Here is a 288,358-nt window from a genome sequence, read left to right as displayed (position 1 = left end):
CCCAGATCTGTGACTGGGGGTGAATGTTTGACAATGTTCAGCATTCCGTCCATCACTTGTTGTTTTTGCATTTGTCGCCCTAAGTGGGAAGGGTATGCCCAGACGTGGGTCCCGTGCTTCCCATGCCACTGGATTCAAGCTAGCCTGGCTGATGAGGGGTGAAACCCCGAAACCGGTCCCAGGATGCTTGTTTCCAGTCCAGGGAAGACCTGGCCTAGCAGTTCGGGCTGGACTGTTCCCATGGGGAACAGGGTCAAGACTGATTTGCATATGGCTGGGTCCAAACTGGAATGGCATAGGCAGCAAAAAAACGATGGATTAAACCCAGATCTGTGACTGGGGGTGAATGTTTGACAATGTTCAGCATTCCGTCCATCACTTGTTGTTTTTGCATTTGTCGCCCTAAGTGGGAAGGGTATGCCCAGACAAGGGTCCCGTGCTTCCCATGCCACTGGATTCAAGCTAGCCTGGCTGATGAGGGGTGAAACCCCGAAACCGGTCCCAGGATGCTTGTTTCCAGTCCAGGGAAGACCTGGCCTAGCAGTTCGGGCTGGACTGTTCCCATGGGGAACAGGGTCAAGACTGATTTGCATATGGCTGGGTCCAAACTGTAATGGCATGGGCAGCAAAAAAACGATGGATTAAACCCAGATCTGTGACTGGGGGTGAATGTTTGACAATGTTCAGCATTCCGTCCATCACTTGTTGTTTTTGCATTTGTCGCCCTAAGTGGGAAGGGTATGCCCAGACGTGGGTCCCGTGCTTCCCATGCCACTGGATTCAAGCTAGCCTGGCTGATGAGGGGTGAAACCCCGAAACCGGTCCCAGGATGCTTGTTTCCAGTCCAGGGAAGACCTGGCCTAGCAGTTCGGGCTGGACTGTTCCCATGGGGAACAGGGTCAAGACTGATTTGCATATGGCTGGGTCCAAACTGGAATGGCATGGGCAGCAAAAAAACGATGGATTAAACCCAGATCTGTGACTGGGGGTGAATGTTTGACAATGTTCAGCATTCCGTCCATCACTTGTTGTTTTTGCATTTGTCGCCCTAAGTGGGAAGGGTATGCCCAGACGTGGGTCCCGTGCTTCCCATGCCACTGGATTCAAGCTAGCCTGGCTGATGAGGGGTGAAACCCCGAAACCGGTCCCAGGATGCTTGTTTCCAGTCCAGGGAAGACCTGGCCTAGCAGTTCGGGCTGGACTGTTCCCATGGGGAACAGGGTCAAGACTGATTTGCATATGGCTGGGTCCAAACTGGAATGGCATAGGCAGCAAAAAAACGATGGATTAAACCCAGATCTGTGACTGGGGGTGAATGTTTGACAATGTTCAGCCCAGACGTGGGTCCCGTGCTTCCCATGCCACTGGATTCAAGCTAGCCTGGCTGATGAGGGGTGAAACCCCAAAACCGGTCCCAGGATGCTTGTTTCCAGTCCAGGGAAGACCTGGCCTAGCAGTTCGGGCTGGACTGTTCCCATGGGGAACAGGGTCAAGACTGATTTGCATATGGCTGGGTCCAAACTGGAATGGCATGGGCAGCAAAAAAACGATGGATTAAACCCAGATCTGTGACTGGGGGTGAATGTTTGACAATGTTCAGCATTCCGTCCATCACTTGTTGTTTTTGCAGGAGTCATGGACACTCCCAGGATATTTAGCGACGATGTTGGTGATCAATCCCTGGTGATCGACAATGGCCTGCACGTTGATGGAATGGAATGTGTGTGCTTCCTGTTGCGGTAGAGGTGTTCAATTGCAGCAGGTGGCACAAGGCGTACATGTGTGCAGTCGGTTGCACCAAGGACATGTGGGAAGCCACTGATGAGGTAGAACCCCTGTTTTGTTTCCTGCTGCTTCTGCAGTGTGTGAGGGAAGCAGATGTGGCGGGTGTCAGTCCAATGATGACATCCAGTACTTTGGGCAAAAAGGCGGAGAATGATGGTTGTGATATTCCGGCAACCAGGGCACCAGTTGTTTGAAAAGAGCCACTTGCCAGCATATGAAGTACGGCAAGCAGCTTGGTTTCTGTTGGGATGGTGCGGGGTGTCAGCAAAGTGGGGGCCAACTGCGGTTCAATGTTGCGCAGCAGCTGCTGAATGGCCTGCCAGTTCAACCAGTACCTCTGGATGATGTTGTTTTCCTGAGGCCCTCAAGGGTTGTTCTGGGGTGGAATATCCTCTCCTGCCTTCTGCGCTGCCTTTGGTGTCCCTGCTGGTGTTGTTGTAGCTGCTGTTGTTGCTGCTGGGCTCTGCGTTTGCGTGCACGCTGGATTAGAATCCCCATCCATGTATCCCTGTTGCTGCTCTGCTGCTCTGCTGTTGCTTCTGTGTGTTCTGATTAAATACAGGTATGTTTGCCCCATTTTAACGCCTGCCCTGACCCAGGCGTTAATTTTTGACGCAAATCGGGCTGTGCGTCATTTTCCGGCTCCGCCTCCCGGACGTGAGTCATTTTTGCCCGAAAGCATAAATACGACGCACGGCCGTTTAAGTCATTTTTGGGACGGGAACGCCTACCTTGCATATGATTAACGCAAGGCGGGTTGCCGCATCCAAAAAATTACGCACATGGTGGAATTTTGACGTCCGCGGGCTCGGGCGTCAAAGTTTAAATATGGGGCAACGTTTTCGCTGAATGTGCGTCAAAAATTTTGATGCACATTCATCGCAGACGGAGTATAAATATGCCCCTTAAAGTTTTTTTTAAGGGTCGGTCAAATATACTACAAACGGTTGATGCAGCCAAAACCCTTTTGCACTCAATAGGAAATGTAAACAGGGGATCAGGGAGCAGAATAAGTAACTGTGGTGACGAATTATACAAAGGACCTGGGGCAGCACACTAGTGCATCATAAATAATTCACTATTAACTTATATCTCTTGCTTCAGACGATTAAGGTGTCAAATCAAGTTGCCTTTTTGGAAATAGGGTTTTTTTGGGGGTTGGTAGGTTGAAGCAGGGTCACGTAAAGGAAGTGGGGGTAGGGGTGGTAAGTGGCCCGAAGTGAGTGCCCAGGCAAGAGGGCCCGGGTGTAGGTCACTAAGGGAGAGGGGGAGACCAAAGACACACAGAGTAGGGGGTGGTAGGTGGAGGGCTAAATTATCGGGGAAGGGGGGAAATGAGATCCTAAAGATGAATAAACTAATTAATTATTGGGGAAGGGGGAGAAATGAAATTTTAAACGTGAATAAAGCAATTGTGTGCTGGTATAGGTCAAATCATTGGAGGGGAACTAATGAGACTCTAAGAATCTCAAAACAAGGTGGCTTGGGGAGAGGTTGAATCAGCCTTCATCCTTAAAGCATGCCTAGCTGACTGAATGGCAGGGTTGGATTTTACATTAAAGATGGTCCCTTGGAATGTTAATGGCCTAAATAATAGTAAAAAGAGGGGTGCAATCGAAGCTTGGGTTAAAACACAAAATCCCTTGGTAATTTTATTGCAAGAGACTCATATTCCAGTAAAAAAAAATGGGGGAATTTGTCATGTTTAAAAACATGGAGGACTATAAGGGGCTCTCAGTAGCTCAAGCAGCTCATAGGGGCACTGCAGTCTTTCTGGCCAAGAGCCTTGGGGCCAGAGTGCTTCATTTTATTAATGATAAATTTGGGTGCTGGTGTTGGGTGAGTTGCATAGTGTTGAATAAGAGATTTAGGTTTGTAAGTTTCTATGCTCTGGTGAAAGATGATCCTGGGCCATATGGGGAGATTTTTCAATCCCTTTTACAAGTCCCTGGCGAAATTATTATTGGTGGGGATTTTAATTTTTTTCAAGATCCGTATATGGATTCCTCAGTGAAAGGGAAGAAACAATCAAAACCTAGGGTTGCGAAAGATTTTCAGAACTATTTATAATTACTGACATTATGTGATCCCTGGAGGATCACTTTGTCAACTAAAGGAGATTATACATGCCTCTCAGCTGATTCAAAAGCTTGTCTCAGATTGATTTGTTTTTGTTAACTAAAACATTGAACTTTAAGGGCCAGCGGTCACTGCACAGTGGCCTCTCAGACCATGCAATCCTTATTTTGGAATTACTGGTGGAAAGGGACATGCCTCGGCTTAGAAGGCGGACAGGTAATAAGTAACACCTTCAAGAGGAAGGATGTGTTTAGGTCTGTAAAAAGGAGATTAGAGAATTCCTTATTCAGCCATCCCCAGTACTGTGTGTGACACATTGAAAGCATATGTAAGAGGGATTGTGATTGCAAAGGATGCTATTATTGGCTGTATCAATAGACAACAAGGCCTGGCTTTAGAAGAGGAAGTGCATAAGAGACTAGACAAATACCTTAAGTATCCCACAAGAATGAATAAAAAACTATTAGATCAGGCTAAGCAGGCATTTTCTAAGCAGTATTTTTGCAGGCCAGAGGGGATATATATCAGGCTCACAAGCAAAGAGTATACGAGGAAAGTAATTTCACAGTCAAATTCTTAGCCTGGCAAGCATGTGACCAGGTAGCTAGTAATATGATCCACACATTGAAGTGCTCAACCACGGGGTAAGATACACGGACCATAGGAAAATGGGAGAAATTATGCTAGAACATTATAGACTAATATATAGTCAGACCAAGTGGTTGACTCACTAGCTATCAGTGACTTCTTAGGTAGGCTGGGTATCCCCACTTTGTCCAAGGAAGACAGGGATGCTATATCTTGCCCATTTGCTAAGTCGGATCTTGTGGAGATGATCAAAAACTTCTGGAATGGTAAGGTTTGTGGCCCTGACGGCTACCCAGCGGAATCTTTCAAAACTTTTAATGATGTGTTGGCAGACTATTTTTTGCTTGATATCAATAATATGCTAAAGGGGGGTACTATTCCGAACTCATTTTGTGCAGGAAATGTAGCTCGCTTTAAAAAAAAAAAAAGATAAAGATAATGAAGATCCAAATTCATATAGACCAATTACGCTCTTAAACTCTGACTATAAGATTGTTATGAAGCTTCTGGCTAGTCGTCTTAATTTGGTAGTTGCTAAATTGGCTCATCACGATCAGAATGGAATTATCGCTGGACATCAACTAGCAACTAATACACACTTTCTGGCTGAGGCATTAGATTTTTTTTCCATCAATAATATCCCTGATGTCATTCATTTATTGGACGCAGAAAAGGCTTTTGATCTGGTGGTATTGGATACGCTGTTTGATATATTAGCTAAACTTGGGGTTTAATCTCAGATCTCTGAGTTGGTACAAATGATGTATCAAAATATGGAAGCCAACACAATAATTAACTCTGCAAATGTGAGTAAACTACTAGTTTTCCGGGGCACTCGGCAGGGATGTCCCCTGTCACCTTTACTGTTCACTTTGTTTATTGAATCATTGGCCATTGCAATTAGACAAAATTAATTGATCCGCCCTCCCATTTAACAGATGGAGAAGATTAAGTTGTACGCTGATGATTTTATTTTATTCCTTCATAATAACAGAGGTTCCCAGGGAAACGCCTTCAAAATATTTGCTCTGTTTGAGCAAATGGGGGGTATAAGGTAAATTTAAAACAAAAAAAGAAATTATCCTCTGTGGTTGCACCCCCAGTAAATTACTCCAAGACTTGATGCTCTGTGTGAACTCTCAACCTAAAAGATACCTGGGGGTTAGATTCTCATAAACAATTGAAGATCTTTATGATCTCAACTTTGTTCCCCTGCTTCTTAACCCATACGGTGCCTGGGATGAGCTGGTGTCGCCCTCGGCCACTGTTCCCGTGTGCGGGGGACGAGACCAGCTCGTCCTGCACCGGGCCTATGGGGGAAATGCTAGTGCTCCCCGTGGGCCTCCCACCCACACCCCCCAATTAGGGATGGAAGGGGAATCGCTTCCCCTTCCAACCCCAACCCCCCGGTTCCCCTAGTGACGTCTGAGCATTTCTCTTCCTCTCCTGAGAAGGGGGCTGGCAGAGACATCGAAAGAAAGAAAAGGCTTTTCTTTTCTTTCGATGTCATTCTGAGCATTTCTGCTACCCGATCGCGATGTGATCAGGCAACAGAAATGCCCACTAGACAGCAGGAAGTTTTTTTTGTAAAATGTACATATGAAGGGGAGCGACTCCTTGGGCAAGGGTCGCTTCCCTGGGGGACATTTAATTATTCGGCCTTTTCTGCCCCCCCGGGGGCAGACAAACCTATATTGATTACGCTGATGTGGCCCCAGGGGGGGCAGAAGGCACTAGACACCAGGGATTTATTTTTGTTTTGTTTTATAAGGGGAGCGACCCCTTAGGCAAGGGTTGGTCCCCAGGGGCAATTTTTTTATTAGGCCTTTTCTGCCCCACTGTGGGCAGATCGGCCTATATTGATCAGGCCAATCTGCCCGGGGGGGGGGGGGGGGTGTCAGAAGCCAATAGACACCAGGTATTTTTTTTAAATGAAATTGGCATAAGTGGAGCGACCCCTTAGGCAAGGGTCACTCCCCAGGGGGCAATAATTTTATTAGACCTATTCTGCCCCCGGGGGAGGCAGAAGCCACTAGACACTAGAGATTTTTTTTTATTTGTTTAAATTGATAAGGGGAGTGACCCCCTAGGCAAGGGACACTCCCCTGGGTGGGCAAATTGTTTTTAGGCCATTTATGCCCTCTTTGGGGGCAGATCGGCCGATTTTTATTAGGCCAATCTGCCCCAAAGAGGGGCAGAAACCACTACACACCAAGGATTTTTTTTTTGCACCAATTTCACACAAGGAGAGCGACCCCTTAGGCAAGGGTTGCTCCCCTGGGGCAACTTCATTTTAGGCCATTTCTGCCCCCCTGCAAAAACAGGTAGTTTTGTATTTGATCATTTTGATGTGTCCAGATAGTGTTCTGGGGTATTTCCTTTTGTGTGCACTAGGCCTACCCATACAAGTGAGGTACCATTTTTATCAGGAGAATTGGGGGAACACAGAATAGCAAAAGAAGTGTTACTGCCCCTTGTCTTTCTCTACTTTTTTTCCTTCGAAATACAACGTAAATTTGGCGTGGGTAGCTTATGTGGACAAAAAGTTATGAGGGCCTAAATGAGAAGTGCTCCAAATAGCCAAAAAAAGGCATGGCACCTGAGGGGGAAAAGGCCTGGCAGCGAAAGGGTTAAAACTCAGGTGTTATTAGCTCAGTAGGGATCACTTCCTCTAACTATTTTAGGGAGGGTCGACTTGATTAAAAATGCAATTCTGCCGCTGTTTAATTTCTTATTCTCAGCCATCCCATGCGTGCTAACTTCCCCCTTTTTTTAGGAAACTAGATTCATTATTTATATTATTTATTTGGCGCAATAAAACTGCTCGAGTTGCACTAAGCACTTTATATGCAGATATGGAAAAGGGTGGCCTGGCACTCCTCAATGTCAAAGACTACTCTTTCACATTTTTTCAAACAATATATGGCTAAATTTAAGGTAGCATCGCCCAATGTCAGCTTATTCCTGCAAGATTTTTGGGAATTAATCTGGAGGGAGCATGGTATAAGGGATGCTGTACAACTGGTGAAATCCCCAAAGAAAGTACGTAATAAGACCTTGAGGTGGTTCTTCAGAAAGAGATCAGATTTCTTTCGGAAATACGCGATCCCATATGTGAATATCTTCACTCCCCTGTCCGCATTAATAATGAGATCCGGTTCTCAACTTAATCCGTATATAATTAGGAAGTGGCAATATGCTGGATTTGGGAAAGTTGAAGATTTTTTACCTGGTGATAAGCGGGAAACCCTGGCGAATATAGGAGTAGCTGTGCAAGGCGACTTTTTGCTTATGGGGTCTTACAGAACTATGCTTAAGAGTTTTGCCGATTTGGATTGTGATCAGATACGGGATACTCAAAAGATATTTAAAGAACTGGTAGACCCCTTGGGGGATAGACAAGCAGGTGGGTGGAGAAGGCTGCTTAAAGAGCTAAAGAGCCCACATCTCTTTTTAAAAACAACTGGCAAATGGGAGCGACACAAAGGACTAAAATTAACAAAGGATATCTGGGAGAAAATTAATTGGTTACATTTCAGGGTATTGAGAGGAGCTAATTGACGTAGAATGCTTTATTTTAGCAAATGGCTGCTCAATCGTACTGCACAATTTCCAGCTCAGGTCTATCCCAACTGGCCTAGCCACTGTTTTTGATGTCATGTGGGGTTCATAGAAAACTGGGCATATGTGATAGGCGGATGAGGGCTCATTCAAGAGTTCTGGGGCAAGGTATTCAGGTCTCTAGAAATAGCCTTACAGATTGAAATAGTCCCCAGTGTGTGGTTTCTGGTCTTGGGCCATGACCCCGGGATGAAACTAGCACCCAGATGGGTAAAATTAGTCTGACCCCAAGAGGTAAGTGAAGAAAATAGTTTAGCCAGAACTAGAATCCAGCCCTTTATTGCAACTTGTTCTTCACTATGCATACCATGGTCAAGGTGATGACAACCACCTGCTCACTGGTTTCCCTGATACCCCTGATACTCCATTGGCCTCTTCTTAAGTATTTCCTGCATGCAGACACAGGATTCACCATGAACCAAAAGCAACTTAACCACATTATCTCCACCCTCAAACACCCCTAAAATAGCTGCTCATGTCTCCATCTCTACATGCATCAGTGAAGATCCCCTATTCTCACAAACAAAGCTCCTTCCCTGACATGGTGCATATCTCCGAAGGCTTCTGCACACCCAAAATGTCTCACTAGCTAGGCTACAGCTCCAGAAGGCATACAAAGAGAAAATGTTTGCACAAGCCTTCTCTAAATAGGCCACAAGTGTCTGAGGATCCGAATCTGCACACAGCTGCAACAGTTCAGGAAAGAAATGTAAACCCTCTTCTCCAGTTACTTAGCTCTGATCAGTGGACCACTCCATAAAGCTACCCCCACTACTAAGAAGCTCTCTTTGACCACTGCATTCCACATCCCCTCTCCCAGAGCTGCATTACTTACTTACCACATGAACTATGTAAATGATCTGGAATGTATCTTTGAAATTTAAATAGTTGAATGTCTGATTGGTATGTCTACTACTAAGTAAACTTCAATGCACTTTTGTGCAAGATATAGATTGGCTTAATCTCAATTTCGTATTTCACTTCCAGTCAGCTAATTCTCAAAAAAACAATTGTAGGAAAATGGCCCCCTGTTGCAGTAACCCCCACTTTGTTCCTGATATTGATGCTGACTTGACTGAGAAGTGTGCTGAGACACTGCTAACCAGGCCTCAGCACCAGTGTCCTTTCACTTAAAAATGTACCATTGTTTCCACTATTGGCACACCCTTGGCACACAGAAAAGTCCCTTGTAAAAGGTACCAGTGGTACCAAGGGCTCTGTGACCAGGGAAGGTCTCTAAGGGCTGCAGCATGTGTTGTGCCACCCTAAGGGACCCCTCACCTAACAAATGCACACTGCCATTGCAGATTGTGTGTGTTGGTGGGGAGAAAAAGGCAAAGTCGACATGGCATCCCCCTCAGGGAGCCATGCCCACAAAACACTGCCTGTGGCATAGGTAAGTCACCCCTCTAGCAGGCTTTACAGCCCTAGGGCAGGGTGCACTATACCACAGGTGACGGCAGAGCTGCATGAAAGTGCAGTGTGGCCATATTAAATATATGGTCTGGGAGTTTGTCAAAAACGAACTCCACAGTTCCATAACGGCTACACTGAATACTGGAAAGTTTGGTATCAAACTTCTCAGAATAATAAACCGACAGTGCTGGATTTATTAAAAAATGCACACAGAGGGCATTTTAGAGATGCCCCCTGTATTTTACCCCAATCCTTCAGTGCAGGACTTACTGGTCTGTGCCAGTATGCCACTGAGACGAGTTTCTGACACCTTGGGGTGAGAGCCTTTGTGATCTCTGAGGCCAGAAACAAGGCCTGCACTGGGTGAAGATACTTAACACCTCCCCCCTGCAGGAACTGTAACACCTAGCAGTGAGCCTTAAAGGCTCAGGCTTCATGTTACAATGCCCCAGGGCACTCCAACTAGTAGAGCTGCCCGCCCCCTGGACACAGCCCCCACTTTTGGCAGCAAGTCTAGAGGAGATAATGAGAAAAACAAGGAGGAGTCACCTACCAGTCAGGACAGCCCCTAAGGTGCCCTGAGCTGAAGTGGTCCTGCCTTTAGAAATCTTCCATCTTCGTTTTGGAAGATTCCCCCAATAGGAATAGGTATGTGCCCCCCTCCCCTCAGGGAGGAGGTACAAAGAGGGTTTAGCCACCCTCAAGGACAGTAGCCATTGGCTATTGCCCCCCAGACCTAAACACCCCCCTAAATTGAGTATTTAGGGGCGACCCTGAACCCAGAAAATCAGATTCCTGCAACCTACAACAAGAAGAAGGACTGCTGACCTGAAAGCCCTGCAGAGACGACGGAGACGACAACTGATTTGGCCCCAGCCCTACCGGCCTGTCTCCAGACTCAAAGAACCTGAGGACTCAGAGGACTGCCCTGAACCCAAAGGACCAAGAAACTCCCGAGAACAGCGGCACTGTTCAAAAACTGCAACAACTTTGCAACTTTAAAGCAACTTTTAAAGAACTCTTCCCGCCGGAAGCTTGATACTTCACACTCTGCACCCAACGCCCCCAGCTCAAGTTTAGGAGAACCAGCACCGCAGAGAGGACTCCCAGGTGACTACAACGACGTGGGCACCCTGAGTCGACCCCCCTACACCTCCACAGCGACAGCTGCAGAGAGGATCCAGAGGCTCCCCCTGACCGCGACTGCCTGGTAACAAGGAACCTGACGCCTGGACCAAGCACTCCACCCGCAGCCCCCAGGACCGAGAGGAACCACCTACCAGTGCAGGAGTGACCAGCAGGCGGCCCTCATCCTAGCCCAGTCAGTGGCTGGCCCAAGAAGCCCCCCTGTGCCCTGCCTCCATCGCCTAAGTGACCCAAGGGTCCCTCCATTGCTTTCTATAGCAAACCCGACGCCTAGTTTGCCTACTGCACCCGGCGCTTTGCCGCTGGAGTGTGTTATGTGGGCTTGTGTGTGTCCCCCCCAGTGCTCTACAAAACCCCCCTGATCTGCTCCCTGAGGATGCAGGTACTTACCTGTAAGCAGACTAGGACCGGAGCACCCCTGTTCTTCATAGGTGCCTATGTGTTTTGGGCCCTCATTTGACCTCTGCACCTGACCGGCCCTGTGTTGCTGGTACGGTGGATTTGGGGTTGCCTTGAACCCCCAACAGTGGGCTGCCTATACCCAGGAGACTGACTGTGTAAGTGCTTTACTTACCTGAGAAACTTAACCAAACTTACCCCCCACAGGAACTGTTGATTTTTTCACTGTGTCCACTTTTAAAATAGCTTATTGCCATTTTAACCTACACTGTGCGCACTACTGTTTTAAATCAAAGTTCTATACTTACCTGTGTGAAGTACCTTGCATTTTATGTATTTACCTCAAATCTTGAATCTTGTGGTTCTAAAATAAATTAAGAAAATATATTTTTCTATAGAAAAACTATTGGCCTGGAGTTAAGTCTTTGAGTGTGTGTTCCTCATTTATTGCCTGTGTGTGTACAAGAAATGCTTAACACTACCCTCTGATAAGCCTACTGCTCGACCACACTACCACGAAATAGAGCATTAGTATTATCTAAGTTTGCTACTATCAACTTCTAAGGGGAGTCCTGGGACTCTGTGCACACTATCTCTCACTTTGATTGTTGTAGGAAGTTGGCTCTGTATATACTATCTCAATCAGTGAAAGGGTGTGGTGACACTGTGATGACTACATAGACCATGTAAACTGCCCATGTGAGGGTTCAACACTTTTCTGTAAGTCCCAAATACTTTAGCATATTTCTACTTACTATAAGGGGTGTGGAAACCTGTAAGAAATGGGGTTGTTGGTTGACTGAGATGTGAACCCTGGTCAAGCAGCAACCACAACTCTTGTCAGGATAAGACACAAGCAACCCTCAAATTAACCTGTGCTCAACCTCTGGTAACATGGCACAGAGCAGTCAGGCTTAACTTTGATGTGTTGCACAAATACTTTACACAATGTCTCTAACAGTAAAACAGTGAAAACACACCACAAAAGCATCCCACAACAGAGCTAGTAAAATAGAGTAGATTTCAATAAATAAAACAAGACTTGTTTAAGAAACTTCCAATTAGTATAAACAGAGATATTCGGGCCCATATTTATACTTTTTGACGCAAAACTGCGCTATCGCAGTTTTGCGTCTAAAAAATTTGCGCCGTCTAACGCCATTTGGATGCGCCATTCGGGCGTCAAATTTATACTTTGACGTACGGCGGCGCAACCAACATGTGGGAGTCATTATTTCGTGACGCAAACAGCGTCGGTCTGTCGTAAGGGAAACCCACGTAAAAGTGACGCAAATCACTGTGGGTCGATTTACGACAGCGCAATCGTGAATACGCCGTTTTTTTTCACGCTATTGCGTGACATTTTTGCGCGAAAACTGCACTTACAGGAGAGGAGACCCAAAATGGATCCCAGATGCCCCAACAGACCCCAGGAGGATGAGAGCAGACCAGGACCCAGCCAGGAGGAAGCACACAGGAACCAGGACATGTTAAAGAAAAAAAGAAAGTGTCGCTTCAGTGCAGAGGAGCAGGAAATTCTGGTGAAAGAGGTGACGGAACACCAGCACCAACTTTTCATATCCTCAAAATTGCCACTCAGTAGGAGAGAGGCCATCTGGAAAGAAATTGTGGACAAGATAAACAGTGTGGCTGAAGAACGCCGGACAGTCACCGAGTGTAAGAAACGCTGGCATGACTGTAAACGTAGGACCAAAGAGAAAATGGCCAGGAACAGGAAGGCAGCAATGCAGACTGGAGGGGGGAGTCCAGCACAACAGGAGGCTCTGGACCACATGGAGGAGATGGTCGCAGCCGTCATCCCAGAGGAGATCGTCACAGGGATACAAGGACTGGACAGCGCAGACTACCACAACACTACGCACATGCAGGGTAAGTCGCATGGGGAATTACAATGCAATAATGGGGACTGTAAGCAGGGGGGGGATACCTACTACACAATGCATGTAACTTAGCACATATATGAAGTGGCATGGGGAAAGGGGCACGGCAGGGGGGAATGCCCAGTACTGACCATAGCTGGGGCACGACAAAATACTGCCAGCACTACAGTCCCATGGGGACATCCTGTAATTACAACAAGAGAGCCAAGGGAAACCAGTGACAGGTGGGAAGGACACTACCCTGAATCCACATCCAGGCACTTGTTTTGCACAAACTATTCCCCATCAACTAGGTCCCTACCTGTAATGCAGTAGCAAATACAACAACTGCAACTTAACTGCCACCACAGTTGACAATAACACCTCTCATCTCTGGGCAGCTATAGTACCAAATGGCAGGAACCCCACCCTGGAACATACATTCCTAAATTAGGGGGTGAGGATGACATCTGCAACTACTCCTAGAAATAAGACAAAGCTACCAGTACACTTAAATGCCGAATGTCCATAACTGACACATACATAAGCTTAAGGAAACAGCAATAGGAGCCACACAGCACTAACGACACACACATGCTGCATACGTCAGGGTCCCTCACGTGCCTGCCTAACAATGCAACATCACAAATGTCATACTGCTCAGACAACAACATTGACGAGGGGACACAGGCAACTGGTCAATGAAACACATCTGCACAGTCTAACCAAAAAATAGGACATTCATACGATAAACAGGCCAATCCAGTAAGACACACATGAGACCCCATCAGATACAAACATCAACAATGTTTACATCCATACCACATCCTAACATTGACATACATAGGTCATGCCACCTAACATGTACAGATCATGCAATGTGAATAAAAAGTGTATGGTGCAGGGCCTGTGAGGCAAGTGTGCTGGCAGGGCAGTCACAACACCCACAGTCAGTCAAAGTGTAGCGTGGCAAGTGAAACGTATACTTTGCGCAATAGCCTCAGGCTGGAGGCCTTTGTGCATCTTACCCTGAATGTACTTATACTCATTTGCTCACATCTAAGTGCCTCAGAGCACTTTGCACTAAATGAATCTCATTGCCCTTCCTATCAGTTAATGTAGCAAATAGTCAGTCCTAAGGTGTTGGCAATTAGTCAAATCACCCTGTTTTGCCTACTTCTGCACTGGAGTTTGCCAGAACATATTCACTCTGTGGCCCAGTCAAGGATACCGTCTGGTTCGTTGATGATAGATGTGGTAGGGGTTAAGGTTTGCCATTCCTGCGTAGGGAAACTTTGTCATCACAATGACATATGTCTTTTAAATTCACTTCCTCGTCCCAAGACACGCATGGGGGAGTTTACAAACAGAAAATCACATCTAGATGCTGCCTGCCTTGCTGCTGATGCACAACCAGATCCCAGCCCATTCCTCTGATATGAGGGATGATGTCTCCCCTGTGATTCAGACAGCCAAGCTCCAAACTTAACATGCAGTGCTATATATAGAACAAGCAGAGGGAGAGTAGAAACTGTTAGGCACCATGATAGCTGTGTACCAATGTATTACTCTCCTGCGGACTATTTCAGTTCTAACTGTGTGTATTGTTTTGGTTATTGGGGCTCACACCTAAATTCCTACAAGTCAGTTGTACAATTAAACTTCATATCAAACAAATACTGTCTGTGTCATTTGTGTATGGGAACATACCGGAAAAGATAGAAATGTGTAGGACCTGAGTGACCACCACTTCCCTGAGAAGTCCCAAAGATGTCATGGGCTTGGACTTCTAAACATTCCTCTGTTGTGGGAGACCAGAGGCACTGCTAGTCTGTCTGAGCTAAATACAATATCTGGGTGACAGAGTTATTTACAAGTGGGTCAAACTTAGTCCCCCACACCATTAGCTATCCTGCTGCCTAGAAAGCCAAGAATCACATGTAGGATAATGAGAGCCCACCCAAACAAATGTCCCTCCATAACAATAGTGAAACACCGAGGGAGGAGTAGGACAAAAAAATGCATATTCCAAAATAATTACAAATCAACACCTAGAGATGACCTGGCAGGCATGTCTGATAGCTCCATATCATATATGTGACACACAGGTGGGCCATAGGCCTACAACAATGCCCTATGACAGACAGCAGATACCAAGACAAAATCAGAGTACAAAGTAAAGGCATCCAAAGGCTTGTATCTTAGTGCTAAATGATCTCAACACAGACACACTAATTGTACCCTGTTTCTTTGCAGAGGAACACGGATCTCCTGCCGATATGCCTGTCCATGAGTTCCCTGATGACATGGATGACGAGAACATCAACCTCCCACAAGAGACCATTGACATGGTCCTCGAAAGCCTCCAAACCCCCCCTTCAGTAACAAGGAGGAGCCAAGATGAAGCAGCCACCACAGTAGAACCACCCGCCACCCCAATTGTAAGACCTGCCAGCTCCAACACAGCTGAGGACTCAACGACACTGGCACCAGCTTCGAAAGAACATTCGTACGGGTCCAGCGGGAGCTGGCCAAGGAGGTGCGGGTGGGGATGCAAACTATGGCAGCCAGCCTTGAGGGGGTGCGTTCGTGCATGCTGTCAACTGCTGATCAGGCAGCTGCAATGCAAGCCAGAACATCGCTGTTGGAGGAACTTTTAGTAACACAGAAGGCAATCTGCACAGCTGTCATCCAGTTGACCAAACAACTCCAACAGCAAGCCAGTCAGCGTGTGCACGAATGCAACATCGAACCCCTCAGGGCAGACCTGGCTGCCTACCATCGGGATGTGGCTGCCATTCTGAAAAACCAGCACGCTCTCCTTGCTGCAGTACTGCCCTTCATAACTGGACAGGGATCAGCCCCCGGGATGTCTGCCTCCATGTCTTCTGACACTGAGGTGTGTGTTGCCCCTTCAAAACCAACAACAACAAGGACACACCAGGCAACACACACATCAGAAGAAGAAGACATGGAACAGATAACATTCACACGCAAGAGTACCCGGAAGCCCTAGTCCCTGCACCATGCCCCACTCTGACCAAGGTCCTACGTTTTGACACATGCCAGCCTCACTCCAACTACCCTCAATGACTGTTCGGCAATCTACTGTTTAACTTGTCCACATTGGCTGTAAATGTTTCTCTCCTACCATTTGGCAATTCCTGTTCCTCTGCACCGTCTGTGACATCACCCCAGCATGTCAGGAGCATCATCCACACCCTGTAAATAGGATCACCATTTAAGAATGCACCAGAACGGACTCACCTAACATTGTTAATGGACTTTTTGCACTACTCCACCTAAAAATAAATATCACTTGCACACCTATTGTGTCTCTGTGTCATTTCACACTTCAACTGTGCAGTACATAACTCCAAAGTGGCTGTGTGGCAACCATGTTGATTCTCTAGACTACTGTCCTGATTTCATGTATACTGAAACATCTGTGCAGTGGCCAGGATTGCATCATAGCTTTACTAGACTGAGGAAAATAACTGATGTAGGGACTAAGCACACACAATCATGCTGTGTTGGACAGAATGAGGCCCCATCCATAGCTATTCTAGACAACTAATGGTGGATGAGAAATGTAGGCACCTTGCGATACTAACACAATACATTATGCTGTAAAATGAAAGGAATGATAACCAAATTACACTGCATCAATCACCCTTACAGCGTATACTACCATGAAGGAAAGTCATGCTCAAGCAGTACACATATGATGTAGGTCAGCAATGACAGCAACAAGACAAGAGTGTGAACAAATACTCATCTACAAAGCTCTCCCTGAACTTCACAATGCTGTCCGACCTATCTATTTACCTACAAAATCAACTCTGGAAGCACTCTTTGTGAAGTAGGATACATACCAACCCCAAATCTGGATGATCTATGCACACTACCAATGGTGGCTCTCCCACACGGTGGATACTTACCAAGTTAGCACACGGGTAGCTGGCATGTTAAACCTCAATAGCCTGGGGATAGCGAGCATAGGACACAAATGTCATACTAAAACTTTCTGCTACACTGATGTCAAGGCCATGAAAAGGTAGCACCTAACGCATCTGGTAAAGGGTTAACAAATTTTTTATTTCCAATAAGTAAGAAAAGAGGCAACTAAGGGAAAGATAAACCTACACTAATCTAACCTGACTACTACTAACCCACAACTGTCCCTAACTAACCTAAGCTAAACTTACTCTACACATGTAACGAAACGATCTAAACATCAACCCCCCACCCACCATTATGAGACAAGACACATGCAGGACAACACTTACTAACCTACACACATACTATACTATCCTAAACAAACATATATTTTTTTGTATTTTTTTTTTTATATATATATATATATATATATATTTTTTTTTTTTTTATCAAACAGGAATCCCAACATTGACCCCCACCCACCCACCCACACAAAAATATTAGATAGAGAGTATAAGGACCCCCCACCGTCTTACCTAACACTAACTAAGCTAATTACCTATACTTATCCTACAACTAACCCCCCAAACCCAACTAACAGTATGAAAAGAGGAAAGAGGGGAGAGGGGAGGGGTAAAAGTTCAGGAGGGCAAAATAACTAAAGATTTGCCCTCTGAAGTGTGCGCCGGATGGAGCGCACCTTCTTTTTAACCTCCGCCATGTCCTCCGTCAGGTTGTCAACCTTTTGAATTAACCTGTCCAGTTTCCTAGACAATGCCTGGAAGGCTGCAGGGTCAATTGGAGGGTCACTGCTGGTCTGCGTGCCGGTGGAGGTGGAGATTGTCGCTGGAGTGGAGTGGCCACGGGACAGCCCTGCTCCCAACACACGGCTGGGTCCAGGTCTTGAGGAAGATGGCTGGTCCGTCGCTGGGTCCCCTTGGGCAGACCTGGTGGTTGTAGGTGGCACCGTTGGTGGAGCCTGTGGTGTGGCATACCACGCCCCGGAGGCCCGTTCCGAATTGTATCTGCGGGCCATCCTCCGATACCCACACTGCACCTGCAGGATGTGCCTGTACCTCATTGCACGGCGCTCAAACTGGTTGCGAGCTGCGGCACTCAGGTTTGCAGCTGTGAAGGGAAAAGGCAAATATTGAGCATAGAATTTACAGTGGGTTGAATACCACAATGGGTAATTTGACCATTACTAGCAATGTATTGGTTGCAGCAATTGTTACAACATATTTCACGGGAAGGCTCAGAGGAAGTACATGTGAATCATGCATACTGAAGGGCATATCACATATAGCATATCCATGTCTCTACATGATGGATGACATCACCCTAAACTACTCCTACAATTCATACCTAAGCCATTATACATTATGGCACCAGCTCGTCCGCATACTGACTTCACTACATATGTCATTCTATGTGATAAGAATCACACTCCTCACTCAATGGCATTTCGAAATAGTTGTGTGCTAAGATTGAACCCCTGGCCATGAATCATATGTCGACACTAAGGGCCAGATGTAGGAATTGATGGGAAATCAACTAGCAAATTGCAAAGCTGAACGGTGTCTCTGACACCGTCTGCGAGTCACTATGGGGTCCCTAAATCCCACCTCATGAACATCAATGATGTGGGTTCCAACTTGCACCACCTTAGCAACTATGGGCACTCACGGGGATGGAGGCCTGCTGGGAACAGCAGAACTCCATAGACGTGACTGCTTTTAAATGAAGCAAGTTATTTTTCACCAAGTGTAGGCCCTTTATCTGAAAGGAAAATGAGCTGCGATTTGTTTAAATTCACAACAATTGATTGTTCGTAATTTACACAATAATTATTGCTCCCCTAGACCACTGGCTGTTTTGTGCAGGAGTATTTTGGTCCACTCACAAAGGTGAAGGTTCACAATGCGGACCCCTTCCAGTCAGCAAGTTGGTTAGCAGCCACTTCAAGTGGATGATAACAGCTACTCACTTTGCAACCACGTACTCGTTAGCAAATGGGATTGCCTAACACTGTGATTTGCAAGTAGGGCTGGTAAACTCCTTTATTTTTTTACTTTAGAAAAGCATTTTGCGAATATGTACATGACCACCAAAAACATTTCGGATTAGGAAACAGACGTTTGCAACTCACTAACATCAAATTATGCTATTTGCAATGTGGAGACATTTTGCTACATCTGGACCTAGGTATAAACTCAAGTCACAAAAGGTGTTAAGTACGTGTAACATACTGTTTGCTACAGTCCTAGGTACCCTGTTTCACAGTAACATCCCAGTCTTTGTGGGTGGTGTGGGAAGAACAAACAACAATCCCATGATCAATGCACAACCAGGAGTGTACAGAAAGTTCAACAAGCATGTGCCTTCATACACAACACCTATGAAGGGCTAGCAACACGTTGGAGTCAGCCCAACCTTGTCACATCCCAGGTCCACACATGTCAAAATGATATGACTTAGCCAAACATAACATACTATTAGTTAGGCATGTTTTACAACACACACAGAGGAGGTAGAACACCCATTCACATGATTCAACAGAACACCTAGGCCATTGCACTCAAGTCACACACACTTCGAGGTCACCTTGTGGAAGTACATGCCCCCGGAAGATCCGACCTACAGTGTACACAGTCCATCCTCAACTAGGAAGAAGCACTTGTCATCGAAGCCATGTGCCTAAGCTATCTGGGAGACTGTCAGTCTGATATGCTGACTCAGTTAATGGCAAGTTCCTGACCAAGTCTAACATTGACCAGTGTGTTCAAAATGAGTCATGCTATTCCCAATAGTCGCACTAATTGAATGACCTACTGCCCCTCAATCTGAGAGATGACTAGGGATTGCTTTACCGAAACATTATTCCAATTTGATATCACACCAAAACAACAAAGCCAATGAACGGCCAGCACATCATATCATGAATTGTCCTGAACACACAGTAATCCATCATGCTTCATTTCCAAACAATGTAAATAGCACTTAGGCAACACTCACTGTAGGTATCGGGGTCGTCAAAATGGGCTACCTCACCAACGGTGTACGGGGCTGGTCCACCTGTAAAGCATGAAAGGAAGATTATACTCAGACTGGGTGAACAGACAAATAATTTCTGTTACAATGACAGTGTGTGAATATTACATGGTAATGATACACTTTCACACATGCTCATCCTGCCTGGCTGACTTTGTATTCTAGATTATCATTGGATGAGTCTCCTGCTCCAGTGACACACCCTACTACACTCATGCAGTGGCCAGGACAGTCATGTGTCGTCCAAGTTACTCCTCCACTAGTAGGCCCGAACAATCATGTGATCCATACATCTCAGCATGTGCATCCCAGAGAGAAACATTTCACAACTGGTTCCATGAGGACTGCATGACCACTCACAATCAAACAGGCTATGTGGACAGGTTCAACACACAGCAACCAGACACACATGTGACATATGTGTGGACAACATGACTAACTTCATGTGACGTGAAGGCAACACACAGGTGTTGCATCATCATGTGTTTGCAATTTTCGGTCTAGCTATGGCGTCTACATATGTAGGTATGTTGTTTCTACATGACGTACTCACTGGCCATTATGACCAGTAGAGTACAAATAGAGCAGTTCACGTGTTGCTTTTCAGACACAAATGCAACACTACATTCCATGCAGCTACAGCCATCTGGTATGTGTTGAAAAGATAAGGCATCGGCCTGGTAGCATAGGTCTTCATACACACCCGGCAACAAATACACATTTGGACACATATGTATACCTTTGTAGCGCAGCATTTGCATCATTTTGTGACGCAGAGAGGGGGCTACTTAGCAAAATACAAATAGATGTTGCATTTTACTGCTGTTATTGGGTGTACATGTGTAGCAAAAATGGGGATTTATGTGTATGCCCATGGGCCTAGGTTTCCCTAGTATAACACGCAGTCAGCTACTTATTTTGCAGATTGGCTACCAATCATCACATGTTCACGCACACATTCCTATTCTTCCCATGTAATTGATTATTACTCACCAACATAGCCACCAATCCGGAGTCCCAGGTGGTCCAGCAGGTCCTGTTCCCTGCTGATCAGATCTGCCCAGCGGTGCTTGAGTTGATGGACATTCCTCAGACTCCCGTAGACCCGGACCAGGTGATGGCGCACCTTCTCCCAACGGATTTTCCTCGCCTCCGTGTGATACCCCTGTATCACACGGCCCCCAGCCTCCAGCATCAGTGGGAGGAAATGGCTTACGAGCCATATGAAGCCCCCCAATTCGTCCTCACCCATCCTGGACAGGCGAGGCCTACCTGACATGATGCGAGGTGTAAAAAAGTACCAAAGAAAAATGAAAGAAAAAGTGGGAAATGGGGAAAGGTAGAGGTGTGAAAGAAAAAGAAGAAGGAGAAAAATAGCCCAACTAACACCCCAAACTATGCTACCCACAACAGACTCCCACAGACAATACAAACTATCACAGGTATAGACAAAACAACACTAAACAGACTGAGACAATGTTTGACAACAATAAAAGATTGACACAAAGACAAAATACAAGGCACACAGGACACTAAAGCAGTAAAACACAGGACAACACCTTTCACACAACCACACAGTCTAGATAACTCTGAGACTGCAAAGTGAAAGTGAAAGTCAACTCCCAGTACAGATTTGGTAAACAGGATATCCTATTACATCACTTCCTGCATAAAATGGCCGCCGTTTTTATTTTCGCGTAATGCGTCATATTTTCACGCATACACAGATGTGCGTCATATTTTTTTGACGCATTACAGTGCACATGATGCGGAGTGTAAAAATATGCTATGAATATTAATATTTCAAATTGTACATGAGATGACCAACATATTGTGCATGTAGCGTCAATTTCACCACGCATACATCATGGGCGTCGTTTTTTTTACACGTACAGTGGTGCACATGATGCGGAGTCAAAAAATATGATATGAATATTAATAATTGATAATGTACATGAGATGACCAACATATTGTCCATGTAGCGTCATTTTGACCACGCATACATCATGTGCGTGGTTTTTATTACACGTACAGTGGTGCACATGATGCGGAGTCAAAAAATATGATATGAATATTAATAATTGATAATGTACGAGATGACCAACATATTGTCCATGTAGCGTCATTTTGACCACGCATACATCATGTGCGTGGTTTTTATTACACGTACAGTGGTGCACATGATGCGGAGTCAAAAAAAATGGTATGAATATTAATAATTAATACTGTACATGAAATGAGCAATATATTGTGCATATAGCGTCATTTTGACCACGCATACATCATGTGCGTGGTTTTTATTACACGTACAGTGGTGCACATGATGCGGAGTCAAAAAAATGCTATGAATATTAATAATTAATACTGTACATGAAATGAGCAATATATTGTGCATATAGCGTCATTTTGACCACGCATACATCATGTGCGTGGTTTTTATTACACGTACAGTGGTGCACATGATGCGGAGTCAAAAAAAATGCTATGAATATTAATAATTAATACTGTACATGAAATGAGCAATATATTGTGCATATAGCGTCATTTTGACCACGCATACATCATGTGCGTGGTTTTTATTACTCGTACAGTGGTGCACATGATGCGGAGTCAAAACAAATGCTATGAATATTAATAATTAATACTGTACATAAAATGAGCAATATATTGTGCATATAGCGTCATTTTGACCACGCATACATCATGTGCGTGGTTTTTATTACACGTACAGTAGTGCACATGATGCAGAGTCAAAAATATTGTGGATGTAAATAATAATTTGAAGGTGAAATATCAAGACACTTTTGGATACATTTGTATCTGACTCTGCATTGTGTGCACTCATGTACATGAACAAATTATGACCGCCATGCTGTATGCGTAGAATATTGAGCAAATTGATCCAAATGTCTTCATGTGTTTAGCTTTGGAAAGGTGATTTGTCATGGTAAAACGGTGCGATGTGAGACACATTTGTGTTTGTATCTGACAAATGTCCGTACTTTTATGTATAGACGGCCTTCACACTGTGATGTTTGGGATACGTTAACTAATGTATTGACCATATTTGACAACATATTTGGTGTAATTGCTGATGGCTATTTTGAAATGAGGTTTTTGATACCATTATGTATTCCGTCTCCAAAATGTCCCCACCTTTATGATGGGGATGCTTTTATCTGTAGTCCTATCAGGGAGTGGGAGAGTCACTTTCAGTTTTTAGGGGGCTGACCATGTCCCATTATGATTTTGTGTTTCATATTTGTGTAGGACTTGTGACATGGAGGCCACATATGTGCCTTATGCATGTGTTTAGTTCACAAGTACATGATTCCTGTATGTTTTGGGGGTGGTAGAGGTGGAGTTAGTCCCCCAGCACCCTTGCATTTGACCATCCAGAATAGCTACTGTATCCATGGAGTATTTTTATCATATCCTGGCAAACCTGCAGCAGCGGGCGAATGTAAGGCCATATGGTATGAATGACTGTTGACCATTCATTCATCTCATTAGCCCATTTGACGTTTGCAGTATTGATGATTTGGAGCTAAGTTGCATACCATTTTCATATGACTAAGGGGGTCATTCTGACCGCGGCGGGCGGCGGTCGCCGCCCGCCAAGCGGTTCCTGCCGAAAGACCGCGGCGGTCATTCTGGCTTTCCCACTGGGCTGGCGGGCAACCGCCAAAAGTCCGCCCGCCAGCCCAGCGGGAAACACCCTTCCCACGAGGACGCCGGCTCAGAATGGAGCCGGCGGAGTGGGAAGGTGCGACGGGTGCAGTTGCACCCGTCGCGAATTTCTGTGTCTGCAAAGCAGACACTGAAATTCTTTGTGGGTCCCTCTTACGGGGGCCCCTGCAGTGCCCATGCCTTTGGCATGGGCACTGCAGGGGCCCCCAGGGGCCCCGCGGCACCCCCTACCGCCATCCTGTTCCTGGCGGAAGACCCGCCAGGAACAGGATGGCGGTAGGGGGTGTCAGAATCCCCATGGCGGATTCTCAAGGGCAGCGGGAAGTCCGTTTCTGGCCGCGGCTGAACCGCCGCGGTCAGAATGCCCATCGGTGCACCGGCAGCCTGTTGGCGGTGCTACCGCCGACCTCCGCCAGGGCGGTAATTACCGCCAGGGTCAGAATGACCCCCTAAGTTTGCAAGACTCTCAGCGTTCACGATGTGATAATGCGAAGATTGTTTTGCTTGTCTGTGTCCCTTTCTGCATAAACTGGTTTAGTGTCATGTTACAATCTTCCTGCTAGGTTCAAACTGGGACACAACTGTGATGGTCTACTTTCAAATATTAGGTTGGTTGTATGACATATGTGTACATGTGTGTGGGAATGTGGATCCAGTATGACCTGTCTGTGTGTATGTTGTCACTGTAACTTCAAGGTCTCCTCCTGAGTTAGTGGCAGCTGATGTTGTTGCAATTGTGTATTGCTCACATCATACACTTGAGAGAAGCCATTGATGACATGTTCACGTACACATGGATGGTCCCACCCTGTCTCTGAACCCGTGTGATGTGACTTTCAAATGATCTCCAATTTTGGGCTGGATGAGAGACTGTTTCAGTTGTTTGGATCCGGCATGTCTAATTGTCACATTTGTACTCTTGTTGGGCTCTGTGTATGGTAATGTAACATGTCACATCCTACCCTCTGTGCATACAGTTGTGATGTTTATTTTTGGTGTGATGATTTTTAATGGCATTCTTGATCAATGAGACGACATTCATCTTCAGCTATTTCAAACTAAAGGTGGTCAGAAATGAATAGGCCAAAGCATGATGTGGTGTTTGTGATCTGTGTTTATTTACAAGTGTGGAATACAAGTGATTATAATGACTTAAGTAAAAAAATTGTTCACAAGCTGTTGGCGCCTACGCACTCCTGCTGCGGTGTTAGGTTGTTCCCCCTCCTGTTGCAGGCCAGCATCCTCCTCATCATCATCCTCAGGCATGTCTGGGTCCGGTTCAAGGAGGGGAATGTTCCTTTGTACACAAATATTGTGTAATATGGCACAAGTGAGTATAATTTTGCATACCATCTCTGGGGAGTATAGTAGGCTTCCGCCAGTGATGTCAAGGCAGCGGAACCTTGACTTTAGGATCCCAAAGGTCCTCTCCACAATGCTGCGTGTCCTCTTGTGGGCGTCATTGTATGCCCGCTCAGCAGCAGTATTTGGGTTCCCATATGGTGTCATTATCCAAGGCTGGATGCCATACCCCTGATCAGCTGAAAGAGAAACACAGAATGGTATCAATTAGATGTAGGAGGCACTGTTGTACGTATCTTTGATGGCAGTAGTTGTGTTGTGTTGTCTGTGACTATTTTGTGTACTAATGTGACAACCTATGGTTGTTGGTGGAAACTTTGGCATTGTTTTTTTTCCTTGGCTGAGCAAGTGTTTGTTGTCTAACTGTTTGTCAGCAGGATGTATTGGTTTCTCAAGTACAGTGTGCCCTCCCTTGCATTGTGACTTGTGACACAGGTGTCCGTGTGTCCTCACTGGGGGTGTGATGATAGTTCCATGCAGAGTTGAAACATGAAAGGGTATTAGAAACGTCCATATGAGCATAGCCAGGCCATCCCATCCCTTAAAAGTTATGCATTGTATTAGTGTACAGGTTATTGTGAGACTTCCAATTTGCAAGGTGACATTTAGGCAACCACAGTCATGAATGTCTTCACACTAAGCTGTGGAGTAAATTCAAATGTGTGAGAGGTTCAATGGTGACTTGTGACACATGGCTAGTGATGTGAGTACCTCAGTGTGTTCCTGTCTAGGTGTTGCTATTGTGGTGTATGTGTTGTTTATCCTAGAGGGTTTCTGTGCAGTGAGTATATAAGTAGATTTTTGTCCTTACCAACAAGTAGTCCATTGCCATACCGTCCATCCTGGAAGTGTTGGTTGATGGTGCAGTGACGGAAGATGAATGCATCATGTACACTCCCAGGATATTTAGCCACGATGTTGCTGATCAGTCCTTGGTAATCGACTATGGCCTGCACGTTGATGGAATGTGTGTGCTTCCTGTTGCGGTAGAGGTGTTCACTCGCAGCAGGTGGCACAAGGCGTACGTGTGTGCAGTCAATTGCACCAAGGACGTGCGGAAAGCCACTGATGGCGTAGAACCCCTGTTTTGTTTCCTGCTGCTTCTGCAGTGTGTTAGGGAAGCAGATGTGGCGGGGTGTCAGTCCAATGATGGCATCCAGTACTTTAGGCAGGAATGCGGAGAAAGATGGTTGTGAGATTCCACCAACCAGGGCACCAGTTGTCTGAAAGGAGCCACTTGCCAGCAGGTGAAGTACGGCAAGCAGCTTTGTTTCTGTTGGGATAGTGCGTGGAGTCACTAAAGTGGGGGCCAATTGCTGTTCAATATTTGTCAGCAGCTGCTGAATGGCCTGCCAGTTCAACCGGTACCTCTGGATGATGTCTCGTTCCCTGAGGCCATGCAGGGTTGTTCTTGGGCGGAATATCCTCTCCTGCCTTCTGCGCTGTCTTTGGGGTCCCTGCTGTTGTTGTTGTGGCTGCTGTTGTTGCTGCAGGGCTCTGCGTCTACGTGCACGTTGAAGAAAAAGCACCTCCATGTCTCCCTGTTGCTGCTCTGCTGCTCTGTTGTTTGTTCTGTGTGTTCTGATTAAGTACAGGTGTGTTTGCCCCATTTTAACGCCTGCCCTGACCCAGGCGTTAAAATTTCACGCTATTCATGCTTTGCGCCATTTTTTTGCGCCGCCTGCTGCGCGGGAGTGATTTTTGCCCTGGAGCATAAATACCACGCACCGCTATGTGCGTCTGTTTTTAGATGGGAACGCCTTCCTTACATCTCATTAACGCAAGGAAGGCGTTCACGCCAAAAAATGACGCTATTTGCCCATACATTGGCGCTAGACGCGTCTAACGCCAAAGTATAAATATGGCGTTGGTTTTGCGCCGAATTTGCGTCGAAAAAAACGACGCAAATTTGGCGCAAACGAAGTATAAATACAGGCCTCAATTTTAATGTTTTAGGTAAAAATAGAAGAAAAAGCACAAAGTGCTATTGGGGGTATATGGTCACACCGGACCGGGACAAAGTCACAAGTTCAGGCTGACCACAGTGGAGCATGGGCTGGCTACATGGACCAAGTTAGGCCAGCTGAACAAATTACCTTTAAATCCTGGTTTCAGAGCATTGCATTGATCTGAGTCGATGATGCATTGTTCAAACGAGGCGTTGCATCTTTTCCAAAATGCGGCAAGCTGAGGTGCGAGGTCCTGTTGTGTAGATGTTGAGGCATTTTCAGAATTGCAGTTTAAAATCCAACTTCACCATATGTTATGATTTTAAATTGTAATTCCAGAGCCACCAGATTTGAAGGAATTATTATATCTTTCCATTTGGAAATTGCACTTATAAAATGTATTCAGGCAACTTTAATGTTATTCTGTGGGAGAGATAGGCCTTGTGGTAATGAAAAACAAATGTAAGTGTTGTTCACCTCCAGGTTATGTGAAACTAAAAAGTACATGTCCTGCTTTTTTAAAGACGTTGCACCCTGCCCTCAGGGCTGTCCAGTGCATACCCTATAGGTAACTTATTTGCATTAAAAAGGAAGGTTTGGGCTTGGCAAAAGGTCTATTTTGCCAGGTCGACATGGTAGTTCAAATCTACAGACACATAGGGGGTCATTCTGACTCCCGTCGGCCGCGGTATCCACAGGGCCGGCGGGAGCCGCCAGAATACCGCTGCGCGGTCACAAGACCGCCGCGGGTATTCTGGGTTTCCCGCTGGGCTGGCGGGCGACCACCAGAAGGCCGCCCGCCAGCCCAGCGGGAAACACCCTTCCACAAGGATGCCGGCTCCGAATGGAGCCGGCGGAGTGGAAGGGGTGCGACGGGTGCAGTTGCACCCGTCGCGATTTTCAGTGTCTGCATGGCAGACATTGAAAATCATGGTGGGGCCCTGTTACGGGGGCCCCTGCAGTGCCCATGCCCCAGGGGCCCCACGACACCCCATACCGCCATCCTGTTCCTGGCGGCCAAAACCACCAGGAACAGGATGGCGGTATGGGGGTCGGAATCCCCATGGCGGCGCAGCAAGCTGCGCCGCCATGGAGGATTCCCCAGGGCAGCGGAAAACCGGCGGTACACTGCCGGTTTTCCGTTTCTGACCGCGGCTGTACCGCCGCGGTCAGAATGCCCTTGGGAGCACCGCCAGCCTGTTGGCGGTGCTCCCGCGGTCCCCGGCCCTGGCGGTCCATGACCGCCTGGGTCGGAATGACCGCCATACTCTGCAATGGCAAGTCTGAGACATGTTTAAAGGGCTACTTAAATGTGTGGCACAATCATTGGGCAAAAGAATGATGGATTAAATCCAGATCTTTGTGACTGCGGGAGAATGTTTGCATTGTTCAGCATTCCGTCCATCATCTGTTCTTTTTGCTACTGTCGCCCTAAGTGGGAAGGGCATGCCAAGACGTGGGTCCCGTGCTCAATGCACCCCTGGATTTAAGCTAGCCTGTCTGATGAGGGGTGATACCTCAAAACCTGCCCCAGGATGCTTGTTTCCAGTCCACTGCGGATCTGGCTTCACAGTTCAGGCCAAACTGTTCCGATGGGAAACAGGGTAAAGACTGATTTGCATATGTCTTGGTCCAAACTGGGGTGGCGTGGTGGGCAAAAAATGATGGATTAAATCCTGATCTTTGCAACTGGGGTTGAATGTTTGTATAGTTCAGCATTCCGTCCATCATCTGGTGTTTTTGCTTCTGTCACCATAGGTAGGAAGGGTATGTCCAGACATGGGTGCCTTGCTCACTGCACCACTGGAATCAAGCTAGCCTGGCTGATGAGGGGTGATACCCCAAAACCGGTCTGAGGGTGTTTGTTTTTGGTCCAGGGAGGACCTGGTGTGATAGTTCAGGCTGGGCTGTTCCCCTGGGAACAGAGTCCAGACTGATTTATGAATGGCTGGGTCCAAACTGGGATGGCGTGGTGGGCAAAAAACGATGGATTAAATAAACCAAGGTCTTTGGGACTGGGGGTGAATGTTTGCATTGTTCAGCATTCCTTTCATCATCTGTTCTTTTTGTGCAGGTCCACTAGTAGCATTCAATGTACAGGCACTGGGCACATGTGGTGCACTTTACTAGTGCTTATACGTAAATTAAATATGCCAGTTGAGGATAAGCTAATATTACCATGTTTTAGAGGAGAGTGCACAAGCACTTTAGCACTGGTTAGCTCTGGTAAAATGTGCAGAGTCCTAATGCAAGCAAAAACGAGGTCAGAAAAGTGGATGAGGTTATAAAAGTTTGGGGGAAGACCACCCTAAGGCTGACAGGTCTAACAAAACCTGTTTTATAATTTTGAAAATACCGCTAAAATCTACAGAAACTTTGCAAATGCTCCCGGTTTGACTTTGGGACATAGGCATGATAACTGTGCCTTTGTCACAAGTGATGTCAGACATATCATTGTTTATCTTTTAAGAAATGATTCTCCTGAAGACTTCTTTGGCTGAAAAATTAGTCGCCTTGTCCTCCAGGTTTAGTATATAGAGAAGCCCAGGAAAATGTAAACTTGCAGAGCAACAATCTACATTGAATTCCCAGGTTGGAACTACGAGATAAGTATAGCAGTAGCCCGATTCACTCTCTGCTAGTCGTGCTTTGAGCTTGCATGAGTTCCGTTAGCATCACCTTGCTATGCACAGCAAAACTGCGCAGAAGGAAAACTGGGAATTTTTGCAACCTCCATTAAGGGCAGGAATCCAAAACTTTACAAAACTATGCTGGGGAAAAAGCTTTCCACTTTCTGAATTATTGGATGGTGAGTAGTCACACCAATTGGCCTATCCATTTACTACACTGCGAATTAACTAACTACAGATCTGGAAAATTCAGGATATGCAGAAAGCATATATAGGTTGAAAAAAAAGTAAAACTAAGCATGGAGAATATAAAAATCACAAATTTGACATATTTTAGAGATATGGTAGATATGTCAACTAGTAGTTTACATTCCTTGTCTTTTCATGCGCGACATCCCAACTTGAAGAAAAAACGATGAACTATGTAAAAATGTAATGCAGCACATTTTGGTGTTGACAGCTTTTATGGGGACTGGCAAAAGAAGTAAAAAAAGGCCAGAATGTCTCCGATAAAATCACAGTTTCGTGGAAAGTCACTCAGAACTTTTAGCGAGGTTGACATGATACAGTGGCATTTTACTAATGGGTGGGTGGCCACTCAGGTGACACAAGGCAATTTATAGCTACACACTCTGGCCTTTAAAATGGTCAGTAAAATGGTGCTGTCTTTTGTGTTGTCAGTGAAAGCATCCTTGCAAAACTTTAGTAACTAGGACTGTATATGCTTCTCTCTCGTTGTCCATTTGATGTCGCTCAGAACGCCTTTGTGAAAAAATTATTATATATATATATATATATATATTTAATTTTTTTATTTTTTTTCACTGACAAAAACAAAGGTTACAGGGACGTTATAGTTAGGTTTTAAATTTATTCGTACACAACCATAGAAGTTCAGCAGTTTTAGTTAGAGTTCTTTCAAATAACTAAAACTTGTGCCCTAGGGTAACTATAACTCGCGTCTTCGCCATGCACAGTTATCTCATCAATAATTTTTATTGCAAATGTTGCAGTGAGAATATGAAAGATGGTATAGAATATGCCAGAAATTATATAATATGTGGATTAATTAGCTGTGCAAGGTGAAGGTGCGGGTTATAGTTACCTCAGGGCGCACATTTTAGTTAGTTGAAAGAACTCTAACCATAACTGCTGAATTTCTTTGGTTTTGTACGAGTATATTGGGAACCTAACTATATCACCCCCTTGTTACCTTTGTTTTTTTCAGTGAATTTCTATGATTTTTTAACTTGCGTGGCGCGGCGATGGTTGGCCACTAAAGCCAACCCCCTATAAGCACCCAATCTTGCACTCTGTATGGCCTTCTCCTGTGCACAGTAGGGATTGCCTGAAAGGGCTAGCCAGCAGCCAGTCCCTGCAGTCAACCCCCCTAAACACCCAACCCGATGCTGTGCATGGCCCCTTGCTCATGCACAGCTGAAGTTGGCCTCGGCCTCTCTGAGTGTGAGAGGCTGTATCTGGGGGTAAGAGTGATTGTCAGAGTGTTGGTCTGGGTGTGAGATTGCATACATCAGTATTAGTGGGTGCATCAGTATGTGCCCGGGTCTGTGAGTGGGTGCATTAGGGTGTCACTGGGTATGTGATGGTCTCAGTGTGTGTGTGAGTGGGTAAATAACTGTCTGAGTGGGTGCAAGAGGGCCTGACTGGGGCTGTGAGTGAGTGCATGAGGGTCTGAGGGGCTCTGTGAGTGGGTGCTGAGTGTCTCAGTGGGTCTGTGATTGGCTGCGTAAGTATCTGAGTGGGTGTGGGAGTGGGAGAATTGATTGAAAGAGAGACAGAGAGAGCGAAAGAAAGTGAGAGGGAGAGAGATAGAGTTTTTAGGCTTTGATGTCTGATATACTTATAATGGGTTATGTGTTTCCAATTTGAAATAAAAAAATGTATTTGTGTTATTAAATATAACATATAAAAAATAAAAATAAAACATTTAAAACATGGAAATGAGTCCAGCTAGACTCAAACCCCAATGCACCTACACACTGAGTTATGTGTTTTGTTTATTTTTATTTTTTATTCAGCCCTTTATGGGCACTGCGAGGGAGCCCTTGAGGACTCCGCTGTGGTCCCTCCTTATTTTTTGGTGTTGTTTATTTATTTATTTTTTAAATAAAATGCTCTTTACGAGCTACCTGACACTGCAAGGGATGCCTTAAGGCTTCAATTGCAGTGCCATTGCTTCAGCAAGCACGGAGCTGCTTTGACTGCAGCTCCCTGCTTGCTGAAGCATTTAATCTCTTTCCCCTGCACACATGCAGGGGACAGAGATGAAAGCTTTGGATTTTGACAGCGGGACCTGCTTTACAGGTCCCGCTGTCAAAACCCAAAGTGTTTGCTGTGGCTTGGCTGCAGCAGCAGAGATGCAGCCAATCCACAGCAAACAGCTATGTGCCGGGATGGGTACCCCAGGACATAGCAAGATCTGGCCCTTGGGTGGTGGTGGATCCCAGGGCCATCTGTGGCTCCAAGAGGGGGGCCGCATGGCCCCTCTCCAATGAGAATTGCCCCGGCGGGTGGTGGTCCCAAGGGATTGGAGGTCCCAAAGTGAACCTCTTTCTTATTTTCAATAGTTGCCTCCGATGGGTGGTGATCCCCAGGGCAGTGGCCCCCGCAAATAAATTACTATTTGCCCCATGGATGTGATCCCCAGGGTACCGGGGCCCTGGGCCCTCCTCATATAAAATAATTAAAGCTCTGGAGAAGTGGCAGTCCCCAGGGCAGAACATATATAAAATTTAAAGCCCTGGGAAGGTGGCAGTCCCTAGGGAAGCGGGGGGGCCATAGACCCCTGCACATAAAATAATGATGTCTCCATCTCTACATGCATCAGTGAAGATCCTCTATTCTCACAAGCAAAGCTAATTCCCTGACATGGTGCATATCTCCGAAGGCTTCTGCACACCCAAAATGTCTCACTAGCTAGGCTACAGCTCCAGAAGGCATACAAAGAGAAAATGTTTGCACAAGCCTTCTCTAAATAGGCCACAAGAGTCTGAGGTTCCGAATCTGCACACACCTGCAACAGTTCAGGAAAGAAATGTAAACCCTCTTCTCCAGTTACTTAGCTCTGATCAGTGGACCACTCCATAAAGCTACCCCCACTACTAAGAAGCTCTCTTTGACCACTGCATTCCACATCCCCTCTCCCAGAGCTGAATTACTTACCACATGAACTATGTAAATGATCTGGAATGTATCTTTGAAATTTAAATAGTTGAATGTCTGATTGGTATGTCTACTACTAAGTAAACTTCAATGCACTTTTGTGCAAGATATAGATTGGCTTAATCTCAATTTCATATTTCACTTCCAGTCAGCTAATTCTCAAAAAACAATTGTAGGAAAATGTCCCCCTGTTGCAGTCACCCCCCACTTTGTTCATGATATTGAAGCTGACTTGACTGAGAAGTGTGCTGAGACACTGCTAACCAGGCCTCAGCACCAGTGTTCTTTCACTTAAAAATGTACCATTGTTTCCACTATTGGCACACCCTTGGCACACAGAAAAGTCCCTTGTAAAAGGTACCAGTGGTACCAAGGGCTCTGTGACCAGGGAAGGTCTCTAAGGGCTGCAGCATGTGTTGTGCCACCCTAAGGGACCCCTCACCTAACAAATGCACACTGCCATTGCAGATTGTGTGTGTTGGTGGGGAGAAAAAGGCAAAGTCGACATGGCATCCCCCTCAGGGAGCCATGCCCACAAAACACTGCCTGTGGCATAGGTAAGTCACCCCTCTAGCAGGCTTTACAGCCCTAGGGCAGGGTGCACTATACCACAGGTGACGGCAGAGCTGCATGAAAGTGCAGTGTGGCCATATTAAATATATGGTCTGGGAGTTTGTCAAAAACGAACTCCACAGTTCCATAACGGCTACACTGAATACTGGAAAGTTTGGTATCAAACTTCTCAGAATAATAAACCGACTGTGCTGGATTTATTAAAAAATGCACACAGAGGGCATTTTAGAGATGCCCCCTGTATTTTACCCCAATCCTTCAGTGCAGGACTTACTGGTCTGTGCCAGTATGCCACTGACACGAGTTTCTGACACCTTGGGGTGAGAGCCTTTGTGATCTCTGAGGCCAGAAACAAGGCCTCCACTGGGTGGAGATACTTAACACCTCCCCCCTGCAAGAACTGTAACACCTAGCAGTGAGCCTTAAGGCTCAGGCTTCATGTTACAATGCCCCAGGGCACTCCAACTAGTGGAGCTGCCCGCCCCCTGGACACAGCCCCCACTTTTGGCAGCAAGTCTAAAGGAGATAATGAGAAAAACAAGGAGGAGTCACCTACCAGTCAGGACAGCCCCTAAGGTGCCCTGAGCTGAAGTGGTCCTGCCTTTAGAAATCTTCCATCTTCGTTTTGGAAGATTCCCCCAATAGGAATAGGTATGTGCCCCCCTCCCCTCAGGGGTTTTGCCACCCTCAAGGACAGTAGCCATTGGCTATTGCCCCCCAGACCTAAACACACCCCTAAATTGAGTATTTAGGGGCGACCCTGAACCCAGAAAATCAGATTCCTGCAACCTACAACAACAAGAAGGCTGCTGACCTGAAAGCCCTGCAGAGACGACGGAGATGACAACTGAGTTGGCCCCAGCCCTACCGGCCTGTCTCCAGACTCAAAGAACCTGCACAGTGACGCATCCGACAGGGACCAGCGACCTCTGAGGACTCAGAGGACTGCCCTGAACCCAAAGGACCAAGAAACTCCCGAGAACAGCGGCACTGTTCAAAAACTGCAACAATTTTGCAACTTTAAAACAACTTTTAAAGAACTCTTCCCGCCGGAAGCTTGATACTTCACACTCTGCACCCAACGCCCCCAGCTCAAGTTTAGGAGAACCAGCACCGCAGAGAGGACTCCCAGGCGACTACAACGACGTGGGCACCCTGAGTCGACCCCCCTAAACCTCCACAGCGACACCTGCAGAGAGGATCCAGAGGCTCCCCCTGACCGCGACTGCCTGGTAACAAGGAACCTGACGCCTGGACCAAGCACTGCACCCGCAGCCCCCAGGACCGAGAGGAACCACCTACCAGTGCAGGAGTGACCAGCAGGCGGCCCTCATCCTAGCCCAGTCAGTGGCTGCCCCAAGAAGCCCCCCTGTGCCCTGCCTCCATCGCCTAAGTGACCCAAGGGTCCCTCCATTGCTTTCTATAGCAAACCCGACGCCTAGTTTGCCTACTACACCCGGCGCTTTGCCGCTGAGGGTGTGTTATGTGGGCTTGTGTGTGTGTCCCCCAGTGCTCTACAAAACCCCCCTGATCTGCTCCCTGAGGATGCAGGTACTTACCTGTAAGCAGACTAGGACCGGAGTACCCCTGTTCTTCATAGGTGCCTATGTGTTTTGGGCTCTCCTTTGACCTCTGCACCTGACTGGCCCTGTGTTGCTGGTACGGTGGCTTTGGGGTTGCCTTGAATCCCCAACAGTGGGCTGCCTATACCCAGGAGACTGACTGTGTAAGTGCTTTACTTACCTGAGAAACTTAACCAAACTTACCTCCCCCAGGAACTGTTGATTTTTTCACTGTGTCCACTTTTAAAATAGCTTATTGCCATTTTAACCTACACTGTGCGCACTACTGTTTTAAATCAAAGTTCTATACTTACCTGTGTGAAGTACCTTGCATTTTATGTAATTACCTCAAATCTTGAATCTTGTGGTTCTAAAATAAATTAAGAAAATATATTTTTCTATAGAAAAACTATTGGCCTGGAGTTAAGTCTTTGAGTGTGTGTTCCTCATTTATTGCCTGTGTGTGTACAAGAAATGCTTAACACTACCCTCTGATAAGCCTACTGCTCGACCACACTACCACGAAATAGAGCATTAGTATTATCTAAGTTTGCTACTATCAACTTCTAAGGGGAGTCCTGGGACTCTGTGCACACTATCTCTCACTTTGATTGTTGTTGGAAGTTGGCTCTGTATATACTATCTCAATCAGTGAAAGGGTGTGGTGACACTGTGATGACTACATAGACCATGTAAACTGCCCATGTGAGGGTTCAACACTTTTCTGTAAGTCCCAAATACTTTAGTATATTTCTACTTACTATAAGGGGTGCGGAAACCTGTAAGAAATGGGGTTGTTGGTTGACTGAGATGTGAACCCTGGTCAAGCAGCAACCACAACTCTTGTCAGGATAAGACACAAGCAACCCTCAAATTAACCTGTGCTCAACCTCTGGTAACATGGTACAGAGCAGTCAGGCTTAACTTTGATGTGTTGCACAAATACTTTACACAATGCCTCTAACAGTAAAACAGTGAAAACACACCACAAAAGCATCCCACAACAGAGCTAGTAAAATAGAGTAGATTTCAATAAATAAAACAAGACTTGTTTAAGAAACTTCCAATTAGTATTAACAGAGATATTCAATTTTAACGTTTTAGGTAAAAATAGCAGAAAAAGCACAAAGTGCTATTGGGGGTATGTGGTCACACCGGACCGGGACAAAGTCACAAGTTCAGGCTGACCACGGTGGAGCATGGGCTGGCTACATGGACCAAGTTAGGCCAGCTGAACAAATTACCTTTAAATCCTGGTTTCAGAGCATTGCATTGATCTGAGTCGATGATGCATTGTTCAAACGAGGCGTTGCATCTTTTCCAAAATGCGGCAAGCTGAGGTGCGAGGTCCTGTTGTGTAGATGTTAAGGCATTTTCAGAATTGCAGTTTGAAATCCAACTTCATCATATGTTATGATTTTAAATTGTAATTCCACAGCCACCAGACTTGAAGGAATTATTATATCTTTCCATTTGGAAATTGCACTTATAAAATGTTTTAAGGCAACTTTAATGTTATTCTGTGGGAGAGATAGGCCTTGTGGTAATGAAAAACAAATGTAAGTGTTTTTCACCTCCAGGTTATGTGAAACTAAAAAGTACATGTCCTGCTTTTTTAAAGACGTTGCACCCTGCCCTCAGGGCTGTTCAGTGCCTACCCTATAGGTAACTTATTTGTATTAAAAAGGAAGGTTTGGGCCTGGCAAAAGGTCTATTTTGCCAGGTCGACATGGTAGTTCAAATCTACAGACACATACTCTGCAATGGCAAGTCTGAGACATGTTTAAAGGGCTACTTAAATGCGTGGCACAATCAGTGGGCAAAAAAATTATGGATTAAACCCAGATCTTTGTGACTGCGGGAGAATGTTTGCATTGTTCAGCATTCCGTCCATCATCTGTTCTTTTTGCTACTGTCGCCCTAAGTGGGAAGGGCATGCCCAGACGTGGGTCCTGTGCTTACTGCACCCCTGGATTTAAGCTAGCCTGTCTGATGAGGGGTGATCCCTCAAAACCTGCCCCAGGATGCTTGTTTCCAGTCCACTGCGGAACTGGCTTCACAGTTCAGGCCAAACTGTTCCGATGGGAAACAGGGTAAAGACTGATTTGCATATGTCTTGGTCCAAACTGGGGTGGCGTGGTGGGCAAAAAATGATGGATTAAATCCTGATCTTTGCAACTGGGGTTGAATGTTTGTATAGTTCAGCATTCCGTCCATCATCTGGTGTTTTTGCTTCAGTCGCCATAGGTAGGAAGGGTATGTCCAGACATGGGTGCCTTGCTCACTGCACCACTGGATTCAAGCTAGCCTGGCTGATGAGGGGTGATACCCCAAAACCAGTCTGAGGGTGTTTGTTTTCGGTCCAGGGAAGACCTGGCTTGGTAGTTCAGGCTGGGCTGTTCCCCTGGGAATAGGGTCCAGACTGATTTATAAATGGCTGGGTCCAAACTGGAATGGCGTGGTGGGCAAGAAACGATGGATTAAACCAAAGTCTTTGGGACTGGGGGTGAATGTTTGCATTGTTCAGCATTCCTTTCATCATCTGTTCTTTTTGTGCAGGCCCACTAGTAGCATTCAATGTTCAGGCACTGGGCACATGTGGTGCACTTTACTAGTGGCTTATACGTAAATTAAATATGCCAGTTGAGGATAAGCTAATATTACCATGTTTTAGAGGAGAGTGCACAAGCACTTTAGCATTGGTTAGCTCTGGTAAAATGTGCAGAGTCCTAATGCAAGCAAAAACGAGGTCAGAAAAGTGGATGAGGTTATAAAAGTTTGGGGGAAGACCACCCTGAGGCTGACAAGTCTAACAAAACCTGTTTTATAATTTTGAAAATTCCGCTAAAATCTACAGAAACTTTGCAAATGCTCCCGGTTTGACTTTGGGACATAGGCATGATAACTGTGCCTTTGTCACAAGTGATGTCAGACATATCATTGTTTATCTTTTAAGAAATGATTCTCCTGAAGACTTCTTTGGCTGAAAAATTAGTCGCCTTGTCCTCCAGGTTATCTTAGTGTATAGAGAAGCCCAGGAAAATGTAAACTTGCAGAGCAACAATCTACATTGAATTCCCAGGTTGGAACTACGAGATAAATATAGCAGTAGCCCGATTCACTCTCTGCTAGTCGTGCTTTGAGCTTGCATGAGTTCCGTTAGCATCACCTTGCTATTCACAGCAAAACTGCGCAGAAGGAAAACTGGGAATTTTTGCAACCTCCATTAAGGGCAGGAATCCAAAACTTTACAAAACTATGCTGGGGAAAAAGCTTTCCACTTTCTGAATTATTGGATGGTGAGTAGTCACACCAATTGGCCTATCGATTTACTACACTGCGAATTAACTAACTATAGATCTGGGAAGGTCAGGATATGCAGAAAGCATATATAGGTTGAAAAAAAAGTAAAACTAAGCATGGAGAATATAAAAATCACAAATTTGACATATTTTAGAGATATGGTAGATATGTCAACTAGTAGTTTACATTCCTTGTCTTTTCATGCGCGACATCCCAGCTTGAAGAAAAAACGATGAACTATGTAAAAATGTTAATGCAACACATTTTGGTGTTGACAGCTTTTATGGGGACTGGCAAAAGAAGTAAAAAAGGCCAGAATGTCTCCGATAAAATCACAGTTTCGTGGAAAGTCACTCAGAACTTTTAGCGAGGTTGACATGATACAGTGGCATTTTACTAATGGGTGGGTGGCCACTCAGGTGACACAAGGCAATTTATAGCTACACACTCTGGCCTTTAAAATGGTCAGTAAAATGGTGCTGTCTTTTGTGTTGTCAGTGAAAGCATCCTTGCAAAACTTTAGTAACTAGGACTGTATATGCTTCTCTCTCGTTGTCCATTTGATGTCGCTCAGAACGCCTTTGTGAAAAAATTATTATATATATATGTATATATATTTTTTTTTTTTCACTGACAAAAACAAAGGTTACAGGGACGTTATAGTTAGGTTTTAAATTTATTCGTACACAACCATAGAAGTTCAGCAGTTTTAGTTAGAGTTCTTTCAAATAACTAAAACTTGTGCCCTAGGGTAACTATAACTCGCGTCTTCGCCATGCAGTTATCTCATCAATAATTTTATTGCAAATGTTGCAGTGAGAATATGAAAGATGGTATAGAATATGCCAGAAATTATATAATATGTGGATTAATTAGCTGTGCATGGTGAAGGTGCGGGTTATAGTTACCTCAGGGCGCACATTTTAGTTAGTTGAAAGAACTCTAACCATAACTGCTGAATTTCTTTGGTTTTGTACGAGTATATTGGGAACCTAACTATATCACCCCCTTGTTACCTTTGTTTTTTTCAGTGAATTTCTATGATTTTTTAACTTGCGTGGCGCGGCGATGGTTGGCCACTAAAGCCAACCCCCTATAAGCACCCAATCTTGCACTCTGTATGGCCTTCTCCTGTGCACAGTAGGGATTGCCTGAAAGGGCTAGCCAGCAGCCAGTCCCTGCAGTCAACCCCCCTAAACACCCAACCCGATGCTGTGCATGGCCCCTTGCTCATGCACAGCTGAAGTTGGCCTCGGCCTCTCTGAGTGTGAGAATAGGTGTGAGAGGCTGTATCTGGGGGTAAGAGTGATTGTCAGAGTGTTGGTCTGGGTGTGAGATTGCATACATCAGTATTAGTGGGTGCATCAGTATGTGCCCGGGTCTGTGAGTGGGTGCATTAGGGTGTCACTGGGTCTGTGAGTGGGTATGTGATGGTCTCAGTGTGTGTGTGAGTGGGTACATAACTGTCTGAGTGGGTGCAAGAGGGCCTGACTGGGGCTGTGAGTGAGTGCATGAGGGTCTGAGTGGCTCTGTGAGTGGGTGCTGAGTGTCTCAGTGGGTCTGTGATTGGCTGTGTAAGTATCTGAGTGGGTGTGGGAGTGGGAGAATTGATTGAAAGAGAGACAGAGAGAGCGAAAGAAAGTGAGAGGGAGAGAGATAGAGTTTTTAGGCTTTGATGTCTGATATACTTATAATGGGTTATGTGTTTCCAATTTGAAATAAAAAAATGTATTTGTGTTTTTAAATATAACATATAAAAATTTTTTTTAAAAAAAATGTAAACATGGAAATGAGTCCAGCTAGACTCAAACCCCAATGCACCTACACACTGAGTTATGTGTTTTGTTTATTTTTATTTTTTTTCAGCCCTTTATGGGCACTGCGAGGGAGCCCTTAAGGACTCCGCTGTGGTCCCTCCTTATTTTTTGTTGTTGTTTATTTATTTATTTTTTAAATAAAATGCTCTTTACGAGCTACCTGACACTGCAAGGGATGCCTTAAGGCTTCAATTGAAGTGCCATTGCTTCAGCAAGCACGGAGCTGCTTTGACTGCAGCTCCCTGCTTGCTGAAGCATTTCATCTCTTTCCCCTGCACACATGCAGGGGACAGAGATGAAAGCTTTGGATTTTGACAGCGGGACCTGCTTTACAGGTCCCGCCGTCAAAACCCAAAGTGTTTGCTGTGGCTTGGCTGCAGCTGCAGAGATGCAGCCAAGCCACAGCAAACAGCTATGTGCCGGGGTGGGTACCCCAGGACATAGCAAGATCTGGCCCTTGGGGGGTGGTGGATCCAAGGGCCATCTGTGGCTCCAAGAGGGGGGCCGCATGGCCCCTCTCCAATGAGAATTGCCCCGGCGGGTGGTGGTCCCAAGGGCTTGGAGGTCCCAAAGTGAACCTCTTTCTTATTTTCAATAGTTGCCCCCGATGGGTGGTGATCCCCAGGGCAGTGGCCCCCGCAAAGAAATTACTATTTGCCCCATGGATGTGATCCCCAGGGTACCGGGGCCCTGGGCCCTCCTCATATAAAATAATTAAAGCTCTGGAGAAGTGGCTGTCCCCAGGGAAGAACATATATAAAATTGAAAGCCCTGGGAAGGTGGCAGTCCCTAGGGAAGCGGGGGGCCATAGACCCCTGCACATAAAATAATGAAAGCCCTGGGGAGGTGACGATCCCTTGGGCAGTCGGGGGGCCCCTGGCATAAAAAAAAGTGAAAGCCCTGGGGAGGTGGCAGTCCCCTGTGCAGCGTGGGAAGCCGGGGGCCCCCCTACATTTTTAAAATGAAATCCCTGGTGAGGTGGTTGTCCCCACAGCAGCGGGGGAGGGAGTGGGCCCCCCGCCTATCTAATAGTGAAAATCCTGGGGAGGTGGCGGTCCCCACGGCATCAAGGGGACTGCAGGCTCCCGCATTTTTTTTAAATGAAAGCTCTGGGGAGGTGGTGGTCCCTGGGGCTGTGGTGGGGGTGTGGTAGGCCCCCCCAACACAAACTTTTTAATGCCCCTGGGACCTGGTCCACACAGGGGCGTATAAAAAAACAAGTGTGGGAGCCCGCACATGTTTTTATATGTATTTGCCACAAATTCACGAATATTGTGAATTTGAGGCACAAAAATAATCTACAAAATGCCTTTTTTGCTGTGGACCAGTGCTAAGGGGTCAGGGTGACTCTACCCTGGCCCCTTTTCTTTTCTTTTTCAACTTTTTTTCTGGGATTTGAATGGCTGCCAACACTTTCTGGTTTGAAGTGTTGGCAGCTAATCAATCAATCAATCAATCAATCAAGAGATTTATGAAGCACGCTACTCACCCGTCATGGTCTCAAGGCGCTCTGGAGGAGGAGCTACTGATCGAATAGCCAGGTTTTGAGGCGTTTCCTGAATGTCAGGAGGTCCTGGGTCTGGCGTAGGTGGAGCGGTAGGGAGTTCCAGGTCTTGGCAGCAAGGTGAGAGAAGGATCTTCCTCCGGCAGTGGTGCGGCGGATGCGGGGGACGGAGGCGAGGGTGAGGCTGGCGGAGCGGAGATGGCAGGTGGGAGTGTGGAAGGTGAGTCTGTCGTTGAGGTAGGCCGGGCCAGTGTTGTGAAGGGCTTTGTGTGCGTGGGTGAGGAGTTTGAAGGTGATCCTCTTCATCACGGGTAGCCAGTGTAGGTTCCTGAGGTGGGCTGAGATGTGGTTGCGGCGTGGGACGTCGAGAATGAGGCGGGCGGGAGGATGGAGTTTGGATTCATTGCGTTTTCGTTTGGAGGTTGGCCGTAGTTCCCACGTAGAGTGCGTTTCCGTAGTCAAATCGTCTGCTGACAAGAGCGTGAGTGACTGTTTTTCTGGTTTCAACGGGAATCCATTTAAAAATCTTGCGGAGCATGCGAAGGGTGTCGTAGCAGGAAGAGGAGATTGCGTTGACCTGCTGAGTCATGCTGAGTGCTGAGTCCAGAATGAATCTTAGGTTGCGTGCTTGAGTGGTGGGTGTGGGTGCGGTTCCTAGGGAGGTAGGCCACCAGGAGTCATTCCAAGCTGAGAGGTCGGTGCCGAAGATGAGGATCTCTGTTTTGTCAGTGTTTAACTTGAGGCGGCTTGATTCTATCCAGTTTGCGATGGCGTGAAGTCCATTGTGGAGGATTTTATTTTGCGGTTGTAGGATCTTTCGTGAGGAAGAGGATCAACTGGGTGTCATCCGTGTAGGATACTATGTTGATGTGGTTGGTTCGTGCGATGTTGGCGAGTGGGGCCATGTAGACGTTGAAGAGAGTTGGGCCGAGGGAGGATCCTTGGGGGACGCCACAGATGGTCTTGGTGGCTTCGGACAGAAAAGGCAAAAGGTGGACTCTCTGGTTTCTGCCGGAGAGGAATTAGGAAATCCAGTCGAGAGCCTTGCCGCGGTTCCCCGCATTGTGGAGGCGTGTGCGGAGGGTGTGGTGACAAACGGTGTCGAAGGCTGCGGAGAGGTCCAGGAGGATAAGCGCTGCGGTTTCGCCTTCATCGAGCATGGTCCTGATGTCATCCATAGCAGCGATGAGTGCCGTGTCAGTTCTGTGGTTCTTGCGGAATCCGGATTGGGAGGTGTTGAGCGCCTTGTGTCTTCCAGGAAGCGGGATAGTTGGCTGTTCACGATTTTCTCAATGACCTTTGCTGGGAAGGGGAGGAGGGAGATGGGCCGGTAATTCTTGGGGTCATCTGGGTCCGCCTTGGGTTTCTTCAACAGGGTGTTGACATCGGCGTGTTTCCAGCTCTCCGGGAAGGTGGATGTCTCAAAGGAGCTGTTGATGATGGCGCGGCGGTGGGGGGTGATGATATTGCTGGCTTTATTGAAGATATTGTGTGGGCAAGGGTCCGAGGAGGAGCCGGAGTGGATAGAGGCCATGGTGTTGACGGAGTCTTCATTGTTGACGTGGGTCCAGGTGCATAGGTGGTTGGTGTTGCTTGGTGCGTTTGGGTCGTGGGTGTCTGTGGTTGGCTGGTGGGTCTGGGGGTTGAAGCTGTTGTGGATGTCTTCGATCTTTCGACGGAAATAGGTGGCGAGGGAGTTGCAGAGCTCCTGAAATGGTGGGGGTTCATTGTAGCAGGGCCTTGGGTTGGAGAGCTCTTTGATGGTGCCGAAGAGCTCTTTGCTGTTGTGAGCGTTGGTGTTTATGAAGCTTAGGTAGTAGGTTCTTTTGGCGGTGCAGATCAGCTAGTGATGTTTGCAGATGGCAGTCTTGAGGGTGATGTGGTTGGATTCGGTAGGTTCGTGGTGCCAGGTTTTCTCCATTCTTCGGCGTTCCTGTTTGGAGGCCTGTAGGCTGGGGGTGAACCAGCTAGCTTTGGTGCTGTAGTGGGAGTCTAAGGGTTGTTTGAGCGGCGAGAGGGTGTTGGCACAGTCGTCTATCCATTGATGCAGGTTGGCGGCGGCTGTGTTGGGGTCTGGGGTCCCAGGAGGTGAGGCCTGGGCGAGGGTGGAGACCAGCTGTTCTGTCGAGATTTTGCTCCAGTAGCGGCGGGGGGTTGTGTAGGGTGGTGGTGAGTTACTGGCTTCTGGAAGGAGAAATGGATGCAACGATGGTCGGTCCAGTGGAGTTCGGTGTTGCGGCTGAAGGAGATGTGGCTGCTGGCTGAGAAGATGGGATCGAGTGTGTGGCCTGCGGTGTGAGTTCGAGCTGTGCATTTCCCTGTACAAGCTCATCTTTGTTTGTGAATACTTCGCAGGCCGAGATATACAAATTTGATTTTCCCTTAATTTCTCAGAAACTACTAAATGGATTTACAACAAATAAACAAAAGCGTCATCTGCATGCCAAAAGCTAGTTTTCAATCAAATTTGGTGCAAATCCATCCAGTGGTTCAGGCTGTGGAAGTGTCTAAAGAGTCCTATGGGAATTAACATGGGAAACACAATGTTTTTTGAGCCCCCTTTTTCTAGACCCCTGCTTGATGGGATCACCCCAAACAATTCTGTGCACAAAAAGAATGACCTCAACACTTTTTTTGGACAATTTTGTAAAGATTCATCGAATGGTTCCAAATATATAGGCAAGTCAAAAAACGCTTGTTCTATGGAAACCTGGTCCTAACTATAACTACCTAGTGGTGACCATATATATATGTATATATACATATATATACATATATATATATATATATATATATATATATATATATATATATATATATAAATGTATATGGATTTATATATTTATTAAAGGGCAGATTTATCAAGACAACTGGATGTGCTGCGTGAAAGGGAGAGGGAAGGAATGCACCATATTCCTGCTCTCTGCCTGCTCTGGTGCACATTCTGCTATTGCCAATGCAGGCACTTTTGCACCATGGTGTAAGGGTGCCTGTGTTGTAGGCATGAGGGTGGAAGGGACACCGTCCTGCACAAAAACAATCCTCCAACACTTTTTCCTCTTTCCAAGTCTGCTACATTCTGCAGCACACTAAGTAAGAGGAAACAATAATGAGAAATAAAGACATTTCTCCCTGTTGCTCCTCACCTGGGAAAACATAGCATTATGATGCATTCCCAGGTTTACCAGTATTGGTACATCCGAGAATGTGCCATAATCCATGGGTGTATGCGTGGGAATGCCCACACTATAGCCATGGAGCATCTTCCTGGGGCAGAGTAACGCAAGGCATCGACTTACGCTGTCTTGTGTTACAACAGATTTACCAGGCAACACAGGGCCATGCAAGGTGGCCTTGAATTGCTTGGTAACTACTGCTTGGTAAGTTGTTGTGTTGCCCTTGTGATGCCATGCCTAACTCAAGGGCAATGCAATACCTTGATAAATCTGCCCCTAAAGGTTTGGATGATTTAGATCCGTAATAGGCATTGCCATGCATGGTATAAGATTGTCTGAGCTAGGGCACCGCACATTATCTATGGGTGTTGCTTATGCACTAATTGATGTGTACAGTTCTTTCGAACACAGGAACAGAAGTGTAGCTATATGTCTGCGAAAAAGAGGGTATGCGCGCACAATACCTCATCTAAGGTGCTGAATCATCTCTGAATTAGAGCAGGAGTTTCGTCATTATCTATTTGACATAAATTTGTTCACCATAAAGTAGAGAAGATTTAAATCAGGCCCAAACCCAGGCAATATAGGCTTCCTTCGTATGACTACAAGAGTGTTAGATGCATGACTTTGTAGCCTTCTTCCAGTACCGATAAACAATGATGCAGTCCCATTCGATATGTACATGATCTGCTCTGTCACTCAGTCAAGTCTGAACAATGCCAGGTATGTTCTGTGATCTTAATTGTATTTAACATGTTTATGTCTGCAGCTTCTAAAGGCCAGTTTTGTTTATTCCAGTGCTCTGCGCCCAGCCCCATCAGATGAGTCCCAATCTACAGTACTGATCAGTGCTCGAGTCCATGCATGAGTGTGCATCCAATGAATTACATTGTACAGTGCCCTTCTTGGACTCCTGGATGTTCCTTGTAATTAGACCTTCTCCTCAAATTTGAAGTCCTTCACTATCCTTGTGCCCTTCGAATGCCATCCTCCAAGCCATCTAAAAATGGCCTAGAGGAATTATCTGCGTTAATGTATAGCTACTGTTTTTATGCTACCCTCATTGTTTTTTCTAATGCATTGTGTGCATCATTACCATCCCGCTACTCGTACTGTAACTCAAAATTGTCAATATACATTAGGTGCTGCAACAGTCTTGGAATGTCCACCATCACACCGTCTTTCAAAAGCTAGTTTTTGTTACCGCCCCCCCTCCACTAAGTACCCATGCACCACTGTATTCTTCCTCAGTACTGCATGACTGTTTGCGATGCACATCAGATGCATGCAAATATTGAAGTATAATACTAGTTCAGGTCTTATGATGTTGAGAGGAATACCAGAAGAACTTCAGCCTAATCACTTGTCATCTGTTCAAGAGTTCTACTACTAAGCAGGTTTGCCAAGATGTGTTTACGGAAGCAGTGTCTAAACCCAGGTGGTTGCAGTTTCTTCCAATTCTAAAGATCCACTATTTTCTTTAAAAGCCGCAAATGTAAAATAAATTGGGAACATGCTGTTCAGGTCAAAATGTATGAAGGATAGGCTTTAAAAAGTTAATCGCCAAAAGGGGGGATGATTCCATCACTTGTATGCTCCAAATAGGAAAATTATGTCAACAAATAAGACAAGAAAGAATATTAGGTGTCTTAGAGAGACTTCTTCTGGATGTGGAACATTTTTTTCCAACTAGGATGTAACAATAATATGGGCGGCAAAAATAATGAGATGTTTGTTATAGAAGAAATGCTGCTTTTAGGAATTAGCACTCGGCAGAGAAGTCAGCTCTAACAACAGGTAATCTCAGAAGGTACACAAATACTTTTCCACCCCTATAAGGTCCCTAATGCCAGCATAATTTTCATCAGCTAAACACATTATTCTGAGGGTAAAACTATTATCAGGAGCAAAAACTACCTCCACGCCTGATAAATGTTGTAGTGGTTTGTTCTACAAGGCTTCTGCAAGAGTCCATAGTGGCCACATTGAACTATAACTCTGTCCATTTACTGATAAATAGTAAAACTCAACTGGATTTTGTAAATGATAACATAGGGCAAGGAACCTGCATTGAAATTTATATGGGACTTTTCTTGGAGCATATTCACTCTAGATATCCTGAGATAATTTTTGGTTGTAAGTGCTACCATCTTAGGTCAATTGTATTTTTCTACAAGGGGATACCTCCAGTGGTAATATACCACTAACACCAAAGTGTTTTTTTTTTTTTTTTTAAATCAAGCAAGGTAACATGGCAGAGTGACTTTTTCTTGGAGGCTAGTGCCACCCCATTCAGCAGAGGTGCCATTGTACTGCTTTTGTACTTTTGATAATTCACTGCCTTGTTCCTTGAAGAGCTTTAAAACATTAGCTCGAATAAGTATTTTTATAGAATGAATTGAGCACATATGCTGAAGAGTTATACAATATTTTTATGCAATGAATAAATCTGTGATAAAATAAAACTGATATCACTTTGGGTGACGTGATGGCTCTGCATTGCAATAGTACTGATGTACTCCTTACTCTCCTGCTGGGAAACTTTACTGATCTAAACGGTAGTTTTTCAGTAAGCTTGGTCGATGCGCATTGGCTTGAGGCAGACTTGTTGGAAGCAGAGTTGCCCAGTTTAGGTTCAAGTGGAGTTGTGTAAACTGTAAGGATAGCCTAAAGAAAGGGAAATGCAAAATGACCCAAAACCCAGGTGGAGATTCTCCCTGTCATGAGACAGCATATGTACAAAGTGACCTTATGCCTCTTGCCTGCGCAATGAAAGCATGTTTGTGGTGATCTTACAAATTTTAATAGATGTGGCTCAAAAGGATATTTCTAACATTGAACGTTGGCATTGAACCCAATTTCTGCTTTTAAACTGCCTGAATTATTCCAGCCAAAAGAATCAATTTGAATTGTAATTAGAAAATTGGAATGTTCGGATCTCCACTGCAGACAATGGAGTGCGGGCTTTTACTAACCGGTAAAAGCCCAGAGCCAACATTCCAATGTTCTCTTTGTTCACAGCAACAGCTGTGAACAAAGCCTCACTGAGCCCACGGAGCCCACGGAGCCCGAGGGGATTTTAATCCCCTCGGGCTTCGTGAGGAATTTGTTTTATTTAATAGAACATTCGGCCCGGGTGGCAGAATGTTCTAATAGCCTTAGAACCTTCGGCTTGGGCCTTTAACGCGGGAGTGGGCCTTTAATGGCCGGTAGAGCCCGCTACGGCGGGTTTTAAGGCTATATTAGAACATTGGAAAGTTGGGGGCTGCATTGCAGACAATGGAGTGCTCTGGGCTTTTACTTACTGGTAAAAGCCCAGAGCGTCAACATTCCAATTTTCTCTTTGTTCACAGCTGTGAACAAAGCCTCACGGAGCCTGAGGGGATTTTAATCCCTTCGGCTTCGTGAGGAATTTGTTTTATTTGATAGAACATTCTGCCCTCTAGTAGCAGAATGTTCTAATAGCCTTAGAACCCGCCGTAGCGGGCTTTACCGGCCATTAAAGGCCCTTTCCCTTGTTAAAGTCCTTCGCCTTCGGCTCAGTAGAGCCCGCTACGCCGGGTTCTAAGGCTATATTACAATTACAATTCCTACTGTTTGATTTCATTTTTTTTACTTTTTTACTTTGGGCAAGCCATTGGGTATGTTGAAAACATTTTGAGTGAATACCTAATGCAAAGAGGTGTTTTAAAAGATGTGCACATGTGGGCTCTTCATTCGGGTATACTTTGCCTGGCTAAATAGAAGTCAAACTCAGGAGATTGTGCCAGGTAAATAGGGTGATCCTTTTACATGGTACACTCCCAAGTGACAGTTTTCCTTTCTATCACCTAGTTAGAAGCAGAAAAGGAAAGCATATTTCACTATAAACGATTTAAGGTCATTCACCTGACCAGACGATGTGACTCATCCACGTGGGTTGAAGGCAAGGGAGTTGCTAGTTTTATCAAGGCTCTGTCCCTCCGTGAAGTTGGATGAGTGGAGTTAATTATAACTTTTTGGTCGCACACATGACTATTAGATGCTCACTGAGGAGTGTAATTAGAATGGCGGGGGAATAAAGAGCTAACTCTTTGCTCACCCAAAACACTTAGGTTCAATTTGTGAATAGGATAACACTGTGCCATGCAAGCATTGTGGGTGGTGGTTTTCTGACTCACGCCTTCTGACAGTTCCATCAGTTTGTGTACTAGTTTGTCAATTATTTTTATGTTGGAAAAATGTCTTACCGCCACTTGATTATTTGAACAGTGACTTAAGATTTTGTTAAAGTTTAATTTATGTCTTTCAATTATAACGAAGGTGATTAGGGAAGAGCAGAGGATGAGAAGAATGGGGGAAAAACTTTGTAGAATTTGGCTGTACTATGAACATGAGTGGTGGCTGTTATTTGGGCATTGTGTCCACCTTTTTTCCTAGACTGTTGCTTTCTAAGGAATGCTTCCCTTTTCTTTCCACATATCTGATTTATGTGATATTGGTGGACCAGGGCCCAGATTCTCAAAGGTGTAGTGCAGTGCAGCAGCCAAAAAAGCTGTGCTGCGCTGCGTGACAAAGATAGAGGAGGAGAGTGCCATATTCACATAGATATGACTCTCTCCTCCCCTCTCCCTAGCACCGGTGCTGATTTCAGCTGCCGTGCAGCACGCACACACCTTAGCGCCATAGTTCTGGTGTGTGTGAGTCTAACATAGATTTTGTATAGGAAGGGTACTCTTCCTGTACAAAATACTATGCCTAGACAAGTGTAAATGCATTTCCTACTTTGTATGTGTGCTGTACAGCACACATGCAAAATCAGAAAAGCAGGGAGAAAAAAAAACATTCCTCTGTTTTGGCGCCTGCTTTTCAAAGGCATTCATTTTTGGCACTAAAACCTTTCTTCTGATGTTTCAGAATAGGATTTAGCTTAAAAAACATGAGCGGTAGCACGGATACGCCCCTGTATCACCCATGTAATGCCCCCTTGACACAAAATATTGCAAAGCAGCGTTTAGCGCTGCTTTGTGTTACTTTGCCACACAAACCAACGCAAATACCTATTTACGTTAGTTTGTGAATGCCAAAAAAAGTTAGCATTACAAAAAGCAACGCTAAACCCATGCTAAACCTTTAAGAATCTTGGCCTAGGTCTTCAAGATCAAACTAGATTGGACTCATTAATAAGAAAGAAATGTGGACATACAAGGGCAGAAGTCTTCTTTGTACCTATAGGCAGCATTGAAGCTACAAGTCTTTTCCCATCTGCAGAATCGAAGCAAGTCTACTTTGAAACTTGGTTGCTGAAGCAAGAAAAGCAGAGAAATCTTGGACAAGCAGGGCTCTCCGACCAAAGCATTATTATCTGATGATGTGAATTGAGTGGTGGTTGGGGGATGGTGTCCGTAGGCTGTGGATCAGACTGGACCTTAAAGTGGTAGACAGATGGTGTGGCAAAGGGTGGCCTTATGTAGTATGCATGACATTTTCAACTGTTACCTTTCTTTGATAAGAAGACAAAGGGAAAAGGGAGCAATTGAGTATTTGGGCAATACGGTCAAGACATTTCAGGTCAAATATCAGTCAGGCAGCATGATATGTTGCACTTTGTAGCTAGAAGAGTGACTTTGATTGAAACCTTTTTTACTTTGAACAGAGTAATGCAGTCTGGACAACCCCACTGCAAGGATCAGAATTACTACTAAGGATATTGTGCCTTTGGTTAGTTCACACAGCAGTGCTTGTATGCATCCCTATCTTCAGTTCATTCAAAAGATTATACTCTGTGATTTCTAGCCAGGTCTTACAGATCTCAATAGACTGTTCCTCTTCAAGTAGGTTTTATGTAGCAATATTTTAATTTGTTTTTCTAAAAAAAGAATACATTGTCAGTCACCTCTACCATAGGACAATATAGATAGTTGTAATGTCACTTGGCATCTACAGAGAGATAATAAATGACAATAGTTATCCTTGCTTTTTTAATATAATGGCACTTTCATGAATTGTTTACATTATTTACACAAACAAGTTGCATAGCGGAAAACTCCAGCTACCAAGGCACTGTCCAGCTTAGCTTTGGCAATGTCTGTTTTCTTTGCAATCCTTCCTTCATAGTCTGTCTTCTTATTTACAATCCTTGTATGTTCTACCAGGCAGCAATGCATTAAATACACAAATTCACAGTCTTTTGACATAGTGGCTTAGCCAAGGACCACTCAGATTTTCTGGCACACATGAAGTCTGGATTTCGATGAGTAGGTGGCATCTTTCCACACTTTGCAGGTCAGGCTTTTGGCACAGTCACACCGCTGAAAAATCTCTAAGCCATGGGATCCTTTCTTTCGTTGCTTGGTGCACACTTCACCTTGGTGCAATACTGGTTTGCAAATTTTGGTCCAGAAATGACGAGCACAGCAGAATCCGTCAATGCAGTCTGATGAGCGCAGGCAGTGGTCTCCCTCATGCCCTACCAAAAAAAATAAAAAGTAGTGAACATTGTGCTTTATGGCTACAGATCATTCCTGATAACAGCCGCTTGAATAATATAACACATGACCAAACTGCTGAGTTCCCAACAATTTACATTGCAGAATATTGCCAGAGCAAACACCATAATAGTCATCCTTAAACTAAATCGTATATGTGATCTCATATGTTGCCCAGCAAATATTATTAACCATAATCTTCCTTGACCATTGTTGTAAACTCATATACAGACAAGACACACTGGCCTGGTCTATGCTGCAACTCCTCTGTAACTTTATGCACCGGGTGCAGATGATTTCAGTGCAACCTATCATAAGGAATGAGTTGTCCACAGCACAGCTGTGAACTCTTGCCTGCCCTAACAACAGCACATTAGTGAAAAACAGAAAATCTGCTTGAAGCCACCAGTCCACCTTTCAGTGTGAAGGCAGCAACACAGCCTGTTTTTGGAAAGGGGGCAGAGATGCCCCTGTAAGTGGGAGCAGTGAGTGACTGCATTCGCCTGCAGGAGATGGTCTGAGGTTTTTATCGGATCCTCTTCCCTTCTTCCAAGAGGCCCGCATAGGGACTACACTGACTCTGTGCCATTGCTATTGTGGCACACAGTCAGTGCACCTCATGACAATCTCTTTGCCTCCGATCCTGTATCTGTAATATAGGGTAGGTGCTGAGGCAAAAAGTCCCTTCATTTGTGTAGGGCCACTCTCCCATAAAAATGAGGGATTTCCCCCTTGGGTTTGCACCAGCACTACATGTGTGCCAACATGATCAGTTAAACAGAAGGGGGTATGCAAGCATCTGCAATCCCTTTTGTAATACTAAAGTGATCCAGAGGTGCAAAACGCAGACATACACACACCAGTTGTGACCCCCATGGAGTCCCTCCTTCCCATCAAATATGTGAAGGGGCAGACTTAAGCAGTCAACTCAATCGATTTTTCAAAGACGGTATTGAAAACTCCCTGTCCACTCAAGAGCGTAATACATAAATGATGACTATGCAGCATATGATGTGCCCTGGACTTCATAACACATCAAGCAGGCCAGAACCCCACTGTTTTTAACAGCGAGGGCCATAAACAGTAGTCACCAGACAATATTTCACTGTCAATAAAATGGAGGTCTTCACATGGACGGAATGCAGCATCAGTGGGGTATTATACCCTGGTTGGCCGAGATCACAGTGAACCAAAGAAAATCTTATACCTTTATACATGCTCCTCTTCTTATACAAACATACCCGACCTTGGCAATCACTACTCTATTCTCATTGTATTTCTAGGGCGCCTCCACTTTCTCTCATAGAGAACACTTTAGAGAGGTGACATTGGCTGGTTCATGTTTTGCCAGTATGGCTAGTTCAAAGAACCTTTGCAGAAAAGAGTATTGGGTGGAACTGGTAAGAAAACACTAGGTATATTGGGGAAATTCATAGGACCTTAGAATACTGATAGGGGTAGATTTACTCATTTTTAGCATTGTAGCAATCAAATCTATGGTGTTCCTGGCACAAGTGTACAAACACAGCATAGGCGATATCTGTTTAGATTGGCCTTCTGTGGCTGCCCGGCCCTTTATCAGCTTTATTAAAGGCTGCCTTGTGCCAAACAGTGCCTCACAGAGGTGAGCATGCACTGTATAGCACAGGGTTTGCACTGGAAGCATACACTTCCAGTACAAATTCCAATGGCTAGATAAACATTGGATCCATTGCAGTTAAAATATGTTTCTTGTTAGCGCCTGCTACAAGGATGCCTTAGTTTTGGATGCAAAGCTTGACCTGGCTGACTTAGAAGAACAGACTTTGTGTCAGAAACTACAGGTGTTTGCAATGTAATGAACCCCTAATGCGCCCATGATGCAAAGTGGCACAAAGTGCTTTTTACACTGAAAAAAGGGTACCATTGGAGGCCAAAACACCTGTTGTGCTTGAAAATAAATACTAATGAATTGCTTTGTGTCATTTTGTGTCACATCACAATGTTACAAACTATTAGCAAATATGTGCCCCAGTGTGGTAGACAAGACCTGATCAGGTCACGGAACGTTACGTCAGTTTATTGTGATTTATTGCTATTTTGTAATTTAGCATTATAATAACAACACATGAGTTGGTGGAGCAAGAGGCTAAAATGCTACTAACCTTGTAAAATTAATAAATGAACCATGCTCATCACAATATTAAGGGCCCGAATGAGAGGCTGGTGGTCCGAAGACCGCCAGCCTTTTGTGGCTGTTGGACCGTTGTGACGGTCCGACTGCCACATTACGTGGTTGGTGGCCAGACCCTCTAACCTACCGCAATCCCCACCAGGATCTCAGATCCCAATGGGCTGACGGCGGTGCAGGTTGTAATCAGGCAGGGTGCCGCTGAACTTTGCGTCGCCCTGCCGATTACAACCACCACCATGAAAAGGCTTGCGAAGAACAAGTGCAGGGGGCCAAAAGGGGACCCTTGCACTGCGGCCCCCTGCCCAGCACCCTCTAAATGTGCATTGTCTGCTGTGCAGACAGTGCCCATTTCGAGGGTGCTGGTGCCCCCTGCGTGTGGCAGAATTGCCGCCAGCTCTATCACGAGCCGGAGACAATGCTGCCTCACCTTTCCCACTGGGCTGATGGGTGGGACCCTTGGATTCCGCCTGTCAGCCCAGTGGGAAAGTTGTAATATGGCCGACGGGGAGGTTGCCAGCACCGCAGTGACCTCCCCCTCTGGAGTTTGGCGGACGGGTGTTCTCATCTGCCAATCTCCTAATCGGTCCTTAAGTCTTTGAATTCAAACTATTGATACAACATTCGAGCTGAAAAAAATGGTAAAAAAACAAAGTTTTAATTGTTGATTCAGAAGAAGCACACATTAATTAAACTACTTAAAACTTTTAAAATACATATTATGTAAACCATCATAATATTAATAACTGAGATTTAGGTGAGATGAAGATTTCTATGACTAGAGTTGTGGCCAGAATTAGAATAGTAGTTGTAACAAAGGGGATTATTAATTTATTATTTGAGGTGAATAGTAGTCCACCACAAATAATAATGCCCCTATTCTTGTTAGGTCCAGATAAGGTTTCAGTAATATTAAGCCTGAGCTCAACCCCTGGTAGTTATGGCACAGAGAATACTGGCTTAACTTAAGAAAATCTGTAAAGCATTTAGGAGTACCAAAACAGATAAAAAGTCAAAACCACAACACAATAAAAATCGCTCTCCAATTTATAAAAATAGAGAATATTTTAATGAACAAAAAGAGACCAAAGCGACAAACATCCTATAGAGGAAACCAGAGATATGATTTTGTTTTTTTAATGTAAATAAAAATAGTGCCTAAACAGTGCAATTCACCAACCGCACTAGACCAGATGAAAGACAGGCGTTCGGGCTAAACACAATGGATAACTGGTTGGCTACAGTGCATAGGTTCATCATGTGGAAAGTTTACATTTGAACTTAAAACTTTTCTGGAGAAAAGGTGGTCGTCAACGAGTCATTGGCAGGCAAGCAGCAAGCTAGAATTTAACTGGGATTCAACAAAGTCAGGTTGCTGAAGAGTGGGCTTCCAGTGCTCATTGATGAAGACGGGAAAGCTCCAAGTAGGCAAAGGCTGAAATTTGTGCCCAGGAAGGGCTCGACATCTATCAGCTTCGGTGTTGCTGTTAGTAAAGCCCTCTACATTCGGACTTAGAAACTTATCTGGAAGTCACACATCTCCTTCAGTAGGAGAGACCAGGAAGTTGGATCTGACTGGCAATTCAACGTGAACAGCTTCAGCTCAACGACAGTCTCAGTCTTCCACTAGTTATTCATAGAAAAAGTTGACATAAAGTGTCTCAGTCCCAGCTTTTGCAGTTTGGACAGGAAGATCACACTAACACCAACCCTGGGCTCGAGGACTTCAGGAACAGCACTTGGGGTCGGGATTCACTCCAATAGAAGGCACCAGCAAGGTCCAGGGCATGTTCAATTGAAATTCGTCAGATGGCTCTTCAGAAAAGTGGTCTTCTTGCACTTTCTTTTTTTTTTATCCCTTTAGTTTAACAGGGGGTCAGCCACCTAACCTTGGAGTCCACTTCTTTATCCTGAGTACAATTGAAAACAGGTCCAGCCCTTATGTTTTCCCTTGCAGGTTAGAGCAGCATGTGCAGTCCTTTTTCTATCTTCCACAGGCTCAGCAGTGTTCTGAAGAGGGTGCCCGCGGGTTTTAATCCAATGCTAGCCTATGGGAGGGGGTGACTCCTGGCCCCTCCCTAATCAATAGGGAACATGTTCCCTGGGGTATCACTACTCACTTTTTTAGCAGTTCCTGTGTATCCTACAGCAAAAAATCCCACAGTGTGTCTCTCTACATAAACCCAAAATGGCAGGACCTTTCCTCCCTTGTGTGAAGCTCCTGTGCCCACCCTAGAGGTGTGGGCAAAACAATTTGCTAAATATCACCTGTGGTTACTCAAACCCAGTTCTGGGGCCAGCTCTTCTCTCACTGGGATTGGTACCTGGCTGGCTAGGACGACAGTAGAGGGGACAGGCACAGCTGGGCGCTACATCTGGCAGGACCCTTTGAAAATAATTATGTTCCTGGGCACTGACCTGACTGTCATCCTGTCCAATGAACAGGACACCTCCCCACACACAATCTCTTTGAAGCAGCTCTGGGAGCAAGTTCACACCTACAAGGAACAATTCAGCTCCTGGATGACAGTTGGAAGCTCAGACAAATGAGCGTCTACAGGCTATAGGTAGGCTTAAGGTAACTTGTTAAAATTAACTTTTGTAAAATATTTGTTACAAATCTGGATTTAGCAATTAATTGTAATTGTAATACATATTTTAAAAAGTCAAAGAATTAACTTTTTATCTGGTTTCTAGGCAGAGATAACTTTGTTAACTTTAATACAGTAACTCATTGTTTTCATATAGAACAGATAACCCTGCTAAAGTGAAAATAGTTGTTAGGGCACTGACATTCTAAGCACATGCTTGATATTAAATATTTACATGTTGTACTTTTAAATATCATGCACCCTTACTTATGGGCATTTAAGGCCTACTTCGGATTAACTTATTAATATTTAAAAGGAGGGTTTAAGCCTCTCAAGAGGTGTTATTTTGATGGGTCCAATTTGCAGTTTAAACCTGCATAGCTGAGTTACTGATTGGAAGCCTGCAGTCATGTTTTGCATTGTTACTTTTCTGGTGGCACAATGAGTGCTGCAATCCACTGGTGTCATTCCCCTTACAAGCCCACGGTACACAGGGTACCATATACTAGGGACTTATAGGTAAGTTAAAGGTGCCAATAAGGGTTTTAGCCAAATTTTGCATGTTTTAGGGGACATAGCACATTCACTGATCACTGGACAGATGTGTCTATGTGGGCAAAGTCCAACAACAGCAATAAAACCTAGCATAAAGTGTGGGTGACCATACAAAAAGGGGAAAAATTGATATTTTACTACAGTGATTTATGCAGGCACACTACTGTAAAGTATTAAATTACAAATACACTTAACAAAACATTTGATGATTATGGTACAAGACTACACGTAGGGTTTGTTACGAACACCTTTCCCCAAATATTTCAGGGCTGTAGAATGGCAGTGTATTCAGCTGCAGAACATTGTTGGGGAAAGATTAGCTAACTATTGAAATTATTATTTTAAAGTGAAAGAATTCAATTGAACAAGCTACTGGGTATAATTAAGGTTTTGTGGGCAGTCAATAAATCCTGGTAGAAAACCATCTGCCACATTTTCAATTCCCCACCTGGGAGATTTTTTTGCTAAAAGTGCTCTTGTTGATATTATGGGAGTACTTTCTGCAAAGTTGCATGGCAAGCTTGCTGGCATGTCAGGGCGGTCTGCTAGTAGTTATGTCACTTTGTATTTTGGGCTAAATGGGGGTTTCTATTTGGAAAGTAGTGGCCTGGCATGCAAAGAGTTTTACCCTTACTTGTGGGAGCTGCTCATGATTTTTAATACCTGCCACCACCACGCCATGCTACTATGCCGCCTAACTCAACAGTACCAATTACTTTGTGGTGAATGAACATCCAGCAAAAGATTTACAATGGCAGAGTCAGCCGAGACTCTGCCATCAGAATTTCAATATTCCTTCACCTGTACATGAAATAGGGGAGCTGGAGATTTGGAGGAGTAGTAAATCAGCTAGTTTCTGGCAGATGTTCAATAGGCACACCCTAAATGACTTAGGGCCACATGTACGAAAATTAGGTTTTGCCAGTCGCAAATTGTGAGCCTTAGCGACTCGCAAAACCTGATGTACAACAGTGTCAATTACACTGTTTGCGATTCCCAATGGGGTCGCAAATGACCTACCTCATAAATATTCATGAGGTAGGCCGCAATTTGCTACTCCATTGGGAATGGCTGCCCCTGCAGGGATGCACCATGTTTGTGACTGCTTTTAAATAAAGCAGTTTTTTTTTAAATGCAGCCCGTTTTCCTTAAAGGAAAACGGGATGCATTTCAAAAACAAAACTGAAAAGTTTTATTTTCATTTTTTCAGAGCAGGCAGTGGTCCGTGGGACTACTGCCTGCTCTGAAAAAACATTTTTGCTACCATTCACAAAGAGGAAGGGGCCTGTTTGTGAATGGGTTAGCATCAATTTGAAACTGGTGCTAGCTGCGTTTGTTTTGTGACTGCATTCACGGTCACAAAACAATCCTACATCGCACTGTGACTCGCAATTAGGAAGGGGGCTGCCCCCTCCTAATTGCGACTTGCAAACCTATTTTGTGATCCGGTACATAGATTAGCGAATCTCAAAATAGGGTCTGTACAGACCAAAATGCTTTTTTCTTGTCGCAAACAGCCCGATCCTGTGAATCAGGCCATTTGCGACAAGAGAAATGGTATGTACATCTGGCCCTAAGTGAAGTCAAAAGTATACAGTGACAGTCAAGTAGTTTTAATCAAATGTTTCTATCAATAGACCCTTTTGAACACCTCCTTCCACTGTAAACCACTACATATGACTATTTCTGCTCCCTATGCTACATTTCTCTTTTCTCACTGCACAGGAACCTTGCTTGCTTTACCTTGTTAGGGTTTAAAGTGTTGTGGTATAGGATAGGTCCTGGGACAGAGAGGAAGAGTTGTATCTAGAAATGGAAAAAATCCCTGGAGCAGTCCTGTTACTTTATGTCACTGATGTTCATACACAGTGTCACATTCTACCATGGGGCTGCTTACAGTGGCCCACTTAGGTTCCTGAAGCTTAGGATGTGCTGTTCTGTTTCAGTGAGGTGTTTGACTGTGCAGAGCAGTGAAAGTGCATTCAATAGTTTGCACTGGTTTAGTGTGATATGCTTTCAGAAAAAGAAGACTCAATGGCTTTCTAAGTGAGCAGGGACCGAAACAGCAAAACACTCAACAGTTTGTGAAGAAAGCCATTGACCTGGTGGACTGGGAGTTGCTCTGGGCAAAGATAGCTATTATGAAATTTAATGTATCCTTAACTCCTTCTCAAGGTCATTTCACACTTCTTATTCCTACACCCGTGCACAAGTGGTTCTACATGGAGAGCACACCAGTCAATACTATTTCAGTGTGGCACATGGTAAGGACACCCTTTGTCTCTGTTGCTCTTTTTACTATATGTTGGAGACTCAGTACTATAAGGAAAACTAAAGTATTACAGATTGTGTCCCGGGACTACATAGTAAGATCTTCTTCTATGTTGACAACATTGTGCCCATCCTGCAGGCTAGTTAAGAGAATGTCACTGAGATATGAAAACATATCTCAAAATTCAAAAATGCATCGGGATACACAATAAATACAACCAGAACAGAGTTTATTGAGTGCATGCTGAGAGAGAAAAACTCCCTGTAGGAATGCAATCTCTTGATCTTACAATACCAAAGAGATAATCAACAGGAACAGCCGAACATTTGATGTAATCTACCACTATTATTAATTGAAAAATATGATCTTTGTTAGACTTGGCATTCTTGGTGTGGTTTTCACTGACTTTTTGCCTTCTGAATGCCTGTTTTTCTGACTTCATTTTTGCTGCCCTTATTATTCTATGGACTTGACCTCTGCTAACCAGTGCTAAAGTGAAGGTGTTCTGTACTCTAAAACATAGTTATATTGGCATATTTAATTTACTTGTTAGTCCCTAGTGAAGTAGCGTATATGTGCCCACCGCCGCCAAATTAAATGCTACTAGTGGACCTGCAGCACTGATTATGCTCCCCCACTACAGTAGCCCTTTAAATGTGTCTGAGGCCTGCCACTGTGTGTGCAGTTTTAAAGTGCCCTTTTGAACTGGCAATTGCATCCACTTGCCAGGCCGAAACCTTCCTTTATTTATTACATAGAAGTCACCCCTAAGGTGGGCCCTAGTTAGCCCCAAGGGCAGGGTACAGTGTATTTAAAAGATTGGACATGTACATTTAAATTTCACATGTCCTGGTAGTGAAAAACTGTTACTTTTGTTTTTCACTACTGCGAGGCCTATCTCTCCCTTAGGTTAACATTGGAGTTACTTTGAAGCAGCCTTTAGGTGTAACTTACAATTGGGGAAAGATGAAAATTTGGAATTCTGTGTGTAAGTAAATTCCTCCTTGGCATGGTTACCCCCTGACTTTTTGCCTTTGCTGATGCTAAGTTTTGATTTGAAAATGTGCTGAGGCCTGCTAACCAGGCCCCAGCACCAGTGCTCTTTCCCTAACCTGTACTTTTGTTTCCACAATTGGCACACCCTGGCATCCAGGTAAGTCCCTTGTAACTGGTACCCCTGGTACCAAGGGCCCTGATGCCAGGGAAGGTCTCTAAGGGCTGCAGCATGTCTTATGCCACCCTGGGGACCCCTCACTCAGCACAGACACACTGCTTGTCAGCTTGTGTGTGCTGGTGGGGATAAAAAGACTAAGTCGACATGGCATTCCCCTCAGGGTGCCATGACAACCTCACACTGCCTGCAGGTATAGATAAGTCACCCCTCTAGCAGGCCTTACAGCCCTAAGGCAGGGTGCACTATACCATAGGTGAGGGCATAAGTGCATGAGCATTATGCCCCTACAGTGTCTAAGCAAAACCTTAGACATTGTAAGTGCAGGGTAGCCATAAGAGTATATGGTCTGGGAGTCTGTCATGCACGAACTCCACAGCACCATAATGGCTACACTGAAAACTGTGAAGTTTGATATCAAACTTCTCAGCACAATAAATGCACACTGATGCCAGTGTACATTTTATTGTAACATACACCCCAGAGGGCACCTTAGAGGTGCCCCCTGAAACCTTAACCGACTACTCATGTAGGCTGACTGGTTTTAGCACCCTGCCACACTCCAGACATGTTGCTGGCCACATGGGGAGAGTGCCTTTGTCACTCTGTGGCTAGTAACAAAGCCTGTACTGGGTGGAGATGCTTATCACTTCCCCCTGCAGGAACTGTAACACCTGGCGGTGAGCCTCAAAGGCTCACCCCCTATGTTACAGCACCCCAGGCATTCCAGCTAGTGGAGTTGCCCGCCCCCTCCGGCCACTGCCCCACTTTGGGCGGCAAGGCCGGAGGAGATAATGAGAAAAACAAGGAGGAGTCATTGGCCAGTCAGGACAGCCCCTAAGGTGTCCTGAGCTGAGGTGACTTTGACTTTTAGAAATCCTCCATCTTACAGATGGAGGATTCCCCCAATAGGATTAGGGATGTGCCCCCCTCCCCTCAGGGAGGAGGCACAAAGAGGGTGTACCCACCCTCAGGGCTAGTAGCCTTTGGCTACTAACCCACCAGACCTAAACATGCCCTTAAATTTAGTATTTAAGGGCTCTCCAGAACCTAGGAACTCAGATTCCTGCAACCTAAAAAGAAGAGGACTGCTAAGCTGAAAAACCCTGCAGAGAAGACGGAGACACCAACTGCTTTGGCCCCAGCTCTACTGGCCTGTCTCCCCACTTCTAAAGACACTGCTCCAGCGACGCTTTCCACAGGGACCAGCGACCTCTGAATCCTCAGAGGACTGCCCTGCATCTAGAAGGACCAAGAACTCCTGAGGACAGCGGCTCTGTTCACCAAAGACTGCAACTTTGCAACAAAGAAGCAACTTTGAAACAATTCGTGTTTCCCGCCGGAAGTGTGAGACTTGGCACTCTGCACCCGACGCCCCCGGCTCGACTTGTGGAGAACAAACACTTCAGGGAGGACTCCCCGGCGACTGCGAGACCGTGAGTAGCCAGAGTTGACCCCCCTGAGCTCCCACAGCGACGCCTGCAGAGGGAATCCCGAGGCTCCCCCTGACCGTGACTGCCTACTTCTAAGAACCCGACGCCTGGTAGGGACACTGCACCCGCAGCCCCAGGACCTGAAGGATCCGACCTCCAGTGCAGGAGCGACCCCCAGGTGGCCCTCTCCCTTGCCCAGGTGGTGGCTACCCCGAGGAGCCCCCCCCCCTTGCCTGCCTGCATCGCTGAAGAGACCCCTTGGTCTCCCATTGCTTTCTATTTCAAACCCGACGCTTGTTTGCACACTGCACCCGGCCGCCCCGTGCGCTGAGGGTGTACTTTCTGTGTGGACTCGTGTCCCCCCCCGGTGCCCTACAAAACCCCCCTGGTCTGCCCTCCGAAGACGTGGGCACTTACCTGCTGGCAGGCTGGAACTGGGGCACCCCCTTCTCCATTGAAGCCTATACGTTTTGGGCACCACTTTGACCTCTGCACCTGACCGGCCCTGAGCTGCTGGTGTGGTACCGTTGGGGTTGCTCTGAACCCCCAACGGTGGGCTACCTTGGACCCAAACTTGAACCCCGTAGGTGGTTTACTTACCTGCAAAAACTAACAAACTCTTACTCCCCCCAGGAACTGTTGAAAATTGCACTGTGTCTAGTTTTAAAATAGCTATATGTGATTTAAGTGAAAACTGTATATGCTATTTTGCTAATTCAAAGTTCCTAAAGTACCTACCTGCAATACCTTTCATTTGAAGTATTACATGTAAATCTTGAACCTGTGGTTCTTAAAATAAACTAAGAAAATATATTTTTCTGTACAAAAACCTATTGGCCTGGAATTGTCTCTGAGTGTGTGTTCCTCATTTATTGCTTGTGTGTGTACAACAAGTGCTTAACACTACCCTCTGATATGCCTACTGCTCGACCACACTACCACAAAATAGAGCATTAGAATTATCTCTTTTTGCAACTATCTTACCTCTAAGGGGAACCCTTAGACTCTGTGCATACAATTCCTTACTTTGAAATAGTGCATACAGAGACAACTTCCTACACTGTGTCTGTGGACTCACAACTTAAAATCACAACGTATGGCGACCTTGGATTTTAAATTGTGAATCTGAATGTGCCACCTTTTGAAAATTTGCATTTTCTTACATTCTGTGCCTCTGTCTGTCTCTTAGTACACATCTGGGGTGGGTGACAGCTTGGCTTTGTGCATTCCTTCTAGACAGTCACACACAAGGGTGGCCGAGGTGTGACACTTACATCCTGATGGTCCATCACCAGTCTGATGGGGCTTCGGGAGCTAGATGGGAAGGAGGAGCTAACTCTTACACCTGAATAGGCTTGTGCCTGTCCCCACACAAAGAGCGGCATAACCCCCTGTAGAGTGTCTGGAGCCAAGGAAGGAAGGGCAGGGATCTTGTGCATTTCAAAAGCCTCTCTGAAGTCTCCCCTACTTTATAGGTTCAACTGGATACAAGTACTGGACCCAACTTAGTACACTTCTAGATCTGAGGACATTCTGCCAGGAGAAAGACTTCTGTGCTGCCAGGAGGGGCTGGCACTATGCAAAACTGTGTTGCTGTGTTGGCCTGCTGCCTCTTGCCTGGGAGTGAGGAGGACTGAACTTAACTCTCCATTACCTCACAAGAACCAAGTGACTCCAAGGGCTTGCCGGCTTGCTTCCTGTCTCGAAGTCTCAGGGACATCTAAGACTTCCTCCAGCATTGCTGTAGCTGCTGGCCTCTGCCAAGTGTGAGTAATGTCCTGCTATGAGGTGCCAATCTAGTCCTGGACCTTGAAAGGGGACTCTGCAGTTGTTCTTTGTCAAAAATGGACGCATTGCTGCCATTGCACCTGTCAGAACCGACGCATCACCTACATTCAGCAGACTCGACAATGACGCATCGCTTGGCAGAAAATAAAGCAAGATTGGTGAAGAATGCCCATACTATATGGATCTTCCTCTTTTGAAAGATTTCTAAGTCTGTTGCCTCCCAAGAATTCAGTATCATCAGTTCTGTAATGGTGGCTAGAGAGTTGTGTATCGTGCGCCAGTAGTGGGCGATATTAGGGCAAGACCAAAACATGTGTTGGAGGTCGGCCAACTGGGTCTGGCAACTGGGGCACATGAGATGGGCTGTTGGGAAAAAAACTATTTAGCCAAGCTTGTGTAAAGTATGCCCTATGCAACACCATGTACTGGATTTTTAAAAAATTTGTGTTACAGGACATATTCTGGGGGGATTCTAGGGATATGATCCATTCAGTGTCGTGAAGGGGGCATGCCAAGTCCAGATATTCTGGGGCAGTGTCAGGGGAGTCCCCTTATCTTCTCTTATTGCATTGTACAGACATGTCCCCTGGCGTCATCTTGCTCCCATGGTGTGTAGTGTGGTGTATTGGGGCACAAGTGAGGGCTCCTAGTCCATTGTGTACTATAGGCCCTGAATCATTGCCAGTAGCTGCCGATGTAATAGGAACTGGCCCGGTGGGATGTTGTGATCTCGGCGCAAGTGTGGTCAAATGTGATAAAGTGCCATTCTGATGCCATGTAGTGAACTGGTTGGCTGTGAAGGCTTCAAAAGGTCCCATTAGCCATTGGAGGGGACTAGTGGGGAAATAGGTAAACGCCTTTTTTGTGAGTTGGGTTATCTTGGCTAGGCACTTCCAGGCCACCCAAACATGGAGGGAACAGAGGCGATGCAGTCTTATGGTAGGTTGTAGCAGTTGGCAAAGGATATCCTAGGGGATGGGGGGTCACACCGAGTGCTTTTCTCATATAAATTCTTTCCCGCTCATCACAAAGAGAGCCACTGGTCCTGTGCTGCATGTAATTTGACTCAAAAGATGGAGCACCTAGCCTGCCCGACCCACCGGTAACTGGAGCTTGTTGAGAGCTACCTGCTATCATTTGCCATCCCACAGTAGGTCTCCCAGCATCTGGTCTAGGTCCCGGAAAAACTGCTGGTGGGGTACACCAGTTTGTTGAAGAAATAATATAAGAAATGGGGAAGGACAATCATTTTTGAAAGGGCAATTTTGCTTGTGAGGGCGAGTGACAGGTGTTGCCAGAATCGCTCTTAGGATTTGAGAGTGGTAAATGCCTGTTTTAAGTTATAGTCAAGAAAAGCCTGATTTTGAGGTAGCAGACCGCTACTGTCATCCAGGCTAGTGGCTTGCCTCCCAGGTGTAATGCCTCGAGGAAGTGTGTCCCACTGAAATTGGAAGATGTACGATTTTCCCCAGTTCACCCGGAGGCCCGCCATCTCCTCGAAGTCCCGGAAAGCTGCAGATATTGACTCCATGTCTGCTGCTGCATCCTAAACGTACAGCAGCAGATCACCTGCGTGCAATTACATATCATGAGTAGTGTTGTCTAGTGTTGCCAAGGCCGGGGCAGAGGGAGAGGCAGAAGAAGAGGCAGAGGCAAACGTGTGCAATGGTCCAGAGAAGAACCACAAATGGTCACCAGGAGCCAGGGCAAGCACCAGCCCCCGAAAACTTAGTAGTAAACCTTTCCACAAGAACTCTCACAGACATGGAGATAACAGCACTTAATCGAGGTTTAGGGTTTGTCCCTACTCCATCTGAGGATCTTTTTCGACTTAATTGCGAACTGTCACAATTTTTTCGCAAAATCCGACTGCAATTCTATTTTGACGACCGCCCAGTGAATAGCACACCGGGGGACTCTGGGCTTAGACCCAAATCCACATTTGTCCCCCCTCTGTCGGCTGTCCCCTGCGAAGTTCAAACATTTGAAAAGGCTGTTCTTGCGGATCTCACATCTATACGCCCGCAACGTCCTTTCATCAACATCTCGACTATCGAGAAGAAGGCTCTTGAGGGATTGTCTAACGATAATTCCGTCGTTATAAAACAAGCTGACAAGGGAGGCGCTATTGTTCTAATGAACACTGACGACTATCGCAAGGAATGCCTACGCTTGCTAGGGGATGAGACCTACTACGCCTTGATTCCGCGTGACCCTAGCTCAAAACTTCAAACTCAGATAAGGGTTATGATCTCGGAGGCATCCAACAATGAATGGATCACCCCTAAAGAAGCTTCTTTCCTAGATGCAACCAATCCGGTAACTCCCTATTTCTATTGCTTACCTAAAATCCACAAAGGTACACAATTCCCTCCGGGGCGACCAGTTGTGTCTGGGATTGGTTCGATCCTTGAGCCCTTATCGATCTTTTGCAATCACTTTCTACAACCACTTGTAAAGGGCTCCTCCACTTATTTACAGGACACTAAAGACGTATTAAATCTGATTGAGACTATTAATAACACAGGAGATGTCCAAGCACTAATTACTATGGACGTGGAGGCTCTCTATACTAATATACCCCAAGATGCAACTCTACAGGTAGTGGAATCTCTACTACAGCACAATAGTGACAATTTGACATCACCCTTTGCATTTATCATGCAATGTGCCACATTAGCAATGAAAGAAAATTCCTTTCGCTTTGAAGATCAATTTTATCATCAGATTAGAGGTACTAGCATGGGAAGTACCTTTGCTCCCAGCTTGGCATGCCTCTATATGTAGAACTTTGAAAAATAATTCATTTTACCAGCTTCTAATCCTTTCACCGATAACATAAAATTGTGGCGTCGGTACATTGACGACATCTTGGTTGTATGGCAAGGCCCTTTGGCTACAGCTAGTTCACTGACCGAGTGGGTAAACACACTAAACCCATATTTGAAATTCACTTCTACGGTGTCGGATAAGGAGGCTCATTTTTTGCACTAGATGATTACAATTGAACAGTGGAAATTATTAACCTGTACTTACCAAAAACCTACAGTTCGCAACAGCCTGCTAATGTACGAGAGTCATCATCCTAAATCCCTCCGTGACAACTTACCATTTGGCCAATTCTTGCGACTACGACAAAACTGTTCCTCAATACAGGAATACAATACCCAAGCAGATGATCTTCAAACAAAACTTCTTGAACGACATTATCCCCAACACGTCATCAACCGAGCTCGTAAGAGAGCAAGGAACAATAATCGTGACTCTCCACTTCAAACTAATACTAGAGTCACGAATAGAAGGTTGACTTGTGTGTCTACTTTCACCCCACTATCTAACCAGATAAAAAAAACTGATCATCAAAGGTGGCCTATCCTCAACAGTGGGGGCAATACCATTCCTAGGCCCCTATTTGCATTCAAACGATCTAAAAATATTAAAGATCTGATAGTCCATACCCGTCCAAAAGACACATTGCGAACACAGACACAAACTACACTCTGGAACCTTCCACCTGTAACTGGACATTATCCCTGTGGACACTGTAATGTCTGTCAATTGACTAGCCCCAACAAAACTTTAGATTTGGCACCTATAGGCCAATGGCACCTGACAAAACACACGAATTGCAACACTAAAAACTGCATTGACATGATTACGTGTCCATGCGGGCTACGTTATGTGGGCATGACTTCTAGACCAGTTAAAATACGAATTAACGAGCATAGGAGCAACATCAGGTGTGGGCGCATTACAACAAAATTATGCGCACACTTCCTAGATGCCCCCCACAGTCCCGATGATTTAAGTTGGGTTGTACTTGACGCCCCTAGAATCACTACTGACTCTCCACACTCCTTGTTCAGACTGGAACAACGGTGGTTTTTCAAGCTTCATACTGATACAGATGGGTTGAATGATGCCATTCCCTGGACTACATTGTCCGCCTAATCAACCCCTTTTAAGGATTTACCATCGAGTATTCAGTATCTTCAATCTATATTTGTTCTGTTTTTCACTTTTTATTTCCATCCTAATTGGACTGACTGTGAAAGACTATGGTTTTAGGGAGCCCCATTTTATGTATTACTCTGTGGCCCATACCTTTCTTTTGTCTACTAGGGCGGTTATTTCCGGCTTCCCACTCCAAACCACTCATTGTATTAACTGACATAACTCACTATCCAGTTCCAGCCCTTCCAAGATGGCCGACGATGTTTTTAGTCCATTGTTTGTTTTGACTACCACCCACGAGGCTATTGGAGTAATGCTCGTTCTAGTCTATTATATCTCTGTTCACAAAGATTGCCGCCGTAATTTTGCTTGAGTCCTTCTTTTATTTCTGAGACCTGTTCCTGGAGTGTAGTCCTTCTACAGTTTTGACCACCCTCTCCCATTTTTGCCAGGAAAACTTCTCTTTAAAAGACTCGCACAGAGTCGGGAAGTTGTCTTTTCGGGAGAGCACGTCAGGGTAGGTTCCCCTGCAGACTGCCGTCATCCACAAAGTAAGTGACCTCGCGTTTGTGTGTTTATCGCTTTTTTCGGTTACTTATTTACTCTGGGGACGTATATTGAGCTCAACTAATGACATCTCTCAAAGTATTAACAGACTTAGGTCGGGGTAATCCCTTAATATTCTATGGATAACCATGCTTTGCCAGTGTGTTTTTGCCTTTGTAAATCACCACGCAGACTATTACACTCTGCTACAGTACTCACCAAGCCTTTTTAGAAATATTTTCTGTTGTAAAACTGTTTTATCCCTCCCAGTTTTCCTTCAACAAATGTCATAAATGCTAGTGACGAGTCTGTGTATGAATTTCCAAGTGACACGGACTAATAATGTGCTTGATGTTCATAATCAAATTAACCAACCGACCTCTAGTAGTGAATGTGACTGTTTTGGTTCTGATTGATTACACTGCATTCATGGTGTCTGCTTTACCACTTTATTAGTAGTGACCGCTTTCGGCATGCCACTTCCCAAGGGGCCCCCCATGTACCAAGGGATGGTAAGCATATTGTCTTATTATGTTTTTACACAACTGGTTACCACACACTGTTGTGTCACGGGTGTCCTTCCTTATTTTTCCGTGTGTTTTGATCAAAATGATTTGTTTGTATTTTTCTAGGGCGACCATTAGAAGTTTCTGACAATTAGTGAACTTCAATGTAAGTGACTATATGATTTGTTTGACATTTTTGCAAACTTTCGGTAATATAGACAGGAGAAGTCTTATTATGTATTGGTCCTGAAGAAGCGTCATAGGATCTTGTTAGACCACTGTACGCGAAACATGTTGACCATGTCCTAGGAGCCCGACGATAATCTCCTTAAGCTCCAGCACCATGCAGAAAGTGGTTGAGCATTATTCCTCATTTTACACTTTCCTTCTGTTTTTAATCTTGGTCCCGGTCTTATTCCATTGATTAATTAAATTGACTCGCTCCTATTAAGACTGGGAACCAATTTTAGCTTTCACTCTCCTGCCAGGATTAGCGCCTGACCGCAACACCAGGTCTTGTAGTGTCCGCTACCACGGCTGCTACCTAAAAGATCTCCGGCAAAGAGCCCCCTTACGGGGAGCCCGTCAGACATTGCAGCGCCGGTCTGACGAGGAGCTACCCGATGATGAAGCATGACATCCTCTCGGATGTGTGAGGGCTCTTGCTCCTGAACTTTAATGTTCCCCTAGTGATTATATTTTTCCATTTGGAACAGTGTACACCTTTTTTGTATGTCTAGAGGAATGCCCCAGTGTAGGTAGGCCTTCCAGCCAAAGACAGTGTGCCAACAGCTCCTTGGCGAACGGCAAAAAGGATTGGTGATAAGGTGCAGTCCTGACATGTACTGCGGCTGGTGGGGAAGGGAAGTGAGATCAGGCAGCGGATACATGCCTGGGAGACTGGTTTGTTATACAGCAGCGTTGTGTATGTCAGAAGGTGTCTACTGAGGGCAGCCAGGTGCAGGACTTTAAAAAGGTAGTCCCAGGATAGAGAATTGAAGGCCTTCTCGAGGTCCAGTATTAGGCATGCTTCAGGGTAGCCAGTGATGCCTGGTCCATTAAATACAAAAGCCTTCTGATATTATTGGACGTCCTGTGGCCCAGGTCGAACTCACTTTGGTCAAGGGCAGGCAAATCGTTTAGATAGCGCTAGGCAAGTATTTTGCCAAGTATGTTGTAGTCTGCGCTCCGGATGGCTATCGGGTGATATGAGGATAGCCGGGTGGGGTCCCTGTCTGGTTTCAGGAGGGAAACAAGAAAGGACTCCTGGTGGGAGGTTGAGATTGCTCCAGTAGTGAGTGCTTCGTGGGAGACTTCCACCAATTTGGGGGTGAGGTGTGTTGAGAAGCTATTGTAGTTCTTTATTGGGAGGCGATCCAACCTGGGAGTTTTGTTACGGACCAAGTCTTGTATCTTCTTCTTTACCACAGCCACCATGATTAGCTCATCCAATTCTTCACGTTCAATGGCATTATTAGAGAGCAATAGGAGAGGGGCAAGGAATGGCTCAATCATCCTGGGGGTGGAGTGGGAGATGGCCTGCACAGTACTCAGTACTGAGTAATAATGGCTGAACACCTTAAATATTGCCAGTTGGGAATGTACGATAGGGCCTGTGCCTAGGGCTATTACTGTTATTGAAGGTGCGTAGTCTCTTGGCATGTGAGCCATGCAAATAGGCAGCCAGGTTTACCTACCATAGTGTGAATTCGGGCAATGTATGTGGCATAGTTATAGCAGCAGAGGCGCTCTATCAGGGTGGTGTGCCGTGCTATGTGGACTGCCAGTGCCCGGCGTGTAGCATCATCCAGAGGGGCGTGGTTGTCAAGGTCTGCTGGTGCCTCGTTGGTGTCTTTAAGGTCCCAACCAGTTCAAGGTGGACCCCGGCTATGTTCTGGATGCAAAGTCCTCTAGTGACTACCTTAAAGAAGTCCCATTCTATTGCATGAGTGGTAGCTGTAGAGTGGTTCTCAGAAATAAACTGACCAATTTGGCTTATTTGGGCATTGCAGAGTAGCAGGTTGTACAGAGTATCTTGAGGCTGAACCAGCTGGGGACCGGTTGGTGTGGCAATCCCCACTCCACATCCACGATATGGGCGGCGTGCTCAGAGAGGACATGGCCTAAATGTGTGAGTCGCGGGAGCACGATAGTGGAGCATAGGACACAGACCAGATTGTCATATAAGTCATATGGGACTGAATCGTGGGAGTCTTGAAAGAGGAGTGGGTTGTGGGCCCTCCAGGTGTCAAGAAAAGACCATTGCTGAACCCAGCAGGAGTATTGCTGTGAGTGTGGTGATGAGACTGGTCAAGGGAGAGAACTAGGATATTTCTCTAACCACTTCACTAGCAGCCAAGAGATACCTGTAGGAGGCTGCCTCACCATATGGTGTATACCCATAGGTGAGGCACCCTGAACTGAGTCCAGGCTACCCTTAGTGATAGTGTATGCGGTTCTAAATAACCACAGCTCTCAAAAAAGTAGCTGTGGAGAGCACCTATGGCTTATCCTGGAGGGGGTAAAGCGGTTGCAAATACCACACAAGTCAGTCAGTGATGTACACAGAGGAAAGAACCACACCAGTGTTAGAAAAATATGTTATATTTATTGTAACACACACTCTAGAACTAACTTTGGTATATCCCCTAACCGCAAATATGAATATAGAAAAATATAATTAGTAACAGGTAAGTAAAGGCATAAAATAACATGGGCCTCTATTGGGGGGCAAACTATATAGTAAAAACATGGCATGCGAAAATCACTCCTAAACTACATTACCACCCGAGGACCCTTAGGACTGGGGAAGTACTAAACCCCCATAGGTAAGTAGGCAGGATTCCCTAGTCACCCATGTGCAGAGTTGTAATTCAAGGTCAGTGTCCATAGGATAACCTGGGAAATTTGCTGTTGGAATTTTCGCATTTTAGGACCCTTCCCAGAGGACCCCAAGGAAACCCATCGAAACAAGGGAAGTTGGTTAGTGCCCCCACCTGTGGATACCTGCTGAAGTCAAAGGAGACCTTGGTTGTCCAGCGGCTGTTGTGACCCATGGACCAGGTCAGTGGAACCCAGGCATGGATTTCTGAAGAAGAGGACCTAAGGAAAGAGGGGACAGAGTCCAGACCACCCAGAGGTCCCAGGCCACGCAGGACCGCAATGACCACCCTTCTCAGAGATGCTTTCCTGTTGGACAGTGGATAAAGAAGTGCAGCTGTGGAGTTCAGGCAAAGCAGGAAGATCCCAGGAGTTGTCTGCAGGCTGTCCCACACCGGTCGTCAAATTGTAGAGGGGTAGGTGGTCAGCAGGACCACCAACAAGCCTGGGCAAATGCAGGGAAGCATTGCAAGGAGTTTGCAGGAGTTGTGGAGACCAGCAAGGTCGAGGTGACCCAACCATGGCAGGTTTGTCGGGCCAGCCCACAGCAAGCAGGAGAGCTAGGAGGAATTGTTGGAACACCAAGATGGACCCTCTGGCGGCCAGCACAAGGAGTCACAGCGAGGCTTCAGCATCACAGCAAAGAGGGAAGCCCACGTCACAGGAGTTGCAGAGAAGGTGTTGTTCTTGAAACTGTCTTGTGCTGAAACTGCCAGACTAGACAGCGAACAAGCCTTGGCAAAGACAAACCAACGCGGTGGACAGGGGTTCTAGCCAAGCAGCTCCAGCTGGAGTTGTGTAATGCTGGAGGTTGGGGCTTCTTAGAGCTAGGAGGTCTCAGGACTGGAAAGCCAACACGCCTTGAGAATGACAAACAGACACAGTACACAAGGGTTCCAGCCAAGCAGCTCCAGTGAGGGAACTCAGACTTCCCAGTTGCGAGGGAGATAGGTCAGACCTCAGGAGAACCCAAAACCACCACCTGTGTTGTAGAGCCTTTGAGAGTCTGTCGGACCGCAGGATCCACAAACTGTTCATTGTTGTTGAGGTGCCTGCGGATGCAGGGGAGTGACCCCTGGGGTTCCTGCACTAGAGCAAACTGGTTTATGCAAAAAGGGCACCAAATGCACCCTTCAAAGCAGTCTGGTGGCACTCAGAGGCACCCCACCCCAGACAGTGACACCTATTACTATTACCAAAGGAGAGGTGGTCACACCTCTCTTTTACAGGAAATCCTTTGTTCTACCTTCCCCAGCCCAAGTTAAGCTCAGCAGCAGGAGGGCAGAAGAGTGTCTTGAGTTGGCAGCAGCACAAGCTGGCATGCAGACATTGCAAGACTGCACAGTCAGATATGGGGATCCCCTAGGGAATCCCCAGAGTACATGGGATCATGCAACTAACACTGGACTTGGTGTAGTTGCATGATTCCAACATGTTTGATACCAAACATGTCTATGTTTGGTAAAGCCATTATGTAGTTTGACATCTTGTGTTGACCAGTGCCCACTACATACTTTGAGATGGCTTCACCACACTTATAATTCCCAGGAAACGGAGTCTGAGGTTTGTAGGGGCACCTCTGCTCATGCAGGGATGCCCTCACACTAAGAACCATGCACCCTGCCCTTGGGCTGAAGGGCCTACCAAGGGGTGACTTATAGGATTAGAGTGCAGTGACCATGATATAAGGCCAAACTTATATCTGGGATGAAAGGTGCATGCCCATTTCACACAGGCTGCAACAGCAGGTCTGTAGATACCGTTTACATGGGTCCCCATGGGTGGCACAATATATGCTGCAGCCCATGGGGGACCCCTGGTGTACCAATGCCCTAGGTACCTGAGTACCATATACTAGAGACTTACATGGGCACACCAGTATGCCAATTGTGGGGTGTAAAAGTTACTTACCAACTCAATTTAGGTGACAGAGCACTGTCACTGGGTCCTGGTTAACAGGATCCCAGTGTACTACAGTCTAAACATATTGACACCAGGTAAAAAGTTGGGCCAACCATGACAGAAACATGCTACTTTCCTACAATACCCACCCACTGGGCTAGAAAAAAAGACCCAAAGCGGCACCTGTTCTATGTTTGGGGTGTAGATACTGCCTAGCAGTATGGAGTTGTCACCCAAACGACCCCTACGAAGACGTATTACCCCCTCTTGTCAATGACTGTGATTTGGGTTTGAAAGGGCGTGTCGGACAAATACAGATTAAAGTGCCCCATGCACGGGCAGAGTATGTTGTGCCATGAATCGTGCCCCTCCAACATTTACTAAGTCACTGGAGTTCACTGCCAGTAAGGTGGGTTTCCTGCAGGAAACTAAAATGTGACTGTTGTCGCGTGATGTAGGAGTACACTGAGTAGCAACAGCGCGCTGAATGTATGCCCCGCATGTTAAGTGTTAGGAATCAGGTGCAGGGTCATGGGGCCATGAGGTGATGTTGTGTAGGTATGCTGTGGGGAGGAACTGCAGGCAGGGGCAGACTGTGCCTAGTGTCCTTCCCTGTCTATGTGGGGGAGATGGTTCATCACTTGTGCTGTGGGGAAAACAACCATCTATATAACAGGTAAAATAACTCAAACAATAACAAAAGCCTGCAGCTGGTGGCTGCATGCCAAAACAGTCTATCATAAACCAGTTTGTGGATTGGGAGTTGGAGAACGATTGTCATGTATCAGAGGGGAGAAGGCAGTAGGAGGCGGGTGGAGATCCAAACCACGGTTTAGCTGGGTGACCAGTCCATCCATGATCTGGAGAGGGGCAGGATGGCAGTTATCCAATACATAAGCTGGGGTGTCCCCAGCCAGGGTCCGTCCCATCACGGGGAGCTGAGAGCGAATGAGCGGCCGGCCACCACTGCCAGCTCCATTAGATGCCTGTCGAAGGGCCATTAGATCATGTTGTACACTATTTGGTGTGTGACTCGAGGGCCCAGAAAACAGCCCCACTAGGCCCAAGGTGCCAGAAGCAGTCCCATCCTCACTTATGGCCAAGCTGGAGTCAGATTCCAGAAGTGGTGAGGAATGGCTAATTGTGTGCACCGCTGCAATGGCTGACTGTTGATTCTATTTCAGTTTCTGCTATAAGAATGCCCCGTGAGCCCCCTCAGTTTTATTACATGGCCGACCCCCCGCACCCCACCCCCCCAACCCCATGGCTGATCCAGGAAGATGTATTGTCCCTGTCTGTGGTGGGGCATAGGCCCTCCTCAGGTGGTTTTCCACCCAGTCCCAAGCCAATGTGGGCTCTGTAAAAAAGTAGGTGTGTTGTTCATAAATGGATTTTAGCTTCGCTGGATAGAGCAATGAATATTGGATGTGGAGATCCCAAAGATGGCAATTCATGCTGAGAAAGGAGGAATGTTGGCGTTGAATCAGCATGGTGTAACCGGGAAAAATTTAAATCTGGCTGTTTTTGTATTCAAGCGATGTCTGCCTAGCCACCTGCAGGATAGCTTCTCTGTTTTTGTAATGAAAGAGTTTGATGACCAGAGGACAGAGGGGTGCTTTCACAGAGTTTGCTGTGCTGGCACGCAATGCGCCCTTTCCAGGGAAAAGTAAGAAACGAGTGATGGAGCCGGTGTAAAGGATTTTACCCATTTCTCCAGGAGCTCGAACATCGAGCAGGAATGCTCAGCCACCTCTGGCAGTCCAACCACTTGTTAATTATTTAGTCGAGTAGTCCCCTTGACATCTTCCACCCAAATTTCAAACCAATGCACTCTTTCGAGGAGATCCACAAGTATTTTTCTCGGTCTGCTAATTGTGCCTTTATGTCATCAATGGAGCTTTCTGTGTCTGTAAACCTGGATGTCAGCTTCAGTGGATTGTCACAAAGCAGGCCGAACTCCCTTCAAAGCTCTTCTATTCTGGAATTCCACGGATGAATGAGAGGTCTTAATCATGTGCAAGATAGCATCCGATTTGTTTGGGGGTTCTGGGACTGGGCGGGGTGTGAGTCTCCTGGTGCTGTTCGGTCTGGGAACCAGGGCATGGATGAGGAGGGCTGGGATTGCCTTTTAGTTGATTTTTGGTGGCCCATGCCGGTTGATAGTGACAATGGCCTGTTGGTGGGTGTTGGGAGGGGTACATCTTATCTCCAGACCTGGTAGTATCCGCCTTTGTGGCTTTGGGTAGATGACTGACTGGGTCTTCAAGGGGTCTCTGTGGGAAGTCCAAGGATGGCCGTCTCCTCAGGGTCACCACTCTCGTCTCAGAAGTGGTAGCATGAGAGGAATTGAAGGGAGACGATTTCTGGGAGCTCCTGTGGTGTGGGACTCTCCCCTCTGCAATTCAGTCTGCTCCTCTGTGCTCCAGGTTCCAACCCTGGCCCATTAGAGGATTGATGATCATGGCGCAAATGTGGTGGAGCTACTGGTTCCTCCCTCAGGGGAACACAGTTTGCAGTTCTCAAGGCTCACTGGCTCTATGATGGGGACACACTAGCCCTCTCTTTATGTAGTAAGTGAAGTCGACAGCAGGAGGCAGTGAGGATTAGAGGATGTGGACTGCCCCTGGTGGGGTCATGTCATCCCTTGCTTGTCGCCGCATCTTGGCAATATTCCTGTATGTAGGTGCTCCCACACGGTGTCTCTTTTGTGCCCATCACTTAATCTCCAGGCACAGGCCAAAGGTCAAGAAAGAGGTGGTGGTGAGACCATATGTTTTGCTTCCTTGGGTTGGGTACGGTAGTCTCTCCCCTGAGTCAGTTTGAGGAAAGTACCCCGGGGCCCGGGCTTTGCTAAATGGGCACACAAAGCCACGTGCTCGCTCAGCAGGGGCCTTCAACAACTGAGGTGGGCCCACCGGTTCTTCCCCAGTGCCTGTGGTGAAATTGCTGCAGCACCGTGAAGGTGCATGCACTCACAGGGCTCCAGGATGCTTTAAGGGAAAAGGGTGGGGCCCCCACACCTGTCACCAACTGCTGAAATCCCCACTGGTCCGGGTGATGTGCGGTCCCTGGCCACAAACTGAAAGCTGTGGGGTCTGAGGTCACCCGTCCAGACCCAGTTCCTCCAGTTCTCCTGACGGCCTCAGCAGCAGTAGATGGGTCATGGTGGACCCCCTCCAGAAAGAGGCAGTGGGTGCCAGATGGCAGCAATGTTGTCTCTGTGCCATTGTTCCTTCATGCCATGGAGGCTCTTCACAGTTTAAAAGTAATGGGGGTGAGGCCTCCTGGACTCCCTCATGCAGGTGTGCAGTGGGCCTCACAGTGCCTTGTCCACTGGTCACAGCCCCCAGTCTTTGAGGTGTCAGGTGCTTTGTACTACGTACCAACTGCACGCCGATTGGCCCTGCCGCAATGTGAGGCCAGCTGAGACAGGCAAGCCCTGTGGCCCACAAACGCAGTTGCAGTGATGATGCCAATTGATGTGTGGTGGCCGCTTGCTGGGAATCCGTGGCTCCAGCCAGCTCCTGCTGTTGTCCTGACTCCTCAGAGCTACCCCAGCAGGGCGTTGATAGCTGTTATGGCCGAAGTTGGCAGGATTATGGTGGATTGCTCTGTCTGTTGGCCAGCAGCTCGGTTACTAGCTGTCCACCATCTTCTGTGGCTAAGCCACACCTCTCAAGCTAAAGAAACCTTTATTAGTGCTATCAGAATACTTTGGTATACCGTAGCAGGCAGTTTTTTTATCTAAGCTTTGCAGATGGATGTAGGACATGGGAAGCTGTCATACTTAAGTGATACAATTCTAGAGGTGCAGGAGCAGAATAGCTAGAGTATATGCAGAACACAACCTACTCAATTAACTAAGAAATCAGAATATTCCACGACAATGGGCGGGAGAAGTTGGTATTTTTTACACTGAAATCCAGCAATCAGATATTTGTTTTTTTGAGGCATAGCATATTCAAACAAATGCCAGGTTGCAGCCCGTGTCAAAAATAGTTTTTTTGTATCTGTTGCTTATACTATGGACCAAAGTGTCTGACATATAAAGAAGAGACATAGGCACATATGATGTGGCTTTGTCCAAACTTGCAACCCTAAGGAGAGGCTGACAATGGTGCTTTTTCATCCATCAGGACAAATAATTACTCTTATAATTGCCTTTGCAATGCTAGAAATAGACTTGAATCCAATGACTGAAAAGCAGAGAACTATGGTATTGCTATGTGCTCTCTAGCTGCCCAGACAATAATTGTAAAGAGATTAGAATGATTAATGGAACTCTTAGTATTGGGTAAAGGAGAGCATATCTGAAAACACTTTGTGTTTGGAAAAATGTAATTCACTGTGAACTTTTATCAGCAGCATTCTCCCAAAGCGAAGTATGCGTTCAGGTTCAGTAGTTTAGTGGGGAATAATGCACCATACGGTAGTGTCTGTAGGAAGAAGGGGTGAAATAAGTAACATTATTAGAATCTCTTTGCTGTTTATTAAAGTTGGAAATAATTGTGATTATGAATGTTTTTGCAACTTGTGATTTTGATCTACATGACCAACAAAAACAGAAAAAACAAATATTCGCTCAAGTACGCATTTGCTTCCCTCTTCTCTTCCTCTAGATTTGTAGTATGCGCACTATTTACTGCCAAAACATGTCTGTCTATCATACATGTGATTAGTTAGAGCTATGGGCTATATGGAAAAAGGGAAAGCTACTGAGAGAAGAGTAAAGTTACTATGCCATTTATTATAATTGTCAATAAAGCAAATGTATAAAGAAATAGAGATGGCTATACATATACAGGGGTGAGCTAAAGAGCCGATGATTCTTATTTAACTATTTATTTCTATCAACTGTCTGTATGACCTTCAGAATTAAACCTTACCTTTTACATGCGGCATCTTGGGGTGATGTTTTCCCAGGTTCTGCCATCCAAGGTCCTTGTGGTTCAGTGGGTCGTTTTGTTTGGTGCGTTCTTCCAGAGCTGGGATGTGTGCTGACAGGATAGTTTCAACTACTGGTATGCAAATGCCTTCGAAAAAAACAAAATGTATAAAATATAAAACGGTCTAATCCTACCGACCTCACAATAATAAATCATCGGTTGTAATGTGACTTATCAGATATTAGTAACATTATTAGGCAATCTAGTGTATTGCTTTTAATTGGAAATGTTATGGTTACTGTGAGATATACTGTATGCAGGCTTCACGTACATTGTGCTGCCTGCAAGAGAATGCATCCTATCAGTGCTGTATCGAGAACCCTTTTACTTTACAGGCCAGATTTCAGGAAACCCCCAAAGCAGACATCAACAGTCTGCCCAAAAAATCATGCTTTTTATTCTGCCCAGCATATTTAGTCTTATACTGCCTTACAGAACTCTGTGTAGAAAGACACTTCCTTGAGAAAGTGCAGTTTCTCCACAATTTATAAGAATGCAGTGTTTTATACAAAACTACTAATTTGTGACTTTCTACCTAATAATAGTCAAATGGAGGAATTCAAAGCACGCTTGACAAACACTGAAGCACATTAACCAAATAGAGAAACGTGTTAGAACACGATGGATGCATATGAACCTTGGTTATTTGTTGCTGCATTTTGGTACAAAGTAATAACATTCCTTCAACATCCGTTGGAACTACTGGTGATTGGCATTCTGTTACACTAAACAAATTAAATCCATTAAAACAGTATACTATTAATGGCCCGCCAGAGCACATTGTTTGCTTTGCTGTCAAATAGTACTTTTGATCAAACATGAAGGATTGGTGTGCAGTCTGATTGGCTAGCACAAGTGACAAGATACCTAACTTCAACAATAACAGCACAAAAAACTGAAACTAGAAAACGTGTACGTTTTAAAAACACATAACCTGATTGTGTGAAACCAGATTCAGTGACTTTACAGCACCTATGAAGCATCTGTCAAGAAAGCCACTTGTTCCCAGTCCTCGCAGTGCACTTCAGATACAACATGTCAAACAAAGAACTCTTCTGAATCATCTGAGATGCATGAGCCAACTTGATAGTAGTGGTGGCCATCGGGCAAAAAGATTGCTACCACTGTTACAGGTATGCTATAACAATATTTTTGGTTCCACACTCTCTCTCTTTTTCACTATTCATTGGGCAGCTTTCAAAGAAAATCAACTGTCATACGTCTGTTTACTTTGTGAGACAAATCATTAAAACATTCAGGAGAGCCATCATCACATTTTTTGTCTACATTGTCAGTATCTGTTAATATGAGGGGAGCCAAGGCTTTATTTCTAATATAGATGTCAATGGAGCATATGCAACCCTCCTGAGTACGTAGAGCAGGATAAGAATAACAATACTGACAATTATCTCTATATTCATTCTCATTCCATTGAATGTGCCCTTTATCCAAGCCCATGTACTCCATCCATCAAGACAAACTTATCTCATGTTTGGGTAACTGCTTGACAAGATTACAGATGTGATAAATCTGGTCATGTATACTCCATGAAACATTTGGCAAACAGCACTTGGATCCTACCATGGCACAAACTCCTCCTTTTGCAGCCAGGACAAAATCAAGAGCCATTCAGCATTTCAAAAGGTCAGTCCTTCGAGCTTCTAAATGATCAGAGATTAATTCTAACACTACAGAGATAGAATTGGCAACTTCTTCTAAAACCGTAGCCATCAATTGAATTTCTAGGTTTGTTAGCCCTGTTCCATACAAAAGGGATAGGATAGCAATGAAATATCCAGTTTCAGATATCTCCCTAGGCGACTTTTCTGGTGTGGCAACTTAGCAGGAGTGTGCTGTGTGGTAGGGATAATGTTGCAGAATTCTTGGATAGCCAGGTTTAGGCTTAGTTGCCACAACAACTAAGTACTAGATTGTTCTTCGGAGCAACAGCGATAACAAACGGCTTGCACTGGAATTTCAAATAAGGATCAAGTGGGGAATTAGGTAGTGCTGCAAAAACACAAATCTGAGTCACTGTGGCCTACATAGTTGCACCCATTTCAAGTTTCACAAGAAAATTAACAGGCATTGTCAGCAAGGTAAAAAATAGGGCATGACATCTTGATTTAGTAAAAGGCAGCTATCCACTTTTAAGGGTATATGAGTAGAAGCATTTCCACTTGAGAAATAGAAAGTGCCCATGCCAATAATTGGTGACATTTTTCATTAAAAGGAGCTGGGATCATAGGCTTTAAGTATTGCCCATCAGTGTGCACAAATTCATGCAAGGGAAGGGAAAGGTTAGGACTGTATTGTCAATTTCTGGGTATGGAGGTGCAGGCATGGAGGAGACAGACAGGTCACCTGCCACCTGGTTCTTTTAAGCAGTGCCACACAGAACAAAACAACAAGGCTTGCAGCAAGGAATGCCGGCCACGACCATCATGAAATTAAGTAAACAGGACTCTTCCAACTACCTAGGAACATTGAGACCAGTCCAAGACCTCAAATCTCTGAGCAAGGTTATCAGGATGCAGATATTCAAAATGAAGAAGGATGCGCTTTATGGCTAACATAGACCTCAAGGACGCCAATTTTTTCACCATGATAACAAAGAGACACCAGAAATACATGCGGTATGTGGTAAGTCAAATTATCAGTTTGGGGTGTTGCCATTTGGGACAAGGTCAGCATCAAAAGTTTTTGCTAAATGTCTTGCTATGGATAAAAAATCTGAAAAAGCAGGGGATAAATCTGTACCCATACCTGGAAAAGTGATTGATAAAGGAGAGCTCCCTAAAGAAATAACAAGACCCCATCCAGGAAGCGATACAAACCGTGCATAGTCTGGGTTTCTTACTAAACATGGAGGATTACTCAATTTACGTGAGGAAGAGAGTTTCCCTAGGTAGCTACTCTGAACTCAAATTGGAAAGTAAAAACAAGCAGTGTCAAAGCCAATAGGTCTTACCTATGCAAGACCTTTTGGCTTTGCCAATGTGTTTTTGCCATTTTGTTCACCAGAGTGGCTGCTGTCCAGTATGGCTCAAAGTTTGTGGCGTAGAGGTGAGTGGCAAGTCGAGTGGTGGAGAGGTGAGTAGAGATACATAGAGTGCAGTGACACAGTGTGGCATGAAGAGTCATGTACTGAGGTTGGTGGGTCATGGATTGCGGTTCGTGGGCTGTGATTGCAGTTGATGGGTCATGGATTGGGGTTTCTGGGTTATGGATTGGTGTTGGAGGGGGACTGTGGTTGGAGAGTCATAGAGTCGAGTATGCATGGTGTGATTGAAAACAAACCTGGACCCACATGACCCCAACAGCTTCAGACCAATTACAAATGTACCTTCCCTAGGCAAACTGATGGAAACAGCGGCATTCGCCCAGATGTCATAATTCATTGAAGATAACTCCATAATTTCAAACAATCAAACATGATTTTGCCCAGGAAGAGGTACATAATCTGTCCTCATTGCCATCTAGGATGACCTTAAAAACACATTATACCAGAATGGGGTCACTGTACCACTTCACAAGGACATCTCAGCTGCCTTCGACATACGTGACTATGACACTCTAATACAAAGATGCTGCGAAGTGGGCATAGACAGGACTGCTCTTGACTGGATCACATTAGTCCTTCAAAACAGAACAAATGTCATCCATACTCCCCCCTTTCTTATCCAAGCTGTAATTCACAAATGCAGGGATCCCTCAAGGCTCTATGTAGTTGTGTATCTATCTATAGCTATAAATATATATATATATATATATATATATATATATATATACACATATATATATATAACTTTAATTCTCCTGTAGAAGAAAAAGAAGAAAAAAAACACATTTGACTCTCTCCAGTGCACTTCTATGTCTCATCCTATAGCTCTCTCAATATATCCTCTAGCTCCCCTCTCTGACTCATTCCACACCTCATTCTACTACTATAATCTCCAAAACAAACCTTTCTAGACTCTAGCCTTCTCTGTCCCTCCTTGACTCACCCCAACCCTCAGTTTGCTACTATGACCTGTGAAACAAAATTCTTCCCTCATGTATCCCTCCTTTAACTCATCCCAAACCACCTTTTACTACTATGATCTCCCTTATCCTTTTCTAGACTCTTCCTTCCATCGCCTCACCTTTTACTCATTCCAAACCTCATCTTACTACTATGATCTCCCAAATAACACTTTCTAGACTCTTCCCTCTTCTATCCCTAAATTATTCTATTCAATCCAGCTAACAGGCTTGCATATTCAATGCTCAAATTAACTCATATATCTCTATACTAATCCACCACTAATCCTGTTTCGGTTTCAGAGTAGTGTGCTTCTTGCTGAAAAGAGTTTTGACACCTCATGAGGGGTAGTAAGCACTATATAAAAACAACTACAAATGCAATAATATTATTGTTCCTGATTAACGCTTAGGTTGCTGAATTAAGCTTTATTGCATTGAATGTAGACATTTGTTGTCACAGCAGTTCTATTAAGTACTAGTATTCTTGACAGACAGAGGCTGTCATTAGTGTGTTAAATAGTATCACTCCATGCTTCCAACTGTTTTACGTTTTCCACATTAGCCACTGCCCTTCCAGTTCTACTGGGGTGCTATAATGACATTTTCCTTGACCATCAATATTATTATTTAAAATTAGAATATAAGATAAATTGCCTATTATTCTTCCCCAACACTGACATCAGATAGCATGGTATTTATGGCCATATGGTCAAAGCACTTTTGCGGTCTGAAACAGCCCGACTGAGCTTCTTACTGCAAACAGGCTTTCATATATGTTCAAAGCATAAATAGTGATTTGATCTCTTCCAAATACCAAATCTGAATGAGATATATTAATGTTTTGGTACTGAATTCCGGTCCCAAAACATATAACATAAAACAATATTTTAATACTTTACTGACTCCTTGAAGGAGGTGGTAACTCATTTGCAAATAGGAAGCCTTCCCTGTGGGACCCTCTCACCTTTGAGAAAGGAAAAAAATATTTTTAAGACCACTACCTACTCATACAAAATGAAACTTCAAGGTTTAATTTCTTTCTTTTTAAATGCATCCTGCTTTCCTTTAAGGAAAACGTACTACATTAAACAAACATACACTGACCCAAGCAGGCCACCATCCCTGTGATGGCTATCATTCCTAATGAGTAGCAAACTGAGACTTACCCCATTAATAATAATGAGGAAGGCTCGATTTGTGACCCATTAGGAATCGCTATCTAATATTTGTACGTTTTCTTCCACTAGGAATAACAATTTTGTATATGTGTCCTTTAGAACCTTGCGACAGTGCGATCACAGGGCATGTTGTTATTCAATGAATGGTCTAAAAAGTATTAATTTGTCCAAATATTTCACAGAACTGGAGCATAATTTCAGGTCACACATTTTGGCAACAAAAAAAGGCAACCCTTCTCATTCTTTCTGAGCTATGCTATTTAACATCATGCAAGAGAAATATGAAGTTAAACAAATGCCCTTTACACAGTGTAAGTGCATAAAAACTGGTGCTCAGCCCTGCTCTGAGCAAATGCAAATGTTCTTTGCATTTATAAAAGATGAAATAAGAGCTTTTCGGCAATGATTTATTCTCAAAATATATTTTTATGGGGAATTTCTTTTACATTTTGAGAGAGGGGAACTTCGGAGAAAGAATTCTGTTGCTCATGTACAAACTACAGAGATACAACACTCCTCTCATGTCTCTGTTGACTGAAGGCTTGACTGCAAGTACGCAACTGGCTTGTAACCCATTTATGGTGTGTTATTTTACTTACATGCAAAATATTTCTCACACGAGATAGGAGAAATTGTATTGTATTATATTGTAATAGTATTTGTATAGCGCATACTACCCCTAATGAGGCGTCAAAGCGCTTTTCGGCAAGTAGCACGCTACTCCGGAACCCAGGAGTAATTAGTGGTGGATTAGTATAGGGAAATATGAGTACAGTTTTAGTATTATTGTGTGTTAATTTGAGCAGAGGATAAGTGAGTTTGTTAGTTGGATTGGCTAGAGTAATGGATAGAGGAGTGAAGAATCCAGAAGTGTTAATTGGGAGTTTATAGTAATAGGACGAAGCTTGGGATGAGTAAAGGATAGATGGAGGATGGAAGAGTCTGTGGAAAGCGTTAGGGAGATCATAGTAGCAGGAGGGGTTTTGGATGAGTCAGAGGTGAGATAAATGGGGAAAAATTTAGTAGGGTTATCCGTTCACCATATTATGACACACACACCCCAATCCGTCACTACACAGACACAAGTCCGCCACACCAAAGGTCAGTGATAAACTGGCAGTATCAAAACCCACACCGTTACGCCAAGAGAACAATGCCCACCACATTATGACCCATGGATCACCATGGCGGACATTCAGTGGCAGTAAACCATTGGCGGTACATACCGCCGGCTCAAAATACACACACACATACAAAACAACACCACATTGGTCAATTTAAATAACACACACCTGACACCCATAAACACACCACACCCACACCACTAGAAAACACACACCCAACTTACCCACAATCCTTTACCATTACAAACCATTGCCACGAGACAGACACCACGACTACAGACAAAACCAGAGCCACACACCACCATTACCTATACCCCACCCATGCACCCCACATCACACACCACAAAACATCTCCCTACACACCCTAACCCACACAACTCACACAACACCCATGGCACCACAAAGACACTGCAGATTCTCAGAGGAGGAGCTAAGGGTCATAGTGGAAGAAATCATCAGGGTAGCATCTCAGCTATTTGGAGCACAGGTGCAGCAGATATCCATTTCTAGGAAGATGGAGCTATATGGTGGAGGATTGTGGAGAGGGTCAATGCCGTGGGACAGCACCCAATCCATTGCAGCAAGGCACCAACTCGCTGTACAATGGACTGGTGGTGGACCCCCACCTCCTCCCCTACAACCAACAGCATGGGAGGAGCAAGTCTTGGCAATCATGCATCCTAAAGGCCTGGCCTGAGTAGCAGGAGGACTGGATTCTGGTAAGTCAACTCTCTATTACTATCACCCCCCTACTTGCATGTCATCGCATACCCCCACACTCACCCTCACTCCCATCACTCCACCACCTCCCACACACCCCACCATCACATCCCACTCATCCCAATGCCAAGCCCTGCATGCCATACCAAAGCATGGACACCACTCACAGCCCTGCTTGGACACCTATCACCAAACCGTGCACACTAGAGAGAACTATACATACCACCATACACCAACGTCCACAAGTGAAAGCTGCAAGGGCAAATACAAACAAAGTGGGCAACCCACTGATGCACAATATGTCACACACAGAAACAATAACACTGCATTTACATCCCCACAAGTACCCCAGCCAATGTCAGCGGCAGAGAGGTGCTAGCACTAACCAGTCCCCTAACTGAAGAGGCCCACAGTGATGACAGCAACTCTGGTCGCCTGGATCTGGATGACCAACCTGGCCCATCAGGGACCTCTGACAGTCGGTTACCCAGACACAGTCACACACCATCACAGAGCCTTCCCCATCTGGAAACACCACCACAGCACCTACCCAGCATACCCATACCTCTCTCCCCAGGATACGTCAATCAGCAGTGTGTCCACCACTACAGGGACCCCAGGGCACACCTCATACCCAAGACAATCAGGGGCCTGGGGCCAGTAGCAGTGGGCACACCGTTCAGGGGGCAGAGGCAAAGGACAACAGGGAAACTGGGAGGACTGCTGTGCGCCAGGGGGAGGAAAGGCCTAGGAAACTGACTCTCCGGGGGGGCAGTCACCGAGATCCTGGGAGCATACCAACATTCCCAGGATACGCTGGGCCAGAACCTGGACATGCAGGAGAACAGGTGGCTGCAGGAGGGACAGTACCAGGGGATCAGGGAGAACTTTCAGGCCATCAACACCACCCTGGTCTCCATAGCAGGGGTGCTGGCAGACATGGCCAATATTATGAGGGAGGCAGTCTTACAACAGTGGGCCCCTGCCACAAGCCAGACAGCTGAACTGCCTTCCATCTCCGCTGCCGCTAGTGGGCAGGAGGCCCCGCCACAGGACCAACAGGCCACCAGCACCCCTTCCCCTGCAGAAGGTGAACCACCCGTAAATGTTCTCTGCGATCCAGGCAGAAGCCAGAGACTATTGCCAAGACCCCCGCCAGGAAATGAGACTCTCCTGATTGTCACCCTTTTGTCCTACTCTGTCACCCTGTCCACCTTGAACTGCCATTGCTCCCCTTCCTATGTCCCCTTGGACAATGCATCTGTGCTACAAATAGACTGGAACAATACCCTGGACTTTTCTCCATCATCACCCCATCCCAATGCATGTGCCTCTCTCCTTCTTAGCACTTCAATAAACACCCTTTGAATAAATACAAGTATGGAGTATGTCAAAAGTTTTAAGTATTTATTAGTTTAACCATGTTCAAACATTGCAATTCAACTGTACAGTAATGTTCACATAGGAAAGGCCTGTAGTTGGCTGTAGTGATCACACCAGGAGTGATAGTGGGGCACCAACATCTGCACAATATGTTGTCAAAGGGTGCAGTGAATGGGCATAGAATTGGGAAATAACAGCATGCCAGTGCCAAAGATATTCCAAAAAATGACAATGAAATGTGAAGTACCACTGTCTTACCTGTGTGTCATTGCAAGTATTGTCAAGTCACTGCAGTTCCGTTGTCCTCAACCTCATCCTCTGTCTCCTCATCCTCAGTGTACACAGGGTCCACTGCTGCCACACGGGCATCTCCAGCCTCCTCCTCCTGCAGGAAAGGCACATGGCGTCTCAAGGGAAGGTTGTGCAACATGCAGCATGCCACGATTATGTGGCAGACCTTCTTGGTTGAGTAGCACAGGGATCCCCCAGTTAGATTGAGACACCGGTACCTGGCCTTCAGGAGGCCAAAGGTACGTTGGATAATCCTTCTTGTTCGCCCATGTGCCTCACAGGGGTCAGTAGCCATGATAGGTTTGGGTAACCAGAGTCACCTGCAAATGTTGAGGGACAACATTAAGGCCCTGTGCCTCTGTAGTTGGCCCATCAGATTTGGGATGCTGCTATTCCTCAGGATAAAGGCATCATGCACCGACCCAGGACACTTTGCATTGACATGGGAGATGTACTGGTCCACCAAGCACACCATCTGGACATTCAGAGAGTGAAAACTCTTTCGATTTCTGAACACCTGTTCATTTTGCCGGGGGAGAGGTGCAAATGCATTATGTGTTCCATCAATTGCCCCAATGATGTTGGGGATATGTCCCATTTCATAGAATTCAGACTTCACTGTGGCCAAATCCTCCCCCGGGGGGAAAATAATGTAGGAAAATAATGTAGCTGCAGATGTGTTTAATCAGGGCAGACAAAACTTTTGTCAGCACTAGTGAGAACATTGACTGTGACATTCCTGCTGCCAAGCCCACTGGCTCTTGGAAAGAACCAGTTGCCAAGAAATGGAGCACAGATAGGACTTGCACAAGAGGGGGGATCCCAGAGTGGTGACGGATAGCAGATATTAGGTCAGGCTCCAATTCAACACACAGCTCCGTGATTGTGGCCCTGTCAAGTCTATAGGTGAGGATAATGTGCCTGTCCTCCGTTGTTGCCAAGTCCACCAGGGGTCTGTACACGGGGGTATGTCTCCATCTCCTATTCTTCCACAGTAGTTGCAGTCTAAGGGACAAAAGAGTGAGGACCTGGTCACAAACTGAACATCGTAGCCACAACAGTACAATGCATGATGTTAATTTTTAATGTATAAGTGGTATTTGTCCTGTCTCTCCAATTTTGAACTGTGACACATTTATTATCCAGGGCCGGCCCCCGACCCCTGAAATGGCGTCTGCCTGTCCTGGTTGGAGGGACAGGTGGAAGTGAGGTAATTCCACTGAACTTGTGCGCCGTTGCGGGAGGTGGTCAGGAACCACTGTGCAACTCCTTATTGGGCCCTATGGGGTACAGTAGCCAATGGTGATGTACGCCGGCGGTGACGGTATGCACTGCCGCGGACGTGACCGCCATTTTCTATCTGATCACTCACTTGCTACCTGACCTTCAACAGGAGAGGACCTACACTGCATGTGCTGCTGTGACCTGTGTCTGGAACCTACCATGGCTCGTGTGACTAGGGAAATGGCCCCTGCCTTCACCTCGGTGGAGTTGGAGTGACTGGTGGATGGGGTCCTACCCCAGTACGGACTACTGTATGGGCCTCCAGACCAACAGGTGAGTACACTCTGAGCACGATGCATGGGGCAGGAATGCGAGGAGTGGTGTGTGGGAAGGCCTCATGTAGGGGTGGGTGGTGGATGTCCCCTGGGTGGCGTGCAGATTGTATGCTGGGCCCTGTGTGTACAAATGGCGATGTGAAGGGGTATGGTGGGACATACGTGTAACAGGCAGGACTGTCTGACTGATACTATTTCCTGTGTGTATTTCTCTGCAAGTCAGCGCCCATCAAAAGAAGGGTATATGGTGTGCCTTCGCCAAGGACATGTGGACCCTGGGGGTCTACAGCAGGCGGAGCACCCACTGTGAGAAATGGTGGGAGGATCTGAGAGGCTGGGCACAGAAGACGGCGGAGGCCCAGCTGGGGATGGCCTCCCAACAAGGAAGGGGTGCCCGTCGAACCCTGAGCCCCCCTGATGGCCCACATACTGGCAGTGGCCTATGCGGAGCTGGATGGGCGCTTGAGGGCATCACAGCAGCCACAAAGGGGTGAGTATAGTTCCCATCATTACAACTTATGCATGGTAAGGTGGGGATGTGTGTCAGTGGGTGCCCCTAGGCAAGGCCTGACATTGCACAGTGGGTCCCATCTTGGTGAGGGTTCTGAAGTGATAATCCTGCTACCTAGCTTGTAGGCATCCACAACTGGTCAGGGCTGTGTGGGTCCCAGGTGTGCTTCAGTTGGCGGTATGTGCCCCTCCCCATGCCCTGGTGGCTAGCATTCTTACTGATAGTGCATTGCATAGTGCATAGGACTGTTCTCTGTGTGTGACGGTGGTGTGTACGCAACGGTGTTGGTGCAGTCATTGACCAAGTGTATCCTTTGTCTCTTCCCTCCCCTTTTTGTATTGTCACCCTGACCTCATGTGCATTAGCATCATCTGGCGGAGGTGCAGAAGCATTGGTGATGGAGGGAGTTGCATCCCACAGGACCCAGGAGGCAGAGTCCACCACCGACGGTGAGGGCACCAGTGGAACAGAGGGCGAGGGGAGCACCACGGCGGAGACTGGAGGTGACAGTTCGGACACAGATACCTCCGCCGATGGAAGCTGCCTGGTGGTGGCGGACACTTCTGTGACCACTCCGGCTACAGGTACCACTGCCACCCCCTGTACCAGCACCGCCCTCTCAGAAGCCCATCAGCGAGTTGCCCGTGCTCGCTCACCCGGGAGGGTGGGCATCTCCTTCGCCCCAGGCACCTCAGGCCCTGCTCCAGTGAGCCCTGCTGCCCTGAGTGAGGAGGCTATTGACCTGCTGAGATCCATATCTGTTGGACAGTCAACTATTGTGAATGCCATCCAGGGGCTGGCACCCCAAATGCAACAGATAAATGCATTCCTGGATGAATGCTGGTTTGGCTGCCCAACAGAGATCAATCCAGGCTCTGGCCTCCTCTCTGATGGCAGCCATTGTCCCTGTTTCCACCCTCCCCTCTCCAACTTCCTCTTCCCAATCCCATTCCCCTCAACCCCAACCTATCCCAAGCACACAGGCAGACGAGCATGCACACAGGACAACACACACGAGTGGCATAGGCAAACACAAGCCCCATACATCACCCCACAGGCACTCACACAAACACCATCCAGATGTAGACATACCAACATCCACTGCCTCCACTGTGTCCCCCTCCTCCACCCCCCTCCCAGTTGCGTCTACACTCACACCTGCATGCACTACTTCCTCATCCACTACCGGCGTCACCACCACGCCTAGCAGAACACACACCTCACTGGCAGACACCTACACGTCTGGCCAGGGTAGCAAAAAAACAGGCAAGCGCCTCAGCCACCCAGTCCATGGGACCAGTAGTCTCTACAGCTACTCGTGGTGAGAAAGGATCCAGGGCACCAGGCAGCCTCAAGGAAAGGAAAGGGTGCCTGCCCCTAGTGCTGCCAGGAAGGGCAAGGAGCCATCACCAGCTGCTTCCAGGAAGGGCAAGGAGCCTGCCTCTAGCGCTGCTAAGAAGGGCAAGGAGCCTGCCCCAAGTGCTGCCAGGAAGAGCAAGGAGCCTGTCCTAGCTGCTGCCAGGAAGGGCAAGGGGCCTGCACCAGCAGGCAGGAAGGACAAGGAGCCTGGTGCAGGGACTCAGATGGAGCCCCCACCACCAACCATGGTTGTGCAGCAGTCCGAGGCTGCAGGGGATGGGCTGGAGCCTCCCACCACCACCAGCAGCAGCCCCACCACCACCATCAGTGGGCAGCCATCCGAGGCTGCAGGGGATGCGCTGCTGCAGAGGATGGGCTGGAGCCTCCCCCCACCACCAGCAGCAGCACCACCACTTTGGCCTGTTGCCCACGCACAATGAGGACTGGGCAGTGTCCCTTGAACTGTACATGTGTATATTCCATTAGATTGAATTTTCATATTTCTACTGTATTTATATTATTACACTCACTTTATCACATTCCTGTTGTCCTTGCATTATTCATAAGGGGTACGGGGTAAATATGTTTTATTACTGCAGCTGATTGTGTCTATGGTGCTGGGGCGGGTGGCGCGTGTGTGTGTCACTCTCTTTTTCTCCCTCCCTCCCCTGTGTGCTAGGTGGCTGTACTCACTGTGGTCGTCTTCGCCGTCGTTGGTGTTCGTGGTGGAGCAAGACGTAGAAAATCATAGGGAATATCTGAAGTTTGGGCTCCATGGTGGCGTGGTTCTTCCCTGTGTCTCCAATGGTGAGTCCTTTAACTTTTGTGCTCTGTTTCCGCCAGGCTTTTGATGTTGTTGGTACTGCCCCGGAAAAGGTGGTGGATTTGTGTGTCTTAATATGGTGGGCAGAACATTGACTTCCGCCTGGCTGTAGGCAGCTAGCGCTGTGGTGCCTGTTGTTTCCACCCTAGCGGTCGGTGTGGTAAAGTGGCTGTCTATCTGAGTTCTCACCTCCATGGTCATCATTTGGCGGTAGTTACCGCCAGCCTGTTGGCGGTATTACTGCCACTTTATCACCGATCGCCAGGGTTGTAATGAGAGCCTTAGTCTTTTGAGCCCCAGTAAACCAAAGGGGAACACTTTTAAATCAATCTAGGACCTCAGGGGAGACACTTAAAGACTCACATGGTGTGAGGCAAAGGCCAACAGCAGGGTCGATTCCAGGTCCAGTTGCCAATGGTCAGCTAGGTGCTTCCCGAAAAAGGACTCTTCCAACTTTTTGTCTCCCTGTTGCCTCACTGGAGGTCAGGCAAATGACCAGTGGAGTCCACTTCTTTCTCCTGGGTACTGGAGGTGCTGTCCTTCAGAGCTCCTCTCATTCACAGACAGCAGGGCCAGTCCTCTTCTGCTCTTCTGCAGGTCCAGAAGGTGATCTGAAGAGGGTGCCTGAGGGTGGCACATTTATACCTCGCACCAGCTGATAGGTGGCAGTGATTTATGGCTTCTCCCTAACTAATGTAGTAAAAGTTTACAAGTGTAACACTACCCACTTTGCAGCACTTCCTGTCTGTCTTACTGCAAAGAAGCCAAAATGCCATATTTCAGGGTATTTTCAAGAAGGTGAAAGTCTTCAGCCACACTAAAATTAGGATCTGAAGGCTTGAGGTGTGTTTAATGAATGCACTATACTGATCTTAGTGTACTCCCACATCTATCACTAAAATCTAGTGTGAAGCAGGCACTGTAAGCAAGATAAACCCAGAGACAAGGATCAGATAGGACACATGCAGGGTCCTTCAGCAACAAGAAAGGTGACACAAAAGATGTGCATAATTTTTAAGTATGCCCCAAGGGTTACATAAGGCTCAACAGACATGTGAAGAAGGATTTGACAGTGTGGTGTTACAGGATGCCCAGGGCCCAATTTTGAATATTTTGTGTGTGCAGAGGAATCATCTTTGCCCATTTAGGCCAGCCCACTGTTGGTACCTTAGAGGCATTTCACACCTTGTTCACACCTACTCAAGGCTGAGCACAGAGCTGACAGAGGGTAATGCTATTACCCTCTATTAAAAATATGGCTTTCATTATTTTTCTATCTATTCCTATTTGAGAGATACAGTATTAGCATTTGAATCTGTATTCTGATTTTCTACATAGAGCAGCTAGGTTTGCTGAAATGAAAATAGATTTTAGGGTCATGTTGCTGTAGGGAAATGGTAACATTCATTTTCTACATGCCACACTTCTAAATACTATGTGCTCTATGTTGTTGTGTTACAAGGCTTACATAAACGTCACTTACTAATATTTGAAAGGGACGCCACTTACTAATATTTAAAAGGGAGGTCTTTGCCTGTCAAAAGGATGATTTTAATAGGTTAAAACTGCAGCACCTCAGACTGCAATGCTAGGCCTGAAACCACATTCTCCTTATGCTAATGGACAAAACAATAAGTGCTGCAGTCTATAGGTGACATTAAACTTTCCATGCCATGGGTGCAATTTCTATAAAATATACTGTGGCCTTATAGGAAAGTTAAATATGCCAATAAAGGATTTCTCATTTTGACCATTTTTTACAGTCAGGGCACATACACTGGGCACTAGGCAGTAGTGTCCCAGTGTGCAGAGTCTGAAAACCAGCAAGGAACTAGTGTCCAGCAAAAATAAAAAAACAGGTGTGACCATGCAGAACATGTGGATTTACTATTGTGAGGTTCTTGGCTATAACTTGCCAATAAGCCCTGACTAGACAGACTTTCTCTGTGGCAGTCAATTCATGTCTTACATTATGCAAGGAGTCTAGTACTATTTGTGCTTCAGTAGCTTGGTGCATTTTAAAGACCTTCAATGTCACCCAATTCCTAGTTCATGCCACTTTTAGAGCCATCTGCAGACAATAATCTGCTACTTTGGCTTTGAGGATATTCCCTAATGAGATCTACAGGGACTGCTATCTTTGAGCCACTTAACAGCTATATTCTTCTGTTTCCTGACCAGCTATTTCTTCTAAGGTGTAACTGATGTTGGATGCTAGCACAAACAGTCTGCAGCTTTTTGCAATCCTGGCTTATACTACACTCTGAACAAGCACTCATGTAACTGGAATACCCTTTTGTTCAATTTGTGGTGGCTGCTTAGGTGATGACCTCTGAAGCAGCGTGATAAAAGGCTTATGATCGGTATGCACCACAAAGGATTGTGCGTGCAGGTAAAGGTGAAAATGGCGAAAACTGCAGTGTATAATGATGGCCTACCACTCAATATGAGAATATCTCTACTCTGGCGGGGTGGGAGGGGTAGTGAGGGCATGGCTGGCGTAAGCTACTGGACAATACTGACCCTAACCCTACCAAGCTAGTGACTTCTGATCACGCAGTGGCATTTTGAATGGGTCAAAATAAACTAAGTTAGTGTCCACCCAAAGACCCTTTTTTAGTATTCTGAAATGCAGTTGTTATAGCGTTTTTGAAAATATGGAAACTGCGCAAATCTCATTAAAAATGATTTCTTATAATTGGTGATTTTATAATACAAAGAGAAGGAACTGATTAACTGATGATGTTGCTCCTGAAATGAGTTAATTAGGTCAATTAGAAGGGTGGATAATAAGACAAATTGTTATGCCATATTTTCATGTAAGACGCCATTATTACTAATATGGATGCAGTTTCTGATGTTCTGTTAACCATGTCCCTGATCACTGCCCCTCCTAATCAGTGTCCAGTGGCAAAGCCATCTCTCCTCTTGGATTCGCAGAATGCCAAGTGAATGACATAAATATGATAGTGATGTGCAACATTATCAGAAAGCCTGTACTGTGAATGAATCTTCAACCCAAAGTATCATTTGGAAGTGATGATGTAGACATCCAGATTCTATGAGTTATTGTTGGAAGGATGTTTCATTTTGTGTTGATCATCTCCGGAGGGCGGGTGCTGGATTAGTTACTGGTTGATGGAGAAGATGGAAGATTTCTCTTACCTTTAAGATGTAGGTTAGTGTTCATGATCTTTTTAAATATGTGGATGTTTCTGATTTGCCTTGTGAGCCTCTCCATGATCATACTATGGTGACTTTGCAGAATCTATTTTTAGAAAGTGTGATTTATGTATAAAGGTTATTGGACTTTAGCTGTTTCAGTTTAGTCTGGGCTTAGGCTTTGGTTTAGGTTTGGGGTTCTGTTGGATTTTGCAGCTGTCATTAAGACTGCTGTTACTGGAGACTTTATGTTTCTAAGCACATTTTACTTAGACTTTCTATGGATGTGTCTGGTGAGTTTTACACTTAGAATACTTTTTTGGAATTCTGCTAACTAGGGATTAGTTCTGTATTTTAAATCTTTGTAGCATTTAGGCCCTCATTATGAACTTGGCGGTTCAGACCGCCATGCTGGTGGCGGCGGAAAAGACACCCACCGGCATGGCGGTGTGAACCGCCATATTATTAACACAGGGAGGGCCTCTGCCACCACCAGGCTACTGCCGACAGGCAGCCTGACAATGGCGGATTACATTATCCGACAGGACAGCGCTGCAAGCAACACTGCCTCCAGATAATGTACCCTGTTTCCCCCAGCCTTTCCGTGGCGGGTTCCCCACCGGGGGCCCCTGCACTGCCCATGCACTAGGCATTGATTTACAGGCAGTGATCTGCGAGACGGGTGCTGTTGCACCCGCTACGCAGCGGCATTGACGGCAGCTCCATGTGGAGCAGTTGGCAATGTCCCGGTCCAGCAGAATGTTCTTTATGTAGCCGGCAGGGTCTCAGGGGGGTCCCATAGACCGCCAGTATGAACTCGGTGGTGTTTACCGACGTGTTCATAATGACCCCCTTAATGTATATTTCTCTGTACTGCATTTTTCCTATATTAAAAAACACTTTTGGCTCTGTTTTTGGCATAGAACTCAATTCTTTTTGCTTCCAAAATGTATTTCTGCTTAACTCCTCTAAATTGTGTTATTTTGATGAGGAGTGTAATTTCTAACCACTAGATGACCTGGAGACGCTGGAGTCAAATTACAGGTAAAAGTTTGGGATGTTCAAATATTGGGTTGAGATGAGAATTGGGGTTCGCTTCCCACAAAGGCTCATTGTTAGACTTGACAGCTTTAGGGTGGTCATCCCCAAACTTTTTGCCTGCCTCTCTCCATTTTTCTGTCCCTCTTTTTTGCTGATTTTAGGACACTGTGCACTTTATGGCTGCTGACCAGTGCTAAAGTGCATGTGCTCTCTCCCCTAAACATGGTAACATCGCTTCATACCCAATTGGCATAGTTAATTTACCTGTAGGTCCCTAGTAAAGTGCACTACATGTGCCCAGGGCCTGTACATTAAATGCTACTAGTGGGTCTGCAGCACTGATTGTGCCACCCACCTAAGTAGCCTCTTAACCATGTCTCAGGACTGCATTTGCAAGGCCTGTGTGTGCAGTTTCACTGACACTTCAACTGGGCATTTAAAACTACTTGCCAAGCATTAAAATCCCCTTTATCTTCACATAAGTCGCCCCTAAAGTAGGCTCTGGGTAATCCATAGGGCAGTGTGCTATGTAAGCAAATGGCAGGACATTTACGTATGTGTTTTACATGCCCTGGTAGTGAACAACTCATAAATTTGTTTTCCACTACTGTGAGGCCTCCTCCTCTCATAGACTAGCATTAGAACTGCCCTTGTGTACTTTTAAGTGATAGATTTTGATCTGGAAGGAGTAGCCCCATCATGTTTAGTATGGTCAGAATGGTAACAGAAAATCCTACTTATTAGTGAAGTTGGATTTAATATTACTATTCTAGAAATACCACTTTTAGAGAGTGAGCAGTGCCATCTGTGCCTACAGCCTGTCTCCAATCCATGTCTGGTCTGTGCTGGTTGACATCTCCCCTTGTGCATTCCACCCAGACAGCCATAAACACAGGACACTCAGTCACATCTGCATTTATCTGCATACTGAATGGGTCTTCCTGGGCAGGAAGGGTGGAGAGGCTCTCGCTTACATTTCAAAGGCCAGTGGTATGCCCTCACACAAAGGACTGATAATCCCCACAGGGATCCTGGCAGACAGGACTGGGCTGAAAGGGGAACTTCTACACTTCAAAACCACTCTTTGATGTTTCCCCCACTTCAAAGGTATTTTGGGTACGTAAACTGCCCATCAAATCAGGCACTCCTGGACCAACGCCTGGATTCAGAGAGACTGCCTGGCTGCCCAAAAGACTCATCTGGACTGCTTTGCTGAAGGACTGCGTTCCTGCTTGTTGCCCTACTGCCTGGTGATCCTGACTCAGTTGGAAGGGCTCTGCCTTCTTTCTAAAGTACTCTCCAAGGGCTTGGATTCAGATTGCCTCCTGTTTCTGAAGTCTCAGGGCCAACAAAGACTTCACCCCTTTAGGAAATTCTTGTGCGTCGGAAAATCGATGCAATGCCTGCCAAAATCGACACAGAACATGCTCCACGGCTGGAAAATCACTGCACCGCCAAGTGGAACGATGGAGCGCTGGATCCACAACTGAAAACCTGATGCAGCGCCCGCCTCACAGCTGAGAAATCAATGCAACGCCTACCAGACTGATGCAGCACCTGCTCCTTTCTACCAGCGCATTCAGTATTTTTCACGCTTCATCCCTAGGCATTAAAATATCCCTGCACCGCAGTGAGGAACCAAGGCTGCGCTCCTGGAAATCGGCAAATCACCTTTCAGTATGGAAAGAAACCATCCATCGTCTGACCAACGCCGAAAAATCCAATGCAGCGCCTTATTTTTCAATGCATCTCCTCCTCTGCGGCCCACGTGCGTCTTTATTTTTGACGTATCCCAGGTACTGTTTGTTACAAGGATACAATCACTGATTTCTAAGGATTGAGACTCTTTTAAACCTTTGAAAAGTGATATCTCAACTTGTGCATTTTGGATTTTTGTCATTTTTATCTTATTTTATTCAGGTAAATATTATCTATTATTCTAAACCTGTGTGGTGTATTTTTGAAGTGTTTTCACTGTGTTACTGTATGAGATATTGCAAAAATACTTTACAAACTGCCTTCTACGTTAAGCCTAACTGCTCAGCAGCAAGCTACCAGAGGGTGAGCACAGGATAATTCGGACTGTGTTGTGACTTACCCTGACTAGGATTGTGGTCCCTACTTGGACAAGGGTGTATACCTCTGCCAAGTAGAGGCCACGTTTCTAACACCCATGTGTTTTATCCTTTTCTCGGAGAATAGGCACTTACATGAGCTCACTGAGGGGGCATGTGAGTGATGTCAGACCTTTAATGAAGCACCCACAGTAACTGACCATCCTCAATACTCTCTGCACTTCGGTGACACTCATGGTGGAGGCTAAAAGACTATTTTGTGACTTTAGGAATTCACATTTTTCCTTGTGTAGTGTGAGATCACAGTCTCGGAGTCTCTGTAGTACATTCCAAAGCCTCACATGATGTTCCTCCACCAAGGATGCATCAATGAGTATCTCATGACTCACGTTGGTGACACCCCTCAGTCTCAATAACACCTCTTGCATAGTATTATGAAAAACCTCTGTGACACTCAAGATGCTGAAGTTCGAAAGCTTGTTAGAGGCAAAAGCCGAGATGTGTTTAGCATGTTGTTATATAAAGAAACCACAAGTCTGGCATCAGCAGGTGGTAACCAGATTGGAGGATATTTTTCGAGAAACACCCTGCTCTCTCAGTTTACTCACAAGATCATCAACTGTGAGAGTGATGCATTGCTCCCTGTTAATTACAGAATGTTTAGAAGGCGCATTTCCTCACAGAGTCATACCTCGCCAGTTTGCTTCGGTTTCCAGGTTACGACAATTTGGGAAAGTGAGTACCTCCACTTTTTTATGTGTGCCTCCTCCAACTTCTTCAGTTCATCATCCAACTTTGGTAGAAAGTAGTGCGCTGCTCGACAGTGACTCAGAGCAGTTGGTTGCACTGTATCAATCTGCAGTTTGATTATTTTCTCTTTTAGGCATTCTATTCCTTGGAAAAGGTCTTGAAATTCTGCCAACAGTCTATCCAGATGAGTAACATATACCCTGAAAGCGAATTGTATCAGATGGAGCCTCAGCATTCAGGCAGCTTAGTACCATCCTTCAGTGATGTGGACTTTGGATGGTTTGATGATCTGGTCCTGAGTGATTTTGGTCACAAACATGTCCATCAAGGCAGGGGTTGATTTTGGCTGTATGCAAATACATGGACAGTCACAGGCCTCAGTGCTTGTTCTGTATCAAGAGTCTCATGAATGTCTATGGCAATTATTTTAATGGAAGCACCTGCATCAATGATTGCTGTTACAGGCCTGTTTCCAACAACCTGGCAGTTTGTAGGGGATCCCTTTTCCAACTTTACCTGACCAACGGTGAGCACTGTGTGGACAATGCCATCTTCCTCGCCGCCATCCATGTCACTTTCTCTGATTACGCTTGGAGGACTAGTGGCGACCTTCAACCTTTTAGCTGGTGTTACTTTCAGGCAGCAGGTGGATCAGCAAATCCGTTTAAAGTGGTACACCTTGCCACGCTAAGCACTCTTCTTCCATTTTGCAGGCATTCATTTTTCCGATGGGATAGACCCCACAGTATCCACAAGGGTGCTGCATGTTTCATTACTCTTTCCCTTTCTCTATAGGTATGGACTGAGACACAAGAATTACAACCTTACATTTGATCGGTTGATTCAGGACTGCTTCCATATGCTATGCTCTCAACTTCCACAGCTCCTTTGACCAATCTAATGTCAGTATGCCTGGCAGGGGTTTCCCTGGAGAATGTGTGCCCTTAACTTTGAAAAGGCACAGCTCTAGTTGATTTGGGCACTGATCCCAAAATATGCGTACTCTTTTTAGTCTTGTGAAGAAGATGTCAATTGATTCTTCAAATTTTGTTGCGTTTGTCTGAACTGTAACCTCTCATAACAAGGATTGGCCATAGGTTCATAATGAGTCTTTATTGCTGCAACAATCATATCATGTGAAGTATGAATAGCAACTTGTAAATGTCCTTTCCAGCCAGGTGGAGCACAAGTGGTACTTCCTGTTGTCTTCTACAGCCGTGGCAGCAAAATACATTTCAAGTCTCTCTAACCAGAGTTATCATGTGGGTGCTTGTGCTGACGGGCCCCACATATGGCAAAGGCTCAATGGTTGGAATGTTGGCCATCTTTCTGACATCCTCTCTCTGCCCTATCTGTTGCTTGGATGTGTAGTTATTTGTCATTGTTGTGCAGGTGCTGGCACTGATGTCACGGTGTCTCAGAGTATGTTTTATTCTGGGTGCACTTTAATTTTGAAGGTTCCTGCCGATTGTGCCAGGCAGCACTATCTTGAATGTCTGGCCCTGAAGGCATCCTATGAGTGTTTATTGCTTGTTTGTCACACTTTTGCTTTGCTTTTTCATTTTTAATATTATTTGTCATGTGCTGCCCTTGCAGTCTTATGGGGTGCTCTTATGGGGTGCTCATTGGCAGTGCATAAACTACAAATGGGCCAAATGCTCTCTCTGGTGTTTGTTCACACTCGCCGCACTGCTACCCGGTGAAATGGGGCATTTCTGTCGTGCTCTGAGCCACCAGGTAGCCAATCCTTCTCCCGGTTTCTGATCTTCTGACACCACTACCTCTCAATATTGCTTTCGCAGAGCCCTCACCTCTTCCCTCGTATTGCCTAGTGCAGGTAGGCCCTGGTTGTTTTTCCTGTGGGCTCGCTGGAGGGCTTGCAGTTGCAGCCAATGAGTGTTGCTGTTACTTTACTTCCATGCCAGGGTGCAGGCTCTTTATTTGTGGTCCAATCACTCAGAGTCAGATTCCATCCACCTTGGCGCCATTTATTATGTCTGGATAACAGGCAGGAATATAAGTGAGAAACGGACAGCATGCTGGTTAACTCGATGTGAGCTCAGTTTCCTGGGCTCACACTCTATTCTCCATGCTGACCTCATCCCTGATCATACCATTTTTCCCAATGACTAGGGTTTACCAGACAAGTTCTCCTCCCGTAATGGGTCCTCCCTACCTCATGTCGGCACACATCATAATGAGTACATTTCAAGCAGCATGTCTTCAAGTCAGGAACTGGAGGAAAACTTGCGGAAAGAAACCCTGCCAGCGTTAACTGGAACCTTTTAAGAGCAGGGCGCCATACTCGGTCCTTAGTCTGTCTCTGTTTCCCACACTCAGTCTTGTGATTGTGGACGGAAACCGGAAGCACTGGATGCAATTATCGATACTAGCCAAATTGTTACCCAAATAACTGCTAGTGCTAATGAAACCGTTACTATTTTCACAGGTCTAACTCATCAAGTCAAAACTGAGGTGAGTTAGACCGGTTTTCAAATGATACTGCTGCATATTAGTACCCACTTTCCCTTGTTGCGGATTGGCCATCACTTCTCTTTCATCCTCCTGAGGGAACTCACAGGCATTTAGAATCATCCATCGAGCCTTGGGTACTGCCAAACTTCTGGTAGAAATCCCTTAACAACCGTACTAAAGTTATTTCCTAAATGAAGTGAGATTGGAACACGATGAGTCAAGCTTCTTTTGTAATGTTCACAACCACAAGCCTCTGGCTCAGCCTGGTAATGGAAAAGCTGTGGGCTGCCGTCGGAACCACCTGTTTAATTCTGACAGAGCCCATCCCAAAAGAAACAGAAGTGCAGTGCAGAGCGGTTTTTTGGTTTGCGCTTGCAGCCAAGATGTCGAGACACACAAGTCTGAATGATGTGGAAACGTGCGTGCTCTCTCTCTCTCTCTCTCTCGCTCTCTCTCTCTCTCTCTCTCTCTCTATATATATATATATATATATATGTATTTTTAATTAGAACAGTAAGATCCCACGCACTGCACTGCAAAGTAACACACACAGTGTTTGTATCTCCTGAATTCTCACACGCATCTCCAGATTTTCCTGGGTTAACATGCATGCGTGGGAAGCCCCACCTGCTAGAGCCTGGTAGGGGATTCCCAAGAACATCTGCTACCCCTTTTTCACCGCCACCACAATGTACTAGAGAAACTGATACCTCCTAGCATCACTGCTGTGCACAAAACAATCACACTTGCATTCCTCTTTTTCCAATCCAAAAGGCATGTTCTTGGTAAATGATACCACACTCTGCCTAAATAAGTGATACGTGAACATATATTTATGCATAGACATTTCTACCTATACGTTGATCGATAGCCAAACTGATATCTAACTTAGCAGACACCAGATCACATAGTCTGTCAATACATTAAGTCAAATTTCTGAGCATAACTGTAAATCAGGAGACATTCATTATACATGATTGGTTGGGTTAACCAGTTAGAAGTTGGCCAATCGCCAAGGTTGGACTGGGCTTGTTTTATGGCCTGGTGGGATGGTTTTTAGGTCGAGTGCACAAGCGGTCTGACCTGCGGCAATCTCTCTGTGGGCTTTTAACCACACCCACCACACGCCCGTCACTTTCACTCGTTCTTGGGCTTGCCTTTCAAAAATCCTTTGATATCATTGGAAAATGCTTTACGTTTGTCCCCTCCTTGGGGCGGTTTTGTTACCACCGTGGACATCGACCCTGTTAAATGGATAATTGCACGTTTCCCGATACGTCTGACTGCGAGCGAACTTCTTTTTCTTTTTGTGTCTCTCCTTCACGCTCATGGCAGCCGTGGTGCTTTGAATTAGCTTGCTCATGTCAGCTGTTTTACTTTTCATTTTCAATTTAAGTGGCAAGAAAAGTCCAGTTAGAAATTTACAAAGTTAACAGCTCTAACATGAGCAAACGTGAGATGCATTGCATTGCAAATGCTTGTTACTGTTCGTTTCCCTGATACGACTACGAGCACTCTCTGCAGCAAGCACAAATAGAAGATGTCTCCCATACTTTACAAAAACACCTTTGCTGCATGTTTGTAAACGTTCAAAACTGCCTCAGTTTGCAAACGTGGGCCACTTTTATAGCTACCTGATTAGCTAATGAGGGGTACTTTTATTTTGCGGCCTGTACCTATTTTCTGTCCAAGTCCGACCCTCACCATTGCTTTCAGAGGGAGTTGTGAAAAAAACCTCTCATCGTTAAGGGTATGGATCATCTCATGTTAGAAGGAGCGCAAACCAGAACAAGACATATATTTATGTGTTTCATATATCGCCACATGGCACCTTGTCCGCTTCAGAAAACTAGAAAGGAAGAAAACAGGAGAAAATATACTAAGGGAGTTAAAAGTACAACCAGACGTAAGGGATGATGGTCCGAAACACGGCATTCTCCGATCATTCCATTAGTGCAACTGCTTGCAGTTGAACGCAGAAAGGAGAAGATGGGTTGACAAGACTTTCTTCAAACAAAGACAGTTTTATTAAGCTCTGAATGAGGGCCAAGGGTGCTCAACATTCTCAAAACGTAGACTCCCAATGGACATGCGATACCAAGCATGTCATTGCTTCATGCTGTTTTAACATCTGCTTCTGTTTACAGTACCAGCGCACTCTAAAACCTTTAGGGGCAGATTTATGAAAAGTGGTGCTGACCCAGTGCAGGGCCACTGTTATTGCGCCCCTTAGTGCTTCTCTAATGCTACTGTGTGGACATTATATTTAATATATGGTGCACCAGGGTACAGGGAAGGGGACAATAGTATCAACATTTTTGATGCTATTGATGTACTGTTCGGGGTTAGTGCCAAAAAATTTGCGCTAACCCTGAACAGTACATAGAGACCCATTGTAGCAAATGGTGTGCCCCCTTTTAACGCCTGTCCTGAGCAGGAATTAAAAATGCTGAAAAACGCTCCCCCCTAACAGGGGAACGCCCCCCTAGCATACATTATGCCTGGCACAGGCAGATTGTGGCGCAAAGGGTTACAAAGTGGCGCAATGCATGCATTGCACCACTTTGTAAATCTGGCGTGGCGATTTTGGCCTTGGGCCACATTAGCGAGAAAAAAAAATGACTTTAATGTGGCACAAGGAGGCGCTAGGCACGCTTAAATCAGAGCCGTAGTGTAGATTTCTGGTGGAGAAGTAATATGACAGCAATATATATGCATGAACATCAATTCACCATGGGCAGTGGAAGTAGCATCACGCACCCTTTGACCATGAAATACATGACAGGGCTGGACATTTTTCCCACCTTAAGCCTCTCATCAGCTCATAGTCTATGCTAACTTTTTGACATTTTTTTTCTATAATGAAGAAAAAAAATTACAATGGGGTGAGTTTTGGTTTCCATGCCTTATACATTTTCCAGAATTTAGACACATGTAAAAGCTTACATCCACCACGATTAACAGTGCATTGCTGTCTCTGAAGGTTGGATTTGAGGGCCGCTTCCAAGAAATATTAGTGTCTCTGAGTGCTCTGTATCTAAGAACCTTTACCAAAGCAGAGCAATCTGTCTGCATTTAAAATGGTTGACTCCTAAGAGTCCTTGGAAATCTTAAACCATAAGTGTTTGCAAATGTTGTAGAAAATGATTCCTATTTATTGAAAACTGCCTCAGTTATGTTTTGTAATATCTCTAGAGGATCAACGACCTAATCCTAATTTACTTTGATTATCCGTTAGCTTTTGTGAGAGATTACTGAATTCGAGTAATCACCCTGGATCCACCCTGATGTGAAATTGTTCAAAAAAGAGAAAACGACATTCCATAATTACACGGTGCAATATAGCAGCTTTGGGGATGCTGGCCATTACATGGGCTCCTCTCACTGCAAAGAAAACTTTAGTAATCCAGGAGGGAAAATGCATGTTCTTAGTTTAGATAATGAAGACAATTACTGCTCATTTGGAATAAATTAGAAAAATACAGTGAGTAGATCAACTCCAATACCATTGTTGCATCGGTTCCCAGGGCAGCACATGCCGTCTCTATGGCAACGCTTCTTTTTCCTCCTGCAGAGCATGCAGGAAGAAGGTCCCTGATGTGGATTGTAGCAGTATCTTCCTACTTCACACTCCTTGTCGTTGGTACATGGGTAAACCTGGAACAAAAGAAGCATTGGTTACTGGGCGCGAGGACAGCAATGCTTACACAATACACTAATACAGGAACGCAGCGTCCGTGTTTTTTTTTTAAATAAGACAGGAACCAGCATTGAAAAAATAACATAAAATGTGATTTATTGTGCAAGCAAACATTCTGCAATTTTTCTTTCTGACCTCATATATATTGACTACTTCTGCATACAATGAATCTGTTATTCGTCAAACAATTTGGCCCGTATTTATACTTTTTTAGTGCCGCATTTGCACTGCTTTTTGATGCAAAAACAATGCAAACTTACAAAAAACAACTGTATTTTGTAAGTTTGCACCACTTTTGCATCAAAAAAGGATGCAAATACAGCGCAAACAAAGTATAAATATGGGCCTTAGTGTGAAAAAAGCTCATTGTGCTTCACACTTTAAAACCATGATTCACAGAGTTAAAATGTGTTATATTTTCTAACTGCAAAACATAGTTCATATGTTTATTATTGGTTTCTGGTCGAAGCGTCAGGGTCACGGGCGTTGAGACGGATGGAGCGGGAGTGCACAGCACTCCCCCTCAGTGCGCATGTATAGTCGTCTCGGGCCGGCCAAACAAACATGCGCAGCAGGCTCTCTCCAACCTGGCACTGCATTGCTGGGTTGGAGACAGCAGGCAGAGATTCTCACTCTGTCTCGGAGCGACCTGGCTGGGCGCTCCATCCAATCCTAATGCTGCTTTCATGCTGCAAACAGCATGAAAGCAGCATTAGGATTGGACGCAGGGCAGGCTAGGAGCCTGTGTCTGCAGTGGAGGACCGAGGAGAGGATTGGAGGGGTGCGGCAAGAAAGGTACAGTAAAAAATACATGTATTATATATATATTTATTTGTCATCCCCCTGGCCGTGCGCCGTGATTTTTTCATCCGGCGAGCTGCCACTGTAAAATACTGTACCGAGTGAAAGGGAGAGGGCAGGAATGTGCCATATCTTGTAGGAAATGGCGCATTCCTGCTCTCAGCTTGCGCTGGTGCACTTTTGGCTGTCTAGCGCCAATGCAGGCACCCTTGCATCATGGTGGAACGGTGCCTGCAATGCCAATAAGATTCTTTTTTTTACAGGCAAGGACACCTTCCTGCATAAAAACAATCCTTTGAGGACTTTTGCCTTTTTCTGCCTGTGATGCAGAATGTAGCAGAGGTTGAAATGGGAAGAAATGAGGCGAATTGAAGATATTTCTCTCTGTTATGCCTTTACTAGGAAGGTGTAGCACTTTGACACATTCCCAGGTCTGCTTCTCATGGTAAATATGGGAATGAGCCAAAATCCATGTGTGGATGCATAGGAATACCTATGTTTCACTCATGGAAGGTTGTACGACGGAATGCCGACTGACAAAACAACGGGTGCCTAAACAACGAGGTCAGAACACTGACCTCGTTGTTACTACTAATGCCTTTACCACGAATGCCTTAACAACGATATTTCGTTGTAAAGGCATTTGTGGTAAAGTCATTAGTAACAGGCACCCATTGATCCTGCATGCCTCACCCCACCCCCCCAACCCCACCCCAAAACCTAAAACCCGAACCCCCACCCCCTCCCCAAAACCAAAAACGCCCCACCCCCCAACCCCACCCCAAAACCTAAAACCCCGACCCCCACCCTCTCCCCAAAACCAAAAATGCCCCATCCCCCCAACCCCACCCCAAAACCTAAAACCCCGACCCCCCACCCCCTCCCCAAAACCAAAAATGCCCCACCCCCCCAACCCCACCCCAAAACCTAAAACCCCGACCCGCCACCCCCATCCCCAAAACCTAAAACGCCCCACCCCCCCAACCCCACCCCAAAACCTAAAACCCCCGACCCCCCACCCCCTCCCCAAAACCAAAAACGCCCCACCCCCCCAACCCCACCCCAAAACCTAAAACCCCGACCCCCCACCCCCTCCCCAAAACCTAAAACGCCCCACCCCCCCAACCCCACCCCAAAACCTAAAACCCCCGACCCCCCACCCCTCCCCAAAACCAAAAACGCCCCACCCCCCCAACCCCACCCCAAAACCTAAACCCCGACCCCCCACCCCCTCCCCAAAACCTAAAACCCCCCACTTACCTGAGTCGTCGCCTCATCTGCGTCGTCTTCCTCAGCCGACTCCCTTGTTTGTACCTTAACCATGCATGTTCGTTGTTCAGGACATGCGTGGTTAAGGCACAAAATAACGAAGTTGTTGTTAAAGAAAGCGTTGTTCCGCTTTCGTTAACCAGAACTTCGTTATAAAAAAGTCGGCATAAAGGATGTTTCCCCTCATGGAATGCCTCCCCGGGGTAAAGGGACACTAGGCAGCACCTTGCGCTGCCTTGCGTTACTCCAGATTTAACAATCACTACAGTGCCCTGCAAGGTGGCGTTGGGTGGCTTGGTAAATGTTATGTAGATTTTGTGCTGTACTTGTGCCCCACAGCCTCTGGGCAATTTCGCACACATGGGGCCAGATGTAGTAATGGGTTTTTCCCATTCTGTGTCAATGGGAAAATGTGTTTGTACATATGGCCCATGGAGGGCAATTGTTGCACCTACCCTTCGACCAAGAAGGTGGAGCAAAATATAGTTTTTTTGCAATAGTCGGTCAACGTCGATGTTCTGCAAAATGACACCTCACCAGTGCAAAATTGTCTGGAAGCCCTGCTGTTAGCCCCAAGCTATTGTTCATGTTATGAAGCTGAATTGCCTCGTGTTAACCCAGGAGTCCGGAAGTTATTACTGTAAACATTAGTACAGGGTCGGAACCTTAGGTGGACCAGCGTGTTTGTGTTCCACCTCTCCATCCTGATGTTTATTTCTGAAAAAGCCAACATTTCATCAATTAAAAGTGATGTGAGAAAAGAAACCAGAAAACAGCATCAACTTCCGAACACAAGAGAAATAACACGTCCTACAAAACAATGCAATATTTGACAATAGCGCAGACTAACCGCGCCAAAGAGTTGTTCCAATTACACCCTCCTCGCATGGAAAACTGTTTAATGAATGAACCTGCCTGCCGAGCACATGTCGACCTCGACACTTGCTGGTCCCGAGCCCGAAAATACACGTGACTAAAAAAATGTGTCGGAATCCACGTAACTCTTCAGCATCCACATGAAATAATAATTCACAGCATTATTAGTATTGTGCTATCTGCCATAAAAATGTGTCCAGGGCCCCCACAATAATTAACACAGCTATTCCCTGGCACTTTTTGTAACTAACTGACTGGATCTCTTATGCTCCTCAACCAAACACAAACTCATATTGCTATGTCTAGGCTACAGACTGCTTGGTCAGATCTATTGTTTCCAATATTTAACACATGCTTAGAGTGAGTTTTGGTCAGCCACTTGCTCAAGACTAGATTACTTTGTTGTCTATTTCATTTGTCTCTTCTTTGTTTGATGGGGTTCCCCCTATTCTTTGCTTTTGTTCTTGTCTAGAATCATTTCAGTCTCAGTGGTTTGATTGGTTGAGCAGTATCCCTCTACTTGTGCTTTTAAGAGACTCTTCCATCTGTAAGCGTATAGTGGCACCCTCACTATCAAATCCGAGTTGTCCTTTGTGTGGCTTCCTTGCTTGTGGTTATCATTGTACACTGCCTACCCTCTCTGTGGTCCTAATTCCAAAAGATAAATATACACTGATGTGTAAGTTTACAATCGTTTAATATTCACAGAGGGGTGTATAAGTAGTAAAGATAGGTCTTTTCTATGTGCAGAGGCTCCACACTCGAGAAGATACTACTCAGTATTTTTTCAGATCTTCCTGTGCCGCTGCACCAACATTGGTTAACCATCCGTCATCACTTCTGCCCCCTCCTTTCCACTACTTTATTGATTTCTGCCTCTGTGCTAGCCTCACATGTTTTAAACAGAAACTTATGACTGGATGTCCAAATCCATTTTGCTGTTGCAGACCCCATAATTCTCAAAAACGCAGGGTTTGTGACCCCAAATGCACATTTTATCTCCTAAAATAATTTAGTGAGCCAGTGAGGCATTTCTGACTCACAAAAAGAGTTTACCAACCCATCCGTATAGTCATTATGGAGGGACATGGAGGGACGTGAAAGGACATCCCCTCCTAATTGAGATGCAGAATAGTACGTATTAATGGTTTGTGATTGCAATTGTGGTTGCAAATCATTGAAATGTTACCAGTTCCTCAAAATAACTTTGGTTGCTTTAAAAAATATATACATAATAGTCACTCGGGAATACAAACATAGGGATGATTGTCTGCTGTTAGTTTCAGACCACTGTCTCTCTGTGTTTGTAGCCTATCACATGGAGTTACAAAGAATGCCTGCCTAATTAATATTCGTTAAAGAGGTCATTCTGTTACCCCTTGTGACTAGACATTTTGGCCTATATTTATACTTTTGTAGTGCCACATTTGCATAATTTTTTGATGTAAAAGCAGCGAAAACTTGCAAAATACAGGCCCATATTTATACTTTTTTAGCGCCGCATTGGCGTCATTTTTTGACTCAATAGCGGCACAAACTCACAAAATACAATTGTATTTTGTAAGTTTGCGCCGCTTTTGCGTTAAAAAGTGGCGCAAATGCAGCGCTAAAAAGTATAAATATGGGCCACAATTACATTTTGCAAGTTTGTTCCGTTTTTGCGTAAAAAACTGGCGCAAATGTGGCGCTAAAAGAGTATAAATGTGGGCCTTTGTGACTAGACATTTTGTGATACTACTTATTAGTACTTAGGTCGTGTTACAAAATAAAAGACTGGTCGCAAAACAGCCAGTTGACAATTTGCAGCCACTCTTTGCAACAAAAGTTTTTGAACTTTAGGCCCTAATTTGCTGTCTCAAACTCTGTTTAACACCTCCTCACTTTTATTTAAAATGCTGGAACTACATTGCTCTCTTTGTTCTTTGTAGAAAAATAAATGATTTCATTGAACTAGCAGGCTATGTGGCACAAGAGATTAATGCTGGGTCTGTACAAAATTTAAATTATACCGTGTAATTTTGGGAATTTCATGTTACCCTTTTTACACAAAATTCTGGTGACAATGCTATTTCACATAATCTTTTAATTGCACACCATCTGGTGTAAAAACTTACTTCAGGGGACCAACAGAACATGAGCGTCCTGACACCAAAAATTGATGCGAGAATTAATTTTGCACTAAAATATTGCATGAAAAGATGGATTTGCATTTCACATAATTGCATGTAATTTCACATCTGTTTGTTGAAATTTCACGTAATTAAATGAAAGCACATTATTCAATTTCCACACCCCTAGTTATTGAGTTTGGGTAACTACTGATAGCTTTGCAGTTTGAGTGCATATGATGAAGTGTTTTAATTTGTGAACCTGTCCTTTATTCTAATTCATTCTGACTGATAGCCTTTAGAATCTTTTTCAACACTGCAAATTACTTTAAACATTGTTTTATTTCAGATTTTACTTTGCAGACAAAATATGGCTGATCACATCTGCTAGTGATGAAATTAAAGGAAAAATAAAACTGAACCCCGAAAGTGATTTTATCTGGTTTGGAAAGAAAGATACTCTTATCACTGGGTGGGCTACAACCACCTACCAGTCTCTTACTCGTCAGATGAGGTAACTGCTTGCACCACGTGGGCTGCTGTGACGATCCTCAGTACGTCTCTGTTATTGGTGCCAGATGCCCTCAGGCTGTCAGGGAGCCCAGGGTCAAAGTGAGGTTGTCATAGACATATTTGAATCCCTGGGTCCAGCTTCCTTTAATCATGTGGCTGTAGAAGCTGCACCACGCCCTATCATCACACTCTGTCCTGTGATTGGGCCACATTGCCAACCACCAAAGAGAATCAAGAGCAGGGTCCACATAAAATCTAGCCCTGCCTAGTACCACCAGCGCTGGATTGGCCAGTGAAGAGAGAGCGCACGAGCCTAATAATTCAACCATCAGAGCTGGCACAGACGTTATGAGTTCAGCTGTTTACACGTAAATTTACTGTTCAGCCAGTGCTCTTCAGTCACTAACTCTGGAGTGTACCCAAGATATTCATACTGATTCTAGTTGCCGCTTCTACTTTCCCCATCCTCTGCGAACTAACTTGTACGGGTAATTCTTAAAATTAAATATTTGTAGTGCTGTCAACAGCTGACCAGTTTCTAAAGGGAAGCTCCTGGTATGTGGATTCCACTCGTGAGGTTTCATAGACAATCCTGGTTAGTGCTACTCAATTAAGTGATTTCCTTTCATTATAATTAGGGCTCCTGGTTTTATGGTATTTATTTTTTTGTATTTTGTCTGTATTTTTCCATATTTTTTTAAAACTAATTTTATCTGTATTTGTTGATATTTATTTTGTGTTTTGTGAGAAAAATAAGCTCAAGCTAGTATATTTCCTCATTTATTTAACTGATAAATGTACACTCATTCTTCAATGCCTGATTGGTTTTAATGATAAGAACACCCACAGATGATAAAACAATGCATTTATATGAAAACATGGACAATTTCATATCAACCTTGTGCATATCTACCGCTGTTTAAGCCTCATTATTTCTTTTTAATCCCCTTACCGGTCAAACCACACTGCTATAGACCTGGCAGTCATGGGTGACAGCAGTTAGAATCAAAGGGAAAGAAAACTAGTTACCATTTTTATACACATTTAAAAATAAATACAGACAGGAAAATAAATGTTCTTTCGTCGGTACTTATCTATAAAAATAGAAAACAAGGAGCATTAATTATAATCAAGTCATTGTCCTCAGTGAGGCTGATGATCAGTCAGTATCTCTTCTCTGCACGGGAAGACCGCAGGGTACAGGAAGTACTTGTGCTGAATCTCACTCTCTGTCAATCTTTGTGAAGCTTTCAGGGTGAGAAAATTTTGCACGCCCTGTAACACCTATCTGATGCTTCAATGAATATCCTAGAGTGGAAGCAGTGTCAGTGTTATAGGCTGGTGCGTCAGCCCCTCGCGTTCTGCCTCATAAATGAATGCCTCAGAGCACAGAAGTGATATCTAGGCAGAGATTTACAAAAGTTGTTGGTCAGGTTTCTGTTACTTTTTTAATTTAGACATGAAGCAAAATCATGATTGGGACTTACAAACCAATGCAACTTGGAATTTGAGTTCGTTTGTAAGAAAAAGGAAAGGGAACCAGCGTGAAGCACTGCTTTGGTTACTCTGTTTCAAGGGGTTATTCCATGGGTGGTACATGAGCATTCACAAGAACCACCCATGGTTTTTGATGCAAATACCTATTTACTAACAATGGCTGACTAGGGTTTTGTGCCAAAAATAAATGCCATTTGAAAGAAGGTGTTAAAAATTAGAAAACCTTTTATTTCTTCTAACTATTCCAATTTTGCTTGTGTGCTGTGCTGCACAGCATACATAGGAATTGGGAAACGTCTTAAAGTTAGTCTAAGCATAGTATTTTGTACTAGAAGGGTATGCCTCCAGTGCAAAACTTATGGTAGACTCAAGCAGACACCCTTGCAGTATGGTGCAGAGCTGTGTGCATGGCGCTCGGCAGTCTGATTGTGCACCAGGGTTAGGGAGAGTAGATCTAGCACTTTCCTGCACTCTCCCTGTTACAAGTTTGAGTGCTATGCTATGTTGTGCAACAGGTTTGTAAATATGGGCCTTAGTGTTAGAGGCCAAGCATGTGCCATACTGTGTTCCCCGTCAGTTATAGTGTGAGATGTAAGGATGATCGTTAGTGTCAAAGGCCAGACATATTCTACAGTGTCAGCCCGTAAGATAAGGTATTGGGGATGGTGCTTAGGGTCAGAGGCTGGGTCTGTGTAGTATTGTTTTCCCATAAAATAAATACCTCAGGGACGGTCCATAGTGTCCGACGATGGGCCTGTGCTGCGCTGTGTCCATTAAGAGAAGGCTTCTTGATTCAGTGATGACCCTTAGTGTTCTGGTCCTGGGATGAACTGTCTGTCCCCTCTGTGAAGGCCTCAGGGACCAGGGTGGACATTAGAGCTAGAGGATGGCAATGGGCAGTTCGGCCCAAACTATGCCGAGCTCTCTGGACCATATGAGGGTCTATACCACAACACCCAGTCCACCCCATCTTGCCACACATGAAAGACCAGGGAAGACTTTATACCTGGTTGTTGTAGTTACAAGGCCTTTCCTAAAACTTTTCATTGCCAAAAAGAAGGACATTTCAGATATTAATTATCTCTTTACATTGACTTCATTGCTTGGTTTAAATCATGATAAAGGGCCTGATTATGACCTTGGCGAATGCTATACTCCATCACAAACATGACGGATATTGCGTCGGCCATATTACGTTTGTGATGGAGTATCCCATCAACCAAGGTCGTAATCAGGTGCAAAGTGTCAATAGAAGTATCGCACATGTGGCAATAGAGTGTCACTCATTCATACACTGAAATTAAAATGTCAGTCATAAGCGAACTTACAATTTGGTAGCTATGTTTGGAGACAGCACTCATGAACACTTTTACAAGTTGTGTAGGTTAAAGATACGGGTAATTTAAGAAATTAAAACGAGATCAATTTAGAAAAGGATCTTGCTTTACTGAACATAATGCCTCTTGGAGAGGTCGCACCAAGTTTAAGAACACTATCACAGATGATAAAATCGTAATTTGAAGGTCATGCGCAGGTCTATCCATTAATCCATTCAGTGGCTCTTTACATACCTACAAGCTTTGTCTTTTTAGATGTCACTGTAATTGATTATTAGGGTTACGTCAAAGATGGTTTATTTTCCTTGAATCTATTTCGGTCTTGCAGGTGCAAGCTAACAGAAAGTAACCATGTGAGACATTTATTGGAAGCTAATTTGTCTGTAAGGAGGAAGTTTCATAAACTAGGGCCGTGCTCTGTAATCCTTACTGAATCGTGCGTTTAAAAAAAAATTATGGAAATAATACAATTTGCAGAAATCCATTAACAGGAAGGCTACAAACATGTCACTTATAATCTTTTCTGGGCAAACTTCTGCTGAGTGCAATACCGGCTGGTAACAAACCCTGATTATCTTTTTCAGAAACGGTTTTTCAACTGTTTTTGTTATTCTTGTGCTATAGTCCTTTTCAGTGGGCTGCATGGCGTCTGATTCTTTCACTTTTTTGACTTGTTATTTTTATGTGTTGCCTACAGACAGCTTTGGTTGTAGCTGTCAGTCGGGGCATTATTATTTCCAAAGTATCACATATACTTATGTCTGCTCATGATCGGATAGCTTTGTTGTCTGAATTCCTTGCTCTTGATTCGATTGATTTAGCCTCTGTTTTTGTGTTTGTCCAGGCCAAGAGCATATTGGGTTTACAGTGTTTTGACTGGATGAACTATCCTTTTCATGCTGAAATCAGACTATGAATTGCAGGGGCCTGTGAGGGGTGGTTCTCTCCTCTGTCTCCTGTCCTGCACTCCCTCATCTCCTGCTATTTATTACCCCCACTTTGCTCTCTCTTTGTATACTTTCCCCCCCATCACCCCGTGTGTAACGTCTGCATCTCTCTCCCCTGTGTTGCTTTCACATGTTTTTTTCTTCTGTTTCAGTAACTAAAAAATAAAGCAGCTGCATCATTTTGTATGTGCGCGCATGCATGGTTGCTGTGCCTAAAATATAACACACTCCTTTTTTCAGCCACGTCAAAAAAAATATGTTAAACCTTTATTTGTGCTGCTCAGCATAAGAGATGCTGTGCAGCATGGCTAAAAATGAATGGCACAGCAAATAGATCACAAAGGTGAGACCTGTTGGTCTTGCCAGTGCTTGATTCATTACAACTCTGCCCCAGGGTTGCTTATACTGTAGTGCCTACATTTGTGGAGAGGGTTGTGACCGGGCTGTTATCGCATCAGTGTATACATTTAAGGTAGAGTAACTATTGATATTTATCATCTGTCATGAGTCAAGGCAAATTGCTTGTAACAGATCTCTTGTATGCCCAAGATAAAGGGGTCATTAATTTTCTCATACAGTTCAGGTGCATGTTTCTGCACCAAAAATAAGATACGGTGGGCATAGCATCACTAGTGTGTCTATACTGCCCTTGTGTACACACTACATGCCATCAAAACAGCTTCCAGGCAGTAAAACAGCTCACAGGCCAGCAACACAGCTTTTCGTGGCCACTTGCAAGAGCCCTTCTGCTGCTATTGGTAGTAACAGACAATACCACTTGATTAATAGGAATGGGAATTGTAATCCTCAAATAAACACGAATTGGGATATAAATTGCTTTGAATTTACTTAGCTTACTGTTTATTTATGCTGGGATCGGTCAAATGGTTTGCAATACCATTAAAAGCAGAGAATCATAAAACGGCTATTTGTGAATATTCATTTTAAAAAATGTATCTTTTTTGTCATATTATCATTTTACTCTTTAAAATCAAGAAATTGTAGGTACATGTAGTAAAAAGTATAAAGTTAGAGTTAGAGTTACAGTTTAGGGTGAGGATCATAGAATTAAGATCAGAGTTTCGGTAACAGAAATGGCACCTATTATGGTTAATTTTTTTGTTAAGTTTAGGGTAAGTTTTACAGAGGTTCGATGAAAAACATTTAGGCCCCTATTTACATATAAGTAAGGCAACTTAGGACAGCAAGTAAGGTTGCTGCACTGCACTGTGTAAATGGGAGAAAGCAGAACAACCCCATATCTACTGCAATGTGGTACTATTTTGCTCTCTCCCGCCATTAGTGTATTTGTGGCTGTCACTCGCCAACACAGACACATTTGTGCCGTAGTGTAAGAGTGTCTTTGTTGAGGGAAGCATAGGATTGGTACTGGAAGGGGTCCTTTCCAGTGCAAAAACTATGGTTTAAGGGATTTCCCTTTTTGGATGTATGCTGAACAATGCAGCACACATGCAATGTGCTGACAATAGGGAGAAACTAAAATGTTTTGCCTGCTTCAAGGAGACACAGGATTTTGGCACAACTCCCTGTCTACAATTCTTGCGTCAAAACTCATGGGTGGTTGCTTGGGAATGCCCATGCTCCATTCTTGGAATGACCCCTTAGCCCAAAATAACACAAGGCAGTGCATTGAGCAGCTTTCCCTTTCTTTGGATTACAATCCAATGCAAATTGCTAATTGTGTTGGATGGTTAATCCCACCACAACACTTTGCATTTGTGTTAGAAAAGTAAGTGAAACCTGACACAGAGCTTGTAAATCTGAGCCTATGTTTTAAAGAACCTTTTTTTGTAATTTAGTTTTCAAAATCATTCTATTGTTTTATGAAAAATATGTTGTTTGATGTTTCTTCCTCATGATGCATGTGTTACGGTGTTTCTCTGAAAACGTAAAGACAGGTAAGCTAATGACATTGATAAGCCCTTTTCACCTAAAATGTCAGCTCCCACATATCTATCTGCCTTCACACATGTGGAATGGCCCCTTGATAGCCAAGCGATTCCTTATCACCACTGAGCAGCCTGGTTTTTGTTGTTTTTCAAAGCCAGCAGCTAGGTGGCTGAATATGAATGCCTGGCAGGCTTTTCTAATGAAACTCCACATTAGAGTAAATGGAGGGTAAATGCAGCTAGAGGACGTGGTATGGCAAACTCCCAGACAGCCACAGGACACTGCATATGATGGGTTGACTCATGTCCAGATGTGCTAACAGACAGGTTGTAAAAACTGGAAGCAAATTGAGCACCAACTTGCAATCTGCCTAGGTCCTATTGGTTGTATCTCAAAATTTCCGTTTAGCGGGAGTCTCAGGGTGACCCGTTTGGGGAATAATAATTAGCCAGTGTGACTCTGTGATTGTTTATAGACACACACATGGTAAACAGGCAGGCACAGCAGGCCCTCAGCCTGCATCACTATTTCGAATTATTAAATATTTTTAACACAGCTCATGTCCCATAAAGGAACAGATACACCTTTAGTATGTTTATGGGAAATAATGAGGAGATACAGGCATATGGCCTATTCCCAGTTGCTCTCCTTTCCCTCTGAAGCAGCCTGACACTATTCACAAGGGGGAAACTGTCTAGCATTAACAGTTCCCAACTTGTGAATGTGTTACCACCCCCTTTGAGATCTTGATAACTTTTCAATGTTTTGCGACTGCAATTGCTGACCTAAACCATTGAGACATCTCACTGTGAATCACCATTAAGAGGAACGCCCCTCTCACACCCTCTCCTAATTGTGGTTGGGAATTACTCTTAAAAGCCCTGTTTTGATTGGGAAAGGCTTTACTGAATCGCAAAAGAAATTAAGTACATAGCAAAAATTACTTTGAGGTTCCAAACACTGTCATTCTGTGAATTGTAGGGACTATCCATCTGGCCCAAACTGTAGTCATACTTTATTTGAATGCATTTGACTCCTTGACATAGACTCACCACATGAATAGCTCTTAAGTAAGGCAGAGTTCAAGGAAACACTGACTTGGTAATTCTCGCATGTTGCAGAAGTCTCATATTTGGGCCACATGTGCGTAAGGCAGATTCATGTGTTGGGTAGAAGGCAGTCTTTCTATATTTTGAGCCCTGCAAATATGGCCCAGATGCTGGGGGCTAAAAAAGGATTGTTTTCCGGATGCCTGCAAGAAATGATTTGAATCTCTGGAGACGCCATCTGTCTCCAAGGATACTCCCTCTACTCCCCGTGTGGTCTGTCCATGGTCTGGTACACTGCTGCAGTTATGGCGGTGGTTCAGCTGAGTAAAGCATGCTACACTGCCACTGAAGAACACCCAGAAGTATACAGAGTGGCTGGTCGCCTTCTGGAGACCAGGTAGCGGGAATGAAGGACCGCTGCTCTTGGTGATTAAGTTCTTCTTGTTGTTCAAACATCTCTAAAGTGTACATCTAAAACAAGTTAAAAAAGGGGCCAGTATCTTCTATAAAAATGTGATGCCCCTGAGAAATACTTGGTCCATTTCTAACACTCTCTAAGCATTTATTGCCTAACTTAGAGTTTGGAGTATGCGATTACTCTGTCACAAATGTGACGGATATACCATCCATCGTATTAAGATCCCATTATATCCTATGGGTATAGTAGCATGGCAGACAGGATATCCATCACAATTGAGGCATGTTTTCCATTTAGGGCTTTTTCACTATTATCATAGCATCAGTTACACCAAAAACAGGGCTCTGCCAAGGTCATCATAACTCACAACCTCAATATGCAATTATCTCCTACATGGACAGTTGCATCATATCATCTTCTTCAAATACTGCTTCATGGTCGTTACATATACACAGTAATCTCAAACTGCATAGGCTAAATCTGAAGGTCATGCCACATGTTTATCCTCTTGGAGCCACTTACATCACACAACAACAGACTCACTAGAAAAAATACAGGCTTACAGAGAGAAATTGAAAACACTTGCTAAAGAGCTCAAACACTCAGCTGCTCACCATGACAGTGAAGAATAACCCACTGCACTCCAGAAACCCCCCAAACGGGTACTATTTACCATTACAACCACCTACATGATGCATACCCATATATTTTGCATCCAAAGAAACAGGGCTACAACAAGTTATTTTTCGAACACCAGATACATTTGTTCAATTAACATCTAGGCTAGATGTCAGTAAACAAATAGCCTCCCGTGCTTCCCATCTTTACTTTCCAGTTGAACAACATTTTGAGAAACTAGTCTACCCTCATTCCTTAAGCCTTTGTCTTCTCCTTTTCTGTTGATGGTGCAATTCTAGAAAGAATTACTAAAGATACTGATTACTCAGCACCACTCATTTGTCTTAACGTTAGAATTGCCTTCCTTTTCCATTGTAGCCAGCAAGAAGGATTGGTAAATTAAGTAGTTGTCCTTGAAAACCAAAAACCCAGAATTAAGCAGGTTGTGTTTGTGCATGTGCACATTAAATGCAAACCTTGCTCTTGCTGATGAGTTTTGGAATTTCCACAGCTCACTTGGAGACATCCTATTTCATTACACTTAAAATCATATCTTAGGGGTATGTTTATACAATGAGTTAAAACATGTTTGCATCTTGGAGAAGGTCTTAAAGTTATTTGGTCACAAAAATGGTGACAGTTTTTTAACACTGTACAAAAGATCGCAGTCAATCTCCTGCCGGATTTTATCTGGTAGAATATTCCAGGGTGCCAGAGACACTGCTGAGTAATTCCATCTCTTGATTTACATTTATAAAATTTTGGAACAACAAGGCGATTTGCCTTTTTTGATCTCAAATTTTGTAAGGGTGTATATTTCTTGATTCGTTCCATTACAAATTAAGGGGCAGTTCCACCTATGATTTTAAACACCATACAACACACCTTAAATTGAATTTGCTCCTTTTGGAAGCCAGTGTATTTTTTGTACTAATTATGGGGCATGGGTATGTGGAGGAAGATGAAATATCAGCCTTGCAGCTTCGTTTTGAATGACTTGACGTTTGTGCTGGTCAACATTTGGAGGTTCCACATTAAAATAATCAAGTTTCTAAGGGCTAGATGTACTAACATTAGCTATTCTCTCTGAATCACAATTAAGACATCGGTATTCCTAATACATAAAGCTCTTTTCAGTTTCATTTGTGATTCCTTGTGAGTCGCAAATCAACCTACCTCATGGATATTAATGAGGTAGGTCGCAGTGACCCATTAGGAATCGCAGCCATCACAGGGATGGTGGCCTGCTGGGGTCAGTAGACCACCATGTCATTTTTTTATATGCAGCCCATTTTCCTCGAAGGAAAATGGGATGTGTTTAAAAAGAAGAAAATGGAACTTTGGAGTTTCATTCTTTAGAAAAATCATTTTTACAGGGGACCGGAAAAATGCTTTGTTCATCAGGCCCTAGGTGATTGCTGCTGTCACTATTAATTTCACTCACCTCGAAAATGGCCAAATGAGACCCCTGACACCTGGTTATAAGATGATCAAGTTAGTACTTTCATTTGGAAAGTTGGAAAAATCATATTTCAGCATAAAAAAAAAAAAGAGAAACATCTGGTCGGGCAAAGAAAAAAAAGAACCTTCCCAGTTTTTGGGACGGAGTTAAGGCAGTTCACATTACCTGGCAATTATCACAAAATGCCAATGAATTCAGTGGCGTAGCGTGGGTTGTCAGCACCCGGGGCAAGGCAAGTAATTTGCGCCCCCTAACCCGGGGCAAGGCAAGTAATTTGCGCCCCCTAACCCGTGGATTTAGTCTCTTCCAAGATGTTGCGCCCGGTGCGGCCGGCCCCCCCTGCACCCTCCATGCTACGCCACTGAATGAATTAATGAATTTCTCTTCTATAACCTGTGAATTATTATACTACCTCAGCAATGCTTCATCATCCATCTTCTCCACAAAATCCGGTCAAGTACAGTGGGGAGGGAATCATCTTCAGCCTCATCATGCACCAATAAGGCCTACAAGTCAGGCCATCGTGCTCTAATTAAATACAAACATTTGCAAACTTGAAACAGCAGAAGCTCCCAAAAACTAAAGCCTGGCCCAGAACGGAGAAACTCAATCTTTATTAACAAGCAGCGCTGTCATGTGACACACATCTAATATGTATCCCAAATCTAATCTAAAACAAACCATGGCCCACAAAGCGCGCTTTCCTCCCAGTCACTATTTGTATTGTTGAAACTTCTTTAGCCATCATTATAAAGAGGCTCCGATCTTATCGCAGCCATTTTATCTGAAAGGAAAACAAATGGATGTGCCAGGGTCTGGAAATAATAGCGAGAAGTAAAGAGCTGCAGATCACCCTGAATCTAGCAAGCGTCTAAAGCAAAAACATGGAGCTGCTTAATGGAAACAGACTTCTGGGGCCGGATTTACTATGATTTTGAGTCGGGGTTGCATGCCTTTGCATGACATTTTAACCGAATACTAACGCACACACACAGTGGCGTAACAAAACTTGAGGGGGTCTCCCTGCAAAGTACACGGAGGGCCACCCCCTCCCTGGCCCACCACCTGCTCCTTTTGCTGAATGTGGGCCCCTGGAGCTTGGGGGGGGGGGGGACACTGACGGGAGGGCTGCAGGAGCTTCTGTTACACCACTAGCAACACAGTGGACAGTGATGCCTTGTATTACTTTGCACTGGAGACGCATTACATGGGTTGAGCATGTGGGTCTGGGTATGTATTTTGACGCAAACCCATATTTAAGTTACTGAGCATGAGTTTATGCCAAAACGGTACCCCCTACCAAAGGCAGGCATAGCTAGGGGAAATATCTATTTCTCCTTGTTACTTCTTCTTTGAGGAATAAGCCTCTACAAATAGTTGTGTGCAGGAAGGTATAAATCCATGCATAACTAATATCCTGAACGCAATAAAGACACCCCTGCAACATGCCACAAGCGTGTATGTGGTATGTGTTGGTGCTAGGCAGCCAGAAGTGCGCAAGTGCTATGAGAGAGCAGAACTGTGCCATATCTGAGTAGATATGGCATTTTCTGCTCTCTCCTTTTGACACAACACAGTGAGGCAACTTCCCTTGCTGTATCCATCAAAGTTTACTAAATTTGGCCCCTGATGTTGGCTTTCTGAAGGCCTTTTCTCTTGCCAGGGAGAGTGGGTGCAGTGCTCTATCTATTCATACCCATTGTTGGCAAGAACTTCAGGACTGGCACTGACTGGTCCGATCTGGAAACAGCTGACTTACATGTGATGAAAAATTACAACCTCGAATAATATTCTCTTTAAATGTCCAAGTACTGATCGACAGAGCCCAATGTATGATGTAACATATAGATGTTCAACAGTGTTGTTAAATCTCCTCAATGGGAGTCTCAATGACTCAAGAGAGAGATAAGCTTGCTGAGTGGGCATCTTCCTTTATTAAGTCGTCCCGAAGCTAATTATAGCTTTGGGCTTCCTAAGTCAGAGCTAGTAGCAGACACGTCCGTCCTCTTCTTGTCCCACCGCTTTCAACCTCCCCTTCCAGTCTCACCCAAGAAGTCCATTTGACCATCAACGAGACTCCTGAGCTTCTCTGCCGTCTAGCTGATCTGTGGTAACACTACAAGTGTGTCCATCTGGGGTGTGTGAAATCCTGTCATATTTTGTTGTACATTTTGGCGAAAGATACTCAAATTGTGGTGTGGTGGTATCGTTTGTGAATTTTTTACATGAGAGTATATCTTGCATAAAGAATGTGTGAAATATATCAGCATGAGACTGGTTCAGAAGAAAATGTTTCTCAGTAATCCTTTTCTGCTCTAAACAGCATTCCTTCAGCCAAAAATGAAGCAAAATTGTGTGATGTGAAATTACAAGTAATGCAAAATCAACAATTTCCCGAAATTTTGCGACTGTAATTACAATTTTTCACAGGCCTAATTATAATGCTCAATATTAGTAGAAAATATATCTGTGATAACATATATTAAACCACTGTTAAGCTCTGTATAACTGCCAACTACATTGCGCAGTTTAATGCCAACTGTAATGTAAAGTATCTGCAATCTGTCCGGAGTAACATTTTTGGCAATTTCAAGGTTTCATCTATTTAAGTATAGTGCACAGCGTAGTGATGCATGACTAACAATGTCACAGTCTAGAACAGTTATATCTTCTAGATGCAAATATCATCTCCTTCTCTGGTCATTAATGGGAATCTGGTGAGCAGCACTCTGAGGGTTACTGGAGAAGCGATGAGTACAGAGAGAGAAGCTAAGGAGAGTACGGTGGTGACCCCTGTTATCTACTTTACATCAGGCTGTGCTTACTGAAGGTGGATGAAGAGAAGTCTGCATTGGGAGCCTCGTTCTGTTATTCCTTTTTGGATAGTTTTGGATGCCTTCTTATTGCCTTGGAGAGACAAGACAATGATATTCCAAACTGGGTGTGGTGGCACTTGTAAGGAATCTGTGTTTCAATCTGCTGATTCCTGGCTGCTTTTCCTCACTCTACACAGACACTGTACTGAAGGTGTGCTCTTGTTCAGAAGGCTTGCAAATTTCAAAAAAGCACAGCAGCAAATGACCACATAATGAAGGGCATGCTCTGAGACACTACTGGGGCTTGTTTCAAAGGTCATTGATTATGGAAGATGCTTTGCTCTCTAGGGGAAATAATACATCTGGAGGAGAAACCACTGGTGAAATGTCCTTCACCATAGTATCCAGGGGGTGATCTTCCTTCTGAAATCTGAAGATGTTGCTTTTTTGTCCAGCTCACTATCGTTCCCTTATAAGTCCATTTGTCCTTCTGCCCTAAACAACTGCTCAGTTGATATGGAGGACGTTTACTATGTGTCTTATAGCACACAAATGCCACATTCTCTCACTGTCACTTCAGTGTAGGAAACATTACAAACTCCAACCGCTAATGGCTGAAGACAATACCACTCCATTTGCACACCACATACCAGTTGGTCTCTCTCCACTGCTGCCAGGATGTGCTGACTGACAACCTAACCTATGGCCAACTGAACGTAATGTGTAATGTGAGGTAATAAGTATATGACACATACCTAAGTTTCCCCATTTCCAAACAATCTGGATCATTTGGAAATGGGATAAATAATACTGGCATAGAGCGTGCTATAAAAACTTTAACTGGGCTGGCCTATATGAAAATTAAAGAGCCGTGATAGATCTTGGAAATACAAAATCAATAAGACAATGGATAGGATGACATTCAAGATGTTAATCTAGGTAGCATCACAAGCATCCCTATAAATCACGCGCTAGTAGGGAAAACCTTCCAGGGGGCTGGAGAAACACAGATATGGCCCCACCTACTAAGATGGAAATGGGTTTGTGTATGTTGACTACTTTTCAGTCTTCCAGATACAGCATTTTAGAAGACAAAATTATATCAGAATATCTAACACATCACTCCAACCACTGGTCTCAATCGTAAAGAGCACCCCTCATCGAGAACCTCACTGTTTTTCTCTTGTTTCAAATATCAAAGTGCACCCTCAAGTGCTTCTTTTTAGTGTTCACCCTGTAACACTTCTAAATAGAAGTAACACCGCCTGGGTATAAACAATCTTTGCTGCTGCTCTTCTCGAGGAGGTGTGAGTACCATGAAACTTTAAGCTCAAGTGAGTGTCTTTCTGTAGCCCAGTGAAACCAGTAGTGGAGCCTGCTTTGTTCGATTACAGAATGAATAATACATGCACATGTCTACAATAAACACAAGGCAGGCCAATCGATTTTCAGACTTTATTTGTGACAAGGTCTCCATTTCCATTTAGTCCTTATCTAATGCCCGTGTCCTCAAAGAGATGCTTCCGACTTAGCTGTGTATAGCACTTCTCTCAAAAGCTTCGCCCCACGAAGAGGTTCTCTTCAAATCAAGAAAGTCAATAAGAAATAATTGTTTCTGCTTTTAAAAAGTCTGCCCTTTGTATTCTTTGGTAGCTGCACCATACAATTAAAGTGCGAGTAACCCTGAAGGTAAGTCCTTGAAAGAGATCCATCTTGCAACTTGAAACTAGTGAAGGTTTGAAGGTCATGTGTTGATGTAATCTTTGCATCACGTTGGTACATGTAGGCATCAATTTAGTCTGCAGAGAACAATGATGGCGTCCTCAGGTACGTTAATTGGCTTAAGTGAGGCAGGAGAGGACAAAGTTAAATCATGAGTAGGAAAGCCTGGGGATGCTCATTACGTTTAAGGAGGAGGATTTGCCTGGGACAGAAAGGAAAGGTTGTAGTATTTTGATTACCTAGAGACCTTGATTACATTTTTGGCAGCTACGTGCAGATATCGGGCAAGGATGTATTGCAGCGCGGGGCACACTTTCTCAACCAAAGGATTTCAGTTTGGAAAAGTTGAAATTGAAATGGGGTTGTGAAATGCAAATGTCTGCAGTACGGAAGACGGGGCCTAGGGCACAATAGTCGAAATGTGATAGACTCATCATGATCATAAAGCCGAGAGTGAAGTTTTAGCAGGATGGTTTGAAGACTTCTGGAAAGGGGAAGGCAAAAGCATTGAATAGCAGAGATCGGATCGTGGAACGTGTGCATCTAAGCGGGGAAGAGAGGTATGGTACGATGGAGAGTATGTGAGATCTTTTGAGAGCAAATCCAGACCAGTAACATACATTCCGAGAGGCCCAAACATTATAATAGGGTGGGGTGACATACTGTGTAGTATGATTTGTAGAAGAAATTGTCCTAATTGGTGATTAGGGAGGGTTCCGTGTTCCAGTCGGTCTGAAATTCTCTTTGGAAGTCTAAGAGTATAGCCCACATCTATGAAAAATTGGCACGTCAGAGCTGCAGCGCCACTTTTTCTGCGCCCCTCCTACCGCCACTTAACAACACTATGGTTGTGCCATATTTATAATATGGTGCAACATGGTGGTCGTTCGCTCAATAGCGTCAACATTTTTGATGCTATTGTGGTGCTTTGCTACACTAGAATCACAAATTTTGACGCTAGTGTAGCAAAGTGCAAGGAGGCCCTTAGGATTCTATAAGTGCGTCATTTTAATGCCTGCTCCGAGCAGGCATTAAAAATTACGCCAAGAATGGTGCAGTAAAATCTGTTAAATTTCACTGTCCCATTTTTGCGGGCCTCCTAGCATCAGAACACCCCCTTGCATACATTATGCTTGGTGAAGGCATCATGTGGTGCAAGGGGTTACAAAGTGGCACAATGCATGCATTACGCCACTTTGTAAATGTGGCAGGGGAAAAGGCCACCTTGGCACAAAAAAAGACGCTAAGGTGGCAAAAGGGGCTCTTAAAATGCCCCATGTTATTATTTTCTTCTTTTAATTTTCGCAAATCTGCTCTCTCAAATCTTCTTAGGAACAGCCCATTGGAAATCTGTCTGAAATTGAAGCGGTCTGCCAAGTGTAGGCTTTGTTTGTTGAATAACAATTTGACATATGATGTCTTGAAGTCAGTGGGAAAGTTGACAGAAAAGAGTGAACTGTACTTAATGTTTAAGGTTGAGTGTGCAGCTGTGGTGGATAGGATAATATCTTTGATGAGTTAAAGAGGATATTGCTTTGATGAGTTCTTTCTGGTCACTACGGATATCGGTTTGAAGGGAAGGAATCTACCTCGTGTGCTGACACGATGAGAAACTTAGTCTGGAAGTAACTGTTGCTGCTAGGGGTGGAAAACTTTATATTCAGGAATTCAGCAATAGTTTTACCGAGTTCTTTAGAAGAGAAGGTTGCTTTAAAATTGCATGTGCTGCAGTGAACCTGGTATGATTTAAGTCGGCCTTGAAAAGTGTGCTATAGTATTGGAAACAAAGGGCCGCATTTACAAGGCTTCTGCACCACGGTTGCGTCATTTTTTTGACACTACGGTTGCGCAAGCAGTGCTCTACACTCCTCCACATTTACAAAATGACGCATTGGGGCCAATGCATCACTTTGTAAAGCCTTGCGTCACATTATACCTGCACCAGGTATAATGTATGCAAGGTAGGCGTTCCCATGTGAAAAGCCAAGCAGAACTGATGCAGTGAGATTCACAACATTTCATTGCGTCATTCTGCGACTTCACTGCATCAGAATTTTACCTCCTGCTCAGCGCAGATGTAAAAGTGACGCAGGGCTTTTCTCAATGGGGGCCTCCTGACATTGCTGGAATAGCGTCATTTTTGCACAGCAGACTGTACGCATTATGAGGGTGCTGAGCAGCGAGACCCATGCACTGCCCATGCCATGGGCATGGGCGGTGCAGGGCCACCCTGTGGCCCCTTGCATCTGTTATCCGCAAGCCTTTTCATGGCAGTGAAACCTCCATGAAAAGGCTGGCAGAAAACCAGGTTGTAATCAGCAGGGCAGTGATGAGTTCAGTGCCGCCCTGGCTGATTCCAAACTGCACCACCAACAGCCCGTCAGGAACATTGTTCCTGGTTGAGAAAGCAGTTGTTTGGTGGTCCAACCGCAAACTCTTAATTTGGCGGTCAGATCGCCAAACCAGCAGCAGTCAAGACTGCCACCAGACTCATAATGAGGCCCTATATTTCTGAACTGAAGATAGTAATAACAACAGGCTATGCATGTAGACCTTCATATCACATTCTTGAAGACAATAATCAATGTAAGTAGCAGATGTTACTATTACCCAATTCGAGAGTATTGAATTTATCATCCTCTGAAGGACTGAAGGCTTCACCTGTATTCCCAGTAGTAACCTGCTGACAGAATCTCTGAAATTATTGATCCATTGAACAATGGTACATAAATGATCCATATGAAGACAGTTATTAGTTCTTCCTAAGTGTATGAAATACTTAATGGCTCTACCTTCTTATTTAAAAGCACCCTTTATAAGGAAAGAGTGAATCTGAACAGATATGGTATAAACATAGCCCGCTTTGGCTTGCATTTTGGGATGAATTGGTCGCAATTTCCATTCCCGAACACCACTGCACTTTTGTATGAAAAAATCAACGTATAACAATCATAGTTTTAAAGGAGTTGTGTATGTGCTCATCGGACTGGTCACACTCATTGTCTCATATGTCTCAGCATGATTAGGCTTTTGGCCTGCTCGAGTCTGGCAGGAGTTTTGGCCGGTATTCTTTAGGGCTGAGGAAGGATTAGACAGTGTTTTCCTTCACTGAAGGGTTATCATCCAGTCAGCTGGGGCAAATGACATCTGCAGACAAAATGGTGGCGGGCAGTTCCATGGTTGAAGCACTTATAATGTCAATATGACTTCCTTCTGACCCGTAAAAAATACACTTTTCATGGAATTTGAGGATGTAGGTGAAAACAAGATGTTCGCTAAAGTTCACATATGGGCCTTGTTTCCAATCTTGTATTCTCATACACAAGTTTTCACTAGAGGAAAATATGATATGTGTTTATGTTCAAAACAAAGCAACATGAAATCATTGGAGACTTATAAAATAATCGAGGTAGGGGACGTGTGACTAATTTTGAGTGTCTCTTCGGAACGTCTGCTCGAGATCACCACCCCTGAGCTTCGAACTTGCCAATTTTTTCCTACGATGAAAAGTCCGGTGGGATTTTTATTTATTTCCCTCCAGCTCATTCTCCCTCCCCTCTGCCAAATACAGGCCTAGTTCAGAAGAATCCATGGACATTTCATCACCGGCATTTTGCAATGCCACATGCCACAGCCTTATGATTAGAAAAGCTTTCCAACAACACTAGCACCTGTTCCATTTAAAGAGTAAACAATACGAGTTTGATAACCTACAGACAGGGCTACAGGAATTATGAGGCAGATGAAGGGCGAATTATGAGGCAGAGCTAACTGAATTATGTAGCTACATTATGCGGTGTAATATAGCACAGTTTGTGGCATTATTTCTTCATTGGTTTGTCACTTTTACAATCTTAACACTGTCTGGCCATAGGCTGTACCTCATTAGCTTTATTTCAACACCTAAATGCAGCAATCAGCAAAAGAAGGACGATTTGTCACTCTTCAGTCCAGGACCTGCCTCTGAGTGGCAACACGTGTGGCAATGGTTTATTGTAACTTTTGATCCGTTTGAGCTCCTCGCAAACTGAGTTTTGTCAAAATCTGCACATTTTGCAGAAGATAGTGGATTGGGAGGAAAGTGCGGCAATTCCATAATTATACCGGGAAAAAAACGCAGCTGCTGAATCATTCCAGTAGCCCTGTCCAAAAAGGGTCGTGTAAAGTTATGCTATTAGCACCAGTAAAGGACATTTCTCCAGTCGACAAAAATATCTAAAATGTCCAGAAAGTTTCAGCTTAGTCAGAGACGGTCTAAGGCATGGGCAAGGACTGCTCTGCATCTGGATCAGGATCGGGGCCCCAGCCTTTCATTTGGGTCTCTGCTAGAGACAGCTCTGTAGGACAGACCGTCTTGCCCTGATAATTGTGAATAATTCTTTAACATATTTTAAATATCGTTTTCCTTTAATCTATTTGTAATGGGAGCATTTTGCCGTGAAATGGTGTGTTTATGTTCCATGCAACATCGATAAAAAAGTTTTTTAAAGATCAAAACAGGATATGTCATATGAGAAATGGGAGGTGCCACAGAGATTATTTGCAGTACTATTAATTAGTGAGCTGCTGCTTTGTTATGTTATTGAAAACACAAGTGAGCATCCCTGACTATCAGATGTAAAGATAATTAGAATTTGGGCCAATGTGCTTGTGTACTGTCAGTGACCTGGACGAAAATGGTGTGAAAAAGCTGAAATTAGATCATAAATTCACAGCTGTCCAAAATAGGGATACCCCCCCACCAAAAAAAAATCGCGTTTGGCCCAGGGCCCCTAAAATCCTTAAGATGTTCCTGTGCAAAGTATTGTTAATCTTTCGAATGTCATGAAACTGATACCAAGGGAAAATTAAGAGGTATGCCTCTCGGCCTACTGGTGCAACACAGGCCCCTGCAGGTTGTCGGGTGCACGAGGTCCCTCCCATTCTGGGGGCCCCATTCAGCACACAGCCAATGAATATCTGTGAGATATGGGAGACTCAGGGGCCCTTCATTAGATTCTTTAGGAGGGGCCACATCATTTCAAGTTACGCCACTGTGACTGGGGCTCGTCTTATGACTGTGGACTGTCCACGGACTATTGGCAGTAATAGGTTTAACATAAATATGCAAATGCACATTTATTCTTTCCTCCTTTTCTTTATACGTGTAAAATATTTTCCAGGCTGAGAAATCCATTCCCTAAGCCACCCAGAGTGAACACTCTGTAGCCGAATCTCTGCACCACTGAAAAACTGAAATTCAGTGAATCAGAGCCTTTGTTTTACGGGGTAACAGGCACATTTTTGAGAACACTAACTTAATTTCTGTGCCCAAAAAGATTTTCAAAATGAGCCGAAGATCAGCCTTTCAAAAGTTTTAATGTGGATTCGGAAAAGAAGCATGAAAAGGTAGCAGCCCGCCATCTTCCTCCTTTTTCTATTAATTTCCTTAGGTTTACTTTCAGTTAATTTTTTCTTGCTCTTTTCTCTTTCTTGCATTTTCTCACAACGTCCCTTATACAAGGCACACACTAGGAATTTGAGGGCAGATGCACAAAGCACCAATCGCAAAATACTGGTCGCAATTTGCGATCAGTATTTTTTCAACAGGGGCCAGATGTAGTAAAGGTTTTTACCCATTCTGTGTCTATGGGAAAAAGTGTTCGTACATATGGCCCCAAGTGTGGAATATTGTGACCTGAACAATGTACTAATAAGTTGGTTTGCAAAATACCAGATTGTAGTGGATTGCAATTTGACCTACCTAATGAATATTAACGAGGTCGGTTGCAAATTGCAACCCACTATGATTCACAGCCATCACAGGGATGGTGGTCTGGTTGCGTCAGGAAACCACAATGCCTGTGATTGATTTAAAACCAAAAAAATTAAATGCAGCCCATTTTCCTTATAACAAAGTGGATGCAGAAAAAAATGAAAAGTTTAATTAACATTTTTAAGAGTAAGAAGTAGTCCAAGGGGTCACTTCACGTTTGCAAATTAGTTACCATTAAAATTGTGTAGTGGGTAAAATATAAATGTTTTGCAACCAGATTTCAGTTGCAAAATGTTAATATATCCCATTTTGAATCAGTATGTTGAAGGGATGCCCTGAACACACCACCTTCAAATATCAATTTGCTATTTAGTTGAAAACCCAAATTGTGATTCAGTAACATGTTACTAAATCACAGTTTGTGTTTGTAGCATGCCAAAAGGCCTATTTGCTCTCGCAAATGGTCTGGTTTTGTGAATTGGACCTTTTGAAAAAGCAAATTGCCTTTGTACATCTTGCCCCTAATTCTCAAAAGATATTAGGCCTGATTCCCAAAGGTAAATGTACACTTTAGTGTAGGTGTACGATTGTTTGCTATTCACAAAGGGATTTACAATAGTATTTTCGTGAGTGCGGAGTCTCCGCACATAAAAAACCTACCTTTTTATGTGCGGAGACTTCATACCCATACAACTACAACTAGTAAATCCCTTTGTGAATAGCAAACAATTGTAAATTTACACAAAAGTGTACGTTTTGCTTTGTGAATCAGGCCAATAGAGATTTGAGCAAAATATAGGAGGTGCAGATTTGTCACTGAACCAGAGTATAAAAATGATTTTTTGGCTAAATCTTGTTCAAAGTGGGTACACTCATGCACTAATCTGAAAGGTTTCCGAGCTAATGCATTCACTGCAGACAGGTTGATGTCTTGAAAGACAGACGCACAACTATACTCTTAAAATAATTGTGCACCATATCTGGAAGAAGAGTCAGAGAATGCAGTTCAACACCCTCCCACATTCCAACAATGCCAGAATGCAGGCATAGAAAGGATATAAGACTCAACATTTTTCCATTGGTATTGTAACACCAGATGAGTAACCACATCACAGATATGAATGTTTAAAGTCTTACAGTAACACAGTCAAACACTATCGAAAAGCAACTGTTTGAGGTGGATTGGAAACTAGGTGTAATCTCAGGCAGGCTGTGGTTGAGCAGAGGTCAAATGCACCATGCAGGCTGTCTCAGTCAAAGGTTTTACTTTCAGACTTAGGCTCATATGTATCAAGATTTCACAGAATGTAATGCAGCATGCCACCTTGCTGCACTGTGTGAAAGGGAGAGGGCAGGAATATGTTGTATTTACCATTACACTGCGCATTCCTGTCCTTTCAGAGTGCTGGAGCACTTTAGGCTGCCTAGTGCCAATGCAGACACCCTCGCATCATGTTGTAAGGGTGCCTTAGTTGTAGGTAGGATTGTTTTGTGCAGGAAGGGACAACTTCCTGCACAAAAACAATCCTGAGAGGCTTTTCCCCTTTCTGTGTGTGCTATAGAGTACTGCACAATTCCAAGGAGAAAAAATACAAAGAGGAATAAAGCTATTTCTCATCATTATGCCTCACCTGCGGAAGCGTAGCATCTTCACGCATTTCCAGGTCTACCACTAATAGTAAATCTTGGTGAATTCGTAGGAACACCTATGCTCCACCCATGAAATGCTTCCCTGCTGCAGAGTAACACAAGGCAGAGATTGTGCTGCCTTGTGTTACTCTAGATTTATCAAGCCATAAAGTGCCACGTAAGGAGGACTTGCGTGGCTTGGTAAATCTCACTTAGGTTTTGTGTCACCATTGCACCCCCTTGCGTGGCACATGGTCGATGCAGAACATAAATATGGGCAGCAGTCTCCAACTGCTGGGAAATCTTCTCCCTTTCAGTCCTGTAGCCCTTAACTCCTCAGGTTAGGCTTCTGGGCATCAGGTCTCTCCCCAGCTCAGTCACCTGCATGGTTTTATCCTCTTTGAGTCAGGAGTACTCCTGCTTTTTGTGTCCCTGGTGCAGGTAAATTGGTGGCAAATCATTTCATCCTTGGAGAGCACTTCCAGTCTCTATGTGCTAGCAGTATTTGGGTGTCCTTGTGTACTTGTGTGAGTCCTCTTCTTTCAGCAGGAGTCAGGAATAACAAGTCAGCATTTATCTTCCAAGAGGGACCTTTTCTTCGGATGGAGTCTTGCCAGGTACAGGAATGTTCTAAGGAGGTGGTGGTGGAGGTATCAGATTTATCTTGTGCACTAGACAGTGATTAGAGAAACTCTACCTTCCAAACCTAGCAATTTTCTTGCTGCCCCACCTCTTTGTGCAGCACTTCCCCTTTGCTGTGCTGTAAAATTACCTATAAGCCCATGTTTCAAGATGGTGGGACCTGACAGCTACCAGGCAAGTCTGTCTTTTTGGCCACATCTGTACCTCACAAGGTCAAAACTGGTTGTCCCTCCTGCTGTGGTGGTAGCCTGACTATCTGGTGGGATCCTGGGGGATGAATACAAGAAACCCTCCTTGGCATCTCCAAGTCAGAAAAAGTTGTGCTATTGCTGCCCTAGATTCTGCTAACTGTCCCTGTCCTATTAGACATGGGGCCTCTAGTTGGCAGTCAGTTTACACCCTGTCCATGTAGGGACCCTCACTCTGGTCAGGGTAAGGGGGTCAAACACCTAAGACAATCCCTGTTCACCACCTTGGTAGCTTGGCACAAGTTGTCAGGCTCAACTCAGAGGCAATGTGTTAAGTATTTATACCCACACACAGTGACACAGTGAAAACACCACAAACGGACACCACACCTGTTTAGAAAAATAGCCAATATTTATCTAAGTCAAACAGACCAAAATGACAAAAATCCAACATATACAAACAAAGATATGAATTTTTAAAGATATATTCCCAATAACACACTTAGAAACACAACTTCAACTGGTGCTATCACGGCGTGTGATGGAGTTGTTCCCAACAGTCTGATGCCACTCGTGAGGGACTGCGGGTCACTGAGTCGTACGGGCCCCCGTTACAGTACCTAGAAATGAGGCATAGTCAAAGATGTAGGACAAAGTCAGAGAAGTGAGGCGTCGCTGGAGCCGGTTCATCATCTGTTCCTTACTGCTGCTGGGGAGGTGAGGCATTGGTTCCTTACTGCTGCTAGGGAAGGTGAAGCATTGGTGCCTTGCAGCTGCAGGGGAGGTGATTCGGTGTCGGCGGCAAGGTGTCGGTTCCTTATGATCCAGTGGGGTCGATGAGTCTAGCGGGTCAAGAGGCAGTAAAGCGACTTTGCGGTGTTGCGGTCACACCATGGGGTCACAGGCGGCGCAGCGGAGTCAAGTGTCACGGACGTCAGTGTCACAGCACTCGGGATGCACAAGGTTGCAGGACTTCAGAGTTGCAGTGGTGGCTTCGGGCCTGCAGCATCGGTCACAGTCGTTGCACTTCATCAGGGACCACGGCTTCAGGTGCGGGCAGGGGCACAGAGTCAGGCTGCTGCACCAGTCCTGGAGTCCTCCAGAGTCAGTGTGCCTGGTTCTTCTTGTTTTTATGCCAGCTTTCCATCTCAAGGGCCCAGGAACTGGAGTGGGCACCACCTGGTGAGTCAGGGTCTTCAGCACGAGAACCCAGAGGCTGGTAGGTGAAGTATTTGCTGTCCCTGAGACTTCTTAACAAGGGGCAAGCTCAGTTCAAGCACTTGGAGAAACTTCACAAGGAGGATACACAGCAAAGTCCAGTATTTGTCCTCTCTAAAGCAGAAGCAGCAACTGCAGGTCAAACCAGCAAAGAAACACACAGCAAAGAGGCAGTACTCCTCCTCATAGCTCTTCAGCTCTTCTCCTTGGCAGAGTCTCCACTTGATCCAGAAGTGTTCTAAAAGTCTGGGGTTTTGGGTCCACTACTTATACTCATTTCTGCCATTGAAATAGGCAAACTTCAAAGGAATGTCTATGAGTTTCACAATATCCTGCCTTGCCTAGGCCTGGCTCCAGATGCAGTCTAGGAGGGGGTGGAGACAGCATTGTGAGAGGACAGGCACAATGCTAAGTGACAACTCCTCCCAACACTTTATCTCTTTACCTATCAGCCGGGTGGTGGAACATCAGGATATGCAAGGCACACCTCAGCTCCCTTTGTGTGACTGTCTAGAGTGTACGCATGACCATCCCCTGTTAGTCTAAACCAGATGTTGATTCCACAGGTAGGCAGAGGCACAGAATGGCTAAGCAAGAAAATGCCCCATTTCTAAAAGTGGCATTTGTAGACACACTATTTAAAAACCACCTTCACTAAAAGATGCATTTTTAATCTTCTCTATCTGCTTCCAATGGGAAATTATACTTGAGAGTTATATCAAGTCAATCCATATGTCATCCTAAGGGAGAGATAGGCCTTGCAATAGTGAAAAACGAATTTAGTAAAACATTTAAAACGCACCAGTATATGTCCTACCTTTAAAATACATTACACCCTGCCCATGGGGCTGCCTTGGGCCTACCACAGGGATGAAGTACATGTAGTAAAAGGGATGTTTTGTGCCTGGCAAGTGGGTGCACTTGCCAGGTCAACATGGCAGTTAAAGACTGCACACACAGACAATGCAATGGCAGGTCTAGACATGTTTACAGGGCTACTAATGTTGGTGGCACTATCAGTGCTCCAGGCCCACTAGTAGCATTTGATGTACAGACCCTGGGCACACATGGTGCACTATACTAGGGACTTACTAATAAATCAAACATGCCAATCATGGATAACCAATCATAATCACAATTTACCAGCACTTAAGCACTGATCAGCAGTAGTAAGGTGCCCAGAGTACCAAAACCAGCAACATCAAAATCCAGCACACAGTCATAAATAAAGGAGGCAGAGAAAAAATGGCAGGGGAAACCACGCAAAGGATGCCAGGTCTAACATGTCCACTCACAGATAGCGAATCCCTGCTAAGAAATCAACAGGTAAGACCCATTGGCCTTTCTGGGAACCAGAGGGAAGCAATATTCCCCTGAGCAAGACTCATTAACTTTTCCAGCCAATAATGTATATTCCAGTGCTGACAGGGGTGATAAGTGGAAGAACTGCCATTCCTGCCTACTGTCACTGGGGACATGCTTTCAAGGAGGGACCTGGGAATAAATAGGAGAAGCCCTCCCTGGTATACCCAAGTCAAAAGAGGTAGTGCTAAAGCTGCTTTTTGCTATACCAACTGTTCCTGTTGACTCTCAGATAGTTAATACCTGCTAAGTGGTCAGCAGTTAACATTGTTTTGCCTCTCTCTGTGACAATGGCAAACCAGTCTCCTCCGAGACAGACCGGTCAACTCTCTCTGCCAAGTATGTGCATTCCAACTCTTGAGGTGTGATGATTGGTAGGACTGACTTTAAGCCAGTTCTGGCTTAGGCAGCCTAAAGTACAGTTTTACATAGTTACTTTTCTGCTTAATTTATCAAATGTTGAGGTCACCATTAAAAGACATTTTAAAAACTATTCAGAAAGTAACTTTGAAGCATTTTCCAGCCCTTTCCTAAGCAAATGCAGAAAGTAAGGATTTTAAACCCACCTAGGCCTCCAAAGTTTAGCTTGGCTTACATAGTGAAGTAGCATTATATTTTATCTAATTGCGAGAACATGCTAACCTCCATATGTAGTGTGTCCCACTCATGTATTAGCAGACGGACCTGTGAGCCTACCCCACGGCACACTTTTGAGGTAACTTATTATTAACATATAAAATTAGGTTTTACCTACATGGCAAAGGTATTTTTCAATGACATGTACAACTGCAGTGCATGTAAAATGCACCCCAGCCAGAGCACAGTGGTGCTCCTAGCAGAAATATTTTTGTCATACATGTGAGTAGTGTAAATACACACTGTAGCCCACATATGATATTCAACTTTGCATGCCATAGGTGCATGTGAGGCAACATTTACACAAGATTTCTAGGGAAGTTAAACAGGCATAATAGAGAGTTCCAATTTAGGGCACATGTACTTGAGGGGAAGCAGAGGCACTATACAACTGTTCTGCGGAGGTAATTACACAAGGTTCTAAATTGAGCAAATCCAGACACATGAAAATTGGGGGAACACGACAAAATTGGGGTAATTTCTCACAGCAGAAACATAATCTTCATATGTATAAAGAAAAACGATTCATGTCAATGCAGACCACAAGAAGTTTCACCAAGACGAAATTTTTCACCATTTCTAGCTTATTCCTGAGGGTAAAATATAACTCTGAAGAAAGCTTTATGGAAACAGGTGCAAAGCGTAACAGAAATGGTGTGTTAATCTACCTACAGAAAACCCAAGATAATAACCACATGTTGCTCTACTACAGAAAAAAACGATACACACACTAATCTCAAAAGGGTATTACACATCTGACTTTACGATCACAAAAAATAAAGTAACTGCAGTAAAACACTGCAGAGTATTATGTACGCATGTGTTTTTTTTTTGGCTGAACGCAGCTGAGCTCAGAAATTGTGACGATCAGGTTAGCTTATGCCTGAAACTTTGCACTGATTTATGTGTTTGAGGATAAATGTTTTATACAGCAATCCGTGAATCAAAATAATTTAGCATCTGCACATCTGGTTAAATTTAGTCTCACACTTGGTCTGCATACTTGCTGACAATGTATGACCACCAATTGAAAGGATTTTTCATGCTATTAAACCACTCATTAACATGATAATGCCACTGAAAATTACATCACAATTTGACTGCGAGATGTCCTCACAGGAAATTACATCACATGCTATGGGCATAAATCGGAAGAAAGCACCATGCAGCTTCTGACCTAGATGGAATGACTTCTCTCACTTTTTACCTCCCTCTGACCTCTGTTTTCCACCGCTTTCCTCTTTTTCTCCCAATAGTTATTTCTCTCACTCCCATATCACCTCCTCCCTCATTTTTTTACCTGTTGCCTCCTTGCCCGTCCCTCGCTCCAATTAGCTCTGCTCTCTACCACGAGGGTTATCTCAGTCCATTCTACTCTCTTTCTAACCTCTCCCTTCACTCCCTGTCTGGCTCAGTCGCATAACCGTTCCAGCCCTCCCACCTTCTCATAATTTCATTCCATCCATTCCTTGGTCATTCTTGCTCTTCACTGCCTCTCTGTTTTATTTCTTCTGATTCAACCCCTGATCCCTCTCTCTTCCTTCCCTCGCCACAGCTTCAACAACATTGTCTTTTGCTCTAGGGGCCCCGCTCATTCCTTATCTTTCCATGTTACTTTCCCTTTCCTCTCCCATATCACAGTCTCCTCTGCCTTTTCTCATGTCTTTCTCTTCCTACCTCACTCAGGGGTCTATTTACCAAATTCTCACTCAAAGCAGTCGGAAAATGTTGTGTTGTGTGAAGAAAGAGCAGGTCAGTACCATTTCTATGGCGATATGGTACTCTTCTCCTCTCTCCCTAGTGCTGACGCACAATCAGGCTGCAGAGTGCCATGCTCACATGCCACACTCACACCTTGGCACCATAGTGCAAAGGTGTCTGGTATAGGTTTTGCCCTTGAAGGCTATCCTTCCAGTATAAAATACTAGGCTAAAGTAGCTTTGAAACATTTCCTCCTTTGTATGTGTGCTGTACAGTGCAGCACACATGCAAAGGCAGAATGAAACGAGAAATAAAAGCAGTTCTCCTTCATAGGGCCTATTTCAAAGGACTGTTTTTTTATGTAAAACCTTGTCTACTTTCTTTAGTAGATAGGGTTTTAAGTAAAACATCATGGGTGGTTGCATGTGAATGCCCCTGGAATGCTTTCTTGGAGCTAAGTGATGCAAAGCAGCACTAGATGCTGCCTGCACAACTGGCAAGTTTTTTTCAATTTGAAAAAATACATATTTTACGTCCATTTGCGCCACTTTAGTGATGCAAACATGGAGCAGCATCTAAGTAACTATAATCCTCAGTCCTTTAATATCCTTCCTTACTTCCTCCTCTGTATCACTCTGCCCCTCTGAGGGTGTGCCTTCACCATGTCTTCAATTGCTTCCCCACAGCTCAACTAGGCCTTAAAGTTCATTGCTTAGCCCTACCTTCTTCAAATCATACATGATCCCTCTCGCTATTGCCATCCACCAACACAACATCCTGTGCTATGCTAATGGCACACCGCTCATACTCTCCCTCTCGGACAAGACTCCCAGCACATGAAACAATACATATATATATACATAAGAATATACATTCACTGAAAACACAATGGTTAAAGGGCTGTTATATTTAGGTGTAAATGTCAGTTAGAACATAAGGTTTAAATCTAACAAAACCAATGAAATTCATCAGTTATAGCTATCTGTCCTAAAGTAGCTATAATGTGCGCCCTTTCCATTCACAATAATGTAATTTTAGATGCCACTAGGGACAATATTAATGCAGACATTGACCATCTCATGAGAGAGGTGGCTGTCAGGGAAAAATGTCAGGTCGGCCAATCAGATCACTCTGTTATTTGAAGTAGTATGCCCACAGCACTCCCACGAAACCAACCATCAAGATATCTATACATTTTGAACATTAATTTCTCTAAAACTGCTGAACAAATTTACAACATTTCAGAAAAATCACACTTTCTGTGTAAAGACCTAACTTTCTGCCAAATTAGGTGTAATTAGGTTCAGCATTTTTGACTTGAGTGCTTTTCAGAAAATCATTGTAGAAATTGCATGGGGAAACTGCATTTTCAAACCCTCGCACCTTTTTCATGACCCCCGCTTGTCGGATCACCATGAATCTTTCCAGGAAAGAGCTGTGGTAGATGAACTTTGTTTTTTGGAAAGTTAAGTGAATATTTGTCAAATGGCGCCAAAGTTATTAACGTACCATAAAATTATTTCTTATTGAAACTAGGTCCTAACTATACTTACTATATAGCTAGATAAATAAAAATAAATCATATACTTGCACCCATCTATGCACTGCTAATTACCCCACAAATTACGGCACTCATGACATCTTTGATAACATCTTTGATAACATCTTTGATAACATCATTGATAAGTGCAATGTTATATTTGCAGTAACAATTTTGATGAAAAAGCTGTGCATGGTGGGTGTGCAAGTTATAGTTACCTTAGGGCACGAGTTACAGTATATAGTATAGGTAGGCTTGTGTTTTAATTTAATTAAAATACTGTGCTACCAAACTCATATAATCTAACAGAGTTGTATTATGTTGCAGGGATTTGGGCGTTGTGGAGATCACCAATACTTGGCCTCTTATAGTTTAAAGTTCTTGTGAGCAGAATTAAGTCTGTAATTAGCGGTTTACATTTCAGAGGGTCTCCAAGTGTGGGTGGAGCATTGAACAGTTCCCTTGGTAATTGAGTGATGTAGTTGTACATTTGAAGCCTTCTATTGAGAAGCCTTTTCTTGAGGAGGGCTTGATCTTGTGACCCTACAATCCAATCCACATGAGGAAGGATTATGGGCTATCCCTGTGGAGTGTTGTGCAAAGGGGATGCATATCTTGCAGCCCTCCACCTGACCTGTATGAACAACAGCAGTGCTGTTGAGAAGGGAAATGGATTTTGGGGCCATCTAAGCTTCCTCAGTGGTTGTGTGTCATCACCTTTGCAGTGATGTGTTTGCGGATAGTCTGTTTATCATATGATTTCTATTGTTCCTGATTAAATCATCTTAAATTATGATTTCTGGTAGTTGAAATCGATTTGTCCTTTTCTGGCAAGGTTTCTGTTGTTTGTGAAATCGTATAAAATGAAGTTGCGCAGGCAAATGGTGAAGTCGGGAAGAGTAGTTTATCAACACCCCAGCTGTCTCTCCTTCTTGGTCCCAACTGCTGCTCAAGCTCTTGAATACCTTCCCTCCCAAACATTCTACATTCTGGATTCTAAATTCATGATGGCACCTCATGACCATTTTTGATCACGAGATGCCCAAGGAAGAAGCTACCACATTTTTCTTGCAACCTTGTTTTGTCTGGTGTTTCTGAGAGAAATGTTGAACACAATATGAGGGTCTCTTGGTCTGATCCCTCAACAGCTTGTAATTCCTATCAAGGAACACGTGGTCCTAGATTTACTAAGGATTTGTGCCATCGCAGAGTGATGCAAAGTGATGTCAAGCAATGCCAAGTGATAAGTTGGCATTGGCTATCAGAGCAAAAAAATATTTTGTGCTGGAAATGGTGCTCTTTTCCCAGCACAAAAAGCACCCTGTGCAGTTTTGCATTAAGAGGGAGTTACCTGGGCATTATTTGTGTGAATCATCAAAAACACCCATAGTTTCTGACATAAAGCCAGATCTAGTAAGATAGCTGGCCCTCCTTTGTGTTAAAAACGAATGCTTCCTTGATGCAGGACTTTGCAAGGGGGAATGTTTTCATTCCTCCAAAAAGCCTGTCTATTGGATGTGTGCTGGTGTGTACATATCCAACGCATGGGCTCTTTCTGATTTATGTCTAGGCATAGGAATGTGCTACGTGAATGGTTTGCTTCCAATACAAATCCTGTGCTAGAAAGTGCACCATGGTGCAATTCTGTGCAGCACACGAGTCATTAATTACAGCACTAGCACAGGGAATAACAGCAGCAGCAGGCCAGGCTTAGTAGGTATGGCTCTGTACTGTGCTTTCATCCTTGTGCAATGCACAGTACCAAATTTGGTAGGTGCTTTGCATGAATATTTTGTAAATCTGCCCATGTTCTCTTTTCTTTGGTTTTGGCTCAGTGCAAAATACAATGTCTGGTTCAATTGCAAGATAACGCTTGCAAGGTAAGGTCAGTAACAGCCGTTTTAGAATATATGAACAAAATACAAATCTGTAGTGTATTATTTCCTCAAATTTAAATTCAGCGGTATTTGTCAAGTCTTGTATGCATTTTATACATATAAAATAAAAACAAAACATTCATACCTTGTAGAGGTGGCATAGCTCAAGATTGTGTGGAGTGAATTCAATTAGGTACCAAATAATTGAAGGGCAAAAGGAGTACATAAAATGACTACTGTCACTTAGTGATTGATATTTGCATCCTGTGAGTAACCTTCCTTAGGTGATTTGAAATATTTCCAGTGGGGGTCGGGTAAAGTCAAAGTATTTAATGGCAGGCAAAAAGGAAATAATAGTTTTTTTTTTATTTGTGTATAGTGCTAACAGCACTGATATATTTTGTTACTGCCACTTTTATAACCAGTAGAACTCTCAAAAACTCTGGCCTTAAAGCCTTCCCTTCCAGATTACTTTCAACAAAGATCTGGGGAAAAATAAGTCAAGGGTTTGCTTTGCCCTATTGTCATGCAAGGTGAAGCAAGGGTAGCGCAAGCCCTTAAGTGAGATTCACTATGCCACGCAAAAGAGCTAACTTCCGTGGCATGGTAAATCTCACTAGTAAATGTGTAGTAACGCAAAGCAGTGCAAGTCGCTGGCTTGCATTACTCTGTCCTGGAAAGGCATTCCATAGGTGGAGCGGCATATTAACACATATACTAAAACTAGTAACCTAGGAATGCATCAAAATGGTACGCTTTGCCAGGGGAAATGTGTTTATTTCTCCAAGTTTCTTCCTCTTTCTATGTGTTCTGCACAAAAACCTGTCTGTAATGCAGACACTCATGCACCATGGTACAAGGGTGCCTGATTTGGTGCTTGGAAGCCACAAATGCGCCAGCACAGAGGGAGAGCAGGAATGTCCCATTTCTTTGTAGATATGGCGCATTCCTGTCCTCTCCATTTGACGCAACACAGCACATTGTCTTGCTGCTTTGCGTTGTGCCAAATGTTAGCAAATCTGTCCCTGTGTTCCCATCTCTTGATAGTCATGGAAGCTAGTAAGCAATGCGTCTGGATTATATATTGACGTGTGTGTGATGTATAAGTATTCCTATAGGATGTGCTGGGAAAGTAAGTGAAAAAGAACAAAATTAGTAAAATCAGCATCTAGTAGCAAAGCAATTTATTATGATCATTGTAAATGGTTTCCATAATTATAATTAATTGTCATATAAAAATAACAAAGGCAATGATACCCTGTATAGAAACAATGGCATTGGTTAAATCACATAATATTGCCACCATAATTTCGTTATTTATTTACAATGGATCCAGAATATTGCACATAATTAGACAGTTTTGTTGGTATGTCATATATATTTTACCAATATATTATCTACATTTATGTCATAGTTGATAGTTTTTAGTATATGCGTGCTGTAATAGGGTAGAGAATGCAATGGAAAAATAGAAAGAACATATTCTAGAAATAGGAGCATACCTAGAACTAACTATCTCCCTTACCCAGCCCTAAGCAGAAACCTAACAGTAAGCCAAGCTCTAGTCCTAATATTCTCCTTAATATTTAGCTGGTGATGGAATATTAGCGCGATATAGCGGAGGTTGATATACAATATTAAATTAAGAAGACATTAAAAATTCAACATAGTTAAGGTGGAAAAGTAGTATTACTATTAATACATATAAGTTTCTAAAAAGAGTAGTATGATAGTTCATGCTGTAACCCGCAGTGGCCCTATGCAAGGTACTGGAGTAGGGGTCAAAAATCCAGCCAAAATATATTGTTAACTGCAGGGACAATTGACACGTACAGGTTTCATTGCATATTTTTGAACCTAAACAGTACCTAACAAATTCTTACTCTTTTAATATCCTTTGCCTAGCCATTAAGTTACTTTTTATAAAAACACACAGTCCACCGATGTAGATTTTGGTTTACGTCTGCTGAGCGGATAAACAAGGACAGAAAAAGATTGCCCAAAATACTAATCTTCCCACATGGGTAAACAGGAAATGTAGAGCACCTGGTACTTTGTAAAATGGTTTCACGGAATCTCTCTGCTGTGAGGAGGTCAGCCAGGTGGTGCCACAACATACCTCGACAGCCGTTACCTGACTCGTGGATTTGGACCTCATGAATTCTGCCGTATGTTTGAAGGATTTTGAGGAGATCAAATAGTGTTTTTTCATACATAGCTTACCGTTAAATGAGTAAAAACTTGGTCTAAGTGTTAGCTACTACGTATTTCAGTAGTATGTCATAATTTCTTTATTACTTGGAGAAAAGCAGTAGCAATAGGTTGTACTGAAAATCAGAGGGATTCTCCTAAATTCTCAAATTTTCTTTTATTTGTGTAACCTCTAATTTTTTACCTACGTTGAGATGTTGGGCTTTTGCTATTAACAATAGCTAGGCAGACCATACTGACCAAAATGGGCAGTGTCATTTCCCCACAAAGGCGGACTAGTACCATAGAATATTGTACATGTTGGGCGTGGACAAAATCAATCATCCACAACGTTGGTGCAACTGATGGTTTTTCAAAGCAGTGGAGGCCCATACTCCGTGCTTGTCAGTGTCCACATTTTTTCTTAGGAGCTTGCTGCCAGCATTCCCAAATGTCGGAGTTGCCAAAAATCATGGCTGCCTTGTGTTTCTTCCTCACACCTCTCTCAATCACCACCGTAGACTCATGTTTCTTTATCTCATTCATGAAGGTTATTTATCTCACTCATGCAGGTTATTTTTCATCGCCGCTTTCTCACTCATGAAGGTTATTTTTCATCCCTGCTTTCTCCATTTGCCACTGTTTTCTTGCTTCTCTCTTATTCGTTCTTTCCCCTTTTATACCTTTCTCCATCTTGTTCTGGGTCAAAGTCTGATGATGAAAAATAAGTTATCGTCCCCAAAAATGAGTGCCGGCAATCACCAGCAACCACCGGATCAAATTAACCACTGAACTTATTAGTTCAGGTTGCTAAAAGCTTGACCTGCCATCGAACATTAAGAGCACTGAAAATCACTGTGGACAAAGTTGACTGACTGCTCTACGACTAATAGAGAGGAGGGTATTTTTGGGATTTGAGCAGCTACAGGATTTTTATAAGTTCTTTGAACTGCCTGTGGTATTGGGGTGGGTTGACTATTTATGTTATGGGGAGAAATATCTGTGATTCGAGGAGGCTATAAATGTTCCTATATTTGTGTTGTTATACAAAATAATAAACATTTATTGAAACATAAAAGGTGGCCGAAGTTCCTGAAAGTGTTTGCATCTGCTCACAAATCCACCCATCAAAGCATTAAAGGGGGCAGAAAAGGGAGAGCAATCAGTTCAATGCACCAATGTTAATTTGAAAAGTGAGCTTAACTCGTTCTTGCAAGATCTGTGGTTCCTTTAGCACATGTGACTGGCATATGGAATACAGGCAAAAAGACTCTTTGGTGTGTGTTGGGAGAGTGGCCCTACTGTGTTCTGTAATCTGTCACAGCTTCCTGGGCGGGATGATCATGAATAGGTTTCTCACTGTGTGGTCTTGATCACAATCAGAGATATTAGTTGGTGTTTGGTGCCTGTGTGTGGATGTGAGCAGATATAATTGCTGTGGCCCAGCGTGAGGAAGTGTATTAGGTTTAGCTTAACATAATACCTTTCTAATGTCATTGTACTTTATGTTATAGCAGTGGCGTAGCGTGGGTTGTCAGCACCAGGGGCAAGGCAAGTAATTTGCGCCCCCTAACCCGGGGCAAGGCAAGTAATTTGCGCCCCCTAACCCGTGGATTTAGTCTCTTCCAAGATGTTGCGCCCGGTGCGGCCGGCCCCCCCCTGCATCCCCCACGCTACGCCACTGTGTTATAGTTCTATTAACATACCCTTCTATTATGTAACATTACATGTTATGGATTTAGTGCTTATTTGTTCCTTTTTTGTTGGTTCATTCTTGTGCACTTGTGGAGTGAGTGGCAGTCGCATTGTTTTGCGTCCTTTGGGAATGGCAAGATGAATGGCATTTTGTCATTTAGTGTGCTGTGTGTCTGTAAGTGCTGTCCCGGTCCTAAGTGGAATAAATGTGATGTCATGTACATATTGTTCTGGGTGTCAGCTGCAATCTCAGTCTGCACTTGAAGCTGAGCTGAACCAAACCACACCTACTTCCAGCTGGTGGTTTCCTATCTTTAATTTATCTTCTGGAATACAGGACCTTTGTCCTGCTATGTCTCCATGTGAGTATCTTCCTTTATCACACAACACGTTTACCAATTCCCTTTTTTCGGAGAAGGTACGAAAACTTCATCACCCATTTTTGCATTTTCTTGAGGCTCCAAGAAATAACCCTGCATGAATCAAAAAGGGCTACCATATTGGGCTATCCATTGAGGGTTCAAGATCAGTCCTAGTACTGTGCCATATTATTTAGGATAGAAGAATCTGAGCTCCAGTAAGTATTCCACACAAATCATCAACACACATACAACATTTCACCAAAATTGTTTCCATTGGTCTAAATGCGACCAGCCACCAAGACTGAACATAAATACTGAGGACGAAATACAATTTCCACAGACTAAGGCCCTCATTACAACCCTGGCGGTTGGCGGAGAAGCGGTGGTCTTACCACCAACAGGCTGGCGCTAAAATTTTTGGAATTATGACCATGGCGGTTACTGCCATGGTCATCCGCCACTTCTCCGATCCGACCGCTGGGCTGGAGACCAGGGTCTCCAGCCCGGCAGTCGTCACAATACCGCCGGCGGTATTATGACCCGGCTGACCGCCATGGATTTCATGGTGTGAGGAACCGCCATGAAATCCATGGCGGTGAGCACTATCAATGCCAGGGAATTCCTTCCCTGGCACTGATAGGGGTCTTCCCCACCCCCCACCCCGAGTCCTTCCCCTACACCCCCCACCACCCCTGCCACCCCCAAAGGTGGCAGGACCCCCCTTCCCACTCCCTCCCCCAACATTACATTACACATTCACACCCGACACGCACCCAGGCACCACCAACACACATACCCACACACACACCAACATACATGCCAACAGCCACACACACAGTCATAAGCACACACCCACATTCTGACATACACGCACACATCCATACAGACATACATACATACAGAAATGCACTCATTTCCAAACACACAACACCCCCGCATGCATACACGCACTCACACACCCCCTCTACATACACACATGCACACCCCCATGCACCCACACATCACACAACACCCCCTCCAACCCCTCTCCCCTAACAGACGATCAACTTACCTGGTCCGTTGATCCTCCGGGAGGGGACGGGATCCATGGGGGCAGCTCCGCCGCCAGCACCCCATCAACAGAACACAGCCACGCCGAATCACAGGACGTGATTCGGTGGGCGGTGTTCTGTTGACAGGGCGGTGGAGGTGGAGCTACCTTTACTTCCCCGCCGTCCGCCAGTATGGCTGCTGGTGGCTCTCCGTCCGGAAAAGGACTGAGGGCTGCCAGCGGTCATAATGCGCCGAGCGGAAAACTGCCTGCACTGGCAGTCTTCAGCACGGCGATCCCTCAGCGGTCTTGTAAAAAGACCGCCGAGGTTGTAATGACCACCTAAATCTGGATGCAAGAAGTCACCTTAAACAAACTGATGAGTTATGACCAAGCATGTTGTGCTTTTGCAGGACATCCTCCCTACCTAGACGAATGATGCCCTACTCTTTTAAGAGAAGCAACTAGGAGTAACTACTCAGTCATTTCAAGGTCAGAAGAACAGGCAGCATACTAAATTCATGCCCTGTGTTATTCTAGGCAGAACGTTGGAATTCTGGGCCAGGCCAAAACAACTTGCTCAAAGTTTCAACCGTTTTAAAAGTTCTCCAACACCCTGTGTCAACCAGTCATAATTTCTATATCTTGGCTGCTAGCAATTATTTGCATCAGATATTTTGAATCCAAATCCATACTGCTCCCAGCTACCTCTTTACAAACATTCACCCACATACTGCCAGTGATACCAAAGCCCAAATCTTGACTCCACTGAATTCTAATGGAATTGTTCTTATCTAACACCAATGGAACAGCCAGCAACATTTTCAATAACACGGATGCAGAGCGGGGAATGCTACTTAGTAACCAATGAAATGCAAATGCTTCTGGTATGTTAGACCGAGTCAGTCTGGGTTTTATGCTGAAAGGGTATTTCAGTGTGCTGTATTTTCTTTTTTCAATAATAAATTACCAATTGTAAAACTTCAAACAAGTTAAAATGATATAAAGAGAAACACATACTCTCACATCCCTTAATCTCGAGAAACCAGGTAAAGAATCCCAGTGGAATTATTGCATGCCAATAGAAATTGTAATTATCAATATTAATTACTGCGTTAACTCCTAATGACACTTTCCCATGAAGTCAAAGATTTCGCTCCCCAATGTCATGAAGGGTACATAGTAGCAGGAGGAATTCACTCTTCTCTTAATAGAAAGAGGTGTTGCTAAAACAAGGGGGTCTGGCTACACTTGTAATTAGCTTCGGCAAGATAGGACCACTACAGTTTCCCTGGTTCACAAATAATGCATGGAACATAATAGAAAGGCCTTAGGATAACTCTTAAGATATAGAAACCCAAACCCCTTTTACTAATTTCCCCAGAAACAAAGGTACCAGCTGTAGCTCTTTTATTAACAGACCATAAAACATACTAAAAATTATTATAAATCATATTTATTTACTTTGCGGTGATTGCAAAGAAAGTAATTTTATTTTAGTTATATAGCACTTAATGCCCCTGACGAGACGTCAAAGTGCTTTTCGGCAAGTAGCACACTACTTCAGAAGCCAAAAGGATTAGTGGTGGATTGGTATAAGGAAATATCAGTATACTATTAGTATTAGTTTAGGGAGGTATGAGTTCATTTGAGCAGAGGACATGCAAGTCTGTTAGTTGATTTGAATAGGACAATGGAGGGATAGAAGAGGGAAGAATCCAGAAGTGTTAATTGGGAGATCATATAAGATGAGAATTGGGATGAGTAAAGGAGAGATGGAGGAGGGAAGAGTCTGTAGAAAGGGATTAGGGAGATCATAGTAGTAAAATGAGGTTTGGGTGAGTCAAAGGAGAGGCACATGAGGGAGAATTTAGCAGGGTTGTTTGGGAGATCATAGCAGTAAACTGAGGTTTGGGGTGAGCCAGGAAGGGTAGAGGAGGGAAGAGTCTAGGAAGTGTTATTTTGGAGATCATAGTAGAATGGGTTTGGGATGAGTCAGAGAGTGGAGATAGGGGATAGATTAATAGAGGTATAGGGTGATGGTGAGACAGAGTAAAGCTTTCAAGAGAGTGATTTGTTTCCTTTTTTTTATTTTCTTTACTCTTGCACAGTAGAAGTAAAGTAATAAATATATAGATACATAATTACATAGTAAGGGGTTGTATGTGTAAGGAATATAATATAATGAGATTTAAAGTTGCATCATATAAACACAGAATTTCAAGTGTTGCAGTATTTGCATACTTCTATAACATTATTTTATGTTTCTTCAATATTTCAATAGTGAAATGCTTGTAAATAAATTGTTAATTTTTTTTTTTTATTGTGATAGATAAAATAAAAACAGAGACTCATGAACATGTTAAGCGTAGAATAATGTATACATTTATCTATGTACATGCATAGATGCATACATACATACACATATGCATATATATATAAATACACATACACATGTACATTTAACCATAAGTAATATACTCCTTTTTAAACAGGCCTAAGGTGTATGCATATATTTTCAGATAAAATAGTTATTATACATATTTGTACAAAGAAATATATATATATATAGAGATATATACATATAATCAAATTATAAATGTTTACATACACAGGGATATGTAGTCCATTGCTATTTTAGTATGGTGGTTATGTAGGAAAGGGCCAACTCTTAAGTAGTTTCCTTAAGGTAAAATAGTCATCCGTGAATCTTATATTTGGAGGTAATAAATTCCACAGTTTGGCTACTTGAACAGAGAAAGATATACCACCTATTGTCTTTTCTTGCATGGTGGGGTTTTGAGGCGGGTTGCCAATCTTGAGCGGAGATTTCTTTGTTGAATGCATTTGGTTATTTCATTCATGATGAAAAGTGTCCCTGTACCATCTATTGCTTTGTGGGTGATACAATGCAGCTTAAAGGTGGGTCTTCTGGTATCTAGTAACCAATTCAGGGCCTTCAAGGCAGGGGAGATGTGGGCTTGTGGCTTTACATATAGGAGTAATCTGGAAGCAGAGTTCTGAATGCGTTGTAGTTTTTTCATGATAGAGATGAGCCATAGTAGCCAATTGGTGTAATCTAGTTTAAACAGTACAAGAGAGATAGTACTCTGGACCTGGTGTGGAAATCCGAGGTGGTGGAGGAGGTGTTGCAGAGTTTTCATGGTGATGAACCTTGATTTTGCTCATTTGTCCACTTGGGTGTTCATTGTTAACTTGGATTCCATGGTAATTCCAAGGTTTCTAACCTCCTTAGATACTTTAGGAGGTGGTCCCAGATCATCAGGCCAGGGTCAGAGTGGGTCATATCTTTTCCATTCGCCACCTGAGAGTATTTCCATTTTTGAAGCATTCAGTTTGAGATGGATCCATGTCATCCACTGATCAGTGGCTCTGAGGCAACTGAACATTTGTGAGGTTCCAATGGATTTGGGGCATTATAGGTTAAGGATTATTTGTGTGTCATATGCATAGTTGTAGCATGTGAGTTGAAATTCATTGATCATTGCCAGTAATTACTTCACGTAGATGTTGAAAAGCATGGGTGAGAGGACTGAGCCTTGAGGGACACCTGCTTTTGTGAGGTAGGGTTTGGATGATAAAGGGGGAGAATGGATGACATTTGTTCTGTTTTGAAGGTAGGATGTGATCTAGTTAAGAGCAGTTCCTTTTAAGCCAGCTTCATAGAGTCTTTGTATTAGGTTTGCATAGTCAACTGTGCCAAAGGCAGCTGTTAGGCCCAAGAGGAGTAGTGCAGCAACTCCATTGCGGTCTACTGTGTTTTTAGGATCATCCCAGATGGCGATGAGGGCAGATTCAGTGCTTCTTGCCGGTCGGAATCCAGTTTGGTAGTCTGAAAGTATGGGGTTATCTTCAATGAATTGTGACATCTGGGTGAATGCAGCGCTTGCTATCAGTTTGCCCAGGAAAGATCCATTTGTAATTGGTCTGTAGTTGTTGGGGTCATGCGAGTCTAGGTTTGTTTTCTTTAATAATGGGTGTATGTATACCTTTTTAGAATCTTCAGGAAAGATTCCCATAGTTAACAAATTATTGGTGATTCTTCTTACTAGTGTGGCAGCAGAGGTAGATAAAAAAATCTTCTTGAAGATGTGTGATGAACAAGGATCAGAAGGGCAGCTGAAAGGCCTGCTTGCTTTGACCAGATGCATAAATTCACTTTGAGATATACAGGGAGTGCAGAATTATTAGGCAAGTTGTATTTTTGAGGATTAATTTTATTATTGAACAACAACCATGTTCTCAATGAACCCAAAAAACTCATTAATATCAAAGCTGAATATTTTTGGAAGTAGTTTTTAGTTTGTTTTTAGTTTTAGCTATGTTAGGGGGATATCTGTGTGTGCAGGTGACTATTACTGTGCATAATTATTAGGCAACTTAACAAAAAAAAATATATACCCATTTCAATTATTTATTATTACCAGTGAAACCAATATAACATCTCAACATTCACAAATATACATTTCTGACATTCAAAAACAAAACAAAAACAAATCAGTGACCAATATAGCCACCTTTCTTTGCAAGGACACTCAAAAGCCTGCCATCCATGGATTCTGTCAGTGTTTTGATCTGTTCACCATCAACATTGCGTGCAGCAGCAACCACAGCCTCCCAGACACTGTTCAGAGAGGTGTACTGTTTTCCCTCCTTGTAAATCTCACATTTGATGATGGACCACAGGTTCTCAATGGGGTTCAGATCAGGTGAACAAGGAGGCCATGTCATTAGATTTCCTTCTTTTATACCCTTTCTTGCCAGCCACGCTGTGGAGTACTTGGACGCGTGTGATGGAGCATTGTCCTGCATGAAAATCATGTTTTTCTTGAAGGATGCAGACTTCTTCCTGTACCACTGCTTGAAGAAGGTGTCTTCCAGGAACTGGCAGTAGGACTGGGAGTTGAGCTTGACTCCATCCTCAACCCGAAAAGGCCCAACAAGCTCATCTTTGATGATACCAGCCCAAACCAGTACTCCACCTCCACCTTGCTGGCGTCTGAGTCGGACTGGAGCTCTCTGCCCTTTACCAATCCAGCCACGGGCCCATCCATCTGGCCCATCAAGACTCACTCTCATTTCATCAGTCCATAAAACCTTAGAAAAATCAGTCTTGAGATATTTCTTGGCCCAGTCTTGACGTTTCAGCTTGTGTGTCTTGTTCAGTGGTGGTCGTCTTTCAGCCTTTCTTACCTTGGCCATGTCTCTGAGTATTGCACACCTTGTGCTTTTGGGCACTCCAGTGATGTTGCCGCTCTGAAATATGGCCAAACTGGTGGCAAGTGGCATCGTGGCAGCTGCACGCTTGACTTTTCTCAGTTCATGGGCAGTTATTTTGCGCCTTGGTTTTTCCACACGCTTCTTGCAACCCTGTTGACTATTTTGAATGAAACGCTTGATTGTTCGATGATCACGCTTCAGAAGCTTTGCAATTTTAAGAGTGCTGCATCCCTCTGCAAGATATCTCACTATTTTTGACTTTTCTGAGCCTGTCAAGTCCTTCTTTTGACCCATTTTGCCAAAGGAAAGGAAGTTGCCTAATAATTATGCACACCTGATATAGGGTGTTGATGTCATTAGACCACACCCCTTCTCATTACAGAGATGCACATCACCTAATATGCTTAATTGGTAGTAGGCTTTCGAGCCTATACAGCTTGGAGTAAGACAACATGCATAAAGAGGATGATGTGGTCAAAATACTCATTTGCCTAATAATTCTGCACTCCCTGTATGTGTGAAGCAGTACAGAGGCTGGATTGGCTTACACTTGGAGGGGATTTTTGGAAACTGGTTGGTGATGGTGGTTTTCCTTTGTTTTAAGTAGGAGCCAATGTGTCTGCCTTGGTTGTGTAATGATTTGCAGTTTGCCTGTGAATTCTTGAGTAATGAGATGAGTTCTTTCTATGCATTTAAGTTTGTAAAATAGTTTGATAATTTTTTTTAATTCTTTATTTGCAGATATAGCATTTTGAATTCTGTCTCAATAGTATCTTTTATTAGCTTTTTTAATTGATGATGTGTATATTTTGATAATTTTGCGCATGTGAATTATTTCTTGAATGCGGTTTGTTTTGAACGAGGTTTGTTGCAGCCTTCTGATTTGTTGTTTTATATTTTTTAATTCTGTATTTCTCCAAGGTGCTTGTTTTCTTTTGTCCTATTTAGTTTTTCTGAGTAGCATTAAGATATCAAAAGCTTCCTGTAGTCACTCATACATTTTTTGAACAGAATTCATAGATCTGTGTTGGCTGTTAATTTTGTTTCTATGTATTCAAAATCGAGTTTGTTCCATGGTCCATAGGTGGATGTATGTAAGGTGGTCTTGGGTGTGTTGGTTTATGGTGTTTTATCTTGGAAAGGTACCAAATGGTGGTCTGAACATGTGACAGGCATGATGCTTTGAACAGTAACTAGTTTTGGGTTTGCAAGAATGACAGCTAGAATGTGTCCAGCAAAGTGAATGAGATTGTGTACGGTCTGATGTAGGTTCAATGTGTCTAGGCCAGGGATAGTAGCTTTTGGATTGAGCATATTGTGTTTGTCAAACCAAATGTTTAGGTTTGAAGAATGCATAGGTTGGAGTATAGAGTTATAAAGTTTGAAACTGTATCTAGAAATGTGTCTGGGAATGTTGAATTTCTAGGTGGTGGTCTGTAAAGGAGGAGGTCGTTGGTGTACAGTTGCATCTGGTGCTAAGGGCCTCACAGCCTTGTATGGAAATGACTTCCGTTTTGCTGGGATTTATTGTTTGTTTGTTTGAATATAACCTGTAGTCCACCTCCTCTTTTGCCTATATGGTTTTGTGTGGTAGTCTGATAGCCTGGAGGAATGGCTTCATGCAACACTAAGGCCATGTCATCTCCCAACTATGATTCAGTTATGACGAGTAAGTCAGGTTGTGTGTCAGGGAGCAGGTTGTAGATGTGGTGCTTGTTTTTAGATAGTCATCGAGCATTTATTAGTAGGCAGTTTAGAGTCTGTGTTTTGGTGGTGGTGTGATTTTGTTTTGTACACGAGTGAGCAGTATATTTTGAACTTTGAGGAGATGCTTCATTAGTGCTGATATTAACTGTATGAGGGTCACATTAGTGATGTTCTTCTATATTGTGTTCCTCAATCCAGCAAGCTTAGAAGGCATTTTGTTGGGTCTGTGCGGGTTGGTGGTGGAGATGGTGGTTAAGAGTGACACGGTAAGTTGTGTTGTTTTTGTAGAAGAGCCTTTTTGTGCAATAGACATAGGGGTGCAAAATTGCGAAGAGTGGCATTTTATTTTATTTTTTTGCGTCTGTTTAGGGTGGAAGAAGTATGGGTTGGGGGTGGTGGTGGAGCATGTGGATCACATTCTAAGGATTTAAATTATACAATGGATGAAATGCAGGTAAATGAATATTACTGTGTTGGGGGTTGTGATAGATGTTGGTGAAGATAGAGAATTTTGGAGTAAAGTTGGTTCAGGATTTGTATTATTTGTGTAGTCATGATGTGCTGGTGTGTGTTGTGTTTTGCTTTTGTGGAGTAATGAAAGGAGATATTGATGTACTGGTTGTCTGTGAAGGATTTATATGTGAAAGTACTGCTGGTGAGTGGTATTTGGTTAGTACAGGGTTGGTGATATGTTTTGGAGAAGTGTGTATGTGGTGTGTAAGAGCGGATGTGCAAGAGTTATGAATGTTTGTTTAGAATTGATCACTGGAAAAGGTAATATGTGTGATGGAGTGGAGCGTAAGGATTGTATGGTTGTGTGAAATTGGTATAAAGCAGAGGAGGGTGTTGGTGGGTGGTGTGCAGGAAGGCTGAGTATAGGTTTTGTCATGATGAAAATGGGTCTGCTAGGAGCAAGTAGAGGATAGAGCTGGTGTTTTGTATGAACAGGGAGGGTGTGTCTGGATGCATTACTGTTATCTATAATGTGGCTTTGCATTGTGTTGGTGATGTGTGGCTGTGTTACTGGTATAGGACAGAGTTGTGTTTTGCGTTGTAGTTGGGGTAGAATGGTGTATAAGTATGGTTTGGAGGGTTTTGTAGTAGATGTCGAAACATAGAAATCTGTATGAGGTTTGTTTGTGGTGAATGAGTAAAATGCCTTTCCAGATGTTGTGTATGGATGCTGGCCGATGAGGAGGGCTTAAGGTGATAGCTGGGAAGTGAAAAATTGGGCAGCATTTCTGGCCTTAGGCCCAACCAGGCCCAAAAAGGCAATTGCCCCTGTCCTCTCCGCTCTTAGCTTCGACGCCCAGGCTGAGACACCCTGAGCACTAGGCTTAAATAGCCCCATTGGCCAATGGAACCCTAACTCTAACCATTCAGAACCCTAACCCTCACCCTAAACCTTAGAGCCAACAGGAGACCTGGCCCTATTAACCAATCACAGTCCTAGCCCTAACAGCCAATCGAAACCAAAGCCCTAAGTCCAATAGGAACCTTAGCCCTGATAATCAATCAGAACCGTAGCCCTGACAGCCAATCAAAACTGTAATGCTAAATACTTAGTCCAGTGGAAACCCTAGCCCTAGTAACCAATCAGAACACTAGCCCTAACAGCCAATCGAAACTCAAACCATAAGCACTTAGTCCAATAGAAATAGCCCAAGCAATCAATCATAGCAACAGATGCATCAACCAATAGAAACTGATATAAGGGACAAGTGACCTTAAGTCCAGGCTGCTGTGGTAGGGGACAGGGAGGTGATCTTCTATTCAGAATCTCCTTGGATACAGACAGGCACAATCCACACTTCCTAGCGTCCAGATTCTACTTTTCAGGTAATGGACAATTTTAAAGCCATTGAAATACTGCTATTCACACACTTAAACTAATCACTCTTTGAAGCCGAAAAATTAGGGTTGCATACTTTAGGCGGGCGTCACTCACCTCGCCTACCATCGCGCAACAGTGGCGGGTTTCTCACGCTTCCTCCGGCACCCGTTTGCGTCGTCAAGGAGACGCGTGGGGGCGGAGACGACAATCGGCACCGGACTTCCGGGTTGCCGAGTCGTCACATAAGGAAGACGCCGCAATCGAATGGCGCGGAGTAAAGGAGGAGAAGCAGGAGAGACGCCGCAGAGACTCATCGAGAGAGGAGAAGACGAGGGAAGACCCCGACCGGGAGGAGACGGCCGCGACCGGATCGGCAAGACGTGCTGCACTGGCATCCCGTCCAGGCACTGACAGACCGGAACCGCCGAGAGAACAAGAGACAGCCTGCCACGGCCCAGGAGGGTCGTGGCTGCACAAGGTATGTGCGCTCTTCAGGGGCAGCCACAATAAAGGGGGAAAAGGGGAGGTGGAAGGTGGAGAAGAAGAAGGAGGAGGGCAGGAGGAGGCTAAAAAAGGGGCTATTCAGGGAACAGGGGCTGGGGAACTCGTAGGCCACCTTCCCACCCGACCTCTAACCTAAAGCACCAGAGCAGCCTACTCCCGTAATTTTCCTAAATCCTGACTAAACACCACCCCCCTTGTAATTAGTATCCCCTCACACCTCCCCTGTACTAACTACACAATTGAAAGACAAGAAAATATCGCCCCACTTATCTGGCATGTCCTTTTGTTCTTTCGAGAGAAACCGCGATACCCAGAAGAGGACACCTGAAGCTCGCCACCTAAGAAGGAGCAAAGAAAACCTCTCAAGGACCCGTAGAACTCCACCGCCCACGTAGAAGAAAAAATCAAAGGAGAAGAGAAGACCTACCATTATTCTTTTTGTTCCATCTCTCACCTAAATCACCTAAATCAAATAAATCACGTATAAGCCCTGTTAAGGGTTTGAAATCTGCGTCCGTGTCCTCTGTAGCCCTGTACCCAACCCCACACATACTTTCCAAACACAGTTTAACACCAAAGAGCAGATTAAACAGTCTCCTAAATGTGCTCTGGTTAGCCACTGTGTGTATTTGCCTTTTTTACGACCATGTAGGAGGGGGGAAGCGGTATGAGGCTAAATACAGTCTTTGGGAAAAACTAGGAGGGAAATTCATACAGTCATGGGCAGAACAAAACAGCAGTTTAAATGTACCAAGATTGCAGATAAACAAAAGGTAGATTCAGACAGTCATGCGCAGAAAAAAACTGCAGTTTAAAAGTGCCAAGTTTGAAGAAAACCAAGATGTAAATTCATACAGACATGGGCAGAACAAAATAGCAGTTTAAAAATACCAAGTTTGCAGAAAAACAAAGAGGCAGATGTAAACAGCCACACGTAGGGGAAAAACACTTTTTAAAATTCAAAGAATACACAAAGAGCCTGTGTCCTTACCACGTTCTATGACTGTTGCTCACTGGGGTGTTCAGGGCGCAGAGAAGCTTGCCTCACAAGATGGAGGTGTATTTCTTAGGGTTATCTCCACAAATGTAATGGGCCAGTGCAGGTGTGAGGAGAGGGCTCAGGTTTTCCTGGGAGCTAAAGTCAATCACCAAGCCCAGGCTGTTGTGGATGGGGCACGGAAGTGCTGACTACCCTTGGATACAGACAGGCACAATCCACACTTCCTAGCTTTCAGATTCTACTTTTCAGGTAAGGGACAATTTTGAAGCAACTGAAATATTGCTATTCGCGCACTTAAACTAATCACTTTTTCAAGCCAAAAACAAGTATTTCATACACTTTCCAAGCACAGTTTATAACCAAGTTTATAACAGTTTATAGCAGTTTAAGGAGTCCCTAAACACACTCTGGTTAGCCACTGAAGTGTATTTTACCTTTTTTAACTTATGGGGGAGGGGGTAAGGCTTAATACAGACTTTGGGAAAAACTAGGAGGGTAGAACAAAACAGCAGTTTAAAGCTATCAAAGTTGGCAGACAGACAAGATGTAAATTCATACAGCCACGGATAGAACAAAACAATAATGATATTACAAGCATTAGCAATGCTAATAGGTCTCACCTTTGGGACTTTTGGCGATGCTGTAGAGCAAGGGAAAGGTGCTGTGTAGCATAGCTGTAGCAAGATGAAGGTATTATATGGTATGACTAGGTAGTCTTACCATGGAATACCAACACAATACCCAGTAGTGGACCTCGGATTCACACTCAGGAAACCCTAGCTCCGTCCTTATAGTGTGGCAAAGAGTAGTCTGGCTACTTAGAGGAACATTTGTAAAGTATTTCACATTACCAACATGGATGAGAAGTAAATTACACAATTTGACAGAAAACCAACACCAATTAAGAAAAACAAGATTTATTCTTAATTTAGACACCAAAATAGCAGTGTGCACTCGGGCACTGGTAGGGTGAGTTCCGATGATCCCACGGGCACTTAAGGTTCTGCGGGAACCTAGACTAACATTCAACAGTCAGACTTTTGTTACCTTGCCAAGGGAGTATGGTTGCAGAGGCTACTTGGCTGTCCTTGGTGCTGAATGGTCCGCAGAAGCTGTACGATTTGCACTTCGTTGCAAAACTGGACTTGGGGGTCGACTCACACTCTGCCCTTCGGATGTAGAGGTCTTTGGGGGACCAGGAATCAACACTTGGATCTTCACCACCTCGTCCGGAGGCACCAGGTGCAGAGGTAGCTCCTAGCTGTCAATCACCAGGCTGGTCGTGCCAAAGATGCTTGGCTGCTCCAGTTGACGTCACATACTTCAGGCTGCAGTCCCACAGAAAAGGGGTCACTGGTGATGTTGGTCTCTATGCTCAGGGGGTACCCTGTAGTCGGTGAATGATATGTGGCTGATGGTTTCCGGCCAGGTGACAGACAAACCTTGGTAGCTGCGAAGGTGGTCCATGGGCTTTCTGATGGCTGAAGGTAATTTGGCAGGGAGTAGAGGCTTGAATCTTGGCATAGGCTTCACTCCCACTCTTAAGATGCTGGGCACTAAGTTTCTTGAGATTTGGACATGCAAAGCCTGTCGGGTCCCAGTTCTTCGATCTCAACCCATCTTTAATCCTGCAATTTACAGGGGAATGGTACCACCAGTCAGGGAAGTCTTCTTTGCAGTTTCGGGGTCAACTGTGGTCCCTTTTGCTGAATCCAATGAGCCTTCACCTCGGGCACGCGTCGGGCACGCGGTTCTAGCACTGGTCTCCTTAGGTCACTCTATCTGTGTCCTCTTCTTTGCGGTGGGGCTGGAATCCAGCTCCTGTTGTTGGTGCAGACATCTCTTTGTGCTTCTTTCTTCGTTTCCAGGTAAGATCTGAGTTTTGGTGCCAGGCAAGCCCCTTAAATCCTGGTTTAGAGGGCATTTAAGGGTGTGAGGGACACTGGCCAATGGGCTACTAGTCCCTGTGGCTAATCCGCCCCTGCAGTGACGACTTCCTGTGGGAGTACGTCACATTTTACCTACAACCCACTATTTATGGAGTCTGCCAAGATGGCAGAACCCTCCCTCGGCTGTGCAGACCTCCTAGCCCACCTTTATGGTGTGTCTAGTCCTATGGGGGTGCACGCTTCCTGCATAGCTAATTTCCCCTCTGCCTGACCAGGCAGGGCGAAGGAGCTTTGTTCTCCCCTGGAGGGCAGCTACTTACACATTAAAGGCAGGTGAAGCCTTTGAGGCTCACTGCCCTGATGCTTTTCTCACTAGCCAGCCTGGATGGGATAAGGTGAGACCTCCTTCCTGCTCGGGTCCTTTGTCTTACATTCTGCCAAGGTGCTAGCACCACCAGAAGGAGGTCAGACTCTTGTCTATGGCGGCAGCGGCTTGGGAGAGCCTGCCAAAACAGTACAGGTCTCTATTACCTAGTGGGCACCCTCTAGGGGGTGCCACCTAGGCATCTGCTTTTTAATCCTAAACATGGGTATCACATTCAGGATTAAAAAGGACAGTGTTTGGTTGACCCATGTTATCCAATGGACCACCGAATACTCGGGCCAGCATCGCGGTTTAGATGCCAGATGTGGGGGCACATGTGCTCCTGCACACATGCCCTCACTCATGGAACAGTGCACTCTGCCCGCTGGGCTAGAGGGGGCCTGCCTTAGGGGTGACTGACCTGTCCACAGACAGTAACAGGGACTTTGCCTGAACCTAGAGTGGGCGGAGTTTCATTTGAGCAGCAGGCTTCTCTTGCAGGCTGACATGGAAGCTCTGCAGTCTCTCTTTCACTTGGGGTGCTCAAGGTAGCATAACGAGTGCTGTAGGCCTGGTACCCCCTTTACCACCTTGCCCTGGGTTCCCTGGGTACCATGTATTGGGGAATTACAGAGGTTTAAAGGTGCTTGCCAATTGGCTTATGCAATTCAACATACAAATTAAGGAAAAGAGCACTGGTACTGGGGTGTCAGTACACTGACAGGCCAAAAACAACAGCAACTGACAGCAAAACGTTGGGGGTGACCACCCAGAAGGGGCACTTTACAACAATGATCAAAAAATTTAAAAAACAAACTGCAGGGAAGGTAGTAAGTTTGATGAGTGAGAAGCGTAGGAGAGAGCATGAAGGAAACAGCAATACGGAGTGAGGGGCAAGTAATTGGGTGGGAGAAAAAGCACATGGGGGATAGAAGAAAAACACATACACTCTCATGGAGTGCTTAAGGAAAAAGAATCGAAAAAATGGTTCCCTATAAACAGTGGAAGGGTAAAAAACAGGCAATCAGAGATATTGTAAACATGCTATGCAGCATGGAATGGACAAACACAACATGGACAGGCTAGGAGAAGGTAAGCCATTGAATAAAAAGCAAGAAGTTGAGAGTGACAATAAAGCCAACTAATGCTATAGGCAGGCTGTGGGACCCTTTACATTCTTGGTAAGCCCATAATTGTTATTTTACAACTAGAAGGCTTGTACTGTTTAGTAAGCTTGATCTAAGAATGTTAAGCAGGTAAGCCAGTACTATCCTTTTAAGAGACTGCTATCCCCAAGAGTTTCAAACTGAAATTATTCAATGTTTTAAAAACATGCCTTAACCTCTACCAAGATTTTCTAAACATCAGCTACCAAAATCTGATGAATACCATGAAACAAGTGAATATCTACATTTTACCTTATTTTTAATTAGCATAATTAATTGTTTTTATAAGGCATCCATGTAACCGAAGAAAGCTAACAAGCACCAGCAATAAAGGAATGTGGCAGTTGCAATGAGGAATGTTATTACAATGCAACTGTCTAGGTTAGGTTTTTGGGAACAAATAAAATATTGGTGTTCTGGTGAAGAGATGGTGGATGAGAGTGCCTTGTGATGCAAAGTTCTGCCCCCATACTGTTTCAACTTTGATGTTAATGGTGACAGATTCCATGGGAGGGTGACCGTAGGCCTTTGGCCTGCAGAATGATGTTAAAGGTTTTGTGATGTAGACCATGGCAGAGCTGAGCAGTGCTTCATTGCCCTGGCAGTGTTCTGAATTTGATTTGTTGTTAGATGTTAGACGTTTGGGTGATTTTAGAGTGGACGGTGAGGGGGGGCGTCTCAAACCCTTCAACAATCAATCAAACAATCATTTCTAAAGCGCAGCTAATCACCCGTAGATTCTCAAGTTGCTGTTCAAACCCTTGAAGTTAAGGGTCAATTATAAGCTTTTTGTAGTTTGAGCCATGTTTTGGCAGAGAGGACAACAAAGGCTTGCTATAATAGTCAATGCAAAAAATGGCAACAATTATGATAAGGGAAATTTGATTTTAGGTTAGCAGTAGGGGAGAACTTGTCATGGACTAGAGAGATAACAGGACATATTTTTGATGTCAGAGTTGACACAAATAAAAAAAGAGAACTCTTTCTTGTAAAAAAAAAAAAAAAAAACCTTGCAGAATTGTGACAGATACGGAAGGGGTGGGGAAGGAGAACGTTTTCTGGAAAGTAACTAACAAATTCTCAGTACCATTAAGGCATAGCAAGTGTTTGAATCCATCTTTGCACTGGTTGAAGGCTATTGATGAGTTGTTTATAGTTTTTTGGATCATTGTGGATTTTGAGTATATCTGAGTGTGTTTCTAATGCATGTGATAGCCAAAGTCAAAGCTATTAAGGATTCCTGCCAGAGGGGCCTTGTACATATTGAAGAGAACTGGAGAAATGGACGCCACAGGTCAGACTGGTGACAGTGACGAGAGTAAATCAAGTTTCACTTGACAGGTGCGGTTGGCTAGAAATAAACTGCTACTGCCTAGGAACTCATCAGCATTTTGCTGCAATGGGAGAAGAAGACAGCTCTCAGCTCTCGAATAGAAGCCAATTCTATTCATGGCATTCTATGAGAACTCTTCAAGTTCAGTGGCTACCAAACTCTCTGTTACCAAAATGTTCTTGGCACTGAATTTGCGTCATTTTTTTTACGCAAATTCAGTGTAAACTTAACTCCATATTTATATTTTGATGCTAGACCTGACTAGCGGAAAAATATTGTAGTTCACATAATTTTTGGGATGCATGAACCCACCTTAAATCAATGAGATGCAAGGTAGGCATTCCCATCCAAAAATTGACTCAAAGCCCCTAGTGTCTTATTTATTCTCCTGTGGAAAAATATTGCACGGGGGAGGCGGGCTTAAATAATGGCGCTAAGCGTGCTTAGGACCACTATTTAATGCCTAGGTCAGACCAGGCGTTAGGGGACCTGTGGACCCATTTCCATCGTCAAACACCATGGAAAGAGCCCACAGGTGCCAGCCCTAAGCCCCAGGAACACCCCTACCCACACCAGAGGGACACCAGAGGATGGGGGGCCCCATCTCAGGTAGGAATGGTAAGTAGAGGTAAGTATCAAAAAAATATTTTTAAAGTGCATTGGGGCCCTGAAATGGCCCCCCCAACATGGCACTGGGTGCAATGACCATGCCCAGGGGACCCTTGTTCTCTGTGCTGGCCATTGGGGTGGTGGGCATGACTCCTGTATTTTGTAAGACAGACGTCATGTGGTATTGATGGTCTTGTGTCAGGAAATGACGCATTTTTTTTGCCTCTAACCAGCCTAGCGTAATTTTTTGAGGCAAAACCCCCTTCCCCCGTACCGCCACTCCCACCCGGCTAATGTCATTTCCCCAGACGCCAGCCCACCTTTTGCGCCGGCTTGCAGGATTCCATAAATTTGGACTCTGGAATCCCACAAGCCGGCGCTATACTTTTTGACGCAAATCTGCATTTGTGCAGTTTTGCGCCAAAAAGTATAAATATGGGCCTTAGTCTTCAGATTTCCAATTGACTTCTACTGCCCTCAGTAGCTTGCTGTTTCTTCCCTCCTACTGATGCTGTAAGCATTATCGATCATGCACTGTATTCTTCTTCTGGTGAGTAAGAGAGCTCTTCCACTTCCTTTGAAGCACCACCGTTCCACTCCACGGGCCACCACACAGTCAGATGTTCTCTGTCACTATCTATTAGGTTATGCATATGTGAAGAACAAGTTTGGGTTGTATCTAGCTTACATTCTTGCTTTATTTTTGATTGCTGAAATGTTTATTATCATGATGATCATTGTTATTCACCTGATTTAGGAAAAATAGCACATAATAAATTTGAATACATTAGAAAATATCACTCTCCCTGTGTGTAGTATTTGTAGGATCAATTGGGCGGCTCTGCTACATCAACTGCAAGAGCTTAACTCAGAGGTAGAGGTAAGAGATACCTGCCAGTTTTCCTTTTCTTCTAAAAAATCATGGTTTAGTCTTGGGCAGAGTTGGACTTGGATGAAAAATATGCCTGGGCACCAAAAGAAAAGTGCTTCCCCACTATTACTGAATTTGCTAGCTAAAAATGTAGCCCTTATATGCAAATTGGGGCAGTTTTGAACTTGTAAAGAAACACTGTTTAACTGTTTTGCAAGGTATGGAGGACTGCATGCATTTGAGCATGCAAGAGGCATTGTTTGTTTTACTATCAGGGAAATCAACAGCAAGATCCGTCCCAGGAGACCATAAAACATGCCCACAAACAGCTAAAAACTAGCCCGCATATAGACCTGTCTGACCAGCTCACCAGGCACTGCATGATTGTTCTACAGGCCAGCCTGACCCTGCTCTTGGGACTCAGGAGATCTACTAATGTGGAAGAAAAGACTTTGGTGTACCAAAACAAACTGGCAAGACCAGAAAGGGGTGAATAGATACAGTACTTAAAAAAAATGAAAGGGGTATCAAATGCACTGACTCCTTATTCCTACAAACTAAGTCCAAATGAAATTGATATTGCCTTTATTTTATTTATTGAACTTATTTTATTTAGTTCAGCTGCAGCTGGAAATCCCCAAGGCCTACATTTTATTTAGGAAGTTGCTTTCATTACCTTCCAGAGATTGCATTTCTTATAAAAATATCGACTTTCCTCTCGTCAAATGTGTTGCCATATTTTTCTTCAGAGGGTTGTTTGTACTCTTGACTTTTCGTGCACATGACATTCCAGGAACAACGTTTAACGACTTACTCTTGAAAAAGTCAGAACACTCTGTTTCAGAAAAATTGATTATAACCTCAGAGTGCATCTGTTAAATGCAAGAAATATGTATAAGCATAGCTGTAGTCCATTTCCATTCCTAGTCTTAAAAATCCAGAAAAGATTTGCTTTCCCTTTTGGGAAGCAGCTTCTCTGGGAGCATTCTTTAGTGCAAGAAACAGCCAATGAGAAATACATTAAAGCATAATGTAAAATCATTCAATAGCCTTGACAAAGCAAAACCTATTGATTTTGTTCCTATATTTCATGATTTTAATTGTTGAAAACACACTCCAAAGTATCAATCAATCAATCAATCAATCAAAAGAATTTGTAGAGCGCGCTACTCACCCGTGAGGGTCTCAAGGCACGGGGGGGAACTAGTGGGGGGACAGGGAGGGTCACTGATCGAACAACCATGTCTTGAGGTTCTTTCTGAAGAGCAGGAGGTCTTTGGTTTTGTGAAGGTTGGTGGGGAGGGAGTTCCAGGTTTTGGGGGCGAGGTAAGAGAAGGATCTGCCTCCTGTGGTGGTGCGTTGGATGTGGGGGACTGTGGCTAGGGCGAGGTCGGCTAATCGACGGTTGCGTGTGGGAGTATGGAAGTTCATTCTTTCATTGAGATAGGTTGGGCTGGTGTAGTGAAGGGATTTGTGTGTGTGGATGAGGATCTTGAATGAGATTCTTTTGTCTATGGGGAGCCAGAGAAGGGACTTGAGGTGCGGTGAGATTCGTTCGTGGCAGGGGAGGCCAAGGATGAGGCGTGCGGCTGTGTTCTGGATTCTCTGGAGTTTGCGTTTGAGTTCGAGTGTGGTGCCGGCATAGAGGGCGTTACCGTAGTCCACTCTGCTGCTGATGAGTGCGTGGGTGACTGTCTTCCTGGTTTCTGGTGGAATCCATTTGAAGGATTTTTTTAGAGTGCAGAGTGTGTGGAAGCAGGAGGAGGTTAGAGCATTGATTTGCTGTGTCATGGAGAGGGAGGGGTCCAGGATGATGCAGAGGTTGCGTGCATGGTTTGCGGGGGTGGGTACAGGGCCTAGGGCGGTGGGCCACCAGAAGTCGTCCCATGTGGTTTTGTTGGGGCCGAAGATGATGATCTCGGTTTTGTTTGAGTTGAGCTTGAGGTGGTTAGTGGTCATCCAGTTGGTGGTGTCAAGGAGAGCAGCATGTAGGTTGGTTTTGGCGGTGGTGGGGTTGCAGGTGAGGGAGAGGATGAGTTGGGTGTCATCTGCATATGAGAGGATAGTGATTCCGTGTGCTTGGAGGATGTTGGCTAGGGGGATCATGTAGATGTTGAAGAGTGTGGGGCTGAGGGAGGACCCTTGGGGGACTCCGCAGGTGATCTTGGTAGTGTTGGAGTGGAAGGGTGGAAGACGGACTCTCTCGGTCCGGTCGGTGAGGAAGGAGGTGAGACAGTCTAAAGCTTTGTGGCAAATTCCTATGTTGTGGAGGCGTGTGCGGAGTGTGTGGTGGCAGACGTGTCAAAGGCTGCGGAGAGGTCTAGGAGGATGAGTGCGACGGTCTCGCCTTTGTCGACTTTGGTCCTGATGTCGTCAGTGCATGCGATGAGGGCGGTTTCCGTGCTGTGGTTCTTGCGGAACCCGGATTGTGAGGGGTCAAGAGTGTTGTTTGCTTCGAGGAAGTGGGATAGGTGGGCGTTGATTAATTTCTCTGCAACCTTGGCGGGGAAAGGGAGGAGGGTGATGGGGCGGTAGTTGGAGAGGATCTCCGGGTCGGCTTGTTTTTTTTTTTAGGAGAGCAGTGATTTCCGCGTGCTTCCAGGGGTCTGGGTAGGTGGCGGAGTCGAAAGAGGAGTTGATTATGTTGTAGAGTATGGGACGATGGTTGGGCTGGCTTTGTTGCAGATGCGATGTGGGCAGGGGTTGGAGGGGGATCCGGAGTGGATGGAGTTCATGGTTTTTTCGGTTTCTTCGTGTGTGGTGGGGGTCCAGGTGGAGAGTGTGGTGGGGGGGGTCAAGAGTGGGGGTTGGGTGAGTGAGGGGTGTGTGTGGTGGGTGTGTGTGGTATGAAGCTGTTGTGAATGTCCAGGATTTTGTGGAGGAAGTGGTTGGAAAGGGCGTCAAATAGGGGCTGTGTGTGTGCGGGGTCTATGTTGCTGGCTTTGGGTTTGGCAAGTTCATTAATGACGGTGAAGAGTTCTTTGCTGTTTTGAGAGTTGTTGTCAAGGCGTGTCTTGTAGTGATCTCTTTTGGCGGTACGTATGAGTTGGTGATGGGTGCGAATGGTGGTTTTGAGGGTGGAAAAGTTGGTTGTGGAAGGTTCTAGTCGCCATATTTTCTCAGCTTGGCGGCATTTGCGCTTGGAGTCTTGGAGTTCAGGGATGAACCATGGAGCGTTCTTGATGTTGCGGGTGGCAATGTGTTTTCTGAGGGAGGCTAGTGTGTCTGCGCAGGTGGTGATCCATTTGGAGAGGTTGTGTGCTCCTGTGTTGGGTTTCTGGTGTGGGGGTGGGGGTTATGGGCCAGTTGGGAGTTTAGTCGTTCTGTGGGGATCTTGTCCCACATGCGGTAGGGTGTGGTGTGTTGATGGTAGTGTGTGGGGGGTTTGGTGAAGGAGAAGTGGACGCAGTGGTGGTCAGTCCAGAGGAGTTCGTGGTGTGGGTGTTGGCTTGCGGTGAAAATTGCGTCGAGTGTGTGTCCTGCTGAGTAGGTGGGTGCGGTGACCAGTTGTTTGAGTCCGAGGTTGGTGAGATTGTCTATGAGGGAGGTAGAGTTGTGGTCTTGTAGGTTTTCTAAGTGAAAGTTGAAATCACTGAGGAGGATGTAGTCTGTGGAGGTGAGGGCGTGCCAGGTGATGCTGTCAGCGATGGTGTCGCAGAAGGCGGGCGTGGTCCTGGTGGTCTGTAGATTAGTGTACCTCTGAGGGTGGAGTTGTTGTTAATGTGGATTAGGAAGTGCATGTGTTCTGTGTTGTCGATAGTGTCTTGGGAGCTGGTGGTGACTTTGATGGTGTCCCTGTGTATCTCAATCTTATCTATAGAGGTTATGAATCTAATTGAGCAGTGCCACATCAAGGCATGGGAAAGACTGGAGAATAGGAGCTAAAACTGAGGCCTGCTCAGGTAAACCACACTTTTTGGTAGACCTTCCATCTTGAGGTGTTGTGACATTGTATTTTTTGTTGAATTGCATGTTACATGGAATGTTATATTATGGTATGTGTTTTTATACAGCGCAGAGATTTCACATTTTTTGGCATCGTGGCACTTTAGGTTCTCAGTGTATATTGTGCATGGTCTTCATGGAGAGTGAGTCAGTTTACTATGGCCCTGTTGACTGGTTCTAGTGAGTATGGGTGATGTAGTCTGTCAGTGTCTTTCTGTAACTGGGATAGGCATGTTCTTGCTCTCTTTGTTATCTTCATGTCTTTGTCTGTGATAGCCTCTCGCGGTGAGAGAAATCACTGATGAACTTTGAGGAGGTTCTAGGGGGGAAACTCACTTATGTCACAAACTGTTCCAAATAGAAAATCGGTTAATTCTCATCCCACTAAATGCTTTTGAGTTCACATATTTATTATATAATTTTGTCACTATTTGTTTCTGCCAGTGAGCGATTGAGAGGTTTGAAAATAGATGTAGACCTAATGAACGTAGCCGATGATGTATATGGGGCATATAAACAAAGGTGTTTAGTACTCTTGTAGGATTCTTTTACATACTTTTGTAAGTCTTTGTGATTGGCCCAGACCATCTAAAATGAGAATAAAATGGAACTGCTCAGTGATCATTAACCTACAACTAGTGCAAACAGCACTTTTAGTGATAGGTAGTTGAAAACGTGAGTCGATTCACAAAGACTTGTAAGAGTACGTAAAAGCAGTACTAGTTTATATACTCCAAAAGTACCTTTGTGACTAGGCGCTCGTATGCTTGGACGTAGAGGTGCTCAATATAGTGTGAACCTAGTTAAGGAGCAGCTGACGAGAGCCCTCTGTTATGATTATGGATCATTTACAATGGGGCAGGTACATTGGTTTCATATTTTATTACAGGGATTAAGTTTTTCATCCAGTACAACCGACCCGAGAACTTGAAGTGTAAATACACATAATGGCTGCGATATTAAATTAATTTCCTGCAGAATATCCTGTCACTGTGCTGAACACTGTTGGGCAACTGGGAAACCGGCCTTGAAACAGACAAAAACGTATAAATAAGTAAAAGCGTGGGATTACAAATGTTAGGAAAAATGTTTGCGAAGTCTCAACTCCATAATTTAACAGCCCCGTAAAACACCTATACAAGATGGTCTCCATTTACCACGACCTCGCTGATTCCATTTTAAGAGAACAGGCCGTGAAAAGAATGAGAGATTTCCCTTTCTCCCCACAACACCACATCAAAGTAACACATTCCCACTCAACAAGCCCCCCCACGTCTACCGACGAAATTGAATCTGTATCCCCTATGCACGCAAAAAAACCTGAACAGGCACACATCACCCAATTAATATAGGTTTACACCAAACCTACGGGGAGTTCACTTTCAGTCGCAACTCAATACAGTTGAGTGAAACCTTTCAGAGTCAATTCCATCGCGGATCCTTTCAAACTAATGAGCAGAATATTCTGTTAAGTGTCGGCTAGACACAGTAGAACCAGAGGAACAGGAATGTTCAAGCTAACAGTTTCTTTTATTACAAGCAGCTGAAAATCCTGGCATAAAACTTAGCACTTCTTGGAGGTCCTATCACTGTTTTCTATTTCCATTCCACCCCGTTGTGCCGCCCATGAAGACGGCGAGAATGGGGGCTTGCTGCTGTCCTCTTTCCATATGCACTCTAGAGTATTTTCAACACGCCTGCTTGATGTGTTGAAGTTGTTAAATGAAATTAATTAGTGACAGGCAGAATCCAGATGTCACCACCTCTTTCTACATTTAGGCCAATTAGAAACAAATGTGATCGACTCACTGGTCTGCGGCAGCGTGTACCATATTTTACTGCTTGGTCAAAGCACCTGGGCAAACAGAGGCGGGCTGGGTCGGGTGGCCTTTAAGGCAATCTGGCAGTGCCATAAGGGCTAGCCTGACAGGTCACTGTATGGGGTGTCCTGGGGGTTTTTGGGGCCTGTTTTATGGACCCCTGGTACGGTTTCTACTTTTCATTTTTGTCATATTACTACAACATTGCCTGCAGCAAGTACATACCTCATACCTTGCAAACACATTGCCTTTACGAGTTCAAAACTGCCCCGATTTGCACATTTTGGTCACTTTTTTTTATCTGAGTCACTAAACGGGACAATTTTATATTGGTGTCCAAGCCTTTTTTCTTTCAAAGTCCGACCCTGTAGGTGGGAGGACTATCCAAAAAGTATTATTCTTTCCAGGAGTCAAATTTCACATCCAAAGTAGGTGGTTAGTAAAGTTTCTCTCTTTTTTTTTTTTAACTGTAACGTTGTTCCTCTTGGTTTACAAAAATAGTTATTTCAGGCATGAATAGGAGTAGTTGACCGAATTACTCAAATTTAAAATGTGTTTGTGCATCACAAAGGAGACAAGTATTCTGCAAGCAAAACTGCAACTTTTGGGCTATCTTGATTATCCACTTGTCGGCCTCACCGTGCATCTGATGACTTTTAACAAAATACAACGTCAACAAAACAATTTTTGCTTTCCCGTTGAAAATATATGTTTTTTGGGGGGGAGCAGTTCTACAAGGTGAGATACAGGGTGACTGACTGAATGTTCTCCCTCCCTCTCCCTCTCTGTCTCTTCTTTCTCTCTCTGTCTCTCTCTCTCTCTTTTTCTCTCAATAGTTTCTCAAGATGCTCACCACATTAGCAGTGACACCCCTCATTACACTCCCATGGGAATACTCACATACCCACGCTGGCAGCCAGCTATGGAAAGTCCTGCCTTCTAGAGTAGTAAGTGCCATTGCATCCAAAAGAATCTGCACATCCTCTAGACAGAAAAGGAAAAAAGAATGCATGCGTAGAATGGCTGCATGCAAACACATGTGATTTGCTTCAGCTCCCTCTCAGTTCTATTCTCCTTTGATCAGTTCATATTCTATCTTCCTCTGTCTTGCTGTCGTTCTGGCTGTGCTTTGTCTCTTTTCATTCCCTCCGCCAACCTTGCTCATGTTCTCTCTCTTATTTTCGCTTGTTCTACCTCTGTCTTCTTCTGTCTTTCCTGTCGCCGCTGGCGAATGGGCAAAGTGGTGGGTCGGGGTGGGCCAGAGGCAAACAAAACAAAAATGTAAAAAAAAAAAATCACAAAACTTATCTTGAGCGCACCACCGTTCTCTCCTGCACTGCAGGCACAGGCTCTCAGCCTGTCTTGCGCCCAATCCTGACACTGCTCAGATCAGCATCAGAATTGGCTGAAGCAGTCTCTGCCTGCTCTCTCCAACCTGGCAACAGAGTGCCGGGTTGGAGAGAGCACAGTGTGCATGTGTGTTTGGCCGGCCCGAGACAGCCGGCCAAACATAAATGCACACTGAGGGGAGTGCTGTGCAATCCCCTCCACATCTGTCATCCCCCACGGCCTGCCCCTTTAAAAATAAAACAATAATAAACATTGTTTATTATTGTTTTATTTTTAAAGGTTTGCAGCTGCTGTTTGTGGAGGGGGGGGAGTGGGCGACGCTCCTTTGCCATAGCAGAGGAGCCACCCCTGCGTCTTTCAGATTTTTTCTCTCTCCATTGCTTTCGCTCGTTGTCTCTCCCTCCCTCCTCTCTCTCTCTCTCTCTGTCTCTTGTTTGCTCTCCTTCCACACCTCTCCATCCCTCTCTCCATCTATTTGCCTATGTCTCTCTTTTTCAGACTTGCTGGCAGGACTAGTTTAAGAGGCAGCAGAACTTAAATTTTAAAGTTAAGCAATATATATTAATCCATATACTTCACACACGAAAGTGAACAGTTTTGGAAACCAAATGAGTATGTGTGTATTACATAGACAAACCTATTTCATTGCAGACAAATAGGGGTTCACCCTGATTTGGCAATCTTGTCCTTGGGACTGCAAGATGGGGAATGTTGGAAAAGTCCCCAGACTTTTTGCCTTCCTCCTCCACCCTTTTGTGTCAAATTGTTTCAGCTGGTTTTAGGACTCTGGGCACTTTTCCACTGCTAAACAGTGCTAAAGTGAATATGCTCTCTGCTTAAATCATGGTAACATTGGCTTATACACTTTTGGCATATTTAATTTACTTATAGGTCCTTAGTAAAGTGGTACTACATGTGCCCAGTGCCTGTAAATGAAATGCTACTGGTGATCGTCCAGCACTGATTGGGCCTCCTACTTAAGTAGCCCTACAACATGTCTCAGTCCTGCCATTGTAGAGCCTGTGTGTGCAGTTTCAAACTGTCATGTTGACCTGACAAGGTGACCCTATTGTCAGGCCCAACCCTTCTTTTTTAATACATATGCCACCCTTAAGGTAGGGCCTGGACAGCCCAAGGCCAGGGTGTTGTGTATTAAAAAAAATAAAACGTATACTTTTAAATTTTACATGTCCTAGGAGTGAATAACTCTGGAATCAATTTTTTTCTACTGCAAGGCCTATCTCTCCCATAGGATAACTTTGGGATTACTTTATTACATTTTATAAGTGTCATTTTTTTGGAAGGGATGAAACCTCAAGTATCGCGTCTCTGGAATCACAATTTAAAATCCCAACTTATGGTGAAGTCGGATTTAAATTGCAATTCTGAAAATGCCAATTTTAGAAAGTTAACAAACCCAAATGGTGGACGGAATGTGGTGCCAATCATATATTTACTCCCAATCACAGATCCAAGTTTAATCCATCAATTCCTTTGATCACCACTCCAGCCCAGTTTGGACCCACCCATATGCAAATCAGTCTTGACCCTGTTCCCCATGGGAACAGTCCAGCCCGACCTGCCAGGCTGGAAACAAGCATCCTGGGACCGGTTTCATAGTATTACCCTTACTTTAGAAAGTTAGCATATTTCTACTTTAGCCATTTGGCGCCTTCTTCCTGCCTCTGAAGACAAGTCTGAAGTGGGTGACAACTGGGCTGTGTACATTCTCTTTAGACAGCCACACACAAGGGGAGCTTAGGTGTGACTGATGAGACATCCACATCCTGATGGGCCATCCTGGGCAGGATGAAAGAGAGAAGCTGACACACCTGAATAGGCTGTATCCTGTCCCCACACAAAGGGTTGCATACCCCTATGTAGTGAGTCTAGAGCCAGGGCAGGATAGACAAGGGCTCTGTACACTTCAAAGGCATCTCTTTGAAGTCTCCCCCACTTCAAAAGTACAACTACGTATAAGTACTGGATGGCATACACCACCAACCCAGTACACTTCTGGATCTCTGGACCTTGCACCGCTTGGAACCGACACATCTCCATCAATGCCGATGCAGCACCACTGTTGAAAGGATCATGGACATCACATAACATTCTGATGCATCTCTGACTTTGCGTGGCTCAGAACTGATGCACCACTTACATCCTAAGGGTCAACGACGATGCATTGCTTCCACTGCTCCTCGCATAGCCCTTGATGTCAATTCAAACAAGGTACTTTTGCAATGGGCCAAGGCTGGTCTCTGTATCCGATCTATGCTCCAGCTCGTTCAGCCTAAACTCTCAGATTTTACCCCATCTGGCGCAATCAGATAGCCCTGGTTGGTACATTATGCTTTTAACCACTACATTTAAGTTTCTTATTTGAAAATGCACATCTCAAGTTCTACTTATTGGATTTTTGTTGTTTTGATCTTGGTTTGTTCAATAATTAAGCTCTAGTTTTCTAGCCAGGTGGGGTATCATTTTGTGTGATGGTGTCACTGTTTTACTATTTGAAGTGTTGCACACATACTTAACAGATTGCCTCTTAAGTTAAGCTTGACTGCTCTGCGCCAAGCTACCAGGGGGTGAGTACAGGTTAATTTAGGGTGCGTTTGTGACTCAAAATATTTCAGGGGAGATTAACTTTCTCTGGGTTTGATGCACAAAGTAGCTGCTCAGCAAGGTGTAGCCACTGAAACATAGGTCCTAACCTGTTATTTCTGCCTTCCTTTCCTTGTTATTCCCCAGACGTCTTAAAGACATAGCTAAGCACACAGCCGAGATAATCAAAGAAGCATAACAGAACCAGGTTTTTGAAGAAGGTATGGAGTTCCATCCTTCACAATGCAGGCTCTTTCTATTTGACATAGACACCTGATGCAGGTCATGCTGGACTGACCTGAGCTAAGTGCCTTTTTCATGGGAGACATCTGACCTGAGCTAAGTGCCTTTATCGTGGGATATGCAGTACTCAGGGCCAGCTTTAGCGCTGGTGGGGCCTATTACAACTCACTTTGTGGCACCCTTCATGACATTCTTCTCTGATTCCCTCACTGCCACCCACCAAAAGAGACCCTCATCTCTCCATAGCCCCTCTCTCACATACATTTAATTTGTTTTAAAGTGCTGGTAAAGGGTGCCTTTACTTATCTACTCAGTTATCCACATAAAATACAGATCTGTTCTTTGCAGCAGGCATATTATCCCTCAGCTCTACTTTACGGTGAGTCAAACTTACCGCTAGACAAAACTTTGATCTCCCTCTTTAGCAAGAACATTAGCAGGAACATTATTCATAAAAGTTAACTTGACATTTTCATTGCTGCCTGAAAGCTGGATGTACCAAGAAAATGGAAGCAGATACTTTCATATTGTACGTTATTGTGAAACACAGCATCCTCCCTGAGGTCAGTGCCACCCCTCCAGGTTAGTGCCTGTTGTGGAGGAACTAGTTGCACTATCCTAAAGCCAGCACCAAGTAGACTACTGATAGTAAGCTGGAAAGGACAGTTTATGCAACTGAGACCTGCAGTGAGGAGGAAGCATCTACCTTCTCTACCTGTCTTGCAACCCTTTCCTATACATCCTATAAAAACTTTAGAGGTCTGGAAATTTACTCAACTGTTTGTCAAGAACCAGCCAGAGATCCTTTAGGGTCCAGTTACTCTTCTGCTTGGACTTATACTGGAATACTAACACCAGCAAACTGTGGGTGAACCCACCCATCCATTATGCTTTTTTGCAGTTTTACGTATTCTGAACTCGAACTGAAGGTATTAGAGCACCTTACATGAGTACCATTTACATTAAACAAGCTCACAATAATGTTTTTGTAGGCATGGGGAGATTAAGTGATTGTCACACAGAATCACGGGGTGTTGAGCCGACACCAAGACTTGAATCAGGCTCCCCAGTTCCCACACCGGCAGCTCTGGCTATTCTGCCACATCCTCTCAAGTCTGGTCTCAAGGCCACCTCATAAATCAAAAGGACATGCTCAGCAGGGACGTAGTTTAGTCAGTGAGATGCGGGGGAGTGTGAACTTCAAATCTCTCAACTAAAAATGCAGTGGGCTGCAGGGTGGAAGGGTGAGATGCCCAATGTTCGGGGTGCACTGCTTCCACGAGGAACGGGGTCAGTACTGATTTGCAGATATCCAAATTCAATTTCAATTGTAATTTATACATTTCAATTTCATTGTAAAGCATGAAAATTCACCTTGGGTGCCTCTTGTCACTAAGTCTCTCAGCCACATTTCATTGAACGTTGGATTATATGTTTGCAAAAAAAGTTTCTAAATTTCATCTAAATACAGATAATCCATTGTTATTAGAAGGCCTGTGACAGGATTATTACACAGTGATGTAACTTGGATGGGCAACAAGCTTCCAAATTGTGGATTCTTTTAAGAATGCAATGTTGAAAGAACGTAATGATCATGTGGCGTAGAGAACGTTTGTTTGGATTTAAAGAAACACAGTTCTACTTTAGTGGTGATTCAATGGAAACACACTTGCTGAACGTTAACTATCACAAACCAGAAGTCCTCCACCTCACAGAACTTCCTAAATAGTAGATGAAACGGCGGAAAATTCTATTTCTCGTAAAAAAAAATAAAGTTAAAGTGTTAAAGAATTAATCTCTAAATCAAACCTCACACTTCAGTGTGGCCTTTTTAGGACTCCAAAAAACATTGACATCATGGCACATCTTTGGCTAGACATAAGACAGCTTAAGGTCCCCCATCCTCTCCTATTTCTGTTTCAACTCTTCATCATCTCTTATTTCTATTTCAAGTTTTCATGCTTCTAATGGTGATCCACCAGTACAATATATTAGATTAGAGATGATTTGTAATTGTCCATTACAGTCTCCCTCAAAGAAAAGGATTTTAGAGGAACTTAAAGAAGCAAGTATCTAATCTGAATGATGTATTTATGACTGACCAAAGCTTTCCAAGTACATACCCCTTGAATGAGCGGCCATCTCACCTCTAAAGTTGTGGTAATCAATGGAAGGCTAACCTATTCTTGTTTTTGTCCATTTACCGACATAATGTTGGCACTTGCAATGCTCATGGTTAGTAATCGGTTTTAGAAACTCTTCATCATTAACTTATGCCTTCCCAATAGATCCTTTATCAAAAGAAGGATCTGAAGCCCCCTGAAGAATCATTGCTTATTTTAAAAGTGACACATTTCATATTCAAATTGGTTCAGCCTGTTATAAGCCGTGCAAAGTGGGCTTTAGTAACAATTGGTTGGCCGCATTCTTTTTTCTGAGTTAAGTGAAAGTCTGTATTAGGGACATGATGAAAACAAAGACTGGCTCACTTTCAACTTATGCCAATAACTGAGACACGGGTACTCAAAATGCTTTAAGTTCCGAACTTTGCCTAGAGGTAGAGAAGAAGAATACTTCAAATATACTTTAGCGTTTGGGTCCCATTATGTTAATGCTATTAACAATATTTCTGATATTGATCAATGTTTTGATACTCATCACTCGAAACGTTACCAATGTTTTAAGACATGAGTAATCATTCCTAACCATATCGTGTGTAAATGAAACATTGGTTCCTACAGCGTTCCTTATTCAAGAATATCGAAAACAGGCTTGTGCAAAAATGTTATTACTGATTCTAAATTTGCACATTTCGTAGGTGTGAAACTTTGCAAAATTTCTGGGGCACGAATGACTGATTCAAGCAGCAAATGTCTTGCAAGAGACTGATATCATGAAGAAGACATTTTCTCAGAAGCTTGATTTCTTGCCTGTAACTCCCATTATATTTTAATTAAGATACGTTCTCGTGTTGCATTTTCTATGAGTTATGGGGAAAAACGTGTTATGACATTTCTTGTTCTATCTCATAATTTTTAAGAAATGTCAGAGTTTTGCAATAAAAGTTTTAATTTTTCACACCCCCTAATGAAACCCACCCCTTTAAGTCCTGCTGGACTAAAAGATGACCAAAACTGACAGTGACTTTTTCAATCAATTTAATTTATTCAAGTGAAGCCCATTAGTCTGTCTGCAATAATCTTTTGCAGTGTAGCAGCTCAGCAATCACTATTATAATTATTTTGGTTGATGTATTTATCCTTTTTCATTTCTATAAGATGTCCTTTTGATCAAGGTTTGCTTCCTACGCTGACGAATGCAATGCTACTGGTATGCATAAAATCATCCTCTAGGGTTGTGGCTGTCCTGGTGGTTAATCAGTGTAAACTATTAAAAAAACACAATCCCTTACTGCTGGCAGAACATCAGTGGGAATGTTTCCTTACAGCCTCATTAGCAGCAAAAGCTCGACAAATTGGAAACTGGCAATCCTCAAACTGCTTTTTCACTTTTCATAGCTGGAGGTTTCCTTAACAAACAAATTATTTTGTTTTCATCAGGGTAACAAAAGCAACTTGGTGCCGATTCACGAAAGCATTTATGAGCATGAGAAGTAGTCCACCAGGAAAGCTCCTTTACGTATTCTTGCATGTGAATCGACCCTAGCATGTCCTACTCCCTATTAGTAAAAGTGCAAAGAGGGCACAGGCCTGCCTATGTGTACTAACTGTACTCGAATAGTCCCTCATATTCCTATTCTAAATGTTTTGGGCCAATTTACCAAGGCATGAAAGAGTGTGTAAGAAAGTACTACAGAGGTTCTAGTTTATGTATTTCAACAAACCTTAAAATATTTAAGGGTCTACAGGGGTATGAAGATTATGTATTACCTTTTTTATTTGTGTTTTCTTTTTTGCAATCTTCACAAATGTCTATACAAAAATTCCAAAGGTTGATATTTCTTTTTTCAACACATCTTTCTAATATCTGATATTAACACTTATGTTGCATACATCACCACTTAATGGTAGCAGAATGATTCAGCTTCAGATTTACAGGAAACATACTGCACTTCTCTTGTGCAACACCATTGTCCATAGTGAATAAATGCAAAACATAAACTTGCAAAGAAAAATTTAACAAAGTTTTCAATGTTGGTTGGGTTCCATTTCAATGAAAATTATCTCGCTACATGATGAATGTTACAATAAGGTAAGAGAGAAATCTTTATGTGGGCAAATATAAAGCTGCAAAATTCATAAATGGTGGTAAAGGAGACCTTAAATAATTGCTCACAGAGGTAATAAATTCTGCTGCAAAAATTTGCTAAAAGAAATAATAAATTGCGCTGCCCTATTAGTCATGTGGGCTACTGGGTGACGCTGGGCTGAAATACAGGGACGGCTGGCAACTACAGAGAGTGGTGGGGCAAGAAAATAGGTGGAGGTTGGGGCATGCACACACGAGGGTACATTAAATAAATACAATTAAAAATAACTTACCTGTAAAGTTGCTGATGGACACATCCTCCTTGCTCCAGTTTTCATCTCTCTAAGCTCCAGGGCGGGACCCATTGAACTCCTTTAATCCAATCCTGGTGTTGCCCTCATGCTACTAACCATCATAAGAGAAGCACCAGGATTGGAGTGAGCGACTTCTTTCTGTGCTTCCGAGGGCACTGGAGTCCTGTGCTTGCCCTAAACCCATATGGTCTAAGGCAGCTGGTTTGAGAGGTTTAAAGTGCGCATTTCTGGCTGGTCGTCGCAAGACAGCTGACCAAAAAGACATGCACATTTTAAACAAGTGCACAGGCAGTCCACCACCCCTCCCTGCTACTTGCACTCAGCATCAAAGGCCCTGCCCGTCCTGACACTGAGTTTGGGATGGGTGATGAAAAATAAAAGGATAATAAATTAAGTTTATTACCCTTTTATTTTTCATCTCCGGGTAGTGTCTGGGGGCATTTTTGTGAGTGGGTGGACGCTCCTGTGCTCAAATATTTAGGAGTTGTATGCACTGCTGCAAGTCCCTATACGGTTTCTTCATGGCATGGAATTGTTCAGTAAAATATTCGCAGAATAGACCTTATGGCCAGCTGGAGTCGGGTCTGATGTGAAATTCAACGTTTTATGAGGGTGTTCCAAAGATTGGGATCATGTACACCGAATATTCGACCACTGCAGTTTCACAATTTAAATACAGGCAGCTGAAGGAAGGGTGACGTGGTTTACTGGATGGTCCTGGCAGGTGGGTAACAGCAGGTTTTGGAGATATCCAGGCTCATATTTACTATGATTTTGCATCTGGGTTGCATCACTTTTTTAATGCAGCCCTGACACAAAATATTGTTTCCATTTCCTAAGCTATGCAAAGCCACTTTGTGTGGTAAGTAAATACAAATAAAGGCAAGAAGCAATGTTTTGCATCACATTGCACTGGGTAGGACGTTACATGGGTGGAGCAGGGGCATTACCATGCATCCACCAATGCATTTTGATGCAAACCCAAATACACAAAGGCTTGTAAACCTGGGTTTGAGCCAAAATGGTACGCCTACCTGAGAGAGACGTAACAAGGGGAAATATCACTATTTTTCCTTGTTACTTTCTCTTTCTCTTATATGCTGCATTCTGTAACATACATAGAAAGAAGAAGATGCCTCTTTGATTATTTTTTTTTGCAGGAAGGTATTCCTGCAAAAAAAACTATCCTATCCATAACATACTATATCACACAATGCACAAGCAGAAGGAAAGAGCAGAAATGCTCCATATCTTTGTACATATGGAGAATTTCTGCTCTCTCTGACTTTCATGCAATGCAGCACAAGTTCTCTAACTGTGCTGCCTTGCATTACAAAATAGTTAATAGCCCCCCCAAGGCCTTTATTTCAGTAAGCACAGATCCTTCATATCTTAACTCTGGGATGTCCCCAGAATGTGAAATCATTTCCAGGTGATCTTCCCATCTCTTGCAGTCTGATTCAATACCATACTAAACCTTTCCAAAAAAAGATAAAATACCATTATGTAGTCACATTATTTTCAAACCTAAAAATGTCTTTGCCACTATTCCCCTGAGACAGAAATTCAATAAAGCTCAAAACCACAGTTACACAAAACCACCACCCATCAAGAGATCAAGAGATTCAAAAATTGCATAGCTAGTTGTATTGTGGTGTTTCCATGGAATTCAGCAAATGACCCACGGCCAGATTTATAAAAGTGTCACACAGCACAGTACAGCACCCAAAGTTGCTGCACTGCATTGCTTTACAGTGTGAGAGCAGGAAAGTGCCATATCTCCTAATATATGGAACTATCAGCGGCAGTTCCTCCACTGGAGCGGAGGAGCATCAACACCCCCCCCTGCACTGCTGTGCAGAAAGCATAAAAAATAAAATGGTAATAAAATGATGTTATTACCATTTTCTTTTTTAGGCGTTCTGCCAGCAAACGGAGTGCATGGGAACGGCGGGCCCAGTGCGCCACTGCTACCAATGACTGGCAGCAGTGAGGAGTGGCCACTTCAGTTTGTAGTGTGTATAAAGGTTTGGCCGGCTACTTTGCTACAGCCAAACCAACATGTGCAATTCAAACCTTTGCGGGGTTGGAGAGCAGGCATACAGGCGGTCATTCTGACCGCGGCGGGCGGCGGTAGCCGCCCGCCATGCGGTCACCGCCATTTGGCTGCTCCGCAGTCAAAAGACCGCGGAGGCCATTCTGGCTTTCCCGCTGGGCCGGCAGGCGCCCGCCAAAGGAGCGCCCGCCGGCCCAGCGGGAAAGGCCCTGCAACACAGAGGCCGGCTCCGAATGGAGCCGGCGGTGTTGCAGGGGTGCGACGGGTGCAGTTGCACCCGTCGCGATTTTCACTGTCTGCTATGCAGACAGTGAAAATCATGCTGGGGCCCTGTTAGGGGGCCCACGACACCCGTTCCCGCCATCCTGTTCCTGGCGGTCAAAACCGCCAGAAACAGGCTGATGGGAAGGGGGTCGGAATCCCCATGGCGGCGCTGCTTGCAGCACCGCCATGGAGGTTCAGCCCTGCCAGGGGTATTCCGGCGGGAAACCGCCGGATCCCCTTTTCTGACCGCGGCTTTACCGCCGCGGTCAGAATGGGCAATGAAGCACCGCCAGCCTGTTGGCGGTGCTTCCGTTGCCCGCGGCCCTGGCGGTTTAGGACCGCCAGGGTCAGAATGAGGGCCACAGTGCCTTTTGGAGCATGGAGCTGGCCCACTCCAGCCAATCAAGACACTTTTTTCAAGCTGCTTAACAGTATAAAAACAGCACCTTGATTTGATGAGAGATTTGGCCATGGCCTTCGAGCTCAGGATGTGCAGCAGAAGAACTGAGACATGCTGCAGAATATCAAGTCAGGTAAGTGTTTTTTTTATATATTTATATGGTGTGTATGTTATGTGTGTAGTTTTTTGAGTGGGTTTTGCACCCCTCCAATTTAATTTGCTACCAACCCCCACTGGGAAGTATGGTGCTCTCTCCCTAGCACTGGTGGACAGCTAGGCTACTGAGACCGACACACACAGCCTGGGGCCACAGTGAGAAGTGTCCATGTGAGTCTAGCATAGGTTTTGTAATGGAAGGATGTCCTAATTATTCAGAACGTATAATTTTCAACATTTTATAGGTTACAGTGTCTTCAGCATTCCCTTTATTTCCTTCATTTCAAATAACTTTCTATACTCCTAAACAGGTTGTATAATTGCAGGTGACAATTAAAAGTAGGCAACATAGGGGTTCAACGCCAGCACATGCTGCTTTGCCCCTCAGTGATGCACATGCCTGGGGCTTTTTCAAGGCTGTAAATTTTTTTAACTAAAGATTTCTCTGCTAGTATGTACAGTTTACACATTCAATACACAATACTCAGTGATGGTGATAGGCACATTGGTGTGTCACTGCACTCTTGCTGTGGATTATAGTACTGCATTTGTAAGACACTTGTGGTCATTGTGATAGCAAATAGATAAAAAGAAAAAGTATTGATCACACACCTCAAATGTAACCAAGAGGTTTGCAGGTAAGGCTAGATCTAAGTGCAGCACGTGACACAGGCAGCATCGAATTGGGGCTGATTTTTGCTTAGTATGTAGCACGTACGTTGCCATGAACAGCCTCAGTACATTTCTAGGAACAGTGTTCCCAAGAAGAAAGCACCTCTAATGGGAAAGGTTACTTTAGAATTGTTAATCATTGTTTTGGGTGATTATTATTCATAAATGTTACACCCTTGTAGGTTATAGTGAGTCAGTAGAGGAGGTGCCAATGGTTACCTTAGTTGTGGGTGCACACTGAGTAAATAAGAGGATTGTGGGGATGTAGAGCCTTAATAAAGATGGTTGAAGGTATCGAATACATGAAGAGCAGGAACAGCAAAGTTAAAGGGCTAAATTGGCATGCTAATGATGTGGATGTAGGTAAAACTATAAGGGGGCCTCAGATGCAGTACTGTAAGTATCCCCAAGAGTTAATAATCCTTGGTTAAAAAATGGAAAAGAAATAAGCTACGGAAATGCCATGTGTCATATTAGATATGAGGAGTAGAGATAATAGGTCTGAAGTAGGAAAACAAAAAGCTATCTTTGATTGGAAACCAATGTGAGGCAACTGCTTAATAAAGATGGGTTAATGGGCTGTCTGCCACTTATAGAAAAAGTAAACTACCAAGGTTTATTGTGTATGCATGCTATTGGAACCATGTGGCTCAGCATACTTAAATAAAGGGAACAGGCCTAGAGTCAGCAAAAAAACGTATAACTGTGACGAGGCTTACCATCGCTAAACATAACACTGCCTGAATTAAAAATAAGGCAAATAAAAATAGTATTAAAATGGGCAAGGGCTACAATGGCAAAGGTTTCAGCAAAACAGCATTGACGCAAGGGAGTTTACTGTTGTTAGTGTAAGCATAATGCCTTTTCTCTAAATAGTCCCGGGCTCTAAGCTGTCCTAGTAACAGTCAGAATGATGCACATGATGGTCTATTGCAGTCTGACAAGTGGTGGGTGGTCTAGGCTCCTGAAAGAGGATCAAAAACCACGTGAGCATTAGGAGGGTGGGCAGAAATGCCATATATTTGGTTTGGTGACCATCTTGTGTGTGGAGAAGGTGTGGTTTTCCAAGAGAAAATATCAAATACTAACCTTAAATACAAATATTTAAAGGCAATTCTTGATTATTTTATTTAAGATTGTGGAGGTGGGGCCTGTTGGCAATTACCATTGTTTGCATAGTGTACCCTGTGCTTTTTCTACTGATTGTTTTTTGCTGGTTGCAGAAGTCTGTGCTATTTACCCCTGCTAGCCAGCAGTAAAATACCTGTGTTTCTCCTTTCAACATGATGAAATTGGCAACCTCCTAATACAACTTACCTCTGAGTCCCTAGTATATGGTACCCAAATTGTACCCAGAACCTGTAACTTAAATGTCATCAGTGCAGTGACAATCCACACATGACAGTAGGCCTGACACCAGTAGCCTGGCTGTGCAGTTTTAAACTGCAATTTCGACCTATCAAAGTAACTTTGACAGCTCTAAAACTTATTTTTATCACCTCTAAGTAGGCCGTACTGCCCATTAATGCAGAGTGCTTGGTAAAATAGGAACATTTCAAGTTTAATGTTAAATACGTCTTTAGAGTGACTAGCACTTCAAAGCTTCTCAAAGCATTTGGATAAAATATTTAGTTTAATACATGTTACCTCCGCCTAGAAAACTGCTACAAGTTAAATTTGGGGGATTTTTGAAATATTTACTCCAAGTCCAGCTCAATGGTGAAGTTAGATTTGTAATGCATATTTTGGAAATATGACTTTTAAAAAGTCACCTTTCCCTGTCTGAAGTCCCTAGAAGCTCAATCTGAATTTTGCCCTCTCCCTTTTGCCTTCCAGTAATTCGAATTTCAAGGGGTTTGAATGAGATGAGAACTTTCTTTTATGCCAGGGACAAAGGCCTTGGACGCAGATGGGTGTTACTGTACCCTTGACAGAATGGCCTGTGGGCTAGGCCCAAGGACTTGATTAACTTCACAGAGGCCTACCCTCAAGCTGATGTAGCGAACAACCAGACCAGCTCCCCCGTTTTGTCTCTCCAGCCAGACCAGCGTCCAGCACACTGGACCTCTTGTCGACATCATAGAGTTAAATCCTGCTGTAATATCAAGACTTGCTTGTCAGGTCTGCCGAGGTTTTTCATATGAAGTATACAAAAAATAATTATGGACTACGATGGAACCCTGAGAAATTACCAGTGGCTGAAATTAAGTCAATCATTCTATTTGTATACTTCAGTGTGACACCCCAAGTGAGACAAGTATACTTGGACTTGTGTCCCATGCACACTATGTCACTTCAGCTTAGCTACACCTGATTGATGAGCCTTAATAAGGACTAAACCGGTCTTGAGTAACTTGTGTTCTGATTCAGGGAAGTCCTGGCCTGGCAGTTTGGACTGGACTCTTCCTATTGGTGCAGGGTCAATACTGATTTGGATGTGGCTGGGTCCAGACTGAGGTGGCATAATGTGAAAATTAATGATGGACTGGGATGCAGTCCAATTAATTACCAGTGGCTGAGATTAATTCAATTATTCCGTCCATCTCTTTTTTGTATACTTTAGAGTTTTTAGGTTTCACCTGCACAATTATGTTACCAAACAAAATTCTTTAAAGGGACTTAGAACCTGCCTCTACTTTGCCCCTTACTTACCTGAACTTCCAGTTTGTTCAATCAAACGTCGCTCCAAAATTGCTTGAATTTACTTGCCTTTTTTTGGTTAGCAGGTCACTTTCTGTTCTTCTGTTCTGCTTTTTCCATTGCGTAGAGCGTGGCCAATTACACTTTCTGTTTTTTGGGGATTGGTTACTTGTTAGTGTTTGCATGTGAAAAGATGAACTGAATGTAAGTCAATTCACAATGAAATATGTGTAAACATATCGGCCATCGTGAAATGGAGTATCGAGTAAAGATGTAAAGCAAGCAGCAAGCTGGCTCATTATTTTGCTTTTTTTTATTACTTAATTGCATTTCTGATGAATAACAGTTCAAAATATTAACATTATTTGTGTGTTTATTTCTTAAATTACCACTTACTGCTTTTAAAAGAAAAGTCATTTGTATAATTGGACGATGTTTTATTTCAAATTGTCATTCTCTCATTGACTTGTTAACAGGCAGTCACAAGTGCAGTTACCTTGCAGGCATTAAGGTCATGATATGAATGGTGCAGCAGGTGCAGTGGCACCTGGCCCACATGATGTCAGAACCCCGCTAAGCACAGACTATTGCTAAATTTTACTATTAAACAGGTTGTCACAAGTGCAATTATCTATCAGGCACTAGGGTCAAGATTTCAATGTTGCAGCAGGTGTAGTAGTACTGGGAACAAAGGTCTAGGCAAATGCAGATGCAGCAGATGCAGATGCACCGGGGCCAAAAGTTGTCATACATCTTCTACGCACCAAATATTGCAATATTTTACTACTAAACAGGCAGTCACAAGTGCAGTATCTTGCAGGCAGAAGGGTCATGGTTTTAATGCTGCACAGGTCCAGTGACACCGGTGCCACAAGGTGTCAGAACCCCTTTAAACACAGATTATTGCTAAATGTTACTACTAAACAGGCAGTCACAAGTTCAGTTACCTTGCAGGTATTAGGGCCACGATTTGAATGAAGCATCAGGTGCAGTTGCATTAGTGCCAAAAGATGTCATAGCTCCTCTAAACACCAAATATTGCTATATTTTACTATTAACAGTTAAACAGGCGGTCACGATTGTGATTACTTTGCAGTTAAAAGGGGCACAATTTGAATGGTGCAGCAGGTGTAGTGGCATTTTACAAACTACACATTGCTATACTCTAATACAATGCCATATTAAATAAGTTACAATTCCAAGTTTGGAACCCTGGGATATTTAATCAACATACATCACGAAATAACTATTACCAACTATTAACGGGTTATCACATTTAAAACAAACATTATCATAACCTTTTTCTAATATTTATAATCCAGTTAGAAAGATAGATATCACATTGGGGGCACATTTCAAATGAGGGAAACAAAATGGCAAAACAATTTGTGTGTATACAATGTCTGATTGCTAAAAGCTCAGCGTTGTCCTACCAGACTTCTGTCTCTGAGTTTATTGAGGCGAACAGAGATTGCCTGAATCTGGATGTTAGTATTAGATGAGGGAGGACACTAGCATTACCATACTACACCCCCCACACACACTCAGCCCTCAGGACCTACGTTTAGTGTAACCAAAGTCTTTTCCCATCTTGAAAATGCCCAGAGTGTATAGGGTTAGCCCCAGAACCTTTACAAAAAGGTTAGGGCATCCCCAGTGGTCACCCCCAACTAGCTTGTTCCATCTATTAATGTGACATCTTGAGCCACCCACTAAAGAACACTCCTGGGCCCGTGGAATATCAGAAGAGGACTGAACCTGTTGTCTGAGACCAGAGATGTGCCTAGAAGATTCCACCCACGACAAAGAAGTGGACTCCAAGGGCCATAACACTGACTTCCTCTTAAAGGTACTAGAAAACAACAAGCTACAGCAGGCCTTTCCTGCCACTTCCCACCTGAAGAGTGGCAGCAGGACAATGACTGGACCCTCCTGTTGGCCTCTGCCTGCCACCCTCTAAGTCTGTAAGTGCCTCCCTGAGGTCCTGAGGAGCTTTAGAAGTGTACTATTGATGTGGGTTGGGACTAATGTAAGAAGGTGCCCGGGTGAACCTGGTGATTCACCGTGTTCTATCCTGGTCAACGTCAAATTGTGTCTAGGTCCTGTTTTACCATTGACTATCACTGGAATTGATCTTCTTGGAGCTATTTCTACTTAAAACTTTAAACATTCATATCTCTGGTTCCCCTTGTGCTTACAAGGATTGTGATTATTACTTGAGATAGGTACTTACCTCCCCCCAACTAATAACCTAATTTCTTACAGGATCTCTATAAGGACAAATATGGAAAACAATGCAAGCTAGGTGGTAAGACAGGAGAAAGTGACCATACATCATCTGGAGGCAGCCAACTTTATGAGGGAGTGGTTTGCATCTTCAAGCTGAAATAATGAAAATAACTAACCAAACAGATATAGAGATAATGATGCTCTAGTAGAGTGATTGTTGGGTCATGTGAAGAATAGCAATGGGGGTTAATTGGTTGCCAAAAATATCAGCAATCTTTGAATCACCTTACTAAGGCAGCCATCTTGGAGGGAAGTGGCAAACGAGTAAAGTAAAATGAATGAGACTGATTAGGAACAGCCAGTGGATCATAGAAATTCCTTGAAGTGCACAAGGGGGACTTGCTATAAATGATAAGATAGTGCCATGTACATGTTTCATCAGGATAGATGTCCATGGCAAAAATGGTACGTTGAATAAGGATATAAGCAAGCAACATCCAATAAAGGAACTCAATATGAAAGGGGTCCCAGTCCATAAAAGGCAACTGGACTGGATGTAAATTTGCAAAAATGCTTGGGATAGCAAACGTGACATCACATGTTTTGGCTCAAGTGATATCAGTGAATTGACCCTCAGCTTTCCCACAAACAGTTTCATGTTTGTAGATGATTGGCTAAGGTAAGTTTATTTGGTTTTCACTTCTTGAGTTTGACTCTTAAAAATTTGCTTTTTAGGTTGAGCCTGCCAGACAATGCAGCTATCTGTTTGCAAAAGTCCCGTTTTTGGATTACCAAGAGCTTACGGGGTTAACATCCCGCCCATTGCTTATCATTGATTGGCTTTATTGTTGCTTTCATTTATTTGCTTCTTATTCAATAACTTTTATTTTCCCAGCTTCTCTTTCTTGTGTGTGCTCCTCCTTGGGAGCATATCCTCCTTACATCTTTGTTCTAGGTTGGCATCTATACATCTAGTGCTCACTTTTAGTGAACTATTTTCTGTTCAGCTTAGCACTGCATGAGAGTGTATGTGCACCCCAATTACCCTTACCAGAGTTGCCATCTCCCTTGTGTGCTGCTTTTTGGATTGAGCAGGTGACATATGGCTGTGAAAGCTGGAGTTGGGACCACATCATGAATCTCCTCCGGAGCTCAGCATAGCTCTGTCAAGGTTTTGAAATTCAAAAACATATTCTACTGGCTAGTGAGCTTTGTAAAGCCCACACTATGGAAAATAAAGTGTGAGTTTTATGAAAAAAGTTGTTTCTGGACTTCTGTACTGTCTGCAAAATGAAGGCTTATTAAGGAGACTCATCTCACCCTCAAATTCGAACTTACGTGACCAATACACAAAGTTTAATTACTTAGCTCCTCCTCCAGTTTTAAACCCTTCAGTGCCACTGTAACAGTGTTTCCAAAAGCCATGCACGAGATGTTGTGAGTATGAGACAATGGGAGGGTAAGGGTAGTATTGGGTCTATTAAACGTTGCTTTTCCTAAAGCATTTGCCACCATTTACCAGGACAGGAGGATAAGGATTAAATGAGGCCGGAAGGTCATGGACAGTGAAACCGAGAAATGGTCAATCTCTTCAATACAAATCAATGTCTAGAGAGTCATCCTAAGTTAGTCCAACATCAAAGTGTGTCACCTTTTTCTCAGGTTTTGATGGCGGTCTGCTTCATTGGATAATCAGACCTCTGAGCTTCTCAATTTAAATCTATGCATTTTAAATCGATCACCATAACCAAGTATTCCAAAGACGAACAGAGGGGAACTGCATAATCAGGATACAAATATGGATGATGAGCAACCAGCCTTGGCTGAATGAGACAATAAAATCAGATCAATGTTGGTCAGGTTAGAGCCACATGTAAATCCAAAATTGTATCCAGGACCGGCTTTTGGGTGGTGTGAGCGGTGTGGCCACACCGGGTGCTGACCTCAGGGGGCGCTGTGTTTAGCGATAACTTCCGAAACTTGCAATTTAAAAGATTTAAAAGCACCTGCTGAAAAGTTCCTTGTGCATCCAGACTTCAGGAAAGAATTAAAATGTCAAGATACCTCTTGTGATTAATGTTCCCGCTAGGGAGGGAGATTGGAGTTTTGCCTAGTGGCAGCTTTGACTCAACATAAAGTAGCATAGAGGGTTAATATGCCTGCTGCAAAAAACAGAACTATGGGGCATATTTAAGAAAAGTGGCGCTGCACACAGTGCAAAGCCACTTTTCTTGCTCCCCTTAGTGCCCCCCTAACACCACCATGCGTGCATCATATTTAAAATACTGCGTACCATGACAGTAGTTAGGAGACTAGCGGCAGACTTTTTTATGCAAGTCCGGCGCTTTGCAGGACTAGCACCAAAAATGTTGATGCTAATCTTGCAAAGCACCCAGAGGCCCACTGTAACCAATGGAAGCCTCCTTTTAATGCCTACTCTGAGCAGGCATTAAAAGTGCTGGGAAAAAATGACGCAAAGAAATCGGACAGATTTCTTTACATAATTTTCTGGCCTCCCTAACGAGGGGATGCCCACTTTGCATACAATTTGCCTAGTGCAGGCTTAATGTAGTGCAAAGGGTTACAAAGTGGAGCAATGCATGCATTGCGTCACTTTATTAATATGGCGGATCGTTTTTGGCCTTCTAACGCCACATGAACGTAAAAAAAATGACACTAATGTGATGTTAGACTGACACTAGGGGCTCTTAAATATGCCCCCAGGGCATATCTGAAAAAAGTGGCACTGCACAAGGGCTGCGCCACTTTTCTTGCAGCCCTTAGCGCCCCCCCAATGCCACCATGTGTGCGTCATTTTTAAAATACGGCGCACCATGGCGGTAGTTAGGAGACTAGCGTCAGAATTTTTTATACTAGTCCAGGCGCTTTGCCGGATTAGCACCAAAAATGTTGACCCTAATCTTGCAAAGCACCCAGAGGCCCATTGTAACCAATGGAAGCCTCCTTTTAATGCCTGCTCTGAGCAGACGTTAAAAGTGCCAGAAAAAAATGATGCAAAGAAATCTGTCAGGTTTTCTTTGAGCCATTTTTTTGCCCTCCCCCCCCCAATGGGGGAATGCCACCTTTACATACATTATGCCTGGCGCAGGCATAATGTAACGCAAAGGGATACAAAGTGGCGCAATGCATTCATTGCACCACTTTGTAAATATGGCACGGCGTTTTTGGCCTTCTAACGCCACATTGTCGCAAACAAAATGACACTAATGTGGCGTTAGAATTGCGCTAGGGGCTCTTAAATATGCCCCTTTATTTTATGTGAATAGCTCAGTGGATTAGTAAAGCCAGCCTAGTGAGTGAAACCGAGGAGGAGGTCATGGGGGGGCGCCAAAATAGACTGTTGCGCAGGGTGCCACCAGTCCTAAAGCCGGCCCTGGTCGTATCTAAATCAAGACTGAGGACTGTGAAGCCAGGCCTGTCCCTGATGAAATGTACACAATGTGGTTTATTGCAGTGCCCTGTGTAATGTTGTACAATGCTGATAACACTAGCTAATAACAAAACTTTCCCGTAGTAACGTTACTGGCCATCTATAATGAATTAGAGATTAATATTTATGTCAAAACATGCAGGCAGCCACAGACAGTGTATTTTTGACACGTTTTTATGTATTTTAAGTTGGTCACATAATATTTGAGGGATCATGCATTATAATGAATGAAAGACACCTGAATGTAACCCGTGAGGATATTGCAAGTCGCCTCGAAGACCATAGATGGTAAATGCACTTCTGTGACCTCTCACCTCCATCTGCTGATGAAATGTCTTCGTAATAATTCCTGATTACATAGGTTTCTGAGTGCGTTATCCCATATATAGTTAAATAAAGTAACTATGGTGTCGTTAAAATGCAAGGAATGGTGACACTGGATGCTGGCGTCAAAATCTAACTTTCCATCAACATTTACAGGTCGTTAAATGCTAAAGTGAGCCATAAATAAGAGGGAGCTTAATAAGCCACCCCATGCCGAACATTTTTCTTTAATTGCCTTACTGATCCTACATCTGAAAAGGTTTTCTGAACTGGGACGCCTCCCACGGACTCCTTAAGCCGCCTTCCTGCGTTCTCCCCCATCCAGGAGACAGCGAACTCCACTAAGAAGAGCGTCTTGATAATTTAACCACAATCCATAGTGGACCCGTCATCCCAGGCGCCGCACAATCAATTGGGAAAAGTCTCAGAGCAGCCCAAGCAGCAATGGGTCCCCCTGCCGAGGGGCCTTCCGCATGTCTTGTTGAAGACTTGCGCATAGCTGAACTTCGTAGTAAACCGCATACTTGTTTGTCGATAAATGGCGCCTCTCCTTGGCGTCTCTCCTGAAATGCAGTGTCGGGCTTTGTGAACCAACCACAGAAGCAACCACATTTCTAGCGTCTTTGGTCTAAGGAAATGAGCCAGGGCTGTAATGCTAGCAGGAAGGCGACCCTACCACAGAGGCCAAATTAAAACAGCAGGCCTCTCCCCCAGGTCTTTCATGTCACCAGTCTAGGTCCCCAACAGGAGACACGCAGGCTGAAAGTAATTGTTTTCCTAAATGTGGATTTGGCTGTCCATTGTGCAGGTGGTTAAGGCTTCTGAAGATTGCAATCTGAGCTCCGGATTCTCTTCCATGTAACTTATAACACAGATTCGTTTTGAACTAACCAGTCCTCCGTTTTTATTTTTTTTAATCAAATGCTGACGCAGTCTGAATAGCAAAACTATTTACTTCACGGTGATTCCTTCAATAAGCTGCACTAACATTTCAAGACAGAAGTATTTGCATTTGTAGGCCTACTCAAAACACAAAAATTCATTATTAGTAAACACTGATAATACTGCTCAGCAGGCTTAAGGTTGTTTAATTTACAGTTAATAAAGAGAGAGAGAGGAGATGCAGGAGCAAACAGCAACATCCTTGTTGAGAAAGGCCATGTAGGAGGCCAGCGAAAGAGTTTGCACAGGAAAATAATAAAAATAAGTAGGAAGAAATATATAAGATCATTGCATATCCAGGAAGAAGCTGCACTCAACATGCATACTGCAGGCCAGACAGCAGAATTAACAAACAATTAACAGAAAATGAGTTAAACAGAGCTCCAAGCAAAGAAAAGGACACTGAAGTGCTCCGTGGGACATAAAAAGCTATCTCTTGTAACCAACAAGTGAAGAGAGCATGACAGGCACTCAAAGACAGGCCAATTGATGCATCTTATTCTGATAAAAACTCAAGTTATGCTCACTAACGTGTGGACATGCCAAATAAAGTACTTGCAAAAAGATAGACCTCGTTCTAGCTTAAAGCAGCAGCCACAATAACTATACTGTCAGAATTACACGATTCCTAGGTAGCATTTTAACTTTAGTTCTAAATTCTAATTATTTTCTGGGATTCCCACATTTGCTGCACGATTTGAAGAATTCATCAAACATGTTTCTAACTTAAACAATCAAAATATATCAAAAAGGGTGCACACGAAGTGCAATGTCAGACACTTTATCAACCGATTCGAGAAATGAAAGATGCCACAATTCCGCCCAGCTTGCATTAATATTCCCAAATGTGGGAAAGGGGTTGTCTACAGCAAGAAACACGAGCCTAAATACTTAAAATCAGTGTTGTGAAAACAGCATTTATTTCAAGGAGCACTGAATTTGGAAGAATCAGTATCCTTGTGCAACCTCCAGTGGAGGTCTGTTGTCTTCTATTGATTCGTATATAATGTAAAGTCCCGAGTTCCAGCACTGTTGCTTGTTGATAATAGGTTTCCCCGGAGGGTGTATGGTTTGAACACAGAGTAAAGACAACATTGAACGCAGGAATTAAAACGTAACTGGGCTGTGCAGAATTAGACAGGCAGGCCTTAAAGTGAATGAAGATTGTACTTGTAGGCTATTCGCTGTTATGTTCATCACTGTGTATCGTGCACATTGACGCTTGGATGTCCTAGAGCCCTGTGCTTTAGAGGATGGAATGGCAACATGGGGGGAGAACTTGAAAGAGGATGGTTCAGTTTTAGCTTAATGTTGTGCAGGAGCAGGCAAGCCCTGCTTGTTTTTTTGCTTTTCTCAGATATGTGCTGACAGCTGGTATGCGGCACAGTGTCTAATGATTAGGGATGGAAGATCCTTTCCAATTTCCTGTGTGCCAGGTTTGTGTTACAAGATGAAAACAGACTGTAAAATGGAGGTTTGTTACAGTAAATTCCATTCAAGATTACTGTGAAAATAAGATTCAGTCAAGGTGATAGACTGGGGATGTTGAGAGAACTACAGATGGAGCAAACATATTTTTATTGTTGACATATTTTACAGTTTGAGAATTGTGCTGGAAAATCTGTTCCAGAGGATTTATAAAAAATTCTTTTCACTGCATTGTATATATCTGCATCTATTTGTATCGACATCTGTATATATCTATAGTTCTCTACGGTTACAACTTTTTAATGGATCAACTACCCACTGGCCAATCGTCTACAGTATGGATGTTTTTGTGTTGTACTATAGATTTAGGGCCAGATTTAGGCCATCATTATGAGTCTGGCGGTCCATGGACTGCCAGACTCACGGATGGCGGGCGGACCGCAGCAGTAGTGGCAGTGCCTGCCATATTATGACCCTGGCGGAGACGCCACGGTGGAAACGCGGCCACCGCCAGCGTGAATCCGACAGGGTAGCACTGCAAGCAGCGCTGCCCTGGGGATTACAGGTCCCATTCCGCCAGCCTTTTCTTGGCGGTTTACACCGCCAGGGAAAGGCTGGTGGAATGGGTGACTCGGTGCCCCTCTGAGGGCCCCTGCACTTCTCAGGGGCAGTGCAGGGGCCCCCATGCACAGCCCCATAGTGCATTTTACTCCCTGAATTATGGGTAGTGAAATGCTCAACAGGTGCTGCTGCACCCGCCGCACCGCCACATTGTCGCCGGCTCCATTAGGAGCTGGCGTCAATGTAAAGGCCCTGTTTCTTGCTGGGCCAGCGGGAAAATCATAATAGGGCCAGCAGGGGCCTCACCGCACTGGTGGTTAAGTGGGGGGAATGAGTTCGGCGGGCGGCACCATATTGACCCCCTTAGACTATGGGGGGCAGCCTGTCATGGGTCAGTCATCTGCCGCACTGGATTAACTACCATCCACCATATTGTGAGTTCTCTGCCAGCCCGGTGGAGATGTCTATGCTTGGAGAGGAGCTGTTGTCACAACTGCTCTTTTGAAGGCACTGAAGTTTGATGAGCAGCTGCCATGTTTCAGGTAGCCGCTCATCAAACTTTTTTATTTTCCAAAAATAAACTACTAAATTGGGAAAAACAAAAAATAAATGACTGACATTCTGGACGTTTGGGGGTAATTTTTGTATTTTTTTCTTTTAGAGACAGCCAGAATTTGCCTGCAAGTTCCAACCAGAAAAAAGTACATCACACTGTCCACTCTAAATAGGGCAGACAGTCTGATGTACCTACCTTTACAGCCCACGCTCTGTCAAGCCATCAGTGTAGGACTTCCAAAGGCAGAGCCAGCGGCGGCACAATTGTCGGAAACAGAAGTGTCCGCCCAGTTCTTAATGGAAAAGGCAGACATGGATGTCATTTATGGGTCACAATTGTGACCCCCTCATTTGGCCCTTGCTACACTTTACACTGCCTTTGCAATCCCTGGACCCAGAGGTGACCATTGTAGTCCCAAGAACAGAAGGTAAACAGTATGCTGATGCACACTGTTTGCATTCTGCTGCTCAAACCAGGAACCAATTCTGTAAAATAAGTAAATTCACAGAGCTATGTGCACTCTTCTGAACAAAAAAGTTTAAAAAAAACATATTGCTAACTAACATAGCATGTTTCCGTATTGTGAATATATGAAAACCTTCACCTGTGTGCTTAGTGAAACTCACAATGTCTTTCAAGTGATCATAAATCACAACATTTCATTTTTTTTAAATGATAGAAAATACTGTAAGCCAATAACATAGTTCAATATATGGTCCATGTGAATTTATAGAAGTGGACATAACTAGTTTTTAAATCTTTCTTAAAGTGATGTATCAATATATTTTCCACTTTTGGTGTTCATTATGGGAACTATTGCAACAAGATAGTTTGTGATACACATATGTTTGGTTTCTAGTTTTGTTCTGTGTTTTCCAGCACTATTTCCCCCACCTCGTATGAAAAGAAATGTGTAATGCCCCCCCTGCATATAATGTCAGTATCGTGATTAAAATACAGGTGGTGTCTAAAATGACATTTATTTGTGTTAGTGCCTTTTATGTTGTTATATTAATTGTGCACACTGCAAATTTTGTGGTGGAGTTCCCTATCTGCCAAACTCCAAATCAGATCCTTAGACCTTAACTGAAGCTACATGTGAATTCAAATATGTATTTCAGGTTTGAAATTCAAACTAATAGTGACTATTTACACTAAGTTATGGGGCATGACTTGATCTTGGAAGTTCAAAGAAACATAGGTGTAGAGATCAATCGTATAAATCCTTTTGAGGAATTTGAATGCATTGACAGACTAGATTTAAATTCTCCAACACAAAATGCACTAATCTGGACCCAATTGACAAAGCTCTTATCATTAGAGTAAACAGCATAATTTTTTAGTACACACTCACTGTGGTGATTCTCAAAATGTGAACTTGCATATTTGAGGATTGTATTATATGGTATGGTTGTGCGACCGTACTGCGTAATGCACTCACTAAACCATCTTGGGTTCAGTCAGGTTTGTTGTAAAATATTTAAATCAACCCTGTGTACCTCTGGCTTCGAGCAGCAAGGCTTAAACAAAGGAACTAGTGTAAAGCATTTAATGAAACAAGAAAGTCATGCAACACCAAAGAAATCTAACACAAATTTATAAAGATAGTTTATATTATTATAAATTTTTAGACACCAAGATGAGCAAATTCCACCAGAGGGTTGCTGAGATTTAGAGTTTTAAGTAAATCATAAATCTCAGCTTTGTAGTCCAAAGTGCAAATAAGCATTGGTAACCATAAAGTTTATAAACATTTGAAAAGTTTGAAATAGTTGTGTTCGGCTACTCCGTTCCGAGTGGGGCAACCAAATCTGTCAGGGAGAGCCTCAGAGGTGGAAAAAGGAGTAAATGGACAATTACCTGGTCACCAAAGCAGTCTCAAGTCCATTTCCACACTTTACATCAAGGCTGCCATAGATTTCAATGGAGTGGTCCTGATGCTGGGGATGCAGGATGCTAAAGATGCTAAAAGATGCTCTGGGTGCTGTGCAATCGATGGGTGGTGTCCTTGAGATTATTCATTGGTCCATGGGTAGGGTGGGGGGCCTTTGGCCACAGAGGCGGGTGTTCCTCGAAGTAAGAGGCCAGCTGTGACTGATCTTTTGGAGAAGGCTGGTGTTTGCCTTTGGTGACCAATCTGGACTCAGATGAAACTCCTGGGTCCACCAGACTCCAGACGAACGTTTAGTGATCGAGAATCGGTCTCTTGGGTCGCCCAGTAGCTGTCAGCAGTGATTCAAAGAATGTGGCTACTGACTAGCAGGAGTGGGCTTCTTCAGTTTTGATCATCCTGGTGCTGGTTCAAGGGAGTCATCTGACTAACCCTTGGAGTCACTTCTTTGGTCTGGGGCTTGGATGCCATGAGCCTGGAGCCACAGGCACAACCTTCTCTTTGCTAGCCCAAGGTGTGGCAGGTGCAGTCCAGCACTGCCGGTCTGTTCCTGGGGTCAGCAGGGCAGTCTTCCTTCGGTCCTTCCTCCACTTCCATCATGATCTGAGGTTCAGGGTGCCAAAGGTGCCATATTTATGCACAGAAAGTGCCATGGGGGAATGATGCGGCTACAAGCCAATGGGCTACCAGGATCCCTCCCACCCTATGATGTCTTCCAGCTTTGTGGGTATACTAGAAATTCCAGAGTGTGCTATTCTGTCCACTCTCAATACGTCTGAACTATTCCTTGGATGTTAGGAGCTTGGTAGCCCACCATAGAGGTGTGGCTACCTGTTGGCTACACACCCACAGGATAACTGATTTGGCCACTGGTCTCTCTGTTCCTACCGCCAGCCTGACTACCTAAACAAATGGGTAGCTCTTCAAAAGTGTGATCACCATTTGCCCACCAAAGATGGATTAGCCTTTGAAACTCGCCTTTTGGGTATGGGTGGGTGGAGCCAGTGGAGTTTCACTGCACAGAATTCTGCGGAGTTACATAAAAACTCTGCAAGATTCCACCTAGTTCTGTGAGTGGGCAGAAATCTGGACGTGGCACTGATTTTTAACACCACAACCATATTCTGCAATGAGAAATCAGTGCAAAATGCATCACATGGCATTCCAGAGAGTGCTGCTGCTAGAGCTGGTTTTACTGCCACTCAAGCAGATTTTATCTACTGGAGCGGCAGCTTTATCAATGCGAATGGTCACTACCGCCTGTGTTGGTAAAATCTTGCCAGGTGCCCTCCTAGCAGCCAAAACTTGTGCAAGGGGATGCCAATTCTTGCTTGCACTTGCTAACTTATTGTTGGCGAGATGTGCTTGAGAAAAAACTCTGCCACATGCCAGTTGGCAGAAGTTGGCCAGAACTCCACATTATATACTCAATGCGGAGTGGCCAAAACTCAGGAACTCTGCCGGTGGGACAGACTTTATCACCCTCCCCTACCTTTGGGCCAACACCCTGCGTGGCTTCCTGCAAGGGGGAGGATACACCTCCCTCTTTAGCAAGCTGCTATTGTTCCTGCACCTGGGAGTCATTCACACAACTCCCCAAGAGGGCAGAAGGCTATCTGGTGGCCAGCAATCATGCGAGGCAACTGAGCAACTGTGCTACAGAGTGACAACTTTCTAAAAGTTGCCTTTTCTTAAAAGTGACATTACATTTGAGTTGAGCATCAAGTCAGGTTTAATATCACGATTGAATTAATACCTTGAAGTACTCATGTTAGTAGTCACATTTAGAAGTTAGCTGGACTGAAAGGTGAACCGGTAACTCTGTGTTAGCCAATTGGGCTCCAGAGGCCTTCCTTTAGGGAAGACATATACTGTTAGGGAAAGTGGGGACCTTGCCATTGGTTTAAATGCCAAGGGTGAACTAGCAGTTTTAAGCTAGTAGTGGCAGGCTGGAAGCCATTTTGTACGTTGTCACACACAGGATGGCACTATCAGTGCTGCAGCCCTGGAGGGACACTAAGTCTTACATGCCCCAGGTACCCTTGTCACCATATACTAGGGACTTATAATTAAGTCAGTCTTTGCCAACTGGGGTTTGCCAATTCAACATATATTTTGTAATGGGTTAGAACATTGGCACTGAGATCTGGGCAGCCGATTTCAGTGCACTCTCAAGAGTCGAAAAAATAGCAGCAGCAGTCCAAATGTTTGAGGGTGATCATACATTTGGAGACATTTCCTTATAGCACTATAAATGAATTTCCTCACACATACAAATATGCCATTATGGTGTAAATTTTCAGGTGAGTAAATATCCGCCCAAGGGACGTTTGAGGACCTGCCAGAGGGGCACAAATTAGGAAACGATGGTGAACACCCACAAACTTGCAGATGTCTCGGAATTCGTAAACCTTTTACAAGTAGTTTCCCACTATAAAAGTGGTTGCAGATTTAAACCTGTCAACCACAAGAGTAAGCTTGTTTTAAGCATGGGAATGGATAGGGAGAAACTCCAACATTTAATGAAGTGCTGGGGAAGGGATTTTCCTGTTATGAAATATTGAGGCCCCTAAGGAGCCTGAGTGTCAGACTATGCGGTATAATCTGCAGGTTTGTGGTTCCACTACCAGTAGGATATCATAGTCGGTTATTGTTCTAGGTTTAAACGTTTATTTCCTGAAGGTTATTTCTATTGAAATTACCTCCTTAAAAATGCAAAAAACAAATCCACACGGAGAAATAAAATAAAATTGCTCAGTGCCATTGCACCAATGCATTACATTTACACATTCTGAAACATGTTCTTTGTATACTTCCAATCGCTGACCTACTTATCCAGTTTAAATGTGTGAGCCTTCCCTGGAATGTATGACTGGGGCAAGAACGTCCGAAATATTTACCAATTAAAGAAAGTCGCCCATTTACTCACCGTATACATGAATACACGTTTCACTTTCCTTAGAAACCAGACCCACACGATTATGTTATATATAAATTTATACGTAGATTCTGGGGTATATGTTACTCATGGCCAAGAAATACTTGAAATATACTAGAAAGACATTCCTAAAGTTAAGTATATATGTGTACATCATAATCCACAAACAGTAAAGTTAGACAAATCCATCAGGCTTACAAAGCAATAGTTCAGTTACGTAAAGTTTCCAGGGTCAGACACAGACCTTTATATTAAATTTGTAGCCCCAGACAGCAGCTGTGACATCATATAAAACTTTGTTGTTATTTGGAGGGATTTTATCATCTGTATTGACAGTCATAAGAGTAAGCATCCTCTGATACTAGAAAACCAAAATCAGAAATATACTTTCTGTGCTCAACATGAATAATCTCTTAACTATGAGCTGTAAATACATTTCTGAAATACATTTCTGTCTGAAACATCACCTTGAAACTTTCTGAGAGAGATTTCAACGTGAAATGCAAACATTTCATACTGAATGAATACGTTTCCTTAAAAATATAAACTGTACTTTTGTCCTGAAGTGTTAAATGTTCATGTTTAGTCAATACATGTTTGGATCAGAAATATCGGTTTGACACTTTCAGCAAGCAGTCAAGTGTACTGCAGTCACACATGAATGGATTCTGCTTTTCATGCCCATTTATAATTATCAATAAGTACATTAGAAGGACAACATATAGCAGGTATTTTCACCAATTTTAAGATAGGATTTGCCACAATTGTTTAAAAATTGGCCACAATAAGTCAACAATGAGCACCATCATGACAGGCATGCCATTATCAAATAGATGGCCATAATTAAGCCTTCAATGTTATGATATGTCAAGGATGGACACCATTATGTCATGGATAGCCAGAATGCCACAGAAAATCCCCACAATACATTACAAACGGGCCATTGATTTGCCATTTACGGCAAAAATAGTTTGGACCTGCGATGGATAGTGGGAATGTCATCAGAATGTTCACAATATATTGAGGATGGGTAACCATTACGCCAAGAGCAGTAAGCAAGTCGCCAAACGTCCCTACAATATTCATTATTTATTTATTTAATGTTTCTTCGTAACAGCCTACAGTTTTAGCTTCTAAAGCAAACACCAAGAAGAAAAATACAATAACTCATATACTAATTTAAGTACTGCATTATAATGACTATATAAGTACCGGTAAGGGTTCATATAAAGGAGTCAGGAATAGTGATTACATTTGAAACAAACTATATAATTAATTCAAGAATATCCTGAATTGAAGAGTTTTCAGCCACCTCTCAAAGGAGAGATGGGTTGGATGAGTTATTTTATCAGCTTGGAGTTTCAAAATGAAGTAGATGCCCCTGCAAATGTTTCATTTTCTGCTTGCATCGTGTTAAACTTGGAAGTAGGACCCTCTTCTCCTACAAAGTTCATCAGTCCATAGTGACCTCTTCAGAGAGCAACCAACTTTGTTAGGAAGGGTGGTTTCTTCAAATGGATAGCTTTGCATGTCTGGTGAACAATCTTAAATTTAATTCGGGTTTCAATGGAGAGTCAGTGTAAGTCTTTCAATAAAAGAGAGATGTGGTCAATATCTTAGCCTTAGGAGTCTGTCCGTGGAACGTAGAGCTTCTCTCAGTGGCACAAACAATGATATAATAGCCTTATTAAAAAGTCATTACAACAATAAAGCCTATCAGTAACAATAGCATGAGCTGTAATTATCAGGTGAGCTGGAAATAGAAGGTGGTTGGTCTTTTTTAAGTGTCAGCTTTAGCTATGTGTTTATTGGTGCTGTGTGGTCCAAAGGAGGATGGGCTCTTTCGAAAACCATGTGATTTAATTGATTTACTTGTTCCCAGTTATTACCACTAAACCAATTTCTCTTGGCAATTTCTATTGTCAGTGTGTATCATGTCGTCACTCATAACATGCAGTAGTAAGGTAGTATCACTGATGTCATGATTAAAATGGCATGGAGGATGAGTACTAGATACCTGGGTGACATCCTTCCTGCAAGGTGAGAAGCTGCGTGTTTCACAGAGCTGCCAAGTTCCTAATAGATATGCAACAATAACTAATCATCTTAACACTTGAAGACCAGGCCCTTCGTGTCAGTAAACATTTCTGTTTTAAAGTTGATGTGAGTTAATTGAACTCATTTCATAATAAGCAGGGAAATGCCACGTCTCCATTATTCAGTTTGAATGCGTTCCTTGAGTGTAACACAAACCAACCAAACTGACCCCCAAATTAGAAGATTATGAGTTCATATTTTGTGGCAGTGCCTTTGTTTAAATTGAGTATTCCTAAAAAACAGTAAAAAAAAAAATATTGGCACAACTTGTGTTGCTATTCATTGAGTATCTGAAGCATCAATAATATATTCACCATCTACCTCAAGCACTTAAGGCCTATTTTCTATAATTGGCACAAATCAAATACACAACATTCTCGGAAGTATGATTCCCATCTGATGTGTCACAACCCAAAAACGCCACATTTAAACAACACAACTAAACATTTTAGTGCAGAATGGGAATAAATGGATTAGAGATTAATTTAAACAGCATTCATGGAGTCAATTGACACTTAACATGAATTCAATCGTGATTGAACTCAGTTATTTCTTGCTCTATCATGTGTCTAGTCAATATGAATGTGGGTAAATTCACATGTAACTTGCATCAGATTGGGATTGCCTCATGTAAATTGTACAGCTTTTATTAGATTTTTCGTTAGGCTTTTGTGATTTTTCTGTGATTTGTTTCCAACAGAAGTGCTGTTTATGAATCATCAGTGTAAATCGTAGCAGTAGCCTTCCTCAACAGTCCTCCATGACCTAACATTAGATCATCATAAAGTGATGCAATTATTAATTTTTTTTGGCATTCACTGTATTTGTCCTTTAATATTGAGTACATTTTCTGTACATTTACAATTACTTGAAATATTTTTCAAAGCAGCATGGATGGCCTAAGCAGTAATTATTTCAGTTTAAATGTGCCTGCTCCAAGTTTATCTCTCTAATATTAATGAAGAACATGCACATAGACAAATCGGCCAATGCACAAAAGCATTTATTAGTACTGTAAGTATGACTACAGGAGTGATCTTTTATGTATCTTTGTGAATTTGACCTGAAACGTCCAACTCCTTATTAGTAAAAGTGCAAAGCGGGCACAGTCCTTTCCATTTGTGCCAATTACATATGTCTATCCTCGAAATATTTCTAATTTATTCCAATTTTAGTTTTTTTGGGGCACAGTTTACAAAGGCATGTAAGAATTAATAAAAACGTTTCACTGCACCATTATATGTACTTCAAAATATCTTTGAGAATAGGTCTCATTAAAACTTTTGTATGATTTTAAAAATGGAGGTGACCATCATCGAGGCGATAATCAGCTCTGCTCCCATACTATAAACTAAGGCCCATAATGACAAGCGTCCTGCGCCGCTGGTGCATCACTTTTTTCGACGCACTGGCGCGCAGGTAGCTCACCTACACCTACAAGAACACACAAAGGCACTTTGTGTGGCTTTTCATGACCTTGTAGAGATGGGGTAAGGCAACGCAGCGCAAGTCACTGCGTTGCCTTTCTTTGTGTCTGGGAGGCATTTTCATGTGTGTTGCGAGGGTATTCTCACGCAACATCCATGGTTTTTTACGCATTCCCACATTTGCAAGGTTTTGTAAACATGGAAATGCATCAAAAGCTTGTAGCGTAAGAGTGACGCAACGGGGAGAAATATCTTCTTTATTTCTACCCGTTTTTTCCTCTTTCTACGTGTGCTGCATTCTGCAGTACACATGAATGGAGGAAATCACCTTCATTGATTGTTTTTGTACAGGAAAGTGTCTCTTCCTGCACAAAAACAGTCATCCCCACAACTGAGGCACCCTTGCCATATGGTGCAAGGGTGCCAGTGCTGGAACATGGCAGCAATTTGTGTGCCAGCGCAGGAGGAGAGGACAGAAATGCAGCGAGTCTTCAGATACAGCGCATTTCTGCCCTTTCTTGGTGGCGCAGGTGCTGCAGCAAGGCACTTGCTGCGCCACCCTGCGCCATGGGCCTTGTAAATAAAACTCCCTATGTTTATGAGAGTGAACAAGCATTTTACAACAAGTAAACTATTAGCACGTGTGAGAAGTTCATGTTACTTTAGTTTTAGGATCTCAAACATCTTGGTTTGAAAGAAAGTTAGAGTAGATGTGTCCGTGTAGGGCATCTTTTCAATTAAGGAAATAAGATAGAGCCAAAGCACACATTTGTTTTTTTCACTTTCTATGGGTAGCCGTGTACATAGCAAACCGAGGACAAGGGGGCAGATCGCATTTGCCCCATTGTAGTTTCAGCATACTCAGTAATGTGCAATTAAAGTACATTCCATGCTGGAACCCCCTTCCCTCTCTGTGAATGTCACTGTTCATGTTACATATTATTGAACAAAACAAGTTGTGACTGCTAACTGAAAGCTGACAAGTTAAATTGCGTTTGCCTCATACTTGATCACATGAGCTCAGCAGGCAGTCAGTCATGTAATACCGGGTCAGAGTGTGGACTGTGACAGGCAGTAAGCGACTATTAACCAGAGCATTGTGTATGATGGGACTGAGAAATCGTGCTGAAGACAGCTGCATTTGGAAAATAATTAGTCCCTGGATATCTTGAGTAAGTAGATAGTGTTACACTATTTGGTGTAGAAATCATTAGATCTGTTTGCAGCAGAAGGCAATAAACAATCTCTATGATGGGACAAGTGAAAAGTGGAAAAACACCCTTCAGGTTCTATAAAAATAAACTTTGGCTATGAGCATTACAGACTCTGAACAGATGGCTGCAAGGGGCTTTCTGGACTCTACCTCAAGTAAGGGATGCACATTTAGAACAAGCATTTGCAACGCAATGGGTCTCCCATTGCAATGGGTCTTGCATTTGCTCCAGTTAGAGCTATTGAAATTGTAAATTCCTAACTGGACTTTTCTTGCCACATAAATTGAAAATGAAAAGTGAAACATTAGTTGACATAAAGGAGCGGATACAAAGCGCCATGGCTGCCATGAGCATGAGCACGAAGGAGAGACACAAAAAAAAAGATGTTTGCACGCAGTCAAACATATCGGCAATCATGCTATTATCCATGTAACAGGGTCAGTCTGCAAGGCAGTAACAACACCTCCCCAAGGAGGGACAAACGTTAAGCACTTACCAATGATAAAGAATTTTTGAAAGGCAAGCCCACGAACGAGTGAAGGTGATGGGCGTAAGATGGGTGTGGTTAAAAGCTCAGAATACTTACAACAGGTCAAAGCGCTTGTACGCTCGACCTAAAAAAGAGGGGATGTTTTTGAGAGTCCCCTCTGCCTTCGAAAACTGTATGAAGTGGAGTCATTAATTTCTGAAATTGCAAATTAAATTCACCTACCTTAGAAGGGCATGGATTAAGAAAAGTATACATATGTGATAAAATAGTGGGGCGTGTCCTGCCGGGTAACTAATAAATTAAGCCTTGAAATTGGTCCCCATCAGTTTCTAAATCGACTGTGTTAACTTTAATAGAACAAACCATTTTTTGTTTCTCAATAATGAATATCAAAACTCTTAAATTATCCATGCCAGTGATGAAATCCTGGTTTCCATTTCACATGTTTTACTACATCTTGCATTCCCTAAGAGTATTTGCTTTTTTACCCAAGATATTGATGTGTTTTCTTTAGTATTTGTCATAAAGGATAGAGCTCTTGCATAGTGCATACTTTGAACTGAGTCATTGTGGTTGTGTGTTAAGGACAGCACACAATTGAGATCCCTCATGTTGAGAATGAAGGACGTGAGATTTTTTCACAATGCCTGTTGGTGGCTCATGAAGGTATGCAGACCATGTGCACATCCAATCCTCGGCCTCTCTGCAGGGCGGCACATGAAGGAAAAATGTGCGAAGCAGGTACAAAGATATAGAAATATGGATGTGCCAAAGGAAACAAAATGGTAGTTTGGGGTGCACACCTGTGATTGTATTGCACGGTAAGTGCAAGGGAAGGAAATGCTGCTGTCCCCAATTGTGAGCAAGCTGCTCTTAGTGCCAGAATCGCCAGAGCTGGAATTTGAAATATGAGAAAAACATTTCTGTCCTGCAGATGGTGAAGAAGCATAGGAGAGAATTTTCAAAAATGGCTATCTGCAGGATTATAAAAAAATACACTGGGCGGCTGGAGTATGTTCCAAAGTGCAAAATGGTGAGCTAGCGCATTTACAAACAGCACATAAGATGTGGGTGCAACCACAGCTTATGCCAACATAATATTTTTCAAACGTGACAAGTTTAATTTTGCATTCTTACACACAGTGCCTATTGACAGAATGTATGTCGTTCGACCCAATGGGTCCAACTACATCAGTCAAGAAAACCCCTAAGGCATTTCGGGTCAAAGAGTTACTATCCCTTATTTCATCAGTCAGTCATCCATTCATTGTTTAAGGTTGGTCGTCATGGTTTACATTGAACATTCCCCTGTGAGGTGAGGCGCTACAGATGTCTGTGTTTCCTGTCACGCCTCTGCATTTGCTACTCCCGGCCAACACAAATTAAGGCAACACCCAGGGGTCTATTTATGAGCAGGTAGGCGTGGTTATTGCACCATGCAACGTGGTGCAAGAGAGACGCAAATCTTACATGTGATTTATGAAGCCCCATAAGGCAACTTTGTGTGTTCCTGAGTGGCTCCATATATCTGGAGTAAGGCAACAAGGCACAAACCGCTGTGTTACAATAAGCTGCCTTAGAATGCATTCCACGGGTGTTGCGTGGGTGTTCCCACCAACTCCCATAGTTTTTGACACATTGCTAGATTTACAACTTCTCAGGTGAGATGTAACGAGGCAAAATATCTTACTTCCTCTTTCTGCAGCACACATAGAAATAGGAATATGCCCCTCAGGATAATTTTTGTGCAGGTAGGTGCCCCTTCCTGCACAAAAACAATCCAGCTTCTTCCTTCGCAAAAACATTCCTGCCTGCAACATAGGCACCCTTGCACCATGGGGCAAGGGTGCCTGCGTTGGCGCTAGGCTTCCAAAATGGCACAAGCGCAGGGACAAATGTAGGAATTCTCTATATTCTTTTAAATACAGCACATTCCTGCCCTTTCCCTGCCATGCAGCACAGCAAGGTGACTTGTTGTGCTGTTCTGCATGACATTCTTGTAAATAGCCCCCTTAGTGTTCGGTGGCATTTGGACTGTCCGTGGCATGTAACTCTGCAGTGATGTGCAAGTATGCAATGCAAAATGTCAGTGCAGTACTGCATGTTGCACGAGTGCCCATCACCAATGCAAAATTGCCTGCACTAGTTCACTTGACGTCACCTGTCCACCATGGTTTGAAGGATGAAGATTCCATAATTCTCCTCTATTTTATGACAGAGCAGGTTTTGGCACAGCCCCTCACACAAAAAGCTCTAGCCTCCTAGAAGCCATAGGGCACAAGCGCCCCTTCTTTCGCTTTCAGGGAAGCCTCCTGGAATGCACCATTTTCCCCATTGCATCATACTCGTCCTCCTGTGTTGAACTACATGGTTTTAATTAGCTAGCAGTTCTCAGTTGCAATCTGCTGGGGGACTGTTTATGGAGCAGGTGCAGCCATTAAAATTATATATGATTCCAAAATATGTCAAGCAGAGGTCTCACTTACCAAAGGCTAGTTTATAACACAGGTTTTTTTTTTCATTTTGACGACTTGCACTACTGGGTTAGAAGGCCTGCTTCACGAACACCTCTCACCTCCCCCCAATCCTATTTCTGTTGCCCAGGGCTCCATTCACGTAGTTTACCTCGTGTTGTGCGCACAGATTTGTCGTATATTTTTAGGACGTTCATGGGTGAGCTATTGCTTATTTTTGTAATCTGATTAGACAAAGTCCTAGAATCTTATAATAATGCGCAGCTACTGAACTAGAAGATTTTGGTACTGTTCTTCTCTTGCTTCTAGTCAGTGCTTTAAATGGGCCGGTACTGTCCGGTACTGAGTACCTGCACTTTTTTATTTTGAGAGGGAGAGTACCTGCACTTCTTAAGAAAAACGTAATATTTGTAATTGGAGAGTACCAGCACTTCTCAGAAACAAGCAGGTACTCTGATACAGAGTGCCTGCACTTATATTTTTGCATTTCAAACACTGGTACCAGTTCAATCTCCTGCAAAATCGCCATTCCAATTTACACAGAATGTGAACTCCGTCTCTGAGAGTCCAAGAACTGAATGAGCATGGCCTCTGAGCGAATTTCTCCCTTCCATCCGCCTGATCAGCTTGAAGCCAATTGTGAGGAACTTACACAAGAGTAAAGGATTTCAAACTAAAAAAATATCAGTTCTGCGCCTTTGACAAGCACCAAACCCCAAATTTCACATTTCACAAGTGCTTAGAAGGGGATCCGTTTAAACTTTGTGCTGTACAACAGAAGTATATCACTCACTGGAATGCAAACATAGGAAACTATGGGCCAGATGTATCAAAGGATTTTACCCATTCTGTGTCTATGGGAAAAAGCTTTCGTACATGTGGCCCTATGTTATTTACTGATTTCTACACAAAGCACTTAAGTGAGAAACTCTGAAGTCCTTTTGCCGGAAAAATCATCAATCCCAATAGGCTGGGTCACCATTCAAAAACGTGAAATAATCTCTCTCAGCTTTAATTTCTTTCTAGAAATTCAAGCTTCTCTGTCACACAGCTATTAATGTGAGTTTAAATGTATTCTTAGCGCCACGCCCCTCCAGCCAGAAGAAGTCCTGTCCTCACACTTTTTTGCTGGTTAACGTTCAATCAGTTCCAGCAAGGGATTATGGAAGTTAGCAGACGTAAAATATGGATTCCCTTTAGAGTTTTCAGGACGGAAATTAACAAAGTACTTTTCAGCGTCTGCAGACACATCTACATTATGTTTTTATGCAGAGTTCACTTGGGTTAGATAATCTTGGAGGTTTTTATATTGAAACTAATTGTAATTCTTTATATATGGATTAAATACCTCACACTATTATCTGGCCTGAAAGAGACTGAACGTTGCATACGCAAGAAGTACTTGTTTTAAGATGCCATGAATAGCTATGTGAGCAGGTGATCTCAGGAGAAGTTTTTATCCCTCAGCCTTTACAGTGTGGCATGTCTCCTCCATGTGTATGTGTCAGAAAAACTGACCCGGACCTCCTCTGAGCATCACTGTCACTCCTAGCATCCATGGTTCTCCCTAGAACCAGCAAGCATCTTTGAGTCTTCGGGGGAGGTAAGGTTAAGTAGTTTTGGATAGTAATTCCATTGAAAACGATAAGAGATGAAACATTTTTGGGAGGTTGAGGAAGGTTTTGAGGGTGGGCTATCCCATGTCATCCCATTGAAGTCTATGGAGATCATTTTACTTTTCAAGGGGAGGAGGGGAGTCCAAAGAGAAGGACACCCTCCAAATGAGGATGAGTTCAGAGGTATGCACTGTGATGGAACTGTAAATTATGCGTGTGCCATTGGAGATAGCTCATATGCCCTACAATTGAATCACCTCTGAGAAGCTGTATGGATTCCACATACCAAGATTCTGCAAAAAATGTAAGTTACCCAACACACATTCAAAGATATCAATAGCTAGAATATAATAGTCAGAATTCAGACACTGATGGACTTAGAGCTTAAATAAACCCTAGGGAATGTGTTCTTACCAGCATCATAGAGTTTTAGATGAGTGCACCAGTCTAGTCCCTAGAAGGATTTTTTTGGGTGGAGGCTAAATTATATGCATGTTACGAAATATATTATGTGGCACTTCACTGCTGTTTGTTAGGTTGGATAGCTCATCATGCCCCACCCAGGAACTCCTAAAAGCAGCCCACTGGTTCTGGGCCTATGGAGAGTTTAGCTTGTGTCTTATATGAATAGTACAGTCGTAAATTCAGTCAGTCCCAGGGCCAGAGGTAGGCCATCCCACTATGTTGGGACCCTGCTGAGACCTCTGCTACTACATAAATCAGTGCGTAAAAGATACAAAGCTTTCTTCTGTGTGTAGGATTTCTAACAAAAAGCACAATAAGTTTGAGACCAGTGCTGGGTTCTTGTCGGGTATCTTCAAGTCTACATATTTCTTCTCATCATATCCTCAGACTCATTTTATATTGAGTTCCTTTAAAAGTATGCCTAATGAGACCCACTTTTTGTCCATGGTTTTACGTGTAGTGTAGGCAAGGACTTTTGATATAATTGTCTATATCTATATATATATACAAAAACACACACACACACACATATATGTATGTCATGTAATTACTTGTGGGGCTGTCAGCCATCTTGGTTTCAATGTTGAGAGCGACCAGGGCGGGCATGTGGGGAGGGAGCCACTACCAGCAGTTTCAGTCTTCAATGTGCTATACGACGCATGACGTTACACATCCCCGGTCAGCACAGGTATAAGCTTGAACAAAAACGTCCAGTTCAAATTCATAAAATGTAGTGCTTTTGGAACACAGCATACTCCCTTTGCATCATGTAATTTTATTTTTTGTATTGCAGCCCTTTTCCCATCAAGAAATGGGGGCAGTCCTTGTCTCATGAAGAAACGGGGCTGCAATGTTGTAATTTTGCAAAAGCAAAGCTAGGAGGTCTGCTGTCCCCCACAGGCCGCTGTCTACATTCACAGACATTTGGATGGCTTTGCACAAGGAATCCCCACCTCAATAATAATCGAGCAGGAATGTTGCTAATCCATATCAGTTTAGTACATCCTTTGCAGCACAAAAATATTCTCACGTTGCATCACACATGCTGCAAAAAATTAAGGCCCATATTTATACTTTCTTTGCGCCGCATTTGCGTCATTCTTTGACACAAAAGCGGCGCAAACTTACAAAATACAATGGTATTTTGTAAATGTGGCGCTAAAAAAGTATAAATACGGGCCTAAATCCGAGAGTGGTACATCAGGCCCTACGTCTGTTACAGCTCCTCATTCGGCCTTGACTAGAGTGCCCCGAGTGGATTACAGGTTTATAGTGCTCTTAATCGCTGACATCTTTGCACTTGAAGCATGCAGTTTGTATCCTGCCAGTGATGAAGCTGAGATGAAGGTTTTACATTTATTTGCGCTTAAACGTAGTGTAGCAATAATCAAGTGTGACTTTAACCGAACTAATAAAGATTGTACGGGGACAAATGTGCCCTCAGAGTAGTTTGCCAACATTTATAAGCGTGCTTTATAACGAGATGTATTAGAATCGTGCTAATTTGACATAATCGTAAACGTGTGCCATGATTTTGCTTGTTAGGAATGTTTTAGCTTAGCATGACTTTAATGGAGGCTTTGGCCTAGCTGCCGCGTCTCACGATTTAGATGCTCGTATTTTTCCACTGTGCTAATAAACGTGTATTTTTGCTTGAAGCTGTACTTTTCCAGTGGGATCATTCACATGCTTATCTTAAGGTTTCGTGCCAGCCTGGCATTTTTCTCTTTGCTCCAAGGTCAATCTGCAGGTGCGGACAATGGAAGCTCTGAAAGTGAGTTAATTGGTATAAAATGTTGCAACTTGCGTACCCGTCTCCAAGGATAATGTATGCTTAAGTAAAAGCTTGAGAACTGTTGTTTTTGATTGGACAATTTGAAGCTAACCTATGAACCCTCCAATGGAAGACCCTACTGGATTTGAACTGTTGTCTATTTAAACCAGGTGCACGAGAGGAAAGTAGCCATTACAGCCATTATTGCCATTACCTGCCATCGCACCCAGAAGCCATTCGTCATCTTTGATGTGCGACGCCATTTTGAGAGACTTTGATGCTTTCTCTAATCGAGAGAAAGAGACTTTTAAGTAATTCTCGCCCTAGAGACTTTAACTTTGATTTGCCCCTTTGCATGACGTAATAGTTGTCCTTTTATCTTGCCGCCGTGAGGCAATTGCCCCGTCCACCCTGCCCCTTTGTACCGTCCCATGCTGATCGGAAATCGGTACCTGTGAGACGAAGACTTCCTTGAATGCTGATTGAATTTGGTAAATATGAAAGGAAATTGTACAATTGCATTGTGTTTTCTTTTTAGGTAACCAACTGCTGATTTTGATAAGAGCCTTAGTTAGGAGTTTTCCAAATTAATGTTGCTAAATTGTTTTTGCATGAAGTCCCACATGCTGATGCTAATTTGAGGTTAGATGAGGATTCATTTGATGCACGATGCAATTTGAGACCTTGTTATGCTGACTAAATGTATGCAATTAGCCCATTACAGATTGTAGTTTTAGTGGTTTGCGTGGCCATTATAGAAGGCATTGTTATTCAGATGCTGCATAGATTGCATTTGTTTCGTCGTTATGGACAGCTATTAATGTTCATTTACATATATCATTTGGTGTTGAGACACATCTACATTGTGCTAGCTTTGTTAATATAGGGAAATAAATTCATTAACCTTGCATAAACTGGTGTGATTATTCATGACCGAAAGGTCATGGTTTCGCCGATATGTATTCTGGATTAATTGTGAAGTGTTATGTTGATCGGGGAATTGCTTATGTTCGTTATTGATTATTGATTGTTGATGTTGATTGTTTACTCCCGGGTACGGAGAGTTCCACTTGGCCAAAAGATTCATCGACCCAAGAGCGTCCAACTACAGGTAAATTGTTAGGCTGGAAACGCTCTATCACCAGCAACAGGTAAACTGGATTTGTTTTGCCTTGATGTGTAACGTGATCTTTGTATCTTATAGAAGTTTAGCATCCCTATACAGTTCGGCCATTAAAAAGTATTGTATTACTTGGTTACCACTCACACAGCAAGCAGTTCGAGTAGGGTGCCGTGTGCCTATCAGACTTTATAGGTCAAAGTATTGTGTACAAAAATGTCACCGTACAAAAATATTCAATACTGTAATTATTTGAAGGTAAGTGTATGTAGGTAAGTATAAACTTGCTGTTCTTAACTTCACACCTATATACCTAGAAGATATACATATGGTACATGCATGTGGAGTTTAAAAAGTACTACCATGCTTACCTGTACATACTTACCTTCACAATACAGTGTAGTAATTATCCTGGTGATGATATGGTTACGTGTTAGAGTGATGGTAGTGTCCCATGGGGTTTCTAATTCAATACATAGGTTACTGTGAAGTTCGGTATACAAGCAACACCAGTCAAAATTATGGCACTGGGGACAGAGATAACGGGCCATATTTATAGGCCCCTAGCGCCACAGGAGTGTCGCTTTTTGTGACGCTCCTGTGGCGCTAAGCACAGCGCCGTATTTACAAGGTGGCGTTAAGCCACAAAAAGTGGCTTAACACCACCTTGTAAATACGGCCCCTTCCCATGCAGCACTATGGGTGTTGCTGTGGGCGTGCCACAGCAACACCCATTGAATTTTGACGCTGCCTCAGATTTATTAAATCTCTTAAACCTGAGGCAGCGCCAAAATCTAATGCCACCCCAAGGGGTGGCGTTAGCATGGCACAACGAGCAGAAATACTTTCATTCCTCCTCTTTTTTTGCTTTTTCTATGTGTGCTGCATTTTGCACCACACATAGAAAAAGCAAAATGCCAGACATGATTGTTTATGTGCGGGAAGATGTCCCTTCCTGCACATAAACTATCATTTGAAAATGACGCTTTGTCCCTTCTATGTGCAGCACACAAATAAGTGCCAAAGTGCCATTAGTGATTGTTTATGAGCAGGAAGGGATACCTTCCCCCACATAAACAATCATACCCCTCAACACAGACATCCTGGCACAATGGTGCAAGGATGCCTGCGTTGGCAGCAAAATTTAGAGCCAGCGCGGGGGGAAACACAGGGATGTGCCGTATTCCCTTAAATACAGCGCATCCCTTCGTTTCTAAAGTGACACAGCACGGCGCTGCCAATTTTGGCGCAGCACTGCGCTGCGACACTTTTCTTTAAATCTGGCCCAAGATCTTTCCCATGGGCATAGGAACAGTAGAGTAAAGGGGAGATGTATCCCCCCCAGTCTTTGGAGTAGGGGAGATGCAAGCGACAGTATCACCACATACCCTCACCCCTAACCCACGCCTACCCCCGTGCACAAGATTTAGAAATGGAAACTGAAGACTAGGCATTGGCAGACAGAACATGTTTCTCTGAAGCCATGTTGCACATAATCAAATTCTCCTTGACGTTCTGTGACCTGAGGAGCAGACTATTTGGGGACTCTGCAGACCTTTTTATTTTATTCATTATTTAATTGCAGTTACTGAAGTGTTGAGCCTTGTCTAAATCATTGTTAAGCCATCTGCACCAGCAGAGGAAGGAGAGGCAGGAGAGACTATTTTATGTTAATTTTAGTTATCATTTGGCTGACTTGAGAAAAAGAACGATTTTAGGAAACTGTCAACACTTCAATTAAATAATTAACAACTTCTTTTAAATAATTAGCAAATAAAGATCGTCTCGGAGACTGACTGCAAAGCGCTGACTTTTGGTGTGAAAAGGCAGAGAAAAAGCTGTAACCCTACAGCCTCTGAACTGTACAATATAAAATCCTGGATTCAAATCCCAGCTTGCCCACTTCACCAAAGAGTGTGATCTATGGCTCTTTGCTTCACTATGAATCGTTTTCCACCAAAATCCAGTTTGAGAGCATATTGCAGTAATTTAACGTAGGGTCTGCGCTCTACACATACTTCACTGATATATGGTTAATATAAATAATTTTGCCTCACATTTAATGTCAATGTAGGCTATATAAAGAGAGCACGACAAACACACATTTTGGGTAACTTGTGGCAACGTCCTCAAGAGATGGGGGTATTCTTAAATGTTTCATCTTTAAAAAAATACTTTCAATAAAGAACACTAAATTCATTAATATAATCATGTGTACTTAATTAATAAATGTTAAACTTAAAAGGTGTTCATTTAAAAGTTGTAATCTTTTTTTTCATTCAATTTTGTTGCCAATTTTTTTTTTTTAAGGTCCGGCTCCTACTTTGTCTCCTTCAGGTCAGAACCATGGAGTGGCTCAACCTAAGGCTGTCTGTTCCCTTCCCTGTGAAATTTAGGCCCTGATTTAAGAGGGCCTAGAGCCATCTACCGATACATTAGCGTCATTTTTTGGCGCTAATGTGGCTTTAGATGGCCAAAAACGCAGTGCCATATTTACAAAATGGTGCAATATATGCATTGCACCACTTTTTAACTCTTTGCCCTACATTATGCATGCGCCATGCATGATGTATGTAAAGGGGGCGTTCCCCTATTAGGGGGCTGAAAAAATGGCGTTTACAAAATGGAGCAATATATGCATTGCACCACTTTTTAACCCTTTGTGCTACATTATGCATGCGCCATGCATGATGTATGCAAAGGGGGAGTTCCCATATTACGGGGCTGAAAAAATGGCACAAAGAAAACTAAAAGGTTTATTTGCGTCATTTTTTTGGCACTTTTAATACCTGCTCAGAGCAGGTATTAAAAGGGGGTACATCATTGTTTACAATGGGCCCCAATGTACTGTTCAGGGTTAGTGGCAAAATGTTGGTGCTAACCCTGAACAGCATATCAATAGCGTCAAAACATTTGACACTATTGCCCCCTACCCTGCGCCATGGTGCCCCGTATGATACGGTGCACACATGGTGGCAGTAGGATGCGCTGAGGGGTGCAAGAAAAGTGGCGCTGCGCTGGGTGCAGCACCACTTTCCTTAAATCTGCTCCTTAGAGTCTCCTAGGTCAAGCCCACATTGGAAATCAAGGTATCCACTCGATTCAGTATTCTATTCACTCTCCTGGCTCCATAGCATGGACTGATGCCAGATTGACGCATATCCCTTAATGGGGTAACAAATGGAACACACAAATTCACAGTAAATTCAAAGCATGGAGCCAACAAACGATATAAAAACCCTGTCTGGATTACTGCTTTTTTTCCCCACAGGAAGGATAGAAAGGATGCCAGAAAAGATAATAAAAAATCAGTAAATGAAAACAAAAACAGGCACTGCAGTGTTCGTAACTGAACGTCTGATTTTGTGTTACATGCAGCATCTTTGAGTGCTGCATTTTTTCTGTGCTGCCTAATAACTTTTCCATTATTCTTCAAAGAGAAGTGCTCTTCAGTTTGGAAGCCATGTGGAACAGATCAAACCCGACCTGCTTTGTATTATCCAAAAGCTGTAAAATAGCTTTTTTTGCACCAATGCCACTACCTACAAAAATTGCTATATTTTGTAAGAATATTTGTGTTTACTGTCCAGGCCAATAGGTATTTAATTGTTGATATACCATTGGTAACCTTCAGTGTCAGTTAGCCTGGCTTTCACAGACTGCTGGTAGACTTGTGAATGGAGTGTGTATTTGTGAAAATAAATTAAAATTTCCAGTAAATATAATGTATTTTCTAATGAAGAAATCTGTTCATGGCAGGGGTGTAACTCTAAGGGAAGTGTTTGCGCTTTTACACCCCCCCCCTAAAAAATATATTCTGTAATAAATAGATGAGTACAAATGCTTTCAGGTGAGTAATGTGAAGAGTCTGTCAATTTCAACTGGAATATTTACATCCCCACTCTGACAAAAACACACACTCCCTCACTCTCTCTTGTGAGGCCTGAAAAATTGTTGATTAGTTTGAAAAATATTGCATTTTAAATACCCTTAGCAATCCGCACTCCTTTTCTTTCTGCTACTTCTTGAGCCCCCTTGTGTCCTGCTTCCCAAATAATGTGTTTTAACAAGATGTCTCAGCGTGATTGTTGGGAAATCTGAAGCTCACACCTCCCAATCATACTAACCAAGCTACACCACTGGTTCCTAGGTTTTTGAGGGATGATCTGCACAGAGGACGGCTATCCCTTTAAACGCATGCTTAAGTGGGGGCCACAATTTAAGTGAGCATTGTTTTGTTTGAAGCATAGTAGCTTCCACTATGACCATTCACTGAAGATTATGTGAGCGTTTTTGTTACAGCTACGATCGGGCTGGGACAGAAAAGTGGCCCCATTAGTGAACCAGATAGCTAAAAAAAGAGCCCATAATTTGCAAATTAGAACAGTTTTAAACTCATAAAGCCACGCTGTGTAAGTGGTGGAATGGAGGACTGCATCCCTTTATGCTTGCTGCAGCCAATATTTGCGGTAATATCAGAGAAGTCAATAGTTAAAATGGACTCACTAGGCCATAATATAGGCCACAAGCACCCCAGAAAAATCCCACACACTGACCTGTGAGACCAACCCTTCAAGCACTGCCGGATTGTCTGGTAGGCTAGTCCAACCCTGGTTAAAACTATAAAGAATCATTAATGTACTGCTCTCCTTATCTCTGTGTATCATTGTGCTGACAATTAATTGAACACTTACATGAGCACTACTGCTGAAAACTGAAAAGGCCAGATTATTCAAACTTTTGAAAGTTGGCATGAGAACCTCCCTGTACACTTGAGAGAAATCCCAAGTGGGGTTCATTTGGAAAGGATTCCAGGTACTGTGGAGGATGCGGGTCTTTGGAGTAAACTCTAGAGATGAGGTGACCACTTGTCCACAGACACAGAGCAGTGGGTCTCCCCACCGCTCCCCGTCTATGTGCTTCACCTTCACTTGTAAAGTTATCCACAGGGACTGTGCTAAAAGTAATTTACACATACATGTTAAACTTACATCATCAAATGGCTTTATTTATGGGTGAAAACACTTCATAAAAGGTGATGTTTCACTCATGAATCAAGTTATCATGAGTAATAATACCTTAGTATGAAGTAATATCACAAATTAGTAACCCTACCAGTGACAGTCTGGGAACACTGGAAGCCATAAGTTTGAGGGTATGCACAAACCGGTCTGCAGACCCTTCCCACTCTGGAAACCTTCAGATACCTACTATTGTCCACAGCAGGGGTGAATACCTTTCCTGAGTAGAAATGAAAAGAGAACACCCCAAAACTGTTGACCATACAGGTGAAGGGGCTACTTCAAATGTAAAAGTATTTTCCCCATTGAAAAAAAGGAAATTATAACTCAAAAGATTTTGCACGTGCATTTGTGCGCTATGAAGAATTATGCAAGAGCAAATGACTTTGAATGCTAGGTAGGACTCAAGAACAGTTTCCACAAGTAGTCCTGGAAAAATGCAAATGGTATATGTTTCCAAGAGTTATTTAGAACAGTTTTGTGAATTTCTTTTAATGTAAATCTCCACCGATATGACGGAGTAAATATATCCGTGAGAGGTTTAAAAACATTTTCTCGAATCCAGCTGTCAGCGTACACAAGGGAATGCACATTTTTTCAAACTGGGGAAACATTCTATGTTCACAAGTGCACCTTTGCGTGCACTCATTGACACGCCATTGCCTTGCCCCACATTCTATTAGGCAGCCTAATGCATGTTCTGATTTATCTTGTAAGCATTATCATTGCATTTCTCTCTACCATTTTGTTGCATGTAAAGTGCCCTTGAGGAACATAAATCTCACAGAACAGAATTCTGATATCGATGGTCTTCAGGTGTAAGGCATTCCAGGCCAAGTGCGAGAATGTAAAAACAATATCTACTAAGAAGAATTTATATATATATATATATATATATATATATATATATATATATATATATATATATATATATATATATATATATATAAAACAAAGGTTACAGGGACAGTTAGGCTAACATTTTGACTGTACAGAACCATCGAAATTCATCTGTTATACTAAGACTTTTCTCAAATAACTATAACTTGCAGTGATTCCCAACTTTTTGACTTCTGTGGACCCCCATTTTAACATTACTGGAACCCGGGGACCCTAAATTAATTATTATTGGAATCCGGGGACCCCACCCCACTGAGTCATTAATGAAAGCTGATGACCTAATATGTTAATATAATTTAATTTTCTAAGCAGTAGCGGACCCCTGAGGAGGCTTTGCAGACCCCCGGGGGTCCCCAGACCACAGGTTGGGAACCACTGCCCTACAGTAACTATAACTTGCGTCCCCACCATGCAGTGTTTTCGTCAAATATTTTACTGCAAATATTACAATTATCTTATCAATGATGTTATCAAAGATGTCATGAGTGCCATAATTTGTGGGGTAATTACAAGTGCATGGCGAGAGTGTGTGTTATAGTTACCTAAGGGCACGAGTTATAGTTACTTGAGGTAATTTTAACTATAACAGGTACATTTCTATGGTTTTTGTACGGTTAAAATGTTAGCCTAACTATAATGTCCCTGTAACCTTTGTTTTTTTATAACTGAATTGCTAAGTTTTTTAAATTCTATTTCCTAACTATAACGTCCCTGTAACCTTTGTTTTTTTCAATGAATTTCTATGGTTTTTTTTCAACATAAAGTCATTTTCATTACTATACCATAATCCAACCACCACAGCACAGTGCCCTGTGGCCAATCCCCTACAACCACCCAACCTTGCGACGTACATGCCCAAAGGCCGTGCACGGTGGTGTTGGATGCAAGCCCTGGACTGCAGCCAGACCCTGCAGCCAGTCCCTCAACCCCCCTACCACTCAACCCAACGCTGTACACGGCCTCTGGCCATGCACAGTGAGAGTTGGCCATAGGTTTGTGTGGCCACCCTCTCCCAGCCAAATTTGGCCCCAGGGACGCCACCCCCAGGGGCCCAGCATTCTAAAATTATTTTTTGGGGAGGAGGGGAGCTATGCAGTCCCCTACCCTGGCTGATTTTGGTCCCGGGAACCCAGGGCAATGAACACAGACACACATACACTTGAACACTCAACCTTCAGTGTATGGGTCTGGGACCTTAACAACTAGGCCAAAAGTGACTCTTTAGCATGTAGTGTCCAGGCTTAGCTATGACACTGAACCCAAAGATTTTGAGTAGAAAAAGACTTCAATGGCACATCAGTAGGAATGTTTAACAGTCAAAACACTTGAACATAAACAGATACACTGCCATGAGATGCAATGATTTGAACCTTCAGCCTACTGAGCTTTACCATTAGTCCAGAAGTGACCATAGTCTGCTGTCCATCCAAATGTAACTATAACATTCGTACCAAACATCTTGCTACTCTGACTCTTTGAAGTCATTGTATGGAGAGACCATTGCAATGACAATCTCTGTCTCGCTCCTTTCCCTTCCATCCCATTATGGGATGGAAGAGAGAAAAAGGGAGAGAGAGGGAGAGAGAGAGAGAGAGAGAGAGAGAGAGATAGGACTGCGGGGGGAGCCTCAAGGCCCCCAGGGGCCGAGCCTGCTCCCTGGGTTCTGCGGGAGCTGGCATTACTCCCACAAGCAGGGAGCTGCTTTAAAAAGCAGCTTTCTGCTAACAATGTTTTCATCTATTTCCCTGCATGCATATTTTGTTTTCTGCCAGAGCCTGAAAGCGGTCTTTGTTTGCTTTTGCTGGGTGGGAGCTGTCAGCTCTCACCCAGCAAAAGCAAACAGCTATGTCTCGGGGTGGGCATCCCGGGACATAGCAGGAGCTGGCCCTGGGGGATGGTGGTCCCCATTGCCGTCATTGGCTCCTCGAGGGGGACCACACAGCCCCCCTCCAATGTGTATTGCCCCAGGGAGGTGGTGGTCCCCAGGGCCACGGGTTCAAAACTGGCCCACCTCATAAATTTATTTTAGTCCAGGGGAGGTGGTGGTGAGCACCCCTGCCGCATTCAGTGATATTTTTGCACTGGGGAGGTGATGGTCCCCAGGGCTGTGGGGAGGCCACAAGGCCCTCCTGCATACATTATTAGTTTAGCCCCAGGGAGGTGGCAGTCCCTGGGGCTGCAGGTGGAGGCGTCATGCGCCCCCCCGCATACATAATTACTTTAGCCCTCTGGAGGTGGTGGACCCTGGGGCTGGGGGGGGTGTGCAGCCCCCCTCATTGATTTAGTGTAAAGCTCTGGGGAGGTGGTGGTCCCCGGGGCTGCAGGGGGGCTGGGTGCCCCCCACATTCAAAATTTAAATGCCCACGGGATCTGGCCCACCTGGGGGCTGCATTTAAACAAGCCCTGGCACCCAGGCCTGTTTTTTTTTGGAAGATCCGCCTCAACACCTGCCAAAAATAATAAAAAAATGCTTTTTTTGCTCTGGGGTGATCCCTCTGGGTCCCCAGCATCAGAGCTAAGGGGTCAGCATGGCGCTACCCTGCCCCCTTTTCTTTTATTTATCTGTTTTTCTGGGACTTGGCTGAAGCGGAGTCCCAACATGGCTGCCAATACTTCATTGTTCAATTGTTGGCAGCCACTGCTGAGATCAGGAGCCTCATGCTGAGATCAGGAGGGTTCACGGAGCCTTCGCATCCTTATATATACAAATTTGGATATCCTTTAATTTCTCAAAAACTACTGAACGGATTTACACCAAGTAACAAAAAGGTCATTTTCTGGATGAAGAGATACCTTTCTGCCAAATTTGGTGTAATTCTGTCCAGTGGTTTGGGCGCTATTCTGTTCAAAATCTGTAATGAAAAATGCGTGGGGAGAAAGTGTTTTGGGAACCCCCCCTCTTTCTGGCCCCCGCGTGACAGATCACCCTGAAACTTTCCAGACAGACGCTGAAGTGAACATCACATTTTTTTGGAAAATTTTGCAAAGCTTCAGCAAATGGCACCAAAGTTATTAGCCCAAAAAACGCTTTCCCTATAGAAACTAGGTCCTAACACTATAACTACCTAGTGACGACCGCCACTAGGTTATATATATATATATATATATATATATATATATATATATATATATATATATATATATACACACACTCCGGGATCCAAACACTGATTTATTCTGATGTCAGATGAGGCATTTCAGCTGTGTCGCCTTTGTGTACAGAGTCAATCCCCTTTAGAAACTAAATAGTGCAAAACAATCCTAAGTGATCAATAAACACAGAGAAAAGACAAAAAAAAAAGACAAAAGACCCTGATAGTGACATTGATAAAATGAATATTGTTATACATAGAATTCTTTTATGAGCCTGCAAATTGATTACACATATTACCATGATTATTTGCAAAGTAAATATTCTATTAGGGGAGTTAACATAACTGAAATAGTTGATATAGACATCCGATCTTCATCAATTGATACAGTGCACTTAATGACAACAATTGCTATGTTGCAAATAATACAGCCTATCTCAACATATTGGCAGCAATTGTCATATTGCAGTAAGTACCATTTCACTACTACAAAAAAGGAAATAATTGAGCCCAAGAGGACAATGTCCACAAATCCTTATTGTAATCACAATAAAAAAAAACATCCCTAATATAGTTATAATTATCGTGTCTGGCACCATAGTATAACATGATTATTTAGATCAAGAACCTCAGACGGATGTCATCTATCAACCCAGAGACAAAGCTTTGATTGAAAAGTTTCATCAGTCCTCCAGAACTTTCAATTATTACATTGTATCATCATCATGTTTCATTTTTCAGTACAAATCTTGTCAGTAACAGTGAGACAGAGAAAGAAGCCTTTCAGTAACCACTGTAATCATATGTGTACAGAAAGTTTCTCATCAACGTTCATCCCGTTAGGGTTTTTGTATTCAGATCAATGATATATCGGGATTCCTATATACGCAATCGTCGTTCCCTGTCCCCACCTCTGATGGAAGTTTCCACTCTGTCAATACCAAAGAAGGGAATCTGGATTACTGTTGTGTTTTTCTTTAAAGTGCCTGGCAACAGGATAGTTTTCATCACAATTTATTATGGTACATTGATGTTACAATATTCTTTTTTTAACAGGGATGATCATGCTCCCTATGTACCATAATTTGCAAGGACATTCCACCACATACACATAATGATCAGATGTACAAGTGAGGAACTTAGATATACTGTGGTCATACCCACTATTTGATTCATATCTAATTCTGTTCTTGTTGTACCTACAGGCTTTGCATTTCGCACATCCCTAAAAGCATTTGGCACTACTCAACCAACCTGTCTTAGAACTGCATTGGAAATGGCTATGTGTCAAAGTATACCTGAGAGATTTAGCCTGTCTGTAGGTAGTGCTGATGTGGATCCCCACTTGCGATTGTAACACAGGGACTGCTTTAACAATACCCCAATGCTCAGTCATTAGGTGACTTACAGTCCCAGATCTATCACTGTAATCTCTTATGAATCTGATCTGAGAAGGGTTCTATGTATCCTTATTTTGCCTTCTGAATAAGAGTTCCCCCCTAGTCTCATTTACAACCTTTTTCTTAGTTGATTCAAGAAGCTTATTGGGGTAACCTCTCTCACAGAACCTTGCAAGTGTAGCCTCATATTATTTTTTGTATCCTTCCTACTGTGAACAATCTCTTTGTTCTCGTAAGAGTTCCCAATAGGGGATACTCCACTTTAATCTAAGAGGATGGTGGCTCTCAGCATGTAAAATGTTGCTTCCAGCTGTACTTTTCCTAAAACGTTTAGTGACAATTTGTCCCTGATCAATTGTTAACCGTACATCTATTTATTCAATACTTTTGTTACTTATAGTGGAAGTAAAAGACACATTCAAATCATTCTGCTGTAAACAATCAACAAACTCTTGAGCCAAATCGATTTCACCAACCCAGATGATAAACAAATCATCTATATACCTGGTCCACATAACCACATGATTCTTATGCATGTCATTAAATCAACCACCCAGACCACTATATAAATATATATTTTTTTCTTTTTTCACGGAAAAAAACAAAGGTGAAAGTAACAGCATAGTTAGCTGAATTCCTGGGCAGACAACAATCATGTTTTGAGCTAAAATAAAAAATAGAAATTCAGCAGTTATAGTTAACAGCACTAACTATAATGTGTGCCCCCGCAATGCACTGCTTTTGACTTCTCATGACGTCACTCATGGCATGTTCTATGACATCATTTATGACATCACTGATGACTTCCCAAATGACATAATTGATGACATCACTGATGGCATCATCCAACTTTTGTTTTTCCCTATATTGCTGTATAAATTGCTATGGCTTTACACGTAGCATAGTTCACATTAACAATCAAACACAGATATCTTGGAAACCTTCATTGAGTATGGTGTTCAATCTGTATATAACTGTTCAGAGAAAGCCACAATAGCAGCAACTGAGAACCGAAAAATGGATAATATGCAGAAATGCATCAGAATCAGATAGTAAATACTAATATATTGCATCCTAGCCAAACAATAACTATCTCAGTGATTCACATCGAGAGGATGAGTCATGTATGATTACATATGCAACCCACAGCACAACACAATATTGGCATAACAATCTGTAAAAACAAACAGCAGTGGAATCAGCTGCCAAAAGTCTGTTTAGCCAAATATGTCTTCTCTTAACTTAAGACATTTTTCTGAAACAGGCCAGGAAGAAATGTCAATGAAAATATTGTAAGATAAAGCTGCAGCCTCTCAAAGACACAGCACCAAAAACCAGAAGGGGCTAAATATTTTTGACATGCTGCAATATTTCTAACCATGCCCACAATTGATCAAATGAATGTTTTGTCAAAAACTAATAATGTTAATACTGTCCTAACTGTGATAGTCATATTTTATCTGTATGCTTGGGTTTTGATTGTCAAAAATATTCATCAATAAAAATAAATGATGATAGTTTCAAGTGCTCCACATTTACATTGTTGGTGTTAGTATAGATAACAGAACAGAAATGGTGATGCCAAATGCCCAAGAACACGATAGCGTAGTTTCCTTAATGTAACCCTCCTTCTAAAATAAGGGTAATGAAAGCAAACACTGAATTACACCTAATGTTTGTAGAGGCTGAATTACAATAACAATATATTCCATGAGTGCATGTAATTGGGTTTTAAAAGCCAGTCAATAATCTCTTTATTACAGGCGAGTTGTGGTGTCTAGAACCACCTGTAACAAAGAAATTATGTAGCTGCTCAAGTATAATAATGTATTACAGTTGATTTCTGATGTCATAATGCCTACTGCCAGAGCCAGTTGGCAAGGTGAGAGGCAGTTTGCATAGCATAATGTCAGCACCAGCTTAAACAGTGAAAACGAGAACTGGCTTTCCTCTCCTCTGATGTGTTTTTCGAAAAAGAAAAAGTGGTCAGCAGAAGGACTTTTATGGCAACATGTCTATTTGTTCATGATTTTAGTCATTACAGGAACTACAGAATCTCTGCATTCTCGATTTCTACACAATCTAAGCCTGAATATCTTTCTAACCTGGCCTATAGGAAACTGATTGTGTATTTGAATATCTAACTGCTGTGTTGTGTGTTTAACTTTGAAGTACAGATTCTGCTTTTATTCTTCTGATTAGCAATGATCATGAAAGAACAAGAGAGCAAAGATGTAATACGTTTTTAGAAAGAGTGATAGTGTGAACATGTATTATAAGAATTAAAATGCTCTATGCCCTACATTAAAATGATATTACAGGTCACCTCAGAGTTACATGTCCTTATATAGGAACTCGCCATTTGGCCTCATTTCTCTATATGGTCACAGCATTTTTCAGTGACCTGCAATAACCCTATAATGTAAGAAAGAGGGTACTTTGACCCATGTAATGTCCAAGGGAGAGGGAAGTTCAAGTTTGATATTTACCCAGGGATGTGACCGGCACTTCGCTTCGCATCTGATCCTTTAGCAGCAGTATAGATAACTACAATACTACAAAACTACCAGGGAGAGCCCTGCCTCCTTCAATAATATCATTTATTTTCCACAAATAAAGGAACACTCAAAGTGGTTTAGCCAATCAGAACATATTAAGGCATATTTGCAATTACATATTTAAGCATGAAAAGTAGTAGTCCTGTTGCACTCTTTTACGAATTCTAGCATGCCTTTATGAATTTCCCCTCAAAATATCCACAATGGATATAATCATGTAGAATTAGTACAGATAGAAAGGACTGTGTCCTCTGCACATTTACTAATAGGGAGTTGGATTTTTCAGCTGATTCACAAAAGCATATAAGAGTACACTGTAGTATTACTTCTTGTACTCATAAATGCCTTTTGTCCTATCAGCTGGAACACTGCTTGCTCCCTGAGCCACAAGAAATAATGGTTAAAGAGGCGTGGCTGCTGCTGCACCCAAAGCCTAATGCAATTTGAATGAGTGGAGTTACCATCCTGCAACATCAAGTTCAGTGTACCAATACCGGGGAAAAGCAGCCCACTCAGAATCAGGGGGAGTAGAATTCCATATTCTGCCCTGAGGTACTGATAATCAGAGCCTAAAAATGCAATCTCGATTTAGTGCCACGTGCTAATTGGGTTTTCAGGTCTCGCCTATTAGACAGAGCAAGCTGTCTGTTGACGGAAAGACGTATTGTCTGCTTATAGTGAGCTTAGAGCCAGCCTATTGTTTTCCATTGGTTGGCTTTATTGTCTCTCTCATTTGATTGTTTATCATTCATCAGTTTATATGGGCTTGTCTTCCTCTGGTGCTTGTTCCCTCCATAGAGCTAGGATGCAATACTTGTGTTCTTCCATTGCTCACTTTTAAAACCCTACTTTTTTCTTTTCGATTAAGCACTCCACAAGTGTGCATGTTTTTCCCCACTGTCTCTCTTGTGTACTTCTCTTCTCCCTTCATCTGCACTCGTTGTTGCTGTCTCTGACTCGTGCTTCTTCCACCAACCCCTCTGATCCAATTTGCTTTCTTGCCCGTGTGCTTCTCTTTCCTCTGCACTAAATGTTCCTTTCTCCCACTTGTGTTGCTTCCCTCTACCACCCGCCATATTGCTTCCCTTATCCACGTTCTCCGTATTGCTTCCATCTCCCCGCCCTCCATTTTGCTTCTGCCCCTGTGTTGCTTCACCCCTTCATATTTCTGCCCTCCCCACCCGCGCAGTCTCTTTTGCGTCCTCCAACCCACACTCTCTGTGTTACTTCTCCCCACCCGTGACTCAAAAAAGGAGAAAAACACATGTATTTTTTATATTTTAGTTATTGATCCACCACAAATCAATAAATAGAAAGAAAAAAAGTGCCTGCGTCATCATGTAGGCTCGCACATACATGTTGCGCACACCCACAAAATGAGTCGGAGGGGCATCATATTACCCTTTATGTTTAGTTTTTAGCCATGCTGCACAGCATCGAGGATGTTGTACAGTTTTGCTAAAAAGCTATTTCCAAAGCCAATAGGTGCCAAATGTGAGATCTATTGGCTTTGCCAATGCTTTTTGTATCTTAGTAGGGGGCATTATCAAACGTCAATAAACCCTTCCCCTGATTATGAGCATTCACATGACTTATAATTTGGGGAGCGCAATAAAAAAGTGACATAGTTGGCAGACGTAACCCACCACACAAAGGGCAGCAAAACGATCCTGTCATCCCATTTGAATTTTATGTGGTAGAAATATTTAAGTTATAAAGTATACGTGCGCTAAAGGAAGACCTTTACCACAATTTAAACAAATGTAACTCAGATAAACAGATAAATAAGGACAGTTCTTGAGAGAGTTTTAACAGGACAATAAACAGTCTATAAGACTTCAAAAGTCCGCTTAAACAGAAAAGTACCTTTAGGAAAAAACACTTATAATCAAAGCGTTGCATAATAGGCCTGATGCACAAAACTAAACATCCTGTGATTAAAACTAAGATAAGCATCGCTCATAAGCGCACTTGACATTCTATTGAACAGAAAATCAATATATTGCAGTTTAAACTGGTAGTATGAACTTAAAGCAGTCATTTCAAGTTAAATTAGAAAACAATATATATCCTCGGGGCTACAAGGAAAATTAGAAAACGACAGAAGACAAAGACATTTTTTTCAGTTTATTCAAAGGGCTCTTGTCAATATGGCGTTTCCTCTCCCTGGAGCAGTGGAGTTCAGATTTATGATGCGTGTAAGGCAAACCCGGATGGAGAGTTTTCAAAAGTGATGCTGCCAAATACTCCTAATCAGCAAAATCGATGACATTACTAAAGAGGTAATTTAATAATTTTGACAGTATGCTATAATATTTCAGAATCAGAAAAAGGGAACACCCTGTATTCCAGAGGAACTGGGGTAATAAAGACCAAAAAACAAGAACAATGTTCCAATGGTAAATAATAAAAGCCTTGCATACATTGGCAGGAGTTTACACATTCAAACCCTGCTTTAACAATAAATGGTATTCATTTTTTTTTCTTCTTTTTAATTGTTCCAGATATAACATGAATCAGGTAACAATTCCAATAAGTGGAAAGGTGCTATGTGTGGCACCGCAGTGAGGGTGTGGAAAATGTGCAAAAACCAACCCCTGCACATAACAACAAATGATCTTAACCAATAGGGCACAGGCTACAGGGTAAAGACCCTTTTGAGAAAGAGTAAGAATGAATCAGTTTCTCGAAGTCCGGTGATTAATGCTAATTTGTTTAAGGCACAAACGTAAATGTTTTGACCCCTTCTTGTTATTTAACAGGGTCTCCTCAGGACAGAAAAAGTAGCAACCTGACCCAAAAATGGAGGCATGAGACCATTAATATCTGAAGAAAACAGACAATTCATGCCTGTGAAAAGGCATAAAAGACTAACGGTCCGCTCGATAACAACATCCAAGCCCTGGTGTTCATTAATTACAGGTTCCTGCTCTGTGTGAAAGATAGATCAGAATCCAGAAAGGTAGGCAGGAATAAACAACAACCTAAATTGATAGTTGGCCCTTCAGCCAGGCCCATTCGCCCAAGTTTTGATGAGCACCTAACCCCTGCTGTGCAAGGCCTTAGGCCATTTGTAGCAGGAATTGGTGGAAGGCCCTGCACCCATTCCTCCACAATCACACATACCACATTCTCATCCCTTTTTTTTAATTTTAACATGTCATAAGTGATGTGATATGTGAGGTCATATGCAGTGCATGATGGGAGTGCAAGTTATAATTAGATGACTAAACTATAAGTGGTATATTTCAAATAGTAGCTCATGTCTCATTCTAATACCTACCTATAACATCACTTTATCCTTTGTTTTTTCAGTGAATTTCTGTTTTTTTAAGTGAAAGTTAATGTAAGTTAATGTCTTAGGCCTGGTGTTTTTTAATGATATTCTAAATTGAATCAATGGCCAACTTTCCACATGCTGCCTACCCCGGCCAGTGCCCATCCCCCACCGTGCATGGCCTTCGGTCAAGTTCAGCGGGAGTTGGCTGCAGGACCTGGCTTTCGGCAGTGAATTTCTAGGATTTTTGGTCTTATGTCAAAATTGGACCACGTGCCAACCCTTCACATGTAGCCAACCCCCACTATGCATGCCCTTTTGCTATGTGTGCAGGGGTTGGTTGCTGAGCCTGGCCTTTAGCCAAGTCCTGAAGCTAAACATCAACCTCGGACAGTACCTGCCAGTGCCCAACCTATGTTCCAAGGACCGCTTTGCAAGACTTGCAGTGCCTGAGCCAAATGGCCCACCCAAAGTCAACAAACGATGTGCATGGCCTTTGGTCGTGCCCACACAACATGCACTGACATTGGGTACATGATACCCACTGTGCAAACATCTCCCCCCCATAGTACCATGGTACTATGGGGGGATGTTTGAACTGTGGGTCCTGCAAGAGTAGCACAGCACCTCATTGGAAGTTCATGCAGGATGCCACAAAATTACTGTGTTGCTCATGGCCTGAATTCTTTAAAATTGTAATCTCTTTGGGGTCCCTCTGGGTCCGCCGCACAAGTGTCTGGTTAGCTGGGTGTTTCTACAGTGCCCTATTATGCCTGTTTTTTTAAAAACTATTTCTGGACAGTGGGACCGAGTCCCAAAGTTCTGTAATGGCTGCCGCAAAGGTTTCTAGAAATGCTGTAGCTGGCCAATCAGATAGCAGGGTGCCACTGTATCCATTTGCTGACAGAAGAAAGGGCTCCCTTGGCCAATGAGGTTCAAGTATTTTTTTGTAGGTTTTAGTACTGCGGGATTCCTGTAGCACATGTCAACCCAGATGTCACTAACTTTACTAGGAGATTAACCACTTAATGACCACCACAAGGACCTCCTTAAATGTAAATTTCTTGAAATCTGCTCAACAGATTTCAACCAAATAATGAAAAGCCTACTTTTTGACTAAAGTCTTAACTTTCTGTCAAATTTGGTGTAATTCCGTCAAGCTGTATATTTCTGTGTCGGAGAGCATAGATTCCTATTGAAATTAAAATCAGAAATTGATATTTGGTGCCCCACCCTTTTTTTGGCCCCGCTTGACATATCAGAGCTAAACTTTCCATGAAGAAGCTCAAATTAGTGAATGTTTTTCTTTTACAAAATTCCATTGAGATATATATGTCTATATTGTGATAGATAGATAGATAGATAGATAGATAGATAGATAGATAGATAGATAGATAGATAGATAGATAGATAGATAGATAGACGGTCGGACGGACAGACAGATAGATACATGTGGGGCTTCTGGTAAGGGTATTCATTAATCTCTTCCTAGAGAGTACTCTGTTGTCCACCTGCTAAGATTCAGCTGGCAATGTACAACCTCAAGAGGCCTGTAATCAGTATGAAGTAATCTTGTAGTACTACTTCACATACTCTTAACTGCCTCAGTGAATTTGCCCCAAAACCTCTAAAAGTGGGATAAAATAAAAATAGTCATGAACAATTTGAATGGACTGTGCCATCTCTGCACTGTGACTATTAGGAAGTTGGACACTTGAGGGCTGCTTCGCATAAGTATTTATGAGTATGTGAAATAGTGCTGCTGTATTGAAAATAAACTTACAGGAGAGGATGAATAAGTGGTGGATAGGCTGCCCTTATTGTTCTTTGCAGCCATCAGCCAGCCTACATCTTGCAAAAGAAATTTGAGGAAATATACAGATCTTTAGTCAGGTAAGTGTAACCACTAACAGCCGTGAACCCTCTCCTGTTTGTATATTTTGTGATGTTCACAATCATTCTTGCAAAACCTGTGCACATAATGTTAATGAACATTAGCCCTCATAAAATAGACATAGAAGAGCCTGTTTTCCCAGCACACTGAACCTAAGGGAGTTAAGTAGGCATCCCCCTGAGTCCAGCAACTGCACCACAACACACTATAATGGCACTAGCAACAGCCAATGGTCAAGGAGCTGACATACATAAAGTAAACAAAGATTGTGCATAAAGGCTCATCTCTTTGGGAGTTTGCTTTTGCACTTCTGAACTGGAAGCCCTAAGACACTAGCGGGCCCACGCCAGACCCCCATAGCCCGGTCTTGTCTAAACTTGAGGAGGTTGTGGTTGTGACCAATGTAAGTTCTCCCCAATCTCAGCACATAAAGGGCTTCCCTGAGGACCTCCACAGACTGAAGTCACAAAGCGAAAACATGCAGGGAAAGCTCAAGACAAAAAGAAAAAAATGGCAATTGTGCTGCTCCACAGATGGCCTGGACCTTTCATCTTTACATCAAACAGACTTGGCTCTTTGCTTGTGGAGTCCATTAAAGATATGAAGATGTACGTCTTCAAGGAGCATCTAATCAATCTTAGGGGCCATGCTGACCTTTGTTCTCTATGTGATAAAGGCCTTTCCCCAACCCCAGCTATGCTCACAATCTTGTATAACACCTATACATACACGCATGTGCCTCCCATTTGAATGTAGGCCTCCGACAGCTCCCTATATAAAGTTTATAGAACAGCTTAAAACAGGACTGGTCGTGGTTACACTATTTATGGCTTTTTTACCTTCAACAAAGGGCTCCAATAACTCGTAGTCTGCCAGGGCAAGCATATAAGAAAAATCTCGCAGCGAGGCGGCCAATCAGAAAGGCGCTTGCCTTTATGATCTTCTGGCATCGGTTACAGAAGGGGCTAGCATGTGTGCAGGGTTTTTTCTACTTGACATTGGTCATGTTACACCTCTGTTCAAAGCACTCACCATCTAGAATGATCTTTTAAATAAAACGCGTGCAATGGCAGAGAATGCGAAAAGTTTGCAAGCTCCCTTTGATAGGAGTTTCTGACCTGTTGTTATGGCGGGTCTGTCTCCATCTTGACCACGCTCTCTTGGTTCTGCCGATGAAACATTAATATTTGGACGTCATGTTTACAATGACAAGCATGCTTGGACACCAACACTCTGAGCTTCTCTGTTTTACTAGTAAAGGACGGACATTTAATAGCCTGGCTCCAAGCACATATTTGATCAGCATTTTTACAGCCCACACCACGAACTGAATTGGCTGTTGTTGCTTAATAATACAGTGCGTGTTACTCCCACCTTACTCAATGCTGCTCATTTTATCAAGCTCAGAATTATGCTAGGCCTCTGCCTAAATTATGAAATTATACACTGACCTCTGAAGCAGGCACTCAATCCACCGAGTTACTTTATTGCCTTATATATAGAGAGATGTACCTACTTTAGAAAGATAAACTCTTAATACATTATTGTCTTGAACTGTTTTTTTCTTTGAAGAAAATAGGTCTGGTATTAAGTGGAATTACTAATACTCAGCATGCACAGTTCAATACTCGGAGCGTTAAAGCTAGGGAATGTCTTTGCCAGATTTCGCTGTACTTAAACTGAGTGGCTCTTCTCTTCCAATCCCTTTCCAGTATACTAACTAAGGGTGGGTGTGTCTCGTGTAATTCCTCTCAGCGTAATCATGAGGAATTACCAAAAATTCCTCAAGATTACATGGAATTACGCGAGAAAAGTAATTCTGCGTTTAGTGCTGTTTTTTTATGCAAAAATGCCCCCATTGTGTCCAGAATGGATGCCAGGCTGCATTTTGTACTGAGAAATTGCACTTAACTCAGCAGAACAGTAACAGTGAGCACAAGAAGATGCTCGCGCTCCCTAAATGTACTCTTGAGGTCTGATTATTTCCCCCCAAATTACTTACAATGACGTCAGCATGAGTAATCGCCTAATTATAGGCAGGGTCACTCGAATTATGCAGCAGGGGAGTACCAACTCTCAGTGTTGACTAAAGTAAGTGGCAAGAAAAAGCGAATAATGCACCATTTTTAGATTCCACAGATTATGCAGCAGATGATGGATTATGCAGCAAATGCAGCAAATCCATATCTATGCAGAAAAAGCTACAACCACAGAATCACATGATTCCAGTGGCCCTGATTATATGTAATTTGATGTCAAAGAGTACCGTGGAATTTCCGAAATTACTCTAATTACTCCTGGATAATCGAAATTCTGCCCAGGCCTACTTTTAACCAGGTTTAGCACAGACAAACCCTGGATTGTTCTTCTCTGCTGCCCTATTCTGGACATCCTCTGTACTTAGACTATGAGTCTGAAAATGTGACCACCAATGCTAGGCTCAATGCGACATCATCCATTATGTTCACATAAGTGGAAGCACAACTTCCCTTGCTAATTGTTATATTTGCCTCACAGCATCAAGAACACTTCTGAAATTCGGTATCTCTTCTCACGCAGATGTGTACATTGTGTGCCTTGAGGTTGTCAGCAGGGCTATAAGTGGGATGGAATAATGGGGGGTCTCTCAAGGGGGCGTGGTAGACATAATTAAGGGTGTAGCTAAAAAGACATAAGCTAAAAGTCTGTGCTTACCATAGTGAGCCTCCCAACCGGTATTTTGCTCCTTCTTTCTGCATTGCTTCCAGATATATAATACAACAAGCAATATTGTACCTAAAACAAGGCAGGACTGTTGGCTTTGTCAATGGTTGTTAGCTGCATAAGTTAAATAAGCAACAACAATGGCTTCGTTGTATAAAATACTTAAAATGCTTCAGTTCTGAAAGGATGAGAGTGTGAAAGAACTATAATGAGGCTCTTTGAAGTGATATCAAAGGCAGCGTAGGGTTGTACTTCCGCTGAGTTGATTTCTTTTTCACCCTGAAGGTGAGAGCAAAAATGGAGAGCGCGATAGGGACTCCTCTCGGCATCTGCCTTTTAGAACTGGTGGTGCTGAGCACGAGCAGAACCCGGCCCACTTAAAGCCCTGGTTGCCGGAGCAAGATGCAAACGGCAAGGTTATATATATAAAGGTGTGAACTTGCAGTGACATCATTACTGGGAATTAATAAAACATTTTACCTCTTGGAACGATAACCTAAAGAAGGCCATAATACAAACATGAAGAGGGCCTCCTTACGTCCTAAAGTTACATTGTAGTCCACACGCACCCTGGATATTCATTTTGTCCTTTTTGCGTTCTGCTGATGTTTTCGTGGCTGAAGATTACTGAACGGAATCAATTTTGATAACATAAAGAAACATCTGGACAATAAAAGAACCCTCACAAACGAATTTGTAACACTGGGAGATGTTGCAATTCTGGTACGTGTTTAGTTCACTCATTAACCAATCTGACTCTCAAAGAGGACCATTAATGCTCACATTCCCACAAGCACATCATATTCAAAACATGTACTGACTTCTCGTACCGAGGAAGACAGGTACACCTTGCTTTAAGGTGGCGTCCACAGTGGAAGGACCTGTGTGTCATATCAGTAAATATGTGGTTAATGTATCTTGCTGTAGTGACGTTATGCGTTATATTAGAATGGAGAGTACGAGTGTGCACATAGGATGCATTAGTAGTGTGGCAGAGATGTCAGTGGCTGTCTGACAAGACAGATCTGTAGATGGGACGCTGTACTATGGACTTATGAAGCACTCTGGTTTAATACAGGTGTGTGGCGTTATAGTTCGTTTTAGCTGTCTATCAGTGACTGGCAGATGGCACATCTGTTCCTAGTCACCTGTCTTCAAGTGGAATCATTGGGGCATCCCAGAAGTAGGTTAACACAACCCCTCACGCATTACCCACCTTTGGAGGTCATACATTTAACAAATCAGCAAAATTATTTCAGTGAACGACCGCAAAGCATCATTTAACAGGGGCAATTGATATGGTGATGTATTTGCTTCATAAAATAAATATTGGAACACACAAAGTTAGCCAAAAAAAACTGGGATGTGAAATCTGGGGTAAAAATATTATAAAATAGACAGATAAGTACAAAGAGCATGGATTCAATTGAGGGGCGTATACAAAAAGGAGGAGTATTGTTTAAAGAAATGGTAGAACATTGTTTAAAAACAATAATAAATTGAATCAACGGGACGTAAACGAAATGGAAACTGAATTAAACCAAAATTGCTAACCCAAAAATACTGGAAAGTAAATTTAACAATAAAATAAAAATACTATACCTCCTAAAAATCAACAGACCCTTCTCTGAAGATAGAGTGCAGCTCGATTTATCTGTCACTGTCATGCCTAATGATCCGTACCTGCCTCTTCTGTTACCCCCTCCATGCTTACCCTAGAGCAGGTAAAGGGACAATTACCTAACCATATTGGGGTAGGTGGGTGTATGACACTGTTTGTACCTCACAGAGGCCACCCAGTGTTCTCCATAGAGCAGCAGACTGCTGGAGAGGACAAAATACATGCAATTCATCTAATCCTCTTCAGCTCAGCCATGCATTTTGCTTACAAACATTAGGCCCTTATTAGAGTTACTCAGCCAGAAGCTGGAAAGTGGACCTACAGCTACTCTATTATCTCACGAGGCAGGTGAAGGGGGTGACTATAGGGACATTGAGTCATCAGGAAGCTGCAATGACCTTCCTACCCTCAAGATGAAATCCTCACAGCCTGTAAGGCATGTGGAGAGTTTTTCTGCAAGTGCAGGTGTGGTAGGGTTCATCGTTCTGTCTTGGACTCAGCAGCAGTACCTCACCTCTATGGTGGCCAAGTGAGGTGGAAAAGATTAACGCCACCTTGTAAGTCCCGCCCCTTCACATGCAGCACTTTGCGTGGATGGGGCGTACAGTTGTTTTTTGCTGTGGGCGTGCCACAGCAACACCCATTGCATTTTGACGCTGCCCCAGATTTATGAGTTTTTGTAAACCTGAGGCAGTGCCAAAATCTAACGCACCCTAGGGGTGGCATTAGCAGGGCGCAACGAGGAGAGATACTTTTATTTCTTCTCGTTTTTTGCTCTTTCTATGTGTGCTGCAGAAAGAGCAATTCACCATTCCAGATTGTTTTTGTGTAGGAAGGTGTCCCTTCTTGCACAAAGACAATCTCCCCCTCAATGCAGCCATCCTTGCACCATGGGGCAAGGGTGGCTGCTTTGGCGCTTGGATGCAAATTTTGTGCTAGCGCAGGAGACAACACAGGGGTGCGCCATATTCTATTAAATATGGTGCATCCCCGCATTGTGAAAATGATGGAGCACGGCACTGCCAATTTTGGCAGAGCGTCGTGTTCCGTCATTTTCTGTTAAATATGGGCCTTAGTTTTGGCTAGAACTTTTTTAGATATTTCGTACCAGACAGCACAAGTTGTCTGGTTGCAAAATGCCTTTTGTGAACCTACAGTGTGCTTAGAACCTGCCCACTGCTTACCATTGCTTGGCTTTATTTGAACCCTCATTATCTCGCTTTTTACATGCCTTCTTCTTCAGTGTTTGCCCCTACCCTAGAACACTATTTCTTTTCTTGCGTTCTTCCACTGCTTACTGTTCGGGAACTATATATTTCTTTTTAATTAAGCACTCTAAAAGAGGGCATGTGTTTTACTGCTGCCTCGCTTGTGTATTTCCCTCCCCACTTAATTGCACTTTAGCACTACTTTTATTTTAAATCTTCTACTCAATCTCGAATGGGTGATTAAAAAATATAGGCACGTATGCGTAATACTGCAGGCCCGAACCTACAAAATGATGTAGTTGCTCCATTGCACCTTTTTTTCCCAATGTCTATCTTTTCGCCAGTGTTGTACAACATGGCTACAAGGCATTGCAAAGCAAATAGTTCCCACAGGTGAGACCTAGTGGCTTTGCCAGTGTTTTATAATGATCTGTGGCCTTTTTAATCTACAGACCTGGATTTTGTGAATGATAGACTAGTTCCTGGAGAGTTTACATAACTAACTTGCATAATTTAAGCTTACATATATAAAAATATACTTGGCTGAGCTTCCACGGTCATAACTGATATCCCCGAAGGGAAAAACTCTACAGAAGCTGACTCTGGAAATTAGAATTTTGCTTGTAGAATTTACAATTTAACACAATTACTTCCAGGTAGCAATCATAGATATAAATTGCACAATCAATAATTAAAATTTCGAATGGATGAGGTAATTAGTGAGTTTGCAATTTGCACCCATATCTGAGTTGTAAACGTTGCAATAAGGGATAATGTGCAAATTCCATATGCTTGCCACGTTTTTAAGAGAGTGCAAGCCGGCTTTATGTCAAATTTTTCATCTTGATTTGCATCGTGTTTTAACTGACATACAATCCAGGAGGGGAACAGCTGCACGGGACACACTTTGCTCAGACCTGTAATCCCACTTCGGACACACACGTGAGTTTGCATGGGATTAGTAACCCATTCATACTTTGAGTGTATAATTGGCAGCATCGAACCGCCCTGGTTTCACTGTAGACGCATGTTAGGGGATCTTTCGTGTACATGTCACGCTTTGAAAGAAGCCCTTCTTTCTTTACAACTTTCCGTGGTTTGCAGCTTTCTTTCTGGTGACTTTTAACTCTGACCCCTTCGGTTGCATTCTATTTATCCACGTTAACCCTCCGGTGCTGTTATTCTCTCACCTGTACAGCACCTGCTGGGGGAAAAATCCCGATTTCCTGTCCTAGAAGTAAGTGAGAACGTCCTCTTTTGCGGGTATTTAGTTCCAGAAGGGGATCTTATTATGGTTCCTTTACATAAGGTTTCTTAGGAGGCTGTCCCTTGTGTTGTCTGACTTCATGTTCCTATACATTCATTTCTAGTTTCCTTTTTAGTGTAAACATCCTACTTTGCTTGGATTTCATTTTTTTTACTGTGCACATTTTTGTACTGCCTGTTCTTATGTGCCTTGTTTTTGTGTGGTAAGGGGTACAAAAAAGTAATGGGTGGAATATTTGATTTAACTTCTACCATTGTTAATTACTGGGGGGCTGCATCACAATCCATCATTTATTCCCCACCATGCCACCTATGACACAAACCTCCCATATCCATATCAGCCTTGGTCCAGCTCCAGTAGGAACAGTCTAGTCTGAACTTCCAAGCTTTGGCTTTTCACACATCTCAGCTTCATCAGCCTCAGAAAGTTGGCAATGTTTTAACAAGCATTGGCAAAGCCAATATGTCTCAGCTTTGAGTCCTATTAGACATGCACACCAGCATGTGCGCCTACACATTTACGCAAGGGTTTTTTTTTCTTCAATTTGTTTGGATTGGTAAAAACAATATATATATCTATATATATATATCTATATATATATCTATATATATATATATATATATATATATATATATATATATATAGATATATATATGGAGAAAGAACTCAGGTGGGTAAAGAACACAGGAATGGGGAAGCATCGCAGGTGGGGAAGCAACATGGAGGACAGACTCAAAGAGAGAGTGAGCAAGTAACAGGAAGCAGGGGAAAACAAGGCAGAGGAAGGACAAGCGTAAGCAACAGAGGTGTATGCTGGGGAAGCAATATGGACAGCATGAATTGGGAAGCAGCACGGAGGGCACCAGGAGGGAAGCAAACAGAGGCAGGGCAATGTGGAGGGGTGGTGGAAGATACAGAGCAAGAGAGCGCAACGTGGAGTTAAAGCACACAGGGGAGTAGCTCAAAGGGAGAAGCTGCATAAAAGTGAAAGTGTGCATAAGAGCCTCTTGAAGAGCAAAGTTGTGTTTTTATAATGCTATGAAAATATATGTGCTGGGAGAAGAGAGAAAACACAGAGAATGGGGCACTCTTCTGGGGTGCCTTTCGAAAAGAGAAAATAAAAAGTAGTCACATATGGAAGGATAAAATGAGCTGGTCATAGAGACTGTAAACAGACTATGCTGCAGGGGAGTGGCAAATACCAGATGGAAGGTCTAAAACAAATAAAAGCATTGACTAGAGAACAAGTAAATAAGGGTGACAAAACAAAAACACAACTCAAAGCAGTGTGCGGAATTGCTTTCAAGGTCAGCTATTGAGATGTCTCCAAAAAGAAGTTTGCAACAAGTGGTAGGCTTCAACCTAAAAACCCAAAGATGGTAAAAAAAAAATCATAGGTGGAAACCCCTGGTATACTATGAAGCAAGTTCAGTCTCTTTTGGTTTTTCTGTAAAATCATTGGGATTTTATCTACATCCGAACTTAGCTGTCTGTTCTTTTAGATCTGATACAATAAATATGTGAATTTTTCAATTACAAGAGCTCAAAACACTTAAATTGACATTAAATACACAGAAGGGCGAAATGCTGCATAATCTAATCTCTAGGTCTTCCTGTAGTTTAAGCCAAACTCAATGCTTATTCATGCACGATTTCGTGGGGAGTACAGGAAATAAAAAGCACAAAACAGAGATGGAGATGTTAAGTTAAAACTAAAGATAAGTTTAAGAATAGGAGAAAAGTATTAACAAAATATTGCCAAATGGTGATAACTATAAGGGTGCAGAGAGAAACAATCTGGAGAGCAATTAAAGTAAGTGGCTCACAACAAACGGGAAGACCTAAATATTGAAATCCTTTAACATGTTTATTAAACATTCAAAAGGTTGAAAAGAGGACATTTCACTAAAGTCTAAGCACCCACAGAAGGCCCAAGAGGCTTATTACCCTCTGCCTGGTGGGTTGTGGGCTACGTTAGTCAAACACATAAACTCTTCCAGAATGCACTTGCAGGTTTGAATGTACGAAATAATGAATTATTTTGACTTTGTGTGCCTTCTGAGTACTTCTGCTCCTTCGTTCACAATTCTAGGAGGTAGCTAGCTCAGAACTCAATGTACACTTGGCATTTCCTATTTGTGTACAGAGGATGTAGTGCTTTGGCAGGCCCAGCATCATTTGTTTCAGGCTGTGGGTGTCAGCAGCTTTATGCAGGAGCTTTGGAAGGGAGTCAACAATGACCTGGCAAAGCTTCACTTCCATGGATTGGGAAGGCTGATGGCAAGGCTGGTACCACTCTCTGGAAAACAATGGGCAGGCATCAGGCATTTTGTAGGGATTACAAGCTGAGCGACTTGCGCCCTAGCTGGTCCTGCTACCCACTGCAAATGCTTTCGAAAATTACTACAAGCAAGCTTCTGGGATCATACCAGTCTTTGGAGGACTAAGTGCTCCAGTCTGAAATTTCTGGAGCTAGATCTGTCCTATCCTGGACCCTGTTCAGTCTTTAAAAAGATTCTTCATTGTATTGTACTGTATAGCAGCATTTGTATACTACTTGTCACTTCTGTGTGTGGCACTGAGACGCTTACCCACACTGAGAGCAAGTTCTGGAACGCTTTTCTTAAAATTGAACCTCAGGAAGAATCAGTAAAGTGACCCAAGGACGGGCATTGCATAGGAAAGATCATCGTCTGTGATTGGTGCAGTTTTCAAGCCTCGGACCTCTTCAACGAGTGTAGGTGATGTTGAAACCCTAGCGTTTATAAACGTGCACTTGGTCAAACGCTCAGCTGAAGGGAAACATCAAAGTACGGTAAGTAACAAAGTAACAACATAGTGTTAGGTACACATCTCATGCATCGACACTATCCAACGCCTGAAAATGTGTATCTCATGCTCTCTGAGGCGCGGGGCCCAGAAATTCTCCCTTTAGATCGCCCTTCTTAGTTCTACCAAGTGCCTCGACAACCATTTTCGATGCTTGCCTCTTGCTGAACAGTCAATCCCTAGAGTGTTACTGCCGTTACTGTTATTTGTCGCAAGGAGTCGTGTATTTGTTTGCTGCGTGTGTATGCTTTATCCATTTTACTAATGTTTGGCACTGTTTCCACAAAAAGTCAGACTGAAGCAAACGTGGGATTTCTCAAGAGTTGGAAAAACAACTATAATTAAAATGTGACAGATATTAACATGTGTAACCATTCACGTCTTTAAACGCTGATTTCCTCAAAAGTACTAATATGAATTAACAAATTATTTAATTTCTCCTGTTGAGAAAATGTGTGAAAATATGGTAAATGCCATGAAACAACAGTTGTAAAAAACAGCATTGTTTTTAGAAAAGCTGTTCTATTTATTACCTAGGTGACAGCTGTCAAGTATGAAACTGTTGGTAAGTGGCCAACAACTATCTGTAAAACGTGAGCTAAACTTTTGATGCATCATTCAGCTACTGAATCAGTCTGAGGTGGAGACAGCATAGTGGAAGGTATTTCACAAGTTGCTTCTCTTCGGGTGTTAGCACTTTCCCCAGAGACTGAATGATTTTCCATTACGACTCAGCTCTAAATCCGGCCAGGTTCCCCAGAGAGCAGCTTTGGAAGCTGGAGCTCATAAAAGGTGTCTCCAGGGGAAGATCTTGTAGTGAGTAGTCACGCCCTAGGATATTCCTGCATTGTTGTGTTCACCACACTCGGTGGCTACAGATTAGGCAGAGACTGGGGATAGAATGGGCGGGCAGAGGTCAGAGCAGTGAATCTTCCAGACGAGCAAGGTCACCTTGTGATCATGTCTGATACAGTAAAAATCTCATACGGTTCTTCAAAGTGGGAGAATCAAAACAATTTAACACCCCTGATAGCAGGGGCTTAGCTTCCATTGGTGCGGCAGGTGCAGTGGGACTGGCGCCTCGAGGCCTGGAATGACCCCTGAGTTCTGATTATTGCTGTATCAAAGTTCAAACAGCGGCCAGGAGGCCCAATCCTTTCCTTGCACTAGGGCCCATGGCAGACTTGCTGTGCCACTGTCTGGCTGTAAAATAAAAGTTTAACTTGATCATTCAATCAGGGTTTATAAAGCCAACAAATCACCTGTGAGGGTCTCAAAGAGCTCGATTAGGGAACACATATAATACCTGCCGTGCTTATTGCACTGCGCCACACTGTTGCTGTCTTGCATCAGAATCACTTTTTTATGTAGATAAGGAGGAGGAGGAATATCTTGCCACAGAACAACACAGCCCCTTCCTCTACCATCATGTTCTCGCACTTAAAACAAAGTAAATCTGCAGCAGGGAGTTCTTACAAAAGCCCATTAAAATAAACAAAGTGGGTCCAAATGTTGCATTTGTACCTGCCAGCCTGCCACAGTACTCAAGAGCAGTCTCATTTCATGTTGTAGCAGCCTACCAAGAAATGTTAAACTTCTGTGGCTCAGTGTGGCCTTGGTCCCTTTGTTTGATGATGTCTGTTTGAGTTCTGAGAGTTACTGAGATGCTATTTACTAAATGGGCATTTTTCATCCCGAGTTACAGCCAATGAACAGGAGCCAAATTCCATGCTCATCGGGAACAGTAAATCCTCAGCACTAAATTTACCCATATCAGGAACTGGAAACACAGCCACACAGAGGGCGAGCAATGATTACAACACCTGATTAAGGACCTGTTCAGCATCAGCAAACATACAAAAAAGTCCTAGAGCAACAATGACTACATGGGCATGTATTAGCAAACACTTGCATGTATGCATTCACGAAGCTACGTCGGCCCCCACCTTGACGACAAATAAATGTGCATGTGTCACCACGCATGCACAGGTAAGAATCATTAAGCTGACACAATTCCAAAATGGAAGACACTCACTTTGTGGCAATACATTTAAAAATATAAAAGGTTTGCAAAAACATTTTATTTAGAAAGGGGTGTGAACAGTAAATTTAAAAATAATTGTAAACAGTGCAATGCTCCTAGTGAGGGACAAATACTAGACAAGGAGGGTAAGCTGCTTCGTCTTGTAAAACTGAGTGATGTAATTACTAGCTATGACGCTTCAGTTACGAATGTTATGTTTTGAATGTGTAGGGGAAGTTATTGTGATCTTGTTTCCCTGCCAGTCGCACTTAAAGATGCTTGAAGTAAAAGAGATTTAATTACCAGAAATCGTCTCAGTAGCATCTTTTCACTGGCAACAAGCAATTGGAAGTGTTTGTTTGCCCCTTTGGGTGCTGTTGGATCCTCCACCTGCACATGGGCCTGCATTGTGCTGTTTCCTTTGGAGATTTGCTCTGGCCGGTCGCCTCCCAATTCATAGCTGCCAAGTTTTCAGATTGCTTCTGAGTGACATTTTCAAAGTTCAGGTGCACTTATGAGTGACATTCAACAGTCAGATGTGTACCACTTAGAGTGACATGTTCTTGTGGGTAAAGCCAACAAATAAAGTGCCTATAAAAGATCAATACCACTGGTCGGACCAATGGCTGCTGCCGGTCGGCAGCAACAATTCCTGGGGCCCCGGGCAGGGAGGAAACTGAAACATCCTGCCTTAGCCTGCGCTGATCGGACCTATTCCCAGGCTCTTCCTTGGCAATCAGTCAATGGATCATTGACACAGAGTCTGTCCAGACAGCGTCTGTCAACATGGGACCCGACAGAGCAGGCTGAGAGCTGGCAGTGAGGATCTCTGTGCTGCTAATTAATTAATATTATTCTTACATTCTGAGTCAGCTAAGCCCAGCCCACAGAGGAGTAAATTAAATATTCCCAATTAGTAATGAAAATCACGATTCACGCAATCCTGAGTGGGCTGAGGTGAGTCTTGCGGCACACAAAAGAGAAGCAGTCAGATACAGTTCTGTATAATAATGATCATTTCTCATGATATTGCCTCTGTGATGACTGGGTCCACCTCTCACTGGCCAATGATAATGAAGAATGCTGTTGTGCTCCACATGTTGAGGCACTGATATTACTCTGCGGCGCGGCAGGCAGCAAAAAACTAGAAACATAACTGCAACTTGGCACACCTACGCCGGCACAGTGTCGGCAAATGGACAAACACTGACTGTTTTGTTGCCGTCACATGATGTCATGTCACGTGAATGCCACCGTGGCCGGCTTGGGCAGAGACGCAGCACCAGCAGATGTGAGAACAATGAATGCTGCAGCCAGCACAGGCTGGCACGACCCACACTTCTGACCTGGCATTTATGAAGCCTCACTTTGCACATGGAGTATGTGTAGTAGTGCAGTATGACATCTTGCCAGAGCAGCACACTGTCTGCACTGGTTGCTCATGAGTGCTTGAGCGGCTCTTCCCATCCCACTTGTGTCTGTCTGCCCTGACTCATCGCCGGTTGTGTCAAGGAAGGGCAAATGCATGATTTTGTCTTTTAGTGCGGTGATGCGGAGCACCACACTAAAATGCGTTAGTCTAACCCTTGATGCGTGGTACTTGTCAGGGCTGTTGATTTGGCTTCTGTTCGTGGATCAGTCTGATTCCTTCAAGAATGGTGTTTGCTGCCCAGCAGTCTACTTCCACTTCTTTGAGGCTTTGCTCCTCATTTGTGACTTTACATGTTAATTATGCTAGTCGAGCTCCTCACACAGGCCTGCAAAGAAGCTGAAACTGAACAAATTCTTTTCACAGAACACGGGCAGGCTTCACACACTCTTTGCCTCTATTTACAGTGAGCAATTTCTAGTCACATTAGCAGGGCAGGCGTCATGCCCACCATTTGGCTTTCAACAATCGTTAGCATTATTTGTGCACTCTGCATGGACGTTGCATGAAATTTCAGCTCAAAGTACTTCACCGATATTGATTGCCTACACAGGTCTGCAGGTGAGCCTTGAAGTGCTCTGTTTGTGCTAGCCATCAAGTGGTGGTTCACAAACCTTGTTTTCAATCTACTTCACTGTGAGGTGCACACCAATTTCTACACATCTATATGTAAACAGTGACGTGCACATCTTTGGAATGGAAGTCTTGCCTTGCATGTGTCATGGTGATGTATGCACTATTAAAGTAAACCTATGTGAATATCTTTAATGATTGAACAGTGCCTGTGGTAGTCTGGATGACCACATAATGCATTGTACTTTGCTTCCCAGTGATGTGGACACCTTTTCAAAACACTTTCTTTGATAGTCCCAGTAGTGAATTAGAGAGATATTTGTTATTCAAATTTTCTCTTACTGTGTGGAAAACAATAGGAGTCAATACGTTATGTAAATTTCCTGCAGGATCACATTCAAACCATCACGCAAAAGAGTGTTATCACTCCTCTTTTCTTTTTGTCCTGTCCTGTTTTACCTAGTATCGATTGTTAGCAATGGAAGGTTGGTTTCCAGGTGTAGCTTGATGCCATTAAGGGTGAAGCCTTCACTCAAAAAATGTATGCCATGCATAAGCTCTAATGGGGAACAGAGGGCAGGAAAATTCTTAAGCATTTGCCCGGTTAAACGGTGTTGAGGGAGGGTGATGTTGAGGACAATTATGCCTCAGTAATGAAAATGTTAGCTCTTAGGCTCAAAACATATAAACATTTATTTTAGAGAGACCTAAGCTTTATAGATGTTATCAGCTTCCAGGTGAATCTGTACAGAAGTTTGTGGGTACTTATAAACTATTAGCTTACACTTGTGAGTATAAGTATATTGAGGAGGAGTTAATCAGGGATCAGTTGGTTGAGCACACCAATAATAAGAAAATTCAAGAGGCTTTATTAACCACAATGAACCTAACCCTAAGTAAGGCAGCAGAGGTAGCTGCCGGTATTGAAAGCACAGTGTCTTACATGCTTGAAATGTCCATATCTCTTCAAACATAGTCATCAGTAATAACGGATGTTAGGGAGAAACCAAGAAATAAAAATAAATCAGGTGGGGCTGGTAAATCTAAAAGTCTTGCATGTTTTAGATGTGACAATAATACTCTTTGGGCAATTCTGCTACATGTGCTGTTATTGTTAAAGTATGCATAAGGTGTAAAAACAAAGGATATTTTGGTAAAGTGTGCAAATCCAGCAAGAAAAATAAAAAGCAACCTGGTTAGTGGTGTTAGTGAACAAGAACACAATACCAACTGGGGAAGTTCCAAGTCCTGCAATTAAAGTATTGGGTTGTGCCTGAATTATGTTTTTCCTTAGGTAGTGCAAGGGGAAGGGAAACAAGTATTGCAGCTGGCCTGTTCCGCATTTAAGAGGTCTTATTGTCAGGTGGGCATTGGAGATGTTTTAATTAATGTGGTAGAATATTCCAGTTCACCTTTTACCATGATAGGAATTAGTGAATGAAAAATCTTACAAAGCATTAAGTTGAAGAGATCCAATGTTAGACAGGTAGGATACAGTGGAAAACCATACAGGTTTTAGTAAATTTGAGACTGTTGTATCTTTTAAGGGTAATTCAGCACAAGTGACGGTTTATGTTGAGTAGGGGTGGATAGAACTCGCAAAGTGTCACTCTGAGGAATTCAGGGGAGTTACATGAAAACTGTGTGAGATTCTGTGGAGTTCCATGAACGAGCAAAAACTGGGTGAAAATTGCCACATCTCACTGCTCTAGCTCAGTTTTAGAGCTCTTTTTGTACTTAAAAATCAGCATGAACAGCACCACATGACCTGCAAGAGGACACTGCTTCTTGAATTGGTTTTGAAGCCACTAAACAAGTGTTTCTCAAGTCAGATTGTTTGAGTGTAAGGACTGTGCAATGTTCAGATTGGGAAGTGAAGTTTCCTAAGGTCTTAACTGAAACTCTTGAAAGACTGAAGGGTTTTAAAAATAAAATACAACCTAAGTCTGGGTTTACTATAATATTAGGCCTGAGTTGGCCAAAGAATTAAACAAACTTTAAGCTCAAAAACGTATTCAACTGATTGTGAGTTCTGAGTGGATATCTCTAATTGTATTGGCACATAAGACTAATGGAAGTTTGAGAATGTGTGTGGATCTAAGGGATATTAACTCTAGAATATGAGTGGACAAACATCCTTTGCTGAATATCAAGGAGAAGGTATTGATGATCAAGAAGCAAAGGGTGTTTCTACTTTAGATATGGCATCAGCATATCATCAGACTACTCTACATGAACCACGTCACATAACATTGTTTGTGATACCTGAGGGGGACATTTCAATTTAAAAGAATTACTTTTGGTCTGGCTTCTGCTTCTGCTGTGCTTCAGCATTTGATGGACATGCTCTTCAAGGATGTTAAAGGTGCTACTTGTTTTCAAGATGATGTGTTAATATGTGCTGAGGGCAAAGATCTTCATGATAGAACACTAGCACAGGTAGTGTCTATACTAGAAGGGAAGCGTATTAGTTTAAAAGCTGAAAAATGCAAGGTTGGCATATCATGTGTAGAGAATTTGGGTTATAGCTTGTCTGAATATGGCATCAAACCAAAGAAACTCTGGTGAAAGGATAGTAGAGGAGCCCATTCCAACCAGCAAAGATAAGTTATGTTTGTTTATGGGTCTTATGGAATTTTATTCCATATTCATTCCCATGCGTGCTGACAAAACACTTGTAACTAATGCTTTGCTAAACAACATAATGAAATATGAAAGGAGTGAGGACTGCAAGTGTAAAGTATTTGTGCAACACTTCAAACAGTAAAACAGTAAAAAACAACACACAAAAAGAACCCACACCAGGTTGGGAAAATAGAGAAAAATGTAATAAATAAAACAAGACCAAAATCACACAAATGTAATCAGTAGAACTGGAGTTATTAATTGTTACAGATTAAACTGCATAATAGCACCTAAAAGCATAATATTGCAACCATGGCTATCTGCTTGTGATGGACTGGGCCACAGTCAAAAGTTCAAGCTGACTGTGATGGAGCGCGAGTCACATACAGTCCCAGATTAGTCCCACTGAAGTTTTACCTTCACAAGAACTGTGCCAAGAGTCCCGCTTGTGGGGAAGAAGTTCACCAGGAGCAAGGGGAGCATTGCTGGTGAAGGTCAGCGGGGCGCAAGGAGCAGGCCAGGCATCACGGACAGGTGGGCTGGAGCATTGCAGTGGTGATCCATGCAGGTGGTCAATGCTTGCTGTGTGAAGAGACAAACTTGCTTGCGGTGGATTTCTGGGTGAGAGCCATGGTTCCAGAGTGAACAAGCATGATTCAGTTCACGAAGAGCCCAAAAACGTGACTTTAAGGGCTTAAAAACTGCTTCCAAGGCCCCCTTGTCTGAGAGGTACCTTTAGGGTGTCAGGAATTTGATGAAGATGGGTCCAGGAGGTTTGAGGCACCTGTTATGTTCCTGAGGCTCAGATCAGGAAGCCAGCAGAGCAGCCCTTTGAGCCACTCTGGGGTCCTGAGTTCACAATGAAGTTGCCAGTCCAGTATTTCCTTCACAGGCAAGAGGGCAGCAGGCAGCCGGTCAGCACAGCAGTGCAGCATCTCCTTCAGAGTAGCAGTCCTTCAGAGTAGCAGTCCAGCAGAGTGGCAGTTCTTTGAGCAGCCCAGCAGATGTGCACTGAAGTGGTTGAGTCTGAGGGCCAGTATTTATACTTTGGTGACCTGACTCTGAAAATTGGGAGAAACTTCTAGACAATGACTTTGAAGTGCAAGGGGTTCCCCTGCGTCCCGTGCCCTAGATCCAAGCTCACTGGAGGTGCAGTGTCACCCTTGAAGAGGGTGGTGCCACCATCCCCCTCAATGGTTGACCTACTCTGTCTGTGTCATGCAAGAGTCTGCCTGGTGCAGGTACCTAGCCCTCTGTCTCTGTGACAGTGAACAGAGTCCCCCCCAGTCAGAAGTGACCTCCCCAGGGTCAGTCTTGAGGTGCTCTGTTCTCAGAGCTGGCAATCCCTGACCCACTAGTCCTCTGACTGTGGACTATTTCCACCACCTGCTCCTCCATCTGGGCCTTTGTACCTCTGCTGTGGAATGGTATGCTCTGAAAACAGAAATGACAGGGCACCTGTGGGGGCCGCCCCACCCAGCTCTCCTGACGCTGTGGAGCGCCCACTGGTTGATGGTCTCTTGGTATAGATCAGGTCCCCCTGCCTGTGGCCCCTTTGGGAACAGCCAAAGCTTTTGGCTGGAAATAGGGCACCCTGAGTCTCTATCCAACGAAACCTCCAATTCTTTGCTTAGAAGGGAAATGGGTTCCCTCACCATACTTGGACTTGTCTGGGTCACTGTGTACCTCCCCCTCACTTTCTTGGGGTGGACCTGAGCCACCATGCTTAGGATCATTCCTGAATGCCTTTCCAGGTACACACACATACGTCTTCCTCCTTTGCAAGGTCCTTGGGGTCAGTGAGGCTATAATCAATCAGGGAATGACATGGCTCTGGAAAAGAGTGACTGAACATGTGCTCTCTGGAAATCAATTATACAACCCCTCATAGGTGTTTACCTCACTATCTTTCACCCAACTATCCAGTGCCTTGAAAATGTAAACCACAAAATCCCCCCAGGACTGGTGGGACAGTTTCTGACTGAATCACAACCTGTACTCTTCTGGGGGTGAATCTATATCTCTTGACCAGGGTCTCCTTCATGGTGGGATACCTCAGCCTGTCCCCCTTTTCTAGGGCACATAGGACATCACAGCCATCAGTAGGTATATTTCTCCAAAGGACAGCTCCACAATCCTCCTCATGGATCAGGTACAATGACCACATATGCCTCAAACCACGTCAATGCCATTCCCCTCCTTGAAGCCAGGCACCAGGTCTCTTGGTATGTGAACCCTTCCTTCACCACTGGACAATGTAGTTTTGCTGTCACCATTCTTGCTACACTCTAGCAGCTGTTTGGCCTTCAAGTCCAGCTCTTTAGGGCTCAGTTCATGAGTCAACAAGATCTTTCTTTCGTTCAAGGCTCTCTCTGCCTCAGCTCTCCATTGTTCTGTCTCCAAGGCAAGTTTTTATTTGGCTAAGGCTCGCTCTGCCCTCCTCTTCTCTGCCAGGGCTTTGTCAGTCTCAGCTCTTCTCTCCTCTGCAGCCAGTTAGATCAGCTGCAGCTTCAAGACCCTCTCAGTATGTCTGTCCTTCTAGTCTTCAGGAGACAGGGTTTGGGGGTGACACTGCTTCCTGCATTGATTCCTGGAAGAGACTCCCTCTTTCCTCTGGAGCCTTTGCCAAGTCATTTTCCTTCTCTCCCTAATCTTTCTCAGGGCCATCACCCTCTTGGGCCTCTGGTTTAGAGTCAATGGCTCTGCATTCTCTAGCCCTAGAGCTGCAAAGTAGTGCTCCTCAGACTGTTCTCCAGAGTAACCACCCTCCTGGCCCACTGATGAAACCTTTCCCCAGCATTACTCCTCAAAGGCATACGGGGCTGCCAGAAGATTCTGCTTTGTGGACCTCCTCCTCACAGCCAGCCCCCTTTCTTTGCAGAAATCCTTCGGCTCCTTCATATTGTAAAAGGATAGGCAGTTCAGATCCAAGGTTATTTCTATTCTTGCAGGGTAACACTAGTGCAACAACAAAAGAGATGTCACTGAAATTGATGAAGGTGAAGGAGGAGTCAAATAAAAAAAAAAGTCCAATTGAGAGAATGAGAAATTTTAAAAAGTTGTAATGGTCTCAAATGTGGGATGGTAGTGTACACGGAATCACTGTATGGCACTGCACAAACACAAGTACTTACCTCACTGCTGATCACCAATGTGAGAAACGGAGTTGTTAGTTGACTGGAATGTGAGCCCTGGTCAAGTAGCAACCACAATTCTAGTCAGTATAAGGCACAAGCAAACCCTAAATTAACTTGTGCTCACCCTGTGGTAGCTTGGCATAGAGCAGTCAGGGTTAATTTAAAGGCAGAGTGTACATTCTATGTGCAACACTTCAAACAGTAAAACAGACAAAACATCACACAAAAAGATCCCACAGCAAGTTAGAAAAATAACACAAAAATAAACTACATTATAGCGCCTAGCAGCATAAAGCACCATCCTCAGCTATCTGTTCATGCTGCACCAGGTCAAAGTCAAAAGCTGACTGAAAAGGAGCGATGGGTGGGATACAGGCCCATATTAGTCCCGCTGAAATGTTACCTTCTCAAGAATTATGCCAAGAGTCCCGTTTGCAGGGAAGAAATTTGCAGCTAACAAGGAGAGCATCGCTTGCATGGTCAGCGGGGATCGAGGAGCAAGCCGGGCCACACAGACGGACGGGCTGGAGCCTCACAGCCTTGACCTATGCGGGCAGACAATATTTGCTGTGCGCAGAGATGAACTTGTGGCTGTTCATGCTAGATTTCTGGGTGAACAGAGACGTTCCGGAGCAAACTAGCCTGTTCGCATTCACAAAGAGCCCAAACACTGGACTTTCAGAACTCAAACACCACTTTCAAGGGCACAGGACCTAAGAGGTGCCTCTTAGGGGCCAGGAGCTTGTTGAAGATTGGCCCAGGAGCTGTGGGGATCCTGTTACGTCCTTGCGGTTCAGATCAGGAGGCCAGCGAACTAGCACTTTGAGACACTGTGGGATCCTGGGGTCAAGATTAAGTTGCAGGTCCAGTACTTCCTTCCAAGGCAAAAGGGCAGCAGGTCAACACATCAAGTAAGCAGCTTATCCAGAGTGGCAGTCCTTTCAGCGGCCCATCAGTTCTTCTTCCTGGCAGAGTATCTTCAGGTCCAGAAGTGTACTGAAGTGGTGATGTCTGAAGGCCAGTATTTTTGCTGTGATGCCCTGACTCTGGAAGGTTGGACAAACTTCTAGACAGTGGCTTTGTAGTGCAAGAGGTTCCATGCCTCCCCTCCCCTGGCTCCAAGCTGTCTAGAGTGACAATACAGAGTTGTTAGCGCTTTATGTGTGGACGAGACACAGCCTATTCAGGTGTAAGTAAGGCTGCGTCCAGCTCCTCCCTCGCAACCTGCCCAGGATGACCCGTTAAGTCACACCTAAGCTCTAATTGTGTGTGGCTGTCTAGGAGGAATACACAAAGCCAAACTGCCAACTACACTTAGTCACGTGACCAGAGTCCAGGCCGCAGGCACCAAATGGCTAAGGCAAGAAAATGTAAACTTTCTGAAAGTAGCTTTTTCAGAATTACAATTTAAAGTCCGTCTTCACCATAAATTGGGATTTTAAATTGTGATTACAGAGACACCAAACTTGAAGGGGTCATCTTTTCTCATTTGAAAGTGGCACTTAGAAGAGGTAATAAGGCAACTCCAATGTTAAACTATGAGAAAGGCAGGCCTTGCAGTGGTGAAAAATTCCTTTAGGAGGTTTTCACCATCAGGACATGTAAAACTAAAAAGTATGGGTCTTACTTTTTAAATACCTGACACTCTGCCCTCTGGAAATGCTTAGGGCCTACCCTATAGATAGCTTATATGTATTAAAAAAAGAAAGGATTGAACCTGGCAAAAGGTTTAGTTTGCCAGGTTGAAATGACAGTTTAAACTGCACACAGAGGCTCTGCAATGACAGGCCTGAGATATGTTTAAAGAACGACCTAAGTGGGTGGCACAATCAGTGCTGCAGGCCCACTAGTAGCATTTAATTTCCATGCCTGGTGCACATGTAGTGCACTTTACTAAGGACTTAGAAGTAAATTAAATACGTAATTTGCGTACATGCCAATGTTACCATGTTTTAAGGAGAGAGCACTTTTGCACTGGTTAGCAGTGGTACAGTGCACATAGTCCTATGCCCAACAAAAAACATTCAGCAAAAAAAAAGGGAGGGGGGAGGCAAAACTTCTGGGGATGACCCTACAGAAAGGGCCATTTCCAACAGTATGGATCAACAACCTTGGCTGACTTATTCACCACGAAAGGGGTAGTAGGTCTACACCCAGAATTGATAAATGGCAGTTTAGGTCACAAGAATCCTGTTGCCGCATTGAGTACACACTTAAGAATAAAAAATATAATGGCCGATTGTCTTTCCAGGTTCCCCTTGACGGATTCAGATGATGGTGTGGTCATGGATGATGAGGAAATAGTAGTGAATAAATTGTCAGCGATTACTAAGGCTGCTATTTCAGAACAAGATTGTACCTATGGGACAGGATAAGGTTTTGCAGGTGATAATGGATTATGTGAATAAGGGGTGACCAAATTGTAAAATATCTGATGCTGAAGTGGATAGATTTTGTCATGTTGCTTCAGAGTTATCAAGCGTCAGGGGATTTCTTTGTAGGTTGGACACCTTAGTCGTGCCAGTCGTCATTAGATCAAGAATCATGGAACTGGCCCATGAGGGACATATTGGAATGCAACCCATGAAGAGAATGAGGAAACTCTTTTGGTGGCTGGGCCACTCCAAAAGACCACTGCTGCAACCTCAGCATCATCCTCGACTGTGTACTAACCATGAAACGTCAAGTCAGTGTCGTCTCAGCAGCCTGCTTCCACACGCTCCGCAAGGTCTTCAAGTGGCTACCCATCAGCACCAAGAAGACAGTAACACAGGCCCTCATCACCAGCAGACTAGATGCTGACAATACAATCTATGCAGGCACCTCGACTGAACCCTTGAAAAGACTCCAATTGGTCTGAAATACAGCAGCCAGACTGATCCTCAGCCTGCCAAAGAGAACCCGCATTACCTAGCACCTGAAGGACCTCCACTGGCTCCAAGTTCAGAACAGATGCCACTTCAAAATCCTGGCCCATGCCAACCAAGCCTTCCACGACCTAGGACGTGCCTACATGAATCACTGCCTGAAGTTCCACTGACCACCCTGGAGCCTCTTCTCCACCCACCTAGCCCTCGCAGTGATCCCTTGCATTCACCACAGCCGCACAGGAGGACGCTCCTTCTCCTACCTGCCGCCAAAGCCTGGAACTCTCTCCCCCTAAACCTCGGCACTGCACCCTTGCTCACTAGCTTCAAGAAGGGTTTCAAGACCTGGCTCTTTGACTGAGACCTGCAGAAAGCACCTGGATACCCTTGCGGGTGACAAGCAGCACTCTACAAATACTACCTGATTGATTGAATGGATAAACAGGGAGAATTATTTATCAGGTTGTATAGATACTGTGTTGTCAGTGACAAAACAAGTTACTGTTCCCTATCCTATGAGCTCTGCCCCTGTGCTACATAGGTCCAAACTGGCTGTTGATATAATTGGGCCTTTAAATGTGGTTAGGCAAGTGAAGTATGGGTATGTAGTAATAGATTACTACATTAGATGGCATGAGGTTGTGTTTGTGAGCATCATATTCACTACCAAAGTAAAATAGGTTTTCCGAGAAGGTTTGTCAGATTAAATAATTACTGAAAATGACCACTGTTTACTTCTAATGAGTTTGAAGTTTTTCTTATAGACGTAGACATTAACCATGTGTTTACCTCATTGTACCATCCTAAGAGCAATGGTCTTGTGGAAAGGTGCGATAGTGTGATAAAGGAAAATATTCAGTTGTCTTCTGTGGGTGGACTGGATTGGTTGTGAGTGGTTAAAAAGATATTGTGGGCTATTTGCACCACTCCTAAGTATATGATAGATGCTCCTTGTTATCAGTTGAAGGAAGGAGATACAGTGAGAATCAAGAAACCTTTCAAGAGTGGTATGGGAGGTTATTGGTTCTCCATGTCCAACAGAGTGGTTGAAGTGGATGAACATGCTACAAGGTTGGATGATGGGAGGTGTTGGAATACGGAGAGAGTGGCAAAGGTGCATAGGGAACCTTGTGAACAAGAATCTTGTCAAGATGCAGTGGCACCTAACACCCAGGTGGAAACTCCTAAAAGTTTGACAAGGAAAAGATCCCTTTCGACATAACTCAGGAAATATGTGTTAACAACTGCAATGTTTTTTCTCTCTTTTTTTCCTGTTATTATGTTTTCATTTTTGGTGTTTAAGTTCTAAAAGGGGGGAGATGTGTTAGGTTTTGTAGAGTAAGTGATGTAATCAATAACTATGAATCGTTGCTTAAAAACATTGGTTAATAATGTTATAAAAAGAAGATAGTAGCCCACTGTCTCCCAACCCAGCACTCAGTTTGCCCCAGTGAATCATGGTAAATGCAGTGCATGATAACACTTACTTCACTGACAGTCTTTAGTTTTTCACCCTTGTTGGTTCAGTCAGTGCTGTGTATCTCTAGACGTGTTTCAGGATAGTGGTCCTTCTTCAGTAGAAAGCAACAAATTTCATAGGGGTGTTGGAAATGCTTCCCAAAATCGTTTCAGGTCTCTGCCCCACTAACTGGGCACAGGTGTACCAGCCAGAGCTTCTCAGCTCATTAGCTCCCATGTTTAGAGATATAAAGCACTAGTTGCACCAACAAGAGCGAAAAATGACATACTACCACAGAAGTAAGCATACACTTGTACTGCATTTACCATAACACACTGGGGCAAATTGAATGCTGGGATGTGAGGCATTGTACACCCACCCTGCTTCTGTTTAAAAAGGCTTCCTTGATCAAGTGTGCTGACAAGCTATGGTTGATGTATCTGTGTGCCAGTGAGTGGTCTGCAACATGAGGAGACTTTGGCAGCATTTCCAGCAACCCCAGAAAGAAAAAAGCCTGCCACTCTCCACTGAGAAAGGACTAAATCCAGAAACACTTCCAGAGATATACAGCAGTAGCTGCACCAACAAGGGTGAAAAACTACAAACTACCACTGAAGTAAGTGTGAACTTGCACTGCACTTACCATAATGCATTGAGGTGAATTGAATGGTAGGATGTGAGGTAGTGGCTCCCACCCTCCTTCTGTTAATAATGTTATGTTTTGAATATGTGGGGGTAGCTACTGTGATCCTGCTTCCCTGCCAATCGCACTTATAGATGCTTGAAGTAAAAGAGATTTACTTACCGGAAATTGTCTCTGAAGCATCTTTTCACAAACATTTGAGTTAGAAGCAAGCAAATTAGGGTAACAATAAATTCAAGTGATAAGCAGTGGGCCAGCAGTAAGCCCATGGTAAGCTTTTGGTAGCCTCACAAAAGGCCTTTTACAAACAAACAACCAGCCCACAAAAGGTCTTTCACAACCAGACAATTTGTGCTGTGTGGAAGGTAAAAAGGAAGGAAAATCATTGATTAAGAAGTAAGCCAATCAGCTGAGGTTTCTTCTCGAGGGCACTGGAACATCGCCCCCACCGGCTGCAAGCCATGCAGGCAAAGTTAAAATGACAATGAGAAGATGGCAAATGCTGGTCATGTCCTCTGTTGCCGATTGGCAGCCGAGGACTGGAGCAGTGGCTTGACTGGATGCTCCGAAGTGCACATATCACTTTGGCCGGCTGTTTTGCCTCGGCCAAAGTGACATGCACACTTTGAAGCTCTCCACTCAGCTTTCTTATGACAGCTGTGTGGAAACCTAGCCTGATTGTGCTTCTAGCCAGGTCACTCTATCCAATCCAGGTGCTTCTCTCATGCTGCTTAACAGCATGAGAGCAGCATCTGGATTGGTTAAGGCAACTCTTCCGGCTTCGGAAAGGAGAAACCGAAGAGGACGCACAGCCTGTGGGTAAGAGACGTTTATTTATTTTAAATGTGTAATGCATGTAAGTGTGAAATGCATGTAAGTGTAGTAGGTGTGTTTATTATGTACTTCGTTTTATGGTTTTATTTGTGCTTTTGGGGGGAGAGATGGTTTACTTTGGGGTTTTGGAGAGAGGAGGTGCTTTTATTTTAGAAGTGGTGGGGCACTTCACTCACCCCACCACTTTCAAAGGGTACAAGCCGACCCTGAAGCCAATTAGTTTAACAAGAAAGCAGGCCAATGGTAAGCAAAGACCAGACCCAAAACCAACTCTAAGTATTGGTATTACGCACTGTAATTTCACAACAGCTGCATGTAGGCGTGACTTTAAAACATTAACGTCCTAAAATTAAATGTGTACCTTTTCAATGACCACAAACATTTATTATGTCTGAGATATGTCTTTCATGTGAGGGACCGACGACAGAGCGCATATCGTTAAAATAAAACACCCTGGTTAGCAAATAACCTCATTTTGCCAGTGGATTTCCAATGGCGGCAAATTCCCAGTCTCAAAATATTTGCACATTACTGTCACATCCAAGTTCAACTATTCAACAAATGTGCCCGTGCCTCATCAAAGGATCTCTCCTGAGGCTCTGCGGCCTTGGCGCGAGAATGTGAAGGGTGGCAGGTGCTCTTGTAAAAATATCACAAAAGAAATCCGCGCTCTCCATCACAGGGAGACGCTTTCTTTTGTGTTTGTTTGATGTCCACTTCTGAACAAACCGTGTCAAGTCGAGGCAGCCAGGACCCCGTAACTATTTCAGTGCCAATGTCCGGGGCCATACAAATGGCGTGTTTATTAAAAAAAAAAAAAAAAACACTACATGTCCCTTTTTATTAGAAGTATAGCTATATCTGGGATAGGTACCCATGAGTGTTGCTATTAGTGATGTCTGGCAAACACGAGCACAGTGGTTTACAGATGAGCCAATTTTGATGTACAGTCAGCCGCAACTGGCGGCTGCTCTAATTCTTTATGTGTATGTTTTTCAGCTTCTTTCTAAACACGTCCTGTTTTGGCAACAAAAAAAATGTTTGTTTAGGACCGCAGTGTGAACTAGCAGGGCAGCCCAGAATAAATACAGTCGGTTCTCCTATTTCCAGAGAGTACAGCCGCTCTACAAGAAGACTGGGGTGCGTTTAGTGACGTATCCTCCTGTCAGCCAGCTGTGATGCAGTGGCAGCCTGTCTTCGCTCTGATACGCGACATTCATATAAACATCTCCACCTCTGCTCTAAGTCAAACACGGGAACCAGTGACAGGAGGGATGGATGGCTGCACGACTTAGACGGATGGCGAGGCAGCTCAGCGGGTTATGTGCCTGCTACGGACATCTGTCCGATACTCAGTCTTCCATCTTTCCAAAAGAATGTTAATACTAATGATCACCATTATTAAAGTGTCTGTTCTATGTAGGAAATTATGGTGCTACTTTTCTCAAACCACCAGACAAACGGTTCGGAGGTATTTGGAGGCAACCAATTTAATGTAATCCCTCGAGCACATTTTCCAAATCTCTCTCTCTTATATTTTCCTGTTTTACTTCCTATTTTTAAAACATTGATATTGCTTTCACCTTTGGTTAACTGAGAAGCGAGAGAGAGGAGGACACATGCATGAAAGCTGAGGCTAGCGGTGGCACGAGGAGTGGCGCGAGCAGATGTGTGAGCCCTACAGCGGAAACGAGGCTTGGAGCAAACAGATGTCGACGTGGATCGGATCCCTCCTTCCCCTTATTAATAAAGAGGCAGAAAATGTTACCTGCCGTGATTCGACCTGAACATTACTTCACACAATTACCTTCACTTCGTCCTTACGCCCAAATTGCCTACGACTGAATTTACAAAAATACATCAACCTATCGACGTTGGCAAAATAATGGTTAGGTGGAAGTAAAGCTGCCTGAGTAGTGGTCAGACTGAAGTAAAGATCAGACCGAAGTAATGGTGTTGGGAAGTAATGGTCAAAAGGTAATAGGATGAAGGAAGTATTGGTTATGTCGAAATAATGGTCAGACATAAGTACAGATGTGGGGGGGGGGGGTAATATCAGATAGAAGTTATGGTTTGCGAAAGGGATCGTCACACATCAGTAGTGTTGTGGAGAAGAAGTCTAATGGTCAGATTAAAGCAATGGTTAAATTGTATAAATGATTAGGTAATAGGTGAAACTGTATTCATATATTTTCGTGTAAGCCCCTGTCCCACTCCTTGTACATTGACGGCATTAACTACTAATAACAGGAGAGTCCAGCAGAAGTCCAGGAGGGCCAACACCACGCCAGGCCTTTAGGATAGCCATTGGAAATACATTTACAAACTCTCCATATTGGAATCATTGCTAAGTCAGAGGTTTCAGGACAATCTGCCATGACTGCAGCCCCTGGTTTATAAAATGCACGTGACAAGCTATTGCCTCTCAGTGCTTGAGGAATTGGCTCTGCTGAGGCCAAACTGAGTGCTACTCATTGTATGCATAGATATGTTCATTCAATACGGGTGACATGCCCATCATGTGTGTCACCATGCCTTTTGGTGACTCTCTTTCATGATGCTGACTCTGGGCCTGGTTTAGCCTTGGGTGGTATGGAACAGCATTTGAGTTCAGGAGGAAGAGTGAAATCCGGAGGGGAACCAGTCAGTAGAATTTTGTCCACATACAATTCATACTGTGAAGGAAAGGAACTGTCCTGTTTAGGGCCTCCTCGTGAAACTGGCGGATTGTCCATTACTGCTCATCTGTGAATCAGGCCCTAGATTTCTGGAAACGTGTCCCTCTGTGAAGAACAAGACTCTCCATGTTCTGTAACATGCCTAAGTATAGTGCTTTACTACCACTTGTATGATTTTGTAGCACCTTGACAATCAGGGCCCCTCTTTAAGATTGCATTTACATATTTACTAATGATGAGGTGAAGGTTTAGGGTTTGTTTGATGGTGCCAACCCCTGGCCTAAATCCAAACTGAACCGGAGTTAAGACCTTATGTTCCTCCGTCCATGTTTCTAAGCGACCCAAGATTACCCTCCCCAATACTTTAACTGTTGCTTCTATCGGGGAGATCGGCCTGTAACAGGCCGGTGAGGATCTGCCCCCTTTTAAAAAAATCGGCACTAATAGAGCTGATTTGTAGGAGTCTGGGATCTTATGCTCCATCGCACTTCTTAAAACCTCTTTTAGTGTCCAATTTAAAAAGATCCACGGTCACCCCATCTAGGCCAGGGGCTTTTCATGGAGCTGAAAAGTTTAATGCCCTTACGACCTCTCCCACTTCAGTGGGTGTTGATAATGGTACTGGCTGAGGTTCTGCCGCTTGATCATCCCTATTCGGCTGTCTGCGGTTGAAAAACTCAGGTATAATGAGTTACCCATTCAACTTCGGGGATTAGGGCTTACACTTTTAGAATATCAGTATCTAAAAAAAGGGTTGATTTATAGCCTCCCAAAACATTGCGTTGTTTTTTGTAGCAACAGCTATGGTTAGGTCTTACCAGGCGTTAGCCCTGATTTCATCCTTTCGGCCTCAGCAATACCCTTATATTCATGTCTAACCTTACAGAGCTCCTGGGGTTATCGTGGGACAGTTTTTAATGCATGCAATAGATGTTTGTGAGCTGCCGAACATGATTTATGAAACCAATGATGAATGGGAATAGTTTGGGGGAATCTATTAGCTACCAGCCCCCTGCGTATTGCATAACTGATTAAAGCCCCCTAATACGGTCGCATTAGTTGACTCCTCCGATGAGCACTTTTCTATGGGGACTATATTTTCCTGTATTATTTTATTTGGAAGACTAACTGGGTTAATTTGTTCCCATTTAATCCTTATGCCTTTATTCTTATTAAAAGACCATTTCTGTTCAGGCTCTGAAAAATTGGATTCAGTATTTAACTTTAAAATGGTGCAGACCAGGTTATGATCGCTCAGGCAGATTGCCAAGATTTCATACTCTGACGTGAGATGAACACCGTTTGCCGAGATGATCATGAAATCTATGATGCTCCCTTTTAAGTCCCCTGTAAAAGTGGGAATAATGTCATCCACGATGCTCCGGGGTCCTAGTATATGCAAATCTAATTTAAACAGGAGCATATTCAAAGTATCCCCTAAAGCATTATGTTACAATGAACCCTGGATATGCCGTCATCATCCCACGCCACGCCGCACAACTCAGTACTGTCCAGCCCACATAGTTGTATATTAAAGTCCCCCAACCAAACCACAATTACTTTTTTTTGTTTAATTAAAAAAGCTATCAATAAATTCCTTAAAGTCCTGGATGTCTCTTAACACGAGCTTGCTAAAAATATTATTGTAAATATTTATCAGCAGGATGTTCCATTTGCCCCCTATGGATATCAGTGACACCAGGAACTACGGGAATGACCATACAACAGCTATTTTCAATTTGTCCAATTAACTGAAACAAAGGTGGCTAGGTCCCCATTTGGTCTGCTTGATGTCGAGGGGAGGGCCGGTTGAGTTACTGAGGAAAAATCCTGCAGGTTAAAAGAACATGTCATCCAAGTCTCTTGGGTGCAAATCATGACATGGGTGGACAAAAAGCTTAACCATTCCTGATTATCCAACTTTTGCCATGCACCCACATGTTCCCCATCATTATACTCAAACCACCTTTCCTGACATCAAGGTGTTGAAAAGGGTGCAAAAGGAAGACGCCATCCTTACAAGAAACCAGACTGTTAAGGGCTTTTGGCTCTTCATCTTGGACAACTGACGTGGATACCCCCTGATAGTTTGATAATAAAATTAAATTTTCTTCGACTCGGCCTCCTTGAGCTGGCAGAGCATCAAGTCATTCATCATTCTGATCCAGGGAAGCAAGAGCATTAAATCTATTTCCAGTCAAACCCTGTGTGTCTATATTGCCTCTAGTAACCTCCTGAGAGCGAGATTGGATGAATTGATCTCTTCTCTGGACTCGAATGAGATGTCTAGAAAAAAAGCCCAATGGTAGAATTTTTATAGCGCTTGATTTTACCATTCCTGCTCTTGCCAGAAAAGCCCCCACCAATTTAGGATTGTGAAAGTTTATAACAATTACATCTAGGGTTTCACTTTGTAAAAGGCTGATTCCTCCCACTCGCCATGCAAAAATGACCTCCTGGAGTAGATCTCAATGGCCCATCAAATTCTGCGATAACCAGAGTGCCACGTTATTTATTAAAGCTGATGTTGGCTCATCCACACTATCTGCCAGAGGGGGAACGTTTGTCAGAACAACAATGCAGGGACAGGCAGCTGGAGGAAGATAGATCACTGGCTATTTTACATTTATTACAGCCGAGTTCACCATGGGTACTCTCTGACAGGGTTGCTCCGATCTGGAATTAGCCTGAGTACTTGTCGAACCTTCTCCCTTTCCTGATTTTCGATCACATTTCCCACCTGTGAACTTTGGATAATGCTAGCTCCCTCATTTGTGGGGGGCACTGATGGTTGAATATTTGGCATGACATTTACAACAGAGCAATTTTCTGTACTTCTCCCAATGTATAAATGACCCAGGGATACTGCCATGGAAGACCCTGTGGAAAGTGACATAAAATGTTTAGCTCCAAGAATTGGACTCAACTTTGTGTCCAGCAAGTCCCTAAGAAGACCACTAATGTGTTTTCATGCTGGATTATTTAAAATAGATTGTGTTGGTAGAGTTACTGCTTTAGACTGCCGTTTTACCTCTTGGAACAGTCTTCCTACATGGTCCAGCTTGGTCACCATTGACCTTCTACCAGTAGCAATGAGGATGACATTTAGGGCTTGTAACATATACCCATCCCTTGTCAAAGGTGTGCTAAAATACTGGAACCCTCCTCTAGACTGAAACACCCATGCCGAGGCTGTTGGTGGTGTCTGCATGGAAGAAAGTCCTCCTCTGCTCTGGTTCCTGCACTGTGGAAGTCCATCCTTGTGCTGCTGGGATGATTAGAGGGCAGCCTGACTGTCAAAAAGAGACTACAAATGTGGGTATTGTTTAATTAGTACCACACAAAAGGGTTGCATACTGTGGCGATGTATTATTCATCTGCGGCAGGAAATTAAAGTCCATGTTCCTCCTACTGACCTCTCACTCGTGGTCTAAAACAGTGGTTCGCAACCTTTTGACTCCTGAGGAACCCCACTGAATCATTGCTGGAAGCCGGGGACCCCCAGGCAACTTGTACGATTTAAATTTCATACATTAAAACAGTAATTTGCAAAGAATACACAAACAAGTACACACCAAACAAAGGCTCAAATTACTAACAATATAATTATTTTATATTGAAAAAAATGCAAAATCTAAACATTTTAAAGGGAAAGTTGGCTCTGAATCTCGGCGACTAACTTCTCAATGTTTCGTTTTATTTAGGATAGCTGAATCTTCAGGCCAGGATCTACATTTCCCAAGCGATTACTGCTTTTATTTTCTAGGTACGTAAGATCTGAGAAAGTTTTTTACAAAAATATATGGTGCAGAAAGGAAGTAAAACCATAAGGGCCTCTCATCTCGCCTTAGCCTATCACATGTAGTTCATTTGTTTTATAGCACGTCTCATACCAGTGTAGGGTGTCAGAGCATTTTACAGGGGAAAAGAAGGTGTAGGATTCATTTAATACACGCTGGTAGGCGTTTTCTAAGAATGCTTGGTCTGGAGAAGCACAAACTCAGGATTCAGAACACAGCACGGTGGTTAGCATTGACTTTAATACTAAGAATGTATTTCTATGCAAGCAAACCTTTATTAGCAGCGCAAGGAAAATTAAAGTCTAGGGAAAAAAAATAACTTTCTAATTTGTGCCTTGCAGTTTGCATGCAGACCCATAATGGGAGTTCATAGCTCATTGTGCTAGATTATGATTGTAACTTATGTTCTGCACAGTAACAAAAGAAACACAAGCAGTAACCCACTGTGCTATGCACATAAACTACTGTTCTTTGCCTGATATAGGTTCTTTGCAGCAGGCATATTAACCATCTGTGCTACCTTTGAGTCAAAACTGCCTCTAGACAAAACTCCCATCCCTCTCCTGAAGGGACATTAATCACTAGAGTAATCTTGAAGCTTTTATTTTTGTGGGAAAGCTGCTGGCTGGATGTACCAGGAAGTTTGCAGTGCTTTTAAGACTTCTGAAGGGAAGCAATAAATATGAAAAAATGCAAGTGTTTGTCAGAGGAGAATCGCCTTCTTCTAGGCCCAGGCCTGCGGACCCCCTGGGAATGTGTCACGGAGCATGGGGGTCCGCGGACCACAGGTTGGGAACCACTGGTCTAAAATGTAGGGAGCAGTCTTCTACCTGTCCATGAAAGGGGTTCAACTCCTTGTCAGGTGTATGAAGCGCTACACACATTCTAATGCAAAATAATGCAATACATAATACTCCTTTGGATCCCATCACCTCCTGGACTTCTCACAAGGAGACTCCAACATGGCCCCATAGCATTTTGTATAGCGCTAGGTAAATGCAATGCAAAGAAGCAGCCGTTACCATTGTGAAAGCACATCACCTGTGTGGTTCTGTTAGCATCAAGATGCCTTAAATATATTGGACTGCTTTATAAGTCACATAAATAAGTTAAATAAGTCAATAAAAACAAATGCAGAGTGTGTAGGAAACAGAATTAAAAAAACTTTAGAAATTAACTGAAAAAAACAAAGGTTGCAGGGATGTTATAGCTAGACTCACATTTCGTGTGTCCCAAACCAGTGAAATTCAGCAGTTACAGTTACCTGAGATAACTATAACTTGTGCCCCCACCATGCACAGTTTTTGTAAGAACTTTTTCTGCAAATATTACATTTATATTATCAAAGATGTCATGAGTGCCAAAATTTGTGGGGTAATTAGCAATGCACAGCTAGTGCGCAAGTTATAATTACCTTAGGGCAGGAGTTATAGTTACTTCAGATAACTCTAACTATAGCAGGTGAATTTCAATGGTTTAGTAAATTTAAAATTTGAGCCTAACTATACTGTCCCTGTAACCTTTGTTTTTTTAAGTGAATTGTTATGTTTTTTTAAATTATATTTCCTAACTATAACGTCCCTGTCCCTTTGTTTTTTTCAGTAAATGTCTATGTTTTTTTAATGTAAAGTAATAAAGTAATTTTCATTACTATATGATAATCCAAACACTGCCCCGCACGGCCCTCAGCAGCGTGCGGCAGCAGTTGGCTGCAGGACCTGGACTCCTGCAGCCAACCCCTATAACCACCTCGTTGTGCGCAGTGTGGTTAGCTGCAGGGCCCAGCCAAGGGCCAGGCCCTGTGGCCAAGCCCCTATAATCACCTGGCCCTTTGCCACGCATGGTGAAAGGCCATGTGCGGCAGGGGTTGACCACAGGATCTGGCCTGTGGCCAGTCCCTGTGGCCAACACCCCTAATCACCCAACCTCACACTGCACACGGCCTTTGGCCATGCACGGCAGGAGTTGGCTGCAAGTCCTTGTGGCCTCCCTCTCCCGGCCGATTTGAGCCCCGGGGACTTTATTCTCTGGGGCAAATCTTGAACAAAACATGAAATGTTTAGGCCAGGCCCTGGGGGATGAGGTCTCCGGGGTCAAGATTGGCCAGGGGAAGGGGGGGAGGGGGGGCATGGCCCCCTTCTCCCCCCCAAAAAATAATTTTGGCGGGGAGGGGGCTCCCGCGTCCTCCCCTCCCCAGGCTGATCTCATCCCCAAGGCCCCTATCCCCCGGGACCTGGCCTAAACATTTTAAGTTTTGGGAGGAAGGGGGGGCCACATGCCCCTCCTCCCTAGGCCAATCTCAGCCCCAGGAGACCCAGGACCTGACCTATACATTAACTTTTTATTTAGGCAGGGGGACTGCACAGCCTCCCTTCTCAGGGCCCATCCTGGCCCCAGGGACCCCATCTCCCAGGGCCCAGCCATGTGACATGTGTGCCCCCCCCAGGGCACTCAGTTGCAATGTTGGGGAGTACGGGGGTGCCTGAAGGCCCCCGTGGTTCCAGTTGGCTCCCCACCTCCGGCAGGTGCCGGCATTACTGTCACAGAGAAGGAGCTTCTAAACATGCAGCTCCCTCTCTGTGAGAGCTTTGTTTCCTCTGTTTCCCTGTTTGAATCTTTGCAGGAAAGGAAACAGAGCAAACCTCTACTTCTAGCAAGTGAGAGCTGTTTGACAGCTCTCACTTGATAGAACCGGAGTGTTTGCTGTGACTTGGCGGGAGCTGTCAGCTCCCACCAAGTGAGAGCAATCAGCTATATCCCGGCGGTTGGCACTCCAAGCCTTCAGGTGGGAGTTCCCGGGGCTGGAGGGGGGGGACCGCGCTGTACCCCCCACTGTATTTAATTGAAGCTCCTGGGAGGTGGCAGTTCCCAGGGCTGCGGGAGGGCTGTGTGGCCCCTCACATAGTGTTTAGTTGAAGCACCGGGAAGGTAACAGTCCCAAGGGCTACGGGGGGAGTGAGTGCCCCCCCTTGCATTCTATTTAGTTGAAGCCCTGGGGAGGTGGTGGTTCCCTGGGCTGCGGTGGGGCCGTGCGGCACCCCCACATTCTATTTAGTTGAAGCCCTGGGGGAGGTGGCGGTCCTCTTCAGGGACATTACAAGGGAGGGACAACCCTCCAGTGGCCCCTAACCCTTCATGGGGGCTCCATTCAGCTCAAGGTCAATGAATAGCTGTAAGACATGGGAGACTCAGGGGCCCTCCTTTACTTTCTGCAGAGGTGCACCATTTTGCATTACGCCACTGGTCCTCATGCTCTAATACTGCTCTAATACAAATCGCCACTCCACTATGAATCTGCCTTTCTACAGAAAATCTTGGCATGCACCACCTCCTCTAATTTTTGCTTACCAAGTGACACAGAATGTAATCTCTCCAAATTCCTGATTACTGGGACACTTGTGCTTTTTGTTTCTGCCCTTGCAAACTTTATCTGTAACTTTCATTCACAAAAGAGTATTCTGAGCAGAGGGCATCTAGCGGGAACTTGTGAAACTATGTTTGCTCCATTTGCAAGCACTGTGCTAGCAGCATTACACAAAGGCATATGTAGAATAAGTGATCTGCCCTGAATCACAAGCTGTTGAGCCAAGGTTAGACCCTGGTTCCGTAGTCCAAGGATTGATAGTTATGGGCATTAGGCCTTATCTTTTTCTGTGCATACATGGAAACAAATAACCACAACTGAGGTGGTAGCGGATAACCTGGCCAGAAGGGTATTCAGAGACCATGGTCAGTGGACAGTTCCATACTTTAATCTGCATTCACTCTCCAAGGGTCACTTTGGTATCCCCTTTGCCCCAGGGACATAGTTGCAGTGGGGTTGTTTGGGGTGCTACACCCCCTAATAGATCTATTCTCTAGTAAATAGTTGGATACTGGTATTTTCAGTTGGGTATAGTGAGGAGTTTGTCGGATTCCACCTGGTATTTTTACACACACACACACTCTTGTCTATTTTGTCTATGTTTCAAAGGTCTTAAAAATGTTGGTAATTTTACAAAATATTGTGTTTTAAGTTCCACTTACAATCTGCACTCCCCTCCTTTTCCACTACCCCTTAAACTCCCCTTCTGTACTGCTTCTCTTATAATGTATTTTAGCATAATATTCCAGAATGATTGTCGGAAAACCTGAAGCTCAGAGCCTCCTAATCTCACTGACCAAGGTAAGTCCCTGCTTTGCCCAGAGTAGTTGTTTCAACTACTTAATTAGGACAATCCGGTCCTGTGGCACCTTCAAAAACGACTGAAGACTTGTTTCAATTTCGACTGTACAAAATATTTGTTATGTTCTCCTGTTATATGTTTACCTCTACACCTTTTTCTCTCCGTCGATAGTCCCTTACAGAGCGAGATGTGTTTTTCAGAAGCAATGTTTATTACCATGCGACATTTATTGGTTTTTTTTTATTTGCCTGTGATTGTTTCTGCGAAAACTACTCCTAGATAAAGAACTCTGCCTCCCACTAGGCCTGGCTCGCGCTATATAAAAACAACTTACAAAGTAATTAATTCACTTGTATATGAAGCAATGAAAATGTTATGATGCTCCGTTCCCTAATCATTCTTTTACTGTCTTGATTAGTGAAGAAGTGAGTGGATGAATAAATGAATGCAGAGATTTAGAGATATATGCGAGATGGAATAGATAAGCTAATGGAGGAAAGGACGTGTGTAATGCAGGTCTGAGAACTGAATGGCCTGCAAACGCTTTCTGAGGGAGGGGACATGTAGGGAGGGTGGGCGCAGTTGTGACATTACCCGATATCGTATCCAGGGTGTCATGGGCCCTAATGCAAGGAGGAAGGAATGGGACTCCTGGCAGGCGTTTGAACTGTAAAAGATAGCAATAATCAGGGTTGAATGGGCCCCGCAGGTCTCTGGGTCCCAGAGACACTGCCCATCTGTACCAATGGAAAAAATAGCAATAATCAGGGTTAAATGGGCCCCCACAGGCCTCTGGGTCCCAGTTGCAAATCACCGGCTATAACAGTTGGGGCCTTCCCGCTGCCACCCACAGTGTGAGAGCATGTATTCGTAATTTACTTCGTCTGCATTGCAACATGCCGAGCTATGATCTACCCACAACACCCACGGGTTCCGGGCTCTGTGGTAAAACACAAGCTGCTAGAATCACGATCCGTGTCCAGTGTTGTGCCACCATCCTGCGGCCCTGAACTATCACTCTGGCCAGAAGCAACCTCTTTCTTACCATCCCTGCACACCTGCATCCCCACACACACGGACCCCTCTTGTCCTCTGCCACTCACCAGCAGCCTTCTGTGCTCTGGGTTAAGTTAGACCCTTCCCCGCACCACCACAGTCTTAGGGAGAGAGGGACGGTTGGAATACGGCGGGAGCGGTGCTCAATTTGAGCAGTGAAAAAACGAAAAAGCGTCACAAAGGGAGAAAGCTGCATGAGTGAGCTGAAGGGAGTGCCTGTAAATGGAATAAAGAGGCCAAAAATGGCTTTAGGATTATGCTGCCTCAGTATTCTGTGCTCCAACATTTAAGTGCAGCAGTCACGTGGTTTCAGAGGAAAGCTTTGGGCACTGGCACGTTTTTATTTACAAATAAGCACTGTGTGGGAAAGAGTGACAAGAAGAGTGTAACTATGGAAGGAGAGGGGCGATGGGAATGGGGGAAGAAAATGAGAAAGGAAATGAGGGGGGAGATAGGAGTGGTAACAGGTGCTTGAATGGAGTCGACATTAGGAGCAGTCCACCTCCAAGTGGTTCGGGAGGGAGGTGCGGCCCAGAGATCAAACAAAGGGCATGATTTGCTAAGGGAGTGGCGGGCTTCTAGGGGGTGTTACAGGTGTGTTCTAAGTTGGAAGGGAGTTAACGGGTTTTGATAAGGACACTTAGGAGTGGGCACAATGTATGGTTTGTTTTGTGCCTGAGGAGGAGAACCATCTTGAGGAGTGGTAGTGCTCAGAGAAATTATGGTTTTGGAAGACCATTTGGGATTATGGAACTAGTAAATGACGTCAAATATGTTTAGAGCAGAAGCTTTTGTGTTGATTTTAAAAGAGGACACTGGGGTTTGGTTAGGCATCTTCATGTGAAAGGAGGATTAATTAGGATGTATGCGATTAGCTAGATTTATTGGTTTATTTTAAAAGATCAGACACACAAAAGGTAGCGAGACGAATGCTTGCAATAAGTTTAACCACTGGAAATCGCTCGCCGAAGTCACTGCTCTGCCACTGACATCTGTGATTAGTGGGGCGTCTTCTAACACTCATTCGCGGCTGGTCTTGTGAGAAGGAAACGATGCGTTCCCCCGTCCCTCCCTCCTAGCCAGAGGAAGCGCACTTTGTCTTCTGGCGGTTCAGGGTGTGAGATTTGTCTGCCCCCCGAGAGGTGTGCGCCTGACAACGATATGTCACAGCGCTGCGCATATAACAGCAGCTCGGGGCGCCATGTGTGCTCCTGAGCCTACCGCCATTTGTCTGTTTAGGGGGTGAGACTTAGATCTCACCCGCCGCCCCGTAACCCCAACACACCCAAACGGAGCTCAGGAGTCCAAGACAACACGATTCCGTCATCGGGAAGAGCAACGTTGTTTCGGGAGCGTAATGTCGTGCTTTTCTGTCCCTTGCGCTCTCGTGCCCCAGGGCAACCGTTACAAAGGCTTGAATATAGCGCTTGGTGCCTTTGTGTGAGGGCGGGACCCTTTCAGTCCTAATATACACAAATGTGTGCCCCTTGCGCAGTCTAAGGACGCCCTCAAGTCCAACTGCCAAAATGACAGAGGGGAGGTGAATGGCAGAATACTTATAACTCGAGCCACATACTACCTGCCACACATTGCACTGTTTCTTGGCGCCTAAATGCTGTGTCATCCCACTCACTGGTTATCAAACACTCAGAAGATACTTTCCAAGATCAAGCTTACCTCCTGTCTGTGGGAAAAACAGCGTCGGAAGTAGTAAGGTGATGGATGTCCCTCGCTGAAACTACAGCAGCGACCTTACCGGTACTTAAGCTGCTCATCAGCATTAAAGTAGGGCGCTTCGTAGCACTTTAAAAAGCAGTTTATAAACCAGTATTTGAAAGCGCCCACTTTTTTTTTTTTTAATTCGCAAGGGCCGGTATCACACGAAGGGAGCTCTGCAGATGCTAACTGAAGGCATGGAGCATTATTACAAAACATTTTTGACTGGCGTTATTTCATATCCTTGGTGGTAGGTTAAGGCAGTGCTTGCTCTAAACATTCTTCTTACTACATTAGCATTTAAATAAGATTCTAGAGGTAGTCATGCTTGAAAACTAGATTTTTGTATATTTGTTGTATGGCTTCTTCTTGTGGTGGTGATGTCTTCTGCTGTTTGTGGCGGGGTGTTTTTATGCTACATTTTTGCAATATGATTTTTGTTGTGTTGTACTGTGGTTGTCTTGCATTCTATTTTGACTGCTTCATTGCATTGTGCCCTGTTGTTTTTAATTGTGTTATGTGAAGTGTGTGCTATTGTGTTATGTTCTCTTGTTTACTTGATCTGTCAACAAATGTTGCTACATTTGGAGCCAAAGGTTGCACGTGCCTTTACACTTCCTGTAACAAGCAACCATTTATCATTGTCTCAGGTGGTAACATACCACTGCTTTAGCTCTTCAATGACATAAGGCAGTAGTCACCCAAAATTATGACAGAAAGAGGCCAGATCCCAAAACATTTTCGACTGGCACTACTTCATGTCCTTGGTGGTTAGTTAAAACGTTGTTTGTCCCAAAAACCTTTTTTACCACAGTACCGTTGAAAACAGGATTCCGGAAGTGGTAATGTGTGACAAGAACATTTGAGCACTTTTGTTGTGTGTCATCCTGTTATTGTGGTGATGTAGGTTTTTTGTGCAGCTGTGTCTTTGTGCTCTATTAATGGAATGTGATTTTGCTGTGTTGTTATCACTGCCTTAATTTACCATCAAGAACATGAAATGGGTGAGTCAAATATGTTTTGTTATCCGCCCCATGTGTCTATCTGGGCTTAGTGACTATCTCAGAGGCACACGTCAGAGTGCTGGCTGATTATGGCCTGGGAACCACCAAGGAACCACAAAAAAATAGGCTCTGCCTTAATCTCTTGTCAAACAGAAGGCCTGTTTTAAGGCGTGGATGAAGTGGGCAATTGCCAAAGGACCACACCTTGCAAGGGTCCCCTGGGAAGTAAACTTTTTCTCTGTCTCATGTATGTCTATTTCTCCATCTCAACCTTTAATGTATTATTCAACATCGTTTGGCACCATGGGACTTGAATTAGGAGATAATAGGTAATAAAATGCAAAGTTGTTTGAAACAAGGGTGCCTATATATGCCTTGCCCGAACCCCCAAAATCCTTAAGATGACACTGCCAGCACATCAATATTAAATCAGGGGATGTATTGCACAAAGGGGGTTATTACAACTTTGCAGGAGGTGTTAATCCCTCCCAAAAGTGACGGTAAAGTGACGGATATACCACCAGCCGTATTACGAGTCCATTATATCCTATGGAACTCGTAATACGGCTGGTGGTATAGCCGTCACTTTTGGGACGGATTAACACCACCTCCAAAGTTGTAATAACCCCCAAAGTGTCCTGGTGGCGCAATGGGCATGTGCACCCTCTGTGTGCACCCTCGAGCACTTTGGTATTACAGAAGGGGCAGCATACGCTTGTGCAGCCCCCTTCTGTAATACTGACAGTGTTAGCACACTATAGCACCAGCACAGTCTCAAAATAGCATTCCCTCATTTGCATGAAGGTGTTGCCTCATGCAAATGAGAAAAATCTCTTTGCTTTTGCGCCCACACTATATTATGGACATGGATGCAAAGGGGAAGAAGCCATCAGAAGGCGTACTGAGATTGCACCACAAAAAGAATGGGGGGTGGAGGGGGTCCAATGTATCCCCCAAACATCCCCCAGCAAGTGGGTGCAGTCACTCACAGTACCCACCTGCAGGGGGATCTCTGTCACCTCTGCATAGTTTAGGGGGGTGCTCCCTGCACTGTGGAACAGGGACTGGGTGATTAAAGCAGCTGCTCTGTATTTCGCTTAATTCACTGCCCCCAGGGCAGGGCAGCCCAGGGTCTGTGGATGCCCTGAGGGCAGTGCATTCACTGTAATCTGGCACACTGTTCACATTTGCACCCAGCTTACCTGTTTGAAAGTTTGAAACAAGAACAGCGAGCCCTTTGCCTAATATGGCCTAGACAGGCACTGAAGGGTTCTTGTCATGCTGTGGAATCAAAACTGAGGCAATAAACTGCACCCTGTGCATCACAGGTTGTCTCTATAGCGCCAACTCATCACCTCCTGGCTGTTTCTGGACACTTTGGGCCAGAGGTATCAAAGAGTGTGCGGTGTCTATGGGAAAATGTGTTCGTGCATATGGCCCTTTCCAGCTATGCATCATAGTTTCCCCATACTATAGTTTGCACCTCAGACAGCCAGTGTGCCAAGGTCGGTGTGTGTTGTGCAGGCCATGGCAGCGAGGCTGCTAGTGCTACTCTTGCAACATGTCCTAATAGTAGCACTGTCTCCACCGTTGCCACTATTACTAACAGTGCCACAGGTCTACACTACTCATAGGTTTCCATCTTATATTGCTACTCCTGGTGCAACGACGTCTACTCTCTCTACTACAGGCACTATTAATATTGTTTATATTATTATTATTTGTACTTTTATCGTTTTACGTTTTTTTCTAATAGTACTACTATTCTTCTGTCACTACTGCACCTGGCACCATTATTACTGTTAATAATACTGTCAGAACCTGGACTGCTATTGTTGTTTCACTGCTACTGTCCACAGTGTTTGTGCTTTTACAATTAACAGTACAATTTTTCTGTCACAGCTTTCACTGACAGGATCACTACTGTTCATATCACTAGTACTAATTATACTAACACTACTAGTAGTTACTACAACAGCAGCGACTACAACTATTGCTACAGTTAATGGCGCATCTATTTGACTATTCGCAGCATTACCCCTGCTACGCGACTAATAGCACAAACTTTGTTAATCATAAACTTTTGTTTTCTCTATAGCGCCTGGCGTCACACTCTCGGCGCTGCAGCGAACCGCTATTGGCTCAGCATCGTATATTCCATGGCAGGGCGGTGACAGCAGCTTACCTACCTGGCCAAGGCTCTTGCCCTTCTTGTGCGTGGCTCCGTGGAAGGCGCCAGTGGTCCTGTTGGAGACAGCCGGGGTGGGCGGGTGCCCCAGCAGGACAGACCTGATGGAGTTGTCCTTAGCCCGGGTGCTGGCCTGCTGCGCGCCTTCCCCAGGCAGCAGCAGCAGCAGGGCTGACGCCAGGCAGAGGAGCGACCAGCGCCCCGAGGACCCCCCGCTCCATTCGAGCCGCAGCATGGTCGTCGCCTGGCGGGGGGACACAGAGCTGAGGGCACAGAGGGAGAAAGTGCTCCTTCAGGACAAGTGCGCTGCTCAGTCTGCCCCAGGGGTCCACTGCGCGCGAGGATGGGAGAGCACCGAGAGTTCCGCGGACAGGAGCTTAAAACATTCCTGAAGCTGCTCATGTGCCGGTAAGATAGCACAGGGGGTTGAAGGCTAGATGAGGCGACTAAGGTGCATTTGTGGGTCTGAATTCCAGTCGTCTGATTCAGCTTTTCATCTTCCCAAGGCCGATAAAATGAGGACCAATTTAGATTGTATTTGAGTGCATACACAAATGGTCTATGTGCAGTACTCTCGACGAAACCGCTATATTGCGTATTGTTTTCACAAATGCTGTTCAGGGTGCGGATAAATCTGGGGCAAAGCGGCAAAAGGTGCAATTGGGCAAAGGAACTGCGTTTTTTCCCTTGTATGGCAAATGCTGAAATTCTCCAGAGGTTAAGGTCAATGAATTGAGTCACATTCTAGGCGCTTTTCCGCCGAAGTCACCCTGCACATTCATCACAGGTCCAAAGGAGATGGTTGTCTCTGGATGTCTGCAGAACATATGTATACAGATTTCAGACTTGGCCCGGGTCTCCCTCAGTGGTGCTGCCCTGGTGCCCTCAGACGCGCCGTCTCTGCTGGGGAGGTAGAGAGGTCGGAGGGCGCCCACGATGTGAGGATGAGAGCAGTAGTCTGGGGAGTAGGGAGGGCCTCGTGTACCAGGCTGGCGCAGGAGAAACAGCTGTAAAGCATCACACCCCCGGGCAGGCGGGCTCTCGCTCTCATCTGCCTCCTTCTCTGGGGTCTGCCCTTTTATTACCGCACTCCTTTCTTTTATAGGTTTCCACAATGGGTTCCGTCCCTCCGCCCCATTCAGGAGTGACAAAGAGTGAAACCGATCCCCTAACGGCTCCCACTGCAGACCGAGGACGGGTGAGGAGGCGGCAGCTGCGGGCCTGCTGTATCTTGGGGAGGAAGAGCGGAGGGGGTTCACGGCCCCACAAATGAAGATGCAGAGTTTAGTCCCAGATAGAGCCGGGCACAGGCTCTGGATCTATAGGAGGGTCCTAGCCCCTGCTGGAGGGGGGGGGGAAGGGGCAGCACACCCCGATTCCTGCGCCTCCCCGTAAGCCAGTTACAGTACCTTCAGGAAAACAAACGCCATGCCAGGAGACTGGTATGGGTATCCCCACACCACTTTCAGAAAGACTGACACTTCTCCGGTTGTTAAAGTCATAAGGTGGACTTGGACATCAGAATATATACATATTCACAAAAAAAGATTACAGTTAGGTTCTGAATTTACTCATACAAAACCATAGCAGTTAAGCAGTTAGAGTTCTTTCAAGTAACTATAACTTGCGGCCTAAGATAACTATAACTTGCGCCTTCCCTATGCACAGGTTTTTCTTCCAAAATTTGACTGCTAATATTTCATTTATACTTTTAAGGACGCTATGGAAGCTCTCATGATTGCTGAAATATCGGCAGTAATTAGTAGTGCTTGGCAAGGGCCTGTGTTACCTTAGGGCAAGAGTTATAGTTACTTGAAAGAACACTAACTATAATTGCTGAATTTCTATTGATCTGTACAAGCAAATTCAGAACCTAACTATAACGTCCCTGTAACCTTTGTTTTTTTCATTGAATTTCCAAAGTTTTTTAAATTCTATTTTCTAACTATAACATTCCTGTAACCTTTAGCTTTTTCAGTGAATTTCTACATTTTTTAACTGAAAGTATATTTCATTACTATACGTTAATCCAACCACCACTGAGCACGGTCTTTGGCCAGGCCCTGCGAGCAACCAAACCTCGTGCTGCACACTGCCTTTGGCCGTGCTCAGCAGAGGTAGGGCGCAGGACCTGGCCTGTGGCCGGGCCCTGCGGCCAACGCCTATAACCACCTGGTCATTCACAGCTGGGGTTGGCTGCAAGGCCTGACCTCCAGCCAGTCCATTTGGCTGACCCAAATAACAACCCAACCTTGCACCCTCCCCAGGCCGATCTCGGCCCCGGGGAACACATCCCCCTGGGCCTGACCTAAATATTTAGTTTTGGGGGGGGGGGGGCACAGGGGGCCGCATGGCCCCCTCCTCAGGCTGATCTTGGCCCCAGGGACCACAACGCCCTAGGCCTAGCCTAACTATATATTTTTATAGAGGAGGGTGGCCGAGTGCCTCCCCACACCCCAGGCTAATATCGGCCCGGGGACCCTATCCCCAAGGGTCCAGCCTAAATATTTTATTTTGTGTCACACCGCCCCCTCCCAAGGCCGATCTCAGCCCTGGGACCTCAATCCCCAGGGCCCAGCCCAATAATTCATATTTTTGGGGGGAGGGAGTGCCACAGTGCCGCACAGACCCCCTCCCCAGGTCACTCTCAGCCCTGGGGACTCCTCCCCCCAAGGTGTAACCTAATTATTTAATTATTTTGAGGGGGACGGTGGCCACCCGGCCCCCCCCCCAGGCCGATGTCGGCTCCAGGGACCCCATTGCCAGGGGCCCAGCCATTTGACCTATGTGCCCCAGGGCACCCAGTCACAATGTTGGGGACTGTGGAGGGAACCCGAAGGCCCCCACATTCCCAGCTAGCTCCCTGCCTCCTGCTGGAGCCAGCATTGCTGTCACAGAGAGGGAGCTGCTCTCTGTCAGAGCAGTTTCCTCTGTTTCCCTGCCTGTATCTTTGCAGGCAGGGAGTCAGAGGAAACCTCTGATTGACAGCTCACCCTTGCTGAGAGTAGAGTGTTTGCTTGGTCGTGGGAATTGGCTGCCTGGGGCATATCAGGAGCTGGCTGTTGGGGAAGGGGGGTGGGTGGCAGTCCCCAGGCAATCAGTGGCTCCACGAGAGGGGTTGCGCAGTTCTCCAACAACAAAAGGAGCCCCGGGGAGGTGGTGGTCCCTGGGGCTGTGGGGTGTGAGGGGGGCTGTGCAGCCCCCCGCATACAATTAAAGATGCTCTGGAGGGGTGGTGGTCTCCGGGGCTGTAGGGGGCCGGTGGTCCCCTATATAATATAAAGCCCTGAGGAGGTGGTGGTCCCCGGTGCTGTGGAGGACCAGGCAGCCCCCCCACATTTCATTTTTTTAAAGCCCAGGGTAGGTGGCGGTCTCCTGGGGCTGAGGGGGGACCATAGGGGCCCCTGCACCAAAATGTAAATGCCCCCAGGACCTGGCCCACCTGGGGGCATCACAGAAACAAGCACAGGAGCCCGCATTTGTTTAAAAAAAAAAACATTTTTATCACAAATTTTGCCAAAATTTAAAAAAATAACTGTTTTTTAGCACTAGTGGGTCCCACCGGGACCACCAGAGCTAAGGGGTCAGGGTGTCCCTACCCTGGCCCCTTTTCCTTTTTTTTCTTCCTTTTTTGTGGGACTTGGCTGAATCTGAGTACCAAGATGGCTGCCGAAACTTCCTGGTTTGAAGTGTTGGCAGCCAATCAGAGCTCTGCATTTTCCATGCATGAGCTCTTAATGTTTGTGAAGTCGCAGGCAGAGATACACAAATTAGTTTCCCCTTTAATATCTCAAAAACTACTGAACAAATTTACACCAAATAAGCGAAATCACAACCTGTGTACTGAAAGCTAGCTTCCTGTACTTCTGTCCAGTGGTTTGGGCTGTAGCCGTTTCTAAAGGTCCTATTGGAATTAACATGGGAATTGCAACTTTTTTGACCGTCCCCTTTTTCTTGCCCCCCTGCTTGATGGAAACTTTCCATGCGCAACATGAATCAACGGGGCACCATTAAAAAAAAAAAGTGTGAAGCTTCCTAAAACCATGCTAAAGACATAGGCAAGTAAAAAATTATTTTTCTACGGAAACATGGTTCTAACTATAACTACCTAGTGGCAATCACCACTAGGTTTTTATATATAGGTTTATATATATACACATAATAATACAAATAATATTTAAACATGGTAATAACTATAATGTAAAATGCCTAGTAACATTATTGATGATAATTGCCAATAATTTTAAGGATTATAATATTGTAAAATGCCACCTCACGTGGCATTTTGCAATATTTTATTCATCAGTACTATTGTTAATAATAATGACTGATGTTATTAAGTATTCTACATTATTATTGTTACTATAATTTTAACTATTATTTGCATTATCATATTGAACGTCATTGGAAGTACTGCAAGCATGTTTATGGATAAAAGTAAAAGCATTAACAGTCGCGCAGCATTCCTTGAAATATTACTGGTTTAAAAATGTTCATAATTATCATAGTTGTTTTTATTCTTATATTATAGCCGTAATTAGAAATTTTGAAAAAGGTCTCCATCTTTATTGCTATATAAACTTTTACCGATAGTAGGAATGTAAGCAGTAGCGCGCTTAACTGTAATACCTTTCACTGTTTGTCAGGCGGTTAGTAAAAGCAGAAAGTCGAGTTATTCTGAAGCTTGGATTTCGCTCCGCGCCACAGAAAGCCCCTGTGCTGAGAATTTTCCAGCAGGAGAACTCTTCTCTGTGCGAGCACCGCTGTCTCCCCTCGTTCCCCCCCAATCCCCCTCCCCCTCCGACGCCCCCATACCCCACCCACCTCTCTTCAACCACCCCTCGCAGCGCTTCCCTCCTATGATTGTTTTGGGTCTGAACGCTCTTCTCTGGCCCGGAGGAAAGGTACCCGCCTTCGGAGCACGGGGGACACAGCAGCTGTCCGAAAACCCACAGCTCACGTTTCTTTTTCCCGTGGGTGCTGCTTGTTTCTAAGCGCTATCTGCCGCACAGCAGGGGGTGGTATGTGCCTTTTATTCACCACAATACTACTGCACCATAATATGAAGAGTACATTTTTGGCAGTCAAATATAGCGCGAACTCGAGCCGAAGGTATCGGAGCGCTTTACACGAGCAACGGTTACGTTACACAAGAATACATACATTATTGCAAGGACACATTACAGCCACCCTGCTCTTGTCGCGACGTTCCACGCATGGACTGGCTGGACGAGTGAATAATGAAAATAATGCTTTGGAGCGCTCCGTTACCCTAGAAAAGGTTTCGCAGCCCAGGGAACTCTATACTACGGCAGGGGACGAAGATTGAAAGTCACCCTAATCTATCCCTTCTACCCACAACAGAGGCCGATAGCCACCCTACTCATAAAACAAATACCACCCACTCGCTCCGCATACCTCAAAGCAAGTGAAGCTTCTGCTGTGTAATTAATTGTAGGACTTCACGGACTTACATCCATGACATGCGCAGTGAGACTCTCTCTCGCCTTATATTGGGAGTGATTCATGACTGTTAAAGGCTGGTGCTCTTTTTCACTTCAAATACCTTTATAATTACTTACTCTGTGTCTACTTGTCTTCAATGACACCTTGTTATTCTGAAAAGTGATCAAGAGCATAAACGTTGGAATATCGTTTCTCCGGAAAACCCTCCTTGTCGTAATTGACATGTTCACTGATAGCCATTGGATGGCGCTACTGCTCCGAGTGAATAATGTCTAAATATCATCTGTGCTCACTTTGCACAAACGTAAAGTGTTGCTGTTACCAATTGATCTGGTGCTCTCTTTTATCAACATCAGAAGCTTGAAAGGCTGAGTTGGCCTTGCCAGCATTTAAGTTTATGACATGCAAATACCAGAAACAAACGTTTATTACACCCTTGGAGGGCGCTCCGCAGACTGTGAGCCTATGCCTGCTGTCTCCAGCCGGCAACACAGTGTGAGAGCCTGGGAGCCTACTGCCATGTATGTTTAACCCACCGAGACTGCCTGCCAAACATACATGGGCAGTGAGGGGGAGTGCTGTGTACTCCCCTACAGTGCTGGTCACAGTTTGTTATCATTACAAAATGTTTGTAGCTGCTGCTGTTGGCGGGGGCGCCCTGGCAGAGAAGCAGCGCCTGGCCTAAGCATGTTACTGTCATAGGATGTGTTGCATGTGCATTGCTCATGTTGTGCTCACTACTAGCATCATTTGAACACTACTGCGATGTAACGCACTGCTGTGAGCGCCCTCTCATCCCAAGTTGTGAACGGGCTTCTGCCTCTGTATGAGGGTATGATTTATAAAGATTTTCCTGTGTGTAAGTGTGACTTACTTTGAATTCCCAGGACTTAGCCACATATTTTCCTGGAAAACACACTTTAAATTGGACCCTGAAGTGCCCCGCGGCACTCCTGCCTTTCCCTATCAAACCAACCTTACTCCCACATAATGTGCGGAGTGGTTCGATGGAGAAAAAGGCTGCCGTTTATTGACAACTATTCATTGAACAAATACACCCGCCTATCAATTCTTACTTTCCCAGCATCAATTATCGATTCCTTAAAGGTACACCTCACAGGTTCAATGATTAATCTTGTCATTTATGTCGGCTTAATACCTCGTTCTGCCCCGGGCCGGACCACAAGTGATGCCTCTGCCCTGTGTCTTATCCTTCTTCATTTACCCAACAGAGACCCTGCCGTGTGGCATCCCACGTTCCACTGGGTCATGGTACACTCTCAGTGCGCCTTACCCTTGCAGGATGACCGTTCACACTCCACTCCTTCACCTTGACTACTGCAACATCTGCTTCCACTCAAGCCGTATCTCTGCCATGGTCTAGGGTGGGGCCACTGGAATTAAGCAGCGGGGGAGGGCCAAAATATGCGGCACAGGTGAGTAAATTATGCGGCAAGAAGAGTCAAATTATGCAGCATAATGGGACACATTTTGTGATAGTATTGCTTCATTATTTTGTCAATTTCAAACTTATTAACAATTTCTGGGCATTGGTTGCACCTCATTAGTACCAGTTTAACACCCAGATATAGTAATAAGACACAAAAATATAACTAGCCAACCTTTTCCAAGGGTCTTCCATTGTGCGGCAACGTGTGTCTCTCCATTTATAGTAACATTTGAACTGTTTGAGCTAGAAACAATTTTTTTGGTTAAAATCTGAAATTATGCGGCAATCAATGAAATATGTGGACAATGCGGCAAATCTATAATTATGTGAAACTCGCGGTAGTCACACAATTGTATAATTCCAGTGGCCCTGGTCTGGGGTGGGTGGAGGGCTACCACTTTTGCAGCACAGCACCCTGTTCTCGAGGGCCAGTTTGGGGGTGGTGTGCTTCTTTTCATGCTTTTCTCTCTTATTTCTGACACTGGGCAATTTGAAGACCATGACAACTACAATTACAACCATCTGGGCTCCACCAAACCAACAGGACCTGGGCCCTTGGCTTGGGTTAGCCTTCCTGGTCGGCTGCCCCCTGATTTGGCCAGGTGTAGGAAAGAGGAGTACTATGTGGTTTGGGGGTTAGTCCTCACCATTTAATTCTCTAACAATACCCCAGAGATGGTCCTTGGATTCACACTAGTAAATCCTTACCTCATTCCTAGTAGTGTGGCAAAGAGTAGTCAGGCTTTACTTAGAGGACATGTGTTAAGCATTTCGCAGCACAAACATGGACAATAAGTAATTGACACAACTCGAAAGAAATCTGACACCAATTTATAAAAATAGAGCTTATTTATATATAAATTTAGACACCAAAACTAACAGTATCGATTTGGGAGAACCAGAGATATTGATTTTGAAAGCAATAGAAAATCACTGCAGAAATGACATTTAAACATTGCATTAAAGTCAATCGGAAAATGTCATATGTTGCAAAAATGCACATAAAGGACAAGTTGTATGGAACCCTTGGAGGGGTGGTGACGGGGGTGGTTAAGTAGTGCAGTCACTGGGAGCGTATCATGACAGTCAGAGCAGTTTTACCTGGCCTGTGGATTCCAGGTGCAGAGTTGTCCTGGCTGTCCGTGGTACTGAACGGGACTCGCGTTGATTTCAATGGCAGGGATGCTACTGGTGACAAACAACTACTTGGGGGTCAAGCTGTGGGGAACCCTTTCAGGGATAAGATAGTGCGGGCCCTGGGACCAGGACACAACAGTGAGTTCACTTCAACCAGGTCTGTGGAGTCCAGGTGCAGAGTTGTCCTGGCTGTCCATGGTGCTGAACCGGGCTCACACTGGTGCTAATTTTGCCACTGGTACTATGATGCTAACAAAAAGATACAAAATCTCAACTGGGACTGGGTTGAAGATGTCTGATGCAGGTTGCACGCTGTGCCCTGCACCTGCAGCGTCACATGAAAGGGTTATTTACAGGGTTGGCAGCCAACAAAACTTAGTAGCTGAAATGGGGCGGAATTCTTTGGAAAGTTACAGGGGTCTGAGGGAGTGAGTATCGGCCTGAAACTTGGAGAGAGGCTGGACTACAACTCCCAGAAGACATTGGACCACCTGGTTTTTAATGATCACACGGCGGGCCTGATGGTTGGTGAAATTTTGAATATGGTGGTCATTTTTACCTGCAATTTGCAGGGGACAAGTGACATTAGTCCAAGGGAGATTGAAGGCACTTCTGGCTTCCACACGTGTCCATCTAGTTGGGAGTGATGAGTTTCAGCCAAGGACCAAGGTAGATCATTCAGTTCTCAGTCTGGGACAAAGTTTCCCTCCTTTGCTATGGAGCAGTGGGCAGAGTCCGGTTGTAGGTGAGCATAGCTTCTTCTAGTCCTTCTTTGAAGTTGGTTGGTCAAACCTGAAGTTCTGATGTCAGGAGTGTCCCTTAAATTCTGGATTTAGGAGAGTTAGGGGTTTGGAGACTTGTGGCCAAAGGGCATCTAGCTAGTACAGCTAATCCCCCCCAGAGGTGACCACATCCAGAGGAACAGATCACCTTTAGCTACCCAGAACCTTCCATTCTGCCACTCTCAAGATGGCAGAAACTAACCAGAAGGTGTGGTCAGCCTTCTGGGGGTGTGCACAGTCCTGCATACCTAAGTTTCTGCCTTTCTACAAGCAAATGTGCCTGGAGCAAGGAGAGGGCTGTTTCTTCGTTGGAGGATCGCACTGATGGCTTTCAGGGGCGATGCAGCCTTCGAAGCTCACTGCCCTGAGGCTCTATTCATTCGCCCGGCTGTGGGGCAGGAAGGTGTGACTTCCTGTCCACCTCAGCCTTTTGTTCTGACCTCTAGGAGTGCCCAGGCTGCCTGGCAGGAGATCAGAACTCTTTCCCGTGCTTGCTGCTGCCAAGATAAAGAGTGGACTGCTAGGCCAGAACACATAGGAGGGTGGCAAATATGTGTGGGCAACCTCTAGTGCGCCACCTGGGTACATACCAGCTGTTCCTTGACATTAGATTCATGTTGGGGAGAGAAGGCACGTTGATTGACACCAAACTTGACATCTCTAGGCAATACCATAAGGGAGCTAGCAGCCCTGGTCAACGGGGCTTAAGTCCCATATCCTATGGACCGGCCTGCATTTATAATGTACCTTAAAGGAAAAGACACTATAGAAGCATATAAGCTTGTGCTCACATGCCTGCACCTCAAATATAATGCACCCTCCCGCCTGGGCTGCAGAGTGTAAGGCAGTGCACAGGACTGTGCTACTCATGGTGACGGCATAGTCGAACCTGAGCTGTTTGAACCGCTTGGGCAGTCTGCAATGGCAGACCTGCATCAGGAGTTTCAATGGGTCATCTAGGTTGGCACAACCTAGTGCTTCAGCCCTTGCGACCCCTTTCCCATTTATGCCCTGGGTACTCTGGGTACCATTTACTTGGGGCTTATGAAGGGGTAAAGTATTGCCAATTAGGAATTCACCATGTCGACATGACATTTTGGAGAGAGGACACATGCACTGGGGCCTGGTGAGGAGGTCTCAGCGCTCTATCAGAGTCGAAAAACCAACATGGATGGATTCAAATGGGGGCAAAAAGTGTGGGGGGCATCTGCAAAGAGCTCCGTCTTCTTATACAACACTCCTCCCTAGCCAAAACACCCAGGAGACTTAGCCCAACCCGGGACAGTTTACCTTGCCTGTATTTATCTAAATTTGTACTTTTTAAAATCGATATATTTTTTAATTTGGTTTGTTTCCTTTGCTTGTTGGAGTGAACATTAGATCTTCTCATTCATTTATATGATTTTAACCTATAGATGTTTTTTAATCTGTCCCTACTACTAAGCAAAAGGAGAGTATAGTGATGTGTCTTGGACAGAGTTTGGTTTCCCCTGTTTTTAGCTTTCTTTCCCATTGCTCATTTTCCATGTACATTTTAGGTACATTACATTTTTAGCGGTATTATTTGTTATGTACAAGCTTACGTGATATAATTCTGAGAAGGCAGGGTACATGATGCTTGTTTCTAGCTGGCTTTCTTAGGAACACTCTCTCCCAGGCTTCATACAGAACAAGATATTCTGGGTGCCATGTTGCCAGTTCAGGCAACAGCTTCTAATTCCAGACCAAGCATCACATTAGAGCTACATCTTCTAACAGTGCAGTTTTATTATATAAGCAATGCACTGACCAGAAGGGTCAGAAGGGTATTCCAACCGTGACCATTGTGGAATCGCTGTGCTTGACAAAGCAGCTTTGCTGTTACTGATCTATCAGCCTCCAGATGAGGACTTTCATTCACAACACAGGCAGACTCCTGACACCGTTTTCAGTTATGAGGCTAACAATGAGGCTAATTCCTTGGCCTAAACCCAAATATGCTCTCTTTCGGATATTAGGGCCCAGTAGGAATCTCTAGAATTTCTAGAACCAACTAACAATGGTGGGAATGTTCATTATTTTCACCATGTTCATAATGCTGATTATTTTGCTCTGTTTCATCTGCCTAATTATCACAGCTCATTCTATCTATACAAGATAACGTTGGTTTAAAAAAAATCTTTTGAAAACTGAGCATGTATCTTCTTTGCGTTTTCGCCTTGGCATACATGAGTAATATGACAAAGGGGTGGGATCTGTTTCCATGGCTTCCCTGGGGAGTCATAGTGTCATGTTTCAGGGTGCCACAAACCACCTTCTCCCTGTATGGTTAGGCGTTCAGGTGAGGCGCTGCGAGCTAGCCAGGAACAGGGCCAACACTTCTGACGGTGTGGAAGGACTCAGTCTCCCACATTCTGAAGTTCTACAGTCCCACACATGCAGTCCTGTTTCGTAATAGGAAGCACACCACATGGGGTTCAAAGTGGAGAAAAAGCAGTTGTGTGGCTACAGGGAAGCAGACAAAACGTTGTGAGAGAATATTCAGGGAAGACTGGATATTAGACTGAACAAAAGGCATGAATGCAGGAAAAAGTTGAGGTTGGCTGGAGAAGAGAATAGATAAAAGTGAGTGTAGCATGGCTGGCATGGAGAACAGTGAGCAACAGTCATGGACTGTATGGTTATTGATTTATTATTGTTGGTTAATGGGTTTATAAATTTACACAGTGTTCCTTGCCTTAAAAATGTGCCTTTCTAGCATTAGTTATATTTGGAAGAGACACTGGACAGTAGACGATTGCGTCAGCTTCACCCCATTTGTTTTTTTAATAGGCGAACAAAACAGTGTAGTGCTATTGCCTGCCATGTACACAGATCTTGTCTAGTGCCCTAGTCCTGGCTTTATCACACCTAGTAACTGATTACTTAGCTGTAAAAAAGGAGACATCATGAAGGTTTGTATAATAACCTCACACTGTTTCATATGAAGTTCACCCTCACGTATCATTTTGTGGTATGTGGCTCTTAATGACACATGCTGCTGGGCCGCAATATTTGTTCACTTTACCAATTCAGTGGCACTCATTTTATCACTCATGGAAGGCTGAAGGTCTGTCAGTCCTGAAAGAATTCAGACTGTGGCCTGTAGGTTTCATGCTGTATTTTACTGATACTTCAAACTATACAGTTATACTACAAGAAAAGCAAGGAACACCTGTTCTGATGCCTTTTTCATGAGAGAGCAGATGTGTCTGTAGCATTACATACGCATTCCCTTGGAAGGCTACAATGGAGTGTTACATGACACTACCTAATACATTTTTGACAGCACAAGTATCAGAACTAGAAAAATATGTGCACTTGTGGGATGTTTCAGAATCAGTGTCAAATGCTTTTCAGTCTAGGAAATAATTTTAACACAACGAATGGTGTGGCAGATAGAGGGGTGGAGGAGGTTCAGCATGTCAAATATTGAGGGTGGAAGGTGATAAGAAATGGGACTGAAGGGATATTTGCAAGTCCTGGATTTTCACGTATGGAGTCCATGCCACTCCTTTCTGAAATGCACAGGGACGTATAGGTGCTCCAGAGTCAGCATATGTGCATGGGTGACAGTCTAAGATAGACTTTAGTCCATCAGAATCCATGAGGTCGCTACATGTATTAAACAGGCATTGGCAAAGCCAATAGCTCTTGGCAATCCAACAGCTATAGGCCCGGATCGATGGTTCCTAAAGTGCATCAATACATGCAGAACTGGGGATTATGAAGGAGGTGGAAATCGCACGTGGAAAGGCTGTTGGAGATTCCCCATGCAACCTTTCAGGGCTGAGCTCAATGTGTGACATTTATGATTGCCGGTGATCTGGGAGCAACGTTGAAGGAAGAACAGATGGCTGGAATCTGGCTCTTCCACTGCCCACTCTTGTTGTGTCTTACTGAAGTGTAGGAGTTGATCATTCATGCAAACTATAAGTCGCCTTGTGTTTGTTTTAAATATTAAACCATTACAGCCATTGGTCTCTATAAGATATGTTGTATTGCTGATTATATATGCTCTAAAAAACTAGTACCTGTACATTAGAACTGCACAAATGAATCTATTTTATATGGAAAACAAAACTGGCTGTAGGAACACCAAGACGTTAACTTAAAAAAATTCTCTCACTTTAAAGTCAGAGAAAGAAAAGAAAACTGGCACCCTCGGAAAACAGTGTCTGACATTTGACCTCGGTCTTTAGATGCAAAGCAAATGTGACGAGATAAGATCAAGATTTACAGGCCTATTTACAGAGGACCTCGGAGCAAGTCAACACACGTGCTCGTGTGAAGTACTCTTTAATAAAGAAAAAAGTAGTTCCTAAACAGTTCCTAATCTAGGAGAAGTGGATGCATATGGTAATTGGTCCATGCTTTTGGGGTGCACTAAACACAGAAAGAGGCATGACAAATGCATGCATTGGACAAATAGGGAGAAACAATATGAGCGTGACGATGGAGCCAGCAAATGGGAAGCCTATGGGAGTGCTGAAGCCCACAAAGTATATACAACATGTCTCTTGGGGACAGCGCATGCACTGTGTAGCCGACACCTAAAAAGACTCAGAGCCTTCACAGATTGTTCTACCTTACAATCTCCATGAAGCAAGATAGACTTTTAATTGTGAACAATCTTTGATGTTGCTAACTCTTCCATATTCCAGATCTTAAGCAACTTTGCAGCATTCCAAAGCCCTGTACATTTTAAACATTCCATAGCAAAGGTGTTCAAGGCATTCCAAGACACACACACACACGAGTTGCAAGCACTGCACTGTTCAATTTCTTCAGCTTGTTTCAGTCACTGTCAGCTTTGATATGATTTAGTGAAGTAACTCTTTTGCTCACTGGAAAGGCTGCAGGGAATAGTGCAGAGCTACATTTCTTGGGGTGCACAGTTTCACACTGCTGACTGGGAGAGGAAAGTTATTCGCAAATATCAGCTGGCCTCAGTGATCCTAGCTAACAAGATGGGGCTTGCACCATAACCAGCACTGGGGGACTGAACTGAGCCCACAGCATCGCGATAAGGGTTCAAGATAAGTCACAGCCAGAACTCTTAACTAAAAAGAAGCAGATCAGGTCAGATACACTCTGCATGTTTCAGTGCTCAATGAACCATGCGTAGTGTGTTTGTTTGCACCATGTAACTGACGATTTGCCTTTTTTCATTTCTCGTCCCCATGGGATGTGTATATGGACATAAATAAGCAGCAGCTTAATGTGAAGCCCACCCTCTGACACCCTCGCTGATTAACACACAGCCGTAGGCAGCACAGGCTTAAGCCTAATGTGCCCACACTGTGTTCAATCAGCGAGGCATGCAATTTGTCACAGAGGGGTGTGGTTCTGTAGGCTCAAAGCTCACAGAGGATCAGGACTAGAAGAATGCAAACCCTGTAAAATCAGCGGCAAGTGGCACATGTGAACTAGAGCATGTGTCAGTGAAATTTGCCTGGCTCTGCTTGATCAACTCATGCACAAAGATAAATGGTCCAGAGCCATAGAGTAACATATGCATAATATATAAACAAGTAGAAGATTGGAAATTTTGTATGGGTGGAGCCCTAAAACCCTCATTAAAAAAACCCTAGCAATTGAACACTAGAACAATGAGGTCATGAACAAACATTAAATTATAATTAAAACAATAAATTCCTTGTCTTCCAGTGGAAAAAATAAATCACGATTACTAAGTGATTTAAACTTTCCGCCTTTTTTCATAACGTATTTCTTGTGTTCTGGAGACCCTACAGAAGATCAGTGAATGATGACCTTGTTCTATGTTGTCATCTTAGATATCCTGGATTGATTTCCTGAAAACAAAATGTGACTCTGGTAAACTGACGTAACCCATATATACCTGGCCCAATCAGAAGTTGGAGGAGGGAGGTAAGGTAGAGTTCTTTCTGGAGCAAAACTCTATTTAATGCAGGCCATACAGACATTCAGTCAGATGGAAAGAGACTGGAAAGAGACTTCTTACTGATCAGACCTACTTCCTCCAGGACACATGGGAAAGGTCTTCTGGGAGTGCATCAGATGCATTCAATACTGAACTGTTATGCTTACTTCCAAAGTTCCCTATGGACTCAATAGACTGATTTACCTGCGTTCTAATGAAAACACAATGTTGAAATAATAAATAATGTGAAAATCCAGCCTAGTGTCTTTTGCAGGCCTGGACTGTGGAAGCAAAAACAGCCCGGGATCAAATGCTCAAAGCAACCCCTCTCCTTTCTTCTCCTCTCTCTATTCCTTTCTTTCTATCCATCCATTCTCTCTCTTATTCTCTTCCTGTCCTTCGCTCTCTCACTTTCTCTCATTCTCTCTCACATACATTCTCGCTCTCCCTCTCATTCTCTCATTATCTCACTCCCTTATTCTCTCACTCTCTCTCTCTCTCTCTCTTATTCCCACACTCTCACTCTCTTATTCTCACACTCTCATTCTCTTTCATTCTCACACTCTCATTCTCTCTCTCTTTCTCTCTCTCTCACTCTCATTCTCTCTCATTCTCACACTCATTATTTATCTAGCTATCTCTTTCACTCTCTCATTCTCTCTTTCTTTCTTTCTCTCCCATTCCCACACTCTCATTATCTATCTATCTATCTATCTATCTATCTATCTATCTATCTATCTATCTATCTATCTATCTATCTATCTATCTCTTTCTTTCACTCTCTCTCTCTCTCTCTTCCACTGTGTCTCCAGCAGACCGTGGAAATGCTGTGCTCCATAAAAGACCAGTCCATGTCAACGCTGCCATTGTACATTTCAGAGTGAAGTAGCTGAAAACCTTAACGCATATAAGCACAAACCTGAGACAAGAAAAGTACTAAGCCTGTCAGGATAGGTGGATCTGAGATTCTCCATACAAAAATAATAGTGAGTCTGAGTGCTACTTTTAAAAATGAAAAATTGCAAAAACAAATATTCTCCTTTATTTCTATCACCCACTAGCAACCTTCTTGCTCTGAACAGTCGTGTTAATTATATAAATCTGAAAACACAAAAGTACAGATATACCTTTTCCATTTCCTTGCACCCACTCTGTGTGTTTTGCATCGATGAACACCTATACTGGTTTTGATGTGCGTGCTCTGTTCAAGAACACATCACGCAGGATGTCTTTAATGTTTCCTGGCCCTGATGAAGACCTGTGTCCAACTGGTGGATATTGTGCGTTGACATGTCGACCTGAAAAATCATATTCATGCCTAGATGTGATGTTTTGTAATTTGTCAAAACCCGTGAAATGCTCTGGGTTGTCTATTAGACTACTGAAGTGCCACTCGGGCGTTGTATAGCCTATCTAGTTTTACCTAATGTTCACTTACCGTGCACTCCTCCCAAGTATTGTGCCACTGCATGAACTATTGTCTTTTGGAACACTTCTTTGTCAGTATTGTTTATTATCGATGTAATACATAGTCCATTTTTTTAAGGACCATTTCATCCCATGTAATGTGTATTTTCATTAATTGCATACAAACAGTACCATTCCTTGGCCTCTTTTTATACTTTAACTGATTCTCTCGGATTGAACCTTTGCAGGAAATATTTAGTGTTTATAACCATGCATTGGTGCCTCAGTCTATTTCTCCGTGTCCACAACCAATTGATATGATTTCAAATAAAGTCACATGCCATAGTTTTTCCTTTATTATCACAGACCATGTTGTCCGGGTGCAATGTAGTCTGTCCCCAGCAATGTCCTAGCCTTCCAGATAACCAGATGTCAGAAAGCAACAGCACTGACACAAGGAATCATTGTTACCCCTGATAAAGCATTTTTCAGTTATGCTTTAAAGAAGGTCAGAATATCTTTTCACCCAGCATGAAGAGGTGGAGAAATAGTTCAATCAAGATCTCATCAAAAAATACAATTTAAAATGACAGTATGACCCATTTGGCCACACAAGTTAAACTCCAGTCTGAAATAAAGGTAAACGGTTCTATTACAAGCTCAGACTAAAAGTTACATAGACTTTTCTCAAAACAAAGGTATAAAGATACAGAGTCACCATGGGTTGACCAAGGTGACAGAAAAGATTCAAGCAAACTAACATTAAAGGAACTAAACATGCAACAATAGCAGTGCAAAACATCACAAGTATAATCTGATAGGTAGAAAACAAGCACTGTTTAGTTAATTTGAAAGTCATCTAAGCTTAGCTAGATAGGGTAAGGGAAATCCCTACAGATTAGCAAGTGGCAATTTAACATGTGATGCGCTAAAACACATGTGGACAAAAAGCAAAATGGAAAAGGACAAAAATAATTTGGAAAAACATCATCTGGGGCGAAAAGTGACTAACCAAAGATGGCAAAAAGGAGGTAACAAGGGAAGGTGTCAGCATTTCAGAGGTTTGGTCAAGAGTCTTCTTCTTGGGGTCAGGGGATGAATTCTAAGTGTCAGTAAAGCATTGTAAAAGAAGGATAAGGGTAAAGAGGTCTGTACCTCTTAGATCCTAAGCAGAGGGTGGTGGAGCAAGAGGGGCAAGCAGACTTCTGATAATCCATCTGGGGAACGGTAAATTGAAGTCCATAGTACAAGATGATTCACTCATCCATCACTCCACTTGATTCGGAAGGTGTAACTGTCCAATCAAAGTCCATCATGTGACATGGAACTGCAACATCAGGGAAGATTCATATTAGCAACACGGGAAAGGCAGCCATCTTAGCTCATTGATACAGGTTGAAACAACTTTATAAAGCTGACTTCCACAGTTCCTCAATGTACTGGGCTCAACGTTATTTCTCAGGCTCTGTGTAAAACAATAGGACATCTATTCCCAAACTAGTATTTCATGGGAATGAAGTCTGAAAGAAAAGTTACGTTAGCAAGAATGACTAAACATTTTTCGGCACAGTCAGGAAACAGGGCCTTGCAAGCCTCACTTAGGCTAAGGAAAGTGAATAAAAATGGCACATTAATTTATGCAAAATAAGGCACATATATCATTCACAATTATGAATTCAACATTAACAATCTTTGTCAGTTCTCATGTTACAGTAGTTTTAAAACAAAGTAACTGTTAATACATTCCATTAAGTATCGTAGTTTGACTCTTGCTCTAGGCAAGACTGCTGATTTAGGGTTGACAGCACTTTTGTTTGTAGGCGACTAGGCCAATCCTACAACAAGTCCCAACTGTCGGCCCAACCCTCCTGGCTCACAAGCAGTACCTCACCAAAAACCCAAACAGTAAAAGGTGATTTGTGGCAGTCTTTACGCATGAACTCAAGAGTGTGACATCTCAGGGAGGTTGTGGTTAAGCGGAGATTACCCTTTTCTCACATGAGCAACATGTCTCAATCATACACAGGCAATGAAAGAGATGCAGTAAAGTTTTCAATAGGTTTTATTAACAAGAATACAATCTACTGTAAATTGCATGAGCTGCAATGATTAGGATAATGAACAATGCAAGAAACAGAATGGTAAAAACGAGAGTCATGAATACAAAGACCCCCATCATCTTGCAATAACATAAGATGTAAAATAAATGTGAAATAAGTTCTAATACCCTAACATGATGAACTTAATCTCTAACCTAAAGAGAACTAGGTGAGTTAAACCTAATCTGCCAGTACTATGTCCATGAGAAGAGTCCCCCAACCCTTGTTACCTTGGATTTAGGTCTCTAGATCAGACTCCTTGGTGACACGAAGACTGGGTCAGCATCAAGGCGACCTGTAGCATAGATAGCGTCAATGATATCTGGTAGCAATCCCTCTGATTATCTTGTCTGTGTTAGATGTATTTGCACAGATCTGGTAGGAGCCCTGATGCAGTTATGTTCCCCAACAATAGATAAGAAGACATGCATGGGGCGGCAATTATATAAACAATTCCCTGAAAAGGTACGTTATGCTACTGTCCCACGAAAGTGGGAAAGTACATGATGTGAAAACCCACATATCTAATTTATCTTTTACACTGATAGTGACACCTTTACAGAGTGAAACTAAAACATCTTCCTAACTATAAACATAGCAGCTATCTTGGAAGAAATAATTAAATAAATGTGCTAAAACAGAGCAAGCTAAGTTGGTTAAAAGTCACAGGGTGACGAGGCACAAGCCTGCAAGCCAAAGGCTAAGCTAAACTCCTGATTCCCACTAAAACTAAATAGGATCCACTACAGGGCCTTAG

The 288,358-nt window shown here is 43.9% G+C and overlaps 1 protein-coding gene across 1 annotated transcript; it reads right to left on the bottom strand.

Moving 5' to 3' along the window:
- Positions 1-50,462: 50,462 nt before the first annotated feature.
- Positions 50,463-270,423, bottom strand: DKK2 (dickkopf WNT signaling pathway inhibitor 2). The gene is made up of 4 exons (XM_069241195.1): positions 269,339-270,423; positions 103,819-103,969; positions 77,776-77,922; positions 50,463-51,102 (listed from the first exon to the last, which is right to left on the bottom strand). Exons 1-4 carry the CDS (start codon positions 269,570-269,572, stop codon positions 50,852-50,854), a joined length of 783 nt encoding a protein of 260 aa, XP_069097296.1. The 5' UTR covers positions 269,573-270,423; the 3' UTR covers positions 50,463-50,851.
- Positions 270,424-288,358: the final 17,935 nt, after the last annotated feature.

This window comes from Pleurodeles waltl, chromosome 1_2 (genome assembly GCF_031143425.1).
Source record: "Pleurodeles waltl isolate 20211129_DDA chromosome 1_2, aPleWal1.hap1.20221129, whole genome shotgun sequence".
Taxonomy (NCBI): domain Eukaryota; kingdom Metazoa; phylum Chordata; class Amphibia; order Caudata; family Salamandridae; genus Pleurodeles; species Pleurodeles waltl.
The sequence above is the reverse complement of the archived record's forward strand: the minus strand, read 5'-3'. Positions and strand labels throughout refer to the sequence as shown.

Coding starts and splice junctions, on each gene's coding strand:
- DKK2 (XM_069241195.1), bottom strand. CDS start 269,572: ATGCTGCGGCTCGAATGGAGCGGGGGGTCCTCGGGGCGCTGGTCGCTC. Junction 103,970..269,338: donor AGGGCAAGAGCCTTGGCCAG/GTAGGTAAGCTG, acceptor CTTTTGTTCCAG/GTTTACCCATGTACCAACGA. Junction 77,923..103,818: donor TGGGAACCGATGCAACAATG/GTATTGGAGTTG, acceptor TTTTTTTCGAAG/GCATTTGCATACCAGTAGTT.